The sequence below is a fragment of the Schistocerca nitens genome, chromosome 4, assembly GCF_023898315.1.
Source record: "Schistocerca nitens isolate TAMUIC-IGC-003100 chromosome 4, iqSchNite1.1, whole genome shotgun sequence".
NCBI lineage: Eukaryota > Metazoa > Arthropoda > Insecta > Orthoptera > Acrididae > Schistocerca > Schistocerca nitens.
In genome coordinates, this window is record NC_064617.1 from 355,018,754 (window position 1) to 355,258,309 (window position 239,556).

The 239,556-nt window shown below is 41.9% G+C and overlaps 1 protein-coding gene, 1 non-coding gene and 1 pseudogene across 2 annotated transcripts; 2 read left to right on the forward strand and 1 right to left on the reverse strand.

Moving 5' to 3' along the window:
• Nucleotides 1-21,363: 21,363 nt before the first annotated feature.
• Nucleotides 21,364-21,481, reverse strand: LOC126253916 (5S ribosomal RNA; annotated as a pseudogene).
• Nucleotides 21,482-47,942: 26,461 nt separating this feature from the next.
• Trnas-cga (transfer RNA serine (anticodon CGA)) lies at nucleotides 47,943-48,017 on the forward strand. The gene has a single exon. It is a non-coding gene; the product is annotated as a tRNA-Ser (tRNA).
• Nucleotides 48,018-123,884: 75,867 nt separating this feature from the next.
• On the forward strand, nucleotides 123,885-221,395 carry LOC126252308 (probable tubulin polyglutamylase TTLL9). The gene is made up of 9 exons (XM_049953191.1): nucleotides 123,885-124,090; nucleotides 138,197-138,272; nucleotides 149,553-149,659; nucleotides 166,628-166,799; nucleotides 170,518-170,658; nucleotides 174,595-174,794; nucleotides 185,932-186,045; nucleotides 215,496-215,614; nucleotides 221,275-221,395. The coding sequence occupies exons 1-9, from the start codon at nucleotides 123,885-123,887 to the stop codon at nucleotides 221,352-221,354; spliced, it is 1,215 nt and encodes a 404-aa protein (XP_049809148.1). The 3' UTR covers nucleotides 221,355-221,395.
• Nucleotides 221,396-239,556: the final 18,161 nt, after the last annotated feature.

Genomic DNA, 239,556 nt, shown 5'->3' on the forward strand with positions numbered 1-239,556 from the left:
GTGGCTGATTTCTTTCCTTGTTGAGGAAAACCATGGAAGATCTTGATTACCGGAAAAACATCAACTGATTTATGACGCAAATGAATCAGGCTGCCAAACGAACGACAAACCCACAAGAATAGTTTTTGTTAAAAAAGGAAGCAAAGCTGTTTACGCACAGACTTCAGTAGCAAAAGGAGAGCTTGTCTTATTACATTGTAAAACCGTTCGTACAGCCAGTGTTTCTGGCGGCTTATTGATTGTAACCAACTTCCGTAGGAAACGTTATTCCAGCATATTTAAAGATACAAACGTTTTACCTGTGTTTCGTGATGGTTCTCCGAATGGGTCCATGATGACTACGACAGATTCCGAATAAAGCAATGAAGAAGAATTCCTCAAATTACTGAAACATTTTAGTCTCGCCAGATTCCGGGGCACTGCATATTACTTGTGGATATTCATGCGTCTCAAAAAACTTTACAAGCTCTCCAATTTTGAGAACAAAATCACCTAAGTATGATATGCCTACCAAGCCACACAGCTCACCGAATGCAGCCATTATACAGGCAATTTTTAAGCCACTAACATATTACGACAATTAATGTATGAACTTCAATCGCAACACAAAAGGAGCAAGGAAGATCAAGAGACTCATATTTTGAAACAATTTAAATGCTGCATGGATGAGAGAGACACCACCAGCAATTGTAGAAAATGGATTTCGTTTAATTGGCGCTTTTCCATTCAATGAACACTCAGTGACTGAACATGTGTTCTCGCCTGTTTGTACATCGTCAAGCAAAGATAACTCACCAAAGAAAACTACACTTCAGCCTGTCTCGTCCCGCTAGGCCAGTTCATGATGGCCTAACAACGACACCACTGAGTCGTCATCTCCATTCCTCGACTCACTGCCGTCTTCAAGGAAGACTACAGCAAAATCTTCAGACAGGAAACAGAAAGCACTACTTCTTACATCCCCATAAAATAAATGAAAAGAGAGAGAGTTGGGAAAAGAAATGAAAAATGTTTTTGTATCCCAACAGTTTGAATAAACATTACGCACAGACAACACTCACAGCATGAATCATCACAGCCCGGTTCATCAAAATCCTGTGAAGAAACAAATGAAAATACTGATACATTTTGTAAGCTCTGATAGATTAACTACGGCGTTCCGGTGACAGCGACACTTGGCGACTGGATTCAGTGTCAAGGCGATGTCAATGAATGGAATTTTGTTGGTGCAGTAGGGAAGAAGAGATTTGCTTAAGGAAAATGTGTTCCAATTTTAATGTAATGTATATATCTTTGTATTGACCCTATTTGCTGGACTTATGACCCGTTTCACCTTACTTGAAGAAGGCGAAGAGGATCACACAGCTCATTCTTCTCGTTATTTTCGTGAAACTATGAACATTTATGTAGTGTTACATATTAGAATTTGTAGGAAAAAGGAAGTAATTCTTAAGTATTTACAATGACAATTTTCTCACGTGAAAATATGTTTTATTTAGACTTCAACAAATTTTGACCCTACTGAGCCGACCTAACCATAGTTCGATTAATACCTTGTTTCTGATAGATTTTTGTCCCAGAAACTGTTTGACAGGGGTCAAAAGCTTCCTAAAAGTTTTTGAGTCTTAGGCACACAAGTCATTCCGCCCTACGTTTTCATTCAGGTTGTTCATTATGTTATAACCAGATCTAAAGGCAGGTTGTTCATTTCCTTCATTAAAAAGCTCTTTTCTAATCATATGGTAATACTGAGCACGCATTCGTTTATGAGAAGGAGCTGATTATGTATCCGATGGCTGGTTTCTGGGACACTGTAATTAAGGAAGCGGTTGAAATAAGAGTGTCGTAGAATTTCTTTAATCGGGAAGAGGGCCACGTATTGAGCTCCGCCTGGCTGCTTGGGTTGGAAGCACTAAGGCGGGACATCAAGTTACACTTCGATGGTAGACGGTTTGCAGCGGCTGAGAACCGCTGTCCACATAAACAGAGAAGCGGAACGGCCATTGAATTGTTCTGTACACTCACGCGCATTGGTATTTCTGCTCGAAGAAACCTTGCCCTTTAAGGATAACTGTAAAGTGAGAATTCTTTAGCACTGAGGGAGGTGGAACAGTGGCAAGCATGAGCTCAAATTCCTGCCTGGCCACCAAGATTTGGGTTTTCTGAGCTGTACTTATTTCATTTAGAGCGAATACTGGAGTGGTTCTTTTGAAAGAGTACGGCCTGTTTCCTTCCGCATCATTCTGTAATCGGTGCGTGTGCTTCACCTTTAATGACGTCATCGTCGATGAGACCTTAAACCCTAATCGTCCTGTCTTATTTTATTCGTTTATTTGGCAAAGTACAGCGCTGTACTCATGTTGTTTGCTGCTTATCATAGAAGTTAGACATAAATCTTATAACTTATTTTTTCCCAATAACTCCGAAGGAACCGACGGAATTTCAATCTTTTTCCGGTGGACGCAGAACCAACAACAGTGCATCGTGCCCTTATTCACTAAAACTCTGTCAATAAGTAAAAATTCGACTTAGAATTAGGTACACAGCAAGGAGACCAGGTCCTGCTCGTGTAGCGAAACGCACAGCGCCGTTGCTTGTCAAGCAGAGAGGGTGAACTGGTACTGCTCATCTTTAGTGTGGGTCTTTTGCGGTTTCCCGTACCCCTGCAGGCAAATTCTGGGATAGTCACCAAATTCCTACTCACTGTCAGAGAATCCGATACACATACAAGTAAAATCAAAAGAAATAATATGGGACTTTGAATCCGTCTTGATGCAACCAATTTTGTTTATTTTATTCCTCAAACAAGTTTCTGCGAAATACCGCCATCATCAGTGGGTTTTTGTATTATATATTGTACTGTTTGGTTCCAGATTTCGTATGAATAATTTTATAATGTCTTTCTAAATTAAGGCCACTGCATAATTTGTGTGTGTTGTTGCCACTTTGTCACCATAGAACTTGTCATGCGTTACAAATTAGTATGCGCATCATACAATCCCAAATTCTGTTTGCAATACCGAGACGTTTTCAAGTTCTTATTTTTATATTTTGATAATGACGGCCGCTCAAGCTTCTCCAGATGACATGCTGTATGCCGAGAAGATTGTAACAAACGTAGAAATTATGCAAGGACTTTAAAGTAAGAAGGTACTATAAAATTATTCACACAATATCTAGAACCAAACAGTACAGTATATAATCTTTTTCCGTAACGTATTGTAACGATGATAATTTTGCGTGTTTAAGAAAAAGAAACCTACTGGTGATGGCGGTATTTAGCCGAAGCTAAATGTTCAAATATGTGTGAATTCCTGAAGGACCAAACTGCTTAGGTCATCGGTCCTTAGACTTAGGCATCGGTGTGTGTGTTGTTCTTAGCATAGGTTAGTTTAAGTTAGTTTAAGTAGTGTCTGAGAGAGGCCTCGAACCCTCGGCGGGAGGGGCTGCGCAGTCCGCGACATGACGCCTCAAACCGCGCGGACACACCGCGCGGCTAGCCGAAGCTAGTTTCAGGAATTAAATAAAAATGTTTTCATCAAGGTAGACCAACAATTCCATAACGTTTTACGCAGACACAGACCAACAAAAGAATAGTTCAAGTTGCAATGACATAGGGAAAAGTTTACACGATTCACGGGCAGGTGGATACGCAATTTCCCTCCCTGAGTTACCGTGACAGCTATGGCCTCAGGAAGGGCTTCGGAGCGCAAAGTTAAATAATAATATTAAATTTACCAAATCCTCAAGAAGCGGACCTCTTACTAGACTTGATAAATGCTATAGCGGCCTTGATGAAAATAGGCACCTCAAGGTCATCTCACCGTCCTACAGCATTGTCAGCTAATGATGTTTTCAAATGTCAGTAAAAGTTCAGAAAAAAATATTAGACATATTTATTTTTAGTTTAGGACATGACAGAGTCATTTCGAAAAGAAAGTTCTTGCCAGTTGCTAAGAAAAAATGTTACGAGAAATTTTGAAGAAAAATATTTTTTACTTACACCAGCGGAAGAAATAGAACCACTGACATAGTTAGACTGAAAATAATATATTAGGACGATTAGTGTTTAACGTCTGTCGACAACGAGGCCATTGGAGACAGAGCATAAACTTGTGTTAGGGAAGGATGGAGAAGGAATTCGGTTGTGCCCTTTTAGAGGAACCATCCCGGCATTTGCCTGAAGCGATATAGGGAAATCACGGAAACCTAAATCAGGATAGCCGTCGTCCTCCCGAATGCGAGTCCAGAGTGCTAACCACTGAGCCGCTTCACTCGGTGACAATACACTGCTGTGACACTTGTTCCACATGGGACACTATCAGTAATGATGATTCCTGGGTGACCATAAGCAAAAATCGTCATTTGCTTGAGCTTTGATTGAGTGCGTCGAAATTTTTTTGGAAGTGGTGAATCTGAAGCTCTCTACTCATTCGACTGTGATTTCAACTCCGGTTCAAAGTCTCTAATCCACGTTTCATCAATAGCAACAATTCGACAGAAGAATCTTTGACCTTCACGGTCGAACCTTTGTTTAAGCATAGTTGCAATGCCCAAGCGTTTCTGCTTTTCTTCAGCAGCCAAATAGTGTGGGACCCATCTCACAGAATTTTCTCTCTTTTTCAAATCATTTGTCAGAATACGGAATACTGATGATGGGGAATTCCCGTCGATTCAGAGTGTTCCTCACAAGTCACACTGCGCTCTCCTTCAGCAGCATCAACCGCAAGTTTCACACTTCGTTCATCTGTTGACGTTTTCGGCCTTCTTGGTCTTGGATTATCTTCTATGCTCATGCAACCACCACGAAAACGATTAAGCCAACGTGAAACTGTACCATGATCCACTGAAAACTCACTACAACTTCGCTTATCGCACTGTGGATTTCTGTTGGGCTTTTGCCGTGTAAAATTTCGATCTTGATGTACGACCTCTGGTATTCAACAGTCACAGTACCCGAGACCCCTGCAAGGTACATTTCTGCCTTCGCCAATTTTTTTATGTTAAACAGCGAAAAAACGAAAACACTTGTTGCTTCCTCAAGCTCATAACTACGCCTGACGTAGTTTTCATTGTTGTGGCATCACTCAATCCACAGTAATACCAACCTGTGCATTATTTATGAAATGTCCCTCGTTTTGTGAAACCCAAGTTGTATCGAAGTACATTACAAGGCTACTGTCCTCAGCACGCAGTAAGTATATTTTACACGAAACTTCGTTATTGCTCTTGCAGTGTCTCTGCATTCCATTAAAGTTTTTTGTCCATCGTTATACTTTTTGAATCAAAAACCAGGTGTGCAGAGAAGACAAAGAACGGAGATCTCTGAGCCAGAATGAATAATATTTTCGCGGAGATCACTCTGTATTTTTCTATCCATCGGACACTCTCCTCTGTCGTAGTATCGACGTACAGTTCTACGCACTAACTTGTTTTCAAAATCGTCAAATTCCGTAATTTCCGCTTTCATTTATATCCCTTTCTTGGAGAATAAAAACGGTGCACACATATAGAGATTCTGCCGAAGTCACTGCACCGTTAATATGGAATACTGTAGATCCGAAAACCACAAGGTTTTGTCATTTTATGAACTTGAGCGAAATTAATATTATTCCTGGCTTCTTCACTGTTGGCCGGATCAGTAAAAAATCTTCAGTACGTTCGATACGATCATGTTATATTTTTTCGAATTTCTTCACGCACACCGACTTGAGTAACACAACACGTAGGCCCATGATCCTGCATTTCTCTTATTACCAGACATACGGAAGACTGAAATAGCACGTGAACACACGATATCGCACGGAAAAACAGAACATTTAGCTGGCGTGTACCTGCTCTGTTAACAGTGCACATGCGGCACCAAAGCTACAAGGTGGTCGGACTGCAGGGATCGGGTGTGGCCTTTTGACGGACACATATGGAAAAGAGTGGTGGTCAAGAACTGTTTACTGCCGTCTCTCCTCTCGTCCATCAAATTCTGGTACTCAAAGCCGGCAACTACGGTAGACAGTACAGGATTAGAAGTAATGAGAACAGTACAAAATGGAAAGGCTAAACGCAAAAGAATGAACAGAATGCTACTCATGGAATGGAGAAATGTCGGATGGAAATGGTCGTTTTCGTTTACCTACTTACCTCCACATTAGAGATTGGAAATATGGCAGAACGATGAATTATCGACAAGTAGGTTCTGTTAAGCCACAGATTGTGTCTTAAATGGTGCAAGTGCAAATTTTCTTCTGAATTTCTTCACTATTCTCTCCAGAAGTAGGTAACTGAAAGTACTGACTCCATAAGAATACGACCTTGCGACGACGTTTGGATTTTGTAAACACTCAAAAATTGCATGTCAATGTGAAACCAACTGTAGACTCTTTTCTGTTCATCTCTGTGTTCTTACAGACATCGCTTTAGTTTATTGTAATATGGATTGCTTACGATGTAATAGTTATGTAAACAATCCGTTTGGGCTGCTCAAGTAGTGATAACTCGCGAGGAGTGGAAATTACACTAATTTTGTTTAACAGACATTTCATTGAGGCGTCAACAAACTGTCTAGTGCGAGTGTTCAGAATGTTGCAAGTTACAGTGTGCTAATGAACGGCGAAACATATTTGTAAAGGACGTGACAGTAGGCTTAGGAAGCTCCATTACATTGTCTCCTTTATAGTCGAAGTTTACAGCCGTAAAGGCTTAAACCCGTGAATGGTGCCGTGTTGACATTACAGTTTGATTACCATAGAACGAGAGAGGTGGCTGGAGAGATTTAGTACTTCACTTGACAACATAGTTCGTAGCGTGCCTTCACGTCGTAAAACCAACTCAGGGGACAATGCGCCAGCAAACACTTTCTCAACTGAGATAAGCGAGTAAGGAATACTTTTTATGTCTCATTTATTGCCATCGACAACTTTCTGTGTCCTGCAGACTGCCTTCACGATGTCCAATGTAATCAAACTCCATTTCCTGATATAAATTCCCTGTTTTGTTAACTAATTGCGACCTTCAATGCAAGAATGTGATAATGAAATGTGTGTGAAATCTCATGGGACTTAACTGCTAAGGTCATCAATCCCTAAGGTGACACGCTACTTAACCTAAATTATCCTAAGGACAAACACATACACGCCGGCCGGTGGGGCCGAGCGGTTCTAGGCGCTACAGTCTGGAACCGCACGACCGCTACGATCGCAGGTTCGAATCCTGCCTCGGGCATGGATGTTTGTGATGTCCTTAGGTTAGTTAGGTTTAATTAGTTCTAAGTTCTAGGGGACTGATGACCTCAGAAGTTAAGTCCCATAGTGCTCAGAGCCATTTGAACCATTTGAAACACATACACCCATGCCCGAGGGAGGACTCGAACCTCCGCCGGGACCAGCCGCACAGTCCATGACTGCAGCGCCTTAGACCACTCGAATGTGATAATCCTTCAATAAAAAATTTAAAAAAAATAAAAAGACCTTGGAGATTAACGTCCCGTTGACGTGGAGATTATTGAAGTGGGAGGCATCTAACTTAGTTGCAAAGGGAATCAATGTGTTCTTTTAAGGAATAACCCAAACAAAGCGGTCATCAGTTTTTTTCCTCCATTGATTAATTAGTCCTCTGACTTGTTTGGTGCCGTCCAGCACGAATTCATCTCCTGTGCCAACCTTTTCATCTCAGAGCAACTCTTTGCAACATACATATCAATTATTTGCTGAATGTTTTCCAGTGCCTGTCTTACTGTACAGATTTTGCTCTCTACAGCTCCCTCCACTACCATAGACGTTATTGTCTGATGTCTTAACAGGTGTCCAGTCACACTGTCCATTCTTCTTGTCACTGTTTCCCATATATTACTTTCCTCTCCGATTCTACACAGAACCTCCTCATTCTTTACTCCAAGTCCACCTACTTTTCAACATTTTGCTGTAGCTCCACATGTCAGACCGCTTCGATTGTCTTCTGTTCCGGTTTTTCCACAGCCCATACTTCACTACTAGACAGTGCTGAGCTCCAAAAACGTACCTTCTCAGAAATTTCTTCCTCAGATTAAGGTCAATGTTTGATACTAGCAGACTCTCTTGACCAGGAATGCCCTTTCCGTCCTTTCCGCCATTGCTAGTCTGCTTTTGATGTCCTCCTTGCTCCGTTCGTCATGGGTTGTTTTACTGCCTAGGTAGCAGAATTCCTTAACTTCGTCTACTTCATGACCATCAACCCTGATATTTAGTTTCTCACAGTTCTCATTTCTACGGCTTCTCATTACTTTCGTCTTTCATCGGTTTACTCGCAATCTATTTTCTGTACTCATTAGACTGTTCATTTCTTTCAGCAGTTCATGTAATTTCTCTTCACTTTCGCTCAAAAAAGGACTGCAATGTCATCAGCGAATCGTATCATTGATATTCTTTCACCTTTAATTTTAATTCCACTCTTGAACCTCTCTTTTATTTCCATGATTGCTTCTTCTATGGCCGGCCGTTGTGGCCGAGCGGTTCTAGGCGCTTCAGTCTGGAAACGCGCGACCGCTACGGTCGCAGGTTCGAATCCTGCCTCGGGCATGGATGTGTGTGAGTCCTTAGGTTAGTTAGGTTTAAGTAGTTCTAAGTTCTAGGGGACTGATGACCTCAGATGTTAAGTCCCATAGTGCTCAGAGCCATATGAACCATTTTTGAGCTTCTTCTATGTATAGATTGAATCTAGGGACAAAACACTGCATCCCTGTCTTACACTCTTTAATCCGAGCACTTCGTTCTTGGCCTTCCACTATCTATTACGTCCTCTTGTTTCTTGTACGTGTTGTATATTACCCGTCTCTCCCTATAGCCTACCCCTGTTTTCCTCAGAAGTTTTAACATGTTGTACCATTTGAAATTATCGAATACTTTTGCCAGGTCGACAAATCGTATGGCCATGGGCATTTGGCGTCATTGGCCGGTTGGCCGGAAGGCCCTTTGTGGGGCAGGTCCGGCCGCCTTGGTTATTACATTCGACGCCACATTTGGCGACCTGCGCTGCGGATGGGAATGAAATGATGATGAAGACAGCACAGCACCCAGTCTCTGAGCGGAGAAACGCCCCGACTCAGTCGGGAATCGAAACCGGGCCCGTAGGACGGCAATCCGTCACGCTGTTCACTCAGCTATCGGGGCGGACGACAAATCTTGATTTTTATTTTGTTTTGATTACATTATTAACCACAATGTCAGAATTACCTCTCTCATGCCTTTACCTTTCCTAAATCCGAACAGATCGTCATCTAACAGATTCTCAATTTTGTTTTCCATTCTTTTGTGAGTTATTCTCGTCAGTAACTTGGGTGCATGAGCTGTTTAAGCTGATTGTGCGATAATTCTCTCACTTGACAGCTCTTGCAATCTTCGGAAAAGCGGGGACGATATTTTTCTGTAAGTCAGATGGTATGTCGCCAGACTCATACATCCTACACACTTTTTTTTTTGTCACTTCCCCCATCATTTTAGAAATTGTTAAGGAATGTTATCTATGCCTTCCGCCTTATTTGATCTCAAGTATTCCAAAGCTCTTTTAAATTCTGATTCTAATACTGAAGTCCCTTTCTCTTCCATATCGACTCTCAGAGAGGCCTTCAATGTATTCTTTCCACCTATCCACTCTCTCCTCTGCACCTCTGCAATTAACAGTGGAATTATCATTTCTCTCTTAATGTTACCACCCTTGCTTTTAATTTCACCGAAAGCCTTTTTTTATTTTTTTTTTATTTTTTTTTTATTTTTTCATGGGTCGCGCGGTTAGAGGCGCCTCCCGCCGGAGGTTTGAGTCCTCCCTCGGGCATGGGTGTGTATGTTGTCCTTAGCGCAAGTTAGTTCAAGTAGTGTTTAAGTTTAGGGACCGATGACCCCAGCAGTTTGGTCCCTTAGGAATTCACATACATTTGAACATTTTTCTTTTTTCATGAAGCCATTTCGCCTTACCTTTTCTGTATTTTCTGTCTATTTCATCCTTAAGTTATTTGTATTGCGGTATTCCTGAATTTCCGTGAATATTTTTGTACTTCCTTCTTTCATCGGTCAGCTGAAGTGTTTGTTCTGTTACCTATGGTTTTTTCGCAGTTACCCTCTTTGTATCTATGTTTTTCTTCCCAGCCTCTGTGACTGACCTTTTCGGAGATATCCACTCCTCTTCAATTGAACTGCCTACTGAGCTATTCATTGTCGCAGCATCTATAGCCTCAGGAAACTTCAAACATGTCTCCACATTGCTTAATACTTCCGTATCCCATATCTTTGCGTATTGATTCATCCTGACTAGTCTCTTAAAATTCAGCCTACTCTTCATTACTACTAAATTGCGATCCGCATCTACATCTACATTTACATAGACATTCCGCAAGCCACCGTACGGTGCATGGTGGAGGTTACCCTGTACAACTACTAGTAATTTCCTTTCTGTTCCACTCGCAAACAGAGCGAGGGAAAAGCGACTCTCTACATTCCTCCGTATGAGTTATAATTTCTCGTATTTTATATTCGTGGTCCTTTCGCGCAATGCAGAATCGTTCGGCTTTCAGCTTCAAATGCTGGTTCTCTGAGATTTTTTAATTGTGTTTCTCGAAAAGAAAGTCGCCTTCCCTCTAAGGATTCCCATTTGAGTTCCTGATGCACTTACGTGTTGTTCGAAGCTAGCGGTAACAAATCTAGCAGCCCGCCTCTGAATTGCTTCGATGTGTTCCTTCAATCCGACCTGGTACGAATCCCAAACACTCGAGTAGTACTCAAGAATAGGTCGCACCAGCGCCCTACATGCGGCCTCCTTTTCAGGTGGACCACTTTTTCCTTAAATCCTCCCAATAAACCGAAGTCGATCATTCTCCTTCCCCACCACAGTTCTCACATGCTCGTTCCATCTCGCATCGCTTTGCAACGTTACACTCAGATATTTAAGCGACAAGACTGTGTGAAGCAGGACAGAAGTAATGCTGTATCAGAACATTACAGATTTTATCTTTCTACTCAGCCGGAATAACTCGCATTGTTCCGCATTTAGGACAAGCTGCCATTCATCACACCAACCGGAAGTTTTGTATCTTCCTACATCTGCTCCTGGGTACACCTTACGTTGTCAAATATAGACACATCAGCCGTGATCAAACGTTATTCACGAGTTCAGCAAGTAACAAAGCTTTTTAAACATTACTGCTGAACACCATCTCGTGCCCATGTGACATCTCAATAAGAAAACTCCTAGTTCGCGTTATTTGGTGAGGCATTTGTTTTTATTTTTTCATTTAGGTGGAAGTTTAAACATGGTGCTTTGCAGTCTTCTTGCACCCAGTGAAGACTAACACGACCATCTTCTCGGAACACGTTACTAGTTCCCCCTACATGAAGAGATATACACTGATCAGGCAGAACATTATGATAATATACCTAATAGCTGGCGACGCATCGTGGCATGGAAGCAAGGAGGTCTGAGTAGGTCGCTGGTGGGAACTGGCACCGTATGTGTACTCAAAAGTCGCCTAACTCCCGTAAATTCGGGTAGTGGGTCAATTAACTCTGAAGCCGCGTTCAATCACATCCCAGATAAGCCCGGTCCCCGGCACGACTCCGCCCGACGGATTAGTGTCGAGGTCCTGTCTGCCGGCCAGCCTGCGGATGATTTTTAAGGCGGTTTTTCATCTGCCTCGGTGAATGCTGGACGGTTCCCTCATTCCACTTCAGTTACAGTATGTGGGTGATTGCTGCGCAAACACTGTCCCCATGTCTGTGTACCCCATAATTACTCTACCACGCAAACATGTGCGGTGGGATGAGACGTTCCTGGGGGTGGAGGGGGGGGGGGCGTCCACTGGCGGCCAAACCACACAATAACCATGGGAGCGGGGGTGGGGTGGATGGACTGCTGTGGCCTGTTGTGAGGTTGTGAACCACTGATGGCTACAGCGGTACGAAGCCTCTCCGTCGTTTCTAGGTCCCCAGTTCAATACACACAATACACACACATCCCAGATGTGTTCAGTCAAGTTCATATGTGGTGAGTTGGTGGGTCAGAACATCAGTTGGAACTGGCCACTGTGTTCCTCGAGCGACTTCCTCACACTCCTGGCCTTGTGACATGGCGCATATATTTCCGAAAAATACCACTGCTATCGGAAAACATAATCTTCATGAAGGGGTGTAAGTGGTCTGCAACCAGCGTACGATACTAATTGGCCATCATAATGCCTTGCACGAGCTCCATTGGACCCACGGATGCCCACATGAATATTCCCCAGAGCATAATGGAGCCGCCTCAAGCTTGTCTCTATATCATGGAGTTGTTGCCCTAAAAGACGACGGATACGCGCCCTTCCATGGGCAAGATGAAGAAGGTATCGGGATTCACCAGACCGTGCAGCATTCTGTCACTGCGCCAACGTCCAGTGCAGATGTTCCCGGGCCCATTTCAGTCCTAGTTTACGATGTCGTGGTATTAACATTGCCACAAGCAAGGGTCGTCTGCTGCAGAGGCCTATCGTTAAGTGTGTTCGGTGAACTGTGTGCTCAGACACACTTGTAATGTGCCCAGCATTAAAGTCTGAAGTTAGTTCCGCCACAGTTCGCCGCCTGTCCTGTTTTACCAGTCTGCCCAGCTTACAAGGTCCGGAACCTGCAATGAGGGGTAGCCGCCCAACCCCACGACGTCTGGACGTGGTTTTACCTTGGTTGAAGACACTCACCACAGCACTCCTCAAACACCCGACAAGTCGTGCAGTTTTCACAATGCTCGTGCTGGGCCGCCGGGCCATCACGATCTGCCCTCGGTCAAACTCAGGCAGGTCACGCTTTCCTCATTCTACACACGGACAGCACGGTTACTGATACTACATGCACCGCGTGTGTGTCTGACCAGCAGTCTTTCCCCGCAAGTTGACGCTGAAATTAGGTGGGCATATAATATCGATAGTCGGTCGGTGGTCATCATGGTCTGGCTGATCAATGTAGATTAATTTTAGTCAATCATTAACAGGAGATCACAATATTTACGTCGATAAATTTATCATTACAATTTGTAGGTAATTAATCTCGTGATAAATTATTTGCAATAAGGTTTTAATGTGTGTTTTGCAAACTCAGTGCGAATGGGTAGATAAAGGAGTCCGTAATTGAGTGATCAATGCGACTGACTGCTTTGCGGGGGACCTGGATTCGATTCCCGGTACGGCCAGGGATTTTTCCTTGGCGAGAAAATTGGAACGGAGTGCACTCACACTCGTGATGCTAACGGAGGAGCTACTTGACCGAATAATAGCAGCTCCAGGTCACGAAAACTGACAATGGTCGGGGGAGCGGTGTGCCGATCCCGTGCCGTCCATACCGCATCCAATGGCGCCACTGCGGGGGGGGGGGGGGGGGGGGGAGGATGACATTGCGATAGTTTACGATATGGGGAAGTTAGTATCGATCATTATCGATCGCTGTTCAATTTCGGAGAGTGATTTTACATCTCTTAATTGCCTTACGGGCTACTGACGTCGTCACTTAGACGAGGGTAAGGATAATAATTTTCAGAAGACATTTCGAAGTCTATAGGAGCTGGGTTATTTCTTATCGGCAGTTGTAGGAGGGTGCAAGATTTCTTTCAGATCTGCCCGCATTAGAACACTGGGGAAAGTTCTCACTGTGCCCGTATTCATTCATTTTCTCGCAGCGCCGCGGAAAATTTACTGTTTATTAGTTGACAATATCCATGAGACTGTTCGAGGACGTTTCTGTTATCTGTAGAAAGGTTGCAAAGCAAGAAGTTGTAGTCAAATGGAGAAAGACCTATAAAGGATGAAAAATTGAACGATCTGGTGGATGACCCTCGGGCATGGGTGTATGTGTTTCAAATGGTTCAAATGGCTCTGAGCACTATGGGAATTAACATCTGAGGTCATCAGTCCCCTAGGACTTAGAACTACTTAACCTAACTAACCTAAGGACATCACACACATCCACGCCCGAGGCAGGATTCGAGTCTGCGACAGTAGCGGCCGCGCGGTTACAGACTGAAGCGCCTAGAACCGCTCGGCCACACCTGCCGGCGGTGGAGGTCTGTTGTGTTTTATGATGAAAGGTGGTTCTGCCTTGGTGCCAGTGATGGCTGTGTTTGGTTAAGAGGAGGCCAGTTCAGGGCCTGCAACCAAACTGTTAGCGTGCTAGACATACTGGACCTACACCTGGAGTTAAGGTCTGGAGTGCAATTTCGTATGACAGCAGGAGCGTTCTTGCTGTTATCCTACGCTCCATGACTGCAAATCTGTACGTCAATCTGGTTATTCGACCTGCTGAGCTGCCATTCGTGGATAGCATTCCAGGGGGCGTTCTCCAACAGTGTAACGCTGACCCACGTACGGCTGATGTAACCCAACATGCTGGCCTGCTCGATCACCATATGTCTCCAGGCGAGTATGTAAGGGATATCATCGGACGACAACTCCAGCATCATCCAAAAAGAGCATTAACATTCCCTGTATTGACCGAGGAAGTGCAGTTGGCATGGAACTCCATCCCACAATCTGACATCGGGTACTTGTACTATGCAATTCATGCAGGATTGCATGCTTGCATTCAACATTCTGGCCGTTGCACTGGTTATTAGTGTACCGCCATTTCACATTACCAATGGCGTATCTCACACTTAGATTAACCTGTGATCTTGAAATTTTAATCACTTGAATATGTTACCTAGACAAATGTAGTCCTGGAATTTCGTTACTCTAATTATTTTTTGGCTTTGCGATTTTTTTGCGTCAGTGTATTTTGCGTATTTCCACTAAGTAATCTCTTATGGAATGATATTCTGGGAATACTAGTCACTTAGAAAGAATGTACTGATTGTACAAAAGCGAGCAGTAGGAACAATGCGTGGTGTTCACCCGTGGCTGTCATGGAGGTACCTCTTCAAAGAGATAAGCTATTTACTGCACTACCACATTACATACTTCACTGACTAATGAAATTCGTCATAAATAATCGAATTCAGTTTGAGAGGAATAGTGATGTCCACATTTACAATAGTAACAGAAAAATGACCTTTATTTCGCATTGTTAAAGCTGCCAGTGATTCAGAAAGAAGTTCAATATGCAGCATGTAAAATATTTGATCTTTTGCCCAGTATCAGAAAATGTCTTACAGTAGCAAAGAAAGTTTTAAATCTAACCTAAAATGATTTCTTCTGGACAACACCCATTCCAAGGACAAATTTCTGTTGCAAAACTGGTAGCCTGTGCGAAAAAGACCTATTTCGTAAGTGCGGTGGAGTGAGTAGGATTAAAAAATAATCTCTTTACTAATGTTAACAGTAATCATGTATACTTATTGTGTAAACTGACTCGTTCCACATCATTTCAATACAAGAATCGTTCATATGAACTATGGAACAGAAAATTATTTTTTTTCACCTCTGGTTCTGATGCATGTACGTGAAAAATGCATTTTTGAACTGTGGTATGCAGTCTGTCTTGAACTGTAGGTCGCGCTATCCCTGATTAGGTAAGAGTTCTAAAGTGAGAGCAAGAGCTTACTACATCTAGCACATGGTCACAAAATTATTTTTGAGGTAACCATGACACAACCAGCCGATCTCGAATGAATCTACATCTACATGGATACTCTGCAAATCACATTTAAGTGCCTGGCAGAGGGTTCGTCGAACCACCTTCACAATTCTCTGTTATTGCAATCTCTCCCATATTTCGCGATAATACAAAACGTGCTGCCTTTCTTTGAACTTTTTCGATGTACTCCGTCAGTCCTATCTGGTAAGGATCCCACACTGCGCAGCAGTATTCTAAAAGAGGACGGACAAGCGTAGTGTAGGCAGTCTCTTTAGTAGGTGTGTTACATTTTCTAAGTGTCCTACCAATGAAACGCAGTCTTTGGTTAGCCTTCCCCACAATATTTTCTGTGTGTTCCTTCCAATTTAAGTTGTTCGTAATTATAATACCTAGGTATTTAGTTGAATTTACGGCTTTTAGATTAGACTGATCTCGTGTAACCGAAGTTTAACGAGTTCCTTTTAGGATTCATGTGGATGACCTCACACTTTTCGTTATTTAGGGTCAACTGACACTTTTTCGCACCATCCAGATATCTTTTCTAAATCGTTTTGCAGTTTGTTTTGATCTTCTGATGACTTTATTACTCAATAAACGACAGTGTCATCTGCAAAAACCGAAGACGACTACTCAGATTGTCTCCCAAATCGTTTATATAGATAAGGAACAGCAAAGGGCCTATAACAGTACCTTGGGGAACGCCAGAAACCACTTCTGTTTTACTCGATGACTTTCTGTCTGTTACTTCGAACTGTTACATCTCTACCAGCCGGTGCGCTCGAGCGGTTCTAGGCGCTTCAGTCTAGAACCGTGCGACCACTACGGTCGCAGGTTCGAATCCTGCCTCGGGCATGGATGTGTGTGATGTCCTAAGGTTAGCTAGATTTAAGTAGTTCTAAGTTCTAGGGGACTGATGACCTCAGATGTTAAGTCCCATAGTGCTCAGAGCCATTTGAACCATTTTTGTTTCCTCTCTGACAGGAAATCACAAATCTAGTCACATAACTGAGACGATATTCCATAAGCACGCAATTTCACTACGAGCCGCTTGTGTGGTACAGTGTCAAAAGCCTTCCGGAAATCCAGAAATATGGAATCGATCAGAAATCCCCTGTCAATAGCACTCAATACTTCATGTGAATAAAGAGCTAGTTGTGTTTCACAGAAACGGCGTTTTCTAAACCTATGTTGACTGTGTGTCAATAGACTGTTTTCTTCGAGGTAATTCATAATGTTCGAACACAATATATGTTCCAATATCCTGCTGCATATCGACATTAACAATATGGGCTTGTAATTTAGTGGATTACTCCTACTACCTTTCTTGAATATTGGTGTGACCTGTGCAACTTTCCAGTCTTACCCGTTCCCAAATTTTCCCAGCAGCTGGAAATGTTATAATAACATTACTTTCCAGCTACAGTACTGCTCAGAATAAAGTACTGTTTCAGTGTATCACTTCTGATACAGTGAAAGGAAGTTAGAGATATAAGCTAAAATGTATCAATTTATCGTGTCGTATTCCGTTTAATTTATCGAAATCTCTGAAATTTACAGAATTTCAGAAAACATATATTTAAAAGCAGAATTCCTGGATTTTTAAGTCTCTGGAAACAATTTTTTGGGGCACCGTATATTACGATGAAAAATCAGGACATAAGCAAGTGGTGTTGAAACCAGCTTTTGGGTTGAAGACAGCTTTAAAATAATAGGAACAAATTATCTCTGATGAAAGAACGTTTTACATCGAATGACCCGTTGCCACCAAGTTCGGCAAGGACTGGCACCTTAGAGCTCAGCTGTCCTTCCCAACGCTCTTCATCGTTGTCACGGCGAAAGGCCATGTAGCGGAGAAAGCACAAGCGTGCCGCCCACGGGCCGCCGCCACCGCCCACGCACGCCCATCCTTCCTTTTTAACGGGAACGACACGCTCCTCATTGTGTTCGCACGACTCGTACAGCCCAGCGTGACGCTACGGGCTCCGATCGACGACATCGTTTCTGTGTGCTTCGCTGGCACTCAGGGGACCTACCTGGGTGTCGGAACTGGGTGTACAAAATTGTAGTTCGGTAGCAGGTACCTCAAGGAAACGTTGATTCTTAGAATGTTTCGACTCAGACATCTGTCAAGAAGTGTCTCTTGTCTATTTATAATGAGTGGTTAGTCGAATCCAGTACATCCGTTAAGTACACTGTTTAAAAGATGCACCAAATCCACAATTCTGAAGAAACGGCAATGAAATTTTTACCATGCTTTACACGAAATTAACACGTTTCCTGCGTGATGTTCACCCGTGGCTGTCATGGAGTTACCTCTTCAAAGAGATAAGCTATTTACTGCACTACCACATTACATACTTCACTGAATAATGAAATTCGTCATAAATAATCCAAGGGGATTATCAAATTTTAAAATAATATAATTCTCATTCAAGTTCAACTTGATGTTTTTTCTCGTGTCATCTCTTCAGAAGGCCCCAGATTTGTGCTCAAGGACGGCTTTCCCTTTAAAGCTCCTCTTCTGGTGTCTTGTTTTCTGCCTTCTTTCCTTTACCAGGTCTTCACCTGAATTTACATGCGTAGAGAGGCGCTGTAAATCTATTTTTATCAAGATGTAAACTTTCTTATCTTAAAGTCGATTCTGTCTAATAAATTCATCCACCCTACGTTACCATCATTAAATAAAAGAACTTCATCATAAGCTGCAGTTCTGACAAGTATAATAGATGAAAATGTGGCAAAACGGCAATTGATTCTTCATAAACAAAGTAGGTTTGTTTGTTAACAAGATAAGAAATAGTCACATATGATCTATGAAACCAACGAGTATATATATCGCAGCCTTCTAGATGTAACCCATGCAAGTTTGCTGGAAATTAATCCACGGAATCGTTGTTCACCGAACTAATATTGAAATGTTGCTTCAGAAAGTGGGCGTGGCAGGGAGGTCATTTACACATTTCGATATTTTTCAGGCACTTCGGATGCGATTTCAATCATTGAAAGAGGGAACGTATTGTCCGTGAGTTGTACTAATAAATAAAAATAAGCTGAAAATTGACGTTTTAGGTCAATTTCATATGCGTCCCCCCTTAAAGAATGTTCGTGAGCATTTTATTTAAATAAATTTTGTTGTTAAAATCAATATTCTGGATTATGCTTGCTACCTGTAACATAGCAAACATGAACAGTGTAAGGTTCAACACAATCCTTAGACGCAACTCGGCAGTGAGTGAGTGAGAGCTACAAGAAGACGACTATTACAGTCTGCAGTGGAAAACAGCTCAGAATAAATATTTAACAGAAGAGAAACAGATAAGCCTCGTATGAAAACTGTTATGTTATTTCAGGGAGTTCCTTGGTTACCAGAGCCAGATACATTAAAAAGATTCGAGATATCATACTATACAAAACAGCGAGAGGCTTATACTCGATTGCTATGACATGTAGGAGTTCCATCCCGATCGATATCTGAAACATAAATGTTTCGCCTGCTTTTCTATTTCAGTTTCTAAGCACAGTTGCCGTCCTAGAGGCGATTTAAAAGATGTATTTAGTCAGAATCATACCACAATACTCGGAGACGAGTCCTGTATGTAACGCTGCTGTTTAAATCACAAGCATATTCCAGAACAATTCCTTAAACAATAGTTGCAATTCTTTTGTTATGTGGAATTATCTTTCATTTATCCACATTTAAAGAAATCATCCATTCAATACACAAAGTAAACCTTTTGCCCAACTCTTAAGTAGCGAAGTAGTTAAATTTTGATTTACGGATTTAATAACCATTTGGATTTCAGTTGTAAATTTGTGGATGTTTAAGAAGAGCAAAGAATGTCAACATCAGAATACTTAGTAAATGGACTAATTTCGGTTAATTATTGCGTTTGTAAGTTGTTCATAGTTCACTGGAAGCTAATTTACTACCAGTGGCATCGATCGCTACAAAGGACAGTCGTGTGGGCTTCTCTTTTCAAACTTTTGGAATCACGAATGTTAAACGGACAGTAATTTTAACAGGAGTCGCATCTTAGAAAATTTATTTATTTATTTATTTATTGTGCAGAAAAGCTGCATGGGATGTTATTTTGCCTCATGAAAGGCAGAAGAAGCCAACAAGATCTTTGATAGTCCACTGAGAAGACGTAGCAGCTTTAAGTAACGCAGAATGAAGCAATGACCAGCTTGATCACAAAGTAGTTTGCTTAAAAGGCCCCCAGGTATAATTAGAAGGTCAAGGGATCTCAGAAAAAGTTCGGATAACAGATAAATTTAACGAAAGTTCTAGTGCTGAAGGTAGAGTCAAGAAAAATACGAAATGTAGACATCACTTACACAAATGGAAATAAAAGACGGTACTATATTTTCAAAAAACATTTTTGTTTTCTTACAAAGGCAAGCGAAAAGTTACAACTGAAGCTAAAGAAAATTAATTTTTATCTATTAATTTTACTAATTTTAAAGCGTCAAACGAAAGGCATATACAAGTCTCGGAAAATGCGTAACATTCTGCATAGAAGTCAGTGATCTTTTTGTGCTTTAGTGACTTCTAGTGTGCTTGGTGAAAAACAGCCACGCGGTTTGATACGCCATGTCACAGACTGCGCGGTCCCTCCCGCCGTAGGTTTGAGACCTCCCTCGGGCATGGGTGTATGTGTTGTTCTTAGCATAAGTTAGTTTAAGTAGTGTGTAAGTGTAGAGACCGATAACCACAGCAGTTTGGTCCTTTAGGAATTCACACACATTAGAATATTTGAAAAAGAGTTTCTGTTGTGTCCAAAGTCGGAAATATCCGTTACTAATGACGAACAATTCATTGCTCAGAATGTCAGCGAATGGCTTTGCCTTTTCTTTAAGCAAATAACCTTCGAAAGCTATGTTTTGTCCTCTAAGCTGATTAATCCATTTCAATAAGCATTCTTTAAGACGCGGGAACTCATGCTGACGGGTAGGATCCTCCTCCCGTATGGTATGTTTTCAGCAAACCTATATTTCTACTTGCGATTGGCGACAACGTGCGTGACAAGATCCGTAAAGTTTTCATTACAACTTTCCCTTTCGTCCACATTTCAGTGCCCGAAAAACCTGCTTCTTTTCTGCGAGATCCAACACTTAATTTCCTTTAAAGTCGTTTTCTCAACCCGTTTATGATCTGTAGAATGTGATGTATTCTTAAGTAAAGAAATGAGTGTCGCGAAGAGTTGAATGACGAAACAGTCACCGAAAAAATTACATACACTGAGTGTTAGGTAGCCTCTGACCTCGGATTAAGGATGTTTGAGGGCGATATGTCATCATTCTCGCTTCGATTCATCGAATGTAAAAAAGAGACAGAATTTCTCACATTTACAACGATTTTTTCAGGAGACCGAACCACTTGATCGAGTTATTTAAATATTCGATGTATTGGGGTTCGTACATGAAAAGTGGAATTTTTATAAGATTGCTTGATCTAATAGTTTCTCCCTATCTTTACAAAATATTTTACACTCCACCTGCTTGAACCTCTTTGTTATCACGAACAGGAGGGAAACTTTTGTATGGGCCTGGCGCTTTCGGATAACATCTCTGCGATAACCCTTAACCAGATTGATGAAACAACTCCTCCCGAACAGGCCATGAAGGCCCAAAGGTACCGACCGGCCGCCATGTCATCCTAAGCCCACAGGTGCCACTGGATGCGGATACGGAGGGGCATGTGGTCAGCACACATCTCTCCCGGCCGTATGTCAGTTTCCGAGACCGGAGCCGCTACTTCTCAATCAAGTAGCTCCTCAGTTTGCTTCACAAGGGCTGAGTGCACCCCGCTTGCCAACAGTGATCGGCAGGCCGGATGGTCACCCATCCGAGTGCTAGCCCAGCCCGACAGCGCTTAACTTCGGTGATCTGACGGGAACTGGTGTTACCACTGCGGCAAGGCCGTTGGCATTAAATGAAACAGGATAGTGCTCAATAAATTTCAGTGTTGCACTCCGGTGAAGGATATTGCTGCCTTGCGACTCAGGTTCTGTTCCCTCCTCCGTGCTGAAAGCACCAGCCGCTCGCTGCGGCACATGCATGTGGTTGTCGCACTAGCGGGCCAGTTAACAGACGGCAACTGCCAGCACAGCTCATTCTCGGCGTGGCAGAAGTGATGTACCATAGCTGCCTCGGTGCCAGCTTTGAAAAGCACCATTTTGCCATGCATGCTGTACTTTAACCACGGCGGCACGCGAACAGTTTACCAACTTATCTGTTTCGCAAATGCCTCCACCATTGGCCCTAAAGCCAATGAACGTGCCCTTTTGGGCGTCAAATAAATCGCTCTGTTTCCGCATTGTGATAACTACTGCACCGTTTTCCGCGTCTCCCTGAAATGCATTATACCCCCCCCCCCCCACTGCTAGTACTGTAAACCTGTCGTCTGTAAGTGGTTATTGCACGTTGGAGCCGAACACAGGCGGTGGTCAGTTGGTCACATTAATGTTAATGGACCATGTACATCCACACTCTGCAGACCACAGTTACATCCGTTCCACTCACGTATGGAGCGAGGGAAGAATGACTGCTTAAACGACTCTGGGCGCACTGTAATCTTCTCCTTGCGAGCACAGCGGGGGCGATACGTAGGGCATTGTAATGTATCCCTAGATTCTTCACTTGAAACTGGTTCTCGAAAATTAATAAGTAGGCTTTCTGTGGATAGATTGCGACTATCCTGAGGCATCTGCCGGATTAGTTTCCTCGGCATCCGCGTGACGCTCCCTTTCCTTGTGTACGTTCAAATCCCCTGTTAATCCCATCCGGTCCGGCTCCCGCACACTTAAGCAATAATGTAGCTTGGGTCGCACGAGTATTTTCTACGCAATTTCCTTGGTAGAGCCTCCGTATTTCGCTAGTGTTGTACCAGTGAACCGAAGTCTGCCACCTGCTTTACCTACGACTTAGTCTATGTGATTGTTCCACGTCATATCTGTACAATGTTTTACACCTATGTATTTGCAAGATTTCAGTTGTGACTCGTTGATAATGTAGTCGAAGGACATTACGCTTTTTTCGTGAAATGAACAATTTTATATTTCTGAGTGTTTAAAGCAAGTTACCAGTCTTTGAAATACTTTGAAATCTTATCATGACTTGACTGAATACTTAAGTAGCTTCTTTCAGACGGTATAGATAATCACATCGTTTAGATAACTGCACTGGATACGAAAAATGTGTTGCATACAAAGAAACGATTTAATAGTTATGTAGCTTTCATTAAGACACTACTTTATTACAGATAACCGCATCGTCAGTGAAAAGTCGGATTTACTGTTAATATTATACGCAAATCATTAATTTACAACGTGAACAACAACGTTCCCAACGTACCTCTATGGCACACGCCTGAAGTTACCTCAACATCTGTCGATGGCTCTCAGTCCAAGATAACATGCTACGGCCTCCCTGCCGAGAAATCCTCAACGCAGTATATACATTCGTACTTGTGCTACTGAGTCAAATGCTTTACTGAAGTCTATAAGCACTTCATCTGCGTAACTGCTTAGGTCTGTGGTTTACCCACAGGTGAAGTAGGCCTAAGTCTCATTGGCTCAGTTTCGGTTTCAATGGAAGACAGCACCTCGATTGTGTTGGTTATGGGAAAGTGTATAACGTGCTGAGTTTTTCCTGTTCCTAGTCTCCCTTGCACATGGCCCCTAGTCCTAAGATAAATCCCGTACTAGGTGATAGATCCAATTCTAACTGTAGAGAAGACAGGATATACAAGAAAAGTTACTATTCGAGGTACATGACTCTCTGTAGCCCTCTCGACACACCCTTTCACAGGATCTTCCAATATTTTGACAGTAGTCAGGGCGATAATTCACTACGTACACGAAAACAACATTAGCACTGAGGCTGCACTGTGACTGGAGCAATATTTTGCAGAATGGTAAACAAATAACTTTAAGATTGCGGTTTCTGTTTTAATGTCTGAATCTGTTTACCCAAAAATGAAGCAGTTAATACGCAGAACGACATTCTATTAAGGCAACAGAAAAACCTGGGCTTAAAGTTACTGGTTTCCTGAAACTTTTTGGAGGTTATGGTCGCTTTCAAACTAGTTCAAATGGCTCTGAGCACTATGGGACTCAACTGCTGAGGTCATTAGTCCCCTAGAACTTAGAACTAGTTAAACCTAACTAACCTAAGGACATCACAAACATCCATGCCCGAGGCAGGACTCGAACCTGCGACCGCAGCGGTCTTGCGGTTCCAGACTGCAGCGCCTTTAACCGCACGGCCACTTCGGCCGGCTTTCAAACTAGACAACAGAGTTAATTTACGTTAAATGAAACCAAGACACGCTACTGTTGAAAGTAAAAACTAAATGAAGCACTATGTGGTAGTTATGGCCTTCGCTAGATTAACTACAAATCACAAACGCCAGTTTACTACGTAATGTTATGCACAATATTCATAACTTCCTAATAATCCAAAAATATAAGTTTAAGTGTTTATATATATATATATATATATATATATATATATATATATATATATATATATATAGTGAAATTTGGTTGTACAAATCACAAATGTAAATTACAACTGATTTTATTACACCCAATGTTTTTTTACGTGATCATGGTATGCAAATACACGAAATATCACGAGTTCTGATTTAATTAACACGTATACCATTTTTAAATTTTACGTGAAGCTTCTGGACCTGGGTTCGGGAAGAGGATTTATCTGATATACGTCAGTTCACTGGGACAGAAAGGAAATAAAAAAAACTCGGCTGCTATATATAAAAGTAAGTAGATAAACATGAAAAAAGCACCGATTTTGCACTTAGCTGAAGACACGGATAGCTGCCTCTTATAAATATTGTGTAGTTTCCACAATACCATCGTACACAACATCCGAGAACCTTTAAATTGATGAGCCTCAATAGCTGGGCATAACCGTACCTGAAGAGAATGAACAGCTATCTCTTCCAAATGTTGAACAATTTGGACAATTTCATCTGACGCAACTCTCGAGAACCTATAAAGCAGTTATTACGCCGGGTAGGCTTCAAACAAGAAACTAAGCTTCCCATTTGACTGTCAGTGAGACATGGGCTTTAAATGAAGAAACCAGGTAAAAACTTAGGGTTACCCAACAAGTAATGAAAAGATGCAGTCTGAGAATTACCGGATTAGTCAAGAAGCCAAATTGGACTAGGCACATGGAGTTAAAAGGACGTCTAATGACTGATGATTGTAGTACTGATGACGGCGAAACAATAAAATAGCAGTGCGCAAACGGCCAGTAGTTTGCTTATATGAGGTGCTCATTCACGTATTACACGGTGAACGAATGCTGAAATACCGACAACGTGCCATCTTGTTGTCAAATAACAGTGTCAATAGATATTTAATTGTTACTCATTATCCTGATTGGCTAATTGAAAGGAACGTGTTTACACTCTCCCCGTAGGCCGCTGCATCACCCACATCGATGGACGGCGAAAGACACGCAGCCTCGATGTAAACGACACACAGATGTGAATGGGCTCTAACGAGCCCTATTGAACGTATTTAGCAAGAACGCAAATTTGCAGCGTCAGACTCGTTTCTTTTGTTTTTTATCTTGTATGTAGCATTTTCCGGGAAAGCTCAAGTACACGTCTACAACGAAGTGCTCGTACACCATTACTTAGTTGACTGATTTTGATGAAACTTGCCGCAGCGTCATGCCACAGTTCAAGAGTGCACAATATTCTTACATAAATACGCGGCGACAAATTATTGCATAGTAATGCGAACAAGCTGTCCTTTCTTTCTCTTTATTTATTGCAGCCGAAACACAAGCAAAGAAAAAAATCTAACGATCAGTTTACCTTCCGTAGTAACGTAGCATCCATTTCTGTGGTCATTTGCTCAAGTATCTGACGACAGAATATTTTTTGCGTATGTGGACATTACAGTGCACCACTGTTGCCTCGTCGAGCAATAAAAATGAAAGGCAGAATTATAAGGCAATAGTTTCACCAACACTCAACATACACTGAAGACCCAAAGAAACTGGTACACCTGCCTAATATCGTGTAGGGCCCCCTTGAGCATGCAGAAGTGCCTCAACATGACGTGACATGCACTCGACTAATGTCTGAAGTAGTGCTGGAGAGAACTAACACCGTGAGTCCTGCAGGGCTGTCCATAAATCCGTAAGAGTGCGAGGCGGTGCAGATCTCTTCTGAACAGCACGTTGCAAGACATCCCAGGTATGCTCAATAATGTCAAGTCTGGGGAGTTTGGTGGCCAGCGGACGTCCGCTCTGTAGCAATTCTGAATGTGTGGGGTATCGCATCGACCTGCTGGAATTTCCCAAGTCTGTCGGAATGCACAATGGACATGAGTGGATGCAGAGGTAATCAGACAGGATGCCTACATACATGTCACCTGTCAGTCATATCTAGACGTATCAGGGGATCCATATCACTCAAACTGCACACAGCCTACACCATTACAGAGTCTCCACCAGTTTGAACAGTCCCCTGCTGGCATACCAGGTCCACGGATTCATGAGGTTGTGCCCATACCCGTACACGTCCAACCAGGCAACATGTTTCCAGTCACAAACAGTCCCATTTCGGTGTTGATGAGCCCAGGCGAAGCATAAAGCTTTGTGCCTTGCTGTCATCAAGGATACACGAGTGGGCCTTCGGCTCCTAAAGCCCACATACATCGATGACGTTCCGTTGAATGGTTCGCACGCTGACATTTGTTGATGGCCCAGCATTGAAATCTACAGCAATTTGCGGAAGGGTTTCACTTCTGCCACGTTGAACGATTTTCTTCAGTCGTCGCTGGTCCCGTTCTTCCAGACCTTTTTTCATCCGCAGCGATATCGGATATTTGATGTTTTACCGGATTCCTGATATTCAGGATATACTCGTGAGATGGTCGTACGGGATAATCCCCACTTCATGGTTACCTCGGAGATGCTGTGTCCCATGGCTCGTGCGCAGACTATAAGACCACGTTCAAACTCACTTAAATACAGGGTTATTACAAATGATTGAAGCGATTTCACAGCTCTACAATAACTTTATTATTTGAGATATTTTCACAATGCTTTGCACACACATACAAAAACTCAGAAAGTTTTTTTAGGCGTTCAAAAATGTTCGATATGTGCCCCTTTAGTGATTCGGCAGACATCAAGCCGATAATCAAGTTCCTCCCACACTCGGCGCAGCATGTCCCCATCAATGAGTTCGAAAGCATCGTTGATGCGAGCTCCAGTTCTGGCACGTTTCTTGGTAGAGGAGGTTTAAACACTGAATCTTTTACATAACCCCACAGAAAGAAATCGCATGGGGTTAAGTCGGGGGAGCGTGGAGGCCATGACATGAATTGCTGATCATGATCTCCACCACGACCTATCCATCGGTTTTCCAATCTCCTGTTTAAGAAATGCCGAACATCATGATGGAAGTGCGGTGGAGCACCATCCTGTTGAAAGATGAAGTCGGCGCTGTCGGTCTCCAGTTGTGGCGTGAGCCATTTTTCCAGCATGTCCAGATAAACGTGTCCTGTAACGTTTTTTTCGCAGAAGAAAAAGGGGCCGTAAACTTTAAACCGTGAGATTGCACAAAACACGTTAAATTTTGGTAAATTACGAATTTGCTGCACGAATGCGTGAGGATTCTCTACCGCCCAGATTCGCACATTGAGTCTGTTCACTTCACCATTAAGAAAAAATGTTGCTTCATCACTGAAAACAAGTTTCGCACTGAACGCATCCTCTTCCATGTGCTGTTGCAACCGCGCCGAAAATTCAAAGCGTTTGACTTTGTCATCGGGTGTCAGGGCTTGTAGCAATTGTAAACGGTACGGCTTCTGCTTTAGCCTTTTCCGTAAGATTTTCCAAACCGTCGGCTGTGGTACGTTTAGCTCCCTGCTTGCTTTATTCGTCGACTACCGCGGGCTACGCGTGAAACTTGCCCGCACGCGTTCAACCGTTTCTTCGCGCACTGCAGGCCGATCCGTTGATTTCCCCTTACAGAGGCATCCAGAAGCTTTAAACTGCGCATACCTTCGCCGAATGGAGTTAGCAGTTGGTGGATGTTTGTTGAACTTCGTCCTGAAGTGTCGTTGCACTGTTATGACTGACTGATGTGAGTGCATTTCAAGCACGACATACGCTTTCTCGGCTCCTGTCGCCATTTTGTCTCACTGCGCTCTCGAGCCCTCTGGCGGCAGAAACCTGAAGTGCGGCTTCAGCCGAACAAAACTTTATGAGTTTTTCTACGTATCTGTAGTGTGTCGCGACCATATGTCAATGAATGGAGCTACAGTGAATTTATGAAATCGCTTCAATCATTTGTAATAGCCCTGCATTTATAGCCTGCCATTGTATTAGTAGTAACCGATCTAACAACTGCGCCACACACTTGTTGTCTTTTATAGGGGTTGCCTACAGCAGCACCGTATTCTGCCTGTTCAAGTATCTGTGTATTTGAATACGCATGTCTATATCAGTTTCTTTGGCGCTTATGTTCTTCGGCTCATCTAAGCCTCAAAGCGCAAATTTTTATGTTGGCATTTGATTGTGCATGTGTTGTCGCAGCTGACAAGTGTTTAAATCCGTACGAAGAGGGTGTTGTTCCATTTCAACGGCCATTTGAATGTCTCCCACCAGACGAGTGTAACCCCAATGTTTCCATGGTAGAGTAATTTTGGTGTACGCGTACGTGGAAAAGGTGTTCGCGTAGCAATCGCCGACACAGTGTAACTGAGATGGAATAAGGGGAACCAGTTCGCATTCGCCGAGGAAGGTGGAAAACCGCTTAAAAAACCATCCACAGACTGGCCGGCACACCGGACTTCGACATTAACCCGCCGGGCGGCTTCGTGCCGGGGACCGGCACAACTTCCCGCTCGGAAAGCAGTGCTTTAGACCGCACGGCTAACCGGGCGGGCCATCTGACCCATCTTAGAACACTGCTCATGTTGTGTGACCCACACCAAGCAGGAAGGCAAGGTTATATTGGCTATATACAGAGAAGGGCAGCACGAATTGTCACAGTTTCGTTTGACCCAGCTTTAAATGATGACTCTTATAAATATACTAAGCACCACACGAATCACTCCCATGTGGATCGTGAGAACAAGGTCAGACTAATTACTGCACGCAGAGAGGCATTTAAACATTCTTCCCGCTCTCCATACGTATACTGAATGGGGAAAAAGTCCTAATAACTGGTACAAAAGGACACACTCACTGCCACGCAGATCACAGCGGTTTGCAGAGTACAGACGTAGATGTAGAATTATGTCTAGATACACAAAAAAGAAATTAGATCTTGCATGCAGTTTCACAGAGGTGTCGCTTGTTTCTCTTTCATTTATAGGTATTCATTTATTCAAATGTAATACTGTAATAGTCTACGAAACTGCCCTTCACTGAAACTGCAACATAATAAATTAGCCAGCGACCACATTTTTCATTACAAATCCTTCAAAATTTATGCTACACAGTGCTTGGAAAATATGCATTGCAGAAACTATGACCAGTGTTGCCAAAATAGACACTCTATTATCACGCTATAGTGTGAAACTATATGCTACGCAAAAATCAACTTCATGTGTCAATTAGTTCCCTCAGAATCGAATGAGAAGTATTTTATAGCGAAGAAAATGCACAAAACTGAAAGAAATGGTTTTAATTTTTTAAAAAGAAAAGGAGAATCTCTACCTACAGACTAACTCCAGCAGTTGACGTAGTTTTGCTTCATTTATGTAGAATACTTTTTACAGCAAGTAATTATGAAAATATTTTTCTCGTGTACTACTGTCACCCGTTCAGTGGGAACAGCTTCCTGTGTCACATCACTCGCCGCTGAGAGCCGCTGCCAAACGCGGCGGCGTGTGGTTGCGTGAAGGGGGATTTGAAACCCGATTTTCCGCATGCGAGTTCAGCACGTCCCCTAGCTCTACAAGAAAAGGGATTACGTCAATTATCTGGTGGTAACAACACTAAACGTGCCCACTGTCTGCCTACGGTCGCAGGTTCGAATCCTGCCTCGGGCATGGATGTGTGTGATGTCCTTAGGTTAGTTAGGTTTAAGTAGTCTATGTTATAGGGGACTGATGACCTCAGAAGTTAAGTCCCATTGTGCTCAGAGCCACTGTCTGTCCCTATAGAGTCACCACTGTTACAAGCGGACGCAACGGAATTAGACCCTGCGTCGACGACGGCACCATCCATCGCTCTTGCTAAAACAATTATATCAACACCGCCATCATTGACCTAATGTGCAAGGTAGGAATAGGCTCATCTGTTTCACGTCTATTTCCTTTGTAATAATGTGTGGAGAATAATTAGAATCTGCAACTAGGTGACATAAGAGGATCATACGCACTTGACAAAAATCTAACCGAATACATATTTCATCATTCGTCGTCAACCTCGCAGTTGCGAGCTAGATGAAGTCTGACGTCGTTGATTCATACAGTGAAGCGCTAAAGAAAATGGTATAGGCCTGCATATTCAAATACAGAGATACGTGAACAAGAAGAAAACGGCGCTGGGTCGGCAACGCCTTTATAAGACAACAAGTGTCTGGCGCGGTTGTTAGATCGGTTACTGCTGCTACAACGCCAGGCTACCAACATTTAAGTGACCTTGAACTTGGTGTTAAAGTCAGCTCACTATCGATAGGACACATCATCTTCGAGGTAGCGCTGAAGCGGGGATTTTCCCATACGACCATTTCACGAGTGTTCTGTGAATATCAGGCATCCAGTAAAACATCGAATCTCCGACATCGCTGTGGCCGGAAAAAGATCGTGCAAGAACGGGACCAACGACGACTGGAGAGAATCGTTCAACGTCAGAGGACTACAATCCTTCCGTAAATTGCTGCAGGTTTCAATACTGGGCCATTAACACGTATCAGCGTGCGAACCATTCAACCAACATCATCGATTTGGGCTTTCGGAGCCGAAAGCCCACTCTTGTACCGTTGGTACCCTTGATGACTGCACGTCACAAAGTTTTACGCCTCGCCTGTGCCCGTCAACATAGATATTGGATTGTTGATGATTTGAAACATGTTGCCTGGTCGGAGGAGTCTCGGTTCAAATTGTATCGAGCGGATGGACGTGCACGGGTATGAAGACAACCTCATGAATCCGTGGACCCTACATGTCAGCAGGGGACTGTTCAAGCTGGTGGAGGCTCTGTAACGGTGTGGGGCGTGTGCAGTTGGAGTGATATGGGACTCCTGACACGCCTAGATACGACTAACAGCTGACACGTACGTAAGCATCCTGTTTGATCACCTGCATACATTCAAGTCCATTGTGCTTTCCGACAGACTTTGGCAATTCCAGCAGGACAATGCGACGCCCCACACGTTCTGAATTACTACAGAGTGGACACTCTTCTGAGTTTAAACACTTCCGCTGGCCACCAAACTCCCCAGACATGAACATTATTGAGTATATCTGCGATGCCTTGCAACGTTCTATTCAGAAGAAATCTTCACCCCTTCGTACTTCTACGTATTTATGGACGGCCCTGCAGAGTTCATGGTGTCAATTCCCTCCAGCACTACTTCTGACATTAGTCGAGTCCATGCCGCGTCGTGTAGCCGCACTTCTGCATGCTCGCTGGGGTCTTACACGATATTAGGTAGGTGTACCAGTTTCTTTGGCTCTTCAGCATACATCCGTGAAATAAAATGAGGGGTAAGTGGCTTCGTTACAATTCTTTGGACCATATTACTGAATAGAGTAAACAGAGAAAATGAAAAACGGCGTATTTTAACCTCCAAGAGCACCTGATAAATAATTCTTTAATTACAACTGGTTTCGATATCGAGCTTACCTTCAAGAATCTTAAGATTATTTACAAAAGCCTACATAGCAGCTTTAATAATATGGCATAATTAACATAAAAGCCATATTACAACGTTGTTGCCAAGTCTGTCAATAGTGAAACATACTAACACTATTAATCTTCGTCTACTACTATTAATAGGGTTCCACCTATTCGTGTGGAGGTACTGAACATACTGCATCCAGTAGTGCCTCCATACGAAAAGGTGAAAGCCAAGTATTGACTAAAGTGGCACTGTGTGACTTCTATGTTCTTACCGCACACAATACTAAAGCTGCGATTAAGGATGTTATAAATTATTTTATGGTACTTGAAGATGATCTCATGAACCAAAACGGTTGTAACTAACCAATTATTTATGAGTAGCTCTTGGCCGTTAAAACATGGCGTTATTCAGAAATGTACTGCGGAGCACAAGCTGCACAAGATATATTAGGAAAAAAATCTATTAGAAAAAGTATAAATATGAAGGAATTTTTCCTTCCCAAACGTCATCCTTCAAATCGGAAAAGCGCTTCAGGCACCAAAGCATTCATTGTTTGCAGGTAACCACTTTTTCTGAGACTGATAGTTTCTGTTATACTCTAACACTTTTTTATCATGTAGATTACAATGCAAGCCATTGCACGCTTTTAAGCATAGAGCTCTATATACGAGGTGTGGCTAGAAAAAAACCGGACTAGTACTGGTGAAACAATAAAACGAATGCAATAAGGCTGAAAGTCGCGTGGTCTGTCACGTGACCCTCGCTCCGCCTACTGCTCGAGTTTGGTCTGCCTCCTGCACTCAGTCTGCCCGTGGCGTCTGTTTTAAGTAGTTGACGTTTTGTCTGTGCGTCGGAAAATGTTGAGTGTACAGAAAGAACAGCGTGTTAACATCAAATTTTGTTTCAAACTAGGAAAATCTGCAAGTGAAACGTTTGTAATGTTACAAGTGTACGGCGATGATTGTTTATCGCGAACACAAGTGTTTGAGTGGTTTAAACGATTTAAAGATGGCCGCGAAGACACCAGTGATGACACTCGCACTGGCAGACCATTGTCAGCAAAAACTGATGCAAACATTGAAAAAATCGGTAAACTTGTTCGACAAGATCGCCGTTTAACAATCTGCTCTGACTGTTAAACGGCGATCTTGTCGAACAAGTTTACCAATTTTTTCAATGTTTGCATCAGTTTTTGCTGACAATGGTCTGCCAGTGCGAGTGTCATCACTGGTGTCTTCGCGGCCATCTTTAAATCGTTTAAACCACTCAAACACTTGTGTTCGCGATAAACAATCATCGCCGTACACTTGTTGTAACATTACAAACGTTTCACTTGCAGATTTTCCTAGTTTGAAACAAAATTTGATGTTAACACGCTGTTCTTTCTGTACACTCAACATTTTCCGACGCACAGACAAAACGTCAACTACTTAAAACAGACGCCACGGGCAGACTGAGTGCAGGAGGCAGATGAAACTCGAGCAGTAGGCGGAGCGAGAGTCACGTGACAGGCCACGCGACTTTCAGCCTTATTGCATTCGTTTTATTGTTTCACCAGTACTAGTCTGGTTTTTTTCTAGCCACACCTCGTACTGTGAGCAAAGATGTTAAACATATGTCCTTCTTGTGATTGCTGATGGGCGGTTAATGCTGTCAGGTAGTTGTTTATAATACAATGGAGTAGGGCTTCGACGGCTTACAAAAAAGCCAATAATTTTACGTTTGTTCATCGCGACTTATAATTTTCACTCTTTTCTTTAAACGTTAAAGTGAATGTCAGCATCAGAAAGAATTAAATGGACAATATACTGGACCGTAACGAAACCTTTTAAGTATCTATGGACAGAATTGAATATTTTCTGAACAGAAAAAGTATTTACATCCAGCCGACGTGAATGTACTGCATCGTTTAAAACGATCAGACCCTGCCCACTAAACCACCAACGCTCCCTCCCCCTCTTCCCAAAAAATCAATATTTCTCGAACTGTATGGTTGTCTTAGGAAGAGGTGATAGACAGTATTCAAGCATTGAGGAGCTGTCACACGGAAAAAGAAACTAGAATGCCTATTGCATTAAAAGAAAAAGCCAACAGAGGTTACATACTTCCTAAATATATATTTCTACGAAGTTTCACTTATGATTCCCCATAAAATTTTTTATTATGAATCTGCCAAAACAAATACCTCAAGTAGATTGGGAGTACCCAACGAATACACTTCGGAGATACTCGGAATGTTGCAGAGATTAACAATAGGACGCCATACAAGTCTTGTCTTATTCCCTTTTCTTCCTCCTCTACTTTTGTACTATTTCTTATTTTCCCCTATTATCCTCTTTGGCTATAGTTATTTTTCTGTACACCGCAAGCGTGTTTTATTTTCACGTATTTATCGTTCGACATTCACTCATCCTGCTTTGTTCTCCCACTTACTTTATTTTATACACCTACGCAAACTACCTATTCGCAGCAGTATAACCACAAAGCCATAATCATTCCAGGTCCTTCGCAGATTTTTAATTTATAAGAGTTTGTTGTGTTTAATAACGCAATGTACCCTCAGAGTAAATTTTAGCTGCCTAAACATGCTATTTTATCACTATATAGGGACTGAAGCCCAAGAAGTTTATATTTAACTTCACATAGGTCATGCTCTACGAAACAAAACTGTTCATTGTCTTTATATGTGTTATAATCATGTAACATTTTGTTTGTGGAAGATGCATGCTGACTATATATCTGTCTGTTCCATTTTCTGGTTTCGTGATAACGTTTTTTTTTATCTTTCTACAAAAGCAGTGTAGTAGTTGTTGGAACGTGGGAGACAGTAAATCTACAGGGTGGAGGACAGTTGGGAATTGTGTTGCCACACAGAGATTTACGACGCCTCGTTGCAGTAAGAGGTACAACGTATTTGCATACCACGGCTTAAATGATTTTGTAAACTCAGCCGATTGTTTACTGTATGATGTTATATTTCACGCCGTCACTGATTCAAATGCTGTTGAAAAGAATTTGTTACTGCAAAGAACTGAATGTGAATCGTCCAATCCTGGTGTCTCCTGAGCTTCCTTACAACTCACATAGAGACGCCACTTACTAGCTAGAGATCTCCGCTTCTTATATAACAGCCTTCGGAACTATTCATTTGCAATAATTTAATAATACGCCAAAACCACAAAGTACAGCAAAACAAGGCGGGAATTCCCTCAAGGTTGCGCACTGACTGTGGGGAAAAGCCGGAGCAGTACTACTTGTAGAATGACCTAAAAGTTACGTAAGCTGGTCGTAAAGGACAATGTTACCGCGATCGTACCACGCTGTTGTGTAGTTTTAGTATCCAGCTGTTTTTGTTTCTGTAACGTATTCATCATTGTTTAGCCGGTCAGATTAGACATGTAAATCAACGCGAGAAGGCAGTTATACACAGGTCGCAGGTTCGAGAGTCACTAAGGGCACGTTTGTGATCTTAATCTGTATGCTCATTCTCCTTCTCCATGATATTTATGGTTCTGTGATGAACACATGAAAGAAAAGGGCAATTATTGTGTTTGTGTATAGTACTGTTTACAGTTCACGGAGATCTCTTTTGAAAATGGCAGATAGTACTCAGAAGCCAAACAACATTATAAATTGTTGCAGCCACCAATACGCAGAAATGCAGATAAATGACGCGCTGTGCAAAAACAGCGATAAGTGAAGATGTCGTTTTATTTGGTATTAGTTTTTCAAGACGCTCCATTTGTTCTGTGTATTTACTTCTAAAAAAATTCCGGACAAGTTTAATACTACGAAGACTGTTTTCTATTTTTAGAGAGTAACTACATTTCTATAATTTTACTTCGTCATTTTCAGTAACAATATTTCGGCACATTTGCTAGAACATTCTTCAACAGTCTTTTCTTATTCACGGTTCTCGTTGTGTTAACATACATCCTTAAAAAATACAGCTGCAGCTGTACTCAAGCATATAGCGTATTATTTCAAATTCGAGGAAGATGGCATACTATTTTAGTCTCTAGACTAGTATTGTAGAAGAGTGGTTCAATTTAGATCCAGTTATCCTAATAGTTTCTCTAAACCGTTAAGTAATACCTGGACGCACCCTTAAGCAAAGCCAAATCTGGTCGTTTCCCCATTATAGGCCTTTGTTCCATCTGTAGTATGTCTTCATGAAAAAGATGGTGCAGTACGATTACCAAAACACTTTAACGTACCTGACGATGACAGCGAAAGCCAACAGAGAGATGTATCACCTCAGGTAGGACAACAGAGAAAAACTAATCGCGATAGACAAAAATATTCAGTTATGTAACAGTTACTTCCTACGGTTATACCAAAGGACAAATGCACCACACTTTAAATATGGAGCAGTTGGGTTAAAAGAATCCAGTCGAAAATGACATAAATGCAACCATCTGTGCAGCACATTAAGATAAACAGTTGTAGCTTAGGATGATTTAGACACCAGGCGAATAAAATATATCTTGAGTACTAATAAGCGCCTTACTATTTGATCACTACCGGTTTCGTAGAACTACAAGCCACACTTCAGGTGAACGTCTGTATAACATTAAATCCAGAACGAATAACTGTCCTGTGATATACACTGGTATAGCAAACAATTTAAAGATTAAAAAAAATTAAATAATACTAAAAACTTTTACATGCGAATATTAAAAAGTTAGTATTCACATGAGGAAAACATTAGAGCGGAAAGGCTCGGAACCTTTTTACCCAACATTCGTTGTCCGTCAGAACAAAACACCGCTAAAAGATGGTATGTCATAAAACAGCCGGATTCCAATACGGTGGATGGATCCTAAACAAATGGTACCAAAGTGATCAATTGGTAAGGAGAAAGTAAATGAAAACTATTAAGACCTAATTTTGGGGCAGAATGAAAAACCGGTAAGTGGCTGCCATAAAATGGAGGAATGTTCTGCCTGGACAAAATCGTCAAATAAATAGCTATTGGCGGAAAACAGAACCTGATAATCGCACTTACCGTTTCTCCGATCTATACGGAATCACGAACAGGGGACGTGGCCGCGTGCTCAATGATAGGTGGTCTTTTGGGGGAATTCAAGAATTTTTTTTAAACATTTTATACGAAATAATAATTTTTAGAATTTTAATGTGCTAAAAGTATCTTAAAATCTTAAGATTTATTCAGTACACTCTGCTGGCAGATCTGTTTCGTTGGCATAATATATGCATATGGTGGTCCTCTTTTATGCTGTAGCTTTGGCATAACTTAAATATGTCAATTGTCACCATCATTTTGTGTTCTACAGATTGTTTTTCAAAAAAGTTTTTGTACTCTTTATCCAAATATTCTTTATTCTCATTCACCATTTGTGTATCCCCCAAAAGACCACCAATCATTTGGTCGAGCCCGCACATCATTAGCGCATGCGCGAGCCGTCCTCAGGCAAGTTCTACAGAAGCATCAAGACCAGCGACATGGATAGAAGCATCAACTGTATTACTTTACTTGTATTAGGAATTGTACATGCTGAAGAGATGTATTATTTACATGTCGTCCTTTGCTTGCGACACTTCTTTGCTATTGCCAAAGTAGTGTCACTGATTCATTTCGTAATAAAACTCTTTAATACGATTTTCTTAAATTGTTGTCTAGCGATCCGAGAAAGCAGGTTTCTTAGGCACGCCATATTTGACGAGTAGGAAGGATACAACATCAGACATGTTAATTATTATTTCGCTCGAACCGTATGTGGACTGGTGCCGTCGCATATAAGTGTCCGGACAACTTGTGCAGAGGTTTAGGACTCGATTCACGTATGATCTGCTTCTTGCCTTTTGTGACTTTTGTTTTACGTATCACAAACCACCTCTAACTACACCATACCTTTTAAAGGCCTATGGTGTTCAAAACAGTCATTGCGGTGACGACTATTGTATTTATTTAATTCACATAGGAACGCGTGAACGGTAACCCACTACTGTTCCTTTGTATTTCAGTTGTTAGGTGAGAGCATTTGAAAACTAACTTACAACACCTGCTGCAGTGTCATCACTAAGTCGGTTATTAGTTATTTATGACCTTTGCTGTCTTTATTTACTGTCATATATACGTTCTTGAGCAGATAAAATTGAACATGAAAACAGCTGTATCTGACGTAATTAAATTATGTGTAGACTGTATATTGAGAATAGAATGTAAATGAATTATGAACAATACATCACCGTTTACAATTACTGATTGCTTTTTAATATACATCGTAACTGAGAACCATGCTCTATCTCCTGATGATTGTCATGATTAACTTGCGATGCACTGCGCCGATGTAGTTACATGCTATTGCACTGGTGCTACGAGCACTAAATTTTCTACAACGCCATCCTCAGTATTCTTGCTGCGTAAAATTAGCATAAAAATTCCATTGTTTTCTTCAGGAACAACCCCTGTATTGTCTTCCTGACGAAGACCATGGAGATGTCCGTCGAAAGATTGATTTTCCTTCCAATTGGATGCGGCAAAAGCACCGAGAGAATTTTCAGTATCAGTGATGGAATATTTGTTTCACTAGAAGATTCATATGTACCCAAAAAATCGAAAGAGGTTGGTGGTCGAAATTGGCACAGTGAGAATGAGAGCTTGTAAAGGCAGAGGTTAATTCTTACAAAAGGGAAAACACCAACCAGATACTGTAAATAATACTATTTACTAAAAACAAATAGAGCCGTTATCGGTTTCGAACCATGTTCGCAACTACAGCAGCTAGGCACATGATTTACCTCGCTTTCCAATATGTAACAGGGAGGTAAACGACAGAAAGCTGTCCTTGTGTGCGTAGATTGAATCTAAATGTCGTATAACGTTACAAATTTATAAGACTTTTTGGCATCATGCTGAAACATCAGCGACTTTTCTTACTATAAATAAGAAATATCAGCCCAAAGCGCATTATTTTTAATTTTGCTGTTCAAATTAATGCGATTTCGACTGATAGAGCTTACTGCTACAAATTACTCCTTTTTTCCACGAAACAGAGAGCAGTAGAGTCTATAAATAACGGGATTCAACACTTTCTTAATTTTTATAACAAGCATTTCGATCAGATTTAATTTTGATCAATTAATTCTTCTGCTGCAACAGGACGTAATTCGAAAAATAGAAAAATAAATCACTCTTCGCCTGGCCCCCATCTACACTCCTGGAAATTGAAATAAGAACACCGTGAATTCATTGTCCCAGGAAGGGGAAACTTTATTGACACATTCCTGGGGTCAGATACATCACATGATCACACTGACAGAACCACAGGCACATAGACACAGGCAACAGAGCATGCACAATGTCGGCACTAGTACAGTGTATATCCACCTTTCGCAGCAATGCAGGCTGCTATTCTCCCATGGAGAACGGCTTGCCATGCCATTTCCACCTGGCGCCTCAGTTGGTCCAGCGTTCGTGCTGCACGTGCAGACCGCGTGAGACGACGCTTCATCCAGTCCCAAACATGCTCAATGGGGGACAGATCCGGAGATCTTGCTGGCCAGGGTAGTTGACTTACACCTTCTAGAGCACGTTGGGTGGCACGGGATACATGCGGACGTGCATTGTCCTGTTGGAACAGCAAGTTCCCTTGCCGGTCTAGGAATGGTAGAACGATGGGTTCGATGACGGTTTGGATGTACCGTGCACTATTCAGTGTCCCTTCGACGATCACCAGTGGTGTACGGCCAGTGTAGGAGATCGCTCCCCACACCATGATGCCGGGTGTTGGCCCTGTGTGCCTCGGTCGTATGCAGTCCTGATTGTGGCGCTCACCTGCACGGCGCCAAACACGCATACGACCATCATTGGCACCAAGGCAGAAGCGACTCTCATCGCTGAAGACGACACGTCTCCATTCGTCCCTCCATTCACGCCTGTCGCGACACCACTGGAGGCGGGCTGCACGATGTTGGGGCGTGAGCGGAAGACGGCCTAACGGTGTGCGGGACCGTAGCCCAGCTTCATGGAGACGGTTGCGAATGGTCCTCGCCGATACCCCAGGAGCAACAGTGTCCCTAATTTGCTGGGAAGTGGCGGTGCGGTCCCCTACGGCACTGCGTAGGATCCTACGGTCTTGGCGTGCATCCGTGCGTCGCTGCGGTCCGGTCCCAGGTCGACGGGCACGTGCACCTTCCGCCGACCACTGGCGACAACATCGATGTACTGTGGAGACCTCACGCCCCACGTGTTGAGCAATTCGGCGGTACGTCCACCCGGCCTCCCGCATGCCCACTATACGCCCTCGCTCAAAGTCCGTCAACTGCACATACGGTTCACGTCCACGCTGTCGCGGCATGCTACCAGTGTTAAAGACTGCGATGGAGCTCCGTATGCCACGGCAAACTGGCTGACACTGACGGCGGAGGTGCACAAATGCTGCGCAGCTAGCGCCATTCGACGGCCAACACCGCGGTTCCTGGTGTGTCCGCTGTGCCGTGCGTGTGATCATTGCTTGTACAGCCCTCTCGCAGTGTCCGGAGCAAGTATGGTGGGTCTGACACACCGGTGTCAATGTGTTCTTTTTTCCATTTCCAGGAGTGTATATCCGCCTTAATTAGCATGATGCGGTTGCATACGGACTACGTGAATTCTATAAAACTTTTTATTGCTGTATAGGAACTATGATACTTTTGCATATCAGTCTTATGATAATTACTAACAAGTCAGTAGTTTGCATTCTCCTCTAGCGGCTCGGCTTTTTGAACTACCTGTAGTAAATTTAAGTATCTAACGTAGAAACTGTAAAATTATGGGAAAAGGAATTTGGAAATGACAAGGCAAATATTATTTAACGTTAAATGATTTTTAAGCTTATTCTGGAATATATTATCGGATAAAGAAGAGGCTTTGGCTATCCGAACGGTCACTGTAGCTAATGAAGAAAAAATTGAACAGTAAGAGTTCGTTATGAATACATAGATATAAAAATTAAAAATTTTCTTGCGTACCTTCTTCAAATGATTTTTTATACCTCTACAACGCTGTGGTAACACGTTGGCTTTTCCCTCCATTATTACTGCTGTCCTTGCAGGTTCTCACTACCGTGGAAACATTTATTGCGATGTACTTTCACGGACTAATAAATAAATACTCAAACAACTTTTTTGAAACTGACCCGAATATATTTTAACACACAACATTTACGTAGTACATTCACAAGGTTAATAATACTTGCGTGCGTACATTTTTTTACACAACTCATTATATGCGTCTGGTCTCTTTCAGATATCAACCCAAACAGTCAGCTACTAATTAATTGGTGCGCACTCGATTGCTCATTAATAATCATCTCTGGCCTCGCTATCTTGTATCATTGTCACAGATGTCATCGCTAAATGGCGGCCAGAGAACGCGTTTTTTTTATCAACTAAAAAATTATAGTCACAGAACGTATAACACGGTGTTCGACCCAAACGTCGCACTGTCATTGTAAAAAGTTGTACAATATCTACAAAATTTGTGGATGACTTCTCCCCTCTTTTAATCATAACATAACCGAGGATTCGTCGAACAAAAACCTGCGTGAGGTAGTCGGAAGAGAGCACAGGTCACACCCTTTTACAAATATGGTAGTAGAAGTGGGCCACAAAGTTACCATCCAATATCTCTGACGGCCATTTGTTGTAGAATCCTAGGATATATTCTGAGCTTAAATATAACGGGGTACCTCGAACAGAATGAACTCCTCCATTCCAACCAACATGGATTCAAAAACACTGGCCAAGCAAAAGCCAACTCGTCCTTTTTCACATGATACGCTGCAACTCAGTGTACAAGACAGTATTTCTTGTTTTACGGGAAGTACTAAAACTACGCTTATTATCGAAAGTGTGGTCATATGGAGTGTTAAGCGAAATTTATGAGTAAATTTACAATTTCTCGGTGGGGACGATGTTGGATGGAGAGCCATTGACAGATGTAGAAGTAACTTAAAATGTACCCCAGGGAGTGGTTTCGACCATCGTATTGTGCATTAATTACTTTTCACCGATCAGGCGGCTCTATGTAATGAAGTACTGTCTGCAAAACGCTATACAAGTATTTAATCGTATCTTGGGAAGATTGAAAAGGGGAGGAATAACTAGTCACTTGCTTTAAACGTTCATAAAGATAAAATTGCGCACTTCAAAAAACGATAAAACGTTATATTCTATGACTACAATGTGGGCGAGCACAACTGAAGTTGCAGTTTGTTGGAATATTAATGCAACGATCAATTAGGGTCAGTCGTAAGTAAAGCAGATAGCTGACTTCGATTCATTGGTAGGTTAATAGGAAAATGAAAAGAGTCTACAGTGGAGATTACATATAAAACGTTCGTGAAGCGCATCCTATAATGTTGCTCCAGTGTGTAGGACCCGTACCAAATAGGACTAACAGGGGATACTGACCGTATAGAGAGAAGGGCAACATGAATGTTCACAAGATTGTTCGAGCTATGGGAAGCGTTTTGAAAACGCTGAAAACAGACTCAAAGGAAGCCTAAATACAGGGTGTTTATAAATAAATATCGGGGTTCTAACGCTTTATAATATTTATTATATTAAACTCACAGTTACAAATAATACGTCAAATGAAAGAGCAACTCAAACTGTTTTGCCAAGAACCTTATAAATGTTCAATGTGAGCACCATTTGTCACACGGCACACATCAAGTCTATAGTTCTTCCCAAACGTTGATAAGTGTGTTTTCAGTGATTGTAGCAACAGCTGCTCCAATCCGGTTTCATAATTCAGGGAGGTCTGCTGGTAGCGGAGGCACGTACACACGATCCTTGATGACGCCCCAAAGGAAAAAATCACATGGCGTTAGGTCGGGTGAACGTGGAGCCCATGCAAAGCAAGCCCTGTCATTGGGCCCCTTGCGGCATATCCAGTGCTTGGGTACAGTGAAGTTCAACCAATCGGGTATTTCGATATGCCAGTGAAGATTTAGGAGGTTCTTGGTAAAACTGTTTGAGTTGCTCTTTCATTTGGCATATCATTTATAACTGTAAGGTTAATGTAATAAATATTATAAAGGGTTAAAACCCCGATATTCATTTATAAAGACCTTGTATTTCAGGCAAATCAACATTTACAGTATTTTTAGATTTAGAGTAAGTTTTTACAATGTTGACTGGAATGCACTCGCTGAAATTCTGAAGGAAACAACGATAAATTACAGCGAACGAAAAGTCATTCACAAGTTTCACAGAAATTAGTCTGTATTTATAGGAGTCAAAGGACATAAAAGGGAAAAAGGTGTTGATAAAGGAGTGAAACAGTGTTCTAACCTGTCCCCGACGTTTTTAAATATCTTCACGGGCCAAGAAGTAAAGGAAACCAAGGAAAAGGAAGAAAAGCTTACAGGTTTGCCGATGGCATTGCAGTTCTGACAGAACTTGTAGTTCTGACAGAACTTGGAAGAGGAGATGAACAGAGTTAATAGTGTTTTGAAAACAGGTTATGAGGTTAATAACAACAAAAGTAAAAAAAAAGGTAGTAGTTGTAGTCGAACTGAGTCAGGTGATGGTCAAGAGGATATATTGGGAAATGAGACACTAAATATATCAGAGAAGTTCTGTTATTAGGGTAGCAAAATAACGACGGTCGAAGTGTAGAGGATGTAAAATGCAGAATAGGAATAGCAATGTCTGAAAAAATTACTTTATTAACATCGAATGTAGATCTAAGTGTGAGGAAGTCTTTCTGAATGTATTTCTCGGAACTGTAGCCTAGGACGGAAGTGAAAATTGGAGGATAAGCAGGTCAAACACGAAGAGAATAGACGCTTTTAAAATGTGGTTCTACAGAATAATAATTAATGTACATAGTATCGGTAGCTCGAGTAACTAACGAGGAGTTACAGTCTGACTACAATAAGGAATCGGTTGATGTGATACTTCCTGAGGCATTTCAGGAATGTTCAGTTTGGGTAATAGCAGGAAGCATGGGAGGGGGAAATAAAAATTGTTGCGTGCTTCCAAGGCTCAAATACATTAAACAGATTCACAAGGATGTAATTTGCACTAGTTACATACAGACGAAGATGACTGCACAGGATTGGCTAGCGTGTAGAGGTGCATGAAATCGGTTTTCGGACTGACAAGGGAACATTTCCAGGTGTCAATAAACGATCTTGATGAAACTTGGGGAATGTACAGAGGAGGCAAAATAGTGCAATACGTATTTTTTGTTTGTGTTCAACTTTACTTTTAAGTGCTAAAACACACTCCGAAAGGTAATTTCGCATTTTAGAGTGAGTATCTTCCAAACGATTATGTCTAAAAAGGGTTTGATTTTAAAGCTGAAATGTCATTAATGTTCTTGAAAACTGTGTGATCAACGTTTGTAATATACGAAATTTTGCAGAATAAGTCACCACCATTAGTTAATTTTGAAAATAAAAACTTCTGTTACACAATAAACTACAGATGCTTTGAAGCCTCATACATCCCTATGTAATGAAGTTGCTCTCTGAAACACCACTTTCGTAATATAAGCTGTACACAATGTGCTATCGGAGTATTTTCAACAAACCTAAGTGAAATATTTAAATATTCATTAATATTCTAATTATTTATTTTACTTATATTTATTTTATGTTTTGTGTTGTTATTTTATGTTTTGTGTTGTTATTTTATGTTTTACATTCATGGTGTTTTGTTTCGTACACATGCGTGTATTTTGTTAATTGACAATAATAAATAACTCACTATATTATGATAAAAAATAATTACGATAATGATAGTCTGTACGGAAATGCTTAAAACATAACACGATGCACATAAAATGAACGGATTTTTTTCAAGTGATTTACACGACGGAAAAGACAACATAGAACTAAATTCAGCACGACTTAAAATTGTCGCAGGTGATCCTCTTAACATCCTGATTTGTATGAGGCATATTTTAGCACATTGGTAAGTCTTGGCGAAGAAAATTGATTATGTACTAGTGACTGCAGCTTGATTGTTTTGTTTCTCAAGTGGAGATTGGCATCATAGTCTTTCAACAGAACTAGATCCAAAATTTTACTCACAAAGTTTTTCCAGAATCGAGAGCTGTATATATCCCACCTCTGCCTTCGAACCCTTTGGGCTCTGCAAATTAACAAGTTCTTTGTCCTCAGGTGCGATGCTCCAAAAGATTCTTTCACACTGACCACCGCAAGAATCTTATAATAATACAGATTTTTTTACCTCATTGAGAAAGAAAACATCTTCCAAATATCTTTTGACCTGGTGAGATGTTTGTCTACCAGATTTCGATGCTGTCAGAATGACATTTGTGGTTTCAAAAAGAGATTCTCAATTATCGGTCCAAAGTCACCACTAGCTTCATTTAAAACTATGAGGAGGCGAGTGGTCAGTGTGGAAAAAAGAAAAACATCTTGAGCGTCGTACCCGAGGCCAAGAAACATCTGGTGATCACAAAGGGCTCGGTGGAACAGGTACAGCCGTGGCACATATACGCCTTTCGTTGTTGCAGGAACTTGTGAGAAGGTTTTCTGATCTAGTTCTGTTGTATGATTTTTATGTCAGCCTCCACTTGAGAAACAATACAGTCAAGCTGAATTCATTAGCATATAATCGATTCTCGTCACCAAGGCTTACAATGTATTGAACTATTTTACTTTTGAATACATTATGGGAGAGGCAGTGATCAATGTCTCACAATCATTTACTATTAAAAACAGTCTTGATCACGATTTATTTATCGAGGTGACCGGTTTCGACCAGACCGTTGAGTAGGAACCTCTTTCTGTTGGAGAATCGTTACTATCTATTGAAATATGTTTGAGACAAATCAGGATGTTTAGAGGATCACTCATGACAATTTGAAATCGTGCTGAAATTAGTTTTATATTGTCTTCTCCGTCGTCTAATTCCTTGAAGAAATTTCGTTCATTTTATGTGCACAGTGTAAAAAAAACCTTAAGTTTTCAGTACTTTTTTACTGATTATCAATATTGTAATTAATTTCTATCACAATAATGAGTTCCTTATTATTGTCAGTTAATAAAATACACGTATGTGAAATATAAACTAAAAAACAGAAAAGTCATGGATGTAAAACGTAAAATAACAACACAAGAATTAGACAAATATAAGTAAAAATAAATAATTCGAATAGTAATGAATGTTCAGATATTTTAATTAGGTTTGTTGAAAATACTCTAACAGCACATTACGTACAGTTTATTTTCCAAAAATAGTATTTCAGAAACTAGCTTTATTACACAGGAATGTATGTGGCGTCAAAGCTTATTCAATTTATGTTGTAGCAAACGTTTCCATCTTTCAAAATCAGTTAATGATGGTGAGGTACTTTGAAAAATTTCAAATTATTACAAAAGTTGATTATACAGTTTTCAAGAACATTAATTACGTATCAACTTTTACATGAAAAACATTTTTTATATGTTATCGTTTCGAAGATAATACGTCTAAACCTAAAATGCCAGATTACCCTTCGGGGTGTGCTTTACCCCTTAAAAGTAAAATTGGGCTGAAACAAAAAAAAGTTCGTATTGTACTATTTTATTCCCTCTACACATCCGCCACGTTTCATCATCATCGTTTATTGATACTTGAAACTCTTCCCTTGTGAGTACTGTAACAACCCACTTCTCGATTTATTACCTTTTATTAAGTCAATTACTTTTCCTCTTACATTGGGTACACGTATATTATATGTCCGTGTTCCATTAAAACGCTTTCATTCAGTTTCGCCACATTACAGTTACTCAATCACACCCCCACGCGGCGTCAGTTTTGCCATCGACAAACAGCAGCATTACAGATCCAATAAAATAGCTTTGTGAGAGAGAGATAGCGCTGCCTTGGGGCATTGTTGCCGGAATCCAGCGAACCATACTTGACAAGGATCTGCTTGTAACTACAAAACAGGCAACAAAGCAAGTACACAGTGCTCGAGAAAGAATTGTGGCTGGCATCTACCACTCGAGTCGTTGAATTGTCAATCATAAAGTTATTTTAACCGACATATACACTTCGTTTCCATGTGGCATTACTGACTTGAATCTGAATGTCACAGCCATCTGCTGCCATGGCTGTCAAAAAGTACACATAACAACCAAAACCTTAAATATTACGCGCAGAGCACTTCCTTAGAAACACCATCCAATATTCCGTAGGTTCTTAGCACGACGTCTCTAAAATTCAGTTCATTGCAGAAAATGTGCTTATCAACGCCTTCCCGATGAGTCTACAAATCCAGTACGATAGAAGAAACATTGGACCATTCTGGTGAATAACTCTTAGGAGACGAAAATTTGTGCTAGACCACTACTCGAACCCTGATTTCCTCCTTTTCGTGAGCAGTCACCCAAACCAGTATCTGAGTACGCTTCATGCCTGACTCCAACTTTCACTTCAACCACTGTATCCTCCTATTACTTTCGAACAAACACAAACTATCTGATAAAAGGTGTCCGGATACCTATTAGTGGACATTACTGTGGGGTGTCCGCACCCTTCGCCTTTATGATGGCTTAAACTGTGCTGGGAAAAATTTCAGTGATTTGGATGAATGTCTGTGGAGCAATGGCCGTCCATTCTTCCTCAATAGCCGAAACCAGAGCATGTAGGAATGTTGGATGCTATGATCTGAAGCGATGTCGACATTCTAACCCATCCCACACGTGTTGGTCCACGTCGGAACTTTGGGCAGGCCAGTTCATGTCATTGTCCACAAACCATTGGCTCACAAATGCTACTTTATGAAAGGGTGCAGTGTCATGCTGATAGAAACAATCATTGTCTGCGAACTATTCCTCTTCTGTTCGTAGCACACAGCACCGTAAAATGTGTTCCTGTTTTCCCAATTAAGCGTTTTCTTAAGCGCAGTAAGGTGCTTAGCGTAACGTACCGTAACACGACCTCCTCCATACATCGCTGTTGGCAGTGCGCCTGATGACAGGTAAAGTTCTCCAGGCATTCGTCAAATCCAAACCCTTCCATCGGATTGCCAAAGGGTACAACGTCATTCGTTCACTCCAAGTCATTCCTTTCCAGTCATCCAGTGTCCAATAGCGTCTCACTCTCTACACCACCTCAAGTGTCGCTTAGCATTGACTATACATACATGGGGATCACGAGGCGCTTAGCGTTGACTACACATACATGGGGCTTACTTCCAACACACAGTCATCGTCACAGCTGAGCTGATAGCACTTTGGAACTACCGAGTGATCCCTTCCGCTGATTTCATGCGAATTTTTTAAAACCACCTTCCGCAATTCTCGATTGTCCCTGTCTGTCAATTCATGAGACCTGCCTGTTCTTGGTTTAGACATGGCTATTACCCCACATTTCCATTTCACAATATTACCAAGCAGTTTTAGAAGTCCAGAATGGAAACATCCCCCAGGCTGTGGCTAAGCAATATCCTTTCTTCCAGGAGTGCTAGTTCTGCAAGGTTCGCAGGAGAGCTTCTGTAAAGTTTGGAAGGTAGGAGGCGAGGTACTGGCGGAAGTAAAGCTGTGAGGACGGGGCGTGAATCGTGCTTGGGTAGCTCAGTTGGTAGAGCACTTGCCCGCGAAAGGCAAAGGTCCCGAGTTCGAGTCTCGGCCCAGCACACAGTTTTAATCTTCCAGGAAGTTTCAGTTTTTGAAGTGTTGGAATGTCCCTGTTGGATCTGCTACTTGATGACCTCCAGTGATTAGTTCACGATCGAAGTCATTGATCCCTCCTGACCTAGCCACTGCGCTTTTAGTATGACAACACACTACTCCCTGCCTACTTTTATACTTGTGGAGTCGCTTCTCATGGCGTCTAATAGTCAATTCCCCATTACGTGGGAGTGTCCAAATACTTTTGATCAGTTAGTGTAGATGTTTCTCTATTCCAGAATGAGACCTCCAGAGGAACGGTGTGGAAAGATATCATTACTGAGATAATAAGTTAGTTAAGGTATCTGCTGGCGAAAAACAGGGAAACTGGGTTCGAGTCCCAGTCAGATACAAATTTTCAGTCTCATTACTGATGTTCAGTATTTCTCACCGTTGCTTCACTCTTATCATTCATTTCACTGCATCCTCATTGATTTCACCTTGATTACATCCATTCATATCCCGTCAGTAAACTGAGATCAATAGCGCAGCCGTTCAACAAGTGGAATGAAATTGTTGCAGCTTCGGTATTTTGAGTCTATCCATATCAATTGGATTGCTCTTATTCACTGTACTGTCCTCTACCATATTCGTGTCCAGACAGGGTGTTTGTACATAAATTCTTAGGACAAGCTGCATTATTCATATATAGCTGTACTGTAAACGTCTTGGAGATTTTCTTCGCATGATGTGACATGTAGTTATTTGATTCGAGTTTGCATTTTGCTACTCAGTAGAAGGGCAGTGGGCTTTCTGGATCATGGGAGGAGAACAATGGGTTTTCTGGGTCATGGGAGGATTGCAGTAGGCTTCTGAATCCAATCTGAGCTTTGGCTGTCAGCTTTCGTATATGCAGGGGCAAATACATGATATTATTCTCTTTCCCTTTCATAAGCCACTCCCTCTTCTAGACAATGCCACTCTTCCTTCCCCTCCCCTAACCCCCTTCCCACCCCATTTTTATTTAATTTCTTGGAAATAGATGTCAGAGAGCTTGTAAGCCATTACACATATTTAGTCTAGTTACAGTCCAGTATTTTACTGACATAGTAGCTCATCCAAAATTATTTCTCAATTCTATAAGACACGCCCCTTCGCCGTTATGTATTTTTTTCTTAGAAACAGGCCAATCGGAATGCTTCTTACAGTTAGAATGGGTGGGTTATTACATCATTTTCGTCTAGTGGTGTTGGCAGCTGCATGATATCTACTTGATGTCTCATGTATTATCGCCAATACTAACGTCAGTTACGTTTCCATAACCTGCCGCCTGAAAAGATGGGGAAAAAAATACTACACTGTGCAAGACAACTAAGAGATAACTTTTTCCAAACCCCATAACTGTCTTCAGTTGCGACGTAGAAGGCTGAAATTTGGCTCTGATATGCCAACAGCCTTTCTTTTTCATAGTGCAAAATCGCACCTTTGAGTCCTAGGCGCCTGCTGCTCTTACACCTGTTAGACTTGAATAATCGGAATGGTATGAAGGGTTTGCCTGCCTGCAGGACTCTTGTCACGGGTTGTCTCTGTACAGGTACAGTTTTAAAGCACTCAACAAAGGTGTTTCGGTGTCATGGAGGAAGTTACTGTACTGGGGTACCTTAAGGGGACACTTTACCGTTTTATTCACCCATGTGTCAATGTCACAACCGTCCATGATCACGTCACAGGAGGGTGCACGGCAGGAGGGCTGAAAAATCATGAGCACCCTCTGCTGCGTCGGATGACGTTTAAATTTCGTCGAATGGTTTTTGAAAAGTCCTAAGTAGTTCCACCGTGTACATCAGAGCAAAAACTGCACTCACACTGCGTTCTAAAGGGGTACGATCATGTTCACTTGGGTTGCTGGCCCACAAAGTCTTTAGAGAAGACCTGAATCATCTGGAGATGTCAGCAGTGTCAACCGTTGTCATGAATGTCGCCCTATTGCTTATTGCACTGTGAACTGTCGTTTTCGACTTCTAAATATGTAAGAATCAAAGCTCAAAAAGGAGTGGTTTCATTGACGCCCTTTGTCACTCCTGAGGGATTTTCGTGTCGGTTCTGAACAGCGGTATGTCTCAAATGTTTTCCTTAGTCCCCCATAAGAAAACTTCTTAATCTCAAACCTGAGCATCGAGGTTCTGACCTCGATCATCGAGCTACGAAATGAAGGGGTGAAATGAGGGTAAGAGGGGGTGCGACGATCTTCTCATCGTCTGACACGTGCACGGTGGCGATGGGCAGAACTGTGGAGAAATTTAGGGCCATTGTGATTGCATGTGCTGACATCATGTTATTTGAAATGTCATGGAGTCTTAAGATGACGTCGTAGGGCACCTCATGTTTGAACCATTAGAGAGGAAGGGTTTAGGTATTTTTGAACCAAATTTCCACCTTCTACATCGCAAATGGAAACAATTAAGCGGTTTTTAAAAAGTAATGCTTTAACTTTGTTCTCCGATGACCTTGCAGTTTGGTCCTTTTTAGCCCTCTTTTAAACCAACCAAGCAACCCACTCACCATACTGCAGAATTTGCACACTAATACTTAAATGAACATTACAAGCTAGAGAACAGCAGAACTACATAAAACTCATTATAATTAATTGAATAAGTAAAACATACAAACATCCCACCAACTGCACAGCTTATTCCCTTTCTTGTCCAAGATATGTTTATTTTTATCATACGTGGTGACGTAGTCAATATCAGTAAAGAACAACTGGCAGGAAGCCCATAAATCCCAAATATAGTTAAAGAAGAACTGATACAAATCATAAAAGTAATAACCAAGCAAAACAACATTCAGTTCAACAATCCACGTATTCACAGAGGAAAGTGCCTACTCCCCAATGGGAAGCCAAGTCTCACACATACTAGCAAATATTTTAATAAATAGCACTGAAAGAAATTGCTATAATTATAGAAACAAGAAATATGAAGTGTTTGTTGGCACATATGTATATTTAGATGATATCATATGCCTCATAGACACACCAGCAGAACACATTGTTATTGAACAAGCCTAATGCAAGAAGGCTCACTGTCAGGCAGCCACTTGCTGTAATACGGCGTTGCACCACAGCACGCAACCAGATGCTACAACACACCAGTCTGTTGGTGTCCAACATGTTAACAAAACAAGGGACACATTAGCTCGTGGTGTACATGATATTTGCAGCAGCCATGTAACACCAAATCTGCTTTGGCATGTGTAAATACTGGCTGTCAGGCCAGGCTGGCAGTGGGATCGAATCAGAAAGTTCTCAGATCAGTGTCCACTGTAGTGTTGGCTTCCACCACGAGGCCGCTATCACTCCACTGTCACCCTAGCAGGGCCACCTATCATTGGGTCTAGTTACAGTATAGATCAATCGAGAGTCAAACTGAGGTCCTCTTTACCACCAAGTCATTGGGATCCTACAAGCACCAGATACCACCTGCAAATTCAGACACCATGAGTCACATGGAAGACCGTAGTTCACACTTTGGTCACATATGCTTCTGTCCCTCACCAAAGCTGGGGCAGGTGGTCAGTATGTCCTTCACTCAGCCAGCTGTGCCAGTTTGCTGCAGCAACTCCCGACACTTTCCAGCTGCCTGCTCAGGAATACTCACATTTCAAGATCAGTTCATCACTGTAACAAGCTCGGCATGGCCACAACTGACGTCGTCACAAGAATACTTCGCTGCTGAGGTCTGTGGGTTCGATGCCCACCACCCAGTGCTCATCTGTTTGGGGCATGAGCTGGTAATAAGAACTGTTGGAAAGTACTGAAGGGATTCCAGTGTCAACAAGTGGATATTGACTCACCCTGATCCACCATCCGTCATCAGACAATGTGTGACACACCTCTACAAGTGAGGTCAGGAATGGGATTAGTAAAGGAGCTAAAATCATTGGGTAATGCTATTGGAAAGGAAGTAGCAGCGTGTTCTTTCGGTAATAACTTCCTTGTGTCTTTTGTTCCTATGCTTGTCCCCTTCCTTCTGTCCCATTTTGATATGTCTTGGCTGGGTCAGGAATAGATTGGATTGTGGTACCTGGGAAGGGCTCAAGAAATGAACTGATGAAACTGCTTGTATGGTCACAGTGTAACCTACTAGATCATGTGGCTTTGTGTAATGACTCACATGACATGACATATTGGTGATGCTGGAAAAGTTGGAATTGCGCCAGATAGTGTAAGGGAAATGCATGGCTGAGACATGGTAGATCATGGGTATCTGGGAAGTTTAGGCAAATATAGATAGTTTGTGACTGAGATGTAATCTGTTGTAAATAGTGTTGTTAGATGGGTTATGAATGTAAGAGTGCTCCAGGAATATACGCTAATATATGTGTGCTTTGATGTCTACAGAATTCCTGAGCCATGTGTGAAGCATTTCTCTTACTTTACATTTCTGCACCACACCCCTCCTGCTTCTGTCATTGATTCTATTGTTTACTGAGGTACTAGTAAACGCTGACAGAATAAAAATAGATCAGTTTGCAATAGTATCTTACGGTTGAAGATTTTTATCTGCTCATCATGTGACACTGACTTTTAGAAAAGCGCTGGGATACCAGGGATGCGAGACGAATCATTGGCCCTGACGTCCTCATTACACTATGTCTCGTGCCCTGAAGTTCAATAAGCGTGATAGCATTGAATCTGCCTAAGATAACTGTCAGAACAACGGAGAGAAAACAACACTGAGTAATGGGACTTGAATTAAACGGCATAGGTCACAGCTAGTAGAGCACATATGGTTAAGCAAATACATCAGTGGTATCGCAGATCTCATGAAACATAATATACTGAAGGGGTCTCTCGTTATGAAGGTGAAGGTTTAGGATTTAAGCTGCAATTATCCAGATATTATGATCAGCACTGCGACTGCAGTGACTTTACCATGGATGCCTGCTTTCTTGTAAGTAATTTATGTTAAGTTCTTCCAGTCGAGATTTATTCTTATTTCACGACACAGCAGGCTATTAGATTAATCTGTAACGTTGTGGCGATTTTGCGTATCATCAACATAGCCAAGTGCAATGAATATGGATGATATGATACTCTATGGTATTCTGCGGTTTGAATTCACTCTGATATTTAGTAGTTGCATTGATTTGATTTTGTAAATGATACTGACAATATTATACACATGTTTAATGCAATATTCATACTACAACTTCTCCCGGATAATTATTTTGTTCAAATTGCACAAGAATTCCACATGACGTAATGTTGTGTTCATATCACTAAAATTACAGATCGTACATCTTTTGTCTTCGATGGATTTAATTATTCTTAGCAAATTGATCATGAAAAGGAACCACAGAATACCACCCGCGCACAACAGTGACGTATGCTACCAGAAATATTTTTCTCCGTGATTCGTGCGTAGTTTAATTTTGACCTCATACATCAGCAATGAAATCTTGTTCAACAATGAATACCATCAGCACTGTTCTTAGAAGATGCAGTCTGATTCGATTAATTTTCTTTTATATAAATTGAGTTCAGTACCACCGGTGTACATTTATTTCTTACACATCGGAATATTGTTTGCAGTTTCAAGTAATTTAAATTTGCCGCTGAGATACAAGTTAAAATGGCGGCCAACAAAAGATAGAGGATTTCTTTTCTAATTAAGATTTTCCTTTGCTCAATAAATAATTAATCATTTAAATTAATGCCACCAAAAAAATTATTAATACTGTTTTGCAAATTAGTTTAACACAAACCCTTGATATTTCGACCAGAAGTACAGACGAAGTTGCTGTATAACCGCAACTAACAATGGCTGCGCTTCTTGCAGCTATGATAAAACAATTAATACAATATTATAATTAAAAGAGGAAGTGATTTTTCAATAATTAATCATAAATACTTTTAACGCATTTGGCTCTATTTGTTTTTTACCAACAAATGAACATAAAACTACAATAATTTTACGTTAAATTTTTTCATTCAACGGACCTCAAATCGATTCGCGGTTTGCGTCGGCGACGTACATCAGAAGAAGACGACAAAAGGGTACAAAAGAAAAGAAAAGAATGACATAGATTAGCAAAGAATGTGAGACAAATATTTCCTCTGTTTTACATAATTATCATCTTTTTAAGAGATAATTACATAATTGAATCAATATTATTGTGTTACGTAATTTTTCACACGTTCATATTCCACTCGTCACATTATACGCAATATATATATATATATATATATATATATATATATATATATATATATATATATATATATATATATATATATATCGTGGATGTTACATTGCCCCTTGGGCTGATAAAAAAAAATAGTTTATTCACCATGTTTATTTCTCCTCACCCCTTTTTTCTTATCAATCCACGAAGATTCATTGTTTTTAATGTCCGAATATATGATTTCAATGTAACTTGACACAGAAAATTGTATTTGAATTGAGCGATTAAAAAAAAAGCTCCGTGACTGTATTGCCTCGGAAATTGCTTCGGATACTTCCCGGATTATCTTATTCCCCCCCCCCCCCCCCCCATTCGGGTTAGCTGGAATCGGAAAACCGGGATCAAAATCGTCCTAGGGGCTTCAAGACAATACACTCACCTACTATTAACAGTCAGGCTTGACATAGTTGAGATTGTGTCATACTGGAACACGAATTTATGTTTCTGCCGTATGTGCGAAATACACTCCTGGAAATTGAAATAAGAACACCGTGAATTCATTGTCCCAGGAAGGGGAAACTTTATTGACACATTCCTGGGGTCAGATACATCACATGATCACACTGACAGAACCACAGGCACATAGACACAGGCAACAGAGCATGCACAATGTCGGCACTAGTACAGTGTATATCCAAAGTCCGTCAACTGCACATACGGTTCACGTCCACGCTGTCGCGGCATGCTACCAGTGTTAAAGACTGCGATGGAGCTCCGTATGCCACGGCAAACTGGCTGACACTGACGGCGGCGGTGCACAAATGCTGCGCAGCTAGCGCCATTCGACGGCCAACACCGCGGTTCCTGGTGTGTCCGCTGTGCTTGTACAGCCCTCTCGCAGTGTCCGGAGCAAGTATGGTGGGTCTGACACACCGGTGTCAATGTGTTCTTTTTTCCATTTCCAGGAGTGTAGATTGAAGTTTTATGATTGCTTGTACAGCCCTCTCGCAGTGTCCGGAGCAAGTATGGTGGGTCTGACACACCGGTGTCAATGTGTTCTTTTTTCCATTTCCAGGAGTGTAGATTGAAGTTTTATGATTTTTTTAACAGTTTTAATATATTTCTTGGGTATGACATAACAATGTGTCGTTGACGTTGTACAAATTTCTTGCACGTCGACCCGTCGGAACGCAGTCAGGTAGTGACTGCCGCCGGTCTGCCCCTGGCCGCGTCGGCATAGCGTCAACTGCCGTCGGCTGCGTCGTGATTGCGATCTGCTGCCGGCCGGAACTACCCCTGCAGCAGGTCTGGATTCTCTTGTGCCTCGTCATTCTGTTCAAGACGGGTACATGAAATGTCTAAATACATGTGTCAGTGACAAGATAAACACTCTTACCATCCTGTGGAGAAAATTTGTTAGTGTCCATATCACTCGCATTCACACAGAAGGAATTAATTTAGTTTTTTTTATGTCCTGTATCTTGACACCGTTCAGCGCAATGTAGTGATTCATTTAGGAATTCATCACAATACGCACATTTCAATCACGGCACTGTTAATCACATACGTGTCCGTAGCGTGCTTTGTGTGTACTCGGAGAATGTGATTACACTTCTCTCTCGCGACGCGCTGCGAAGCCAACGTTGCATTGTTTTTGTGCGGCGCGGCTGGCGCTACAGTCAGTCACATAATATTTTACCCTCAAAGACGAATTGTTAGAGGTCACGAGTTCCTTTTAACTGCTAATATTGGCAACAGAACTTAACGTCCATAGCGTTGCTGTTACCTTCGACAAACTGCATGAGTGTTCTTAAGGTTTCTTGATCATAGTTTATCACTGTTCACATTTTTCGGTAAATAAATCAGTATCCACTAGACTTTTGTGCAGTTCTTGTAAGGCACAGATCAACTTTCTGATTGCTGTGAGTATATGTCCATAATACTTACATACAGTCTATATGCGAATGACACCTTTCATGAAAAGAGGTCCGGTACATTTGCACATATTGTCGCATTACAATAACTGAATAATAACTGAACGACAAGATCAAAATTTTATCGAGTTACGTAAACATAATACAGTATAAAACTTTAGGAATCTGCTACATTGTTGTGATCATTAGATCATTCTCGAACAATAGATATAACAGTACATTTCCGTGTTCATGGCAAATACACATATTTTATCATTTCTTGGGACAGAGATCCATTTTTGACTTCTTTTAACCAGAATGTCGCTGATAAGTCATTTTATATGACTTCATACTGAAATGTGTACATTAATTAGTACACATTCAGATACTATTCGAGAGGTGGCTGACATGATCACACAGCTCACATATGACCAACACTCGTTGCATGTATGGGACTATATGACTCAATCTCATTTAAAATATTATGCATTTCATTGATATGAACGCTATATAAAAAAATAATAAAATTTATTACATCTAATACAATAATATTTAAGTGAACTTTTATGAAGATACTGATTTCTTTTATTAAAATGTGTTTATCATGGAGATTCTTTACTCCTTGCACAAATAATTCAAGAATATTATATTGTGACACTTGACGTGTAAATCTACAAACTAACAAACATATAATATCATTGCATTACTAAAACTAAACATTACATTTATTAATGTTCGGTACCTTAGCACCTCTTATTACTCCTTTCTAAATATAAACATTTTATTGCAAATAATTTTTCATGTCTTTATGGCAATATAGCCCCTTCCTCTTCCCTGTATTCACATCCTCTAGTATGTAGCACCCCTCTTGCTTGTAATTTGTCTAACACATCTCGTATTAATTCTAGGTGTTCTTCCCACGTTTCTGTTGCTAGCAGTAGATCGTCCACATACACTGTGACTCGATCTAATAACTGAGGTCCCAGCACGTCATCTACGGCTGTTATAAAAATTCCAGCACTGATGTTTAATCCAAACGGAAGGACGCGAAATTGGTAGCTCCGCCATCCAAATACAAAAGCTGTGTATTTCCTAGATTTTTCTGATAGCAAAATTTGCCAGAACGAAGAACGCAAATCCAATGAGGTTAAATATTTCTTTCCAAAGAACTTCTGGATTTGTTCGTCGTACCTCTGTTATTTTCACATTTTGTGAATTTTGTGTTGGAGTTGGAGATGGCCTGCTTGTATCCTACCACGGTGGATATTGGCTGTTTGACATCGGAATAGCTTGGACATAGTTTATCGGCTGGCCTGTATTAAAAGAACCTTGCGACGGTTGCCAATGGCTTGGTCCTGGTTGCCGCCAATATTCGTTATCTCCGCGCATATTCTTTGGCTTATCTTTGTACGGACTGTCTGGTCTGTGGTCATTCCGTCTTTTTCGGTTATTAATGTCACTATGAAAATTTCAATTCTAATTGTGATGCTGCCTTTGATTACCATTCGGCTGTTGGTATTCTTCGGCTTTCCTATAATCCTTGTTATTATTATCCTTGCAACCACAATCTTGGTTGTATTGGTTTCTATTACTATTTTTTGTTGTAATTGCTGTTTCCGTAAGATTTATTTTTATTTTGTTTAGGACTAGCTTCGCCCCTATTTCCCTTGTTTGAATTCCATGAATTCTTTCCGTTCGGACTGTTTGTATTGCTGGTGACATCAGAAGTTTTTCTGGCGTCCTCCTGCACAAGATCCGAGGAATCGATTACAGACAGAAATTCTTTTAAGTCTGTGTCTGTAACATTGAACAGTTTCTCACTAATGTGGATTAGTAGTCTGACTTTTAGTACTCATAACAAATCTCTAGTGGTAACTGACTCATCCCAGTATCTAGTCATGTTAAACTATTTTTTAAAATATTTCCTTAATGAACCTGAGTTCGGATTATAGACTTCGGCATTGTATACTGTTTTACGAAGTCGCTCTTGAATAGACGCCGACCAAAATTGATCTAAAAACGCCTTTTCAAAGTCATGAAAGGTTTTACAAGTTTCTGCGGCATTTAATGCCCATAATGACGCATCACCAGAGATATGTGATAACACAAATTGTATGTTTTGTTCTTCTGACCATGATTTTGGGAGAACACTTTTGAAATTACGGATAAATACAAAAGGGTGTACGTTTCTTTTGCTTTCTTCATTGAAGATCTGAAACTGCCGATGCTTGATGAGACTCTCTTCATGCATCAGAGTTGTTAGTTGCATTCAACTGCTATCATTTGCAGGTGTTGCATTTACCTTTTACAAGTACACTCTGCTTCGCTATCATGATTGTTTCTTGTTGTCATGCATTGCTGTGGCAAAATCATTTGATTACCAAAGTCTGGTTTTCTTTGCGGTACAACAAGATTCGGTGTAGAATGTTCTGTGTACGTTTGCCTGTCAGCATCAGTGTTGTTATTCCTGCATACGGACTGATTTTGTGGGTTACGGTTTCCAGGATACATCGCCCTGGCTATCACGGTTTTGACTTGCCTATGAATTTCGGAAGGAATATCTTCCTGCAATGTTTCGACAGCTGTGGCTAGAGCTTTGAATCTATTTTCAGGTTTATCCACATCAGTTTGAAGGCTGCTAACCTGAACTGGAATTTTCACTAATGGTTCGTCGTGGATTTCACTGCATCGATCTCTTGTTTCACATGATTAGTAATTGCACTATCCCGTTCGTTTGAAGTTTGATTGATCTGGCGGACAATTTCCTCATCTCTTTTAAGAAACATGTTGTTGATGTTTTCAACTAATTTCCTTTTCCCTTTCTTGGTCTTTAATTTCTTGTTCCTGTCTCTCTCTAGCCCTTTCCTCCCTGTGCTGGATAGTAAATTTTTCGAATAATGCTGTTTGACGTTCCAGCTATCTAGCTCTTTCTTCCCTTTGCTGGATAGTAAACTTGTCGAATAATACTGTTAACATATCCTGTAACGGCATAGCGTGCGCGTTGTGCACTTGTTCCCCTGGGCCGGTACAAATAGTGTCTATTTTCTAACTGATTGACTGGTGAAGTGCCAGTTTGCTTCGGCAGCTCTTCAGCAAGGGCGTACCGATGATCTGAACTACTAGGCAGCGGGCGGGGGGGGGGGGGGGGGGGGGGGGGGGGGGGCAGGTCATATTAGTCTCAGGAAACATTGACTCGAGACAACATACAGCACTTCTTATTAAGTAAAACAGTAAACCAGTGAAAAACTTCTTTTAATAAACAATTTAAATACAAGAATGCACTTGTACAATCCCAGAAAACCTGCAGCATTTCTTATTAAATAAAACAGTAAACTAGTGAAAAACTGTGAATATCTTCTGGGGGGGGGGGCGGGCAGCTGCCCACCCCCCCTGCCCCTCGCTGGGTATGCCCATGCTCTTCAGTCTCACTACCTGTCGGAACATCATCTTCAAAATTGTCATCGGTAATTAAATTCTCTAATGACTGAGTAGAAGTGTGAACAAATTGTTCTACAGGAGGATCTGATACCATTTCTGCCTCCGTATCCTCACTAGGTTTAACCAGTTTCCTTGGCCTAGCCATTTTATACACAATATAACACAACAAGTCTATATATATACACTCCTGGAAATTGAAATAAGAACACCGTGAATTCATTGTCCCAGGAAGGGGAAACTTTATTGACACATTCCTGGGGTCAGATACATCACATGATCACACTGACAGAACCACAGGCACATAGACACAGGCAACAGAGCATGCACAATGTCGGCACTAGTACAGTGTATATCCACCTTTCGCAGCAATGCAGGCTGCTATTCTCCCATGGAGACGATCGTAGAGATGTTGGATGTAGTCCTGTGGAACGGCTTGCCATGCCATTTCCACCTGGCGCCTCAGTTGGACCAGCGTTCGTGCTGGACGTGCAGACCGCGTGAGACGACGCTTCATCCAGTCCCAAACATGCTCAATGGGGGACAGATCCGGAGATCTTGCTGGCCAGGGTAGTTGACTTACACCTTCTAGAGCACGTTGGGTGGCACGGGATACATGCGGACGTGCATTGTCCTGTTGGAACAGCAAGTTCCCTTGCCGGTCTAGGAATGGTAGTACGATGGGCTCGATGACGGTTTGGATGTACCGTGCACTATTCAGTGTCCCCTCGACGATCACCAGTGGTGTACGGCCAGTGTAGGAGATCGCTCCCCACGCCATGATGCCGGGTGTTGGTCCTGTGTGCCTCGGTCGTATGCAGTCCTGATTGTGGCGCTCACCTGCACGGCGCCAAACACGCATACGACCATCATTGGCACCAAGGCAGAAGCGACTCTCATCGCTGAAGACGACACGTCTCCATTCGTCCCTCCATTCACGCCTGTCGCGACACCACTGGAGGCGGGCTGCACGATGTTGGGGCGTGAGCGGAAGACGGCCTAACGGTGTGCGGGACCGTAGCCCAGCTTCATGGAGACGGTTGCGAATGGTCCTCGCCGATACTCCAGGAGCAACAGTGTCCCTAATTTGCTGGGAAGTGGCGGTGCGGTCCCCTACGGCACTGCGTAGGATCCTACGGTCTTGGCGTGCATCCGTGCGTCGCTGCGGTCCGGTCCCAGGTCGACGGGCACGTGCACCTTCCGCCGACCACTGGCGACAACATCGATGTACTGTGGAGACCTCACGCCCCACGTGTTGAGCAATTCGGCGGTACGTCCACCTGGCCTCCCGCATGCCCACTATACGCCCTCGCTCAAAGTCCGTCAACTGCACATACGGTTCACGTCCACGCTGTCGCGGCATGCTACCAGTGTTAAAGACTGCGATGGAGCTCCGTATGCCACGGCAAACTGGCTGACACTGACGGCGGCGGTGCACAAATGCTGCGCAGCTAGAGCCATTCGACGGCCAACACCGCGGTTCCTGGTGTGTCCGCTGTGCCGTGCGTGTGATCATTGCTTGTACAGCCCTCTCGCAGTGTCCGGAGCAAGTATGGTGGGTCTGACACACCGGTGTCAATGTGTTCTTTTTTCCATTTCCAGGAGTGTATATCACTGACACATATACATCAACACAAAATAATCTTATAACTAACACAGACACACACATCACACAAAATAATCTTATATATACTGAAAACTCTTTAAATCTGTGTAGAGAATCTTTTGGAAATTTAATACATTTAGCAGTAACTTTCTCGCACCGGTTTATTGAACCTCTACTACTTATCGCTCCTGGTGTTGAATGTCGAATGTTGCTTGTGTGCAACTGTTAATTTGATAGGCCAGAACACTGTACAGTCGGAAATTCACATGAACGAGAACACCGAAGAGTAACCTGCACACAAATGAAATCACAGTAGCACACGAACCAAATCGCGGAAAATTAAAGCAAGTCAATCTCGCAGCGGAAATCGTGGACATCAAACTTAACAGAAACGGGAGCGCTGTCCTAGTAAGCCGAAATCCAAATCTTGAAGAACTCACAATCAAAAAGCTCAAAACACACTGTAGGCCCGAAATGAGAATACAGTCAATCAAGCTTTCCGAAATAAACCAAGAATCAACAAGACCAACGTCTTTCTCACCAAGCCTAGGTGTTGTAATCACTAAAGTCGGCTTCGATGTGACAGAAGGCGACGTAGAAGAGGCGCTCAGAGAAATAAATCTATAATTTGAAAGAGTGGTCAGAATCGTTCCAGAGCGACAGGAAACCCAATCGAGAAAGTGCAAGTTATCACCCGCGACCAGGCAACGGTGGATACGCTTCAAGCAAACAACCTCAAAATGCACTGCAAGGTTCACGAGGTAGAGACATCAAATCTTCCTCCACCCCAACCAGCGCAATGCGTCAAGTGCCACAGTTATGAACACCTAAACAGCAACTGCAAAAAACCACCTGTCTGCAGTAAATGCGCTGGTCAGCACTTTAGAAGCAGCTGCACAGCTAAAGACTCCAAACCGAAATGTCAAGTATGCGGAGGAGAACACCTTGCAAACGACGTTAGATGTCCGCTGCGGCCAAAGGAACCTGCATCATTTGAAACCACCGCCCCAGTCCGCTGCATCAACACCCCAGCTGAAAAAGAGGCAAATTCCGACGACGAGAAATACGTACAGATCAACGACCTCCTTAGAGCTGTCACCACTGCTCTCATTAACATACTACCTGAGCGAAAGGGCAAAGCAGAAACAGCCATAAACGACATAGCCAAGAAATTCTTCAACAGAAAAATCGCAGCCACGCAAAGCTGGAGCTCTTTGCACATTCATATAAGTGACATGCCAACAGAACATCATTCCTCAATCGCGCCACCGAAGTTAACGCCCCAAAGACACGCCCAGTCGCAAGCTTGTGAAACGACCCTGAAGATACCCTCTGCGCAAACAGACGAAAGTTCAGCGCCGGCAGTCGCCCAAACAGGCGGAAAACAGTAGAGAAGCAACACAGATTCTCCTTAAAAGACCCCACAGTTCCATCAGGGACTAAATGGCTACCATGGATAGAGAAGACACTACCGAAGGCTCTGTCATTGCCTTCGTTAACTCAAATGGGATAAGAATGAAAAGGAACCTCCTCGAACACCTAACTGAAAGTGAAAACATCAGTCTGCTAGAAATAGCAGAAACGAAGGCAACTGACATCCCAATAGACATCAAAAACTTCACCTGCCACAGGATTGACAACCCGCAAACAGGAAGATACAGCAACGGAGGAGTAGCTGTTCTACACAACAAAGATTTCCCAGCCACCCGGATAGATATCCCAGAAACCTTCGAAAATATACAAGCTGTTATATAAACTCAGGACCCAAACTAAAACCAGGAAAACGGTCTATATAACAACAATTTACACTCCGTCAAAAACAAACGTCAGAGAAGATTTCATCAGATACCTCGCAAGCCTAAGCACAAACATTATCATGGGCGATTTTAACGCACGTTCAACCATGTTTGGGGATACAGACACTAACACACATGGCAGAACATTGAAAAAACTGTGCGAAACAAGTAACATCAAAAGAGTGGACAATAGGCAACCAACCTTTATCAATCATGGAGGATCCTCCATCCATGACCATATTCTTTTCACCACCTCAACTGAACAACAAATAACCACCCATTGGGTTGGGAACAGTATAACAAGCGACCATCTTCCTTTTCTAATAAGAACAACCTTGTTCAATGCCACAAGGATTCACACAGACACAAAAATAATTTGCGACATCAAAAACATGGATGTGAAAAAATAGCCTAGAAACAAACTTACCAGGAGCTGAACCCATTACCACAGCAGAAGAACTAAACGAATATAACAAAATCGTTATAGCCGCAATAACACAAGCCTAAAGAGACACTACACCTACAAAAAGGATTAAATCAGGCCTCAGCAGAATCCCGGAACATATACTAGCCACCATCAAATTAATGAGAAGAACATACAGACAAATGAAACGAACTCAAGGAGACGAACATAGAATAGAATGGAACAGGCTTAACAATCTAGTCAAGAGGCAGCTGGCGGAATTCAGAGCCCAAATATGGGAAAGAACGTGCCAATTCTTAGACCATAAACAATCAACAAGATTCTGGGATACCTTCAAACGAATTACCGGCACTAAAACAAAAAACGACCCACCACTTGAAAACGAAGGAAATATAATCACAGACAGCCAGGAAAAAGCGGAAATTTTCAGAAAAGCCCTTATGGACACACACCAAATACCAGAGGACCCACTTTTCAACATCTCTCACAAAAATGAAGTCGACAAACATCTAGAAAACAAAATAGCGGCTCAGAGGTACTCAATAAAGGACAGACCTCACTCCTCCAAGAAATAACAGACACAGAAATAGAACTAGCGTTAAAAAAAGGCAAAAACTCCGCCCCCGGCCTAGACGGGATAACTAGACAACACTTAAGACTGGCAACAAAGAAAGCCCTAGCCACATCACTCCACTGTCTTTTCAATACTGCACTAAACCTCAGACAAGTTCCGACACAATGCAAAACAGCAAAAATAATTATGATCCCTAAACCGGGGAAGTCAGTCAACAAACCGACGTCCTACAGGTCAAAAATGGTTCAAATGGCTCTGAGCACTATGGGACTCAACTGCTGTGGTCATAAGTCCCCTAGAACTTAGAACTACTTAAACCTAACTAACCTAAGGACAGCACACAACACCCAGCCATCACGAGGCAGAGAAAATCCCTGACCCCGCCGGGAATCGAACCCGGGAACCCGGGCGTGGGAAGCGAGAACGCTACCGCACGACCACGAGATGCGGGCGTCCTACAGGTCAATCACCCTATACCCGTCATAGGAAAATGCTTCGAAAGCATCCTAAATAACCGCCTAAAACACTACACAGAGAAACAAAACATAATACCGAACATTCAAGCTGGCTTCAGGAAACAACGCTCTACGATAGATCCAATCCTGAGGTTAGTCAACCATGTAACAAAAGCCATCAACAGTTCAGACTGTGCATCAGCCCTCTATCTTGACATCGAGTTGGGCATTTGATAGAGTGTGGCGTAATGGCCTATTCCACAAGCTAATTATCTTTGGCATACCCGGACAACTAGTCCAGCTTATCAAGACCATCCTAAACAATAGACCGTCAGCAGTTTCAGTAGAAGGCAAACTTTCAAGCACGTTCTCACCAGAAGCCGGTGTACCACAGGGGGCCATACTATCACCACTACTATACAGCATATACACAGCAGACATACCTCGCCCTAACCACTGGAACGAAGGCCTTGCACTATATGCTGATGACACAGTATATTGGTGTCACGAAAGAACAACGGATGAACTGCAACTCACAAACACCACATACCTAAAAAGGCTAGAAGAATGTCTCAGCCAATGGCTAATTAAACCAAATGCCCTTAAAAGCCAGCTAGTGGTTTTCAGGCACCGAAACTATACTCAAAACCTGCAACAAAAACCAGAATATGTCAGACTAAACCTATGGGGACAAGAAATAAAAGCAACTAAAAACGCGAACTATTAGGCCTCATTATGGACTCCACCCTCTCATGGAAACCACACATTGATAAGCTGATCACAAAAGCCAGGAGGAGGGAAGGACTGCTAAAGTTAATCAAAGGTAGATTCAACGGAGCCCCAAACGACACATTAGTATATACATATCAGTCCCTCATTAGACCAGTGCTAGAATACGCAGCACCAGCATGAATAGCAAACGCTTATCAAACCGGTAGGATACTAAGCACAGAGAGGCGCATCCTAAGACTAGCTACAAGATCTGGCACCTTCACAAAAAACAGTGAAGTCTATGACTCTGCTAAAATCACACCACTAAAAAGTCGACTGATCAAACTGACAAGTAAGATTGGCCTGAATAGACTGCACTCCAGCACATTGACAACTGAGCTGCTAAAAGAAAATATCATCACTTTTGACTTCCACAAACACCAATATAAATATCCGGTACACACCGTAATACAATGCATTAGAAACATACAAGAAGACTTTGACGAACTCAACTTGCAGACAGGACCAGAAAATAACATTAGACACTTGCTAGAAGAAGACTTAATTAAAGAAGATAAAATAGGAAGACTAAATTAAAGAATAGATTAAGAAGACAAACTAAATAGAAACCAATAATTCCAGGTGCAAATGCCGGGATTATAAAACCACCCCCTCAGAAACAAACAGCAGATACAAAAGAAATAAATGAATAGCAACCAAACCACAAAATAAGAAAGTATGAACCAAATAAATCGATAATAAGACAAGATTAGAATAAGAAAATACATAGAAAATATAACTTAATCATCTTCCTCTCCCCAAATACAAATAAATGGAGCCCCAACAGCACAAACTTTCCACGGCTGAAAAGAGCAAAGTACTAGCACCAGCCCGCTCTCTCCCTTAAGGAGTGAGAAAAAAAAATACACCCCTGCAGTGGTCAGCAGTGCTCTATGTGATTCGCCTCTCGCACCAGCCCCAGGAGTAGTTGTACAGCAACTCGGTGGACAGATGTCAAGGTTCGTGAAAAACATTTCATACAAATAATTAATAAATTGTTGTGGCAATTTACACCTGTAATAAATTTCAAATTTTTGTGTTATTATTTCATTTAAATGAAGAAATATGCATTGGTGGTTCCTGTTCGGGCGCCAGTGTGGCGGTTTTGCGTATCATCAACGTGGACAAGTGCAATGAATATGGATGATATGATACTCTGTGGTATTCTGCGGTTTGAATTCACTCTGATATTTAGTAGTTGCATTGATTTGATTTTGTAAATGATACTGACAATATTATACACATGTATAATGCAATATTCATACTACAACTTCTCCCGGATAATTATTTTGTTCAAATTGTACAAGAATTCCACCTGACGTAGTGTAATAATGTTGACTGTAAGTTGTGTTCATATCACTAAAATTACAGATCGTACATCTTTTGTCTTCGATGGATTTAATTATTCTTAGCAAATTGATCATGAAAAGGAACCACAGAATACCACCCGCGCACAACAGTGACGTATGCTACCAGAAATATTTTTCTCCGTGATTCGTGCGTAGTTTAATTTTGGCCTCATACATCAGCAATGAAATCTTGTTCAACAATAAATGCCATCAGCACTGTTCTTAAAAGATGCAGTCTGATTCGATTAATTTTTTTTTATATAAATTGAGTTCAGTACCACCGGTGCACATTTATTTCTTACACATGGGAATATTGTTTGCAGTTTCAAGTAATTTAAATTTGCCGCTGAGATACAAGTTAAAATGGCGGCCAACAAAAGATAGAGGATCTCTTTTCTAATTAAGATTTTCCTTTGCTCAATAAATAATTAATCATTTAAATTAATACCACCAAATAAATTATTAATACTGTTTTGCAAATTAGTTTAACACAAACCCTTGATATTTTGACCAGAAGTACGGACGAAGTTGCTGTATAACCGCAACTAACAATGGCTGCGCTTCTTGCAGCTATGATAAAACAATTAATACAAAATTATAATTAAAAGAGGAAGTGATTTTTCAATAATTAATCATAAATACTTTTAACGCATTTGGCTCTATTTGTTTTTTTACCAACAAATGAACATAAAACTACAATAATTTTACGTTAACGTTTTTCATTCAGCAGACCTGATATCGATTAGCGTCTTGCGTCGGCGAGAAAAGGGTACAAAACAAAATAAAAGAATGACATAGATTAACAAAGAATGTGAGACAAATATTGCCTCTGTTTTACATAATTATCATCTTTTTAAGAAATAATTACATAATTGAATGAATATTATTGTGTTACGTAATTTTTCACACGTTCGTATTCCATATATATATATATATATATATATATATATATATATATATATATATATCGTGGATGTTATAACGTGGAGAACAGAATGACTAGGTTGATGATGACAAGTGATACACTGAGGCTGGGTATAGACGTATGGGGGAGTAACTCATGGAAAAGAGTGAGTTCGTAATTCTGTAGTGTTAGGAGATGTCAAAAAATCCCAAAAAAATTTGTCCCTATGATATAGTTTCACACTGCTGCTTGGTTGCAAAAAGGACTTAGAAGTCAAAGACTGTGGAATTTAGCTAGTTCCAGGTATATTAGCAGAGAGCTCTCCGTGGTCCAAATTCTTCCAAGAGGGGAAGACTGTTAAGGCGTAAGGTTAATGGCACAAGAAGGCTCGTCGTCGCAGGCAGCCACTTATTGCAATATTCTGCCGCGACAAGGCACTGCAGTAGCCACTTAGGTGCTGCAGTGCACCTGTTGGTCAGTGACTAATATGTTACTCAAACCAGAAACATTCTAATATATACCATATATGACATCTGCAGCAGCCACACCACAACAAAACCAGTTTGGCATGTATAGGTGCTGGCTGTCTAGCCAGTCTGGTCATTGAGTAGACTAAATGCGTCTTTGAATCAGTGACAACTGTAGTGTTGGCTTTTCTGGGTGGCCACTACTGCTCCACTGTTATCCTGACAGGACCGCCTCCCAGGGGTCCAGTCAACGCACAGATGGATCAAGAGTCGAACTGAAGTTCTCTTAACCACCAAAGAATGCTCCAGAGCTACAATGATACCAGCCAGATGCCACAACAGGACATGCACCTTGGATGTGTAAGCTCCTATCACTCGCCACAGCCGGGGCAAGTGGCCAGCACATCCTGAAATCGGCCAGTCATTCAAGTCTATGGCATCAGCTCCTGATGCAGCTAAGCCATCCAGTGGCGAATGTTCGCTTAGTAAGGCCAGTCTGCCACTGTGCTGAGATGGATGTGCTGCTGCTGGAGTCTCCATAACAACGCTTCACTACAGAGGTACATGTGCCTGACACCATACCCACTAGCTGTGGCAAGAACTGTAAATAAAGATTGTTGGAAAATAATAATGATACTCTGTTGTCACTTAGCGGCTTTTGACTCACCCTCACCTACCATCCTCAACCAGAAAACACCAAACCTCTACAATATAAATAGTTCACGTATGCAGATATGTAACATTCACCACGACAATCAGTTCACTATAGAATAGGAAACAGAATAAGCAGTACACTGCCATGATCTGAGAATCACATAATCCAACAACAGACACAGATTCGATGCAAGCAGAAATAAACAGCTACAAAGATGACAATAAACGGGGAATAAAACTTCCTGCATTCTCTAAAGCAGCACCCATCAGATGTATAGTATTCAGGAAATGTAGAATAATTGTAAGTAAAAATAACTATCAAGAAGAGATAAACATGATCATCAAAATAGCACAAAAGTATAGAAGCAACAGGAGTACAATATACAAACAACACTGCACCCTTAAAATAAGAGCAATCCAGATACACTAACACACAACTGTATTGCAAAATGCACACTAATATCAGGAAACTCGTCGCTCAACACAAAAACAAAATAGCACACTGTAATATATCACAAACAAGCTGACACACACACAAAATAAACAACTTCATCAAAAAACATAGAAGATAGTTTCCAAAATACAGAGGTAGTTAAAAACTGCAAAGGAAGATAAAGATAAATGCAGTAAGGTAGTTTAGCAATATATGAATTAAAATGTGATAGCTGAAACTGCAAATATATTGGTATGACTGAAAGAAATTTTAATATCAGGTATAATAAATATTTAAAGAGACTGAAGAGGGGATGTGACCATTCTACATATGTTGAACATGTAATAAAAGAAACTCGGTGTCTCAATGAGATAACAATAAGCATGGAAATTTTATGCAATAATTACAAAAGCAAACGAATATCACTCTCCAGAAAGAGTACTTAACATAGAGAGTTATAAAACAATGGAAGTATACGCAATCAGTATGTTTCACAAGGCGATTGTGTAGCACACATATGTAATAATGCTGAGTGATTCTTTGGATATATATATATATATATATATATATATATATATATATATATATATATATATATATATATATATACAGCCCATTTCTCTGTAATATGATGAATAAGACAAGCAGAAGTATAAACATGTCAGCAAGTCTTGGCTTATGTGAGCCCTTGCTGATCAAGCGTATGTACCTGTATTAACACTGACACACGATATCGCACACTACCTGCAGTGCTGAGGGTGCTGGACAGGGAGGGAAGGAGGTGGCTCGGAGGAATGTGGTACCATAGAGCAGTGCAAAAATGGGTATGTCCGCTCAGTCGGCAAAGTATCAAAATGGCTCTGAGCACTATGCGACTTAACTTCTGAGGTCATCAGTCGCCTAGAACTTAGAACTAATTAAACCTAACTAACCTAAGGACATCACACACATCCATGCCCGAGGCAGGATTCGAACCTGCGACCGTAGCGGTCGCTCGGTTCCAGACTGTAGCGCCTAGAACCGCACGGCCACTCCAGCAGGCCGGCAAAGTATCAGACAAGCTGGGACTTATTGATGTGTTCATACTTGGATATGCCTTATTTCTCAAATTAAAGAGGTGTGGGTTGCACATGTATATTCAAAGAAACGCTGTGTGTATGTACTAAGAATATTATACAACATAGATGTCAGCACTTCTTGGACAGACCCCTTTCAGGTCTTGGAAAAATTTTGCATTCACTTTCCACTAACTTTACTCCTTAATGGCATACCTTACTAATAACAGAAGTGTATTTCAAAAAAACTTTCAGTAACTCACAAGACAAGACATAAAAATTATTTTCATGTAGGATCTGTCATATTGTCCATGATTCTGAATAGAAGTATATACTGTGCTGGACATAATTTCAACAATCTCTCTTCTACATCCCTATTAACTCAAAAGAAAATTAAAAATGTAGCGGCTGCCACTCCTTTTACAAATTATTTGATTATCTTGTAGATGCAATACAAGTAGTATTCTTCATTATGAAACTGCATGATAATGTATTGTTAATTGATCTTCATTTTAACAGATGAAGATAATTATATTCTTTGAAAAAATCACTGAATTCCTATGAACGTGAAGCTGGTACTAGGAGATAACTATCAGCTATTTAATATAGTTGAAAAAGCAGCAGCTTTCTTCTTTATGCTAAGTCGCTAAGTCACACTTACAGCTAGAATAAGCACAAAAATTTTTTATATTTGCCTATGCTCGTTTTACACCTCAGAAGATTCTCTTTCTCAGCAGGATCTACAAAAAAATTAGACTGAATGAATAATGAAAATGTTTGTTTAGTACTTTCCAGGCAAAGCCCACTTGACCATGTACAATTCTCTGACATAATTGTAATGAGTGATCGTTAGAGATATGACCTTCACAATGTATAGGCGACGTAAGACTTTCTTCTCGTAACTAGTGGGGGTTCGCCAATTCCGCTTGCATGGCGAATATGGATGTTTTAATACGGGCTCCACATACATGTAGGGCTGCAGATTGTATACGACGTAAAACCTTGTAAGAATACAGGATACGAATGCAACGTATACTATAGTATACAGTTTATCACTGATACCAACAATGCCCTCCAGAAAGCACAACAAACAAAGAGGCCAATCGCGCCACTTGTTGGTGAGCTACGCCCGTAATGCAACGTAAATGTTAACTCTTCTCTGTTTTAATGATTTCAGGGTATGATTGTGGCCCACACCAATAATCAAGTTATATTTTATATATGTAGTAACTGAAATTGCATTCTTCTTTAATAAACATGGTTTCAGTTAAAAATGTGTTTCATCAACTGCACCTATTCATTATTCGAATGAGAAAAGTATTCAGCAATACAATTATTATCACTGTAGGAGGTACCCTTGCAACCTTCAATCGCGATGTGGGGTAGAAATCATCCAACATAAAAAAAGCACTCCGTCTTCAGGCCACGAGTGGCCTACCGGGACCATCCGACCGCCGTGTCATCCTCGGTGGATTATGCGGATAGGTGGGGTGTGGGGTCAGCACACCGCTCTCCCGGTCGTAAGATGGTATTCTTGACCGAAGCCGCTAGTATTCGGTCGAGTAGCTCCTTAATTGGCATCACGAAGCTGAGTGCACCCCGAAAAATGGCAACAGCGCATGGCGGCCTGGATGGTCACCCATCCAAGTGCCGACCACGCCCGACAGCGCTTAACTGCGGTGACCTCACGGGAAACGCTGTATCCACTGCAGCAAGGCCGTTGCGGTGCTCTTTCTTAACAATTTGTAATATTGCGATTGTCTGTTACATTTAGTTCAGTCATCTTCAGTATTAACTGGTATGTTGCGAATATCCTACTCTGTTTATAAGGTGTTTCCAGAAACATTTAACTGCGTACATTAACAATGTTCAGTATTAACTTCTATGAATATGATAACGACGTTCAGATTCAGAGTTTTTGTGCACAAGTTTGTAATGATTTGCGATTCGATGAGCTTAATAGAAGTTTACCTAAAGTACTGCTAGCAGAACTCCGAACAGTTCTCGAAATATCCGACTGCTTCCGTCATTCGACCTTACCGATTTCAAATATGGATGATCTGTCTCCAGTGCGTGCGATACCGTCTTGCCCCAAAGCAGAATTAGCTTCGGCTCCCGTCAAAAACTTCAGGAACTGTATTCCATTTCTCTGCGGGTTACAAACAGAATGTTGAGGGGCCTTTCCTTCTGCTATACATTACTTGGCAGCAACTTCCTGATTTACGTCCAGGGAACACGCTATTCAGGGCTACAAGTTACTACAGGGAGAATCGAAATAAATAGATAAGAGAAACGAGTCGATTTTTTTAAATGCTAAAATCGTCTGAATAATTGAACACCCATTGTGCGATAGCATCGCAAATTATTCTTGGCTCTTTACGGAAGCGAACCTGCGAATCGACAGAGAGCCCTATTCATTCAGGACAAAATAATTGTCCTTGATATACAGGACCCATTTTTTACATTACATTTTGCTCGACAGTCTTCTGACGTCTTGATTGCATTAATACCTTACGAATTTACCGCTGGATGTAATTCTTTTTCGTCTATAGATAGCAGCATTTTATTTCCAGCGGAGGGAGAGTAGACTGATAGTTCTCCTGTGTAATAGTAGTACATCTTTCGTGGTCTAGAGCTATACACACGTGCGACAAGCAGACCTTTTCCAAACCAAATGGAATTTTCTGAAAACTGACTTTAGCCAAGTGTGTGTTGTGTGTACCGATCACGATAGACCAGTAACATTTTACATTTACAGAGTTTACAGACTGAAAATTACGATCATATTGACTCGTCACGTTGTTTTTTGTGTATGTGTGGCACATTTTGATGATAAGCAAGTACTTTAGGTTTACTCTGATGTGCCATGTGTTCATAAAGTGTATTACTCGTAAAGATCTGGCAGAAGATTCTCAACGAACATGCTCGCTGAGTGCCTCCACGAGAAAAAGTTCTAAAAATTGCATTACTGCTCCTTTATTCAATGCAAGCAGTTGAGATTTAATTGGATCGTAATGCGCTTGTAGAAGAATATCTAGCAAACAGTTAGGCTTCGATGAATGTGTGCAATAACTTCTGGTGTGCGAACTGAAGGAATTCTTTGTCGTTCATTTTACATTTACAGAGTTTACAGACTGAAAATCACGATCATATTGACTCGTCACGTTGTTTTTTGTGTATGTGTGGCACATTTTGATGATAAGCAAGTACTTTAGGACCTTTTAACAGCGTTTCTCCCAACAGAAATCCTAAATCTATTTACCTATCATTACAGAGCATCAAAGATCATTTTAAATTTAATGTTACTGGTTTTTGGTCTGTAGGCCATATACTCGCTACTACAGTACCTCTTAGTGTTTCAGAAATTTTCTAGACTTTACAATGTAAGGTTACATTTATTCGAAACCTTTATAATTACTAGGGCGTGCTGAAAAGTAATGCCTACGAATTTATATGTAAACTCTTAAAGCTTTTTAAAACAAACGTTATTAACATTCTAAATCTTTATTCTTCATATTTACTCGTTTGCAGCCCTCTGCCGCTGGAGGCCTCTGAATTGTCACGTGTAACGGGAAATGTGTAACGTAAGTATGCCGATGCGTGAGAAACAGTATGCTGTAACCGCGTGTCGCATCCTAAGAGTTCGTCCACACATGGAACATCCTCTCCTTCAGTATGACAATGCCAGACCACACACGGGTGCTGCGACGTATGCAAGAACCCGGCGCCTTGGATGCACTGCCATTGATCATCCGTCATACAGTCCCGCCTCTGTCCCAACTGATTTTCTTCTGTTCCCTTAACTTAAAGAACACCTTCGAGTACTTCACTTTGACTAGTAACAAAGTGGTGCGAGCAGAGATCAGGTTGTGGCTGCGTCAACGAAGGTAAACATTCTACAGTGACGGTACCACAAACTGGCGCCGGCCGGAGTGGCCGGGCGATTAACGCGCGCTACAGTCTGGAACCGCACGACCGCTACGGTCGCAGGTTCGATTCCTGCCTCGGGCATGGATGTGTGTGATGTCCTTAGGTTAGTTAGGTTTAAGTAGTTCTAAGTTCTAGGGGACTTATGACCACAGCAGTTGAGTCCCATAGTACTCAGAGCCATTTGAACCATTTTGAACAAACTGGCCTCTCGTTGGGAGAAGTGTGCTCGTCAACAGATTCACTATGTTGAGAAATAAACATGTTGACATAAAGAATAAAGATGTAGAATGTTAATAACGTTTGTTTTATTTAAAAAGCTTTACGAGTATTCACATAAAACTTCAGAGACATTACTTTTAAGCACGTCTTCGTATTTTTAAAATTAGTATACCATTGTGATGAAGGACAACTGCCATATTATATAGTGAAGGTTAATGATAGTTTCATCGAACGTTCTAATAAATCAGTTTTCTGGTTTGCATATAATCTGTACGCTAATACAGTAATTCGTATCTCCTGTTGTCAGTCCTTCACAGCCGCAGTGAGGAGTATTTCGTTCGTGTATCGGTGTAGATGGGTGGGAAATGGTCCATGGCTAAATCTCCATGTGAAATAGGAAACCTATAAATTTTGTATTCGCTTTAACTGTGAACAACCAGGGCTTCGAGGGAATGTTCAGCTGTATTTGTCCCTAATAATAGCCTTTACTGCTTTTTCTGTATTTGATATTCACCTTCCCATTACTCTTGTTTTTGCTCCTCCTCTTCTTCTTTATGTAGGTCTTATGGTATTGCCTTAATACTTTTAAATTATCTTTTCGATTGGCGGTCTTCGCTACGTCAACAATTATTTAATTACATTTAATATCAGCTCGCCCTTCGTTCCACATGAATTTTACCCTTTTCCCAAAATTTTCGTGTTTTATGGTGACTTCAGTAAAGTCCGTTACCAGTGAATTAGTTTTCTTAATAAGGTGTGGGATCTGCTCATCTTGGAGTGAGTTTCTACAGTATAATCTGTTATACCTGAAAATATTGTTTCTTTTGTGTTTCTGTTCAACGTAAAACTGGAAGTAGATCTTTAGCTCGCCAGAAAGACTAGAAGTCTCAGTGCGAAGCGAAACCAATTCTTTGTAACCAGAATTTTGAAACAGTAATGTAAAATCCAGCCTGCCGTTATCTGTGGTTTTGGAGCCGTCTGTGTATACTTGAGATACTCGGTAAAATTATCAGCAATTCAGTTTTTTGCTAATTGCTGTTCTCCAACGAATATTTTCTTTGGAAAGAAAAAAAGACTCTTAGAAGAAATGGCCTCCTATATCTGAAAGAAATGAAACCTTTGGGCCACCGTGTGACACTGTTGCCTTTCCTTAGGGATCGATACAGAGCTCTCTATTACGTAATGTTTACATAACGGACATGGAAACCAGGCTACCAAGAGCTATTATGTCACTGAAATATACTGATGAGGCAAGTATATACACTTCTGATGTCCTTCTCGAAGAAGTGAAATGAGTAACGAGTTCACCGACATCTCAGCTAGAAAACTATTTTGAATCCAAAGCCTTACGGCTCTCATCTCTCAAGGCATTTATCGTTAAGTTTCTGACGTAAAGAGTTACACAGAGACTATCACACATGAAATTAAACAATCAACTTTCTTAGTGCAAAGCCAGACTAAATTTATGGGAATGATGTCATTGATGGAGCATATTGTATACCTCAGTGATTCTACCTGGTCTCCATGGAAAGAACATTACATTAAATTAAATTTACATGGAAAGACCCTTGGACAGACCGTTCGACCCCATATCCACGATAACAGCAGAGGTTGTTAAATTATCTTTATATATTCATAAATTATTACATGTATTGCTCTCCTAAAAGTTTACAGTGTAGTGAATAACATAATTAGTGTCGAATCAAAATCAGGTCTGTTATCTTTAACAAGCCTTGTGATAATGACGAGCAGAATCGAGAACGTAAACGTGAACTCTGTTCGTGAGAACGAAAGGAATCCACACACTTTCGAAGAACGAAAACTTTTACGAGTATGTTCACTGTGTCCATTGGAAGTGATGACTTTTGCCTAGGAGCAGTGCGTGTTTTTAAAAGTCTAAAGCATATGATAAAATGCTTAATTTTGAAATACATCTTGTGAAATTATAAAAAAAAATCTTGGGGTGCTCCGTAAATTAACTAGTGTTTTTTTACAGGCTGTACTGAATATCAAGAGCCTCCTGATGATATTTTTGAAAAATATAATACTGTAACATTCGAACGGAACCTTATTTTAAAAATGTTTCTTTCTGAAAATAAGAACCATAAACACTTACTTCAGAGACGAAACACACGGAGAGTGCTAAGAGCGCCGTGTCGTGGCATATATTTCAACTATAGTAGTTGGCTGTTTAATTACTTTCGTTTTTGGTGAATATTGGGATATAAAGGTAGACCATTCTTTTTGAACATCCTGTACTAAGCACTCATTTCCGAACAGGACACATACCTACATGATAGTGTACCACAAGAAAAATATCCCGCTTGACATACCTGCTGTAGAATTTCATGAGGCAGGGGCAATATTGTGTGTTCTGTTTCACAGATAACACGTCTCTACCCCTAAGGCGCATCCTTTACCTGACCTAAATGACTGTGGGATTACCTTTTCCACTAGGTTAGGTGCCACAAACTACTGTCTACTATCTAAAGAATGAGACAATTTGGTGCAGTACAACATTCTTTAAAAGACTTTTTTTTTTAATTTCAACCCTCATCTCTTTCGTCACGTATTATCATATTAGTAGCTAACTCGTCTGCTCCCCACCACCCCTCTACTTAAACTCCAAATTAGCTCATGAACTGCCCGATTACAGTTATTGTTGCTTTAGAATCTACAAATTTATTAATTTTTACTTTTACTGAAATCAGGCGTATGATTTTATCTCGCAACGTTGTTGATTTTATGGTCATCAGACTGAGGCTGATTTGATGTACATGTGTATCGTTGTCTATCCTACACAAGTCTATTCATCTCTGTATAACTGTCGCAGCCTACAATCAATTTAACCTGCTTATGTTAGTCAAGCCTAGGTCTCGATCTACTAGTTTTCCCCCCAGTCCCACTCTCCTACTCTCATACATACGTCCCTCAAATCGACTTGATACCTCAGGATGTGACCCATCAACCCTTTCTTCTGGGCAAGTTTTGCATAAATTTATTTTCCCCCTAATTACATTCAGTATTGCTACATTGGTTATCCGATCTTCCCATACAATCTTCTGCATTCCACTGCAGCAGCACATTTCTATTCTCTTCTCGTCGTCACTGTTTATCGTCCACGTTTCACATCCACGCAAGATTACGCTCAAGACAAATACCTTCAAAAGAGACATTCTAACATTTAAGTTTAAATTCGGTGTTAAGATTTCTTTTTCAGCAAGCCTTTTATTTCTATTGCCAGCCTGTGCTTTTTATCGTGTCTGTTCCGACCAGTGTCTGTTATTTGTGTGTCAAAATAACAAAACTGATGTACTGCCTTCAGCGTGTCATTTCCTAAACTGATTCCCTCAGCAGTACTACATTGACTACACTCCATTATCCTTGTTTTAAATTTGCTGATATTCGAATTAAACTATTCATTATTCCTTCCATTCCTTTCACCTTCCACATCCTTTGCCGTCTTTGACAGTATCGCAATGATATCGACAAACCTCAAAGTTTTTAGTTCTCCTCCCTGGACTTCAAATCCCTTTCTAAGTCCTTGTTTTCCATTAATTCTTGTCCACTACACAAATTTCATAACATCTGGAATAAGTTACAAACCTGTTTCACTGCCCATTCACCTATTATTTCCTTTTCATTTGAATGAATGAACGAGTTTACTTCGACTCTTATAAATTCGATTCTTATAAATGCTTTCTGTATATATTGTGAATAAATTTTTCTCCCTGCTACCTTCAGAATTTGAAAGAGTGTATTCCAGAGAACATTGTCAAAAGCTTTATCTAAATCTAGAAATGCTTTATTTACAATTTTTTTTTCAGTGTGTCCTGTAAGATGGGTCGTAGGATCAGTATTGCCTCGTGTGCTTCTACATTTCCCTGGAAACCAAACTGATCATTTGCGAGGTCGACTTCTCCAAGTTTCTCACTCTTTTGTAAATAATTTGTGTCCATATTTTGTAATAATTTATTACTAAACTGGTGGTTCTGTAACATATACCATCCTGCCGTTGTCCGTAAATGATCTGCGTACAAAAACTCAACTGGATCTATGACTTCATTGCACCATTTTCAAGGTAAGAAGACGTTTCAAACCTGCGTCTGGCCATCATGATTTAGGTTTTCCGTGATTTCCCTAATATCGCTGAAGGGAAATGCCAGGATTGTTTCTTCGAAAGGGCACGGGCGCTTTCCTTCTCCATCGTTCCCTAAACCGAGCTTGTGCTCCGTCCAATGAACAAGCTGTCGACGGGATGTTAAACACTAATCCCGTCCTCCTTGTACCACTTTATTTGCAGTACATTATTTTATTCTTACAGTGATTAATTTTCAGGTCTGATTTTAAACTTTCTCTGCTACGTTTTTCTATTCTTTATTGAAGTTAACAGCACAAAAGGCAAACAGAAAAAATTTCATCAGCAAAACGAAAGATCTTCAGGTATGCTCCATTAACCCACATTCATTCCTCTGATGCATAGTTTGGAAATCTGAGGACCTCCTGTAATGCTGAAAATTGGTGACTACACTTTCAGATCTGAATTTTACCACTACCCCAGTGATAAGAGGGGTTCTAGCACTGATGTGTATAAGGGGTACTCAAATGAAAACGAGATAGATGTAAAAACGTAAGTAAATTATCTATTATTTCCGAAGTAATCGCCATAACTGTTAATAAATTTATTGCAGTGAGACAACACGGTCAAAACCTTCATGGAAAAATGTGGGCCCGTCCACATGTTGCCATGGTTGTTTTGAGTACGCTGCAGAAGGTTCGATGAGAAATCGTCAAACATCCTCCATAGAGTCCCGATCTCTCCCCATGCGATTTCCATATTTTTAACGTCCAAAGAAAAGACAGTCGCGGCAGTTGATTTGCTATGGAGGGAAGAGATGCATGTCTGGGTACAATCGTAGTTTCGTAGACAACCGCATTTTTCCCATGAAGTCACTTATTTCTTTTAAAATAATAAATAGTTTATTTACTTTTTCCATCTGTCTCGTTTCGCTGACCCTTATACACTCCTGGAAATGGAAAACAGAACACATTGACACCGGTGTGTCAGACCCACCATACTTGCTCCGGACACTGCGAGAGGGCTGTACAAGCAATGATCACACGCACGGCACAGCGGACACACCAGGAACCGCGGTGTTGGCCGTCGAATGGCGCTAGCTGCGCAGCATTTGTGCACCGCCGCCGTCAGTGTCAGCCAGTTTGCCGTGGCATACGGAGCTCCATCGCAGTCTTTCACTGGTAGCATGCCGCGACAGCGTGGACGTGAACCGTATGTGCAGTTGACGGACTTTGAGCGAGGGCGTATAGTGGGCATGCGGGAGGCCGGGTGGACGTACCGCCGAATTGCTCAACACGTGGGGCGTGAGGTTTCCACAGTACATCGATGATGTACTGTGTGTCGTCTTCAGCGATGAGAGTCGCTTCTGCCTTGGTGCCAATGATGTTCGTATGCGTGTTTGGCGCCGTGCAGGTGAGCGCCACAATCAGGACTGCATACGACCGAGGCACACAGGGCCAACACCCGGCATCATGGTGTGAGGAGCGATCTCCTACACTGGCCGTACACCACTGGTGATCGTGGAGGGGACACTGAATAGTGCACGGTACATCCAAACCGTCATCGAACCCATCGTTCTACCATTCCTAGACCGGCAAGGGAACTTGCTGTTCCAACAGGCCAATGCACGTCCGCATGTATCCCGTGCCACCCAACGTGCTCTAGAAGGTGTAAGTCAACTACCCTAGCCAGCAAGATCTCCGGATCTGTCCCCCATTGAGCATGTTTGGGACTGGATGAAGCGTCGTCTCACGCGGTCTGCACGTCCAGCACGAACGCTGGTCCAACTGAGGCGCCAGGTGGAAATGGCATGGCAAGCCGTTCCACAGGACTACATCCAGCATCTCTACGATCGTCTCCATGGGAGAATAGCAGCCTGCATTGCTGCGAAAGGTGGATATACACTGTACTAGTGCCGACATTGTGCATGCTCTGTTGCCTGTGTCTATGTGCCTGTGGTTCTGTCAGTGTGATCATGTGATGTATCTGACCCCAGGAATGTGTCAATAAAGTTTCCCCTTCCTGGGACAATGAATTCACGGTGTTCTTATTTCAATTTCCAGGAGTGTATATTCTTCGAGAAACTACCACATGGTGAACAAATACCCCGTTCTGTAAGGGCTTTTGGTACAGGTTTTGTTGGAATTGACTCAACAGTTTCTCTAAATGTACAAGTCCAAGAGAAAGTGATGATTCACACACAATTACTCATTCTGTAATTTCATTTCCTCTTCTAATTCCAGCTTCTCCTTTCCATGACTGAATGCAATTTTCTAAGCGGTTGTGCAGCGTTACATGCCATGTAGATTAAACGACATTTCCCACTCCCTATTTATGACAAAAGAGTAAAGTAGTATTAGGTAGGGAATAAGTCTCAAAACACATACTGTGCCCAGTCATTTTGTACAGAGTTAAACGGAGAGGTGTGCGGTACGAGTAATCGGCAAGGCGCGTCGACGAGTCAACCTCTTCACCTGCTGTGGGCGGGACCTTTAATGTTTTGACGTCGCGGCTTGACGTGTCTTGGCTGTCAAGGAGCAGTCACCCTCTCCAAGAATGTAAACGGCAACGAGTATTTAAAGGAGAGTCTAAACTGAAATGTCACTTACTTCTCGTCGAGCCTTCAAAGCTGATATTGTATTGAATGTATATTGTATCTGCTCCAAGTTAGGAAGCGAACTGTACACCCATTGAAACAAATACAAGACAGTCAATGATGAAGTGTTGACGTCGTTTCGTAATTAGAGTAGATATCGTTTTTCGTTCCATCACTAACAGCTGCAAAGGAGAAGAGCTGAAGTCTTTCCCTGTGCTATGTTCGGTTCTACGGAGATTCTGCTTTACAGGCCCTCCACGTAAAGCAGGTAATTAACGGCTACCGACTTACATTAAAGATAAATTAACACACGCTACGTCGAGTGACAGATGAAATGTGTGTGTTCTGACTCAGTTCCAAACACAGCAGTAGAGGGCCAAAAACATTTAGTTGACGTAATTTCTGTGATGAACTTAGACATTACGGGGAAGGGACTGGTGGGACTATAATTTTTTAGTTTTGTTTTTCTGTTTTAGTGAATCAAACATAAATGTAACCCAATTTGGGGAATTTTTCTCCATTTACAAATTCTGTATATAGAAAGGCATTCTGAAATGGTTTAAATGGCTCTGAGTACTATGGGACTTAACTTCTGAGGTCATCAGTCTGCTAGAACTTAGAACTACTTAAACCTAACTAACCTAAGGACATCACACACATCCATGCCCGAGACACGTTTCGAACCTGCGACCGTAGCGGTCGCGCAGCTCCAGACTGTAGCGCCTAGAACCGCTCGACCACTCCGGTCGGTAAGGCATTCTGAAAAGTAATTCGACCGTATTTATGTGAAAACTTTTAAATAAAACAAACGTTATTAACATTCTGCATCTTTATTCTTCATGTCCACAAAGTAGCCCTCTGTCGCTAGAGGACTCCGAATTGTAAAGTGTAACATGGCAGTGTATAATGTAACTGTATCGGTGCATGGGAAACAACGTGCTGTAACCAAGTTTCGAACTCGAAGAGCTAGTCCACACGTGGAGCACCCTTCCCCTCAGCTTGACAATGCCAGACCACACACGAGCGCTGCGGCATTTACAACAATCAGACGCCTTGGATTCACTGTCGTGGATCCTGCACCATACAGTTCCGACTTGCCTCCATCTGATTTTCATCAGTTTCCTAGACGTTAAGAGCGCCTTTGAGGACTTCACTCTGTTAGTGATCAAGCGGCTTCGTCAACAACGTGGAACATTTTACAGTGACGATATCAACAAACCGGTCCCTCGTCGGGAGAAATGGGTTCGTCGTCTGCGTGACTATGGTGAGAAATACAGATGTAGACATGAAAAATAAAGATGAGTGATTTTTAAAAAGTTCGTTTTATTTAAAAATCTTTAAGAATAAATACATAAAGAATTTGGGGGCATTGCTTTTCAGCACGCCCTCGTAATTTTACTAGTAACTCTTACACAGCTAATCCTCTAGCTTAAATAGTTTCTAATGACACAACGTACCCAATTTCCTTCTTTTTATTCATGCCTGAAATGCCTTTATTCGCTTCTTCGCGCACAGCAGCGGCGCTTTTTGACATCGCAGGTGATATTATGTATAATGCCTCTGTTGGATCCGTCAACGTTTTGTTCGAGGTCGACGCATGCAGGAAAGATAGAGACGGCTCCCGTGCAGCTTCGTCCTTCTCCTCGAGCATATCCCGTAAGAGCGTTCCGCACCCTTGATTGTTAAGGACAGCTGCTTCACGGCGTGCGCCCGCTTCCTCCCTGTACATATAATAACCCACGAGCAGCGCTTCTTACCAGATGCTTATCACGAAGAAGCACATCTAATGCCAGATGGAAGCACTTCCGTGTTTTATGCCGTTTGCTTGGCGGCTTCCTGGCCTTTGAGGGTGAAATTCGATTAACGTCCCTGAACGCTGATCAGAACTTTCCATTTGTAGAGCGTACATCCAGCGCACCCTGCATCTTTTCGAAAAATAGCCGATTTTGCTGATTCGCTGCTATTATGAAGTATTCTATATGAACAACTTTAACAGGCGTACATAAACAATTGTAAAAAGATACACGAAATACACTCTGATACAAAAAAAAAAAACTACGCACCACGAATGAATTATCCAAATGGGACGGAAATCATTAGATGCGATGTAAGTGTACAAAAAAGTTATTACAATTTCATAAAAATTAGATCACTTACTGAGGGGAAACAGCTTCACAAATTCAGCATGTCAGTAACGCGTTGGTCCGCTTCTAGCCCTTGTGCAAGCAGTTATTCGGCTTGACACTGGTTAACAGTGTTGCTAGATGCCCTTCTGAGAATATCGAGCCAAATTCTGTCCATCTGGCGCATTAAATCGTCAAAATCCCGCGCTGGTTTGAGAACTCTGGCTGTAATGCTCCAAAAGTTCCGTTGGGTGTAGATATCGCGATCTTGCTGGCCAATGTAGGGTTTAGTAAGCACAAAGACAAACAGTAGGTTCAAAAAAAAAATTGGTTCAAATGGCTCTGAGCACTTTGGGACTTAACATCTATGGCCATCAGTCCCCTAGAACTTAGAACTACTTAAACCTAACTAACCTAAGGACATAACACAACACCCAGTCATCACGAGGCAGAGAAAATCCTTGCCCCCGCCGGGAATCGAACCCGGGAACCCGAGCGCGGGAAGCGAGAACGCTACCGCACGACCACGAGCTGCGGACAACAAACAGTATGATCTGTCCTAGTGTGCAGGTGGGTATTATCTAGATAAAATGTAAGCGCATGATGGATTGCCATGAAGGGCAACAAAACGGGACGTAGAATGTTGTCAGCGTACCGCTTGGCGAAAAGATTGTCGCGGATGACAACCAAACGGGACCTGCTATGAAAAGACCATGATTACCGGTTGTCGGTCAGTATGACGGCTGATAGTCACGTTGCTATCCCACCGCTATTCTGGGCGTCTTCAGATTCCTCTCCGGCCTGGAATCACATTGACTGGAGCAGAATCACCTTCAGTGATAAGTCCTGCTTGGAACTGAGACCAGATGATCAGCGAAGACGTGTCTGGAGCAGCCCGAGACAGAAGTGGGATACCAACCTGACTGTCGCTCGCCATATGTCTCTGGGGTGCCATTTCTTTTCATAGCAGGACCCCTTTGCTTGTAATCCGCGGTACCCTTACAGGACAGCGGTACGTACAAGATATTCTATGCCCCGTTTAGATGCCCTTTATGGCAAGGCATCCTGGCCCTACGTTTGAGCAAGATAAAGCTCGCCCGCACACGGTGAGAGTTACTACAGCTTGCCTTCTTGCTTACCAAAGACTACCTTGGCCAGAAAAGTCGCCGGATGACTCCCCAATTGAGAATGTCTGGAGCATTATGGACAGGGCCCTCCAACCGTCTCGGGATTTTGTCGATCCAACGCGCCAGTGGGAAAGAATTTGGTAAGATATCCCTCAGGAGGACATTCAACAACCCTATCAATCAATGCCAAGCCGAACCACTGCTTATATAATGGCTAGAGGGGTACCAACGCGTTATTGACTTGCTCAGTTCGTGGAGCTCTTTCTCTTGAATCTTCTTCTTCATGTGCCGTCTCCTCTAAGAAGGTTGGCTGTCATCATGGCAATTTCTGATCTTGATTTGGCCGATCTAAGGAGTTCTGACGTTGAACAGTTGTACCAATTTTTTAGATTGTCAATCCAGGATGTCCGTCTTCTACCCCTCGTTCTCTTCCCACAAATTTTCCCTTCTAGTATTATTCGCAATATTTTGTAATTTACTCCCCTAATAACATGGCCTAAATATTGTAGCTTCCTTACTTTAATAGTTTTAATTAATTCTTTTTCCTTTCCCATTCTTCTTAGGACATCTTGATTAGTAATCCTCGACACCCAACTAATTCTAAGTATTCTTCTATATGCCCACAGTTCAAAAGCTTCTAAACTGTTCATGTCCTTCTTTTTCAATGTCCACGCTTCCATTCCGTATAATAATTTTGAGAATGGTTGGTTCAAATGGCTCTGAGCACTATGGGACTCAACTGCTGAGGTCATTAGTCCCCTAGAACTTAGAACTAGTTAAACCTAACTAACCTAAGGACATCACAAACATCCATGCCCGAGGCAGGATTCGAACCTGCGACCGTAGCGGTCTTGCGGTTCCAGACTGCAGCGCCTTTAACCGCACGGCCACTTCGGCCGGCAATTTTGAGAATACATAGCATCTTAGCAACCTCATTTTTGTGTTTAAACAAATGTCTCTCGAACAGAATGCATTTTTCATCTTATTAAAGATACTTCTGGCCTGTCCTATTCTCGATTTAATTTCTTCTGAGCTTTCAATCTCCTCATTTACAATTGTTCCGAGATATTTAAATTTACGTACTTGATCGACTCTTTCCCTATTGCTTGTAAGATTTTCTTGTTGGTGTGTTTTAGATATCACCATGAACTTAGTCTTGCTTACGTTAAGAGTCAAGCCAAATTCTTCACTTTTTTCTGCGACTTTGTCAAGAAGTAATTGTAGATCTTTGAGGTTTCCAGCTAGTAGTACAGTGTCATCAGCAAACCTAACATTGTTAATGTTTAGCCCATTCACTTTAATGCCAGCTATTTCATCTGATAGAGCTGCCTGGATTATGTCTTCTGAATACATATTAAACAATAAGGGTGAGAGAACGCAACCTTGTCTCACACCCCTCTTTATTTCTATATCATTCGATAATTCATTTTCTACCTTCACGGTTGCGGTTTGATTGTAGTAGAGGTTGCATATAATGCGGATGTCTTTCTTATCAAGTGTTTTCTTTTCTAACAATTCTATGAGATGATCATGACGAACTTTGTCAAATGCTTTATTATAATCCAGAAAGCACACATTTAGTGGCTGGTTAACCTCCATACATCGTTGCGCTAATATGTTAAAAGCAAACAATGCTTCTCTTGTACCGAGGGAACTTCTAAAACCGAATTGTGTTTCACTTATACCTTCTTCTACTTTTTTGTATATTCGTTGGTGTATAACTTTTAGAAATATCTTTAAGGTGTGACTCATTAAGCTTATTGTACGGTGATCATTACAAGTTTTGGCATTAGCCTTTTTGGGTAATGTAACAAAGGTAGATGTCAACCAATCCCTAGGAATAATTCCCGAATTATAAATATCATTAAACAATTGTACAAATATATCTATATGGTCTATTCCTATGAGTTTCAGGATGTCATTTGGTATCTTATCCGGTCCAGGGGCTTTTCCTGTCTTCGATTTGTTGATAACATGTAATATTTCTTCTTTCGATATGCTTGGTCCTCGTTCTCCAATCATGTTATCATAAAATTTTTGATCTTTTCTTGTGTCTTCAAATAGATCACTAATTTATCTGAAACTGTAATCATTTGCTTGTCTGTGTATTTACATCGCATCTACCGATTTCCATCCCATTCGGATTATTCTTTCATGGGGCATCGATTTTTTTCTTAGAGTGTATTAAAGAAAAGCTGTCGTGAGTGTGGGATGTTCACATGTCGTAGGAACGTTTGCAGTTTATAATTGATAGTGAACCTAGTTTTATTTGTAATTAATCTGCCACTATAGCCTACTGCATTGTTTGATACAGTATTATCGCTTCAGTAACTATTTCAGATTAGTGCCTACGTTGTTCTGCGTCCTCTATTTTTATAGTAAACTGTACGGCATAAAGTCTAACCATGTTTCTATGTAAACTAATTTTGTACTTATCTATGCTTGTTGCTTCAGTCGTACTCTATACGAAATAAGATCTAACTAGTTTATGGTTCCAGTTATCGGAATAATTATCGAAAACATCTGTAGCTAGTTCGGCTTCGTATCTAGTCTCTGAAAATTTCATAATGGTAGAATATTTCTCTGTTAGTGTGTTAATGTATCGTTTAACAATTTTCATTGATCCACCTTTCAATCATTGGACTATTATTCCTTCACGCATTTTTCTAGCAATAAATGTTTTGACGTAATTTCGTTACATTAAGAACCATGTATTCAGTTCCAGTAATGTATATAAAATTTGACAGTCAGAATTTTTCCAAAGCAGATTCGTTGAGAGCATCCGAAAATCAAACCGTTAATGTTGCTCAACGTTCTTAACCAAAAAAGTAACCGAGAAGCTTACAGTAAAATAGTGCTATACAATGCTGTCTTTTTGGCCGTTATGAACTCGAAATAGTCGACCAGATTAAAAAATTCAAAGGCGAGCAATGCAGTTTTCGATCAACACGGAAATAACGCAAAGTAATAATATTTGACGTGCCTTATGCATCAAGTGAACTCCTTCTTTCAAAATTCTGGTAGTTACCCGCCACTTCTAATAACTCTATCAGACAAGATTACAAGGTGTCCAGTTCGTCAAGCTTCCTTGGAATGAAGAAGATCTTGATCACACCAATCTTCACTGACGGGGAAAAAAATCGCAACACTAAGAAGGCGTATTTCTGCACATGAAAGATACTTATTCCAATTTCGCATCAGTCGTGTAAGAGTGACGCTAGTTGCGCTATTGTGGGGATTCAAATCAGGTTTACTTTAAATACACGCTATAGCCGTCGTGAGCGTTAGCTACCTTTGAGACTGGACGTCGTGAGTTGATAGTCAAGAATGACTTTACGCCGACAAAGACGACAGTATCAGCACCTCACTGACTTTGTACGAGGTCGTGTAGTACGGCTACAAGAAGTTGAATGTTTCTTCTGCGATACTGCAGAAAGACTTGGCAGTAACGTAGCCACTATACATGATTGCTGGCAGCGGTGGTCACGAGAATGTACTGTAGCAAGAATACTGTGCTCCGGACCGCCACGTGGCACTGCCGAGAGGGAAGACCATTGTGGTCGGCGTATTGCTCTGGTGCATCGTACTGCGTCTACAGCAGCACTTTGAGCAGCAGCTGGCACCGCAATAACACAAGGAAGTGGCAAAAACCGGTTACTTCAAGGGCAGCTCCGATCCAGATGCCCTGTGGCGTGCATTCCACTGACCCAAACTACCGCCATTTGCGACTTTAGTGATGTCAAGCGAAAGCTCATCGGAGGTCAGGGTGGAGGTCTGTTGTGTTTTCTGATGAAATATGGTTTTGCCTCAGTGCCAATGATGTCCGTGCGTTGGTTAGAAGGAGGCCTTCAAACAACCTGTCTGCGCGCTATACTCACTGGACCTACACCTGGAGTTACGGTCTGGGGTGCGATTTCGTATGACAGCAGAAGCACTATCGTGGTTATCCTACGTACACTGGCTGCAAAATTGTACATCAACCTGGTGACTGGACCTGTTGTGCTGCCACTCATGAATAGCATTCCAGGGGGTGTTTTTGAACAGGATAATGTTCGCCCACATACCGCTGTTGTAATCCAACATTCTCTACAGAATGTCGACATGTTGCCTTGGCCTGCTCGGTCACCAGATCTGTTTCCAATAGAGCACATATGGAACATGATCGGACGACAAATCTGGCGTCATCCACAAACAGCAATAAACGTCCCTGTATTGACATACGAAGTGCAACCGGAACTGACATCCAGCACCTGCTTACATTCAACTTTCTGGTTTTACACCGGTTATTAATATACCACAATTTCACATTTGCAATGGCTTATCTCACGTTTATATTAATCTGTGATCTTGCCATGTTAATCCACTTAAATACGTAACCTAGAAAAATGTATTGCCGAAATTTCATTTCTCTACGTGAATTATTTTTTTGGTGCTAAGATTTTTTTTCTGTCAGTGTTGTTAAGTGTACTATCAACTCAAAACGTCCCAACAATACGGAGGCGCAACAACCATTATTTTATGAACATTACGTACAAGATAGTTTGGCCGAAGCGGCATCAAACTTCCGTGAACTTCCTCTGTATTCTATCAAACGGATATGCTCGCAATGAAGTAAAGCACTTCTGGAACGTAATTATTCTCAGTTTCGTCGCGTTCTTGAATATAAAGCGAGACCAGACAACACGTGGGAAAAAAATGGGAAGAAATACAACGGTAAAGTCGCCACCAGTAGCATAATGTGCAATATTCCTCAACTCACCGCCAACCCCCCCCCCCCCCCCCCTACCTTCTCCCATAAGACAGCAGTTTACAGATTAATACGATCAGTGGCAGCTACGCTCATCCACTGTAAAAACTGCCAGTCTCCCTCACACGATAGGCATTAGGGACACCCACTTCGTTCGTGCGATTCAACATCAGAAGGTTACTTAAATCACCTACTCTTTTCGGGTAAATGATATCGCTACCACCAAATAATTTCATTGCGCTTAGCGAACTGAAACACCAGTACCACACTAATATAAACGTTACCCTCGCATAATTAAATGCAAATCTGGCCGCTGTGGCCGAGCTGTTCTAGGCACTTCAGTCCGAAACTGTACAGCTGCTTCGGACGCAGGTTCGAATCCTGCATCGGGCATGGTTATGTGTGATGTCCTTAGTTTAGTTAGGTTTAAGTAGTTCTAAGTCTAGGGGACTGATAACCTCTGATGTTACGTCCCATAGTGCTTACTGCCATTTGAACCATTTTTAATAAAATGCAAAACAATATTATTGTGAATCTTTTAAGAGAGAATAACCCATAGTAGAATTATCATAGCAAGCGCAAACGTCAGCTGCAGTGGACGCAGTGACCGTTGTAAGCGATGTACAGGTAATAGCAACATGTCGCGTATTAATCGATTTCTTTTTGGCTAGTTCCACTCACGATACGCAAGCATCCTCACATATTAATTGCCCTGGTGGCAACGCATTGGGCTTTAAAGCGTCGCTCGGAACCACCGTCAACACAGCGTGCTAAGAAATGGAGCCGCAGTGATATTGCAGACAATTCAGATTATATGTGACCTGTGGCGATTTATCTGTGCATTGATATAGTTATGAGTTGCTACTTGCTCAGTATGTACTTGCATATATCTACTGTAATCAGGTATATCACTAAAGTACACTGTTGTGCGAAACTTAAGGACGAAAGTATTTTTAGCATGATACGTCACTTTCAAGCAAGTTCCTGAGTGCGTTACGTGTTATCCCTTCTAGTCATTTGAGGATACGTCCCGCATTGTCGAACATGACCGTGATGGCGGCCCGTGTGTTATGGTGTTCAGAAATGGCTCCAAGCACTTTGGGACTTAACATCTGAGGTCAGCAGTCCCCTAGACTTAGAACTACTTAAACCTAACTACAGCCGTAATTTTTCCCGAGGGCATGCAGCTTTACTGTATGGTTAAATGATGATGGCGTCCTCTTGGGTAAAATATTCCGGAGGTAAAATAGTCCCCCATTCGGATCTCCGGGCGCGGACTACTCAAGAGGGCGTCGTTATCAGGAGAAAGAAAACTGGCGTTCTACGGATCGGACCATGGAATGGCAGATCCCTTAATCGGGCAGGTATGTTAGAAAATTTAAAAATGGAAATGGAAAGGTTAAATTAGATATAGTGGGAATTAGCGACGTTCGGTGGCAGGAGGAACAAGACTTTTGGTCAGGTGAATACAGGGTTATAAATACAAAATCAAATAGGGGTAATGCAGGAGTAGGTTTAATAATGAATAAAAAATAGGAGTACGGGTAAGCTACTGCAAACAGCATAGTGAACGCCTTATTGTGGCCAAGTTAGACACGAAGCCCACGCCTACTACAGTAGGACAAGTTTATATGCCAACTAGCTCTGCAGATGACGAAGAAATTGAAGAAATGTATGATGAGATAAAAGAAATTATTCAGATAGTGAAGGGAGACGAAAATTTAATAGTCATGGGTGACTGGAATTCAACAGTAGGAAAAGGAAGAGAAGGAAACGTAGTAGGTGAATATGGATTAGGACTAAGAAATGAAAGAGGAAGCCGCCTGGTAGAATTTTGCTCAGAGATTAACTTAATCATAGCTAACACTTGGTTCAAGAATCATAAAAGACGGTTATATACATGGAAGAAGCCTGGAGATACTGACAGGTTTTAGATAGATTATGTGATGGTAAGACAGAGATTTGGGAACCAGGTTTTAAATTGTAAGACATTTCCAGGGGCAGATGTGGGCTCTGACCACAATCTATTGGTTATGAACCGTAGATTAAAACTGAAGAAACTGCAAAAAGGTGGCAATTTAAGGAGATGGGACCTGGATAAACTGAAAGAACCAGAGGTTGTACAGAGTTTCAGGGAAGCGTAAGGGAACAATTGCTAAGAATTGGGGAAAGAAATACCGTAGAAGAAGAATGGGTAGCTTTGAGGGATGAAGTAGTGAAGGCAGCAGAGGATCTTGTAGGTAAAAAGACGAGAGCTAGTACAAATCCGTGGTTAACAGAAGAAATATTGAATTTAATTGATGAAAGGATAAAATATAAAAATGCAGTAAATGAAGCAGGCAAAAAGGAATACAAACGTCTCAAAAATGAGATCGACGGGAAGTGCAAAATGGCTAAGCAGGGATAACTAGAGGACAAATGTAAGGATGCAGAGGCTTATCTCACTACGGGTAAGGTAGATACTGCCTACAGGAAAATTAAAGAGGCTTTTGGAGAAAAGAGAACTTTTATGAATATCAAGAGCTCAGATGGAAACCCAGTTCTAAGCAAAGAAGGGAAAGCAGAAAGGCGGAAGGAGTATATAGAGGGCCTATACAAGGGCGATGTACATGAGGGCAATATTATGGAAATGGAAGAAGATGTAGATGAAGATGAAATGGGAGATACGATACTGTGTGAAGAGTTTGACAGAGCACTGAAAGACCTGAGTCGAAACAAGGCCCCGGGAGTAGACAACATACCACTAGAACTACTGACGGCCTTGGGAGAGCCAGTCCTAACAAAACTCTACCATCTGGTGAGCAAAATGTATGAGACAGGTGAAATACCCTCAGACTTCAAGAAGAATATAATAATTCCAATCCCAAAGAAAGCAGGTGTTGACAGATGTGACAATTACCGAACTATCAGTTTAATAAGTCACAGCTGCAAAATACTAACGCGAATAACTGGTAGAAGCCGACCTCGGGGAAGATCAGTTTGGATTCCGTAGAAATGTTGAAACACGTGAGGCAATACTGACCCTACGGCTTATCTTAAAAGCTAGAATAAGAAAAGGCAAACCTACGTTTCTTGCATTTGTAGACTTAGAGAAAGCTTTTGACAATGTTGACTGGAACACTCTCTTTCAAATTCTGAAGGTGGCAGGAGTAAATTACAGAGAGTGAAAGGCTCTTTACAATTTGTACTGAAACTAGATGACAGTTATAAGAGTCGAGGGACATGAAGGGGAACCAGTGGTTGGGAAGGGAGTGAGGCAGGGTTGTAGCCTCTCCCCGACGTTATTCAATCTGTATATTGATAGTAGTGATGAAGAGTAGGCTGAAGTTCAAGACATTAGTCAGGAAGAATCAATACGCAAAGAAGTGGGATACGGAAGTACTAAGGAATGACGAGATACGTTTGAAGTTCTCTAACGCTATAGATACAGCAATAAGGAATAGCGCAGTAGGCAGTACAGTTGAAGAGGAATGGACATCTCTAAAAAGAGCCATCACAGAAGTTGGGAAGGAAAACATAGGTACAAAGAAGGTAGCTGCGAAGAAACCATGGGTAACAGAAGAAATACTTCAGTTGATTGATGAAAGGAGGAAGTACAAACATGTTCCGGGAAAATCAGGAATACAGAAATACAAGTTGCTGAGGAATGAAATAAATTGGAAGTGCAGGGAAGTTAAGACGAAATGGCTGCAGGAAAAATGTGAAGACATCGAAAAAGATATGATTGTCGGAAGGACAGACTCAGCATACAGGAAAGTCAAAACAACCTTTGGTGACATTAAAAGCAACGGTGGTAACATTAAGAGTGCAACGGGAATTCCACTGTTAAATGCAGAGGAGAGAGCAGATAGGTGGAAAGAATACATTGAAAGCCTCTATGAGGGTGAAGATTTGTCTGATGTGATAGAAGAAGAAACAGGAGTCGATTTAGAAGAAATAGGGGATCCAGTATTAGAATCGGAATTTAAAAGAGCTTTGGAGGACTTACGGTCAAATAAGGCAGAAGGGATAGATAACATTCCATCATAATTTCTAAAATCATTGGGGGAAGTGGCAACAAAACGACTATTCACGTTGGTGTGTAGAATATATGAGTCTGGTGATATACCATCTGACTTTCGGAAAAGCATCATCCACACAATTCCGAAGACGGCAAGAGCTGACAAGTGCGAGAATTATCGCACAATCAGCTTAACAGCTCATGCATCGAAGCTGCTTACAAGAATAGTATACAGAAGAATGGAAAAGAAAATTGAGAATGCGCTAGGTGACGATCAGTTTGGCTTCAGGAAAAGTAAAGGGACGAGAGAGGCAATTCTGACGTTACGGCTAATAATGGAAGCAAGGCTAAAGAAAAATCAAGACACTTTCATAGGATTTGTCGACCTGTAAAAATCGTTCGACAATATAAAATGGTGCAAGCTGTTCGAGATTCTGAAAAAAGTAGGGGTAAGCTATAGGGAGAGACGGGTCATATACAATATGTACAACAACCAAGAGGGAATAATAAGAGTGGACGATCAGGAACTCTTCAATCTGTACATCGGGGAAGGAATGATGGAAATAGAAGAAAGGTTCACGAGTGGAATTAAAATACAAGGTGAAAGGATATCAATAATACGATTCGCTGATGACATTGCTATCCTGAGTGAAAGTGAAGAAGAATTAAATGATCTGCTGAACAGAATGAACAGTCTAATGAGTACACAGTATGGTTTGAGAGTAAATCGGAGAAAGACGAAGGTAATGAGAAGTAGTAGAAATGAGAACAGCGAGAAACTTAACATCAGGATTGATGGTCACGAAGTCAATGAAGTTAAGGAATTCTGCTACCTAGGCAGTAAAATAACCAATGACGGACGGAGCAAGGAGGACATCAAAAGCAGACTCGCTATGGCAAAAAAGGCATTTCTGGCCAAGAGAAGTCTACTAATATCAAATACCGGCCTTAATTTGAGGAAGAAATTTCTGAGGATGTACGTCTGGAGTACAGCATTGTATGGTAGTGAAACATGGACTGTGGGAAAACCGGAACAGAAGAGAATCGAAGCATTTGAGATGTGGTGCTATAGACGAATGTTGAAAATTAGGTGGACTGATAAGGTAAGGAATGAGGAGGTTCTACGCAGAATCGGAGAGGAAAGGAATATGTGGAAAATAGTGATAAGGAGAAGGGACAGGATGATAGGACATCTGCTAAAACATGAGGGAATGACTTCCATGGTACTAGAGGGAGCTGTAGAGGGCAAAAACTGTAGAGGAAGACAGAGATTGGAATACGTCAAGCAAATAATTGAGGACGTAGGTTGCAAGTGCTACTCTGAGATGAAGAGGTTAGCACAGGAAAGGAATTCGTGGCGGGCCGCATCAAACCAGTCAGTAGACTGATGACCAAAAAAAAAAAAAAGAAAATATTGAGCAAGCAGTAAAGGAAAATTCGGAGTAGGTATTAAAATCCATGGAGAAGAAATAAAAAACTTTGAGGTTCGCCGATGACATTGTAATTCTGTCAGAGACAGCAAAGGACTTGGAAGAGCAGCTGAACGGAATGGACATAAGATGAACATCAACAAAAGCAAAACGAGGATAATAAAATGTAGTCGAGTTAACTCGGGTGATGCTGAGGGAATTAGATTAGGAAATGAGACACTTAAAGTAGTAAAGGAGTTTTGCTATTTGGGGAGCAAAATAGCTGATGATGGTCGAAGTAGAGAGGATAAAAAATGTAGACTGGAAATGGCAAGGAAAGCGTTTCTGAAGAAGAGAAATTTGTTAACATCGAGTATAGATTTAAGTGTCAGGAAGTCGTTTCTGAAAATATTTGTATGGCGTGTAGCCATGTATGGAAGTGAAACATAGCCGATAAATAGTTTGGACAAGAAGAAAATAGAAGCTTTCGAAATGTGGTGCTACAGAAGAATGCTGAAGATTAGATGGGTAGATCGCGTAACTAATGAGGAGGTATTGAATTGGGGAGAAGAGGAGTTTGTTGTACAACTTGACTAGAAGAAGGGATCGGTTGGTAGGACATGTTCTGATGCATCCAGGGATCACCAATTTGGTATTTGAGGGAAGAGTGAAGGGTAAAATATAGTAGAGGGAGACCAAGAGATGAATACACTAAACAGATTCAGAAGGATGTAGGCTGCAGTACGTACTGGGAGATGAAGCAGCTTGCACAGGATAGAGTGGCATGGAGAGCTGCATCAAACCAGTCTCAGGACTGAAGACCACAACAACAACCTAAGGACATCACACGTATTCATGCCCGAGAAAGGATTTGAACCTGCTATCGTAGCAGCCGCGTGGTTCCGGACTGAAGGGCGTAAAACCGCTCGACCACAGCGGCCGGCTATTATGGTGTGTGGAGGCATGATGTTGCATGTGCGTCCTGACTTCAAAATCTTTGAACACAGTACACTTGCCGGTCAGCGTTATTGTTACACTGTACAGCTTCCTTATGTGCGTGTTTTCTGATATGCATTCGGGCCTGACTTCATTTTGATGGATGAAAACGCTCTCCGAACTGCGCAGGTGGAGAAGCTTTTGAACTGAGAGGATGTTAGGCTTATGGACTAGCCTTCCTGTTCCGCCCGGGTTAAATCCCATGGAGTACGTGTGGGAGACATATTGCAACACTCCACGTGCTCCGACGATCATACAGTCGTTGTCAACCGCGCTGGTGGAGGAATAGACCGCCTTACCATAAGAAAGTACCAATCTCGTGGCCAGCATGGCAGCACGTTGCTGACCATTAATAACTAAGTCCCACCCTTTCTAACGCCCAGGAGACCATCATAAATCTCGATGCCTTCAGTGTAATTATTGTCTTCTATAAGAGTGTCATTTCTGTTCGTCTCATTGCACGTTTCCTTCAGTTACCTTCTGTATTACACCGTATCTGTTCTTTCTGTGTACGGTATGGTCCAAGTTTATTCGAGCTATGTTGCTTGGTAGGACATATCATGCGAATGTTCCTTTGTACTGAAGTTTGGCACAACAGCGTTGTATGTTGCTGGCCGCGTGATATATTTACCAAATGTCAATAAATTTAATTTTGTGATTATTGCACGGGACACAAACATTCCGCTAACTAAGCAATACAAAAGTGTTAGGCAAGCGGCAAATAGTATTGGTACCCACATCCATGTACCGTATGATGATTAGTTTATTACAAAATGTGTTACTAGATGTAGTAAACAAAAGAGTAACGTGTTGATTGTTGGCAGTTCACCGGGCGCGTCGAACCGTGAGGTTCTTCTGCGAGGGATCACCCACAGTGGCGAATATCTTGCGAGGACGTGGCTACGAACAGGTACGGGAAACTTGCTTCATAATCTCGCTGTGATTGAAATTCATATTGTTTTGTTCTTCTTCTTACAATTATTCTATTATCAGTTAACTCTCCTTCCCTCTTAAACTGTACTATTTCTATTTTTTAGTTTTTTTCTTGTTTTCGTCATTCTTCCTGAGTGTCGTTGCTGCTTACACATCTAAGCCTGCGGTCCTGAAGCCACCACAGCAGAAAGTATTCAGACTATGAGAATAATTTTTCATTTCATATTTCGCGAAAGGTATGCGGAAAGAAAGATTGTCGCTAAACGTGAGCAAGCGTCGTGATCATGACGCGAGTGGGTTGTTGGAGGAAGTAATCTTTTCTTGACTCGTTCTGGTAGGTGGGTTCAAAATGGCTCTGAGCACTATGGGACTTAACATCTATGGTCTTCAGTCCCCTAGAACTTAGAACTACTTAAACCTAACTAACCTAAGGACAGCACACAACACCCAGTCATCACGAGGCAGAGGAAATCCCTGACCCCGCCGGGAATCGAACCCGGGAACCCGGGCATGGGAAGCGAGAACGCTACCGCACGACCACGAGCTGCGGACCCTGGTAGGTGGGCACTCGTAATTTAACGAGGGTGATTCTTTGCGGCGCAATGCGCCTTTCTTATCGTGTCCCTCTATGCTTTGTTGAGTATTTCTGCAGCATTCCACCCATTCCACATTTGACTACCTATCCGTTAATCAAGTGGGTAAAGAGCCCGCACCGTCGAATAGTACTGAAGAATTGAACGAACAGGAGTTTTGTAAATGAATCCGTTGGTGCATGAATGACATTTCGATGTGATTCTTCTATTAATCGGCGTGTGTCTATGTGGGAGGGTGTATTTCATTAAGTATATTCTTAGGTGTCTTGTGAGGAAACAAACGCAGTCAAGAAAAACCTTCCGTTATAGGTTTAACGACACACTTGAGAGAATTTGAGATAGGCTTGATTGTTTCCTACATACTTGATGAGTACAGCGTAGGCTAAACAAGACCTATTAGATGTTAGCTTAGATAGCAAGGCGAAAACAAAACGGTCCTTTCATTTTTATTACAGTTGTATATCTGATACTCAGGTGACGTTCGTACTTCGCAGAAAAGTTGAACATGCACTTGCATCAAGTACACGTTCCAAATGATGATGGCAGAAGCAACCAAAGTGGTCTTCTTGGAAATTGTCCTACGAGATGACTTTAATAGGCAGCTGTAAGATGTGTGCTAAGAGCTGTTAATTAGCAGATGGAAAAAATACGCACATAAAAGTAAAGCTTCCATTATCCACAACTTAACCGTGCTCTTGCACAGAAAGAAGCAAACAATGCAGCCATATAAATAATTGACCACTTTCCTTTTATATCAAAGGCACTAGAAGATAATAAAAGTTTTACAAATAAATTGAAATCACATTTACTTGAGAAATACTCCTACTCCTATAGATGAATTTCTGAGGAGATGATACTTCTGCCGCTGGGTTACATGTATCAAACTCTGTAGCAGATTGTGATTTAAAAGCAATTCAGATTTCTAAATGGTTAGCAACGTGTTCACAGAAATAATCTCATCTGTAAACCTACTATATGTTCCACTTCATGGCGAGCTGTTGCGAATATTATGCACGCAACAAGCAAGAAATTAAACTAATCTACCATGAGCAAATCCAAAAACAGTACCAGGACCAGATAAGAGCATTATGTGGATGTGTATTCACATTGCTGTAGTCCAATATCAAAAGCCATTGTGAACATATTACTCACATCTTAGCTACGAGTTGTTCCATTCCACTAAGTTTAAATCACTTAAATGAAACTTCGACGTCACACTTCGATGACAGATAAGAGAAGAGCACAGCAAATTTTAATTTGGGAAATATCACTGTGTAAGTACTGCATTTGATAACACATAATATTTCAAACAAATGTTTTCCTTTTTCACAAATAATATCTCATTAATGGCTATTGTATGGCAACTGTTCATAACTGTCTGTTACATGGTATTGTATCTGGTCATTAGCCATCCATCTCTGCTTCTGACACAACACCCATCACAAGCTTCTCTCTGGAGACTGTGCATGCACCCAGCAATGCTAGTACACAACTTGTTTTGGAAACATTACAGCCGATAAACACAAGCACACCTTTTGGAATGCTAACGTCTAATAAGCGATACCAGAGTTGCCAACAGCAGCGCTCGCATCGATGCCGGCGACACTGCAGTCACGACACTATGTTATATCTATGGGTCACATGCTCTCTGAGTGCTCGAAGGGTATCCTTCCACCAGACAGATATTTAAGGCATGATCTGGCCGCTACCAGGCAGCTTACACCCATGTTCCTGGCTTTACACTGGTTAAACGCAGCATCTTGTCAATCAGAGCTCCTGCCAAGCTCACCTCCAGTGACCCTTACAGGTCAACCTGGCCTTTGGATATACACTGTGCTGTGATGACACTCCAGCATGCACCAGAGAAAATACTCTACAGCAACCACACTGGACCACCATTCATCACCCCTGGAGCTACCACCTCCTCTGCAACTGGTCTTCCTCGTACTTAGTATCTCACGATTTGCATTCTTCTGTGGAGCTTAGACTGTGAGTTTGTGCCTAGTAATTACCTGTTGGCACCACCGCGCCTCCAGCAGGTGCCACTGGTTGAGCCCTGCCTACCATCAGCCGCCAGCACCCTGCTGACTCCGCATCAGCTCGTCAGCGTTGCTGCTAATTCTCTTCTGGCAGATGCTGTCACTACCTCTTCAGTGTGGCATTCATATCCCTCGTGGCACTTATGCTTCCAAAGGGGAGGCTCAACTTGACACAGATAGTATTTAGGCCTTTGCCTAGGTCTCCTCCATAATGGGCTGGTCTCTTCTGGTGATTCGATCTGATGGCACCAGCATCATTAGTGTGACATCTTGCACCTCACTGCATGACACCAGCTGGTAACGTGCTCTCCCACCTTGGTACACAGGCTGTTCTTCTCTGGCCTTGCAGTCACTCCTTTCAGTGAGCATTCCACACCACCAGCTAATCCACGCTGGCTACGCATCTGAATGGCTTTGATACTGTGGCAACAATGTTTCTCCATTTTCTTTTCTTTTCAGACTAGCTCCACATCAAATACCTCCACAGCCATTCCCAGGCTATCCACAACGCTTCACAGCCTTGGGTCGAGAATTCCAGGGGACAGGGTTGATGCCACCAAGAGCTAATCACACCCTTGGACATCTCCTGCCTTGACCCATGGGTGGTACCCTTCCCATGTGATCACCAATCATCTGCTTGTCTTCGGGCTAGCACTGCTATCTTCCCTCCTTTGGAGAAGGGATGCAGGACCTGCCGACCAACATGAAGGTAGCATTTCCTTGAGGAGGAAGGGGTACTATATCTGGCGTTAAATGGCCATTTCTGCTTCCAGCATAATACCTGTGACCAACCAATAGGCAGCTTTAGTGCTGCAGGCACTTCTCTTCTGGAGGCAGTACATGCTCCAAGCAATACCACTAGACAGTGTGTTTTGGAAACATTGAAGCCGATGAACATATGAACACGTTTTTGGCATGCTAATCTCTAGCAAGCGCCAACAGAGTGCCAGCCTCGCAACCAGCAGCACACGCTTCGACGATGGTGACATTGCAATCAAAGCATTATGTTACATGTGTGGGTAGCGTACTGACCAAGCGCTCTGGGGTATACTTCCACTTGACAGATATTTAAGGCACCACCCAAGTTCTGGCAGGCAGTTTAAACTTAATGCTCTAGGCTTGACGTTGGCCAGGCCCAGTAGCCCATCAATCAGAGCTATTGCAGATCTCATGCCGGCCACCCCCAGCAGCTCCATCCAGCCCAGCGCAGCCTCTGTATCTAAAACTGTGATGATGTTCCAGCAGCCAACACGGAAGATACTCCACAGTAAGCCACCAGCCATTGCCCCTGGAGCCGTTGTCTCCTCTGGCGGCTGGCCTTCCTTGGACTCGGTGTCTTGCAATTTGCATTCTTCTATGGAACTTACACTGTTAGTGTGTGCCTAGGAGTTACCGTCACCACCTACGCCACATTGGAGGTTAACTTCCCCAAATTCCTTGCAGAACAGCAGGATCTTTTTGTTTGTGTCTATCGGTATCAGTATTATGTGGAGCCTTGCTTTATATGGGTTGTCTTAGTAAAATATTACTTTGCACTACCTGCGAATCGTTACTCATTGCTTGTGTGTACCAGTGTAGCGGCAGCCGCCGAGCCGAGAGGACGTGCAGCAGAGCAGCAGCAGCACTTGTCTGATAAACTCTAAATTAATTTAGTCTTGGTTTTTGGTTCACGTTTTTCTGCAAAGAAGTGAACTGTACGGGTGTATTTTACTGTATAGACTAGTGGTTAGAAAATTAATCTTAGTTTTTGTTGTTGCGTAAGTCTTGTGAATATCCTTGTGTAGAGCGGCTTCCTAGTGCAAATTTCCCGTCGCCAGAAACTCCGTCGCGCCGTTAAGTTTTAGTTTAGTGCTAGTAGAGAGTACACAGTTTAGATCAGTGTATTCTAGTTTGAATATTAATCTCGTGCAGTAACTTTCCAACAAGCATGATTTCTAATAACAGGTATCCGTAAATATATTAACTTCAGTAGAGAAATTTATTTCTGTTTAATAGCCTGCGGTCTCAGAGTACAGTGAGAATTCTGCACAGGACTCTAAAGTTAGTTAGTTAGTTAGTTCCAACGAAGAGAGGCGCGTTTCGTCACGGGACCGTTTAGCTGGCGAGAGAGCGTTACGGAGATCCTAAACAAACTCCACTGCAGATGTTACAAGAGAACCGTTGTGCATCACGGAGAGAGTTACTATTGAAATTTCGAGACAGCACTTTTCAGGAGGAGTCGGACAACATATTACTTCCCCCTACATACATCTCGCGTATTGACCACGAGGAGAAAATTCGAGAAATTAGAGGCAATACAAAGGCTTACCGACAATCATTCTTCCAACGCACTATTCGCGGTTGGAAAAGGGTTGGAGGGATCATATAGTGGTACCGAAAGTACCTTCCGCCACTCTCCATTAGGTGGCTTGCGGAGTATGATGTAGATGTAGATATAGATGTAGATGTACTGCACATGACGTGGCACTGTTTTTTTCATCAAATTGTTGTTCTATACCCTTTAGGTTCGTTAATCTTATTATATTGCTTAACACACATGCAAGACAGAATTACGATAAATCTCATCCCCAAAGGAGTTTTCATTTTGTTAGCAAAGGTTTTGTTCAAATTCTAGCAATGAAATAAATGTCACATACGGCGAGGAATCGTTGCATACTTATAATCGGCCGTGGTTTTCAGAAGACTATCATATTACGTCTTGAATTAGGCTTCCAGCCCGGCCTGGTCTCACTTCACTATTTCAGTGATTTATCTACATCTCTTTTCCTATTGGGTCGACAAGTTATTATTTTAGGTTGGTCTTCTTCATTGATCCATCGCGCTTGTAACTAACGTGGCCTATTCGGTTGACATTTAGTGTAGCACTGGTTTCAAATTCAGTCCGTCGCTTATGCCGCTATTTATAAAGTGAACCAAGAGACTAGCAGTTTTGACATTCCTCGGAGGTTTGATTTCTGCTGCCTAAAACTATGTTCTAATCAACTCTTAGAGTGATCAAAGTTTGAGAACCATACGGTAATTTTGGAGTTACAACAGGTTTATAAAATTTGTTGGGGGTGTTAACGAGAAAGTCTCGTAAAGGTTTGAAATTAGAAAGTAACTAAGTGCTCTCATTCTCAGATACTGGATGAGTCTTTGCGCGGCGTGACGTGGGCTACACTTTATCACCCACACCCACACCCTTTGACAGGTAGGTGTTTCTTAACCCAGTAGTGTTTCTTAGGACACAGTAAGTGATAAGCGTAACAAGATTGGTTGATATAGGTCCAGTGGTTTAGGAGAAGATACATAAGTACATTTTTATAAAATATGTGTATGCTGAAATAAACAATAGAGAACGGTTTTGAAACATCATAAAGAATCACACACTTAAACAAGAACATACGGAGAACAGAACGGGAAAAAGATGGTCGGAGGACAGAAGAGAGAACACAGTGAACGTATGAAGAGAATTTGGGAAGAACGAAGAAAGAAGAAGAAATCATGACTACTCAAGTTCAGTCGCTCTCTCAAAAGGGAATAATCGAAAATAATAATAATATGTATGCTGAACTGCAACTCTGTCAACTTCTTCAGCGCCAGACCTCCCTTCTTTCGTAGAAAGCGCGTGTAGGAAGAAAGGTGAGTATTGCTTATCGTGTTTAGAAAAAGTGTAATGTTGCTCGTAGAAATAACTCAAGAACGTGGTGTCTTTGCTGAAGGCGAAGTGCACTTCACGTGTAATGAATTAGTGCTGCGTGTAAAGTTTTACTCGCCGTAAAATCGTGAAAATTGGGAATTGATGGCAAAGAAGTTTGAAAATATTTGATTATCCACAAACACACACACACACACACACACACACACACACACACACACACACACATACACAGATTTGGTTCAGAAACCTACAGCATGTGATTTTTGGAACGAAAGAAAATCCATATAATTATCTCGAAAAGTATTGAAAGAGTGTCATTGAACTAGGAAGTGATGAATTGAAAAGCGTTATTACTCGGATGCACTAACAGCAAACGGATTATGTATCGGTTATCGAAGATCATCCGTTTCAAAATGCCACTAATGTAACATTCCAACATGAAAAACACGCTTTAAAGGTCTGTAGGTACCATGAAATTCGCCTTTGCAAACCACGCAATACGAACCTGAGAATGCTCATAAACCGCACAACGCATGCGAATGACGAGCATATTCTGATTTCAATTATACTCAAATTCTATGCAACCACTTAACACCTTATGAAATCGCAACGCGCCAAACGATTCTACTGGGCACGCGCATAAAATTCGCTCCAATAGACTGACCACAAAAGACTCACCAAGTTGTCCCTTTCAAAAAAACCATCGGCCATTTCGCCACCGACCGCACTTGAGTCTTATTGGCTCGTAAAACCATAACTCAAGAGAGTGGTTTCCTACCATCTTACCGACTTGCCAGGGACAACTGCAGTAGCAGATAGCGTTAGCTTGGTACAGAATCTATCTTTACCTGCAATTTAATAGTGAAAGTTGCGAATATGACAGAACTTTCACAATATGGAAAACCCAAGAATAATTTGTAAAGGGAAATAAAGTCTGGGCAAGGGAATTAAAAGCCTTGAAGTTTGAAGACGACGGACGACAGGACCAAAAAGATGAATCGCATGGAACAAGCAGTGCTGGAAAAGAGATAATAGGATGAACAGCAACGAAAGTATAACAAGGCTAATGGATTTAAGTCAGATGCTGAGAGAATTAGACTCGGAAACGGAATAGTAAAAGTACTGAATGAGTGTTGCTATTTGGACGCAAAATAACTGACAAAGGCCAAGAGGAATAAATGCATACTGGAAGCAACTATATAATAGTTTCTAAAAAAGAGAAAATTGTTGACATTGAATATAAGTTGAACTGTTGGGAAGTCTCTTCTGAAGGAAGCCTTGTGTGGAAGTGAAAGGTGCACGATAAAAAGTTTAGACAAGAATAATGATGGAGATTAGATGGGTACATCGAACAACTAATGAAGAGATTGCGTAAAACTTAGTAACCGGGACATCCGCAACTGAATCGAATGATTAATTAATTTAAAGAGATCCAGTTTAGTTGTGCTAATTATTTATCCACACCACGACGGTTTCGGGATGTTAGAATCCCATCTTCATGTGTATAAAACTGTAATTTACAAAAAAAGAGAAGAGATGAAATACAATCCAACATATCGGGAAAAACCAGAAGAATGAAACAAGGCGACTCACTAATTATATTTGGTAATGCATAATGTGCATTAGGCTAGTCAGTGCAAGGGCTTCAAATCAGTGCGTCTTACGAGGAACTTAAAAAAAGGGAGGGCCTAATAATCAAATGGACCTAAAAATATAACGTCTGGGCTGTTAGGACGAAGGAAAAAGGAACAAACAACAAACGCTGTCAGTCACTTCGCTGTTTACATTGCTACATTAACATTCTAGATCTTTGAGTTGGTTCTTATATTTTAAAATATTTCATTTTACGTCACTTGAGACCATAATGTATCCTACATATATGATGATAAACGTGGTACAGTTCATGTTACCATTACTTTTTATCACGATTTTTACTGTCCTGTCTTCTGTTCACCCGTCTGACTTACGTACCATTGTCTTGTTGCCTAAGACGACTCATATTTGTGAGGTTCAGACTACTTTTTCTGTCATTCGTTTAGTTGTTTCGCTTCTTAAACATATTTCTATACCATTAGTGTTTTGTATAATGTACGGCGCCCAGCCTGATCATCTTGTTTTGCTATTTCACTTCTTACGTTGCTACACACACATTTTAGATTTGTGATGGATTGTAATGTATTAGAGCCCATACTGTGTCTTACATACACTATGTGATCAAAAATATCCGGACACCTGGCTGAAAATGACTTAAAAGTTCGTGGCGCCCTCCATCGGTAACGCTGGAATTCAGTATGGTGTTGGCCCATCCTTAGCCTCGATAACAGTTTATACTCACGTAGGCACACGTTCAATCAGGTGCTGGACAGTTTCTTGGGGAATGACCGCCCATTCTTCACAGAGTGCTGCGCTTAGGAGAGGTATCGATGTCGGTCGGTGACGCGTGGCACGAAGTCGGCGTTCCAAAACATCCCAGAGATGTTCTGTAGGATTCAGGTCTGGACTCTGTGCAGGCCAGTCCATTAAAGGAATGTTATTGGCGTGTAACCACTCTACCACAGGCTGTGCATTATGAACAGATGCTCGATCGTGTTGAAAGATGCTATCGCGCATCCTCGAGCTGCTCTTCAACAGTGGAAAGCAAGAAGAAGCTTAAAACATCAATGTAGTCCTGTGCTGTGATAGTGCCACGCAAAACAACAAGGGGTGCAAGCTCCCTCCATGACAAACACGACCACACAACAACACCACCGTCTCCGAATTTTGCTGTTGGCACTACATACGCTGGCAGATGACGTTAACCGGGAATTCGCCATACCCACACCCTGCTATCGGATCGCCACGATGAGTACCATGATTCGTCACTCCACACAACGTTCTTCCACTGTTCAACCGTCCAATGTTTACGCTCCTTACACCAAGCAAGGTGTCTTTTGGCATTTACTGACTTGATGTGTGGCTTATCAGCAGCCGCTCGACCATGAAATCCAAGTTTTCTCACCTCCCACGTAACTGTCATAGTACTTGTAGTGGGGCCTGATGCACTTTGGAATTCCTGTATAATGGTCTGAATGGATGTCTGCCTATTATACATTACGCCCCACTTCAACTGTCGGCGGTCTCTGTTAACAGACGAGACCGGCCTGTAAGCTTTTGTGCTGTACGTGCCCCTTCACGTCTCCACTTCACTATCACATCTGAAACAATGGACCTAGGGATGTTTAGGAGTGTGAAAATCTCGCGTACTGACGTAAGACATAAGGGACACTTGACCACGTTCGAAGTCATTGAGTTCCGTGGAGCGCCCCAGTCTGCCCTCTCACGATGTCTAACAAGTACTGAAGGCACTGATATGGAGTACCTGGCAGTAGGTGACAGCACAATGCACCTAATATGAAAAACGTATGTTTTTGGTGGTGTCCGGATACTTTCGATCGCATAGTGTATTATGACGATTTACTTAGCATGGTCTGTTGCCATTAATTTTTATCACTGTTTTTACATTTTTTATCCTTTTTCATTCATTTTTGACTATTTATGATTGCCTTGTTGGCAAAAATGTCACATATTGTTACTTGTTTTAGACTTATCTAGCTCAACACATCCCTTCTATATTCTGCTGTCCTTCTAAATTAAATATTCTAAGCGCTCTGCCCATTCAATGCTGGTTTCCTATACCTTCGCTGATAATGTCAGTTTACTCCCTTCTACACCGTTGGCGCATGCGCTGCTGCGCGCCTCCACAGCCCCGGCTAGACCCTCCTCTCAGTCGTGGTGGACGGTATGAGTCAAATGGTTCAAATGGCTCTGAGCACTATGGGACAGCTATGGTCATCAGTCCCCTAGAACTTAGAACTACTTAAACCTAACTAACCTAAGGACTTCACACAACACCCAGGCATCACGAGGCAGAGAAAATCCCTGACCCCGCCGGGAATCGAACCCGGGAACCCGGGAACCCGGGCGCGGGAAACGAGAACGCTACCGCACGACCACGAGCTGCGGCCGGACGGTATGAGTAAAGTGCTCGTTTTTGGTTTCTTTTTCCTTCCTTTTCTCCTAGCTCCACCAAGATACAGTGATTTGGAGCTCTCACACTGAATGATCCGACAGCATGTTATGCGTTACAAAATGCAATAACTGAGTGGCCTTGTTTGATGGTCTGCTCTTCTGGTTTTTCCAGATACGTTGTATGATATTTCTTACCTCTTCTCATTTGTATGTTCCAGTTTTATACGTTAGAGGAAGTGATTTTAACATCCCAAAACCGGCTGTGATTTGAATAAATCATTAGTACAACTAAAGCGTATCTCTTCAAATTACTTAATAACAGAGAGATGTTGACTCAAGCTGAAGAGAAAAGAAAATTATGTCGCAACGTGAGTAAAAGAAGGAATCTGTGAAAGGACATATTCTGAGACATCAAGAAATCGACAGTTTGGTAATGGAGGGTAGTGTGGGGGGTAAAAGTTATAGATGATGACCAAGACTTGGCTACAGTGAGTGGATTGGGATAGCGCCAGGTTGGAGTACTTACACATAGACGGTTCAAATGGCTCTGAGCACTATGGGACTCAACTGCTGAGGTCATAAGTCCCCTAGAACTTAGAACTACTTAAACCTAACAAAACTAAGGACATCACACATCCATGCCCGAGGCAGGATTCGAACCTGCGACCGTAGCGGTCGTGCGGTTCCAGCATGAAGCGCCTAGAACCGCTCGGCCACATCGGCCGGCTATAAATAGATGAATAGGCTTGCACAGAATAGGCTAGCGTACAGAGATGTATCAACAACAGACTTTTCGAGGACATTTAAACATACATCCTCAATTTAAATGCTTTAGTGTCACTAAAATTGTGCTCTCACCGCATAAATACATCTACGGCACTTCAAAGAGCATCATACGCTCATCATCCGTGACCGATCGAATTGACGTAGGTTTTCAACTGTATTAATCCTTCAAGAAAAATAGTCTTCGCATTTGTTACTGCAGTAATCTGAAATATTTTTCATTTTTTTCTTAAATTATCTTCATCGAACTATTGAGAAAGATATCGGGAAGAATGTGTTCCGTGTAAACAGAGAACTCTGCCACGTATATATCTGTAGTACTCTGAGGACTCTCTCTCTCTCTCTCTCTCTCTCTCTCTCTTTCTCTGTCTGTCTGGAAAGCACATTGGCAGTACCTTACTTTGTTAATGTATCAGTGATGTATGAGGCTCTTTACTACTCTCGGCGACGAATAGAGCTTTAGAAGGCTGTTCCATTAGAAAGCGCAGAACGCTCACGAAACACTCTGGCCCTCCACTGCTGCAGCTGAGTACACTGCCACGAGCGGTGAGCGCATTTGGGAAGCGGAACGCCCCTCAGCTTCACTCGGAAAGCGTCACGATCCCCCACACTGCATTTTCCAGTAAACCTGCGCGGAGTAATATGTCCACATACACCACAACTCTCCTTTACTTATTCAGCACAAATACCTCACTGTCGTGGGAACATTGGCGACATACACTACATCGCATCTATTGGCGGTCTTATTTTACGCACGACATGGCATAAGATAAGAACTTACTACCTCTCTGCACTTGCATAGTTGCCGCGGTTCTTCCTCGATAACTTATTACACAATACCCCTACAATCTTCAACAAAACGGTGGCAGAGTTTACGATGCGTAAACTGACAAACGATCGCATATAGTTTAGAAAGAACTTGATCTTCCCCTGTAGAGAACACAGCGAAACAGAAGATACTATCCCCTGTTGTATTTAGATTTAAGATGCGGCACTGAGACACCCGTTTTATTTTCTACAAAATGTATTACGATTGTTAGGAAACAACATTTAGATCAAACTGTCCCGGTGTTGCACAAAACTCCTCGATTGCCTTAGTGCCTAATCAGAGGATTGGTTGACAGCAGATCTCGTCTTCACGTCGGTTTGCCTTCTTCATTTTTCTCAAAGATGTTATAGATGACATCTTTTGTGATTTGTTCTGTGTACTTCAACAGCGGCTTTTGTCTATATCTTCTTCGGTTGATAAGTGTCCCATATATCAACAGATGACGAGTAAGCTGAACTTTTCTTTTTACGTTAATGCTCCAACTCTTTTAAAATGCTTCGAAATCCGCGCTCTTATCAGTCAATTTTAGTTAAAGACACGCCTGCAACACTACATTTCAGAAGTATTCAGTCATTCCTTTCTTTAGCCCCTGAGTCCAGGTCTAACGGCCGTCCAGTGCCACAATTCAAACATGGGCTTTCAGGAAATTGTTCCTTATTTGTAGCCTATTTTTCGTGGTTAGTATCTTCTTTCATTACTGGAGTACCTGAAAGAAATTACTGCTAGAGGGTAGAATACTTGGACTAAAATAACATTGTGGTTGTCGCTTCAGTGCGTTGAGTAGTAGGGACCAGCCATTGGCCAACTGCTGCTTTTCCTCGAGCGTTACGTGCTCACTCGTTGCCTCTTTTGTAGGCACTTTCCGAGCCATACGAGGTATAAAGTAAACAATGGCAAAGACGGAAGTGCCGAATAGTGACAGCTCTTGCATCTTTGTTCCACTGTACTGAAATTATTTTTATATAAATAAACCAACGCTGCATTTATTTCTGAACTTAAAATTTTTGGTCAACGGTTTACTTTCTACACAAAAAAATTGAAAGCCATTGTATCATATTATTCCGTTTAGCCCTACACTGGAGCACCTACTTCTTCATTTTAGCGAGTTTTCCTCTTATCCCAGTACCCTCTCATTCTGGCTCCGTAGGTGTTTTCCCGTCCCTGAGTCAGTTTCACGCTAGTTTCCGGACGCGCTTTTACAGCTGTTAGTGACTGCAGAGAATTCACGGCTCTGTAAATCTCTCGTTACTAATATGCGTCGTGAATGTCGTTGTGGTCAATTTCTGGTTTCATAAGGTCCTTTCTAACTACTGTTGTCCACGCCGCGTAAGTAGTTTTTCCTCTAGAAACTGTGCTGAAGATCCTTGACATGAAACTTCGGTTGTCCACCTTGACAACATTACCATACAAAATTAGGCTCCTGTTTCCCCTGCTCTTGTAGAGATCTTTTTTGTATTTGCTTCTGTACATATGATTTCTTTCATGTGGCCCGTGATTTTCTCAAAGTATTGCTATCCTTTAGTTCTGGATTCTTGATTTTTCCCTGTTTGGCCATGTTTAGGCACTCTGAGGCATATAACACAGACGATCTTGTGTTGTTGTTTTAGGTTGAGGGAAAGAGAGTTTGATCTGTAAAAATTCTTACGGAGGGGGTATGTTTTCTCCAGTTTGGAGCACGTATTGTTCATGATCAGACTCTATTGACTATCAGAGTTATCCATTCTCCATGGTATTTGAAGAAGTTAGTTTTCGATATTAACATATTAGCCAATGGGATCGTATCGGGTGCATCTATAACGTTCGGGATGAACTCTGTTTTAACTGCTCTGTGGTTGAAGAAAGAATTGATAGGTAGCCTCTTCTGCGCTGGGTGCCAAATTCTGCGTGCTTAGTCATCTGTGTCATCGTCATTAATGAATAACATTTTTCGATGGACAATTGAAGATAATTTGGGATAGATAAACTCCTCGCCCAAACCAGTTCTGATGTCGAAGTACCTTGACAGCTCTCCTCTGAATTTTACTTTTGACAACGTATCGATAAGCGTTGCTTTCACAAGGTTCAAAATCTTGGTGTCTAGTCCCAGGTCATTTAGTCTCTGGAAAAATGAATCTCTGTCTACGAGTGATAGACCTTTCGGTCATTGACAAGGTTACTAAGTAAGGTGGGACGGTCAAGATCTTGTTTCCGTTTTTTTTTCAGTTTTTATGAGGCGATTCTAGGAAAATTATTGAGCTTAGTTCTGTTCCTCACCTTATAGTCCTACAATTTAGTTTTATAATAACTTCGCTATTTTCAAACTGGGCACAAGTATTGTGATGGTTTGAAATTAAGTAACTTACTGAGCTCAACTCCGAGTATTTGCAGTGAATAATGTGATCGCTAGATACATATGGTGCTGTGGACGAAATCTGGCTAAAATATGTAAACTATTTTTAAAGCTGGAAGGACCATGATATCTCACTAAACTCTAAAAACACTACTGACTATTGAAGTTGCAACACCCAAAAGGATAGCAAATAACGTAATTATCCTCACTGTGCGTATACAGCAGAATAGGAGGAACACAGGATTAAATTTGTTGGTGACTTGGGGATGTATAAAGTGCGAAATTTGATAAGAATTGCGAAAACATTCTGTTGGCACCCACCTACATAGAGAGAAATGATCATCACGATAACTTAAGAGAGATCTGGGCTCGCACAGAAAAATTTAAGTGCTCGTTTTTCCCACGCCCCGTTCGAGAGTGGAACGGTAGAGATAGCTTGAAGGTGGTTCATTGAACCAGACACTTTATTGTGAATAGCAGAGTAATCACGTAAATGTAGATATGAACAGTGGCCATCTGTTGGGCTTCCAGTCAAATTCAGCTTGGATGAGAGGTACAGGTACGTTACCCCATGATGCTCCATCTTCATACCAGAGTTCATCAGTCGCAGTGACTGGCGAGTGGTGGTGTGGCAGTCTCTCTGCAGTCCGTGATCAGACGTGTTCTTTCAGTGAAAGAGCTGGAGACGTGCTGGCAGAGCGACAGTAGATCTCCCTCTTTATCGACGTAGAACAGGACAGCACGGGCAACATACTACCCGGCGTTGTCTTGTTGAAAAAAAGAGTCACAGATACCTCGAAGAGAGACCACAGCCATCAGCCTTAACATCGTCCAAATTACCAGCCACACGGACCTGAGACGATCATGTTGTATGCCTAATGGCACCCCAAAACATCACACCAGGTGCTGGACCCCAATGACGATGACAAATACATTCTGGCATATTTCTTTCTCTTCAGAGCCTACGGACGCAGATAGGTCCATCGTGATACTGTAGGTAGAACTGGGACTCATCTGAAAAATAAAAGACGTAGTTCTACTCCTGTGTCCAGTGTTATTGTTCGGGCACAATTGGAGGTAGTTATGCAATTGGGGACCAACTACCATTTTCTTTGTTGCAAGCGGTGATGGAATATGTGCAGCATGTCCCTAACGTGCTGCTCTTTGGATATGTCTGAAACAGTTAGCATTTACTGTACCCATGTGGCAGTAATTTGCAATAGGGACCCAAAATGGAAACTCTACTTGTGTAACTACGGAATACACACAGGAAAAAATAACGATGCTCATTGTTATATGGATTCAAGGAGTCGCTGGTCATGCAGCTCAAGAAGCGGGATGTTGTCTGAGGAAACACATTCTTAGCAATGTTACTGAACAAGTGAAGTCACTTGTGGTGTGGTTCATATGGAGGGCAGAGCAGGAACATAAAAATGATTTTGATGTTGAATACTGCTCATCATGAACAGGCCAGCATTAAAACGATTACCATAGAATTTCTTATTTCTGATCATTCATTCTAACAGAAAGACAGCTACTTTTTGCATTTTTAGTGCACTTCGTATATCATAAAAGACTGTATACTCCAGAAGATGACATAACTGTCATGCAACAAGCCAGAAAAAAACACCATCTTCAAATCCGTAGGATGGCAAAGGAAAGCTTTTGGAGTACTTCACCGTTAGCAAAATATATAATCAGCATACAGCACGACATACACAACAATCAAGTTCATTCGCTGGAACTTCGTCAGATAAAAATAACCAAGAAAAAACCTTATTCAGTATTCATGAACAACTACTTCGATGAGAATTTCGTTGAAGTGAATATTCAGAGATGTACTGGAGGTCGCCTAAAGTCTTCGCCAGACCTAGCAGCATTCTTGTACCTTTATGGCGAAATGGTAAACCAGTACCACTGCCAAAATTGTAGGACATTAAATCAATAATGGACGTCATTCCAGGGGATGCCAGACAGTTTATGAAAACCTTCAGACCCTGACACTGTGGATAATGTTGAAGGCATTGATGTTACACGTGATTTCACTTTGAAGTAGTTTTCAGGCATGTCGTCGTATAAGAGAATTTATGGGGATAACGTATTTATGTAATTAACAGCAGTGGTAATGTTAATTTAAGTGTTGAAGTATCTTCTTTCATACAGTTGCATAAAAATTAATGAAACAGATATAGTGTTTCAACTATTTTTGCGTTTAATTCCACATTTTGCTACTCTTACATTCACATTATGAATAAAAAATCGTTCAAACATTAATAATGAAGTGTACTTATTACACTTATACATGGTGAGTCACTAACTATTCCCGTGCGGAGTGGCCGCGCGGTTGGAGGCGCCATGTCATGGATTGCGCGGCCCCTCCCGCCGGAGGTTCGAGTCCTCCCTCGGGCATGTGTGTGTGTGTGTGTGTGTGTGTGTGTGTGTGTGTGTGTGTGTGTGTGTGTGTTGTCTTTCGTGCAAGTTACTTTAAGTAGAATGTAAGTCTAGGGACCGACGACCTCAGCAGTGGTCCCTTTGGAATTCACACACATTTGAACATTTTTGAACACTAACTATTGCCACCAACAATAACTCCGAAAGTATGATAGCAGCTGAAAAGTTGTATGGGACACCAGGGGCCATAATGTGAAGTTGATTTTTTGTTGCAAGGTGGGATCGCTTCAGAGATATGAAGGTCAACTTTGGTTTCTTTTTTTTTTTTTTTTTTTTAATGGGATGTTATAGTTTGGTTCTTATTTTCTAAATCAGCTAACGAGACGAATCCAATGATGTGTAACAGTAATGTCTTTGAAGGCCAACGAAGGTCACAAAGATTGCATGAACGGCCATTTACAGAAGGTGTTCGAAGTGATGACCATTGGTATCAATGCGGTGCTGCAAACTTCTTATCATGGACTGAGTGGTATTCCTTATCACTTCGGGATTTATCGAAGCAATTCTCTCTCGCATATCTTCAGGTGTAGTTGGAACGTCTTTATAAACAATGTCTTTTACGAACCCCCACAAGAAAAAATCCAGAGGCGTCAAGTCCGGCGAACGAGTAGGCCACGACACTCCTCCGCGTCCAATACAACGATTTGGGAATTCTCTCTGCAACGCATTGCTCGCCATCAGTGAAAAATGTGCCGGACACCCATCGTGTTGATACCAAATTCTGTTCCTTGCTCCTAAAGGTATTTCTCCCAATAACAGACCTAATGTTCCTTGCAGGAATGTGGTGTACTTCCTAAAATTAAGATTTCCTTTGATGAAACAGGGGCCTATAATTCTGTCCTCCAGAATCACACACCATACGTTCACCGACAACATTTCTGGTGTGCAACTTGCCGCAGCCAACATGGCTTTTCAGTTGCCCAATAATGAATGCTATGCAAATAAACATTTCCATGGTTCGTGAATGTAGCCTCGTCAGTAAATAAAATCAAATTAATAAATGTGTCATCCCTCTGACTCTGAATTTGAGCCCATCGGCAGAAATCAGTGCGACGCATTCAATCCGTACCAGTTAATTCTTGGTCGAGACTGATACGGTAAGGATGATATTTATGGCGATGCAAAACACGAACGACACTACTTTGGCTCATGCCAGATTCCCTTGCGATGTGAGGCGAACTAACAAAGGCATCTAAAACCACAGTGGCAAGAATACCAATTTCCGTTTCCTCGTTAGTAACTTTCCTTTGCCGGATACGTTTCCGATGTGTTAAAGATCCAGATATTTAAAAGTACGACGTATAGGGTGAGTACTTTGAGGACATCTTTCAACGTATAACTCTCTAGCTCTCGCTGAGCCTTTCGTTGGCACTCTCCGTAAATGAGTAGCATATCGACTTGTTCTTCGAAGGAAAACATCATTCACATTAGCTTGATTCGACGATACTAGTCTTACCGTTCCTATCAGTGTTGTATTGCGAAACCGTCGAATGGTGTTTAAATATCAGTGGCACGTTAGATGGATACGCCATATTAGGCGAATATTTACTACTTGCACGATATACGAGAGAGAATTGTCAGAGTATGTTCTTCGAAAAGTGTCAATGTGATAAGGAATACCACTCAATCTATGATAAGAAGATTGAAGCACTGCATTGATACCAATGGTCATCCCTTCGAACACCCTCTGCAAATGGACGTTCATACCACCTTTTTGACCTTCGTTGACCTTCAAAGACCTTACTGTTACACATCACTGGATTCGATAGCCTCTATCAGAAAATAAGTACGAAACTATAGAATCCCATTTAAAAAAAACAAAGTTGACCTTCATATCTCTGACGCGACCCCACCTAGCAACAAAAAACCAACGTCATTTTTTAGCTACTATCATACATTCGGAGTTATTCTAGGTGGCAATAGTTACTGACTCACCCTGTATAAATGTTGCCTTACGTTCCTTCTTTTCAACTGCAAACCACAAGAACCAATCTGCTGCGTTAAATTTTAAGATAAGCAATAAGGAACCAATTCAAATTTCGATCCACTACGCTCAGTGGATCAATAAATGTTAAGACATATAGTATTAATCTGATAGAGCATTATAAAATGTTTATAATTGGCAACTGCTTCTGGGATAATGGCAAATTTGAATTTTATTTGTAAAGTTATGCTAAAACAACTCTAGCTCAAAATGTAGATTTTGGAGTTGGTTCCTTATTGCTTTACCAAGTCCAATTCGTTCGCGCGCCTCCTTCTCTGTGATAACGTGCCAAGGGAAGCCGCAACAGTGGTCACCTTGCTGACAGTCTATAGTTCCCCATAAGTCGCAGTGGCCTTTTGGATGCTCGTCTTTCGGCAAACAACATATTTTCAGACTCAAGTTACCTGACGTGGCTATACGATTATGTACTGCCGAGAGATCAGTAAATCGGACCTCAAAGATGATATTCGCATAGGGCTGTTAAGATCCTGCATGACGTTGAGTGTGGGCGTCCTGAAACCACTGATTCCAAACTCCCAATAATATCATTGGATCTCGATCCCAGCAAACAGCAATATCACAGAACGATAAACCACAGTATCGATACGCTGCTCCTTCCGCTATGGAATTCCCATACATGCTGGTAAGTATTTCTCCTTATTACATGAGGAATAACTCGACCTTCTCACAAAATAAACAACATTCAGAAGAGATTTCTGAATGAGAAACCTGCTGCTTAACCTTTCCTTACACAGAGTGAACTTCTTTATGTTGAGACAACGAAATATTTAAAAACCATGCATCGAATTAAAAACGGAAAAATGGGTGTTCACTACTTTCAAAAACGCTATCCGGCGATACTAATGTTGAACCCGTCGCCTCTCTCCCAAGGACTATCATAGATTCGATTCTGTGGGGAGAAATACGTAATTTTGTATGTAACACTTTTGTCGTAGCGCAGTAGATGGCGCTGTAATCCACAAATAATACAATTGAGTTCCAAAACTGTATAATCTCGAAAAAATGCATTGGATCAAACTAAGAAAAACAGCCCACCATCAGCAATATAAGGTGAAGCTTTGACAATGCCAGCCTTTCGTGCTGGCGAAATATGAGAAAGATTATCATTATCAAAGGAACGTCGGTCGAAGAACCCGAGACAGAAGCCAGTATCAATTTGTCAACAAGTGGCCAGGGAAAGGGTAACCATTTTCTAAAAAAAAAAAAAAAAAAAAAAAAAAAAAGGCGTGTTCAATACTTGAAAAAAAAGCTTGTTTGACGTGTGCCCCCTCAGCTCTCATCAACGGGGGTGTTTGTTTGTAAGAATTATCTCACAGTAAGTTCTCAAAAATGTCGCCATACAGTTCGATATACTTACTTATCCGCACATGGAATGATCCAATACAACTGAGAAAAAGTTTCCTATGTAATCTGCTGACATGCATTAGTGATATGTTGAATCATGTTATCGCCTGTTGTCGCCTGCATCATGTTAGTCAGGCAAAGTAAGATGGGCGATCTTGCAAGCCAAAATACTGGACCGCCTCTTTCGATCCACCGACGGTTGTGCACCCGATCTGATACTTCCCGTGCTGCTACAGAACAATGCGTGGGGCAACTATCATATTGAAACCTCACTGCTTGTCGCAAGTCCAAGGGAAGGTCTGCAGGAAATATTGGGAAATTCTTCTCCAAAAAAGTTCGATATTTATCACAAATTAAGGTGCCATTGCCACTGATAAAGAATGGAGCAATGAGATTGTCACCAATTATTCCATACCGAAAGTTCACATTCCACAGAAGATGATGTTCAACTTGGCGTCAACAGTGTCGATTTTTCCGCATTCCAGTAATGGACGTTGTGTCGATTAAACGTACCGTCGTTCGTGAGGGTCGACTTGTCAGAAAACAATACTCGATCAAAGAAATTAGGGCCTCTTTGTTCAAAAACATCCAAATGTGTGTGAATTGCTAAGAGACCAAACTGCTGTGGTCATCGTTCCCTAGACTTACACAATACAATGCCAGAGGGAGGACTCGAACCTCTGGCGGGACGGGCCGCGCAATCCGTGACATGGCGCCTCTAACCGCGCGGCGGGTCTCTTTGTGTTTGCTGAAGCGACCACTGGCAAAATGTTGCTCGCTTCTGGAAATAATTGTCATAAGGTTCCTGATGGAGAGAAATATTAAACAAATGACATTTTCTAGGTTCCAAAATTCAGCAAGCAGTGGTCTAATTCCCGATTCACGCCTCAATTGCCGAGTCCTTATATTGGGTTTGTGATTCACAGCAGTTAAAATCACAGATTCATTTTTACGCGCAGCGACTGTTCTTGTACCACTCTCTCAGTGGAGAACTGTCGACTAACTCCAAAAAAACGGGAAGCGTGTGATAGTGTCCTTTTTGGATCATTTAAAAAATGAGTGACGACGTGCATGCAATGGCATCAAGTCAGATAATGAGTTAATGAATGTTTCAAAACAGCTACATGGAGAAAACTGCAAAACTCTGAGTCATTTTCCACACATATATTCTTTTATATTTTTGATCCAATGCATTTTTCTCGAGATAGTGCCGTTTTGGAACTCAACTGCGTTATTTGTGGATTACAGCGCCATCTATATAGTGCAATTACTAAGGTGCTGCATACAAAAGTTACGTATTTTTTACCGTACGAATCTTTAGTAAAAATGAGACGTTACTGTTCAAGATTTCAACATTGGTATCGCCGGACAGCACTTTTGAAAATATTTAAGATATTTCATTGTCTCAAGATAAACTCACCCTGTATACTGATTCTAGAACGCGTAACTCCTGCCTCCTTTGTGCTGCAACACTGGAGAGCTAATCATTTGCATACCCAAGAATATGGTATGCTCCATGCCAGTTTCGAGTTCGTTGCATATCGACGTCAATTTTAATGTCCAGTACTGTTTAATGGGTGTCGCCAGGCTGGACTGAAATCCTAGAACAATTTCGACGAAAAAGGCAGCACATTACGCGATTCTGGTCCATATAGTGACTATTCCTGTTAGTGAGTGGCAGCATATGTATCATCTGGGTGATCATGATTAAGTAAGTGCTCTTTGCTTGAGCCATATGAAAGTGAGAAATACATTAAACGTATTCACAATTGCAACTATGGACAATCATCAGCTGTAGAATGAAATGTCGCTTTACCGTTTTGCTACCCGCGCGCGACTCACTGCCAGACCCAAAGAAACTTTGCATAGTAATTCAATATAACGTAGGTACTGCAATATCGTACCGAAAGTGAGGAACGTTGGAGGTCAACGTCCCATTTACAATGTGAATATTCTGGGCGGGGCACAAGCTTTTGATGGAAAATTAGGTATGGTGACAGGGAATCGGCCATGGCCTTATCAAAAGAACCATCACAGCTGTGGCATTAAATGATTTAGGGAAACCTCAATATCGGGTACATGGTTCGGCTGTCAACCCCTCTCCTGAATTTGAGCTTCGTATCGTAACTAATGCGCCATCTGTCGAAATGTGGAGTTTTGTGGGTCACAGTAGGTCTACCACTTACTGTGCGAGCGATGTAACGACGATCTCATCATTAGGGTAACGTCATTTCCCATCATCAGCCAATATTAATTTAATAGTTTGTAAGTCTACTGCCGGCCGGAGTGGCCGAGCGGTTCTAGGCGCTACAGTCTGGAACCGCGCGACCGCTACGGTCGCAGGTTCGAATCCTGCCTCGGGCATGGATGTGTGTGATGTCCTTAGGTTAATTAGGTTTGAGTAGTTCTAAGTTCTAGGGGACTGATGACCTCAGAAGTTAAGTCCCACAGTGCTCAGAGCCATTTGAGCCATTTTTGTAAGTATAGTGTTGTTATTACTGGATAACTGAGAAACCCGGAACTGCCCAAGAATTTATTTAAAACCGTGTCCGAGACTTCGTACGTTTGGAATTTATTTTTGACTTATAAAAATTCTTTGTGTACAGTATTTCAGGGGTATGATTGGGTACGTAAATGAAGAGCTTGTGTGTCAGATAGGTGTGCTACCCTCAGAAGATTTAAGAAACAACTTCAGCTGAGTAGACGATTTTAGATAAAATTTTAATTGACGATATCATTTTTTCCTTACTAAGATTTTGATGAAATGAAACCAATATATTGCCACAAACTACACTCAAAATACCTGTGAAAACCCCAGGAAACTTCGTGCAGTAACTTTGGAGATTAACGTGTGAAAACACAGGAACTACGCTTTTAAATAATACTTTAAATCACCATCATACAGTCAGGAGCGACGGTTTTAAATAAAACTTTAAACTGAAATCCGATTTTGGTGGAGTAAAGCCTGTATTTTGCCTCAAACTACGCTCACGTTATCTGTGATAACCTTATGAAAATTCGTCTAGTCATTTTGGAGATTAGAGGGTTCAAACTGAAAAGGAAGCAGACAAGACTGTTGTAGATGAAACTTAAGTGATGATATCTTCTTTTCCGTGATCCGATTTTGATGTAATGAAGCCTATGCATTTGCATTTGCATTGCTCATGTTACCTGTGAAAACCCCACGAAAATTAGGCTAGTTGTTTTGGAGATAAGTTTCTCCAAACAGACGGACACAACTATTTTAGATAAAACTTTAAATCGGCATATCGTTGTTTTTTATTTCGCGATCGAATTTTGGTGAAGTGAAGCCTATTGTTGCTCCAAGTTGCACTCAAATTACCTGCGAAAACCCCACGAAAATTCAAGTAGTTTTAGAGATTAGCGTGTTAAAACAGACAGGCACGGCGTATTTACATTTTTATTGTTAGTATAGATTATATGGCAGCAGATTGGCACTGGACTACTGCAGAGCATAGCTAATCGTAGATGTTGTTGCCCAACATCACGACAAAATTTCCAACACAATACCTGAAGGACCTTAACATACTCTGGGAAGTTTTTGACTTATGTGCTCTGTGTCCTCTGGGAGATAAGAGACACAGCAACACATAGAAGAGCGCCGAGGCGCCTGCACCTCTGGCAACAATGAGTTAAGCATAACGTCCAGAGAGGGTGCCACATGGCAAGGACTATTTCATTCCTTGACCATATGTCATTCAAATGCACTGGCACGCAGAACTTATGGGCGAAAGTAACTTTCGCATGATGTATCATTATCAGGTATTATAGTTCCATGAATTTGGACCAGTCATAGAAAGAAAAAAAATGGTTCAAATGGCTCTGAGCACCATGGGACTTAACATCTGTGGTCATCAGTCCCCTAGAACTACTTAAACCTAACTAACCTAAGGACAGGATTCGAACCTGCGACCGTAGCCTTCGCGCGGTTCCGAACTGAGCGCCTAGAACCGCTAGACCACCGCGGCCGGCATAGAAAGAACTTCTACAGTATAGGAAAGGTGGTAACGGGAAGAAATACACATGAGAAGAACAGAAATGGAACTTTTATTCGAAGACAATAATTACACTAAAGTCACCACGATTTATGATGGTCGCCTGTACATTACAAAGGCGGAACATGGTTCTTAATAGGCTTTGTGATCACCATGGACAACAGGTAAAAATCGTCAACGTGCTCCCATGCTGGTTGGTACCGGTTTCTTGTAACAGAGGCTTCCATTACTCCACCAACGCGGTTGATAACTGCTGGACGATCGTTGCTGCAATAATTCTCCACAACGGATCCCACATAATCTCGGTAGAATTTAAGTCAAGGGAACCGGCAGGCCTGTCCGTTCGCCAGATTTCCTCTTTCTCCAACTTGTTGCAAGAACCTCTCCCTCCACCCCTCCCCCCCCCCCCCTTTCCCTTCTAGTGCGCTGTTCGATACGGTTCTCATCCACAAAAATAAGGTCGGGATGAATGTACCACAGTAAAATTGCGCATGGGGAAGGAGTAGAGCGTCACAATAACGTTGACCATTGAGTGTTCCGTATCCATAAATTTGGAGGCCAGTACGAGCTTGCAACATCATGATTCTCCATATTATAACACCTGGACCACCAAAAAGATCATGTTCCACAACGTTCCTGTGTGCATTACGTGTTTCCCCATCTCACCATATAAGGGTATGTCCAGCCTGTTTGTTGATCAATTCCAAGGTAACGCTAAATACACCAAATATAACGCTTTGGGGTGTGAGATAAAAAACCGTCTGTTGTCCTTCTTAAGTGTCTGGCAGAATGATGCGTAATTGTAATAAATGTAACAAACGAAGTGTAGCAGTAGGTTAAAAATATAATCTCATTCTTTTCAGACTCAATATCAACCTGTAGAATGTATTAATATGGCACCTAATGTCTTCCAATCCGTTCTTGGAATCCGTGCTATGAGAAATCAAGTCGGAAGAGGTGGTGGTAAGTTCCTATGGGACCAAACTGCTTAGGTCATCGGTCGTTAGGCTTACACACTACTTAATCTAACTTAAAGTAGCTTACGCTAAGGACAATCACAAACACACACACCTATGCCCGAGGGAGGTCTCGAACCTCCGACGGTGGGAGTCACGCGAACCATGGAAAGGCGCCTGAGACATCGCGGGTACAGCGCGCGTCAAGACGGAACATTACGATCTACCGTCCCATCGACGACGAAATATGATGGAAGGAAGTTTCGAGTTTAACGACCCGTCGACAGTCAGATTATTAGAGATTGGGCCCAAACTCGAAGTACTATAGCATGGGGAAAGGAGATCGACTACGTCCTTTTCAAAGGAACCATCCCGGCATTTCCCAGGAGTGATGTATGTAAATCACGGAAAACCTAAATCTAAATCTAAATGTCCCGACAGGGATTTTTTCCGTCGGTCTCCCGAAAGCGAATCCATTGTGTAACCACTGCGACATATTGCTTGGTTGCTGTCACAAGATGGTACCACCAAAGGTTCATGGCGACAGACTACAAGACGAAACTTTCAATAACTGTGAAAGAAAAGCCATTGAGTGGAAATTGCCTAAGAAACGAGTAAATGCAGCAAAGAAGCACTTCTACGATCTTTGTGAGGTTGATTGACAAAACTTATTCGCAAGTAAATATCTTGTTTCTAGGAATGAAGTTTTCTATAGAGATTCCATGTCTACCGCCTGTGACAAATATCTAAATAATGAATCACATAAGATTTTCAATGACATTTTCACATGAAATTTCTTTTCCGTTTCCGACATAACTAATGTCGATAATAATTTACAGCCGCCCTGTATCTAACAAACCCACGGCTGTTGGAAATTCTGACGGTTCTTTCTCTAGGCTAAAAAAATTTTAAAAAATTTTATATTGTAGAATGAGTCAGGAATTGTTATCCGGTTTGGAAACCCTATTATTAGGAGAAAAGAGTGGGGGCTAATGGTCACTGGCTTGTTTGACCGTCGAGAGAGAGTAACAGTAACGTCGAAAAGTCTTAACTGGCAGAACTCGAAGCGATACTCCATACATCTCTTAAGAAGGTATTTGGAAAAAACACCAAGTCTCATCTTTTAGCGTGAAAATCACCAATGTCTTCAACACTCAACGTGTCTAACCCGTAGAAACCGTGCAGATAAAGTTGCAGAAATAACTGCTCGCAAACAGGCGCACAAACATTAATTCTTCGCACAGACGTTATGGTTCAGAAGAGTGTACCCTCTGACACAACGTATACTATGATTCGCAGAATATAAATGAAGATAAGGACGTATAAGCTAGGTAGAAATGAAAAATCACAAAACACTGATTTTTCAAAAAATAACGGACCATTTTCCATGTACAGAGGAAAAGCTCATTAAGACAAGAATTTAGGTTGCTGAGCAAATACGTTTCGTTAACAATTACATTTTTACATGGATATTCAATCTTATTTTCAAAAAAAGCCTTAAGTCTGTTCGCAGGCCCTGGCGGGTCCATCTGTACCGACCGACCGCCATGTCATCCTCTGCTACTGGTATCACTGGATGCGGTATGGAGGGTCGTGGCGTCAGTTCACTGCTCTCCCGGCCATTGTTGCTTTCGTGAGCTGTATCCGCTACTACTCTACTAAGTTGCTCCTCACCTGGCATCACGAGGCTGAGTACACCTCGTTCCACTGCCTCCACCAAGGAAAAATCCGTGGCAGTACCAGGAAACGTACCCGCGTCCTCCACATGCCAGATAGCCGCGCTTACCACTCAGCTACTGAGGCGGTTTTCGACCTTATATATTTCTTCCAAATTATCTATTAATTCTTGTTTTGATTTGCATTACAGTATTAGATATTGTTTCATTTGTTGTTACATTAATCAGCTTTTTAAATAACTAATTTTACTTGTTTCTGTCCTACGCGTAAGAAGGTAGTCTTCAAGTTAAGTAAAGACACTTTGGTTGCGTATTTTGAGTAATGTGCAGTGTTTACGCGCAACGATTCAGGGACGAATACATGTTTCACGTATCAATAAATCGGGGGAAAAAATTATGATTGTATTTCGCTTCATAAGAGTATTTAAAATAAAATAGACTGTTTTCCATGTATCTTACTTATTTCACTTTTTGACGTAGATGGGAGGAGAGTGGCAGGATAATGGTGCAATGTAGTGAAATGAAATGATCGTACGGCATTGTTGGCCGGGAGACCCCATGCAGGGTGTTCGGCCGCCGAAATTGCAAGTCCTTTTTAGCTGACGCCACTTCGGCGACTTACGAGTCAATGATGATGAAATGATGATGAAAGACACACAACACCCAGTCATCTCGAGACAGAGAAAATCCCTTACCCCGACGGGAATCGAACCCGGGACCCCGTGCGCGGGAAGCGAGAACGCTACCGCAAGACCACCGTGTAATGTAGTGTGTGTGTGTGTGTGTGTGTGTGTGTGTGTGTGTGTGTGTGTGGAGGGGGGAGGGGGGGGGGAATGAGAGGAGATGGACTGGCTGTGAAAGACAATGTGTGGGCGACGTTTTATTGAGTTGGGAATGGGATAGAGAGGAGACAGGCGTGTGGGATGTGGAGGGAGCGCCCTTTATGTACTTGCCCCAGGGCCACTGTGACTGTACTTAACGCCCTCTCTGTAGACTCAAAACTAAACTAAACACTGTAAACCGCTTGTACTTAATTGTTTGGATGTACAGCTTTTATGGCTCGTGGTGTCAGGTGGAGTTCCTGAAGAGCAACTGGGACCTGTGCTGGTGCGACCCGCGGCACGTGGAGACCGCCATGGCGGCTCTGGACCCGGTCCGCAGGGACGACGGGCGGCGCGTGTGCCACTTCCGCAACCACTACGAGCTCACTCGCAAGAACTTGCTCTCCAGGAATCTCTCCAGGCTCAGGTACCTGCAGCCGGCGCTTACCTGCCCTCATTTGAAAACTCTATGCATAGGACTGGCTGTATTAATATTCCTTGCTCCCTTCACTGTCGATAACGCGGAAGGTAGGAACGAAGATTATGGTAGAACGTACCAATTACAACGCGGTCATTACAGTTGGAGCACAAGCTCAAATTGGGGAGGGATGGGGGTATTAAAAGACCGCATCCTTTCAGAGACACAAGTCCGACTTTTTCCTTGGGTGATTTAGGGAAACCATGGGAAAACTGACGCTGGATGGGCGGACGAGTCCGCCTTACCATAGAGCCACCTCCTTCGGTCGGAAAGATGGAAACAAATAACACATGTGCTTCAATGTTAGTTATTATCACGGTCTCCAACTGTTTTGAAAGACTGATTCCACCTTGCCAGTGGAGTTTTACGTTTTCAAACTTTCGACATTTCTATTACTTTCTCCCGCGGTTTAAACAAGCCTGTGACCATTAGCACTATCTTCTTTTTGTTTTATTCTTCCCTCTCGATGATTCCTGTCAATCAAAGTGGATATAAGTAGTGGATATAAGTACCACTTCCATGAGCAGCATCACCCTTTTAAAGGTGTAAGTGACTTTTTAAGCAGTCTTTTCTGTAGGCAAACTGTAGCGTTTCAGTATGCTGCCAGTCAATCGAAGTCTACATTTGTAATACCTATACTCTGTATCCATGTATGAACCCTGCAGTTGCTAAATACCTGTGGGAATTGGATATATATCCTAAACTCCATCATCTCTCTGTCCGTTTCCTCCCCCTATTTCTGTCTATCACCTCCTTGTCCCCCCCCCCCTCTATGCCCGTTTCCTCCCCCCTTCTCTGTCCATCTACACCTCCCCCTCTCTCTGATTTTGAGCTTTTTATTATTATTATTGCAAATTCAGATTCTGTAAGCCATAAATACAACTCATTTATTTTCTGTGAAAACGATTACGTGTAAGAAAACAAAACAGCACATCGTTGTGTATACAATGTTTATTTAAAAATATATATAATTAGAAATAATATCTAAGAGAGAAAAATCTTTCTATTGGTTTAAATACCCTACTATCGTAGTTAAAACAGATCGTCAAAAAGAAGACAAAACCGCACATGGACAAAGCACAGCATCTCCTTGCTTGCAGTTGGTTTTAACAGAAAACCTATAGAGTGCCCTGCAAATATATATATAGCCTATGTCCTTACGAATGTTTATTAGTGTCCTGTAAAAATTTGCGGTAAACTGGTCAAGAACGTTTCCAGATTTTGCTAACAACATTTCCCTATTATATATCACGTAGACATTTATGTCTTACATACAGGGTGATTATAATTAAAGTTAAACTTTCAAAACGCTATGAAATAACACCACTGGTCACAATGACGTCAAATTGCAACGGAATATTATCGGAGAAGGAGGAAAACGTATGGCTGAAGAAAAAATAGCGTGAAAATTGATCAATAGAGTGCGCTGTATTTGTCAGACTAAGTAAATGAAAACACCTGTCAAGCGCATGACCTAAAGCTGGTATAAACACACCTGGTACACGGGTTTTCCACCTTTCGCGTCTGCGACGTTCGCCATGACTGTCTCAATTCTGGATGGCGCTCTGCTTGTAAAGCTGTATTACAAGAACGATGACCGCACACGTCGCTCTGCTGAAGTTCCGGACGCTGAAGGATTTGAAAATAGGCTTTGGTCAGATGACTGCCATGGGTCTGGAGAAAATGATTAGGAAATTCGAAAAAAAAGAGCTGTTTTGGTGTGCAACCCGGTAGAGGCAAGAAGCGAATTGATTCGACGTCAGTGGAAGCAGCGGCCACAGCAATGCAGGAGCAGGCGAGTGGTCGTGTGCAAACGTGTGGTGCACGGAGAATTGCCCGAACACTGGACTTACCCTTGAGCACGGTGCGTAAAATCCTACGAAACATCCTTCTTTGCTATCCATTCAAAATTGCCCATGGGCACGAGTTGCTTCCTGTTGCCCTGCCAGCAAGAGAGACCTTTGCTTTATAATTACTTGCTCGCATGGAAGTGGACAATGATTGGTCGTGGAAGATTTTGGGACTGACGAAGCCCACTTCCACCTGACAGGATATTTCAATACACGGAATTGTCGAATATGGGCAACAGAAAATCCACACGAAAATCAACCAGTGCCACTTCATCCTGAAAAGGTCACTGTGTGGTGCGGGTGCGGGTGCGGCATCATTTATCATAGGGCCATATTTTTTCGAAGAGACGGGTGCTTCCGGTCCTGTTATCTGTACCGCCACTGGTAAACACTATGAGTGTCTTTTGCGCAACCACGTAGTTCCAGTTCTCCAACAGCGTGGATGTGTGGATGGGATCTTTTTAATGCAAGATGGGACACCTCCGCACATTGCAAATCCAGTTAAACAGCTGCTGAAGCGCCATTTCGGAAACGCTAGAATTATCAGCCGCCATTCCGCTGCAGCCTGGTCGTCCCGATCACCTGATCTTAATCCGTATGACTTCTGGCTGTGGGGCTATCTGAAAGATGCTTTGTTCAGCCTTCCGGTTGCAAACTTAGGTGCATTGAAGACACGCATTGCGCAACACATTCTGAGCGTGACCCCGGGAACACTTGATTAGTTGTGGAACATGTTGTTTCTCGATTTCAACTTGTTACAGAAAACGGTGGACACTATTCTGAACATGTTTCGCGCCAGTCACACGGAAATTAATAATCCGATTTGATTTTGATTGATCCTTTTTATGGGGTTTTTGGCCTCAGGACAATTAAAAACCAAAACCCATGTGATTGATGCTTTTTATGCAGTTCTTGGCCTCAGGACGATTAAAAACCGATGTTAGTGATGCTTTGCATGCAGATTTTGGCCACAGGACGATTGAAAACCGATTCTTCCCATCCAATGTGTTATGACCTTGTCGTGGTGGATGGGCTTACGTAACTAACAGCATTACACTTGTACACCCATGCAAACTGTGTAGTACGGTTTGTCTAACGTCAAACGTACACCTTAGGCATTGTTGTGTGATTCATTTGTCATTTTTAGTCGACCACTGTCAAATTATGATGCTTACAGGCCATCTATTGATACATTTTTTAGTTACTTACATTTTTTCTGCCATACGTTTCCCCCCTTCTCCGATAATATTCCGTTGCAATTTGACGTCATTCTGACTAGTGGTGATATTTCTACAGCGGATTGAAAGTGTAACTTTAATTATAATCACCCTGTATATTAAAATGTGTAGCGTATGTCCATCCGAATGTTTATTCCAGTAATGTGTAAAATTTTGAAGTAAATCAGTCGAGTACCTCTCGAGATTTTTGATAACAACGTTTCCCCATTCTGTATTAAATGTGTATTTACATATTATGAGACTAGCTGTTACCCTCAGCTGGGCTCACATATCAGTGATGGTGAGTAAATAAGCTGCTGTACGTGCAAGAACACCAGCTGCCTTCATGTGTCTCCCAGTTTGGGTAAGAATAGCTCGTGATGTGCGCACCGCTCTCACCCTTCCGCATGCCACCCAAACGCCCGAAGCGTCGACATGCGGAGCATCGCTCCGAGCAGTGCGTGCAGAGGGGTACGGGCAGGAGCATCCAACTATGTATCGTGCTATCGGAGTAGCTACACATCACACGTGTACATTATGCTGCAAATAGTGTAGAAGTGTGGATTAAACACATTGAAGATTGTATAAGCATTGTATTCGTTACTTTGAATCGTATAACGTAGCACATATCAACCGATAAAACTATTTTCAAAACATGCGAAAGTTAAATATTCAAAGAGTAAATAGCTGTTTCAAAGACTAAATACTTTTCCCTAATTCGTTTAACATTCTTCAAACGAATACTACACACTTTCTTAAGCAGCCTTTGTTTTGGCTCTGGGTTCAAGCTATCTCCATACCAGATTTAGAGAAATTGGTTCAGCGTGTTAGTTGTAGAAATGTAATGGACAGAGTTGCTTCCGCCTTTATAATATTAATAGAAGCCTATGGATAAAACCTTCATCTACGACATCTTTTTTTCCATGATCTGATTTTAGTGAAATAAAGCTTGTGTGGCGCCCCAAGCTATGCTGATGTTACCTGTGAAAACCCAGTGAAAGAGATCATCGTGGTCAAACAGAAAGAAACAAAACGGTTTAAAATAAAACTTTAAATCAGGATATTTTTTTCGTGATTAGATTTTTATGAAATCAAGCCTATGCAGTGCCCAGGGTATTCTCAAGTTACCTGCGAAAACTGCATGAAAAATCATTTGCTAGTTTTCGAGAAGCGTGTTCAGACAGACACGACAGTCTTATAAATTTATTATTAATATAGATGTCGCTCCAGTAGTTGTATAGAAACAGGCTCGTATTCGAATGCAACGTTGTGTCAAAATTTCAAAGCACTCAGTGAAGAACTTTCAGAGATTTACGCTTTTAATAAACGAACATTTACATTTTTGTTCGTATAGATGACATTTTTATACATTTTATCAAAATATTGTTGCTTTCTTAAGCTTTTAATATTTTCTGTGGTTTATTTTAATGCATTTAATGTAGTTATGATACAAAATGTTCGAAATTTGTATATAAATATCAGAATTAAATATTGTGCAAACTGGCTAGTTCATGCTTAGAACATTGAACTTCTAGGCTATAGGAAAAACACGGAGAGAAGGCCGTCGGTACTTGAGAGGTGAACGCACGAATAGAAAAGGTGGAACGGCACGTAGCGAGCACGTCCGTTATAGAATAAAGAATATAGCCTGCGGCCAGCCTGCGGCAAAAAGCAATTGGAGCAACGAGTGATGCAAAAGTGCTTATAAATTGTTCCAAATGAGCCTCGGATTCAACGGGCTGGAGCACGTAACGGCAGAGCATATAATTACATGATTTGGGTCAGTACTTCGACGCTAAGAAGAGATTTATAGAGCGTATTACATGAAGAGCCACGGTTGCACAATCATGGTCAGCATCGCCGCCACAGCAGATCGATACTTCGTCTATCTCTAGGAAAAGTAATGTTGTAGAATTAACTACCACCATGAACTATACTTCGTCATATTTGCTTAATATACATATGAAAGGGAACTTATTGTGTAAGACCTACTTATCCGGTCGATTGACATTACCTGAGTAAGATTTCCAGCCCCGTTCTATTACGTAATCTGCGATGTTATGAAATTCCAAGTCCTCATTCAAACAGTTATTTAATAATGCTTTATTCATTGCGTTGTCAACGGCCTTGCTGCGCTGGTAATACCGATTCCCGCCAGATCACCGAAGTTAAGCGCTGTCAGGCTTGGGTACCACTTGGATCCATTATTGTCAGGGTCTGCCGAGCGCTGTTAGCAAGCGAGGTGCACTCACCCTTCGTGAGACCAATTAAGGAGCTACCTGACTGAGAAGTAGCGGCTCCAATCACGATCATTAACAATGGCCGGGAGACTGCCGTGCTGACCACATACTCTTCCAAATCCGCATCCAGTGACGCCTATCGGTTGAGGATGACACGGCGGTCGATCGGACCGTCGCGCCTTCTGATGCCTGCTCTGTCGGAGTTTTTATTGATTGAGCTTGTTGTAGATGGAGTAAGTGGTTTAATGAGACATACTTTGCTTCTTTCAAATGTCCCACGTGCTAGTAAAATTGAATCATATCGATCACATTGTTAAATGCTTTTGTTTAATATTTCTCAAATAAGCGCTACTAAAAGTAATTGTCTAGTGTATAACTCAGAATGAAATTGTTGTACACTACTGGCCATTAAAATTGCTACGCCACGAAGATGACGTGCTACAGACGCGAAATTTAACCGACAGGAAGAAGACGCCATGATATGCAAATGATTTGCTTTTCAGAGGATTCACACAAGGTTGGCGCCGGTGGCGACACCTACAACGTGCTGACATGTGGAGTTCACGTTTGTGTCCTGAACTCGGTATGTAGTGAAGCTGTGCCACTTCAAACTCCTCTTGAAACTGTGGCTGTCAGGATATGGACGACGCAGGAAATAACTCTCTGTAGATGGTGCTGTACCCCTGAACATATTGGCTGCACTGATTGACCAACTCTCTAAACCTTTCCTACTTTTGGGAGATTTTAACGCCCATAAACCCTTGTGGAGGTAGCACCATGCTTACTGTCTGTGGCAAAGATGTTAAAAATTTACTGTCCCAACTCGACCTCTGCCTCTTAAATACTGGAGCCGCCACACACTTCAGTGTGGCTCATGGTAGTTACTTGGCCATTGATTTATCAATGTGCGGCCCAGAACTTCCCCCATCTACCCACTGGAGAGCACATGACGACCTGTGTGGTAGTGACCACTTCCCCATCTTCCTGTCACTCCCCTGGCGTCATGCCTACGAACGCCTACCCAGATGGTCTTTAAACAAGGCACACTCGGTAGCCTTCACTTCTCCTATCACCTCTGAATCACCCCCAAATGGTGCCATCGATGTTGTGATTGAGCAGGTCACTACAATGATCGCTTCTGCGCTGAGAAACGCGATGCCTCGTTGACCCTGGCGAAAGACACTCCCTCGGTGGTCGCCGGAAGTCGCTGAGGCAATTAAAAAGCGTCGGCGAGCTCTACAGCGACATAATCGGCACCCTTACCTAGATCACCTAAAAGCCTTTAAGCGGCTCCGTGCCCGCATTCACCTGCTTATAAAACGACGAAAACAGGAGTGTTGGGAGAGGTACGTGTCGACCATTGTGTGCCATCCCTCACTTTCCGAAGTCTGGAGAAGATCAGATGTCTTTTTGGGTACCAGACCCCTACAGGTATCCCTGGCATTTACATCAGTGGCGCATTATTTACCGACGCAAACGCGATTACCGAGCACTTTTCTGAGCACTGTGCTCGAGCCTCTGTGTCGGAGAACTACCTCTCAGCCTTCCATACCCTCAAACGGCGGGTGGAAAGGAAAGTCCTCGCGTTCACTACACGCCACAGTGAACCCTATAACGCCCCATTTACAGAGTGAGAGCTCCTCAGCGCCCTTGCACATTGCCCCGACGCTGCTCCTGGGCCGGAACGGATCAATAGTTTGGTGATTAAACATCGCTCGTCTGACTACAACGATATCTCCTCGTCATCTTCAACCGAATCTGGTGCGATCGCGTCTTTCCATCGCAATGGCGAGAGAGCACCATCATTCCGGTGCTAAAACCCGGCAAAAACCCGCTTGATGTGGATTGCTATAGGCCCATCAACCTCTCCAACGTTCTCTGTAAGTTGCTGGAACGTTATGTTGTGTCGGCGATTGGGTTGGGCCTAGAGTCACGTGGCCTATTGCTCCATATCCGGGCGGCTCCCGCCAGGGTCATTCTACCACTGACAATGTTGTGTCCCTCGAATCTGTCATCCGAACAGCCTTTTCAATACGCCATCACCTCTCTGCCGTCGTTTTTGACTTATGTAATGCATACGACACGACCTGGCTACATCATATCCTTGCCACATTGTCTGAGTGGGATCTTCAGGGCCCGCTCCCGATTTTTATCCAATACTTCCTGTCACTCCGTAGTTTCCGTGTCCAAGTCGGTGCCTCCCACAGCTCCCCCCGTATTCAGGAGAATGGCATTCCGCAGGGTTTCGTATTGAGTGTATCTATGTTTTTAGTGGCCATTAACGGCCTAGCAGCAGCCGTAGGGGCGTCGGTCTCCCCTTCCCTTTATGCGGACGACTTCTGCATTTCGTACTGCTCCTCCACTACTGGTGTTGCTGAGCGGCGCCTACAGGGAGCCATTCACAAGGCGCTGTCACGGGCTCTAGCCCACGGCTTCCAGTTTTCAGCCGCAAACTCGTGTGTCATGCACTTCTGTCGGCGTCGTACCGTTCATCCGGAACCTGAACTTTATGTTAATGACGACCCACTCACTGTAGTGGAGACATATTGATTCTTAAGACTGGTTTTCGACGTCCGATTGACTTGGCTACCTCACCTTCATCAGCTCTTGCTGGACTGCCCACTTTTAGCCGCTTTGCGGCGTACTTTTAACTTTCTCAGCACCCTACCTTCGGTGTTGGGCGACAATGCCTCAACAGCAGCTTTAGTTTTACGTTTTATTCGTGCGGGTGCTTTTTATCATTTGATCTGAGTTTTAGTTCATAACCTTGGTCCTTCTGTGTCGTTCACCCTAGGGCTTTTCGGGTGGAGGTTTTAATGTGTTGCAGAGAGGCTGGCTTCTCCTTTTTTTATTCTAATGGGCAGCCAGCCATGGTAATATGATTTCTGGTTTTTAATCTTTTCTCCCTGTTTCTTGCGTTTCTGTGAGGTTTTCTTGTCCTGTTTTGCCCATTGTAGTGTTTGTTGTCCTTCTGTCGTTCTTCTGGTTCTTCCTTTATTCTGTTATTGTGCCGTGAGTCTTCTTTGTTTTCTTCTTTCCCTTAGGTAATTGTTTTACTGGGAACAAGGGACCGATGACCTCGCAGTTTGGTCCCTTTCACCCCCTTTTAAACTAACCAACATAAAATAGTGTTGTTATGCCATTTTCTCAGTGGGATTGAAACAGGTCTCATATTTTGCACATAACTTGTAAGCTACTACATGCCCAGTATTGCAAGAAAATTCATTTTGTTGACTTTTATTTTCCTTTTTCTTGTGCCTCAATATATCTTAACTTACTAAGAGTAGTTTTTTCCTTTATCCAAGAAAATGACAATTTTTGTTTAACCAGGCGCTCTCACAGCTGTCTTAGCAACTGGCGACACTGTTTCTTGTTGCCAGGTGTTAAGTAACTTTGATTCCACATGAAGGTTGTCCAACATCACTAGGAACTTCCTACGTTATCTCTGGTTTTATACATTGCCCAAAAGAGGTTTCTTAACAGCCCCATTGCTTTTATAGCTCTATAATATTTTTTTAAAAAATAGGAAACTTCTTTCCCAGTACTATTTAGACCACAGGAAACCGCAAGGTAGACGGAGAAATGCAAACCTGCATACCCGTACAGTACAGCAGAATACGCTGTGTCTCCAATCGTGTACGGGACTGTGCGGCTTCCTGTACGCCGATCAGTCTGTCACCATGCCTGTCACCAACATTTTCAACTTCAATCGCAATCACATTTTCACTTTAGGACAAGAAGGGTTGTCAATACGGAAATTTGCCCGCAGAGTTGGTGTACGCCGTAGAGACGTCAGTCGAACAATCATTACCTATGGTGAGACACGAAACGTGAAAGACCTGCCTGATAGTCGTCGCCGACGATCAGCAGTACCAGCTAATGACGGCTACCTACAAACTATGAGTCGAAGATGTTCCGCGAAGAAAGCAGCAGAACAGCGCATAGGTTTCTAGCCGGCAAGTGGAAGGGGTGTGACAACACGCAACCGTGTCCATAGGATCAGTATGGCGTCTAAAATTTCGTTACGAATAAAAATACAAACTAGCCCGTTCCTTGTTTTTTGAAGAAGATGGGCAGTGAACAATGAAGACGTAACGTTAATTGGTGGCATCGAGTTCTCTTCACCGAGCAGTATTTGATTTTGGTGGCGCCAGGCGATCATTGTACAAGAGTACAAATAACACTGTATGATCCATGCTCACAATCCATCGCGTTCTGGACGGAGGTGGTGGGTGAGTCACGTTTTGGACTGGTATCACGTACGGATGTCTGGCACCCCTCATCGTTTTGGAGGCTATTTTTAGGGCTGTATAGTATCAGGATAGGATCCTTCAACAAACTGTTCAGTTCTACACTCAGCACATGGGCGATGCAGGGAAACACCGCACCAACTTTGTGAACAGCATCCACCAGCAGGCAACAATCAATCGAATCGATTTGTCTGCGGCTGAACGTGCTTCGGACCAGTTGAAACTTGTGGTGTGTCATCATTGGAATCCTTCTCACTCACTGGATGGACTCAGGAGAGGGCGGCACCGGAAACAAAATCTCGGCATGTCCTAAAGAACACACGCCACACATTCATATACACTCCTGGAAATTGAAATAAGAACACCGTGAATTCATTGTCCCAGGAAGGGGAAACTTTATTGACACATTCCTGGGGTCAGATACATCACATGATCACACTGACAGCACCACAGGCACATAGACACAGGCAACAGAGCATGCACAATGTCGGCACTAGTACAGTGTATATCCACCTTTCGCAGCAATGCAGGCTGCTATTCTCCCATGGAGACGATCGTAGAGATGCTGGATGTAGTCCTGTGGAACGGCTTGCAATGCCATTTCCACCTGGCGCCTCAGTTGGACCAGCGTTCGTGCTGGACGTGCAGACCGCGTGAGACGACGCTTCATCCAGTCCCAAACATGCTCAATGGGGGACAGATCCGGAGATCTTGCTGGCCAGGGTAGTTGACTTACACCTTCTAGAGCACGTTGGGTGGCACGGGATACATGCGGACGTGCATTGTCCTGTTGGAACAGCAAGTTCCCTTGCCGGTCTAGGAATGGTAGAACGATGGGTTCGATGACGGTTTGGATGTACCGTGCACTATTCAGTGTCCCCTCGACGATCACCAGTGGTGTACGGCCAGTGTAGGAGATCGATCCCCACACCATGATGCCGGGTGTCGGCCCTGTGTGCCTCGGTCGTATGCAGTCCTGATTGTGGCGCTCACCTGCACGGATCCAAACACGGATACGACCATCATTGGCACCAAGGCAGAAGCGACTCTCATCGCTGAAGACGACACGTCTCCATTCGTCCCTCCATTCACGCCTGTCGCGACACCACTGGAGGCGGGCTGCACGATGTTGGGGCGTGAGCGGAAGACGGCCTAACGGTGTGCGGGACCGTAGCCCAGCTTCATGGAGACGGTTGCGAATGGTCCTCGCCGATACCCCAGGAGCAACAGTGTCCCTAATTTGCTGGGAAGTGGCGGTGCGGTCCCCTACGGCACTGCGTAGGATCCTACGGTCTTGGCGTGCATCCGTGCGTCGCTGCGGTCCGGTGCCAGGTCGACGGGCACGTGCACCTTCCGCCGACCACTGGCGACAACATCGATGTACTGTGGAGACCTCACGCCCCACGTGTTGAGCAATTCGGCGGTACGTCCACCCGGCCTCCCGCATGCCCACTATACGCCCTCGCTCAAAGTCCGTCAACTGCACATACGGTTCACGTCCACGCTGTCGCGGCATGCTACCAGTGTTAAAGGCTGCGATGGAGCTCCGTATGCCACGGCAAACTGGCTGACACTGACGACGGCGGTGCACAAATGCTGCGCAGCTAGCGCCATTCGACGGCCAACACCGCGGTTCCTGATGTGTCCGCTGTGCCGTGCGTGTAATCATTGCTTGTACAGCCCTCTCGCAGTGTCCAGAGCAAGTATGGTGGGTCGGACACACCGGTGTCAATGTGTTCTTTTTTCCATTTCCAGGAGTGTAATTCATTCGCCTCTATGGACAATGAATCCACCACCTTCAAAGTGCGGATGTACAAGTACGTTAGATCTCTTACGGGAATCTCAAAGCAGCGAGCATGGAGGATATGGACGGGAACTTCAGGCAGGTGGCGCTAGGGGGGAACATGAGTCGACCGGGAGACATGCCGAGACAGTCCTCTCAGTTACGCTAAACAGTACCCGGATTGCACAGTGGTTAACGCAACTGCCTAGTAAGCAGGAGTTCCCGGGTTCGAATCCCGGTGCGGCACATATTTTCACGCGTTGCCGCTAATTCCGCATAAAGTTCCGATGCAGCTTCCATCAACGGTTCAACGGTTCCTTCCCTTTCCTTTCCTTTCCTTTCCTTTCCTTTCCTTTCCTTTCGCTTCCTTTCGTTTCCTTTCCTTCCTCCAGCATCCATCTTCAATTTACATAACATGTAACAATGCCTGAGGTGGAACACTATGGTATTTAATGTTATCCAGCAGCAGTTTGATTTCACAGGTGTGCAAAGATCTGTATTTTAGTACAAACTGGATATATTATTTTTTCTTTGGTTTCTTAAGGACCACTCTTTCATTCCCTGCTAGAAACATTCGCATATACAGGATGTAAACGATATTTGTTTATAACGCACCGCAGGGCTGAAGACGAAGTGGCGACTAAGAATTTGATGTAGGACACTTGTGAGCCATCAAGTCGTGGAACCACCTCAAATTGTCCTACAAAAACCACTTAAGGTACAGCACATGCGCGACGTGCTCTCTAGGCGTAAAGTATTGGCACCAGAGAAAAAATTAGTGGGACGTTTTAGTAGGAAATTCAAGGCAGCTTAAATTTGTACTGGGATACTTTTTCCATAGTAGCTGCGGTTTTCGAGGTATTCAAGGAAACCGTACAAATGTGACTTTTAAATGTGTCCCCACACCCACCACCTACAAGATTTTTAGTTTGTTGTCCATAGCACACCCTCCTACCACTGTATAAATTATTTATACAATTTACACAGTTATTTACCAAACTTAACCTTTTTGGCTTACATTCAATCGGCATTTACACCACCGGCTTAGTTGGCTATTTTGTTAACATTATTAATCTGAACATTCCCTTTAGAGTATTGAAACAAAGAAGTTTGTGTAAAAGTTATGCATAAACTACTTACGCTTAAAATCCGATCTCAATTTAATCCCCACAAGCTGAGTACATTCATAGAAAGAAGGCCAGACAGACAAATCATTTAATTGTAACTTTAATCTGGTAAGGTTTTAAAAATTATGAGGTAAAATTTGCGCAAACGTCAGTTTTGTAATTTGTAGGCGCATGACTAAGCCGGTGGCATTATAACAGCTCAGTCAATGAAGATAAAAAAAGATCGAATATGGGAAATAATTCGTACAGCCGCAAATTTTTGTACGGTGTTATGAACAACGTACTCAAGATCTTGTGGGTGGCGAGCACGGGGGTGGGGGGGCCATTTGATTGCCAATTTTCTGCGTGTTTCTTGAATAACTCGAAAACCACAACTCTAGCGAAAATGTCCCAGTATAAAATAAACAGCATAAACTTTAATTTTTCGCTAGGACCAATAGTTTGCGCCCAGAGTGCGAAGGAATATAAGGAATATTGAAAATCTCGGGAATCGCGCATTCGCTGTAACACATGTGGTTTTTCTGGGCCTGTTTGTGTCAATTTCCCAACTTGGTGGATCACAAGTGCCCTATATCGAATTGTTAATCTCGACGTTCTCTACACCGCTGTGGTACGCTGTAAAAATTATCGTTTACACCCGGTATACAAGTGATATTAAACTTTTTTGAGTAGTTTATTACATATCATTTGCCGTAACATGTATATCTGCTCCAACAACGGGTGAAGAAAAATCATTTTAACACCAAAGCTGCTCTTTATTTACTGGCTGATTGGTTTTGAGCTTTGCACATTTTACGAGTCACGTATTACAGACAACAAAATTTTTGGTGAGTGGATGTGTAGCACGTGGATAATAAAGGTATCGGTGATAACATGTTTCATATGGTAACTACTTGCGTATTTGTATTTGGGCTGTTTGCTGTAGACAGTTCTCTTTGTCATCTCATTTAAGTGAGTGTTATATCTGCGTTGCAAGATACCACAGATGTAGTTACATAATACGTTATTATGTTAATGTATGTAAATAATATATATATTTGTTTATTATGGTACCTTTCATCATCCAGTGTGATGTGATACACCTGACGACAATATTTTATACACAATGGAGAATTTGTTCTTACTGGATTGCACTGTGTGTCACGCTGTCTTCCTGAATAAAAATGGTTCAGATGGCTCTAAGCTCTATAGGACTTAACATCCAAGGTCATCAGTCCCCTAGACTTATAACTACTTAAACCTAACTTACTTAAGGACATCACATACATCCATGCCTGAGGCAGGATTCGAACCTGCGACCGTAGCAGCAGCGCGGTTCCGGACTGAAGCGCCTAGAACCGCTCAGCTTCCTGAATACAAATACCTAAGTATTACCATACGAACCATTTCATCGCTGATACTTCGTTCTCAGTAACAGGTGGCTTGTGAGAATGAACAAAGCCCGAAACCAGTCAAACAGTAAATAAACAGCAACTAATGGTGTTAAAATGTCTTTTCTTCACTATTTAAGAGCTTGAAGACGCTGCTTACTGAAAATTCTTATAACGGAGAAGAGCTATAATGCGTCATTGCATTGTTATTGTTGCAGGCGCCGATACGTACGAGAAGGCGGAGAAGAGAAGGCTTCTCTGTGCGACATCATGCCACTCACGTTTGAGCTGCCAGTAAGTGCTGCAACCCTTCAGCCTTCTGCGTTGCGCGGGTGGAGGACATTTCAGGGGCCAACCACTCCCCGCAGATATCTGTTTTTCCAAAAGCATAGCGCAGATTGTTTTGTCTGTGTATAACTGTGCACGCTGATACAAAATTACTATTGATTATTGCATACATTCCTCATTGAATGCATTGCTCAGCTTTTATCCTCGCTACTCCGTCAAGCTAACTGCAAAATCTACTTACAAGGGAGGTCTCTCAACTGTAACAGGAATTTGTATTTAAAAATTTGTTCGCACACCCGTCTCACATTTCCAACCATGCCTCCGACGACTTGCGACTACGTTGCTCTATGTCTGTTCACAATAGCTTTTGCGGTCTTTGCGGAGAGGCGAGGGAGGTTAACGCGACAGTTAGTCAGTTACACCAGCAAGTAGTTGACGTTTTTAGTATACATGTGTCAGTATTGTCATATATGTACAGCAAAAGTGAACGAAACAGTTAGTGTTTAGAACATTTTAAGTATTGTGGCATCCCATATAAGAAGGCGTTATCCAACGGAAGACGATGTAGGACAAGATAACGACACTTTTGCAATGTTTTTGATGAATCTGATTATTCAGAAACATGAATGTTCATTTGACTGCTCAACTGACATTACATTGGAAACGACAACGGATAAAGAAAACGACTTTATAGACGACAACACGATTAATCGTGTTCAAGACTTCAGTGCTAGTGGCAGTGGAGGAAACAGTACACTTCAAAGAGAAGCTAACAGTTCTGGTGATTATGAACCTTCACCAGAAAAGAAATGTAATACTGTTAGTATTTTAATAAAATTTCCGGAAGAATATCTTGAACGTATTTATGATGATTATCATACACCTCCACATAAAGGTGCGACCTACAACTCATTACTGAAGAGACATCCATCCATAAGAAGCACGTCGAACATCAAAGTAATATTTGATTATGTGGAGGAAAAAAGACGTAATAAACATCCATTTCGAGGACCAAGGCAATAAAAAAACTGGAGATGAAACAACGCGTTCTACCCCATATAACATAGCAAGGAATAAAGTAAAATTTGTACAGTACTGGTATCTCAAATCTTGAGCGATCCAAACAGCAGGAGAAATTGTTAAATGTTCTTCAATTTCATAGCACGTCTCAAAAAATAATACAGAATGTGCCGTAGACAGGTCAGTGCTTTAATGGCAGCCAAAGATGTACAGGAAGACTAAGATGTTCGCTGTTCTGTGGCCCATTTTGTCTGACGAGTAACCCAGAAAACTGCATGTTTCCAGACACACTCACATTGCATTAGGAACACTGATCAAAGTGCATTTAATTATGAACCAACTTCTGGTGGGACGTTGTCTAAGAAAGGGAAAAAACAACAGATGCCATGGTTCAGTCTACAACCTGTCTTCAGGAAAAAACTTTCGGCCCTAAAGATAAAAAGGTCATGAAGACGATCTTCCATCAAACATACATTTGGAAGCTAGCACAAGTAGGAAAATGTCAAAAGACCTTTTAAAATCCTTTTTCGTGAATGTTGTTAATGGCAATGTCGCAAATAACTAGAAGTGTATACTACTTTGTGATTCCTGGAGAGCTCATAAGAACGCAACAACAGCAAATGATTCATTTGCGGGTAAAGACATCTTTGGAAGTATATTTCTGCCGACGGTATAAAATATATCCAAAAAGGGTAACAGATTATGTACGGATTATCTTCAGTGACTTCTACACTAAATTCGGAAATAGGAATTTTCGTAATAAAATTGCATTCTGTTTTTCATAACCAGCTGTCTGGTACAGTGTATCAGTCTATGCTTCAATATTCCTAACAAACACGTTACTGAATTCTAGAATGTGATTCAAGTGACATTTAATTTTGCATCTCAAGAGTGTGATTCTGAGGATTTTCCAGACATCACTTTTGCCAAATGTGCCTATTGTGAATCGTACTAACTTCTGAATGGTTTGCGTTAGGACGTTCAAACTCCACGGTTGGCCGCAGGGCATAATGGGAATTAGTATGGTTTGGTTTAGCGACGAATCCCGCTATCATTAGGATGGCTAAGCAAAGTTCGCGAATTCGGGGGACTGCGAATCCGCATTTCGCGATCGAGAAGTCTCTTCACCAGTAACGTGTGACTGTCTGTTGTTCAGTGTCCAGTCACGAGATAATAGGTGCGATATTCCTTGATGGCACGGTGACTACCGAATGGTACGTGGTTTTGGAAGAAGATTTCGCCCCTATTATCCAAAGTGACCCTGATTTCGACAAGAAGTGGTTCATGCAAGACGGAGCTCGATCCAGTCGAAGCAGGAGACTATTTGATGTCCTGGGGGAGCACTTTGGGGACCGCATTCTGGCTCTGTAATACCCAGAGGCCACTGGCATGGACTTGATTGGCCGTCTTCCTAATGTTAATTGGAAGATTTTTCATTAGCTTCACATGTTTACAAGTATCTCTTCGTAGTTCGGAATTTCTGAGTAATATTTACTCCACATCATGTCGTTCGGCTTAAGTTCACATGGAGTTGACGAATTTTGTGCCGTAGCCTGACACAAACTAGGCAAGTCACTGCTCCGAACTGGACGAAATATCGACCCTAAGCCTACAGCCGAAATCAACGGTGACAGTGAAAGCTATAACTACAGGTAACGTGGGCATAAATCAGTACCGGTGAACAACACCTGGACCATCTTAAACAGCAATAGTCGCTATCAGAGTTCCAAAAGCAACGTCCAGGTCTAGAGAACTGAGGTGATAAATGTATTCTGAAAGAGGCGTTATATAGAATTCAATGGAGAGATTCGAAACTGCCGATTCAACAGCTGGACTAGGTATTTAGTCGCGGCCACCACAATCGGAATATCTGATACTCAGATATTGTCTCACTACTTTCTGAGTCGGTTTCTATAACTCTGGCAAGGATCTATGTCAGAATGATAGTCAATCTTCTATTTGCATAAAACATAAATTTAAATGGTTCAAATGGTTCAAATGGCTCTGAGCACTATGGGACTCAACTGCTGTGGTCATAAGTCCCCTAGAACTTAGAACTACTTAAACCTAACTAACCTAAGGACATCACACACATCCATGCCCGAGGCAGGATTCGAACCTGCGACCGTAGCAGTCGCACGGTTCCGGACTGCGCGCCTAGAACCGCGAGACCACCGCGGCCGGCTTTAAATGTTGGGTCTGGTTTAAGTATTATGATACTTTTAAATACATTTATATGACTGGTTTATGTGAGCATTTTCAGACGATTCACTGGTCATATTTGCGAATTTTCTTGGGATTTTGCATACTTGCTGTGGAAGATTAACCAATACAAGTAACATCAGTTTCTATATCACAGGCTGAAGCGAGCAGATAATTACAGCGAGATGATGGCAGTGGTTCGTCCGTGGTTAAAAATGCTACCCCAAGTAAGTGTAAATATATAGCTGGCGATATACGATGGTCATTATAAAAGTAAAGATAATTTTGATCTGACGAGCCGCGAAATTCTCATCGCATGCCACTGCCGTATTGCATAGATTCTTAATCACTAGCGCCAGAATGACAAACAAAATTTTAGGATCGTGATAAAATTAAAAATCTATCCAATTTTGATCTTTATAGTGGAATTTGGGTTCTAGATGCAGAGAAAGCCTTCTATATCGAAATTTGAAGATCAATATCTGAACTTTATGGAGATGTGATGAATGAAGGTTGAGTTCGATAGTGGTACATTACGTTTAGTGACGTACGAACGAAATTTCATGAAGAAGAACGACCAGGACGATCTTCTGTTATGGCTGATGAGCTCATATCAATGATTATGGAAAAATTCAACAGCGTAAACTTCTCACTATTTTGGGATTTTCTGAAATTTCACGATCAGTTCTCTGTGAAATTGTTAGAGATGATTTAGGCTAGAGAGAAGATTGCGCTTGCTGGGTTCCTCGCATTTTGACAGATGAGCACAAAAAACAACGAAAGAGAGCTGCACCGACTTTCCTCACACTGTTTTGCATTGAAGTTCAGATACAAAGCAACAGTGACCAGTATGGTTTCGTTCACCATTCCCAACAAAACCGAAAGGAGCAGACTAAATTTGAGCAGCAATAAGGTTACGGGAACAGTGTTTTGGATTCTAAAAGAAGTGCTACTCATCGACTTTATGCCTAGAGGAGAGACAGTAAACCAGCGGTTCATTGTCAGGCCTTATACCAGTGGCGTGTCCTGTTGTCAGCCACACTGTGCTTGTTCACGACAACAGTCAGCCACATTCTGCTGCGTTGACAAAGGATTTGCTTTGGCAGTTTAAGTGGGAAGTTTTTGAACATCCGCCTTACAGCCAGATCTAGGTCCCGAGTAATCATCATCTTTCACTTCTCGAAATGAAGCATTTTTGGGCGAAAAGCAATACGGAAATTATAACAAACTGAAAGGGAACGTTAGTGACTATTTCAACAACTTAGTGACAAATCAGTAAGCAGAAGGCATAGGAAAGCATGTGGAGCGTGGCGGTATATGTTGGTACTTGAACGGCAGTTACTATTGATTACAAATGTCCGGACAAATTAACGTTCTTTACTTTTACAATGACCATCGTAAATTTCTCCAGAAGTTTCACTTAGCCAGTTTCTGCTTCTTCCCTGATGAAATAGAAATGAAAATTTTGTTAGTGATAACTTTGCGAAGTAGGAATGCAAACAAGTTAGAACCACATACTATGATGCCATCTTGTTTTATGCCCACATGGAGCGTTAGATAACAAATTTACCAATGTTCGAAATTAGTTTGGTTCGTCAAATATGTAATAAATGATATTTCGTCTAGTAGGAAAAGGGAAACATGTAAAATCCTCTCTTCAACATGTTAACCGCCTTTGATTCCACTGATACCCACATAGTATTCTTCGGGATCTTACCTTGATTTCTGAGAATCACTACAGAAGCTTAAGCTGCCATTTCACGCGTGTTCGCAAACTAAATCTGTGTGTCTGTAGCACCAGATACAGTCGGTAACTGCAGTGACAGTGGTACACAAAGTACTTTCCGCCACACACCACAAGGTAGCTTGCGGTGTATAGAGGTAGACGTAGATAATTAGCAGTGCAGAGCGATGCGGTCGCAGATTACATGAGCGAGCATGCACGTTCTGTGTAACCGTTTCTGAGCGCTCAGCAAGAACGTTGAAGCACACGTCGTTATTTACTTCCAGGTTCGTGTTTCCACCTGCGTACGAATGGGGTTGACTAACAGTCTTCGGAATCAGTGGCAGAACACAACTCACGTAAATCTCTTTGTTGCGAAAAAGAAGTGCCATGAAAAACTTATGAGGCTCGTGAAATCCTGATTAGCACTGCGTCGGCAAGGAGTTTATTCAAGTCCTTCCGGATTCAACGCTTGCTTCTGCGTTCTGTCGTTCTTTTGCTAAAACACTAGCTACATGTCCAAATGTCTGTGAAGTGTTATATGACATGTTCTTCCATGCCGTGTTCATGAGTGTCTCAAATAATTAGAACTCGATTAACTGACAGGAAGACGCTAGGAAGGCTTCATTTTTAGTCGTAAAACACGATCAGAGTTGGCCGTTGTCTATCGCGACATTGCCCGGTGCCGAGTAACTTCTCGGTAAAACGTAATCTGCAGAAAGTCCATATTTTTGTGTCAACAACAGTTTTGTCGACAGTTAACCTAAAATTTCGTTTATAGAAACGACTACGGAAACCTCCTAAGGTCGGAACAGGCACTCGCACAGGAGACTTCCTGTTTAACAAGTTTCTAGCAGAGGGCCATTTTCCGCAGGAGCTTTATAATTTGTATCAATCAGAACGCCTTTTTTAAGCTGCTACTGAATGAACTTAATCACTGAGGCGCATTTCGCATTTAAAGAATCTGGACTACTGTGCAGCTTTCACTCGTGTGGTAACAGACTGAAAGTCGCACTTCTTCCGTTCTTTTGGGAGTTGTTAACATTTCCAAGCCTAAATTTCCTTGTTTCACTCAATTTTCTGCGTATACTGTGGCTGACACTATAGATTCACTGTAGATATCAGCAAGATACACCACATGAAGTTTTGTTCACTGTTAAAGTGACGATAACTACAGTAAATCTGTAGTGAAACACAGAAATTTCGACTTGGACACATTAATAACACCCAAAAACAACGAAACGACTTTAATGCCTTTACCTCATGAGTGAAAGCAGTACAGTCGTCAAGACGTCAGATATAATTTTAACTGACATCCACTGATATTGCCTTGTTAATAAAGGCTAAACTGGTCTGATTGCTGAAATACTTTCGGTTGCAACATGCGGGAAGCGTTTTTTTTGTTCCCCTGTGGGCATTAAGCAGCAAATACGTACAAGGGAAAGTATATCCCGTTCTCCAGACGGAACTCGCCAAGTAGCTCTGCTGGCCAAGTCCGGGGAAAATACGGTGTTTACGAAGTTTCGACCCTCTTTCACTTGACTCGCTACTGAAACATTTTGCAACCAATATGCTTATTTTAGACAGAGGAGTTTCATGAAATCTTTATAACGCGACCATTTAGTGTAAGAACTTGTTAGTTTTACGTATGTTAGAGTCCTCGTTTCTCAGCTCCGGCAAATTAGCTCCATGAATATTGATTTGCGTGAAACATGTTACATTACTTATAGATTCCTTTCAGTATTGCCCGTACGTCGTTTGACATTCTCTAGACATCGAAAAATCACCCTGTAGAATGTGGTGCTACATTCGGTATATTTATTTATTTACTCAGTCTAGATTACTGCGAACACGGTTTTAAGTGCGGAAATCATCTTTGTACTTAAGCTGAGTGTTCAGATTTAAATGTTGGCAAGTAGCACTGGCTTGGTTAGTGAAATTCAGGAGCTTTCACTTCCTGCTGAATCTCACTATACGTAGTCCGTGATAGTTCGAAATTTTGTGTGATTTGAAGTACATCTTCTAATAAGGCATCCCAAAATTTTAATTCTTTGTGCGAGATCCCTTTGACTGGCGCATACGTTTACACGACATTTTGATTTAAAGAATCTGACTATGAAATCTGACATTATCTACAAGTAAAAAAAAATTTGCGACTTATTGTTTAAAGTTATGCTACGCGCATGTGATACAGTTGCTTATGACTTTTTCTCTTTGATGAAGCCTCAGCACAGATGTAATAATGTTGGTCTGACTTCGATAATGTGGACTCAAAAAACACACATTTTCTTTGACGAAACTGATATGGTTCTAGAAGAGTAGCTGGTTTTTCTAACAGGAGAAAAATTGCATGATCTATCCATGAATGAACTTTCTGTCTTTGCTGGTGAGTTACGTGGTATAGTTCGAAATGCTGCCGTAGACCGCAGATGTATAGCTTCCAGTCTCCTTGAGCGTCGTCAAATCGTGTGAATGTTGAAGCACGGGGCCAAAATACAGCGGCTGTGAGGCCGCTTGCGTCGGTGATGGATGCTACTGCTTAACGAGCCAGTTCAGGAGCTGATGTTGCTGCTGCAGCTTTTGCACTGTTCCGATTTACACGGTTCTTATTTGCACTCGCGGACGAAGGTCTTCTACATCGGCGTTGCATATCCACAAGCCACATTACGGCGTGTGGAGGAGCGTACTTCCGGTACCACTATCCGATCGCCCCCTTTCCTTCTCTATTCGCGAACTGCGAGTGGGAAGAATGATTGTGATAATACTCCGTATCAGCTCTAACCTCTCGCATATTCCTGCTGTGCTCACTTCGCGAGTCGTATGTGTAAGGAGTTTAATATGTTGCTCGATTGTTCCCGGAACGTACTCTCTCGTAATTTCAGTGCAAACTCCTCCGTGATGTACAATGCCTCTCTTGTACCGTCTGCCTCTGAAGGTTGTAGATCATCTCGATAGTGCTGTCACGCTACTGTGCCACGCCGTGAGTAGTCTCTTTTATTAATGCAATCTGGTGAGGATCCCAGGCTGCTGAGCAGTACTCAGCAATAAGTCGTACAAATATTTTGTAGGCCACATCTTTTGTGGCACAATTACATTTCCTTAAGATTCTTCCACTGAGTCTTAGCCTACCTCTGTTTTTTTTCTTACAATTGGATGGTTACTCCTAGGTATTTTTATAATGTGATCGTACAGTAGTGAATTTCTCCGTCTGTTTGTACGCACTCTGTTACATTTATTTATGTTCAGGGTCAACTGCGAGTTCCTGAACCAACCACTGCCCCTTGGAGATTTTCCGGCATTCCTTAGGCGTTGTTAGCTTGCTATGAACAAGTGCATCGTAAATAGACATCTACATGTACATCTACCATTGCTTACATACTCTGCAAGCAACCGTACGGAGCGATGGAAAAACAGTTGTCTTTATGCCTCCGTACAACCCCTAATTTCTCTTATGTGCGTATCCTTAAGCGAAATATACGTTGGTGGCAGCAGAATCGTTCTTCAGTCAGCATCAGATGTCGACTTTCTAAATTTTCTCAGTAGTGTTCCTTGTAAAGATCACTTTCCTCTCCAGGGATTGCCATTTGAGTTCCCGAAGCATCTCTGTGCTACTAGCGTATTGTTCGACCCTACCAATAACGAACTTTGCAGCCCATCTCTGAACTGCTTCAAAGTCTTCTACGGATACCAAACGCTCGAGCATTACTCAATAACTGGTCGAACTAGTGTCCTGTATGTGGTCTCCTTTACAGATGAACCACACTTTCCCAAAATTCTCGCAATAAACTGGAGTCGGCCATTCGAGTTCCCTACTACAGTCCTTACATGCTCGCTCCATTTCATATCATTTTGCAACATGACACCTGGATATTTATTCGATTTGACTCTGTCAACCAGCACACTGCTAAGGCTGTATTCGAACATTACGAGATTTTATTTTTCCTACTCATCTAAATTAACTTATAATTTTATACATTGAGAGCTAACTACCATTCATCACACCAACTAGAAATTTTGTCTAAATCATCCTGTATCCTCCCACAAACACTCAACGACGACACATTCCCATACATCTCAGCATCATCAGCAACCAACTTCGCGAGGGTTCCGACGTTATCCAGCAGATCAATTATATGCGAGGGCGTATTGGAAAGCTAAGCCTAAGAACTTTCTATGTGAAAACCTTTGAGGCTTTTTAAGTAAAACAAACGTTATTAACATTCTGCATCTTTATTCTTCATGTGTCTATATTTGTTTCTCAACATAGTGATTCTGATGACGATCACAATTTTCCCAACGAGAGAACAGTTTGTTAATACCGTCACTGTAGAATATCGGAGTTTGTTGACGGAGCCACAACCTCACCTCTGCTTGCACCGCTTCATCAAAATCAAAGTGAAGTCCTCGAGGGTGTTATTTAAGTTTTGGGAACAGATGAAAAACTGGAGGGGGGCCAAGTCGGGACTGTATGGAGGATGATCGCTGACAGTGAACCCAAGGCGTCGGATGTTACAGATGTCGTAGCTTTCGTGTGTAGTCTGGCATTGTCATACTAAAGAAGAGGGTGCTCCTTGTGTGGACGAACTCTTCGAATTCAAAATACGAGTACAGCATGCTATTTCTCGCGCACCGTCATAATTACGTTACACGTCGACATGTTACAGGCTACAATTCGGAGCCCCCTAGAGGCAGAGGGCTGCAAATGCGTAGACATGAGAAATAAAGATGTAGATTAATCATAACGTTTGTTTTGTTTGTAAAGTTTTAAGAGTTTTCACACAAAAATTCGGAGGCATTACTTTTCGACACGCCCTCGTATAGCGTGATCTTTAATGAAGCTATGATATTCCTTTGGGGTCTTCAACAAATTACTTTTAGATCTGTCGACTTTGCTCGCTAAGAATAACGCACTGAGTTCTATCTCTTAGAACGTCCTGAATGCAGTCAGAAATCTGGTCCGATAGTCGTTAAGCTTGTATTTTGTTCTCTAAACGACAGTGCGGATCTGTATCGGATTATTTCCGAAAGTCAAGGAACACGGCACCAACTCTCTGGATCTCATGCACGAGCAGAGCGAGTTCGGTTCCCAAATACCCCTACTTGCGGAATCGAGACTGATTTTTTTAGAAAATATTTGCTTCTCCAAAAACTAATACTGCATGGACATAAAACATGTTCCATACTTCCTCAACGGATTGAACTCAACAATATAGGTCTATAACTAAGTGCATCGGTCCTACGGCACTTCTTGAAAACGCGAGTGACGTAAGAATTCTTCCAGTCGCTAGGTACCCTTCATTGTTGCAACAACCAACGATACACTACTGCTATAAGATGGGCAAGTTCTTTCGCACAGTCTCCGTAGAATTACGCAGCTATCTCATCTGGTCCAGATGCCTTTCGACTATTAAGCGATTGCAGTTGCTTTTCTATCACGTTTCTGAAATGAAATTAGCGTATGGCATCGTTGGCCGGGAGGCCCCATCCGAGGAAGCTCGGCCAAGTGCAAGTCTTATTTCAGTTGACGCCACATTAGCCGACTTGTGCGCCGGTGGTGAGGATGAAATGATGATGAGGACAACACAACAACCAGTCTCCGAGCGGAGAAAATCTCCAACCCGACCAGGAATCGAATCCGGGCCCGTATGCATGGAAGGCGAGCACGTTACCACCCAGGTAAGCAGGCGGCAATATCTGCCATTTCAGTGGTCGTTCGATCTCCTGCGTTGAAACACTTTCGAAAGACCGAATTCAATATTCGCCAATTTAATGTGAACAAAATCAGATTTCTATTGAATCTCGAAAAACATACATTGTGCAATTAAACCTCTGCTGCGTTTGGTATGAGACGGTTAGTATATCACAGTATTGATTACGTCCAGGATAATAGTAAAATTCACGTTAAACTGAATTATCACAGCAGACTCCTTTTCTTAAGCGCGACCACATGGTCCCAGACGGGGAATTGTTGCAGTTCAAATGTCATCGTCGCCCAGAGCAGTGATTCTCAATTTGAGGGTTTCACTTCTTAAGGGGGCAGCGAATCTAAATATGGTACGATTATACTTGACACCTAAAACCAGTACCATTGTAAAATGTTTTTACTGTTACCAGTTAGTATTAAAACGTGACTATAATAAATTACAATAGAATTACATAAATGCAAAAATGATTTTAATTCATTTATCCAACAAATAAAACTTAAACTTATACAAGCCGCTGTAATGTAAGCAGGTGTTCTCTCTTCGAGTACAGGAAGCGGACGAGCTCAGCTTCAGACAGCGTTCCAAACAGCGAATTCGGACGGTCCAAGTGTGCTCGCGTATTTCATTTGTTCGCAGGGTGACTACAAGATGTTCACAGAGCACCACCGCAAGAACCCAGAAGATATCTGGATCGTCAAACCGGTCACCGGCAGCCAGGGGCGTGGTATTTTCCTCTTCAAGAGGTCAGTCAGCGGCGACACACATTACTGTACTCGTATGTACAAACTGCTGGCAGAAGGCGCCAGAGCCGTCTTTATAACCACAGCCGCTCTCGTTGTGGGAATTTGCTGTCAAGTGACTCATTAATCTGTAACTATTAAGCCGGCCGCTGTGACCTAGCGGTTCTAGGCGTTTCAGTCTGGAACCACGCGGCTGCTACGGTCGCAGGTTCGAATCCTGCCTCAGGTATGGATGTGTGTGATGTCCTTAGGTTAGTTAGGTTTACGTAGTTCTAAGTCTAAGGGACTGATGACCTCAGATGTTAAGTCCCATAGTGCTTAGAGCCATCTGAACCATTTGTAAATATTAACAAGCGAACACTGCATTATGTGTTTTCTCCTTTTTCTCTTCTGGAAATAGTGATTTACTTTCGTTTCAGTATCCATTCTAATCTGGCATGCTGCTCAGGATGGTTCTGAGCACTATGGGACTTAACATCGGAGGTCATCAGTCCCCTAGAACTTCGAACTACTCAAACCTAACTAACCTAAGGACATCACACACATCCATGTCCGAGGCAGGATCCGAACCTGCGACCGTAGCGGTCGCGCGGTTCCAGACTGAAACGCCTAGAACCGCTTGGCCACAACGGCCGGCTTTTTTTTTTTTTTCATGCTATATTGCTAGATTTTACCTATGTTTTCCTCATGTCAGCACTGAGGAAGAAAACAACTTCATAATTATCTGTACATTGCGTACACTGGTCTCCAAAATTAAAGCAACAAAACCGCTATTTCCCCGTCTTGTGTCTAATTCACAATATAATCATACAGACTGTCAACAGATGTCCGTACAGTCGTGCTCTGCACGTAAGATCGCATTACGGTCAACGGACAACCATGCCAGTGGTGAAGCCAGGACGCCTATAAAACGAGGTAGTGTTTGTCATGTAGTCCCACATCCACAATCGCTGTGTGCACAGACACAGACGGTGCAGTATGGCACAGAGGAGATGCCTACCAGACTCTCTGCGGTGAAGGGCCAGAGAAAGAAAGAAAGCAGGACAGTCGCAAACCAATGCGGCCTGATGGTTCAGTGTGAATTGTTTTGTTATTTCTCGGATGTACCGACAGTGTATAGAGACCGAAACTGTATCCCGAAGACCAGGGCAGGACCGACAACGTGTGACTTTAGAAGAGACGACCGTTGTTTGGCTGTAAGGACACGACAGTACCGCCTTTGTGCTACACCGCAACTGGCAGGTCAGCTCGAGGCATACATTGGACATGTTGTATCGGCAAACGGTGTGTAGAGTTCTTCGTCAGAGTGGCCTTTATTGTCGGAGACCTGCTGTATGTCTACCTCTGACATGTCTTCGCAGATGGGGACGTCTAGAGTGGTGTCATCAACATGCCACCTCAGTGATCGAAGGCCGGTCGGGGTGGCCGAGCGGTTCTAGGCGCTGCAGTCTGGAACCGCGCGACCGCTACGGTCGCAGGTTCGAATCCTGCCTCGTGCATGGATGTTTGTGATGTCCTTAGGTTAGTTAGGTTTAAGTAGTTCTAAGTTCTAGGGAACTGATGACCTCAGAAGTTAAGTCCCATAGTGCTCAGAGCCATTTGAACCATTTTTTCGAACGGTGAGCCAATGTTGTTTTCACAGATACACACCGATTTAGTCAGGAGAGTTATTCTCGATGGATTCGCATCTGGAGGGAACGTGGAACAAGATTTAGGGAGCCATACATTGTGGAAAGAGACTGATGTCCAGAAGGATCCTTAATGATGTGGGCAGAGATTATGTTTACCACGTGAACCGCTCTTCATGAAATTGTACGGGTGAATCGACAAGGTTTAACTGCTGTCATGTATCGTGACGCGATATTGGAACCTCATTTGCGGTTGTTGCGAGGTGCTGTGGGCCCAGACTTTGTATTGATGGATGACAGTGCTGTACCTCATAGAGTGCGGGTGGCATAGAGTGCGGGTGGTTGAAGTTTTCTTGGAAAGAGAAGATAATGCACGCATGGTGCGGCCTGCTCGCTCTCCCGATTTGAATCTCATAGAGCATGTCTGGGATGCACTAGGGAGACGGCTTGCATTACGTCCGCATCCACCAACCACTCTCCAAGACTGCGAGCAACTCTCCATGAAGAAAGGGCGTTATTGTCTCAACATGAGACTGATGACATCTTTCATAGCATACCCCATCGTTGTCAGGCCTATTTTGCTACCAGAGGTGGTCATGCTCCATAATGAAAGCACATTAACCATTTGTCGTAATGTGATTGCAAATCTGTTAAGTTGAAAAAACGAAGAAAATTTTTGCCTACCGTTATGCATGTTGTAGTTGTTTAAGTTCTGTATTCATTGTATTGTTTCTATTTCACCATCACCTGTTTATACTGTTTTGTACCAAAATAAACGTGACCTTGCAAAATTTCCGATTGTTGCTTTAATTTTGTACACCAGTGTACATTCCGAAAGTCGTTGTAAAGTTAGAGCGTGTCTTTCTTGGAGGAGCTATACAGCCTAACTATTGCCCATAGTCTATTACTTTATATCATTCATATTTGTGGGCCTTCTTTCGCCATAGTTGCTGGTTCAGTCTGTTTATTTTGTAGATGTAAGGGTATAACAGTTATCTTCACCTAAAAGATAAACAGCATCAATTAGTGTAGTAAGAAATGATGGTTATCTCAACAACAAAAAATTCTGTGTTTCACTGTGTAGTATTGGCGTATTATAATACTTTTCTGTCTGGAATAAGCAGAATCATCTATCTTCTCTAACACTAGCAAATGAAGCGCCCTCTCTTGACAAAGTGGAGTTGAGCCAAACACAGACAGAATTCGTTTGTTGAAACAGTCTCCAGTCGCTTACCATACAGATCACAATAAAATAGTGGTATTATACAATTTTCTTGAAAGATAATGGAATACTGAAGGAGCAGAAGATGAGTGTTTAACGACAACGAAGTGATTAGAGACGGAGGACAAGCTCGGATTAGGGAAGGATAGGGAAGGAAATCGACTGTGCCCTTTCAAAGGAACCATCCCGCCATTTTCCTGAAGCGATTTAGGGAAATTACCGGAAACATAATACACGATAGCCGAACGCGTCTCTGAACAGTCGTCCTCCTGAATTAATGGAGTAGGCTGCCTGCTAAGAAACTCTGGCGACATCAGACCAAGGAATGCCTGATCTAGAAATAAATGTAATGGTAAATTAAATCAGTGTCGGAGAAGATCGAAAAGGAAGATGACGGACAAGACACCTGTAGGATAAAGCTCTCTGGCGACTGCTCTGGAATCAAACCCATTCCCACCCAGATAACCGCAGAATAAGAAGACCGTATAACCATGTGCTACGCGTTCCTGTTATTCAGTCCCTTCCTCATTTTCCCCTAAGAAGGGTAGACAGCATCGGATTCTAGAATGATGTGCAGAGATCTTAGGTGCTGTGTAATTGCTTTGTCTCACGTATTTTCATACATGATCAGCCGGCGCAGGAAATTATATATATCTCTACATAAAATAGGTCAGTGTGAAATCTATTTCGACTATACTTATGAATGGTTCACATCTTTTCTTCTAGCCATTTCTTAATTACCAGTATTTTAAACAAGTTAAAATTAACGAGCTTGATTGGTGACGTACTTATTGAGTTACAATATTAGTAAGAAAATGTGTCTTTCGGAAGATGGGAATTTTGATGTTAAAGTCAAAGCTCTGTAGGAGAAAAGAATATCCATCCCTTTTTCTCTCTTGTGAGTGTATGTTTTGTTTATGTAATGGGTTCCGCCGTATGCAGAGTCCCAAACTGGAGGAAAAATTGCTTTTGTAATGAGGGGGTAGCCATCACACAGAACTTGATTGCAGCGAGATGCGCCATTGTCTGGAGCAGGAAGGGACAGCGGCGGGAGTCAGAAAGGTCACGTCGGCGGGCTGTGTGATGGTAAAACGCACAGTCACAGTCGCTCTCTAGGCACTCGCGTTTAGAAAGGACCTCATACGACGATTACCTCATGGCTTTCTGTCATCGCCTTTTGTGGACGTTCAGCACCCTTTCATCGAGCTGTTTCGTCATGCTTCCCTCTTTCGCAGTAGTGGTTTGTGGCACTCATTGCTACGAAATTACAAATTACGAGACGAAAATATGGTCTCCCCATGTGTCTGATTATTGGGCGGTCAAAGTCGATGAAAAAAAATTCAAGACGATTCTCCCAAAACCCGCTACTAATGGAAGTCCCACATCTCCGCCGCTTTAAGAGCAGTGATAAGTTAACTTGCAAAATTTCTTACATAAATGCCTTTACACAATGAAAATGTTGTTGAACGAGTCTTTAAAAGTGGTTCAGACTTCCTGAGTTGCTCTCTGTTTCTCTTTTGCCCGTCATGCACATTTACATATGTGTGTCGGAAAAGGATTCACCAAGATGGAGAAGACTGGCATAGTAACGTTCTTCCTGGGTAAAGCACAAACTTAAGATTTTCTCGAAAAAAATGGCACTTCTGGTTGTTCGGCCGTATGGGGTCGACGGTCAGGTTGGTGTCCCATCACTATCTGGAAGTCTCCGGACACTGTTTCGCTAGTCACTGAGGCTGAATTCGAAGCGAGACTCATCACTGAAGACAATTCTACTACAGTCAGTGAGATTCCAGGCCAAAAACGTGTCTGGAGATGCTCCAGATAGTGGTGGGATACCAAACTAATTGTCGCCAGCCATACTGCCCAGCAACCAGGAGTGATGGTCTGGGGGCGCCATTTCTTTTCGTAACAGGACTCCTTTGCATCTCATCCGCGGCATCTTTACAGGACAGCGGTACATCGAAGATATTGTACGCCACGTTTTGTTGCCCTTCATGGCTAGCGATCCTGGGCTTACATTTCATCAAGATAACGCCCGTCAGCACACGGTGAGAGTTTCTACTGATTGTCTTCTTGCCTGCCAAACCCTATCTTGGTACAGCAAGGTCGTCGGATCTCTCCCCAATTGAGAACGTTTGGAACTCTGTGGGGGGGCCCTCCGTTCACCTCGAGATTCTGACGATCTAACGCGCCCATTGCACATAATTTGCCACGATATCCCTCGGTAGGGCATCCAACAATTCTATCAATCAATGCTAAGCCGAATAACTGCTCGCATAAGGACTACAGGTCTATCAACGCGTTATTGACTTGCTCAATCTGTGAAGCTCTTTCTCTTGAATAAATCATCCAGTTTTTCTGAAATTGTAATTATTTGATTTCTGTATATATACAATAAATCTACTGATTCCGTCTCATTCGGATAATCCCTTCGTTCCCATTTGGCAGAGTCGTTCCGCGATCACAGGTAGACGAACGGCTCCCCGTAGGTTCAATGGTTGGCCAACTGCACATGACCCCGCAGTCTTTCAGGTCGCAAGCACAAAACGTCACATAATTATCAAGAAGAGCGGAACTGATCGCCGGCCGCTGTGGCCGAGCGGTTCTAGGCGCTTCAGTCTGGAAACGCGCTGCTGCTACGGTCACAGGTACGAATCCTGCCTCGGGCAGGATTTATGTAATGTCGTTAGGTTTAAGTAGTTCTAAGTCTAGGGGACTGTGACCTCAGATGTTAAGTCCCATAACCATTTGAACCATTTGAGAACTGATCGTGGCACAAGTTCTTGCAAATTATTAACCGTTTCTATAATATAGTACATTTTTGTGGAATGACGCGTTTATGGGCCTGATAGAGCAGCGTATTTGTAGAAATTAGATAAAGTCCACCAAACAGAGTAGGCTGTCCACTGGGGTTTTTAGGATCGTCCTCAAATCCAGTCTCTGCGCCATGGCTGGTGTGTGGGCTCTCCCCATTACGCACTTCTTCCTCATGGAGCGCAAACATCCATAAGGTACTCATATCCGTACTCACCTGCTTACCATGCATTTAGTTGCAGTGAGGGTCCTCAGGGTTTTTCTGAGGTGCTTTCTTTTCGAAATAGATGTACAAGTAGTAGTAAATTGCCTGCACCGATGTCTTCCAAGATTGTCTTCATTGTCTCAGGGTTCAACATCCTAGGTAATTTGCAGCTAAGTTGTATGTGATACCAAAGGCATTACAGCCCACTATAAACAGAATATCCTTCTTCCCTTGTTGCAGAAACAGAAGAGTGTTACTCTGCCGCGTACTGAAGCTCACAGAAATCCAGTAAAATCAGGAGTCAGGCATGAGTCCCAAAGGACACGAAGCGTGATATTGTTCTCCCTCCCCCTGCAGACTGTCCCCTCGCCGCCTCGCTCTTGAGTGCGACCAGGGACGTATCGAAAAAGGAGAACCAAGCAAAAAAAAAAAAAATGGGCGTATGATTTGTAAATTAGAGTGGTATGAGAAGATTTTTGTAGTAAAAAGTAAATAACTATTTCGTCAGGTTACCTTCCATTCAGAAGGCTGTTGCACGCAGCGACTGTTATATTGACTTGTAAATAATAGATTTCAGCTATCAGTCGTCCTTTTTTAAATTTTATTGGCAGATCTAGATTTCAGGTAGATACTAGCCATTCTCATTGCACTATCGTTTTTGATCAATGCATGTAACGTCTGTTGGTCGGGCTTCAATGAACTGTGGATGAACCCCGACCAACAGGCGTTGCATGCATTGATCAAAAACGATAGTGCAATGAGAATGGCTAGTTTCTAGCTGAAATCTAGATCTGTCAATAAAATTTAAAAAAGGACAACTGATAGCTGAAATCTATTATTTACAAGTCAAAATAATTATTTTGTTTCATTTCTTCACTCGTAACCCGTACGAATGTAATTACGTCGCAGCAGCCATTTACGAGACTTCTATGAACAGCCTTAACTATTTGAAAAAAGTTCCCAGTTATTTAAAGATATAGCAGAAACACTTCTGACTGTAAATGTACAATACAGAACGGATAAAACATTGACCATGGGATTCAACATTATACTCTTTTTATTTGCGCTAGTTGACATCTTTGGTAATGAATAAAACTGTGGTGTAATGTTGTCTATTTTTTATTTGTTACACTCTTCTTTTTGCTTTGACCAGCTGAGGACCACGTCAATTCGAGTCAGCTTCCTTTCTTCTGGCACTTATCCTTGTCCAATATTCTTTGAACTGCAGTCCTCTTCGATCTTCCGTCCGTGGTAATTTTACATTGGGTTTCATTACGCCCTGAAAACCTGTGACAAACCGATCTTCTTTTTTTTATTTGAAAGTCACCCTGTTATAAATCTCCGTTTCCTCTACTCCCCTATCTTCTAAATCCATTTGTACCTTTTGGGTGCAGCGTACTTTGGTATTATCTGATGTGCCAACCTACACTGGCCCATTTTAAGGACAAGTCCGAAGAACATGATTCCTCTTTTGGTGACGGTGTCCGAAATACTCTGTCCGGTTATAACGATTTTGTCATAATACGAGTTAACTCCTTTATTAAAGTGTAATCCCAGATCTTTATAAATTAAAAAATAGTATGTATGATAGACAAAATCTTCAATATGAGATGTCTCGAACAGCATTTTTTCAAACATGTATTAGCATAATTCGTGTCCGTATTTGTGATGTTATGAAAAAAATAAAGAATATCGGTCATGGGTCTGAAGTTTTGTGAAGGTTACGCAAGGCAGTCCAAATATTTCACGTCAGAATTATCCAGGTGTTCGAAGACTCTAAACTGAGCTTTTTTTTTTTTTGAAACGGGGAAGTAATAGTAGCAAATTAATATAAAATTTTTTAATGATGAAACAAATTTACACATTTAGTTACAACTTAGGATCATTGCAACTGTTCGACCTGACGACTGCCAATCGTAGCGAGTCCATTACAACATACATTGATGAGTTTAAACATGATTAAACTAACTCAGCCCACAGGCCCCGGCGGATGAATCGCTACCGACCGACCCCTGTGTCGCTCGCCGCCAGTGGCGTCATTGGATGCATTGTGGAGGGGCATGGGGTCAACACACGGCTGTTCTGGGCGCTGTAACTTTTCGTGACCTGCAGCCGCTACTGCTCGGTCAAGTAGCTCCTCAATTGGCATCACGAGGCTCAGTGCATCGCATACCAGTCCTCCCACCAAGAAAAAAATTCCTGGCAGTACCGCGAATTGAATCCCTGTCCTCGGAATGGCAGTCAGCTGCGCTACCCACTACGATGCGGAGGCAGACCAATACATAAAGGCCACCTGCCAAATAGCGTTTTGGTCCACCTATGGAACGCAGTACAGAAAGGATTATACGTGGCGTGGATTCGACAATTCTTGGTAAATTTTCGGTGGTATGTGGCGTCAGATGGCTACTCACAGGTCAAGCAGTTCCCATAAATTGAGGGTCGGATATTTAAAGACACGGAGCTGGCGAATCGAATTTCGTGGTTCGGACATCGATGTGAGTTCACTATCATGCTGCTCAACCCGGGGAACGATTTTGGCCTTGTGAAAAGGACAGTTATTCTCACATAGTCCACAGCTGTCACGGTGTCTTCCATCATTAGCGTTGGACCCATGGAAGACCAGGCTAATGTCACCTATGGCATAATACTGCCCCCACCGGCCTGCGTCTATGGCGCGGTGCATGGTTCGAGCAGTCTTAGGCCTGGATGACGGCGTATCGAGACGGAACTGTCGACCTGGTGAAACAAGAAGCATGATTCATCCAACCAAGCACTAGCTTTTCACTGATCCATGGCCCACTCCCGATGATCTCGTGACCACTGTTGTAAATCATGATGTCGTTGGGTCAACAAACGAACATTTAGGTGACCTATGTTCAAACATGCGCGCTGAATGGTGTGCTTAAAAACTCTTTTACTTCCAACATCTTTCTACACTGTCATCAGATATACTACAGATCACCACCTATACTGCTTTACAGAGCGGGCAAGCATCCGACTTCTACTACCTGTGATGAGACATGTACGTACAACATTTTCTCGTCTGTTAGTGTTCTCGCCGTCCTTCAACCAACTTTTGTAGAGAACAGGATAGTACAACGCTAACAGCCGACTCGCTTCGCCGTTTCCAAAATGATGTTTTGAGATGCCGGGCCGTAACAATCTGTCATCTGTCAAAGTAGATTATGTGAGTTGAGTTCCCCATTTGCTGTCTGTATTTCGATAGAACGACCCCCAACCGTCTCTGCTCCACATATGCACTTTCCCTACCTGGTCACATTCCCGAAACGCCACAAGTCGGCATTCAGTCTCTCGGTGGGCAGTGATTATAATCCTTCGCCTCAACAGTGTAATTCATCGCTAGAACCAAACTCTTGGTTCAAAATTATATTTATCATTGGGCTATAAGTAATTCTCCACCAATACACTCCACACTGAATGTTCGAGGATATTGACTGACTGGTAGGCTCATGGGTAATTATTGATGAATCTACTCCCATACGTAGGCAACGGCCTTTCCACACTGGATACACCGGTTCCCGTGAGATCACCGAAGTTAAGCGCTGTCGGGCGTGGCCGGCACTCGGATGGGTGACCCTCCAGCCGCCATGTGCTGCTGCCATTTTTCGGGTTGCATTCAGCCTCGTGATGCCAATTGAGGAGCTACTCGACCGAATACCGAATAGTAGCAGCTCCGGTCAAAGAAAACCATCATAACGACCGGGAGAGCGGTGTACTGACCACACGCCCCTCCTATCCGCATCCTCAAATGAGGATGACACGGCGGTCGGATGGTCCCGATGGGCCACTTGTGGCCTGAAGACGGAGTGCTACTCCCATACAACCCACCAACAGTTTGAGGCGAATTGCAAAACTTTTATTTGTGCATTCATTGGACTTTGCAGGCACTACAGCCTGCTCCATCGGTCATTATATTAAGGTGCAACATGAACAGATAAAGGACATCCATCAAGGGAGGAATACGAACTACCTTTAAATAAACGAGATTAAAAAACATATGCCCTTTTTCCCATCCTCAGTACTGAATGATCACCTACAACTCCCCTACTTGCCACTTCTAACTGCAGATACTGCTCATACTCCCATCCAGACCATACTGCAGTTTACCCCTCCAAGTCACATGCCCCATTTTTTCCTTCATTTCAGTTACTAAAGTTCCACTTGCGCTGTTTATTTAATTTTATTTCTTACTTCGTATATTTACAGCTTCTTCACTTACAGGCTTATCTCACCTGTTTGTAATATTGGACCTGTTACAGACAAGATCGTTTTGTTCAGCCACTGCCTTGGAACATGTTAGCAAAGTATACTGTTCTATTTACTTTCATCTCAGAACAATTGTTGTAATTTGTTACATAGTTCATTACTTAATATGGTACATACGAGGTGCATTCAAGTTATAAGGCCTCCGATTTTTTTCTAATTAACTACTCACCCGAAATCGATGAAACTGGCGTTACTTCTCGACGTAATCGCCCTGCAGACGTACACATTTTTCACAACGCTGACGCCATGTTTCCATGGCAGCGGCGAAGGCTTCTTTAGGAGTCTGTTTTGACCACTGGAAAATCGCTGAGGCAATAGCAGCACGGCTGGTGAATGTGCGGCCACAGAGAGTGTCTTTCATTGTTGGTAAAAGCCAAAAGTCACTAGGAGCCAGGTCAGGTGAGTAGGGAGCATGAGGAATCACTTCAAAGTTGTTATCACGAAGAAACTGTTGCGTAACGTTAGCTCGATGTGCGGGTGCGTTGTCTTGGTGAAACAGTACACGCGCAGCCCTTCCCGGACGTTTTTGTTGCAGTGCAGGAAGGAATTTGTTCTTCAAAACATTTTCGCAGGATGCACCTGTTACCGTAGTGCCCTTTGGAACCCAATGGGCAAGGATTACGCCCTCGCTGTCCCAGAACATGGACACCATCATTTTTTCAGCACTGGCGGCTACCCGAAATTTTTTTGGTGGCGGTGAATCTGTGTGCTTCCATTGAGCTGACTGGCGCTTTGTTTCTGGATTGAAAAATGGCATCCACGTCTCATCCATTGTCACAACCGACGAAAAGTAAGTCCCATTCATGCTGTCGTTGCGCGTCAACATTGTTTGGCAACATGCCACACGGGCAGCCATGTGGTCGTCCGTCAGCATTCGTGGCACCCACCTGGATGACACTTTTCGCATTTACAGGTCGTCATGCAGGATTGTGTGCACAGAACCCACTGAAATGCCAACTCTGGAGGCGATCTGTTCAACAGTTATTCTTCGATCCCCCAAAACAATTCTCTCCACTTTCTCGATCATGTCGTCAGACCGGCTTGTGCGAGCCCGAGGTTGTTTCGGTTTGTTGTCACAAGATGTTCTGCCTTCATGAAACTGTCGCACCCACGAACGCACTTTCGACACATCCATAACTCCATCACCACATGTCTCCTTCAACTGTCGATGAATTTCAATTGGTTTCACACCACGAAAATTCAGAAAACGAATGATTGCACGCTGTTCAAGTAAGGAAAACGTCACCATTTTAAGTATTTAAAACAGTTCTCATTGTCGCCGCTGGCGGTAAAATTCCATCTGCCGTACGGTGCTGCCATCTCTGGGACGTATTGAACGCGGCCTCATTTTAAGACAATGCGCATGTTTCTATCTCTTTGCAGTCCGGAGAAAAAAAATCGGAGGACTTAGAACTTGAATGCACCTCGTATTTCATTTAAGTTCAGGCATTTTAAACTGCATTTTCACTTAAATATTTCCTCTCGATTTACTATTATATCAGTTAACATTTGTTGTCTTTGGAAACCAACTGGGATACTCTGCAAACGCACTAGTTAAAAATCTTTGATCCTACAAAACTGTCACAGCGTCACATCAAACCGGTTTGTAAAATAATCATTTATTTATTTATTTATTTACTCGTTCGACATTTACAAAGACATTCATTACAACGTATTAACTAAAATATTCTGATAGCTCTATAGTGAGTTTCAATACTCTTTACATATGTACTTAGATTAAGGTGAAAAAATCATGGAAATGCAATTAGCGCATATAAAGATGGCTGTGGTATCGCGTACACGATGTATAGAAGGGTAGTGCATCGAAGAAGCTGTCATATGTACTCAGGTGATTCATGTGAAAATGTTTCCGATTGGTTATGGCCACACGACGGGAATCAGCAGACTTTGAACGCGGAAGGGTAGTTGGAGATAGACGCATCGGACATTCCATTTCGGAAATTGTTAGGAAATTCAATATTCAGAGATCCACAGTGTCAATAGTGTGCCGAGAATACCAAATTTCAGGCATTACCTCTCAGCGCAGACAACGTAGTGGCTGACGGCTTTCATTTGCCTGCAAAGAGCAGTGGCGTTTGCACAGAGTTGTCACTGCTAACAGACAAGCAGCATTGCGTGAAATAACCACAGAAATCAGTGTGGGACATACGAAAAACGTATCCGTTAGGACATGGCGGAATTTCCCGATAATGGACTTGGCAGCAGACGACCGACGCGAGTGCCTTTGCCCACAGCACTACATCGCCTAAAGTGCCTCTCCTGGACTCGTAACCACTTCGGTTGGACCATATACGACTCGAAAACCGTGCCATGTCAGATGAGGCCCGATTTCACTTGGTAACAGCTGACAGTAGAGTTCGAGTGTGGCAGGGATCCCTCGAAGCAATGGACTCAAATAATCAACAAGGTACTGTGCAAGCTGGTGGTGGCTCCATACTGGTATGGGCTGTGTAACATGGAATGGACTGGGTCCTCTGGTCCAATTTCATCGATCATTGACTGGAAATGGTTTTGCTCGGCTACTTGGAGACCATTTGCAGCCATTTATCAACTTCATGTGCCCAAAGGACCATGGAATTTTTAGGGATGACAATGTGACATTTCACGAGGCTTCAGTTGTTCACGATTGGTCTGAGGAACAGTCTAGACAACTCGAGCGAATGATTTGGTCACCCAGACTGCCCAACATTAATTCCGTCGAACATTTATGGGTCATAATTTAGAGATCAGCTCGTGCACAAGACTTTCTCAATTAAGGACGGCTATAGAGGCAACAGGGCTCAGTATTTCTGCAGGGAACTTCCAGCGGCTTGGGAAGCCCATAACACGTCGAGCTGCTGTACTACGCCGAGTAAATGGAGGTCTGACACGACATTATTAGGTATCCTATGACCTTTGTCACCTCAGTCTATAATACTGTACAGTATCATAAACATTCTTGAGACACTCTGTAGCTGAGTTGGAGAGTCCGTATATGTCATTCAGATCACTCTCATAGCCATGCATTGACACACAAGTAATCGTTCCACTGACAGAATTTTCCCGTATTTAGATTCAAGACCGTTCTATAGGCCCCATTTGTTCACTAGTTGCTTACACTTACCTACACTCGTCCTCACAAAGTTGAAAGTTCTCCACAATTTCCCCTGGAGCATGTATCCATCGATCTTCTCGCAGTGTCGTCCACCAAGTTCCTTTTCTTGTGTCCACTTACAGCCTACAGTTCTTTCGAAGCTATCCTCGAGTAGAAGTCACGCAGCTCCTCGCCGATTTTCCATATAAGTGACCGGAGTTTAAGTCTGTTTAGAGGAGCCAGGTCGTGGTGCCATAGAGAGTTTTGGGTTGTCTAGAATTTTTCTATATGACTTCCAGCTAACTGTAATCTTCTAATTTCAGGGGGATTTTTGTTTGCTAGACGGGGAGTGAAGCACATGGGGTGGCCGAGAGTGTTTCAGAGATTAACCGCATGGTCTCCTTCCGCTGGACGTCCACTTTGGCTACGTTTGCATTTCTCATCCAGATCGACGAACAGTATTCAGCCACGCTGTAGAGAAGGCATAAATAATCAATATTGTAGAATATCACACCAGTGTCATGCGTGTTTTCATTCATAATGTATAAAATATTCAACCAATGACCGACGGAACAACTGAACAATGTATTACATGCAAGCTTGTAAGATCTTGTAATGAGTAATGCTTCGTCTGCCCTAAACAGCTATAAGTTGTAAACCGTGGTGAACTCTGGCAGTGTTATGACTGTGTAATATTTTTCAGAGCAGTGCTACCAGCGTCGACGAGTACAGAGTTGTTTGATACCACGAGGGGCATTCAATAAGTAATGCAACACATTTTGGTTCTCGGCAAATTCCAGTTGAAAAAAATGCGGAATTCTTTGTGGACCAGCGTGGAATATTTCCGCTTCAGCCGATATAGTTTCTAGTAGTTCCAATAGGTGGCGGAGCTTTCCAGTCTTCAAAATGGCGTCTGTAACGGAGGTGCGTTCCAAGCAGAGAGCTGTCATTTAGCTTCTTTTGACGAAACACCAGAGCATCTCAGATATTCAAAGGCGCCTGCACAATATCTACGGAGACCTGGCAGTGAACAAAAGCGCGACGAATCGTTGGGCCATGCGCCTGTAATCGTCGCATCAAGGTCGCCCAAACCTCTACGATCTCCCACGTGCCAACTGGTCGCACACAGCTGTGACTCCTGCAGTGTTGAACTTCAGTGTGTTCGTCACCACAAAAATGGGAACGAAATTATCTTTCTCCATGACAACACAAGCCTTCATATCAGTCAGCGCACCTGCGAGGCACTGACGAAACTTCTTTCGACTGTTCGTACTCATCCACTTTCCAGCCCTGATATCGCACCTCCTGACTTCCATCTGTTTGGCCCGCCAGCCTGCTTAGCTGGGTGGTAACAAGCTTGCCTCCCACGCACTGGGCCCGGGTTCGGTTCCCGGCCCGTTTGCTAGTTGGTTGTTTGGGGAAGAGACCAAACAGCGAGGTTATCGGTCTCATAGGATTGGGGAAGGATGGGGAAGGAAGTCGGCCGTGCCCTTTCAAATGAACTACCCTGGAATTTGCTTGGAGTGATTTAGGGAAATCACGGAAAACCTAAATCAGGATGGCCGGATGCGGGATTGAACCGTCGTGCTTCCGAATGCGAGTCCAGTGTGCTAACCATTGCGCCACCTCGCTCGGTTTCCCGGCCGGTTTAAAGATTTTCTCCGCTCGGGGACTGGGTGTTGTGTTGTCCTCATTATCATTACATCCTAATCAGAACAGAAAAGCAACTGGAATCACTCAACAGAGGAAAGTCCACTGGACCGGACGGGATACCAATTCGATTCTACACAGAGTACGCGAAAGAACTTGCCCCCCTTCTAACAGCCGTGTACCGCAAGTCTCTAGAGGAACGGAGGGTTCCAAATGATTGGAAAAGAGCACAGGTAGTCACAGTCTTCAAGAAGGGACGTCGAGCAGATGCGCAAAACTATAGACCTATATCTCTGACGTCGATCTGTTGTAGAATTTTAGAACATGGTTTTTGCTCGAGTATCATGTCGTTTTTGGAAACCCAGAATCTACTATGTAGGAATCAACATGGATTCCGGAAACAGCGATCGTGTGAGACCCAACTCGCTTTATTTGTTCATGAGACCCAGAAAATATTAGATACAAGCTCCCAGGTAGATGCTATTTTTCTTGACTTCCGGAAGGCGTTCGATACAGTTCCGCACTGTCGCCTGATAAACAAAGTAAGAGCCTACGGAATATCAGACCAGCTGTGTGGCTGGATTGAAGAGTTTTTAGCAAACAGAACACAGCATGTTGTTATCAATGGAGAGACGTCTACAGACGTTAAAGTAACCTCTGGCGTGCCACAGGGGAGTGTTATGGGACCATTGCTTTTCACAATATATATAAATGACTTAGTAGATAGTGTCGGAAGTTCCATGCGGCTTTTCGCGGATGATGCTGTAGTATACAGAGAAGTTGCAGCATTAGAAAGTTGTAGCGAAATGCAGGAAGATCCGCAGCGGATAGGCACTTGATGTAGGGAGTGGCAACTGTCCCTTAACATAGACAAATGTAATGTATTGCGAATACATAGAAAGAAGGATCCTTTATTGTATGATTATATGATAGCGGAACAAACACTGGTAGCAGTTACTTCTGTAAAATATCTGGGAGTATGCGTGCGGAACGATTTGAAGTGGAATGATCATATAAAATTAACTGTTGGTAAGGCGGGTACCAGGTTGAGATTCATTGGGAGAGTGCTTAGAAAATGTAGTCCATCAACAAAGGAGGTGGCATACAAAACACTCGTTCGACCTATACTTGAGTATTGCTCATCAGTGTGGGATCCGTACCAGATCGGGTTGACGGAGGAGATAGAGAAGATCCAAAGAAGAGCGGCGCGTTTCGTCACAGGGTTATTTGGTAACCGTGATAGCGTTACGGTGATGTTTGGCAAACTCAAGTGGCAGACTCTGCAAGAGAGGCGCTCTGCATCGCGGTGTAGCTTGCTCGCCAGGTTTCGAGAGGGTGCGTTTCTGGATGAGGTATCGAATATATTGCTTCCCCCTACTTATACCTCCCGAGGAGATCACGAATGTAAAGTTAGAGAGATTAGAGCGCGCACGGAGGCTTTCAGACAGTCGTTCTTCACGCGAGTCCTACGCGACTGGAACAGGAAATGGAGGTAATGACAGTGGCACGTAAAGTGCTCTCCGCCACACACCGTTGGGTGGCTTGCGGAGTATAAATGTAGATGTAGATGTAGATCGCCCGCAAGTCGCCCAATGTGACGCCGACTGAAATACGACTTGCACTTGGAAGCCGAACCCGACTGAGACATCCTGGCCAACAATACCATACGATCATTTCATTTCATCTGTTTGGCCCAATGAAGGATGCACTTCGCGGGAAGCAGTCCGTGGATGATGGGGAGGTTACTGATGGAGAAAGACGTTGGCTGCGACGTCTACCGTATAGTGGTACCATGCGGACATAAAGGCCAACCCAGTAATGTGGCGTAATGCCATCGCGTTGAACGGAGATTGTGTTGAAAAAGAGGGTTCCCTAGCCAAAAGAGGGGGAATAGTATGGTGTATTGGAATCCTGAATAAAATCAACCAGCTTTCAGAAAAATGTGTTGTATTACTTATTGGACTACCCTCGTATTATCATTTTATAAACACTTGGATCGTACGCAGCGCTCATTAGTTAATTAATTGTATGAGGAGATGTTTAGGAGGTGACTGGCGTGACGTGCGCGCAGGCTGCAGCAGCTGCGGGAGTGGCTGCGGAACCGCGAGCCGGCGGAGGAAGACGGCGACAGCGGGGAGCAGGCGCGCGGCGGCACCACGCACATCGTGCAGCGCTACGTGCACCGGCCCTTCCTCGTCGCCGGCCGCAAGTTCGACCTGCGCATCTACGTGCTCGTCACCTCCGTGAGTCTCGCCAAAGTAGCGGCCGCCAGGCGCTACGGAGCCTAGAGCAAACTTGCAGCTCGACACTGTGTCAAAAATTACCTAGCCAGGCAGAACAGTAGATTCTCCGTTAAAAGAACACACTGATCGCTGTGGAGCTAGTAGCAGGCGGCACGTGACCATCCACTGCAGACGTGTCATGCCAGTGAATTGGTGTGCGGGGATTCTATAGAATCAGCAGAGTGTACAGTTGCAAAACTACCGTAAGCTATCGTAGACGGTCATAAGTAAGTGTAGACTACGACAGTTTTCCTAGCATCTTTGGTCAGTTAAGACCGTTGGTTGGTTTGTTGGTTGATCGGGAGGAGGGGACCAAATAGCGAGGTCACTGGTCTCATCGGATTAGAGAAGGATGGGGAAAGAGCTCGGCTGTGCCCTTTCAAAGAAACCATCGCCGCATAGTACCCGCATTACCTGTAAGTTAGGTGTGTTGCATACCTGTCGGGCGTTAGCTCATAACGAGCGCTTTCATTATGCACGCGATCAATGTCTTGCTGGATTCCGCTAGAAACATTCAAGTGGTGAACCATGTAGAAACTCAGTGGGGTTATATAAACGACAGCATAACCTACGAACATTTTTCTTCTACATAATCATCCTCCTACCTGTAACTTAAAAATAAACAGTATTTATAGCTAAATTGAAATTGTCGATGTTTTAATTTAAGTTTTATACGAGAGCTGTTGACTTGTAACTTGCAACGGTGGGATGTTGTTGTAAACATTTGAAAAAGCTTTACGGGTTTATATATAGCGCTAGGAAACGCAGTTTCCTCAACAAAACGGTGAAATATTAAGGAAAACTACAAAACAAAAATGTATAAAACTTCACTTCAACACTTTGTCGAACTTATCTAAAACATGTTTTTGTTATTTCTAAACAACTTTCACAATTATCAGTGACAACAAGATACTCATGCTTTTGATTGTAATGAAGAACGTACAGTTGAGTACAAAATAACAATAACTATTCATATTTTTATGTAAACTCCACTTATATTAAAGGTAATTGCTTTGGTTGCAGAAAAACGCATAACTCACGCTATCAACTAATTTTTATTACTTCTAAAATGTAACGCCAACGCTCTTGCCGCAGTGGTAAAACCGGTTCCCCTTAGATCACCGAAGTTAAACGCTGTCGGGCTTGCCCAGCATTAGGATGGGTTACCGACCGGGTCTGCCGAGTGCTGTTGGCAAGCGGGGGGCACTCGGCGTTTGCGAGGCCAATTGAGGAGCTACTTGGCTGAGAAGTAGCGGCATCGTTCACGAAAACTGGCAACGGCCGCTAACCACATACCCCTCCGTATGAGCATTCGGTGACGCCTAAGAGCTGAGGATGACACGGCGGATGGTCCATACTGTTTGGCCTTCGTGGCCTTTTCGGACGGTGTTTGTTCGTATACAGACAGTTAATCGTTCCCTGGAATCGAGTATCTAGACGACTTTTACCTGTTATCCACATTCATGGTTCAAATGGTTCAAGTGGCTCTGAGCACCATGGGACTTACCATCTGAGGTCATCAGTCCCCTAGAACTTAGAAGCACATCACACACATCCATGCCCGTGGCAGGATTCGAACCTGCGACCGTAGCGGTCCCGTGGTTCCAGACGGAAGGGCCTAGAACCGCTCGGCCACACCAGCCAGCTATCCACATTGATATCGGCAAGATTTGGCCCCAGGAATTCCAAGACTTTCGCGAATGTTTCAATTTTAAGTTTGATGTCAGACAACAGTTGACAAATGAAATATTTTTGTTATGTAGATACTATTAAATAATTTATGATATTTTCGTCTACTTGTACTGTGAAATCTTGTTCCTTGACAAATTTCATGACTCTAGGTCAACGAAAAGTACTCTATAGACTTTAATGAATTTGAGAGTATATAAATAGGCCACATAAATGGCACCTTAGATCTTAGTATCTGACATAATTTTCAACTTGATCCCTGAGAAAAAGGGTTTTTAACAGTCGGGAAGACAGACACAGAGGACTGCAAAATGATCCTACAGGGATTCCGTTTATACCGATTGACTTACGGAACCTAATGATTCTGTTTCAAATATGTTTGAGTAGCAACGATTGTGTTATCTAATTCTGCAAGCTTTACTTGAGATTTATGCACAAATTCTGTTAATATGTTTGTGCTCTCATCGGTAGGAACATCTCTAAATAAGCCAGTGACGTCAACGACGCTAGTTTAGAAGTGGATGTGACCACTATGTCATTTCATCAAGAAAAGCTATGGAGTTCATGAGTCCACAACGTTGGATTACGTGGTTTTCTCTGTAAGCGTCTTATCTACACAGAAGCGCCAAAGAAACTGGTATAGCGTCCGTATTCGAATACAGAGATATGTAAACAGGTAGAATAGGGCGCTGTGGTCGGCAACACCTATATAAGACGACAAATGTCTGGCGCAGTTGTTAGATCGGTTAATGCTGCTACGATGACAAGTTATCAACATTTAAGTGAGTTTTAATGTGGTGTTGTGCTCGGCGCTTAAGCGATTGGACAAAGCATCTCCGAGGTAGCGATGAAGTGGGGGTTTTCCCATACGACCATTTCGCGAGTGTACCGTGAATATCAGGAAGCCGGTAAACATTAAATCGCAGACATCGCTGTGGCCGGAAAAAGATCCTGTAAGAACGGGACCTACGACGACTGAAGAGAATCGTTCAACTTAACAGAAGTGCAACCCTTCCGCAAATTGCTGCAGATTTCAGTGCTAGGCCATCAACAAGTGTCAGCGTGCGAACCATTCAACGAAACATCATCGATATGGGGCTTATGGGGCTTTCGGAGCCGACGGCCCACTCGTGTACTCTTGATGACTGCACGACACAAAGCTTTAACACCGACATTGGACTGTTGATGACTGGAAACTTGTTGCCTGATCGGACGAGTCTCGTTTCAAATTGTATCGAGCAGGTGGACGTGTACAGATATTGAGACAACCTCATGAACCTACGGACCCTGCATGTCAGCAGGGGGCTGTTTAAGCCGGTAGAGGCTCTGTAATGATGTGGGGCTTGTGCAGTTGGAGTGGTACGGGACCCCTGATACGTCTAGGTACGACTCTGACAGGTGACACGTACGTAAGCATCCTGTCTGATCACCTGCATCCATTCATGTCCAGTGTGCATTCCGACGGAGTCGGGTAGTTCCAGCAGGACAATGCGACACCCCACACGTCCATAATTGCTACAGAATGGCTCCAGGAACACCCATCGGTGTTTAAACACTTCCGCTGGCCACTAAACTCCCCAGACATGAACATTATTGGGCAAATCGGGGATGTCTTTAAACGTGCTGTTCAGAAGAGATCACCACCCCCTCGTACTGTTACGGATTTATGGACAGCCCTGCAGGATTCATGTGTCAGTTCCTTCTAGCACTACTTCAGACAGTAGTCGAGTCCATGCCATGTCGTGTTGCGGCATTTCTGCATGCTCAAGGGGGCCCTATACGATATTAGGCAGGTGTACCAGTTCCTTTAGCTCTTCAGTGTAATTCTGTCACTAGTTATTGCTTAGCATTTAGCACTGAGTTATTTGCATGATTTTCAAACTACAAGCATTGTGCTGTCCCGCGGACTCTGACACTTCAGGTTAGTGACCGGTCTTTGTGTCCTGGAAGGCGTGACAATGTGGCAGTCATTTGGCTTTTGGTGTTGCAGTTCTGCCCGCTGAAGGTGTGGGTGGCTCGCGAGGGCTTCGCGCGGGTGTGCACGCACCAGTTCTCTCTGGAGCGCCTGGACGACAAGCTGGGACACCTCACCAACACCACGCTGCGCCTGCGCAACGACCCCAGCGACACGGTACAGGAGACACCGAAAACTGACTGAAGCAGCAAATACTGAAAGTAGGAGGATTATGTACATACTACTGCTAGAAAAAGTCAAACTGGAGTGTCAAATCTCACTTTTGTCAGGAGAGTCAAAGAACAATGTACGTATTTCCTTTTTAACGTAGCTTATTTATATCAAAAAAACTGAGAAGGTATTATGAGACCACAGAATTAGGCTGTCCACCTTGCGACTGCAAAAAATATTGAGACAAATGAGAAAATAAATAATTTATAAAGAACTTTCTAAGTTGCATACCATGAAATTGACATGTTCTACTAGTAAGTGCCAGTAAGAAAACTTATGTTTCAAGTGTCACATATACAGACTCACTACCCTTTATTTATAACACAAGCACAGAAATACAGGAGTATCATTTTAACTACTAGAAACGTAATCAACAAAAAATTTATCATGCCTTATAAATTTTTTACAAGAGAATTCATGAAACGCCCCTCCGCTTTGTCTTCTGTTTCTTACACAACTCTGTTCTTGGAATCAGATGTTGCAAAGTTGACTGGTGACATTTATACGGCCTCCAATGCATTAAATAGCCAGTGGACTTGTCGCAGTGGCAACACCGGTCCCCGTCGAATCGCCGAAGTTAAGCGCTGTCGGGCTTGGTTAGCTCTTGAATGCGTGACCGTCTGGGTCAGCCGGGAGCTGTTGACAATGTGGCTGTCATCCTTGTGAGGCCAACTGAGGAGCTACTTGACTGAGAAGTAGTGGCTCCAGCCACGAAAACTGACGACGACTGGGAGAGCGGTGTGCTGACCACATGCCCCTTTATGTCTGCATCCAATGACGCCTATCGGCTGAGGATGACACTGCGGTCTATTGGTACCGTTTGGCCTTCTGGGGCCTGTTGGGACGGAGCCTAGTGTATCACATAACGCCGTTCAGTCACAGACTATTATTAATAGTGGAGTGTTCACTGAACCCAGTGAGCCCTTCCAATGGGTTAGTAGGTTGTCGGTGACTGGCCTTCGCCATCCACAACGCTCGTTCCTCACAAGCGACTATTAATCAAATTGCGTGCATATGGAGTATCGTCTCAGTTGCGTGACTGGATTCGTGATTTCCTCTCAGAGAGGTCACAGTTCGTAGTAATGGACGGTAAATCATCGAGTAGAACAGAAGTGATATCTGGCGTTCCGCAAGGTAGTGTCATAGGCCCTCTTCTGTTCCTGATTTACATAAATGATCTAGGTGATAATCTGAGCAGCCCCCTTAGATTGTTTGCTGATGATGCTGTACTTTAACAGTCTAGTAAAATCATCAGACGATCAATTCCATTTACAAATTGATCTAGAGAAAATTTCTGGATGGTGCGAAACGTGGCAACTGGTACTAAACAAAGAAAAGTGCGAGGTCATCCACATAGGTACTTAAAGAAATCCGATAAATTTTGGGTATACGATAAATCGCACAAATCTAAGGACTGTCAGTTTAACTAAATACCAAGGAATTACAATTACGAGCAACTTAAATTGGAAAGACCACATAGATAATATTGTGGGGAAGGCGAAACAAAGACCGCTTTGTTGGCAGAACACTTAGAACATGCGACAAACCCACTAAAGAGAGAGCCTATATTACACTTGTCCGTCCTCTGCTGGAATATTGCTGCGCGTTGTGGGATCCTTACCAGGTAGGATTGACGGAGCACATCGAAAAAGTGCAAAGAAGGGCAGCTCGTTTCATATTATCGCGCAATAGGGGTGAGAGTGTCACTGATAAGATACGCGAGTTGGGGAGGCAGTCACTGAAACAAAGGTGGTTTTCTTTGCGGCGAGATCTATTTACTAAATTTCAATCACCAACTTTCTCTTCCGAATGCGAAAATATTTTGTTGGCACCCATCTACGTAGGGAGAAATGATCATCATAATAAAATAAGAGAAATCAGAGCTCTAACGGAAAGATTTATCTGTTCCTTTTTCCCACGCGCCATTAGGGAGTGGTAGAGAAGTAGTATGAAAATGGTTCGATGAACCCCCTGCCAGGCACTTAAGTGTGAATTGCAGAGTAACCAGGTAGATGTAGAAACGATAATTTTGTAACTGTCACGTATTTAAGGCTGTTAAAGCCGAGAAAAAGTTTCACGAATAAGTTAATTTGTAATTAAGAATTTTTGGCGTCATGCTGGTTCGTCAGCGACTGTACCATATAAACGGTAGCAGTCCAGACCGCGCAAATTTTATTGGTAAATGTGCTAGACAGTCATTTGTTAAGCAGTTTGCAAAGCTTGGCTCTCATGCATTCTTTCCTGAAGACTTCGCACCGATTGAAATATTTATTTTCGCCAATGTCTTCCTTATCTCAAAATACTCTATCTAGGATCCTCTACTGTGTACAGGGTGAAAAGTATTTAAACCGACAAACTCTGGGAGGTTGTAGGGGACATCAAAACAAATGTATTTCCCTAGTGTCATTTTTTCCTATGAGGAGTATTTAAACCGGTAGAGGAAGATTTCTCTGGCGGCAAATACATTAAACCAACAAACACTTTTCCATTTTTTTATGACCAAGAGACAACACATTAACACAACCCAATTTCAATTACAGTAAATTTTCAAAAATGCCTCCATTGACACGTAAACAAAGGTTACAGCGTCGAATCGTGTTCTGTCTGACACGGGCAAAAACCCCAGGAGTATCCTGAATTGTTCCTGCTGCTGCTACTATCCGGGCAACCAGATCCTCTTCTGGTGCAACAGGAGTTGCGTGAACAAGGTTGCGCATCTCTCCGCACACAAAAAGTCCAGAGGTTACATATCTGGGGATCGAGCAGGCCATGGTACAGGACCACCTCTGCCAATCCACGTTTCTGGGAACCGTCGGTCCAGGAATCGACGCACACGACGACTGAAATGTGCCGGTGCCCCGTCATGTTGGAATCACATGCGTTGTCTTGTAGGGAGCGGGACGTCTTCCAGCAATTCTGGCAATCCTCTGGCGAGAAAATTGTAATAGTGCGTGCCATTTAGTGGCCTAGGTAGCAGATACCGCCCAATTAAACAGTGCACAACAACACCGACCCACACATTAACGAAGAACCGCACTTGATGAGCGCTAGTAACTGTGGCATGTCGGTTATCCTCACTCCAAACATGCGAATTGTGCATGTTGAAGACTCCATCACGCCCGAACGTTGCTTCATCGTAAACAACATAGAGGATGGAAATGTATGATGCATTTCACATTGTTCCAGGTACCACTGCGAAAACTGTGCTCTGGGTGGATAATCAACTGGTTCCAGGTTGTGGACACGCTGTAAATGAAATGGACGTAACAATTGCTCTCGAAGATTGTTCTTACATTCGTCTCATTCGTCCCCATGTTACGTGCAATTGCACGAGTGCTGATTGAAGGATCCCGCTCCGCATGCTGCAAGACAGCTTCCTCAAATTGCAGCGTTCTTACCGTGCGACGGCGTCCCTGTGCAGGTAATCTGCTAAATGACCCGGTCTCACGCAGACGTTGGTACACAGTAGCAAAGGTCTTATGATGCGGGATACGGCGATTAGGATATTGTTGTTGATAAACCCTATGTGCAGCTCGTCAGTTGTGGTGCTCTACGTAGTACGCACCAACCATATCAGTGTACTCATTCCAGGTGTATCGCTCCATTAGTAAACAGAGACAATGCACTACTACACTGGTGGACAGCAGTTGCGTACAACTGAAGATCGTAATACGGCCTCTAACAACTGAAGAGCGTAATGCGGTCTCTACCGGTTTAAATAATCCTCATAGGAAAAAATGGCATTAGGGAAAAATATTTGTTTTGATGTCCCCTACAACCTCCGAGAGTTTGTCGGTTTAAATACTTTTCACCCTGTATACAATGTTGCCACTAGAGGCCGTTTTCCGGCTGGAGGCGCTATCCCTCGTGCGCTGTTTGCAGTTCGGCAGCAAGTGGCCGCTGATGGACCTGAGGCAGTGGGTGGAGTTGAACCACGGGAAGCTGGCCATCATGGGGCTGGTGCACGACGCGGGCCGGCTCGTGCTGACCGCGCTCAGCGCCGCGCAGACCGCCGTCTCGCACGACCCCCACTGCTTCGAGCTCTACGGCTTCGACATCCTCATAGACGCCGACCTGCGCCTGTATGTCTCCTTCCACCCCACTCTCCCTAATGTCTCACCTGATGTGTCCTTTCTTTGAACAGTGCGTCCCCATCTTGTAAGCATCGATGCAATGGCTCGCTTGCGAGCATTGCAGAAGTATCAATATTTATACACTTCGCTCTTACTTCTCTTGTGCCTTTGTCCCACATCGACGCAGGGATGCTTATTCACAGATCTGGCAAGGTTACAGGTTGCTAAATTCATTCTCTGAAAATTATTTCGAGCAGTTAGTTAAAGAGCCCACTCTAACAATACCACCACTTGCAAAGTAGGTTAGAAATCAGATTAATAATGTTGCTCACGCAGCATATGTTCACTTTATCGGGTAACAACAAAGTTATTGACTGTGGATGGTACCGTCAGAATGGAAATAATGAAGTCACTGTAAATTAGGCATTAATTTTGGCACTTATCTTGAATGGATTCCCACGTAGATTTGATCGAAGTTGTTATGGCTCATCTTGTTGATTCTAGGGTGATTCCACATTGACTGCTAGAAGGTCCAGATCTGTATTTTAGCATTATTTGAAGACCTAACAAATGCGTTTTTCAGGAAATTCTTAATGATCAAACAATCCCAGATCAGAACAATGGTATGGTAGAAATAATTTTTGACTTGGTGTTCACGATCCACATTTTTATTAAACTTCTTGTAAATTCACATATACTTCTTCTTAATTGTCACATCATCAAGAAAACAGTTTTGTATCAATCTTCACATATTTAATTTCCACTTTAACCAAACACAAGGCTTGACTGTTCTTTTACAAAGCAAAATAACAACTTAACTTCTGCAAAGTGAAACAAAGACTGATCTGTGCCCATTCGCGCCAAAACGGTTGCAAGTAAGTCAATGATTATGGCAGTCTCACAGAAATGAATACACACAAGAACCATAGCACTGTAATATATCGATACATCGGAGTACCTATACATTAATAAAACCAAATGTGAATATTGTCACAAAAATATGTCTGTTACTTCGCAGAAAAGTAGTACGATATTACTGGTATCGAGAACTGGGGTTGGAGTGCCGTAATGGTCACGTAAATAAAGAACCATTATACCACGCGGTTGGTAAACTGTTCTGAAAACACACTTGACCTCTTAGCAACAAATAACCCAGAGCTAATAACAAGAATCAAAACAGATACAGGGATTAGTGGACACAGGGTTGTCGTAGCAAGACTGAATATTGTAATCCCCGAATCGTCCAAAACTAAACAAAAAGTATACCTATTCAAAACAGCAGATAAAAATTCACTTGACGCCTTCCTGAGAGACAATCTCCACTCCTTCTAAATTAACAACGTAAGTGTAGACCAATTGTGGCTTAAATTCAGAGAAATAGTATCGGCAGCAGTTGAGACGTTTATACCACATAAATTAATAAATGACAGAGTTGATTCTCATTGGCACACCAAACGGGTCAGAACAATGTTGCAGAATCAACGAAAAAAACATACCAAATTTAAAGGGACGCAAAATCTTCGAGACTGGCGATCTTTTACAGAAACTCGAAATCTAAGGCGGACTTCAGTGTGAGATGCTTGCAGTAGTTTCCACAACGAAACTTTGTCTCGAAACCTGGCAGAAAATCCAGAGAGATTCTCGGCTTATGTGAAGTGTGCTAGCAGCAAGACACAATCAATGCCTTCTCTGCGCGATAGCAATGCAAGTACTATAGACGACGGTGCTGCCGCCGGCCGGAGTGGCCGTGCGGTTCTAGGCGCTACAGTCTGGAGCCGAGCGACCGCTACGGTGGCAGGTTCGAATCCTGCCTCGGGCATGAATGTGTGTGATGTCCTTAGGTTAGTTAGGTTTAATTAGCTCTAAGTTCTAGGCGACTGATGACCATTGATAGTGCTCAGAGCCATTTGAACGGTGCTGCCAAAGCAGAGTTGCAAAATACAGCCTTCCTAAATGCCTTCACAAAGAAGACGAAGTAAATATTCCAGAATTCGAATCGAGAAGAGCTGCCAACATGATAACGCAGAAATAGATATCCTCGGAGTAGTGAAGCATCTTAAAGTTTTCTGGTCCACACTGTATACCAATTAGGTTCTGTTCAGATTAGGCTGATGCAATTGCTCCTTCCATAACGCTTATATACAACCGTTCGCTCTGTGAAAGATCCGTACCCAAAGACTGGAAAGTTGCAAGACTCACACCAACACTCAAGAAAGGTCGTAGGAGTAATCCACTAAATTACAGGCACATATCATTAACGTCGATATGCAGCAGAATTTTGGAACATATATTGTGTTCGAACATTATGAATTACCTCGAAGAGAACGGTCTATTGACTCACAGTCAACACGGATTTAGAAAACATCGTTCTTGTGAAACACAACTAGCTCTTCACTCACACGAAGTGTTGAGCGCTATTAACAAGGGATTTCAAATATATTCCGTATTTCTAGATTTCCAAACGGCTTTTGACACTGTACCACACAAGCGGCTTGTAGTGAAATAGAGTGCTTATGGAATATCGTCTCAGTTATGTGACTGGATTTGCGACTTACTGTCAGAAAGGTCACAGTTCGTAGTACTGACGGGAAGTTATAGAGTAAAACGGAAGTGATTTCTGGCGTTCCCCAAGGTAGTATTATAGGCCCTTTGCTGTTCCTTATCTGTATAAACGATTTAGGAGACAATCTGAGCAGCCGTCTTACGTTGTTTGCAAATGATGCTGTCGTTTATCGACCAGTAAAGTCTTCAGAAGATCAAAAACAAATTGGAAAACGATTTAGAAAAGATATCTGTATGGTGCAAAAATTCGCGCAGTTTACCGTAAATGACGAAAAGTGTGAAGTCATCCACATGGTGCTAAAAGGAAACCGTTAAACTTCGGTTTGTACGATAAATCAGTCAATTCTAAAGGCCGTAATTTCAACTTAATACCTAAGAATTATAATTTCGAACAACTTAAATTGGAAGGGACACATAAAAAAATGTTGTGTGGAAGGCTAACTAGAGACTGCATTTTATTGGCAGGACACTTAGTAACAGATCTATTAAAGAGACTGCCTAAACTACGTTTGTCCGTCCTCTTCTAGAATACTGGTGCGCGGAGTGGGATTCTTACCAGGTAGAATTGACGAAGTACATCGAGAAAGTTCAAAGAAGGGCAACATCTTTTGTATTATCGTGAAATAGATGAGAGAGTGTTATTGAAATGATGCAGGATTTGAGGTGGACATCGTTACTACAAAGGCGTTTTTCGTTGTTGCAGAATCTTTTCACGAAATTTCAGTCATTAATTTCCGATTATCATAATAAAATAATGGAAATCAGAGCTCGCACGGGAAGATACAGTTGTTCGTTTTTTCCGTGTGCTATACGAGATTCGAATAATAGAATACTATTGTAAAGGTGGTTCAATGAACCTTTTGCCAGGCACTTAAATATGATTTATAGAGTATTCATGTAGATGTAGATGTAGACTTTCAGAGATGCCCAGGTGCCCTTCCTGTCCCCATTCCGTTACCCGCAGGACGAAATATGTGTACTCCAACCGTCTGCGAGTAGCGTTATTCGTGCGAAAATGAACGGAAGTTTCCAAAATGTTTGCGAATCGTGTAACTGAAGCGGGAGTAGGGTACCAGCCCAGCATTCACCTGGTGGGATATGGAAAACCGCCTAAAATCCACATCCACATCGGCCAGCACACCGATCCTCGTCGGTCATAGGCCGGGCGTATTCGAACCACCTGTCCAGTTCCCCATCCAAGAAGCGGTGCCTTAACACGCATGGCTATCTTCTTCTTCTTGTTTTAAGGCCTCTCTAGGACCACGGGTAGCCCCTTCGTGGACTGCATTTTCCTCTTCTTCTCCCAGAACCTCTTCATTCTCTCTCTTCTTCCAAGATCTTAAATATCCTTTTCTCCTGTCGGCTCCACTGGTGACACTCTAATCTTTTGCTGTATTCTTCTCTGTCGTTAATCTCCGGCATATTGGTCGGTGTATATTTGTTTCTCCACTTTTTCTTTCCTTCGACCTTGATCCCCAATTCCAACCAGTCCTTCCGAAGTTCAACGACCCACTTGGTTCCTGTCTTTCCTCTTGTCCTCCCTGTTGTTTCCCGCACTCTCTTCGTCATTCTGTCCATACTCATCCTAACTATATGTCCAGCAAACCTTGCCCTTTCGAGTCTGATTTCCTCGCATATTGTTCGCATGTTCCGCTACAATTCTTCCCTAGGTCTTCGCATCCACCTCTCTCCACCTCCTTTGGGACCCAGTATTTTTCTCAGTACGATATTTTTCTCTCTTCTTTCTCTAGTTGTTCTGCCCCATTTCTTCCTAGTATCATCGTCTCAGCAGCATATAATACTGCATTCCCCACCGCTGTCTTGTAGTGGCTTATCTTTGCTTTTGTGGATATATTCTTTTTATTGTATATCTCTCTCGTCATACAGACAGCTGACCTCATCTTCTTTATCCTCTCTGTTATTCCCTCCTTGCTCCTGTTCCTTCCTGTTATAAATTCTTCCAGGTATTTAAATTCGTCCACCATTTGCACAGTGCCTTCCGGTGTTTCCCAGTCTGCAGTGGTATTTAATGTCTTTGTCTTGTTATAGGCGATCCTCAGTCCCACCTTTCTGGCTACCTTACTTAAGTTGTCGAGTTGTCTCTTTGCATCTTCTTACGTCTCACTTACTATTGCTCTGTCGTCTGCAAAGGCCGGCCGGGGTGGCCGAGCGGTTCTAGGCGCTACAGTCTGAAACCGCGCGACCGCTACGGTCGCAGGTTCGAATCCTGCTTCGGGCATGGATGTGTGTGATGTCCTTAGGTTAGTTAGGTTTAAGTAGTTCTAAGTTCTAGGGGACTGATGACCTTAGAAGTTAAGTCCCATAGTGCTCAGAGCCATTTGAATCGTCTGCAAAGGCTAGGCAGTCCATTTGAGCCCTGTTGTCCTTTTTGTCCCCCACATGGGTCTTTGGTATTCCCATTTCCTCGTTTATTGCTCTCCACTGCCTGATCCCTTCGTCCAGTGCTATATTGAACAACAATAGTGACAATCCATCTCCCTGTTTAACACCAGTCTTAATCTCAAATTCTTCTGACAGTGCTCCTCTGAATCTCACCCTTGCTTTTGTGCCTGTCAGAATTTCTTTTATGAGTTCTTGTGTAGTTCCATTTAGTCCTTTGTTCTTCAGGATCCTAACAAGAATTTGTCTGTCGATGGAGTCATATGCCTTTGTGAAGTCCACGAAGGTTATTACAGCCTTTTTGTTTTTTAAGGCCCTATGTTCTATCAGTTGCTTCAGGATAAATATCTGTTCTATACAACCTCTTCCCTTCCTGAATCCCGCTTGGTAGTCGTCAACTGTACTTTCTACCTGTTCTTCTACACTCTTGAGAAATAGTTTCGACAGCACCTTGTATCCGATCTTTAGTAGCGATATTCCTCTATAGTTATTTGCATCTCTCTTGTCCCTCTTCTTATGTACTGATACTACAATTGCATTCTTCCATCCTTCCGACGACTTCTTTGTTCTCCAGATCTGGTCGATTATGTTGGTCATGTTGTCTATTGCTTTGTTGCCTCCCCACTTTATCATCTCGGCTGCTATACCATCTTCTCCAGTTGCCTTATTATTCTTTATATTGCTTATGGCATGTGCGACTTCATCCCTGGTTGGAGGGCGTGGCTCTCTCTCTTCTGTGTCAGTCCCCAGTTCCAGCTCGTCTTCAGGTGGTTCACAGTTCAGCAGGTCGTGAAAGTACCCTGCAAAAATCCGACAGTTCTCCTTCCCACTAACAGTCAGCTCCCCTTTCTTATCTCTTATAAACAATTCTCTACCCTTGTGTCCAATCAGACTCTTTTTGAATTTTCTGAAAAAGTGTCTGCTGTCGTTTTCTTTGAAGTTGGTCTCAATCTCGTCCAGTTCCTGTTTCATCTTCTGTCTTCTGGTCCATCTTATTCTTCGTACCGCTTCCTTCCTTGCTCCTAAGAAAACTTCCCATTTTTCCGGGTCCTTCTTGCTGCTCCTGTCTCTACAGGCTTTCCTGCGAGTCTCTACCGCTTCCTCACATTCCTTGTTCCACCACCGGTGCTTCCGTTTCTTTTCTTCCTTTCCCCATAGTTCAGCCTGTTTCGCCATATTTCGCTTCATGTCGTCCCATTCATTGAATGATTCAATTCCTTCCTCATATCTGGATCGATCGTGTCTTAATTTGTCTCTGTCTACCTTTATGTTTTCTGTTCTTCTATTCGTCTGTGGCAGTCTGTACCTGTTTGGAATCCGGCTGGGTTCTCAATTTTTGTACACTAACCTGCGCTTTTCGTTTTTCTGAATATAATTAGCGTTACTGCCAAGGATTATGCGATCATGGTACAATGTTCGTCTCCCAACACTGATACTGTGTTCAAAAACGGCAGAGCCGTAATTCACACAGATCGCATCGTCCAAGATTGGTTTCGTGAGTACAAGGATGAATTGTCACACTCCCTTCACCATCAAGGTCACCAGATCTCATTATTATTGAGCCTCTGTGATCTACTTTGAGGAAAAGGGTGCATGATCGCTTTCCACTAGCATCATTGTGACGTGAACTTGCCAGTATTTTGCAGGGAGAATGGTATAAGATTCCCTTGAAAACCACACGGGACATGTATTTATCCATTATGAGAACACTGGAATGCCAATTAGTTTCCTATATCCTGTTACTCAAGGTAGTGTGTACTGTTTTTCGGTGTGTCCATATTCTTTCCCAACCCCTCTACTACCTTTACGCAAGTCGAGCCTAATGAGACGAGGTACTGTCAGAAGTAAAGCTGTAAGGACGGGGCGTGAGTCGTGCTTGGGTAACTCAGTTGGTAGAGCACTTGCCCGCGAAAGCCAAAGGTCCCGAGTTCGAGTCTCGGTCCGGCACACAGTTTTAATCTGCCAGGAAGTTTCATATCAGCGCACACTCCGCTGCAGAGTGAAAATTTCATTCTAGAAACATCCCCCAGGCTGTGGCTAAGCCATGTCTCCGCAATATCCTTTCTTTCAGGAGTGCTAGTTCTGCAAGGTTCGCAGGAGAGCTTCTGTAAAGTTTGGAAGGTAGGAGACGAGGTACTGGCGGAACTTCAGCTGTGAGGACGGGGCGTGAATCGTGCTTGGGTAGCTCAGTTGGTAGAGCACTTGCCCACGAAAGGCAAAGGTCCCGAGCTCGAGTCTCGGTCCGGCACACAATTTTAATCTGTCAGGAAGTTTCAATATTTATCCGGTTACACGTGGTTTACTAATTTTTCTAGTTTCTAATGAAAGCGCAGTGTCATAAAACTTATATTATAGAAAAATTCGAGGTCACAAATGCAGTGCACAGCCCCCTCCCTCCCCAAAGAAAACGAGATTAATTTCCTACCCGTATGTAATAAATAAAAATAATCAAAAATATACGTTGGCCTGTGTCGTAGTTCTTTATCATTATATGACTTTGTTCACAAATCCCCAGAAGATATCAGGAAGATTTAGTTTGCTTAACATTTTAAAGAGAGATACGCAATGTTATATATTTTTTTCTTATATAACCATTTTATTTTAAGGAAATGAAATGAGTAAGCAGGCATCCGATGAAAACCTATAGTCTCTACAATGAGGACTTGGAGGGAAAACAGAGACCTGAAGTTCGCTGGAAAACGTAGCTTACAGTCAGATAAGTTGAACAATCCCTAATCTTAGCTCTGTGCACCGGCTTTAAAGTTGGAGCGTTAACTTCATGTTATTGTAATGGCTCACAGTCGCTCGTTATTTCCCAGAACATTTTCTGTTTGTATTCCGCTGTCCGTGCTTACTTTACACTGTCCAGAGTAAAATGTTTCTACGTTGGCTCAGAGCTCTAGCTAATATTCGTGTGAATCCTATCTCCTTCAATCCTTTTTTGAGTGCATTAAAAAGTAACGTCGTTGTTGAAAAATCTTAGTTCTTGATTATCTGTCAGTCTCCCCAGGGAACTTTTTTCTTAAGTGAAAGCTAAGCAGAATAACTAGTAGAAATGCTGGAAATAACATAAAGTGAAATTTGTAAATTTCGTAATAATAACTAATTTGCTATCTTTCTTTTTTGGTCTGGCTTAGTTCTTTCTTGTAAGATGTATGACATTTCACAATGCATACTCTTATTGCACGACTATCATTTTGGTCTCCTTTTTGATATTTAGAATAAATAGCACAGCATCTGGTTAACTATACTAATTTAAGACACATTGGTAACATAAACAATTCTGCCATCAACCAGTAAATGACGAAATTTTGTTCTACGTGCTATATGTGTTTTATATATCCGAGTGACGTATAACGGATGCAAAAACAATGTAATCATTGTATACTCTGTAATGGGATACTTCTGGGTATTCTGACAAGTCCTTGTTTTCATTTTATGCTCAATAATTCGACGATTGTACCAGGCGTCTTCTTCAGATGCGTTACGTGTACTCGCTGCCTGGGCTCCAAACAGACTGGGGCATATTGTTGGTCTCACGCTGCTATTTAAAACTGAGTTCGATTCCCGACACCCACTATGCCCTTTGTTTCTGAGAGCCGGTACTGATACTACACTACTGGCCATTAAAATTGCTACACTACGAAATTGGCGTGCTACAGACGCGAAATTTAACCGACAGGAAGAAGATGCTGCGATATGCAAACTTTTCAGAGCATTCACACAAGGTTGGCGCCGGTGGCGACACCTACAACGTGCTGACATGAGGAAAGTTTCCAACCGATTTCTCATACACAAACAGCAGTTGCCAGCGTTTCCTGGTGAAACGTTGTTGCGATTCCTCGTGTAAGGAGGAGAAATACGTACCATCACGTTTCCGACTTTGATAAAGGTCGGATTGTAGCCTATCGCGATTGCGGTTTATCGTATCGCGGCATTGCTGCTCGCGTTGGTCGAGATCAAATGACTGTTAGCAGAGTATGGAATCGGTGGGTTCCTGAGGGTAATACGGAACGCCGTGCTGGATCCCAACGGCCTCGTATCACTAGCAGTCGAGATGACAGGCATCTTATCCGCATGGCTGTAACGGATCGTTCAGTCACGTCTCGATCCCTGAGTCAACAGATGGGGACGTTTGCAAGACAACAACCATCTGCACGAACAGTTAGACGACGTTTGCAGCAGCATGGCTCTCTGAGTACTATGGGCCTTAACTTCTGAGGTCATCAGTCCCCTAGAACTTAGAACTACTTAAACCTAACTAACCTAAGGACATCACACACATCCATGCCTGAGGCAGGATTCGAACCTGCGACCGTAGCTGTCCCGCTGTTCCAGACTGAAGCGCTTAGAACCGCTTGGCCACACCGGCCGGCTGCAGCAGCATGGACTATCAGCTCTGAGACCATGGCTGCGGTTACCCTTGACGCTGCATCACAGACAGGAGCACCTGAGATGGTGTACTCAACGACGAACCTGGGTTCACGAATGGCAAAACTTCATTTTTTCGGATGAATCCAGGTTCTGTTTACAGCATCATGATGGTCGCATCCATGTTTGGCGACATCGCGGTGAACGCACATTGGAAGCGTGTATTCGTCATCGTCATACTGGCGTATCATCCGGCGTGATGGTATGGGATGCCATTGGTTACATGTCTCGGTCACCTCTTGTTCGCATTGACGGCACTTTGAACAGTGGACGTTACATTTCAGATGTGTTACGACCCGTGACTCTACCCTTCACTCGATCCCTGCGAAACCCTACATTTCAGCAGGATAATGCATGACCGCACTTTGCAGGTCCTGTACGGGCCTTTATGGATACAGAAAATTTTCGACTGCTGCCCTAGCCAGCACATTCTCCAGATCTCTCACCAATTGAAAACGTCTGGTCAATGGTGGCCGAGCAACTGGCTCGTCACAGTACGCCAATCAGTACTCTTGATGAACTGTGGTATCGTGTTCAAGCTGCATGGGCAGTTATACCTGTACACCCCATCCAAGCTCTGTCTGACTCAATGCCCAGGCGTATCAAGCCCGTTATTACGGCCAGAGGTGGTTGTTCTGGGTACTGATTTCTCAGGATCTATGCACCCAAATTGCTTGAAAATGTAATCACATGTCAGTTATAGTATTAATATATTTGTCCAATGAATACCCGTTTATCATCTGCATTTTTTCTTTGTGTAGCAATTTTAATGGCCAGTAGTGTTCACGAAAAGCAAATTTTTTCAGCTTCTTACACTCTGGTGGATGTGAGGAGCGGCGAGTATTTAATAAATTGAGTGCCAGACGCCAGCTTTATTTAAAATGAAACTGCTGTCCTTATTTACTAGGTTTCCTGATTTCTCTATTTCGATGGACTCTTTAATTATGGTGTTCCACAAACTTGGCGTTTATGCCACGATACTGATCTCATCGTATGCATTTCCAGATTAGATTCGATGGCAGTGATCGGCGACAGCTGGTTTGCATGGTTGTTTTAGTCCGCTTTGTCGTTGATGTTCCTTGCATCTCTGCTCGACTGTTCTGATAGTCTCCCTAACGAACGTGAGACGTGCCACATTCGCGTGGTATGCGATACACACACAGCTTTCGGAGACCAAGATCGCCTTTAACGTTACAAACAATACTTTTTATCTTAATTGAAGGGAGCTAAGATACTGGATGCCATGTTTTGGTAAGTGTATACCGATTCTTTCCGGATACTGGGAGAGCATTAGATATATAAGCGATTCTGGCTTCTCCTCCTTTGCCTTAGTCTCAACCTCTTACACAGGCAATCTTGTCTTTGATTGCAGCGACTCTTCAGTTTGATTATCTGAGTACTCATTTCTTCGGAATGCTATTCGAAGGGCTAGTAATCCTTCGGCTCTCTTCGTATGAATGTTTTCGGGCTATATGGACCAGGGTCTTTAGCACCGCATTTTTTTGTGATGCGTGATGATGGCTGGAGTTGCAGAGATAGTCTTCGGTGCGCACAGGTTTTCTCTATACACGGAGACTCAAGGTTCCGTCCTTCTTCTCTTAATTCGCACGTCGGGGAAAGGTAATTGGTCCTCTTTTTCAAGGAATCTCCTCTCATTGGTTACTTCCCTAAATCTTGAGATAAGAGAATATTAGATGGGCTGTGTTGTATTAGACGTATGTTTGTAAATGAAGTGTGTGCTCCACTTTTTTAGGTGGCTGCTGGAGGTGAATGCTTCTCCATCGCTTGCTCCAAGTGATGCTGATGACCAGCGACTCAAGCATGACCTTCTCCAAGATGTATTTAACATTCTGGACTTTGAAGGAAAGTATGTCCAAAGCAAGATGTAAAATTTCCATTATCTATGTTTTTAGACTGTGTAATAATTATTCTTCTACCAGTAGTAGGTCTCCTGATTTATGATGTGTGAATCATAAACAGGTTTACCCTTTTTATAATTTTTATAATGAATTCTTTCGTTCAAGGTGCCTACCTGGTTTGCTTTCCTAAAAATACGGGCATTTTAATGATAAAGAATGTCTCGTCACTTTCTCAAATGTAGATAACAATAATTAGTTTCAGTAAATTTGTCCTCAGAACACATGTTCTACTTGCTGAAGTAACAAAGAATATAGTACTACCGAAAGTTTTACAGTCTCGATCAACATCTTTGTGTCATAGTGCCTCATTCCTTTCTCTTTACAGTTAGAGAATTGGCTCGATATACAGGGTGTCCCAGGAGGAATGGCGAATATTCAAGGATGTAACAGGAACGATCACTTGAAGCAAAAAACTGCAGATGGACACCTGCACTATTCCGAATGGATTTCCAGACAGAACACATTTAATGCACATTGTTATTGCTGCTCCCCCGTCGGAGGTTTGAGTCCCTCGGGCATGGGTTTGTGTGTAGTCCATAGCGTAAGTTAGTTTAAGTTAGATTAAGTAGTGTGTAGGCTTACGGACCGGTGACCTCAGCAGTTTGCTCCCATAAGACCTTACCACAAATTTCCAAAATTTGCACATTTTTATTTATTCAATACATTGTCAGGTTTACGCGTCTACAACATTTAGCAAACATGCGGTTTACAAAGTATCCGTTTTTTAAAAAAAGTATTTTTAACACATTCATATACAAGAAAGTCGCTGTGTGCTGGTAGTAGGCAATGTGTTGCTGTTCTTGAACAGGTTGTTGAACTTTAGTTCAGGAAAAATGGGAACTAGGAAGAACAACTGTCTCACGCAACGCCATGAAAACTTTGGTAAACACTCTACAATCAAAATTCGACATATTGGAAAGCGTCAACAGAATTCTCCGACAGTAGTAGGAGTACTACCATCGCAGAAGCTGTAAACGTAGACGATACCTGCATATTCATCCTTAGTGTGGATGCGACATTTTAGCAAGCGTGTGCGTATATAAACACAGTTAACAGATGTATCTCTCTGATACACTCACAGTCCTTCGCACTATTCCACTCACAACACACCGCGGACAATTGCACTTCAATTGGCTAGTTTGATGGCAGAAAGACATCCCGAGCAAGGAGGTTGAAAGCAGCGAGGTTAAAATAAAACGCCGACGAGGTTGGTTGGGTAGAACACATACGTTCGCACCACTGGCCTAAAAACAAATGTACATTAAATGTGTTTTGTCTCAGAAACCATTGGGAACTGGGCATATATATCCATATGAATTTTTTCCTCCAACTGCACATCCTTTCACGTACCTGAATATTGACCATTCCTCATGGGTCACATTGTATAGGTTTTGAATCATAAATTTGAATAAAACTAATAACGTTGTATTTAAATGAAAAGTGGCTTTAGAGAATCCAATGCTCTGACACATTAATTTCTGAATTTAAAATAAAGTGCTCCATAAGTTCAATGGAGAGAATGTCATACGTCGAACTGTCCGACGCTTTTGACATCGCTGACTGAATAACACTAATTTACAAACTTAACAGCGTAGGCGTCAGGGTCACATTCAATAAAAACATATTACCACAGTCTAAAAAATAAAAATAACGATAACAAACATACAAGGAATTGGAAAAAGAGCTTTTCAGTCAGAAATATCACAAAGACACACTATGTAAAATTAAGTTTTTGTATGTAATAAAATCACAATTTGATGTAAAAGTTTAGCCTTTCAAGTGGTATACTGATTCTAAGTTATTCCCGGTTGTTCATCTGTGTGGCGTCGTCCATATGGTGTGATATTTTGATAAGATACCACAAATCACCTTGTAGAAATCGCTCAGCAATTGTACGATATCATATGCCTGACTACTGTAGGACATGTCAAACCACAACTCTTTCTGCTGAATGTGTGTACACAATTAAAAAACTATTATTACGTACTGCAAAATAACTCTAAACTGTTTCATTTTATTTAACTATAAAATATATATCTGTAACTACCGGAGTACTTATGATTGCACAGGTATGTATTTATCCCAGTCTTCTATTAGTCTAGTTCCTTCTTCCCCCTTTCTGTGTCCACTTCATTCTCCCCTTTCTCTCTGTACACATCCTCCAACCCTCCTCCCCCCCCCATCCGCCCACACTCTGTCCATCTCCTCCTGTCCCTCTCTCCGTGCACCTACTCCACCCCCTCTGTCTGTCTCCTCCTTCCATCTCTCCAATCTCCTACTCCCTCCTCTCTCTGTTCATCTCATTCTCCCCCTCTCTCTGTTATCTCATTCTCCCCCTCTCTCTGTTATCTCATTCTCCCTCTCCATCTCCCTCTCCCTCTCTCTCTCTCTCTCTCTCTCTCTCTCTCTCTCTCTCTCTCTCTCCGTCTGCTCCTCCCTCCTCTCTGCCGTCAGCTACTTCTCCCTGTCCATCTCTTCCTCAAACGTTCTCTCTCCATCACCATATTATCATACCCACCCCATATACGAAGTTACTGGTTCTCACCCCCACAGTATTTCCTTCCAGGTAGTAACGTTTACTAAATTTGCATGAAATCGATCCAGGAGTTTAGGAGGAGATTTTTACCTGCGGCTCAATGTTTATGACGTCATATCTCAACTATGTGTCATGCAATTATACAATTTTGCTGGTACATTCAGTGGTATATGTACATAGTGTCTGCGAAAAATATTGCGAATATGAATAGAGTTAGTAGTAGAGAAGTAATAAATTACCACGTCATGTATGATGTGGCCATATTACAGCACGAACAACGAAAATGTAGTAAGCGATCTACTTTTTTTTCCCTTTCATCATTTTGTGGGTGGCGTCAGAAAGACTGTCTCGTAAAGCTTTGAAATTATGTATAAAATTTGTTACGAATGGTCTCATTCTCAAATATTGGGTGAATAAAGTCTGTTTATCTGCGCATCGTGAGCTACACTTCTTTTTCACCCTCACCCCCAACCCTCTGAGAGGTAGGTGGTTCAAACCCTCACAGTGGTTCTTTCCAAATGATAACAAGTTTGATTGAAATCGATACCGTGGCTTAGAAAGAGATATGGAACAAATACACATACATCCCATTTTTATAACATGTATCATTGAAAAATAAGAATCCACATACAATTTCTCAAATGACTTGCCCCATGTTTTATTGAATCTGGTACAAAAAAAAATGATGAAAGAGTACCAATACAGTACAACAGAATATAGTTCAGTATTCGTTTCTCACAAAATCGTAATGCCTGGCACTGACATCTAAGATGCGTCACTGCAGAATACGACAAGCTTTCTGGTATCACTGTCATTCATCAAAGTACGTTAACGTACTAACTGCAAACATTTCAACTCATCCTATTCTTTGTGCTTATAGGGATTACTGTCATAAGGTTTTGCACATTGTTCATGTTGTGACGTCGTAACCGCAATCAGGTCCAAGTCCAAAAGCATGGTCGTCACACCTAGCACTGAAAGCACGTTTCTCTATAGTTACACCATGCTCTCAAGCCACCAAATGGCATGTGGCGGAGGGTGTTCTGGTACCACTAACTGAACGCCACTCCCTGTTACACTCGCGAATAGCGCATGGGAAGAATGATTGTTACTAAGCCTCTGTATTAGCTGTAAATTCTCAAATGTTCTCGTCGTGGTCTTCTCGCGAGATGTATGTGAGAGGAAGTAACATGTTGTGCGACTCTTCTTGAAAAGTGTTCTCTCCAAATTCCAATAGTAAGCCTCTCCGTGATGCACAATGCCTCTCTTGTAACGTCTGCCACTGGAATTTTACTGCAACCACCAACGTACAGACAGAACACCTCCCTCCCCTCCCGCCCAGATTGAGAGTACCGCTATTTATATAAACACCGAATATTCCAGAATATGCAAACATTACAGACATAATACATTTCGAGAACCTTCTAGAAACGATAAGTAGTGAATAATAAATACTGCTGATGATCGAATTTGAACTGGGGACTCACAGCTTGCACTCCTCTGGAGAAACAGCGATCCTCTGTTTTAGAAGTTCTCACAGGAAACGACTACAGCGGCCTACATATAGATCTCGTCAGTGGCCCTCTGTATGGCATCGCTAGAGGACCCACGTGTTTGGGTCGAGTTGTCACATCTTCCTCACTCTGATGAGCATCAAAGGTAGCCCTTTCTGTCAAAGCTTCACGATCATCGAGCTCGCTTTCAGTTTACAATAAACCCCCATAGTTAATCTGCGCTTCAGGGCTGTAGCTGGGCTCCACATGGAGGACATGGAAGACGTCTCTGTGGTTTAGCCTTCTTGCTAAAGAGCCATAATCCTAGACTTTGCATGCGACATCCGACAAACGTTAAAGGATACTATACGGCCTAAGGTAGCGTATTACTAACTTCCCCGACTGTCCCACTTTCTGTACAGGCATAAAAACCGTGCCACGTCTTTCGGGCTGTACGTCACTGGCTGGTCCTTCGCGTTATAGCACTATCAGTCGTTCTGGGCGTTCAGGGACCATGTGCAAGCTATCTGCTTCTCCGGTCCTGTAGATGAGCTGTTTTACGTAATCATTCTAAGTATTGTCCGGCTGAAACGAGCCAAGTATCCATTGTTGTTTCGGCCTCGTGACAGTGGATCAGAAGGAGCAGTATAAAGCCTGTAGTGTCCTGCTTCGCTCTCTTATATGCGAATGTAATGACGGGCAGTTTCGTATCCCAGTCTATCTCTTCTGCACACGTCTCATTAAAGCGTTCTTTGAGATAACTCGTCTGTGGGCAGTCTGTAGTTCTCATCCTGTAGGTGATAACACAGTGCGAATATACCTCTCCTACTAGTCGAGACTGGAAAAGCTTTCCACAATTAAAAATCATCACACATGATGCTCTGAGTGTCAAAATGATTTTTTTTTTTTACAAGGAATTCTGCAATTTCCAGAAATTTGGCATTCAGTACAGCTTTGGTGATAACATAGCGGCTGAAGTAGTCAGTGCAGACTTATTATCCATCGATTACTATTGTAAACCTTCCAATGATATCGATTCGAACCTGATGGAATGGCGCCGATGCAAGCAGAATTGGTATCTGATGGCTCGGAAGTACCTGTGGCATATGCTTCCGTTGCATTCGTTGCAGTAGCTCGCATAGTGTCTAACGGATCTGTGGAAACCTTGTCAGTGTACCTTCGTCCGATCTCTCTAGAGTCTTGACGAATCCCAGGTGACAATATGTTGGAGCACTTGTAACGGAACATATTAAAGGCTTTACTTTATCGAAGTATGCGATACCCTCCAAATTCAACCAGTTTAATGAGTATTTATGATTATAGAAAAGTTATTGTGTATGTTAACAATGATTGCACAATGTCTCCATAAACAGTCAACCCATTAAATTATACTGAATAACTGACCCACACAAAAGTTAGTATCACTTGATCACTGATACAGCAAATGTCATCATGTAAAAACGCTAAGTTTATCTTAAATAATTAATATGAAGTACAAAAAATAGTGGCCAACTTAGGCATTTTGGATCTCCTTAAATAAAAATCACCCAGTGAAACCTATTTGTTCACTAGGAGCGTTTTCACTCAGTATTCACGTAATCAATCCTATTTTAGACGAAAACCAATGTAATTCTTAATAATTCATGTTACTTACTTATTTATGCAAATTAGAGAAGTCAATTGACAAACTTCTAAAAAACGGCCTTTTTGTAACAAAGAATTATTCTGTCAAGTCAACAAATCTGTCTGTCATTTTAATAACATGTTAAATTATGTCACTCGATGCAAATTAATAACTTTTCTGCACAAATTATGATAACAGATGTACATGTGACTTATAAACTATATCTCTTTTTAGTAGTTCTTTGACAATGTTATAAATACAAGCAGCAAGAAGGGTCGGGAGACAGTCGGAATGTCACTTTGGTAAAGTGTGTTTCTGTGTTATTGTTTGAGATGGATAAACAATGCAAAGAACATGTAAAGGAAGTACTACTTTGTGTTGTGTTATGGTCTTTGGTGGACAGTGGAATTAAGATGGCCACCAGAGTAATAAATATTTGATGTTTACATATGTGTTGGTTTCGCTCGTTCTTTATCATCAAAAGCACATAAAAAACACAGGACCTCATGTTTTTACCCTAGACAACCAGATTTAGAGCCAGCATCAGCATCGAGACACAGCAGCGATCCAGCAAGCAGCAGCGATTACTACAATGCATTTTAATGGCGCCAACCTAACATCAATTGCTAACAAGCTCCGTAAATTGGAGTGAAATAGTGCGATTATAGCAATTAGCAATATCTACGACTAGGCGACCATTACACACTACAGAAATAAATCAGGGTAATTCGCCATTGGGAAGTTGGTATGTTGAGCAACCATTTACACCCCATTCGACCACAATTCCTCTTCGACAATTTCTTTTCATTATTTGGAAACCTCCTTTGACCAGTTCCCATTTCCTCAAGGTTTCTATGGTTTTCGGCAGTACAAGATCATCCTTCTGTTCAGCAGCCAAGTTGTTTACTGCAGCGATGACTGAGATTTCATGCACTCTGCTGGTTTCGGCCACAGGATTCCTTGACATGCAGTCGACATCCTTATGTTTGCGTCCGCTTTTATATCACTGTGACGACATACCCCTTAAGCTTCAGTGACCATCTCGCCAGTTGACCTGATGGATTTTTCATGCTGGTCAGCAGATATAAAGACTCGTAATTCATCGGAACAGTCAATGGTTTGCCAAATAAATACGTCTGGAACTTGTTGATGGTTCAAACAAGGCAGTCTTTCTCACATGGGGAGGCCACGACGTTGAGATCATAGATTTAATACAAACTTCATACGTCTTTAGCAGGCCATCAAAACAACATAATATGCAAGTAGTAAGGCGCACTACTCTGGCAATCCCGAGAAAATCACAGGAGAAGTTTTACGTGTCTGTTATGTGGCGTATGTATCTGTGCGTAGGTGCTGGACGTTTGAGTTCATGGTGATCAGGTGATCAGCATTCGAGCTACAGAAGACGAGGTCTATCAGGCAATGGCCTGACTCGGTTTCCAACTTTATAATTAATTTATTTGTTTCATCATTGGTTATATTATTTCATTCATATGACATGTAAGACGTAATGTAAAAAAACACGTGTTTCAATTTATGTTTTCCATGTCAATATGACAAATACCATCCTGAAATTTGTGATGTCGAGATCACATCCGACAGGTAACTGTACATTACTCTTGTGGTCTGACACATTGTGACATACGAGGGCAGTTCAATAAGTAATGTAACACATTTTTTTTCTGAAACAGGGGTTGTTTTATTCAGCATTGAAATACACCAGGTTATTCCCCAATCTTTTAGCTACACAACACTATTTTTCAACGTAATCTCCATTCAATGCTATGGCCTTACGCCACCTTGAAATGAGGGCCTGTATGCCTGCACGGTACCATTCCACTGGTCGATGTCGGAGCCAACGTCGTACTGCATCAATAACTTCTTCATCATCCGCGTAGTGCGTCCCACGGATTGCGTCCTTCATTGGGCCAAACATATGGAAATCCGACGGTGCGAGATCGGGGCTGTAGGGTGCATGAGGAAGAACAGTCCACTGAAGTTTTGTGAGCTCCTCTCGGGTGCGAAGACTTGTGTGAGGTCTTGCGTTGTCATGAAGAAGGAGAAGTTCGTTCTGATTTTTGTGCCTACGAACACGCTGAAGTCGTTTCTTCAATTTCTGAAGAGTAGCACAATACACTTCAGAGTTTATCGTTTGACCATGGGGAAGGACATCGAACAGAATAATCCCTTCAGCGTCCCAGAAGACTGTAACCATGACTTTACCGGCTGAGGGTATGGCTTTAAACTTTTTCTTGGTAGGGGAGTGGGTGTGGCGCCACTCCATTGATTGCCGTTTTGTTTCAGGTTCGAAGTGATGAACCCATGTTTCATCGCCTGTAACAATCTTTGACAAGAAATTGTCACCCTCAGCCACACGACGAGCAAGCAATTCCGCACAGATGGTTCTGCTCTGCTCTTTATGGTGTTCGGTTAGACAACGAGGGACCCAGCGGGAACAAACCTTTGAATATCCCAACTGGTTAACAATTGTGACAGCACTACCAACAGAGATGTCAAGTTGAGCACTGAGTTGTTTGATGGTGATCCGTCGATCATCTCGAACGAGTGTGTTCGCACGCTCCGCCATTGCAGGAGTCACAGCTGTGCACGGCCGGCCCGCACGCGGGAGATCAGACAGTCTTGCTTGACCTTGCGGCGATGATGACACACGCTTTGCCCAACGACTCACCGTGCTTTTGTCCACTGCCAGATCACCGTAGACATTCTGGAAGCGCCTATGAATATCTGAGATGCCCTGGTTTTCCGCCAAAAGAAACTCGATCACTGCCCGTTGTTTGCAACGCACAACCGTTACAGACGCCATTTTAACAGCTCCGTACAGCGCTGCCACCTGTCGGAAGTCAATGAAACTATAAGAGACGAAGCGGGACTGTTTGAAAATATTCCACAAGAAATTTCCGGTTTTTTCAACCAAAATTGGCCGAGAAAAAAAATGTGTTGCATTACTTATTGAACTGCCCTCGTACTATATTACTGATTGTGAATAACGTCATTCGCATCACTATTTATCGAGGTTTGACTTGTGCTATCCAATGCTGTCTCTCGTCCTTGAAAATTTAATTGCAAGTAGTAAATAGTCAAATAACATATGAAATTCACAACAATTTCATGAAAATACACGTGGTTTTTTTCATTATATTCCCTTTCAAACGTCATATAAATTAAATAAAGTGAACAGCACTGAAAAAAGATAAATTAAAAACTAAAGTAAACTGGATCTAAACCGTTGACTCATCCACGACACTCTTGCACAGCACAAACGCTAGCTGCTGGCCCATACTGACTCTTTACGAGGAGCATCTGAGATACGTGACTTACATAATAAACGCATAAAGCTTTTTGCGATTTTCTAGGAACTGCCAGAGTGGTACACCTTCCTACTAGCACATTACGTTGTTTTACTGTCCTACTAAAAGTATACAAAGTTTGAAGAAAAACAGTGATCCCAATGTCGTGGCCCCCCCGTGTCAGTTGTAGAATAGTTCCTCTTGAACTTAGGGAGTACACTGGCAGTATAATCTAACACATTTTCAGAACCTTCCCAAATTTTCACTAGAACTGCACCTGTCCCATAGCCACTAGCATAGGTGTGAAGGCCTGCCGGAGTGGCCGAGCGGTTCTAGGCGCTACAGTCTGGAGCCGCGTGACCGCTACGGTTGCAGGTTCGAATCCTGCCTCGGGCATGAATGTGTGTAATGTCCTTAGGTTAGTTAGGTTTAAGTAGTTCTAAGTTCTAGGGGACTGATGACCACAGAAGTTAGGTTCCATAGTGCTCCGAGCCATTTGAACCATAGGTATGAAGTCGTGTCTCATTATTTTTGTCAAAAAATGCTAGGACTGGAGATGATGTTAGTGTCTCCTTTTAGACAAGGAAAGATAGACTTTATACTCCATTTCAAGAAAACTTGGTGTCTCCCTGGAGTAGTTTTTTCAAGGGGTTTGCTTTGGTATAAAAGTCCTTTTTGGATCGGGAGTAGTACTAACACCTTCTGACAAAATTCCTCGCATCACCAATGTGCCAAGGGACCAACAAATCTGTAACTGCTTTTATTTTCTCTAGATTGGTATGATTCCATCGCCATTAACTAGAAGCCCCACTATTTATATTCTTTGGCTGGCAAAGAGGTATTTTTTCAGTTTCAGATGGAGGCCTGCAGTCTGAACACGCTTCAGTATGGCTGTCATGCAGCTTAGAGGTACTTCAAACGTCTTTGAAAAAACGACAGTGTTCGCCAGATAGCAAAGATACATCATCGAATTAAGATGCCAAAGCAGGAGTCTATCATACGCTTGAAGGTGGGTGACGCATTACGTCCTGTGGTGTCTTTCTTCTTCTCAAGGCTCACAGGAGAGGACCAAAGACACTCTGACAGTTCAATATTGTCATCTTGCAACACCTTCTCCACTTGCATTGATACAGTGTTGTACCATGCACTACTTGGTCTGTCTTTTCTCCACTCCTGATTTGAAAGCATCTGAAAATTGCTGCAGCACAGCCAACAATCACCAACGTTGTTCCTCAGTCAGGATGAATGCTTTTGGCTATCCAATAGTAGTTTCCTCCACTACATTGTCTGTACTGGTACTGGTGCATGAATCTTTGTCAATGGCACTAAGCTGCCTGTCTGGATTGGTTTTACTGTGCCTTTACACATACCATCAGGAAAGAGTTGTGGATGCTCGTAACAATTAGTGATCCAAAATTCTCCTTGACCACATGCAATGCTTATGATCTCTGCTGGTATGTAAATATCTTTTGTGAGCCAGAGTAGCTTTTTGCAGTCGCAAAAGCCTTCACAGTTTAACTGAATAACTCGACTGACAACTGGAAGTCATATTGTTGGTGGTGGTGGGATAAAATAACTTCAACAGCAGATAGCCACCCCAAACAATCTTTGTTGTGTTTGCATGTTTGAATAGATTCATCAATCAGGACTGCTGATCTTCCACACTCTATAACTGTTTGATACATGCAAGAAATCCCATCCAAGAATAACAGCAAGACTATAATCTGTTCAAGTGAGAGATTCATAGGGCTGTGTTCTGCCATTCTTGCAAAACTTGTTTTTGTCATCTGGACATGCTTCCCATTTACCACATTCAGCACAGTCACTTTCATATCATGGAACATAGCCTACTTTAGCTAACAATGAAGAACGTTAGACATTACAGAAAAAGTAGTCCCTGAGTCAACTGGTGACTATCGTGATGACATCAATAAGATTTCGTGACATCTTGATAACTGTCTTCCATGAAAGATTTCATCTGTGATGGCTACACCTCTATAGATGGTCACCTTGTTTAGTCTACCTGAATGTGGTGAATAAGTCAGGGGATGGTACCCCTGTAAAGCGATGGGGAACAGCTATGACATGTTGGGCAGTGGCACTTATGGCAGTTTAAAACTGGTCAAATAACATCAAAGTAACCCTTAATGTGAAAAAGACTAATAACATAAACTTCTATATAAAGAAAAAACTGAATATGACAAAACTTAAAGTTCAAAATGAAACCATAGATTGTGTAACCAGCACAAAATTTTTGGGTATGTATGTTGATCAACAATTGAAATGGGATGAACATATTAGGATGCTTGGGAAAAAAATTAGCACAGCATGCTATGCCTTACGAATATTAGTCACTTTGTGCAGTAGTTCATGCCAGAGAATGACATACTTTGCGCACATACATTCTATAATAAGTTACGACAAAACATTCTGGGGAGCAAATGCCCAAAATGTGAAATATGTGTTCAGATTGCAAAAACGAGCTATCAGAATAATGAGCAAGACTCACAAAAGAGCACACTGCAATGAGCTATTTAAAAATGGGGTATTCTGACAATCCCAAGTGAATATATCTTACAAACAACAGTTTTTATTCACAAAAATATTCAGCAATATTTAGCAAACAGCTGCATACATGGTCACCAAACCAGAAACAGTAATTGCTTGTACCTAGACAGAATGAATAAAACTAAAACCCAAACTACTATGTTTTACCAAGGTGTCAAGATATACAATAAATTACCAAAATAAATCAAAAACATAAAGGAACTCTGTAAATTTAAAGCATTCCTTAAAGAATATTTATTAAAAAATAGTTTTTACTTGATTAGAGAATTCATGCAGCATAAAATTGGCATAAATAATCAGGTTAATCAATTATAAAGTGGACATTCTAGATTTTAATTTACCCATACAAGTATTTCTTCTGCATTATGTAATTCAATGATAAATAGTGTGTGTAATATATAGGGAAACATTCCACGTAGGAAAAATATATCTAAAAACAAAGATGATGTGACTTACCAAATGAAAGTGCTGGCAGGTCGACAGACACACAAACAAACACAAATATATATATATATATATATATATATATATATATATATATATATATATATATATATATATATATATATATATATATATATATATATCTAAAAAGAAAGATGATGAGACTTACCAAACAAAAGCGCTGGCAGGTCGATAGACACACAAACAAACACAAATATACACACAAAATTCAAGCTTTCGCAACAAACTGTTGCCTCATCAGGAAAGAGGGAAGGAGAGGGAAAGACGAAAGGATGTGGGTTTTAAGGGAGAGGGTAAGGAGTCATTCCAATCCCGGGAGCGGAAAGACTTACCTTAGGGGGAAAAAAGGACAGGTATACACTCGCACACACACACATATCCATCCACACATACAGACACTGTGTCTGTATGTGTGGATGGATATGTGTGTGTGTGCGAGTGTATACCTGTCCTTTTTTCCCCCTAAGGTAAGTCTTTCCGCTCCCGGGATTGGAATGACTCCTTACCCTCTCCCTTAAAACCCACATCCTTTCGTCTTTCCCTCTCCTTCCCTCTTTCCTGATGAGGCAACAGTTTGTTGCGAAAGCTTGAATTTTGTGTGTATATTTGTGTTTGTTTGTGTGTCTATCGACCTGCCAGCGCTTTTGTTTGGTAAGTCTCATCATATATATATGTGAAAGTATTGGCAGGTCGACAGACACACAAACAAACATATATATATATATATATATATATATATATATATATATATATATATATATATATATATATATATATATATAATGAATTTATTGTATATAGCTTGTATTCCATTATCTTATGTGACAAAATAATGTATATATGTATGTATAATGACGACGTCCATTCAAAGAAATTTGTTTACGGATGAATGAATAAATAAATAAATAAACCTTGTCCAAGGTGTGGCTATGGTCTTCATCCTAGAAGTCAACTATAATCGTCTGCAGTTGACTGTGTGAATAGGACTATTATAATAGATGACATTTCACCTACCTGGTATGATTTCCACATTGGAAACATACCATCATGTTGTCCACTGCCCTTCAAATATTTATTCTTCTGCATGGTGTAACACTTGGTAGAGGAGTTCATTGTGCTTGTATTTGTGTTGGTCAGATGCTGGATATTTGTTATGTTGAACTGGTGGTAGACATCCAACATTCTTCTTCAATATTCTCTGTTACCTCCTGACAAATGGGTCTATATTCATAGCTACTATCTCTTGTATACTTGGTCTGACATTTTTGACTTCTCTTACAGCCTGGTACATGAGATATATGTGTTCATGGTGGCCTTGTGCAACTGTCATAGGTACCACATTTAGGAGTTGGTCATACCACTTTTCTTTCATCCAAATGTTATTTATTTATTTCACCCTTGATTGTGTTCTAGTTCCTGCCCTTGCAGGTGGCAGTTTTTACATTGTCTAATTGGAGCTATGGTAATGTAGATGTTTTGGAGTACCCTATGTCTTCACCAAACAATGTCACACCATAATCACAGTCAAGCCCAAATGCTAAACAGGGTCATCAGTAAAGTACAACAGTTAGCACTGAAAGCACATTTATTACAGACACCACCATACAGAGAGAACAGAACTGTCTCCTATGTAGAGAGTGCTACTATTTATACGAACACTGAATATACCGACTATTTAAAATTACAGAAGTAAACTTCAAAAACTTCATAGAAATGATAAAGGCTAAATAAAAAATATTTATTGGTGATCAGATTTACATTGGATACCCACAACATGGCTGCTAGAGATGCCATCTGGTGCTCCACATTGCATGCAGAACAGGTTACAGCAATATGTAGTCATCCTTGATTATGGGTCAGGTTTCAGCTCAATATTGTGTTGGGTGGTCCATGCCATGCTGTAGCCTGAAATTCAGAAGGAAAAGATCTGACATTGCAGTTCAAATTCAGCATAATGGTCTGTGATGGCACATCATACTTATATTTTACAGGGAGAGAACCTAAAGCAAAATTTATAAAACTTTGCTTCAAGCATGTGATAATATTTAGACAGTAGTAGAGCCTTGTCACACAAACTTTTAGCTTCCATTAACCACTGAGAGCAACTCAATTAGTGACCAGTCATCAACTGCACTAGATGATAAATCTGATGCTTTTATAATTATATTACATAATAATGAGAGCTATAGATTAGTTGCATAAGCCATTCCCATTCCACATTATAGGCCTTCTCTTCATCAACAGGTCTTTAGCTTAGCAGCAGATACTGATGGTCGCAAACCTGTCATTGAACAAGTGATTACTAATGCAGAAAAAGAGTTGTGAAAGGAATATAATATTATACTTCTGGGACTTAGAGGGATCTTTTTAGTTACATACACATGTTAAATTATGCTGAACATGCATCTTCCACAGCAGTGGTTGAGCAATGATATGGCTTCACCATATTTAATAATGATATTGGTACATCAGTATGGCAGCAGCGAGAGCTGCACTGTTGGTTCAAAAGCAGTGACAAAGTCTTGTATAGGTAAACTGAAATTAAATTGACTCAGACAAACTTGGAGAAAAGCTTTTAAAAAATCCTCCAATGAATCTGAGAAAAAAAAATTATGTCTCCAGGGCTTTCATAAAAATCCAGGAATGTTTAGTCAGTTCTAAAACACCAATTGGATTAACATTTTGTTCACATGTTTGCTGCACAAATACATTATAGGTGGAAAGTTGGAATCCTGTCTTCTGTCTCGTTTTCCTTTTCCTTGTTCTGTTCCTTATTTTGTCTTCCATAGCTACTATGTATAACAACTGATAAGTGAAGAAATGGAAGACAATTGACAGTACTGTCAGTCACCTTAAAACAGAGACTAGGCAAACTCAAGGTGACCATACAAAATGATTTCTTGTTACAGTCTGTATAGGATATCTAAAGATCTGCTGTCAGTTTTAGCTACCCTTTCATGCTATTTAAGTACCAGCCATGTGTTACACAAAACTGTAAAATCCGTGCTATAGTCCAATAGCATGAATGTCAGCTTACTATAAAATTGTAGAACAGACAGCTGAACATAGTCTGGATGTTGATATCCAAATGACTATACGAAACAACCCTTTTTGTAGGCTTCTGGAGAGCTTTTTACTCATTCTTGCATGAGAAAGACAACTCTCATAGAATATCTTATCTTTTATATGGATCAGTATAAATGATTTCCTGTTATATTCCTCCCATCTGCTCAATTGGCAAATGGTGATATTTCCAACTTTACAAGATTATTTACAAATGATACTGTCTTTTATAGAAGATAATATCCTTTGAAATCAGCAGATTTTCAGAAAATTAGTTCTTAGTGCAACATTTCACTCACATTAAACAAAATAAAATTCATCCTAACAGTCATTAAGAGATTATTTCCTTTCACTCAGTCATTATGTACTACATGTCTGGTCATGAAGGATATGAGGAATGAATAAAGACTCAAGGTAGAGAAACACCTGTTAAGAACAAACTCTCTAAACTGTAGGCCTATTAATAATGAGCTATAATCAAATTGTTATTTTTTATATGACATCATACAGGCTAAATTTAGTAAAATAGCTGCTGTTTATTTTATAACACATCATTATTATAGTTATATTTATGCAAGAGGAACAGTTATCAATATTCTGTAAGAATAGCCACCTATTTGCAATTAGCATTGTTTCTTGGCAGGCTACTAAAAGGCATTTTCAATTCCCAAATTTAGGTAATTTTTAGAAGAAGACCCCACTAACACATTTTAGTTTTCTTTTACAATCACAAGGATTCCTTATTTCTTTCTTCACTTCTATGGTAACATGGCAAACACATTTGCAGCAGAGTACTGAAACCCATGTTAAAAACTACACAGTGAGTCAAGTTTTCATGAAAGTTGTTTGTATACCAGTATCCAGTATCATGGTTGTGTAAGTCAACAGCAAATATAATTAAGCATAAATTTACTGGAAAATGAATGTAAGACTTCTAAGATTTTGTAGCACTCTCTGCTAAATATATGGTTAGCTATTTTAAACATTAGTCTTTTTGCTTGGTTTTATGGATGAATAATTTATTTACATTAGATGCATTATCCAGGAAAATTTGTTAATATAAAAGACAATTAATGTATTAAAACTAGCTATTGTTCTTATCTCTAAGTTGAAACTATTTTGTTTGTATGAACAATGAGAAATACATCTAAGGCAAAAACCATCAAACTGAAGTTTTTTGAATGAGTCCATTTTGGTTTGTAATCTAGGTATATCCTAAGGAACTTTACATACAGAGTTAAATATAGTTCATAGTGATTAATGGCTAAAAGTTGGTTTGTTTTAAGTTTTGTAGCTTGTTTTTCAGTGAAGTTAATGTTGATACAGTACAATGTGAACCAGATGTATAGTTTAGATGTGATTGTTGATTAATCAGCAAATACTTGTATTACCCTTTTTGGACAGTCCTTTGATGTAATAGAAAGGTGAGTTATGTAATCCTGGGCTTGGACACGAGACAGACTAAACTCTTGGTAGAGATAATGACAGGCCATTGGAATTTTAAGAAAAACCAACATGTGATGGGTACAAAAATAGAAGCTCTATGTGAAGGTAGTGTGGTGAGGGTGACGGAATTGCACCACAACAAATCTTCCAATACAAGTTGGTGGAGCTCAAAATACACAGAATATTCAGGTCACCAAGTCCTGAAGAAATTGTGTCCAATAAAAAACTAGTGAAGAGCTTTCTGATATTCTTTAATGGTACTGGTTGGCTTTACAAGAACCACAGAGAGTGAAACCATACTGTTTCATTATTCACAATAGTGGACTTCCAATGTTTTGGAGAGGCACAGTGGTGTTATTCCTGCCATCATTGTGTGGGAAGCCATTAGGTATGGTCTCGTATCAGGACTGGCAGTGGCTGAGAGATCTCTGATGGTACAACAGTATGTCATAATGATACTATGATGGAGCCATTTTTCTACAGGACAATGCTTGTCACTTCATGGCATGTGCCTCTATGACCTAGCTGCATAATGCTGAGTTACTGCCATGGCCAGCAAGATGCCCTGAGTGTGCGTGGAACCATGTTGAATATCACCTCCATCTTAAGGTCAGTATCAATATTACAACAGTTGTATGGCAAACTTGCCTCAGAAGAGGATACAATGGGTTTATGATACCTTTCCCAACTGAATCAATGCTTGCCTCTCATGCTGCTAAGTGGGCTCATAGTGCCAAGTTCTATGTAAATTTGACTCAATTTTGTAATCACTGAAATAACATCACATACTCTCTCAATCTGTAAAGTTTAATTTTGTTTCTTCCTCCCCTTATGGGTGCTTTACTTTTTTGTTGGGTGGTGTGCATGTATTTTAATTTTCTTTTTCAACTCCTTGGGCAATTTGTTATATAATTTTCTTTTCTGGTAGAAGATACTGTTTCAGGTTTTTTTGTATGTTTTCCTAGGTAAATGCAAGTCAAAATTGGCCCTTCTTCTATGATTATGTATAGAACATTAATGAAATACTTACTAATTTTTCCCTGATAGGACAACAGGTGATAGATGTATTCACTGAATGCAGTAATAATATCCAGTTTTTTAAATAGTCCTTTAGAATGAGCCTGGCCATTTCTTTTGGTTATAGTTATTTTGACCCTTTTATGAAGTTTTAAAATTGTGTGCACCTTTGATCATTTGAAAAGAATCCCATACCTAAGAATTGAGTGCATGTAGGAATACTATGCACCATGAGACATTGTCTTTTATAGATTCTGCTGTAATCCTTCAAGCATAACATGCTGGTGATATATTATTCTTGCCAGTATGCTTTTGTGTTCATTTCATGTTAACTGACAATTAAAGTTTATCTCCAAAAACTTTGTGTTTGCTATTCAATGTACAGGCTTATCATCTATGTTCATTGAGACTGAGCTGCTTTCCATTTTTGTGCTGAAGTACATGTTGTTTGTTTTCTTTATGTTCATTGTTAATTTATTACATATTGGTCACTAATAGACATCCTTGAGGGTCTACTTTATCTTCTCAATTAGTCCTGTTGTTTTATCAGTGACTATACTGTCACTTTTGTCAGCAAAGAGAATTTTCCTCCATGTCTTAAACTGTCGGCAAAGTCATTGATACATATTAAGAACAGAAGCGGGCTCAGTACGCTACCCTGAGACATATCTATGTTTACATGTTTCTTGTCTAACGATTGTTACACTAAAAATTTATCATCAGCAGACACAAGAACTATCTCTACCTTTTGCACTCTACTTTTCTAGAAAGACTGGAACAAATCATTTGCTATTCCTCTTACATCTAATATCTCTAGTCTTTTTAATAGTATTTTATGGTCAACAGTGTTAAAGACCATGGACAGATCTAAGAATGTACCTGTGACACAGTCATCCTTGTTAAGGGCATCAAGTTCCACTTTTTTTAACTGTGGTACAGTCAATCCTCCCACTTCAGAAACCACAATGTGCTTTCTTAAAAAGATTATAATTATTCGTTTAACTATCTGAAACATCTGCATAAATATACAGTCATATCTTGATAAGATTTCAAAGTGATGCAAAGGCAGGCAGCTTGCATTAAATATTCATGAATGTAAAACTGTGGATGGCACAAAACATCAAAATGTAGTAGCAAGAATCGCTATTAAGTAACGAATTTGTATGTGTATTACAAAAACTGTGGTTTAGTCCTGTAAGGGACTATCGTGGGCTAATTACAATGCACACAAAGGCATTTAAGCAATAATTCTTCCTATACACCATACACTAATGGAATAAGAACAAACTAAAATTAGCAGTACAGTAGCAAGAACCTTTTACAATGCACTTCACCAGTGGATGCTGCTGTAGCTATACAGAAGTAGATTTTTATATATAAACCTCAGGCCCCCCACAAGAACTCACATCTCAGTCCATAGAACTTCTTACCCCATCCAAACCATGCACACCCACCTTATACCTTCTTCCTAAGATCCACAAACCCAATCATCCTGGTCATCCTATAGTTGCTGGCTTCAAAGCACTCACCGAATGTACATCTGCTTTAGTTGATCAACACCTGCAACCTATAGTACAAAGACTTCCCTCCTATATTAAAGATACCAACCATATCCTAGATAATCTGAAATCTGTGCCCATCCCACTCCCATGACACACCTTGTTTGTCACCACTGACGCCATCTCCCTCTATACCAACATCATCCATGCACATGGTCTGTCAGCTGCTGCTGAACATTTCCTCAGTCAATGCCCACCTGATTCCAAGCCTATGACATCTTTCTTGCTCATCTTAATCAACTTTATACTTACCAACAATTACTTCACATTTGAGGGTCAGCCATACAAACAAATCAGGGAACCAGAATGGCTCCATCCTAAGCCAACCTTTTCATGGGTTGCTTGGAGGAGGGTTTCCTGGGATCTAAAAGTCTTCAGCCCCTGGTTTCGTTTAGGTACATCGATGACATCTTTGCTGTATGGACTCAACGTGAGGCTGACCTGTTAAAATTCCTGGAATCTCTAACTACCTTCACCTAATTAAAATTCACATGCCCTATTCTGAATCCCAAGCCACTTTCCTTTACGTTCATATCATCCTCACCAAAGGCCAGCTACATACTTCTGTTCAAATAAAACCCACTTAGAAATAACAGTATTTACATTTTGGCAGATCCCATTCTTTACATGTCAAATGTTTCTTGCCATATAGCCTCGGCAATCAAGGCAAACGTATTTGTTCAGATGCAGACTCTTTCTAGCAAGACACCACCATTCTCATTTCAATCTTCACTGGACATATTATCCCAACAGCCTAGTTCAAAAGCAGATTTGCTGGGCCAGCAGATCCAATCCTGGCACTGCTGATCCCTCCATATAACAACTTCAGAGTACACCACTTGCTACCCAATAGTATTAGCCTGCTCTTCAATGTATCAATCAGCTACTTCCTAAAATCATGTCCTGAAATGAGAGCCACTCTGTCTGAGATTTTACCCACCACACCTAGAATAGCTTTTTGTCACCCTTCCAATCTCCTCAATATCCTTGTCAGACCCTATGCTCCTTCTGCACCCATCTCCCTACCCTATGGCACCAACCCCTGTGATGTCTCCAGTGCAAGACTTACTCTATGCGCCCTCCTACCACCACCTATTACAGCCCTGTAACTGGCAAAAAATATCCTATCAAAGGGAGAGCGACCTGTGAAATGACACATCATATACCAGCTGTCATGTGAACATTGTTCAGCCTTTTACATTGGCATAGTATAACCCAGTTATCAATCAGGATGAATGGGCATATGCAGAGGATGTATACAGGCAACACACAATATCCTGTTGCAAAGCACACTGCACAACATGACAGTCATGTCCTCAGTGCCTGTGTCACCATACACACCATCTGGATTCTTCCCCCAGACACCAGTTTCGCAGAACTCCGCAGTTCAGAACTAGCACTACATCATATTCTTGGTTCTTGCCACCCACCTGGCCTTAATTTATGTTAATTCCTTCAGTCTCAGAATTTCATCACAGTAACTGCTCCTTTCTTCACTCCATTTTAGTTTTCCACATCTCTCATTTTCTGACTTGTCTATATTTCGCCATCCCCTTTCCCACCTCTGTTACATACAATGCTTTTAGCTTTCCACACCTTGAACAATGTTTCATGTAGTGATCTTTGTCTTGTATATTATCCTGTCTACCACCTTTAAGCTCTCAGAGCTCCAAATGCTGTCTGGTGCTGTCTCCAACAATCAGTCTTTCCTTCTCCTTCTGTCCAATAAGTCTCTCCTGATCTGGGGTTCTGGGTGACTTTTCTAAACTGTACCCCTTTCCCTAAACCTCTCCAAGCCTTTTCCTTCACCCCTCTTCCCTCCCCTTCAACTCTTACACCAGAAGAAAGAGCCACTGGCTTTGAAAGCTTGTAAAAGTTAAATCATTTTGTGTGTGTGTTCCCCTGCTGTCGCTTGATGAGTAGATTTTGTGTGTCCATTTACATTATAAATATATACAGTCTAGCATAATAAGGAAATTATATGAGGAAAAGCAGAGAATCTCAAGGATTCAAAACTTGGTTCAGTTTTTCTAAACTTATTCCAATTTTCTGTTGCCTTAATATCAGAACAGTAATCATTAGTTCTGAAAGCTCAGTTTTCATGTTAGTGCTCCATTTCTTTCAGATTTGGTTGTTGTCAGTAACATATTATTTTATCTACTTTACTATATTTTACAGATTATAAGATGCTATTTTTAAGCAATTTAAAAAAATAACATTTTTATCATTTTTATTATTACGCTACAAAGCCAGACTAAAAGAAAAATCTTAGTTTATAAAACCAAACTGACCTTTAAAATCCCTAAAAATCATCATCTGAACTTTGTTGTTCTTCTGCTTCTGTGTCATCATTGTTCTAGTAACTGGATTCCAACATTACCAGCAGATGCAGGCAGACCAGCCAAGGGTGATGGCGGTGAACTGCCCAGAACCACAGAAAGACAACAGCCATGGACAACAATGAATATGCCAAGATGCCAACAACAGCTATGGATGGATACAGCAGAATGGCATGTCTGCAGAGTGAACCAAATCAAGAGCCTAGATGTAGCAAGATCAGGAACCAAACAATGATGGGTACAATGTACAATACAAGAGTACAGTCGGAATACGACTGACTTTTGAGCCCCTGCACTGCTGGCTTTATAGGGCCCCCATAAGTGCCGATAGGCCGGCACGGCAGTCATGGCCTGTGCTCAGCACTGTGGCAGTGACAGCAGCACTCGCAGATTATGGGAGTGCCGCCTAGCAGCTGTCATCTATGTCCATGCCTTCTGGCAGGCTGTCCAAATTGTCAGACTGGGATAGCAGATCCCTCCCCTCCCAAAATGGGCATACAGGGAGTGAAGCAACCTGGCTGTGTTCTAGGTGGTGATCCAGTGGTGTCCCATCACTGGAGGCCACCAGCTGGGAGAAGGAACATGGGACTTAAGGCACTGCACTGGGAAACTGCAGTGTGGGGGATGACCACAAAGCAGACGGAGGCTGTGGTGAAGTCTCCATACCCTTGCCCATGGGAGCTGCCACTGGTATCCTGGAGAGAAATAGTACTCATGAGGGAGCAACTCAGATCAATCTGTTGCTGGAGGGATAGGCTGGAGGCAGGGACAGAGTTGGTTCATGTGCTGATGCTCCAAACCTCGTGTGATGTCAATCATTCTAAGGTGCCACCCATGATAGACTACTATAATAGCTGGCATCCATGAGGACTTTGCCCCATAGGAACATGCCCAAACAGCCAAATCAGGAGGATATCACCCAGAATATTGGGTCTGAGGTTTCTTGGGTAGGAGTGCCAAGAGATGGACGAGAGTACATGGCACTCAGCCATGGAGGAGCTCTGAGGGCTATAGTCATAGTCAGGGGTGGACCTGTAGGTGCTCAGGGACGTTGTGAGTGCAACTGTCATGGTAGATGCAACCACAGCCTTCAACATTTGTGGCTTAAATATGTGTACCATCCGCTCCACTTAGCCATTGGAGGAGGGGTGAAATGGAGGGCTACACAGGTGCTGCCATTAGCAGTGCAAAACTGAGCGAAGGCCATAGCTGTGAATTGTGGCCCCTTGTCAGTTACGATGTTGTAGGGAAGCCCTTCAGTGGCAAAAATCTGCAGAAGAACATTGAGTGTGCCAGCTGTGGTGGCGGACACCATGCTGACCACATAGCGGTAGTTTGAATAAGCATCCACGACAATAAGCCACATTCAGCTGAGGAAGGGGCCAGCAAAATCTAGATGACTGCAATCACAAGGGTGATGGAAGAAGGCCAGTGTTTGAAAGACTGAGATGGAGCATCCTGATGCTGAGCACAAGCAAAGCAACAGTGCACCATGCCTCCACAGCCTTGTTCAGTCCTGGCCAATAGACATGTCACCTGGTAAGAGCTTTCATCTGTGACATACCCCAGTGCTCACAATGGAGGAGTCCCAAGACATGAGAGCATAAGGTAGTCATGATGGATGACAACATGGTGAGTACCTGCTTCTGCATCCAGCAGGAGCACATTGGAGATGATGGACAAACAATGAGAGAGCCGAGCCCAGCAGCAGACTTTGAAAACTAAGTTGGCCACCCACATAGTGTACGACACACTGCAAGAGAGAATTGTGGTGCGTGTCTGCCACAATGTGAGTAGCAGTAGTGGGAAACCCATCTGAGGTATGTTGTTGTTCCACATCAATGTGAAAACAGGAGAACTCCAGTTGGTTGAAAGGTCTGGTCCTGAGGGCCAACATGAGAAGGAATCAACATTTGCATGTTGTACAGTTGGCTTGTATTTGATGGTATAATTGTAGGAGCTAAGGAAAAGATCCCAATGTCAGAGCCTTCTGGCTGTCCACTGTAAAAGCAAATAGTGTGGCCCAAAGAGTGCTACTAAAGGTTTGTGGTTTGCAACAAGGGTAAACCAAGTCCCAAACAGGTACACATGGAATTTCTTCATGGCAAAGGTGATTGCCAATGCTTCCTACTTGATCTGGAAGACATTGCATTGGGCAGATGTCAGTGTTTTTGATACATTTGGTGATGAGTTGCTCCATACCATCATAGGACCAATGCCTTAGGAAGAAGTGCCCACAGGCAAAACAAGGGGATGTGATGGGGAAAAGGTGATAAGACAGAGCACAGAACGTAAAATGTACTTTAGCTGTGTGAAGGCCTGCTCACAGGCTTCATACCACTGAAACAGAATGCCTTTCTTCCCCAACTGGTGGAAAGAACTTAGAATAATAATTCACTTTTCCCAAAAAAAGCCTGCAACTCCTGCGGTATTTGGGGATGTGGAAGAGAGTCAGTAGCAGAAACATGGCAGTCAGTGGGCTGAATACCATCTTTGGTGAGCAAGCGGCAATGGTAGTCTACTTGTTCCTGAAAAAACTGTGCAGATGGCACTTGAGGCCCGCATCATGCGACTTAGTAAAGAGGTTGTGTAGGTTACGCAGTTGCTCTTGGTGGATAGTACCCGTAACAATTACATCATCTAGATAATTATTGGTACAAGCTGGGATGGACATGCTTAACTGTTACAGATATCTCTGGAAGATGGCTGGAGCAAAAGATACCCCAGAAGGCAATCACTTGTATTTTTATAAGCCAAAAGGCTTATTGGTGACATTGTGTTGCAATTCCTCATCTAGTGAAATCTGTAAGGAAACATCAGCAAGGTCTATTTTAGAAAAACATTCACCTCCTACAAGCTTGACAAGGCCCTCTTGATGTCATATGGGGTAGGTTTCCACCAGAATTTGGGCACTGATTATTGACTTAAAATCTCCAAAAAGCTGGAATGATTCATTTGGTTTCTGGACCATGACCAGAGGTGTAGCCCAAGCACTAGTTTTGACGAGTTCAATGAGCCCAGCATCATGAAGGCAATTGAGTTCGAGCATAACAGCCATCTGAAGGAAACTGGAAGGGGATGTGCTTGACAGAAATGGGGCACTGCATCTGGACAGCAAGAAATATGTGCCTCAGAACTCATGATACACTTCAGGCCAGACTCAAACAGAGACACAAAAGAGGTGCAATGGCAACCAAGTTCTTGGAAGGGAACTGTGTCCAAGATGACCAGAACTTCATTGGGTTCTCCCTTCATTGGTGATGGAGAACCCAAACAGTGAAAAAGCATCCAGGCTGAAAATGTTGCCAACTGAATGACTATCGGCAATATACAGCATTAGTGGTCATGTAACCATCTTGTATGTAGGCGTAGTGGGGAACTGACCTCTGTGGGTAATAAAGCTGTCACCATATGCAATCAACAAATAGTAGGGTGGGGTCAATGCCAAGTAACCCAGATGAGTGTATATTGAAAGATTAACCAGGGAAACCGTAGCTCCCATGTCAACATGATAGTTAGCAGTTGTGAGATCAGTAAACAACTGGGGAGGGGGGGGGGGGGGGCACAAGGATTTTCCTGGGGAACAATGGCCTGAGTTCCATGTGCTGTGCCATGACTCAAGTTAGGAGTGGGATTAAACTGACCTGATATCTGGCGGCATGCAGTTCAGAGATGTCCATCCTTGCATCATGGGCGCAGTGCCTCTTTTGATCAGGGTAGTCTGCCTGTTGGTGCATCAAAAAATACTCAGGACAAGAAGGCAGACCCCTCTGCTTGCAGGCTCGACTGGCCGCTCAGGGCCATTGACACATCTGAAAATGATGAATCACAATGACCCCTTCAGGAAGAAGGCTTGTGAGAATTTTGTTCCCACAGTGGTGGTTGAATCACAGCCATCTGGGGGAAGTCCATATGACATTGATTTGGGGCCTGCATGATCTCGAAAGAAAGTGCGATTTTCAGTATGTCATCCAAGGTACGACTGTCAAGCTTGAGGGCTGCAGTTCAAGCTTCTGGATCAGGAACCAATTTGACCACTATGTCGTGGATCAGGGAATTGGCATATGAGGTTTTGCAAGATGGGCTGGAAAAAAATACAATCAGAAATATGATTCAGTACTTGCAAATCCATCACCCATGAGCAATAAGACTGGCCCACTTGCTTGTGGTACTGATGGCTTTGAGGTGCGATGCAACATGTGAAACAATTGTGAATAATAGGATGACACCAATGAACACATTATCTTGAAAGTGAATGCAACCGGGTTTGCGAGGGGAACCAACTTCTTAAGTAAGAAAAATGTCTCCAGTAAGGCACAAGAAAGGATGAGTGACTGCTGGAGAGCATCATCGGAAACCTAAAAAGTGAAAAAATGCTGTTTAGCTGCTGCAAACATGTGTCCCGATACTCCTTGGTATTGTTAAACGGCAGAAATGCGGGTGGGCAGGACTCCGCCTGGAGGGTGACCACAGCTGAGATGGGTTGTGAAACTTGTACCTGTAACCAGCCTGACAGCAGCTGCATTTCCTGATGCAAAAGATCTGTTTGCTACTGGAACTGCTGGTGGAAGTGCTGTAGCAATTGCTGCTGCAGGAACAGCTGTTGCTGTTGCTGTTCCATGAACTGTACAAGTTTCGCATCCATAATGCACTGTTAGCCTTTCTACCTCATAGCCAATTCTAATAACTGAAGCCTAACATGACCAGGGAACACAGGCTGACCAGCCAAGGGCAAAAGTAGTGAGTTAGCCAGAACCACAGAAAGACAACAGCTATGGAGAACAATGAAGATGACGGCAACAGCTGTGGGTGGATACAACAGAATGCTAAGTCCAAAGAGTGAACCAAAGTGAGAGACTATATGTAGCAAGATCAGAAACTGAACAACGATGAGTACAGCATGCAATACTAGAGCACACTCAGAACATGACTCACTTCTAAGCCCCTGTGTTGCTGGCTTTATAGAGCCCCCGTAAGTGCCAATAGGCTGGTGTGGCGGGGTGACCCATGCACAGCACTGTGGTTGTGACAGCAGCACTTGCAGCTTACAGGAGCACCACCAAGCACTGTCCACTGTCATCTATGTCTGTGCCTTCTGGCAGGCTGTCCAAATTGTCGGACCAGGATACCAGAGTTATCTTCTTCCTATATAAGTTGATCTTCACTGCCATTGAGTGTGTTACTTATACCACACTTCTTGAAAGATTCAACAGTAATGTCTTTTCTCACTCTAGACCATGACTGTTTTATCCACTGAAATACTTGTTTGATTGTAAGTCATTTTAAAACTCCCTTTAGCTTGAATTCATGTTGTGCCTCATTCATTTGTTCCATTCCTCTCTCATATACACTTTAAAAGGTTTATTTGTTTATTTATTGAGACATCAAATGGTTGCAATTGTGAAGTAAGCCATCCCGTAATAACATCGAGCTCTGTATTTCTCTATATCAGTTTCTGTTTCATAGAACTTTTTAAATGACTACTAAACTGATCTAGCAAAAGAAGAGAATTCTTCTTCAATAAAGTACCTTTCCTTCTCTCCCATACTCTGTTAATCCATAATTTCATACCAGCCTCATCCATCCAACCCTTGTCATGTACATGAACACCTGGCTATTTCAGAAGGTTTTGGCATTTGTTTACATATGAAAATGATCATTGCATTAAGTTTAGTAACATCAGCACAACATGGAAGGACAACAGTGTAGTGTATTTTTTCATGTCAACTTGCTTTTGTAGTTACAATTTTGGCACCTTTCATGGCAACAGTTCTGTTACTCAGCACATCAAATGTCAGAGGAGTTTTGTCCATTTTCACTATTTGACTTAATTCCACACTGTTTTTCTTTCAATTTTGAATAATAAAGTGATGGAAAGATAATATTTTTGCTTTGTACTCTTGTGGCATTTTCTGAGATATTTTGTTTTTGGTTTGCACACTAAGTTCATGATGCTTTATAAACCTGTAGCACAAACCAACTCCACACTTAAGGTCTGTCAAGTTACATTGTAGCACCAGTTTATGAGCATATACAGGGTGTTTGAAAAAGAACTACGTAGTTTTAATGTGTTCTAGAATCTTTAAAAAGTGACGTAAACTATTCTAGTTTGTGGTGTTTGATTCATCAACTCTCCAAGTTTGGCTCCCCTGCAGTTGACAGGTCTACTTGACCTTGAGACAGCACCAGTACTGTTCTTTTTTCCTCTGTTCCCTGAGTTCAGTCCAGGCATGTGTGCAGTGCAGTGCAGAGCAACTCAGCAACAATGTGTACTCTGCAACAGAAAGTGCAGTGTGTTGTATGGCTTGTGAAAACTGAGTCAGTATGGTGGTGAACCACCTACAACAAAAACCATCCATCATTGGCTAAAGACATTCAAGGTAACCAGTAATCAGGTAGACCAAGACCTTCTGAAGATTTTGTTGAACAGATCCGTGTTTCGTGTGTCTGGAGCCCGAAAAAGTCATTGTCCAAACATAGTCTACAATTTGGAGTGCCTTCACTTTCCAGGAAGGTGGATAGGCAGGGCTGGCCCAATACCTTGGCCACCACAAAGCCCAGACTTAACCCCACTGGACATTTTCTTTTGGGGCCACATAAAAAAGTTGTGTAAAGAGAAAAGATCAGAGACATGGGAAAGAACCATCATGGCAGTTACACCTGATATGTTGGTGACTACATGGCAAGAAGTGGAATATCATCTCGACATGTGCAGGGTAACAAATGTATCCAACGTTGATGTCTACTAACATTGACAAAACTTGAAGGAATTCTCTTTTTCTCTTTTTCATTAATTTCCCCATTAAATTTATACTTAATACTAGGAAGTTCTTTTTCAAACACCTTGTATTAAAATCATTTTATATGAATTACAATGCCACTTGGACAGTGTCCTTGAAAGCATTTCAATATGCCATCTTCTATTTTTGGCCATTTTGCATTCAGTCCTCTATTTGCACATTTAGTCTTCCTCATTTTCTTTTTTTCAGTTCTTCTTTACTAGCCTGCCAATTGCAAGTGGTCTTTTCTGTTGGTGGAGGGTGAAAATGCTACTCAGCTGTATTGTTCCCATGATTTTCTGCATATGCTATTACTTTCAATTTATAGCCTGCATCATATAAATACCTTTTATTTTTTTCCATTAAAAAATTAGCTACTAACAAAAATATTGTTCTGTTACCAGTAACACAAATCACTTAAAATTCATGTTCACTGGTACCACAGACTGCAATGATGTAGGCTAGACAGTGTTCTGGGTTTGTGATGGTAGGGCAGGAGGGAGATGGTTTTAGCAAGTTTGTGAATCCTTGCAACTCATCTTCATCGCATCAGTGCACTGCTGCTGCCAGTTGAATCCAATGTTGCCAGATAGAGATAGGTTTCCCATGGCATTGAATACATGGCCATTTTTTAGACTGGCAGGAATTTTAAATTAAACACTGGACATTTTCGTATTAATTTTGAGTATAAGATGCACCTGAATTTTGGTGGCAATTTTTCAAAGAAAAAGTGCATCTTATAGTCTGTAAAATGCTGTAATATAATTCTTGATTCATATTTCTCAGTTTCATTTTCAAACATGGAAAACTAAAGGTAGTTCAAGAATAGTATCTTTTCCAAATGGAAGGAGAAAGATACAAAAAGCTCCAATTTTGAGTTGATACTTAATACTTTGACATATGATAGGATGCCATACTTAGATGAATAAAAGTCACAAATACATTATGAACGATTGTAAATGAGTCATAAAAAGTAAAATACTTGATATGAAAGTAAGTAAAAAGTTAAATATGTTTTTTTCATCATTTAAAATTGTTAACTTTTGAAGGAATAAGTTCACCTATTTGGTTCACTTGTGTAATTTGCAAGATTTTCATGAACTCCCATGTTTATCATCATATAAATGACAATAATTATGAGGCCAATCTGTAATAAATTCAGTACACTACTATACCTGTCTGTCTTACTGAACTGTTTCAGATTAACAGGAAAAGAACGAAGAGTTGGTGGCTTTGACTTGTTATGTAATGGAGAGCCACTTTGGGCTCCAGTTCCAGGTGGTAGACAAGTTGACACAAGATATTTAAACCTTTACCTGGGTAATTTGAATTTAAAATACTGTTTCTGTGCATGATTACATCTTTTAACTCACTCCATACCAGTTTGTGGATTTGATACCAGTGAATCAGGAGTGCTATTACACTGCTGTAGAAAAGAAAGTCATGTAAATTGCCAGCACTTAGTCACATATTCAATGTGAAAATTTAGTGCTTTTATAATTGAGTTGACAGATCAGGAAATGAATTTTGGTTACAAACTATTGAAGATGTTGAGATTTACAATTCAGTTTATGTAACTGTAAATTCTGTGGACTACACAGGATGAACCAGAACTCGATTGACAAACTTTCAGAGGTGATAGCATGGACAAAGACAAGAGAAAGTCTAGTAAAAATGGGCTCTAAAATACAGACCTTCAGAGCTATGAGCACTTGTTTGTCTTCACTGCTACAAGATATATATTTCCTAATGTAAGCTCTTTGTTTTCCATATTTTGGGAGATGATATAATGGACCAAAACAAGAAACAATGTGCAGTAAATATGGGCTGTAAAGTGCATAACTTAAGAGCTGTGAGCACCTTTTCATCTTCATTGCTGCATAAAACATCTTTTCTACTAAACAAGTGTTCATAGCTTTTAAGGTATGCATTTTAGAGCCCATGTTTATCAGACTTCTCTAATTGATTTGGTGCATACTATCACCACAGAAAGTTTGTCTGTTGAGTTCTGGTTCACCCTGTATTGTAATAGCATGCAGATGGCCAGTTTGGAGGCTACTAAATTAATTCAGCTCTAAATATTTCTGCTTGCTGATCATTTACAAATGAATTTATGTAATAGAAGCTTTAAGTCTAAAGGCATATGTGTGTGTGATTTCACAACAATGACCACTGGACAGTGTAAGGTCAGCTACAAACTTTAGCTACAAGCTGTGCAAGATGAAATGTCACATATCAGTTTGTAAAACAGTATTTCTGGTACAGAGAAAAACATACTTATGACTATGCATATATGAACTGATAACCACCCTGCTGCCATTCTTACAGAGGAAGGTTTGTGTATATAATTTATAAATATTTTATGCAAATTGACAGAATTATGATGAATTAAAAGTCCAGCACTGCTGTGAGAACAATGCCATTCCCTTCTATCTGTGAACAGCAGAACTCCTTGGAAGCACAGCTCTGCACAGTGCAACACCGCCCTGTTCAAACTGAGTGCAAGTTCTCCATTTCCTTTGATGTACCAACGACAAGCAGAATGTGTTCAGCATGGTTTGGTCAGTGAGAATGCGCCTTCACGTGTTCAGATATTGTTTGCTTGGACACTTTTCTGGTAAACAAATCTCCAGTGATGAGAAACAGATGCAGATCTTTAATGGCTGTTAAAAAAAGTCTTTTCAGCTACATTTTATTTGCAAAAATGTATAACCTAAAGTGCACCAACCAAAAAGTAGAAGCTTCTTGAAGAAAGAAATAGATATGAGTACAATATTCTTGACAACTTAAACATAGAAGATAGAGCAGGATTCAGAATTTTTGTACACGTAATGATAGAAGATTGTGAAAGCTTCTACAGATGGATGAGGGATGCAGTTTGAAAAAAGAAAACAAATTTGGAGTTCCAATATTGGTTTCCATCAGACTGGCAATTGCAATTTGCACTCATATTTCATTGAAAATACTTTCAACAATGAGTAGTGAGTTACTTAATGTAAAAATATTGTAATATATATGACCAACAACAAATGCATAGCAAAAGACATGTGAATCCAGAATCTGTGGATTTTAGTTTTTTGTGTGTAAAGTAAAATGTTTTTCAATAAACTACTTCCCCAAGTAATGTTGCTTTGGATAGTTTACATAGAGAAATTTTCTACAGCAGTGCAGTGGATGATTTAGCTTCTAGCTTTCTGCTTTTCTTGAATCAACCGTAGAGGCACACACATCCCTCTGAGTGGCAGGGTGAAAAAATGCACCACAAAGAGTCTTTGACAAATTATTGTGGCAGTGAGTCCTTACAATGAATCTGTGTATACTGAGCTTGACAAGAGCAATGTTGTTGTGGGTTAAAGATCTACATCAGGCTTTTCTTTTTCATTTTATTTCTTTTGTGGGCTCCAGACATGGTCCACTTAGCCAGCCTCCATTACATGATATGCTAGATAGGAATATCAACAATGTAGGAAAAGATAGACTGCTACTTACCATAAAGAAGACACATCAAGTCGCAGACAGGCATGATTAAAAGACACTCACATATAGCTTTTGGCCACAGCCTTTGCCAGTAAAGACACACACACACACACACACACACACACACACACACACACACACACACGGCCTGAGATGCTGGAATTTGCAGTCTTGTGTGTGTGTTTGTATGTGTTCGTTTGCTACATGTGAGTGTCTTTTAATCACACCTGTCTGCAACTTGATGTGTATTCTTCCCAATAACTAGCAGTCTCTCTTTTCCTACATCATTAAAAGATGTATCCAATCATTCACACCCATACACCCATGATTTGCACAGAACACAGAATATTTACCTTAGTTGTAGACATATAAGCTAAATCATGATGTCCTCCAGTCATTACCATGAAAGTCACTACAAATGCTAACAATAACATTCATGCCTCCTGAGAGCTTTTCCTGGTATGCATTGTGTAAACCATTTAGTTGTATGAAAGTAATGATGTTCTGTTACCTAATGTTGTTCTCTGGCTTTTATGTGTAACTGTAAGCAGTGGCCCATAAACAATATTACTATTATACCAGACATGTTATCCAGCCAGAGACACTTTGTGCTGTCCATGCAAAGCCAAGGCAGATTACTTGCATAGAAAAATGAGTATAAATACTATCATTAACTGATATCCCATCATACTGCACTTCTCATTATCTCAACAGTCATATGATATTATTATTAGATTGTACTCACATCAGACACACTATACACAACATAGAATAAAGCCACTATTATTCCTTCATCCGGTTGTTGAGTATACGATCATACTGAAAAAGTGTCACATAACATACTACCAATGTGTAAGAAGCATTATGCTCTGATGTCACAAGCAAATCATAACTGCTGCATTAGATGTTTAATAAAATTGTTGTTCACTGAGACCAGCAAGATGTGCAACAACTGCTGATGCCATGCATCCACTTAAAGAAATGCTAAGCCTATATTGGCTATTACCCAGGAGCAGGTATTTTTAAAGGGTCAAATTATGAAAAGTAAGCAGGTCAGTCTCCTTCTCTAACATGCAGGTATAATGTTGCTTGTACAATACTGTAGTTAAATAATCCCTGTAAACCAGTTGTGCATGACTACATTCCTCATTTACAGTTCCCCTACTAAATCTTATCTAGATATTACTCACCTTTTAAGTGTGAGAGAATAATTGGACAACTGAAATCTGAGCCCTGGTCTTGTTAGTGTTGAGAGAACAAGCACTAAAGAGCATATATTCGACACAGTAATGAATGTCAGAATGGGATCATGCATCACAAATATCTTAAATGTTATAGAAAACGAATTAGCACCAAACAGATTTTTAGTAAATATGTAGTAAGTTACAAACTGGTAATACAGTGAATATCCTTAATAGGACTCAACAATTTTTGTTGTTGAAAGAACAGAATCATACATAAACAGATTTCTGCTTATGCAAGGAAACAGGTAAACAAGTTTTTTCGTGTCAACAAGCAAAATTTCAATTTTTTGAACAATTTTTAATCAAAATTTGAGCGAAATCCATTTAAGGAAACATACTTACCAAAGAGTTTTATGATTAGTTTTTCAACTATAGAAGCAGCTGTTATACTTGTGTATAAAAAAAGTAGTACTCTGTTGAGGAATTTTATTATTGAAAATTACAACAAAAGAAATATTTTGACTAAATTTGTGCATCTTGTTAGTGCTTGATGTTTTAACATTTTTCCATACCACTTGGAGTATTTTCTCTGTAACATACATCTGGTAAAATTGAAGTACCTTCACTGACACACTTGATTCAGAATGCATTATTACATTTTTAGACCTATAGGCCTATGCATTATTGTATTAGACCTTTGTCCTAAGACTCAATAAAATCTATATACATGTATGTGGACACTTGCTCCATGAGTAGTAGGACACCATATTTTATAAGAAAAACATTGAACAGTATTGTCTGTGATGCACCCATGGTAGACCTTACCACTTTTTATAGTGCAGACTGGTTGCCACAAATGCAGCACTACTTTTTGTAGGAACGTAAAGACACAGATTTAATGTATGGTGCCTTAGGATGTTGCACTCAGAAACCAGAAAAATGCATGAAGGAAAGTTTCATCTTAAATGGAGGAAACATGTCACTGATGATAGAAATTTACAAGAAACTGAATCATGAAAACAATAGAGAACTAGCCAAGATTGTCAACTCAGAACTGCACACACAATAGAATTTTAGGAGATAGTTTTGGATTGTTTGGTAGAAGATCCATTAATAAGCAGCTGTCCACTTTCTCCTGAAATTGACACTAGGAAGAATACAGTGTGGGAACAATTCCACCATTGTCATAAACATTATGTGCAAGCAATGGGCTCAAACAGCTGTGAACTCTCTGTCCAAACAGACCATGGAAGGCCAAACGGTACTGACCAGCTGCTGTGTCATCCTCAGCCTACAGGTGTCACTGGATGCAGATATGGAGGGGCATGTGTTCAGCACACCACTTTCCCAGACGTATGTCAGTTTACGAGACCAGAGCCACTACTTATCAATCAAGTAGCCACTCAGTTTGTCTCACAAGGGCTCAGTACACCCCGCTTACCAACAGTGCTTGGCAGACTGAATGGTCACCCATCCAAGTGGTGCTAGCCCACCCCGACAGCGCTTAACTTTGGTGATCTGACGGAAACCAGTGTTACCACGGAGGCAAGGCCTTTGGCGAAACAATTGTGAGGTCATGGTTAATTTCTGTAAATGGATTGTCCAGTGTAGCACTCCAATTGTAAAGCATTCATTGAGCGTTCGTCACTTTGAATACTTGTTATTGCTGTTCTAGCACATAGGTTCTTTACCTCGAAAAGAAAAAAAGAGAGAATTAAATATTTATTTCTGACAATCAATCCTTTATCTCAAACAAGTCAGTTTATGATCCTCTATCATATGTACAATTTTGACACTAAAGGTTGGAAACATACTGTATAGGCATGTGTATGTGAAGAATCAATTTTTGTTAAAAGTGGAAAAAAATTATTAGTTTTTTTACAAATATCTTATCTTTTAAAATGATGTCTTCCTACTCATGTATGTTATGAACACTGGAGATGTGTCAAGTGTCAAGTGTAGGCAGCTGAAATTGCATATTGTTCTACTTATGAGCTGAAAAGTCAATCTACTAACATATGTTGTTCAGTTACTTATTTGCTTGCAGGTTGGAACAAAGATCTAATGCAACAGTGCATTTATGAATCAACATTCAGTAACATTCTGAAATATGATGTGTTAATAAAGATATTTTAATTGTCACAAAAGTGGTTTATTGACAGTTTATTCAACTAGTGCCATGGCACCTACACAAAGAGCATTAATAAAATGTATTTATAAATTATTATAAAAGTACTGCACATCTATCTATTAACATTTTAACATTTCATTTGTGATTTTTCTCATTATAATTTCATATTAATGTTTTTCAATATGCAGGGTGTGAGAATAATCGTCAGAAGCAGCTGTTAGAGATATGGTCAAAAGCAGCTAAGACAAGGTCCACTGCAGTTAAATAGATGAATTTCTGAATGTGGTTGAAGTTGTCATTTCTACTGTCTTTTTAAAATTGTTGCCTTATGCCACAAGAATTAATTAGTTGCTCTGTGTTGGAAGGCCTATATATTCATGAATTTGTGAAACAATAAAATTTGTTACCCACAAATTTGTTAAGCAATAAATTTTGCTAAAAGTGGAAAAGAGATTTTTTTTCATTATTTAAGTCACCTATACATTTTGATAATAGGATGGTAACTGTGTAAAATAAAAATGACACACAGTTAGTAGAGCTTCACTACAAACAGTACAATCAATCATCAAAAAGTCACTGAAGAGTTAAATCAATATGGAAAACAAGCCTGACTGTTTAAACAACAACCCATTAAAATTAAATCTTAGGTGAAAAAGAGGTAATTATTGTAGCCCTTTCCAACATCTGTCTGTTGATGGTAAAGTTAAGTGCTGGTGGAGATTGATGATGATAAGATCTACAGATGGATTCCCATAACTGACATACTTCATTTTAAACTAGCCCCAACCTGTGCTGTTACTCATGGTTGAACAGTTATTTCTAAAGAAATGCTAATGTGAAAACTCATTATACATGTGTACTCATGATCACAGAAGTTATCTCTTGGAGGTACTGAGGTGCAAACCACTTGCGGACCAGTAAACTGTGCAACACCAAATTTTAAGAGAGGGGAAGAATCTGACAAAACACATGCTGCTCACAACTCACTCAAGTACTTAGGAAAAAATTCTTCCATGACTATGTAGCAAATTACATAATATACCACGATAGGGGGTAATTAATTTCATGACTTTGCAACATGCCTAACATGGAAAAAATAATAATTGTCTTGATATGTATGGAGAGCCAGAAATATACTGTAATATGTGTCTGTAATCAATGTTCTGAGACTTCTTGTTCTCTCTGTATTTATATAGAGATTTCTGGCTCTCAATACATATCATCAGCGAATGTAGTACTGTTTGTAAGAAAAACATATTGTACACAGATGAATACCTGCCACTTTTAATGTTATTAGAATTAATGTAATACCTTCAGCTGTTGATGGGCATTGATGTATATCGACGGGGAGAGGTGAAAATGTGTGCCCCCACCAGGATTTGAGCCCGCGATCTCCTGCTTACATGGCAGATGCTCTATCCATCTGAGCCACCGAGGACACAGAGGATAGTGCGACTGCAGATACTATCTCATGCACACCTCCTGCGAGACCCACATTCTCACCTTGTATGTCCACACACTACATTCGTAGTGTCCCACCCCAGCACATTCATTACTCATGGGAGACATTCTTACCAAGTCCCATAAGAGTTCAGGAAATATGTGTGCATCCACACAGAAGAAGAAGGTCATGGCCAGTATTGCCAGAACTATATACTTATATGCATATGGTGTCTGCTCTTTTGGATGTGTCATAGGGATGACTGTCATAGGGATGACTGTCATAGGGATGTGCACAGAAAATCAACACATCAGGACAGTGCTATTTACAAGCCAAAAATTCTGTACAGTGCACTGAGAGATAGCATCAAAAAAAATACCAAACATTAACAAATTCAAAAAATAACTAAAAATTCTACCAATAAACGACAGATTCTACAGCATTAATGAATATCTGGAATTTTACTCAAATCTGTAGGTCTGCTTCATAACTCTCTAAACAATAATTCATAATTATCAACCATTCCTAGATAAAACCAGCATATATATATATATATATATATATATATATATATATATATATATATATATATATATATATATAACGAAAGCGCTGGCAGGTCGATAGACACACAAACAAACACAAACATACACACAAAATTCGAGCTTTCAAAATTCGAGCTTTCGCAACAAACTGTTGCTTCATCGGGAAAGAGGAAAGGAGAGGGAAAGACGAAAGGATGTGGGTTTTAAGGGAGAGGGTAAGGAGTCATTCCAATCCCGGGAGCGGAAAGACTTACCTTAGGGGGAAAAAAGGACAGGTATACACTCGCACACACACACATATCCATCCGCACATACACAGACACAAGCAGACATTTGTAAAGGCAAAGAGTTTCGGCAGAGATGTCAGTCGAGGCGGAAGTACAGAGGCAAAGATGTTGTTGAAAGACAGGTGAGGTATGAGCGTCGGCAAATTGAAATTAGCGGAGATTGAGGTCTGGCGGATAACGAGAAGAGAGGATATACTGAAGGGCAAGTTCCCATCTCCGGAGTTCTGACAGGTTGGTGTTAGTGGGAAGTATCCAGATAACCCGGACGGTGTAACACTGCGCCAAGATGTGCTGGCCGTGCACCAAGGCATGTTTAGCCACAGGGTGATTCTCATCACCAACAAACACTGTCTGCCTGTGTCCATTCATGCGAATGGACAGTTTGTTGCTGGTCATTCCCACATAGAAAGCTTCACAGTGTAGGCAGGTCAGTTAGTAAATCACGTGGGTGCTTTCACACGTGGCTCTGCCTTTGATCGTGTACACCTTCCGGGTTACAGGACTGGAGTAGGTGGTGGTGGGAGGGTGCATGGGACAGGTTTTACACAGGGGGCGGTTACAAGGGTAGGAGCCAGAGGGTAGGGAAGGTGGTTTGGGGATTTCATAGGGATGAACTAAGAGGTTACGAAGGTTAGGTGGATGGCGGAAAGACACTCTTGGTGGAGTGGGGAGGATTTCATGAAGGATGGATCTCATTTCAGGGCAGGATTTGAGGAAGTCGTATCCCTGCTGGAGAGCCACATTCAGAGTCTGATCCAGTCCCAGAAAGTATCCTGTCACAAGTGGGGCACTTTTGGGGTTCTTCTGTGGGAGGTTCTGGGTTTGAGGAGATGAGGAAGTGGCTCTGGTTATTTGCTTCTGTACCAGGTCGGGAGGGTAGTTGCAGGATGCGAAAGCTGTTTTCAGGTTGTTGGTGTAATGGTTCAGGGATTGCGGACTGGAGCAGATTCATTTGTCACAAAGACGTAGGCTGTAGGGAAGGGACCGTTTGATGTGGAATGGGTGGCAGCTGTCATAATGGAGGTACTGTTGCTTGTTGGTGGGTTTCATGTGGACGGACGTGTGAAGCTGGCCATTGGACAGGTGGAGGTCAACGTCAAGGAAAGTGGCATGGGATTTGGAGTAGGAGCAGGTGAATCTGATGGAACCAAAGGAGTTGAGGTTGGAGAGGAAATTCTGGAGTTCTTCTTCACTGTGAGTCCAGATCATGAAGATGTCATCAATAAATCTGTACCAAACTTTGGGTTGGCAGGCCTGGGTAACCAAGAAGGCTTCCTCTAAGCGACCCATGAATAGGTTGGTGTACGAGGGGGCCATGCTGGTACCCATGGCTGTTCCCTTTAATTGTTGGTATGTATGGCCTTCGAAAGTGAAGAAGTTGTGGGTCAGGATGAAGCTGGCTAAGGTAATGAGGAAAGAGGTTTTAGGTAGGGTGGCAGGTGATCGGTGTGAAAGGAAGTGCTCCATCGCAGCGAGGCCCTGGACGTACGGAATATTTGTGTATAAGGAAGTGGCATCAATGGTTACAAGGATGGTTTCCGGGGGTAACAGACTGGGTAAGGATTCCAGGCGTTTGAGAAAGTGGTTGATGTCTTTGATGAAGGATGGGAGACTGCATGTAATGGGTTGAAGGTGTTGATCTACGTAGGCAGAGATACGTTCTGTGGGGGCTTGGTAACCAGCTACAATGGGGCGGCCGGGATGATTGGGTTTGTGAATTTTAGGTAGTAGGTAGAAGGTAGGGGTGCGGAGTGTTGGTGGGGTCAGGAGGTTGATGAGGTCAGGTGAAAGGTTTTGTAGGGGGCCTGAGGTTCTGAGGATTCCTTGAAGCACCGCCTGGACATCAGGAATGGGATTACCATGGCAAACTTTGTATGTAGTGTTGTCTGAAAGCTGACGCAGTCCCTCAGCCACATACTCCCGATGATCAAGTACCATGGTTGTGGAACCCTTGTCTGCAGGAAGAATGACGATGGATCGGTCAGCCTTCAGATCACGGATAGGCTGGGCTTCAGCAGTGGTGATGTTGGGAGTAGGATTAAGGTTTTTTAAGAAGGATTGAGAGGCAAGGCTGGAAGTCAGAAATTCCTGTAAAGTTTGGAGAGGGTGATTTTGAGGAAGAGGAGGTGGGTCCCGCTGTGATGGAGGACGGAACTGTTCCAGGCAGGGTTCAATTTGGATAGTGCCTTGGGGAGTTGGATCATTAGGAGTAGGATTAGGATCATTTTTCTTCGTGGCAAAGTGATATTTCCAGCAGAGAGTACGGGTGTAGGACAGTAAATCTTTGACAAGGGCTGTTTGGTTGAATCTGGGAGTGGGGCTGAAGGTGAGGCCTTTGGAAAGGACAGAGGTTTCGGATTGGGAGAGAGGTTTGGAGGAAAGGTTAACTACTGAATTAGGGTGTTGTGGTTCCAGATTGTGTTGATTGGAATTTTGAGGTTTGGGGGGAGTGGAGCTGGAAGTGGGAGATTGAGTAGATGTGAGAGACTGGGTCTGTGTGCAATGAGAGGAGGTTGAGGTTTGCTGGAAAGGTTGTGAAGGGTGAGTGAGTCGGCTTTCCGGAGGTGGGAAACCAGGAGATTGGATAGTTTTTTGAAGTGGAGGGTGGCATGCTGTTCTAATTTGCGGTTGGCCAGTAGGAGGATGCTCTGAACAGCTGGTGTGGATGTGGGAGAGGAAAGATTGAGTACTTTTATTAAGGATAGGAGTTGACGGGTGTGTTCATTGGCTGAGTTGATGTGTAGGTGAAGGATTAGGTGGGTGAGGGCAATGGATTGTTCAGTTTGGAACTGGTATAGGGACTGATGGAAAGAAGGGTTACAGCCAGAGATGGGAACTTTAAGTGTGAGGCCTTTGGGGGTAATGCCAAATGTCAGACAAGCCTGAGAAAGTAAAATATGGGAGTGTAATCTGGCTAGGGCGAAGGCATGTTTGCAGAGGGACTGTAAATAAAACTTAATGGGGTCGTTGTGGGGATGTTGTGAGGGTGACATGGTATTAGAAGGTGGAAAGTGTAACATGAGGCTGAAATGAAAATGAAATATATATATATATATATATATATATATATATATATATATATATATATATATATATATATATATATGGGGAGAGATAAAGGTGAACTAGAAAGCAACTGGAGATCTGGTGTTAAAAAAGGTGAAAAAGTGTTGGTTAAAGCTGGGCTATGTCAGTGTTGCCAATTTAGCGACTTTGTCGCTAGAAATGGCGACTTTTGCCTTCGTCTTAGCGGCAAAGATAAATTTTTTAGCGACAAAAATTATTTAGCGACTTATCTGGCGACTTTTGGAGTACTGACGACTTTTGAAGTACAAATCAAAACTATTTTGGGTCAGTATTTTCATAGAATGCTGAAGATAAGGTGGGTAGATCACGTAACTAATGAGGAGGTATTGAATAGGGTTGGGGAGAAGAGAAGTTTGTGGCACAACTTGACTATAAGAAGGGATCGGTTGGTAGGACATGTTTTGAGGCATCAAGGGATCACAAATTTAGCATTGGAGGGCAGCGTGGAAGGGAAAAATCGTAGAGGGGGACCAAGAGATCAATACACTAAGCAGATTCAGAAGGATGTAGGTTGCAGTAAGTACTGGGAGATGAAGAAGCTTGCACAGGATAGAGTAGCATGGAGAGCTGCATCAAACCAGTCTCAGGATTGAAGACCACAACAACAACAACAACAACGTTTTCATTAACAAAACTAAGATTTTAACTATAGAATCGGTACTATACTGACTTTGTTCTAGATTTACTAAGTTAAATTAAGTTCTTAGCAGATAATGTATCATTGTTCAGCATTTAGGAAACCTGAATGTGGGAATTGCCTACAGAGTAAGAAAACCTTGACTATAGAACAATTCATTATTCATTACCACTAGCCTGTTATTGGTGATAGCGTATCGATCTACAATTCTTCAACTTTTGAACCTTTATTTTTCGAATTGACAAAAAACATACGTCGTATTCAGTATAATAAAATACATTCCTGTCCCGCAACCTCTAATCTTTCGAAATGTTAACAATTCGGTGGGGGTATCTCAGACATTATAAAGTTTTAAACGATGAACAATAGGACTGATATCGAGTTACCGAGTGAGTAGATTCTTTCATGACCTCTAGTTCGCCTGTGTTTTAATGTATTTTCAGTGATTATAAATTGGTGAAACTTATGTTGTGGTGGCTTACATAATGGATTTACCGCAGAAGAAGGAGCAGTACGCTCAAAAATATCGGGATGCGTGGGAAGCAGAACCAGAATTCAATGGGTGGCTGAAAGCAGTCGTTGGAGACTTATCCAAGGCAAGATGTCAAGTATGTGCAACAGAGTTTTATGCTAAATTGTGTGATATTAGATAGCATTCGAAAACTGTTAAGCATAAACAAAAAATTGATTTAAAAAAAACACAAACCACCTTACCTGTGAAAATTGTTCCGAAAACTACAGTTAGAATAGCAAGCAGAGCGGAAGGCGCCCTTTCTTTATTTATTGCTGAACATTGTTCTACTTTAGCTGTATATCACTTAGGAATACTGTGCAAGAAGGTGTTTTCCGGTGATGAGGGCGCTAAAAACATGCAATTACAGCGTACAAAGTGCACTAACATTATAACTGAAGTTTTGGCTCCATATTTTACACAATCATTGGTTGAAGATGTAGGTAACCAAAAATACAGTGTACTAATAGACGAATCCACAGATGTATCAGTATCTAAAATGCTACGTATCGTTATACGGTACTATCGTGTAAACAACCAAACCATTAGATCAGCATTTCTCAAATTCGCTGTAGTATAAACTGCAGATGCAAGAATTCTGGCTGCGGTTCTTGTGAATTCTTTGAAAGATCTCAAACTTTCAATCGCTAATATGGTAGGAATTGGCACAGATAATACTTATGCAATGGTTGGAATAAACAATGGGCTTTTCGAACAACTCAAGAGAGAATATAGTTTGAAGCATTTGGCATTGATGCGTTGCATTTGTCACTCTCTTCAGCTTGCAGTTTCGCACGCCTCAGTGAATACCATACCTAGAAACATAGAGTTTCTTGTACTGGAAACCTACAATTGGTTCTCCATTTCACCCAAAAGACAAGAGGAATATAAAAAGGTTTATGAGATAATAAATTGTGGAAAACAGCAACAAAAAATTTTGAAGGTCTGTGCAACACGTTGGCTTTCAATTGAACCAGCAATACGAAGAATTCTGGAGCAGTGGGAAGAACTAAAACTCCTCTTTTCACTTGCCATGGTTCAAGACAATTGTTACACTGCCGATCTTTTGTACAAGATGTATTGTGCCGACTCAAATCATCTTTACATGTTTTACCTTAAACATGCTTTAAAATACGTACAAATAGCAATAGAAGCTTTTGAAGGAGAAGACAATGACCCCACTAAATTACTAGATACACTTGTATTTCTCATGCAGTTACTCGGACAAAACATATTTTTTTCAACTGTTGATTTGTTGACAACACCAGTTCCAAGCGAATGTAACTAGAAATATGAACGAACTGATCACTCAAAAAGACACAAGCGAATTAAACGCAAGAAAAGAAAGTGTTAATAGTGCATCTATGGATAAAAATATGAACAAACTATCCACACAAAAATATACAAGTGGATTAAACGGAGAAAAACACAAGGTAAATATTCGTAAAGAAAAAAAAGTAAACAACCCCGTTATGCATAAGCAAGGACACAAGCAACAGACATATATTTTTGCAGATAGTCATGGGAGAGGAATTACGGAAATTATGAGAAGAAATCACCCAGACCTTAATGTAACAGGCAGGCATCATCAAACCAGGCGCGCCATTACGCGAAATTCTGAAAAACAGTGACAACATATTAACGACGGGTAACAGCTGCAACATAATAGGAGGCGCAAATGATGTTTACTGTAATGAAACTTCGCGTGCAACGAGAATCCTAAAGGAAACAATCAAAAGGATGCCTCGAGTGCATTTCTACATTGTTAGTATCCCCAGGAGACACGATCTGATGGAAAATTCGTGCGTAAACATCGAGATTGTTACAGCAAACAGGCTATTTGAGAAAATATGTAGAGGTTTCCAGAATACGACTTTCGTAGAGATAAACAGTGTTCACAGAGAGCACTTCACAAGACATGGTCTCCACATGAACGTAAAAGGGAAAAAGATTATTACTGCCGAAATACTTAAATTTATTAATGAGTCATCTGTAATGGAAGTGTCTCCAATCCTAATTCCGCCAAAACAAGAGTTGTCTGTAACAGTGGGACCATCATTATCTGCAGTAGAGCTACAACAAACACCAGTAGCAGCAGCAAAGGCTCAGATATTCTCAGCAGCAGTGTCAGATAAACCAATAGCAGCAGAATCACCACAATCATCAGCAGAGCTGTCGTCAACAGCAACAGCATCCAGAACAGCAGACCCCATAATACTACCTCAAGGCAATGAAAATGCATGTGAGGAAAACATACAAAGGTCATTAGCAGTTCCAGCAGCTAACAAAGAAGGGCAGTCACCAAGCCGGGGAGCACGGGAGCCACCAGCAACAGCAACCACACAGAAGAGGTACCTGAGGACTGGGAGAGCAACAGCAGAAGCAGCTTCCAATCAAGACAGATGCTTGAGAACTAGGAGACCTGCTACACTAAGTGAGGATTTTTTATGGTACCGAGTAAGCAGAAAGAGAACATGGAAAAAGATGTAAGTAAAACTGTCCATCTTAAATACCAGTGCGACAATAGTGAGAGGAATATAAACACCGGACAAAGATACGATCCAGGTTTAATGACACAAACTGAAAAAAATCACTGCATAGTACCAGAAGCAAAGGGAGCAAGTGAAGTGCTTAGTATATTACAGGAAGGGGAACTATTACATTCAAAGCCAACTGTTAGAATACTTCACCAAAATGTTCAATACATAAACAATAAAACAGAGGAACTAGAGGTAATATTAAAGGAGTATAGGCCAAACATTATAGTAATTACAGGACATGGCCTAAAAGAAAATCACATAGGAATGTACAACTTGAAGAATTATGTGAAAGTAGCCAGCTTTTGCAGAACTTCCTATAAAGGTGGTGGGGTTGCCATTTTTTCTAACTATAAATCAACTAAAGCCATAAATATAACAAAATATGCTTTAGAATTGAGCTTTGAAGCTACAGCACTGGAAACTAAAATTGCTGGGAATTTATGTTATGTATTAGGTTTGTACCGATCACCAAACGGTATAATTAAAACCTTCTTTGAACAGCTGGAAGATATAATCCAACACCTCTCAAAAACATATGCTTATTTGATCATTATAGGAGATCTGAACATAGACACGAGTAAAAATACAGACAATACTAAGACCCTACTGGACGTATTGTGCATATACAATCTAAAAATAAAAATAGATAAACCAACCAGAGTAACAAAGCATAGTGAAACTATTATTGATCATGTAATAACAAATATTCCTACATGCTATTGTGACACACAGGTAATAAACTCCACATTAGCAGACCATTTTGCAATCATGATAGACATAAATATAAAGACTAGTGATTCAGTGCAGAAGATATGGGAGATGAGAAGACAGAACTACCCACATAACATAAATCTGCTAAAAAAGATGTTAGAGGCAGAAAACTGGGAAACAATATATGCAGCTAAAGATGCAAACACCAAATGGAACCAGTTTTATTCTTTATTCAATTATTATGATGTTACATGTCCTGTTAGTAAAAGGCTTGTCAAACAGCAACAAAAAAAGAAAAGCTGGGTGACTGGAGAAGTAATCCATGCCAGAAATAATCTGAGAATGTATTATGACCTCTCCAAACAAAAAAATACTGAGGCCTACAACACACTGTATAAAATAAAAAAGAAAGATTACTGTAGTTTTATCAGAGAAACTAAAGCATCATTCATCAGGATGTCTATAGATAAGGGAAAGAACTACTCAAAAGGTTTGTGGTCGTTCATTAAGAAGAGAGAGGAAAAGTAACAAATCAGGCAGAGGACATCTGCCCACTGATGAGCGGAAAAAGCAACGCAAACCCTCTCGAAGTAGCCAATACTTTTCACAGACATTATATTACTGTAGCAGACGAATTAATAAGTCAAAATAAAACAAATGCCGTAAGTAAATTGTTAAAACCCCCACATACAAATCATACTATGGTTTTCACACCTACAACAGATGCAGAAGTGTCAAACCTAATAAAACAACTTAAAATTAAACATTCATCTGGCTTGGATGGTGTCACATCACATCTCATAAAGGAATGCAGGGAATGTATATTAAAACCATTGACACACATGCTGAATGCTGCGATAGAAGAAGGTATATTTCCAGATTCACTGAAGGTAAGTAAAGTGAAGCCAATATTTAAGAAAGGGAACAGGGATGAATTAGGAAATTACAGGCCAATATCATTGATCACAACATTTGCTAAAATCTATGAAATGATAATAAAGAATAGAATTGTAAGTTTTATAACTAAGTACAGTATACTGCATTCATCACAACATGGTTTCAGAGAAGGGAAGTCAACAAAAACAGCATCAAGAGATATAATTGAGCACATTCTTAATTTACTTGACAGGCAACAAAAGACTTGTGGGATTTTATGGACCCATCTAAGGCATTTGATTGTGTGAACCACTCAAAATTAATGATGAAATTATATCAGTATGGAATTAGAGGAAAATGCTATGACATACTTAAATCATACATTACAAATAGGAAACAATGCACAGAAATCAGACATACTAGTGGGGGAAATATAACAAACTACAGATCAGAATTACAAACAGTTAAACACGGTGTGCCGCAAGGGTCTGTGCTTGGGCCAATACTATTTATACTCTACGTAAATGACTTCCCTAGCTATATAAATCAGAAACTTATAATGTATGCTGATGACACAACAATCATTTGCACAGCTGACACAAAAGAGGAGCTTGAGAAGGAAGCACTCCTAACTATTGAAAATGCAAATAAATATTTAACACAAAACAACCTGTTTATGAATCAGTCTAAAACAATGAATGTAGTATTTCAGACCAAGCATAGTGAAAATTATAATATAAATGTTAATATAAATGGAAAGAGTATTAAAGAAGTAACCAGCACAAATTTTCTAGGAACTATAATAGACAAACATTTGGCATGGGGGGAGCACATAGATGCACTGTGTAAAAAGATAAACAAACAGATCTTCATCATGCATAAAACAGCTAAGACAGTGGATAATAAAGTCCTCAGATCAATGTATTATGGACTTGTCTTCCCACATTTGTCTTATTCAGTTCATATATGGGGAAATGCACAAGCTGGCTACCTAAAAAGAATATTCACAATTCAGAAAAGGGCAGTGAGATGCATTGCAAAAATACCACCAAGACAGACCTGTAGGCAAGCTTTTGTACACTATAATATTATGACAGTATATTCACTGTACATATACCAAAGCATAATGGCAGTAAGGTCAAATGATAAACAGCTCCTAAATAAAGATGTACACAAACACGGTACAAGAGGAAATGAAAATTACTACATGATAAACAGAAATCTAAAACTGGCTATGACTGCCCCAGAAGAAGCAGGCAAAAGGTTTTTTAATAAACTCCCCAAAATCATTAAAAAGGAAACAGATCTAAAATGTTTTAAAAATCATTTGAAACTATATCTCACAGAGAAATGTATATACAGTTTGAGTGAATACTAAGATGGTGTTGAAATACATCATTACTGAAATGTACCTTTAAAATTATCATTTCTGTATGTTGTTTGGATTTGTGTGTACATATAATGTGAAACATGTAAAACCTTTGTATGATTATGGACGATTTCTGTTTAATTATTTGTTTCATTTATATATAATGAAATCAAGTTTAATGTTAATAGGCTATTGTATGACACACCCAATACTCTCAGCTGGATTTTCAGCTGGAGTCCATGGGCAAAGAATAAATAAATAAATAAATAATGTACGCAAATCCGAACCTTGGCTTTATGTTTGAACAGAAATTGTCTGAGTCAAGTTTGTCTGAAGAAAATAAAGTTTATTTGAAGAAGAGATGCATTCAGTTTAATCTGCAACTCATAAAAGAAATTCAACAAAGACTGCCAAGTAACGTTACGATGCTGAAGAAAATGTGAAGGCTGAATGATGAAGAAACACTAAAAATGAATAAAAATAATGCTGTAGCGGATGTAGCCAAAGAACTGGGTTTTAGTGGCGATTTCATAGACGGTATGATGCAAGAATGGCGTAATATCAACTTCATTAGGTGGAATAACACTACTAACACTGTTCGATTTCGGAGTGAGGTTTTGCAGTATAAAAATGCCGCAGGGGAGAATCCTTTTTCTTTGATTTCACAGCTAGCACTGACTGTTCCCTGCCTACCGCATTCAAATGCAGAAGTGGAAAGAATATTCAGTTCTATGAAAATTATAAAAAACTAAACAACGTAACAGATTATCGTTAAAGACAATTAATGCTTTGATCACATTGAGAGACCAGCTGAAGAAACAAAATAAAAATTGTGCATCTTTTGACATACCGTCAGACATATTGGAGCTTAATGGAAGTAACAAAAGTTCCTCTTTTGCGACAAAACCAGTCGAACTGCAACATCATCTTTTGAGGGACGTTCAACCCTCTACATCAACTACAGTTCTGTCGGAGCATAAAACAGAAGAGTTATTCGAACTTCTGAGTGACGACAATGACTAGCTCACATACCGGTATGTATATATTTTGTAACCTAATTTGAGTTCTTGCTTTCTTTTGTTACAAATATAGTTGTATATTTCTAGTATATTTGACTACTGCGATTGAAACAACAATTTATGTGTTGCGTCAATTATGATAATATGTTTAATTAAACGTTAGCGTATTTTATATGTATGTTGTTGCAAGCGATGCATCATTTAATTAAGACACTATAGCAATTACATATGAGACAATTTTTATTAGTATTTTATTACCCCCCCCCCCCCCCCACACACACACACACACTGGCTTATTACACAATTCACAGCACGAAATTTTCAGTACACTCCTAGTAAAATCAGTTTTAGCGACTTTCTAGCGACTTTTGGTATTGAATCTAGCGACTCAGGTTTTTAAGAGTTGGCAACACTGGGCTATGTTGATCCTGTGGTGAACTTGGGTTGGTAGGCAAGGATGTGCACAAAGGTTAGGTGGTTCAGTGGTTGTGTTACCGCCAAAACAGAAAACACGTTAAAGGGTGGAGCAGTTCGGGAAAATTTCGAAAAAACTGCGTGTAAATGTATTAAAAGGAGTGGTTTTGTGGTGGCAGATTGTGAAAATGAGGCTAACAATTGTCTGACGAAGAAATAATGACGTTAAAACCTGTGGGAAGCGGCTAAAAATGATCAGTGATGTGGGAAAAACGGAAATGGAAAAAAAAGCGAAAGTTATTAGAACTAGCCGAAATGGCTGTTTAATAGGTTAAAGGAACTGTTTGTGAATTGGAAACAGTGGATTTTATAGCAGCGGTAGTGTTGAAAGCGGAAAAATTTTTTTTGGTTATGGTTTGGAAGTGGATTACGTATTATTGAGTATATATAGGCAGGATAAAATTGTATGGTAGATTCGGTAAAAAGGAGAAGGTGAATACAAAGTGAAATTACTTGCAAAAACAGAAAGAGAAAATAAGATGACAAAAAGATTTCGAAATTCGACAGTGACAATAACAAATGTAATAATTGGGTTCAAATTAATGATATGAATATAATAGAGGGAAACATGCCAGGTGGGAAAAATATATCTAAAAACAAAGATGATGTGACTTACCAAACGAAAGTGCTGGCAGGTCGATAGACACACAAACAAACACAAACATACAGACAAAATTCGAGCTTTTGCAACCTAAGGTTGCTTCATCAGGAAAGAGGGAAGGAAAGGGAAAGACGAAAGGATGTGGGTTGTAAGGGAGAGGGTAAGGAGTCATTCCAATCCCGGGAGCAGAAAGACTTACCTTAAGCCTGTCTCACACGGAGCAAGGTTTGCCGCAAGTTTGCGAGATGGCGTGCGTGCCTGCCGGCTTGCAGGGAAAGGAGCCGGCTATCTTCCATGCCGAAGCTGCTCCCGAGTTTTATCCAAAACTTCCTTCCGCTCCATATTCTCTGAGTCCAAGTTGGTGCCTCCCATAGATCCCCCCGTATTCAGGAAAATGGCGCTCCACAGGGCTCTGTATTGAGTGTATCTCTATTTTTAGTGGCCATTTACAGCCTAGCAGCAGCTGTAGGGCCATTGGTCTGCTCTCCTCTGCATGCAGACGACTTCTGCATTTCGTGTTGCTCCTCCAGTACTGGTATTTCTGAGCGGCGCCTACAGGGAGGCATTCTCAAGGTGCAGTTATGGGATCTAGTCCACGGCTTCCAGTTTTCAGCTGCGATTTCATGTGTCGTGCACTTCTGTCAGTGTTGTACCATTCATTCGGAACCTGAACTTTACCTTAATGACGATCCACTCACTGTAGTGGAGACGTTTAGATTCTTAGGTCTGGTTTTCGACGCCCAATTGACTTGACTATCTCACCTTCATCAGCATAAGTGGACATGCTGGCAGCACCTCAGTGCTCTCCGCTGCCTGAGCAACATCAACTGGGGTGCAGATTGCTCTACGCTACTGCAGCTCTACAGGGCCCTTGTTCAATCCCGTCTTGCCTATGGGAATGTGGTTTATGGTTCAGTGGCACCCTCAGCATTGCATTTACTCAACCCAGTGCAACATGGTGGTGTTTGCCAAGCGACAGGAGCTTTCAGAACGAGGTGAGTGACCAGTGTCCTGGTGGAGGCTGGAGTCCCTCCATTGCAGATCTGATGTGCACAACTGCTCGCCAGTTATGTTGCACATATTTGTAGTTCTCCTGAGCATCCGAATACCTTCTCCTTTTCCCACCCATGGCAGTTCATCTCCCGCATTGGCAGCTCAGGTCAGGGCTCACGACTGTGGTTCACGTGTGATCCATTCTCTCTGAACTGGAATCCTTCCCTTTACCACCTCTACTTGAGGTCCGTTCATGTACACCTCCATGGTGTACACCTCGGCTGAAGCTTTGTCTGGACCTTTTGGATGGCTCTAAGGTCTCTGTTAACCTCTTTGTTCTCCGCTGTTGCTTCCTCTCGATTCTTGACGTGTTCCAGGACTCTGAAGTTGTTTACACCGACGGCTTAATGGCTGATGGTAATGTTGGCTTCACCTATGTCCACAGAGGCCATATTGAACAGCATTTCTTGCCCTCTGGCTGCAGTGTATTCACTGCAGAGCTTGTGGGTTGGGTTGTATGGGGGGAAGAGATCAAACAGCAAGGTCATCGGTCTCATTGGATTAGGGAAGGATGGGAAAGGAAGTTGGTCGTGTCCTTTCAAAGGAACCATCCCACCATTTGCCTGGAGTGATTTAGGGAAATCATGGAAAACCTAAATGAGGATGGCCGGATGCAGGATTGAACCGCCGTCCTCCCAAATGCGAGTCCAGCAGAGCTTGTGGCCATATCTTGTGCACTGCAGTACATTCGTTCCTGTTCTGGTGACTCGTTTCTTCTCTGTTCTGACTTCCTTAGTAGCTCACAAGCTGTCAACCAGTTCTACTCTCACCATCCTTTGGTAGTGATCATCCCGGAGTCCATCTCTGCCCTGGAACTGTCCAGTCAGCCAGTGGTGTTTGTGTGGACCCCAGAACACATTGGAATCCCAGACAACGAACTTGCTGACAGGCTGGACAAACAGGCTACACAGAAACTGCTCCTGGAGATGGGCATCTCTGAAACTGACCTGCATTCTGTCTTACGCCACAAGGTTTTTCAGCTTTGGGAGATGGAGTGGCATAACAGTACGCACAACAAAATGTGTGTCATTGAGGATACTGTGAATGTGTGGAAGTCTTCCCTGCAGGCTTCTCACAGGAAATCCATTGTCCTTTGTCAGCTCCGCATTGGCCATATGAGGCTCACACATGGTTACCTCCTCCATTGCGAGGACCCACCTAAGTGATGCTGTGGCTTCCAAATGACAGTCGCCCACCTCTTGCTGGACTGCCCCCCCCCCCCCCCCCCCCCCATTTAGCTGCTCTGAAGCAGACTTTTAACTTTCCCAGCACCCTATCTTCGATATTGGGCAACAGTGCCTCAGCATCAGCTTTAGTTTTACATTTTATTTGTGAGGGTGGGTTTTATCAATTGATCTGAGTTTTAGCGAATGTGCTTTGTCCCTCTGTGTCCTCCACCCTAGGACTTTTAGCGTGGAGGTCTTAATGTGTTGCAGAGTGGCTGGCTTCTCCTTTTTTATTCTCATAGTCAGCCAGCCACAGTAATCTGCTTTCTTGTTTTTAATTTTTTCCCCCTGTTTCTTACATCTCTCTGTGCTTTACTTGTCCTGTTTTGTCCATTGTAGTGTTTGTTGTCCTTCTGTTGTTCTTTTGGTTCTTCCTTTCTCCTGTTTTTGTGCCATACATCTTTTTTGTTTTCTTCTTTCTCTTGGATAATTGTGCTACTGGAAAACGGGACTGATGACCTTGCAGTTTGGTCTCTTTCTCATCCTTTTAAACCAACCAACCAATCTTCACATTATATTCTTCAGTTCAATAAATATCTTGATCTATGTACACTTAAAAGTGGCCTGTGTATTAACTCAGAGCATAAGCTAATTCCATTCTGTATTGCTTCCAAATCCTTCCAGCTGCTTCAGAATGAAGGAGTAACAAACATAGTCAGACACAAACTTTTGCATTTATAATATAATGGGATTGTTGTGTCAGTTATTTGAGTTATTAAGCACATCTGATAATGGGACAGCTAGTCCCAAAATTGATTATGTGAAATAAAATAATAAAATTGATATAGTGCACTGTGAGGAACTACTTAAGTCAGACATCACTGAGTTAGCAATAGTAGCCTCCAGTCTTACAATTTATAGGTGATTATTATCCTTGAATAACGCTGTCTGTCTTTGTAAATATTAAGTAAATAATGGTGAATAAACTGCGGCTAGTTGGCATAACTGGAAAAGAAGCCATTCATTTAAATTACTGGCTCTCTGGCATGGTATCTGTTAAATAGAAATATAAGCTTGTGGGAGCAGTTGCCACTGGAGATAAGTGTTTTTAATTCTCTGGGACAAACCCAGTTGGCAGTTTTATTACTACTCAGATTTTAATGTTGTTTTTTGTGCTTTATGTTATATTTACTTTTGACATTTTGTGCCTACAAGTGCCAATAAAATTTGTAGCAATCCTGATATGTGGAAATTATTTTGGATACAACATATGAATATCCAGGGTACTATAAATCAGTGATCCTGCAAACAATCAGAGACACACAAACAGACATACAGAGCCAAACAATATCATCAGGTCAAGTGATGCACACTCACATGAAAAAGCTATTAGCAGACCTCCGAGATGGTTTCCAGAGACAGATTGAAGAATTGTAATTGGCAATGGAGGAATAGAAGAGTTCTGCATTGAGCCCAAATTAGGAAAGTTGGAGAAGTCATCACAGGTATGCTAGTATGAAAAACAATTCAGACAATGAGCTACACACATAGTTTGGTGGTAAATGATGAAATTGGCAGTGACATGGTGCATATGCTGATGGTGTCGTACAATACAGTGCACCACATTAAGATGACGTGAGGTCAACCAGTTTGCTGCAGCTGCCTGTGGGCACCATAGCTACCCATTCTAAAAAAAAGGAAGACAGCAACTGGAAAAGGAGTACCAAAGACAGCAGTAACAACACCTTACAGTTTCTTTGAGTACATGAATGCCATTCAGCTTGAACGCGGGGCAGGTGAGGCAGCGGTTTGTTGACAAGGTGCTAATGGGATTGCAGTGTTGTTTCATGTTTTTGGATAATATTGATGTTTGAAGTCAGGGCATTTGCATGAAGAGCACCTCAAGGCTGTTTCTGAGTGCATCAGCAAATATGGAATTGGAGGCAAAGAACATGTCCTGACAACAGTAGGTCTCTTGGGCCACACAATGTTTGCAACTGGACATGTCCCCTAAAGGATAAAATATCCTTCATCAAAGAGATATCTCAACCAACTGATTACCATCAAATCAGAAGGTTTTTACAAGCAGTGAACCTCTACCAACAATGCCTACCAGGGGTGGCTGAAGTGCAGGCACCATTGACAACAGCACT

Excerpts from the sequence above, each read along its gene's own strand:
- LOC126252308 (XM_049953191.1), top strand. The coding sequence starts at position 123,885 with ATGTACAGCTTTTATGGCTCGTGGTGTCAGGTGGAGTTCCTGAAGAGC. Across the intron at positions 170,659-174,594 it reads GCAACGACCCCAGCGACACG|TTCGGCAGCAAGTGGCCGCT; the intron begins GTACAGGAGACA and ends CGCTGTTTGCAG. Across the intron at positions 174,795-185,931 it reads ATAGACGCCGACCTGCGCCT|GTGGCTGCTGGAGGTGAATG; the intron begins GTATGTCTCCTT and ends CCACTTTTTTAG.